This window comes from Oncorhynchus masou, chromosome 11 (genome assembly GCF_036934945.1).
Source record: "Oncorhynchus masou masou isolate Uvic2021 chromosome 11, UVic_Omas_1.1, whole genome shotgun sequence".
Classification (NCBI taxonomy): Eukaryota; Metazoa; Chordata; class Actinopteri; order Salmoniformes; family Salmonidae; genus Oncorhynchus; species Oncorhynchus masou.
In genome coordinates this window covers 45859270-46124602 of record NC_088222.1, presented here as the reverse complement: position 1 = coordinate 46124602, position 265333 = coordinate 45859270, and the positions used below count along the sequence as shown (strand labels likewise).

The following is a 265333-nucleotide window of genomic DNA, read 5'->3' as shown; positions in this document are numbered from 1 at the left end:
TCGTCTGCATAGCAATGATAGGAGAGACCATGTGAGGTTATGACAGAGCCAAGTGACTTGGTGTATAGCGAGAATAGGAGAGGGCCTAGAACAGAGCCCTGGGGGACACCAGTGGTGAGAGCGCGTGGTGAGGAGACAGATTCTCGCCACGCCACCTGGTAGGAGCGACCTGTCAGGTAGGACGCAATCCAAGCGTGGGCCGCGCCGGAGATGCCCAACTCGGAGAGGGTGGAGAGGAGGATCTGATGGTTCACAGTATCGAAGGCAGCCGATAGGTCTAGAAGGATGAGAGCAGAGGAGAGAGAGTTAGCTTTAGCAGTGCGGAGCGCCTCCGTGATACAGAGAAGAGCAGTCTCAGTTGAATGACTAGTCTTGAAACCTGACTGATTTGGATCAAGAAGGTCATTCTGAGAGAGATAGCGGGAGAGCTGGCCAAGGACGGCACGTTCAAGAGTTTTGGAGAGAAAAGAAAGAAGGGATACTGGTCTGTAGTTGTTGACATCGGAGGGATCGAGTGTATTTACAATAGACAGTCAGCAGGCTCAGGCAGCATCACTTGTGGTTTTTATTCACAGCACAGCCCTCTCTGAGGAAGATAACACCAGACTGGGTTATTACTGAGCCCATGTGTGTTTGTCTAAGGCTTCACTTCAAACACTGCCCTCCATCCTTCTTCACAGACTGCTTTTTGATGTTCCTCTTCTTTTACCAGAGAGTTCTACCAGAATGCAGATCGGCCCAATCGTACAAACAAATCAAGACATAGCTTTCATTACAAACTTGGGTCAAAACTAAATTATGATTGATGAAGAGAATCCTGAGACACAGGTTCCTGTGAACCTCTGGTCCTCTCGCCCCCTCACCTCTCTTTTACCCAGTGGCATAGTCCTAGAGCATGGCAGGCTGCAGGTCTTCTCTTCCAGACCAATTACTGTGAGCATGACAAGCTGCCAACATGACGGGCAGCCCAGACCCCAGAATTGACAGATCGACACTGCTGCCTTCTCACGGCATTTACTTGGCTTGCACTGCTGCAGTACCTACCCCCTGCCAAAATAGAGGGGGCTTTTCTGGGATATAACATAACACATAACTTGATGACTGCTGGGTTGGTTTGCAGATTCAAGTATTCAACATTCTCTGTCTCTGTGGAAGATTTATCAGTCAGAATATCAGTCTATATCAATAGCCCTTTTCAGAGAATTTTTTTTTTAATTTAATTTGTATTCTAATAGGCCTAGAGATTTCTCCTATGCATATATGTGTTATGAACTTGAGTGAAGACCCAAAAGCGGTTTTAACAGAAAACAGAGTTCTTTAATGAAAATACAGGAATGGCATAAATCCTCTTCCAACGTTGTCAGCGGAACAAAAAGAACGTTAGTATAGTGCAGGATGCTCCTGCCAGGCAGACTCCGACAGGACAGGACAAGGTGGAAGCAAACGAGACGACAGCTTGCTTCTGGCATCAAAAAACACAAACAAGAATCAGACACTGAAAGTAGCAGGAACAGAGAAAGAAATAGAGACCTAATCAGAGGGGAAGAGAGAACAGGTGTGAAAGAGTGAATGAGCTAGTTAGAGGAGATGTAGAACAGCTGAAGAATGAGAGACAGAGAAGGTAACCTAAAAAGACCAGCAGAGAGAGAGAATGAAGAGAAAGGACAAGAACAGACATAACAAGACATGACAGTACCCCCCCACTCACCGAGCGCCTCCTGGCGCACTCGAGGAGGAAACCTGGCGGCAACGGAGGAAATCATCGATCAGCGAACGGTCCAGCACGTCCCGAGAGGGAACCCAACTCCTCTCCTCAGGACCGTACCCCTCCCAATCCACTAGGTACTGATGACCACGGCCCCGAGGGCGCATGTCCAAAATCTTACGAACCCTGTAGATGGGTGCGCCCTCGACAAGGATGGGGGGAGGGACGAGCGGGGGCGCGAAGAACGGGCTTAACACAGGAGACATGGAAGACCGGGTGAACGCGACGAAGATAGCGGGAGAAGAAGTCGCACTGCGACAGGATTAATGACCTGGGAAATACGGAACGGACCAATGAACCGCGGGGCCAACTTGCGAGAAGCTGTCTTAAGGGGAAGGTTCTGAGTGGAGAGCCATACTCTCTGACCGCAACAATATCTAGGACTCTTGGTCCTACGCTATTAGCGGCCCTCACAGTCTGCGCCCTATTACGGCAAAGTGCCGACCTGACCCCCTTCCAGGTGCGCTCGCAACGCTGGACAAAAGCCTGAGCGGAGGGGACGCAGGACTCGGCGAGCTGAGATGAGAACAGCGGAGGCTGGTACCCGAGGCTACACTGAAAAGGGGATAGACCGGTAGCAGACGAGGGAAGCGAGTTGTGGGCGTACTCTGCCCAGGGGAGCTGTTCTGACCAAGACGCAGGGTTACGAAAGACTGCGTAAAATGCGACCAACAGTCTGATTGGCCCGTTCGGCTTGACCGTTAGACTGGGGATGAAAGCCGGACGAGAGACTGACGGAAGCCCCAATCAAACGGCAAAACTCCCTCCAAAATTGAGACGTGAACTGCGGGCCTCTGTCGGAAACGACGTCAGACGGAAGGCCATGAATTCGGAAAACATTCTCGATAATGATCTGAGCCGTCTCCTTAGCAGAAGGGAGCTTATCGAGAGGAATGAAATGAGCCGCCTTAGAGAATCTATCGACAACCGTAAGAATAACTGTCTTCCCCGCTGATGAAGGCAGTCCGGTGATAAAATCTAAAGCGATGTGAGACCACGGTCGAGAGGGAATGGGAAGCGGTCTGAGACGGCCGGCAGGAGGAGAGTTCCCAGATTTAGTCTGCGCGCAGACCGAACAAGCGGCGACAAATCGATGCGCGTCACGTTCCCGAGTGGGCCACCAGAAACGCTGGCGAATGGAAGCGAGCGTACCCCGAACGCCGGGGTGGCCGGCTAACTTGGCAGAGTGGGCCCACTGAAGAACGGCCGGACGAGTAGGAACGGGAACGAACAGAAGGTTCCTAGGACAAGCTCGCGGCGACGGAGTGTGAGCGAGTGCTTGCTTTACCTGCCTCTCAATTCCCCAGACAGTCAACCCGACAACACGCCCCCAGGGAGAATCCCATCGGGGTCGGTGGAGACCTCAGAAGAACTGAAGAGACGAGATAAAGCATCAGGTTTGGTGTTTTTTGAGCCCGGACGATAAGAAATAACAAACTCGAAACGAGCGAAAAACAGAGCCCAACGAGCCTGACGCGCATTAAGTCGTTTGGCTGAACGGATGTACTCAAGGTTCCTATGGTCAGTCCAAACGACAAAAGGAACGGTCGCCCCTCCAACCACTGTCGCCATTCGCCTAGGGCTAAGCGGATGGCGAGCAGTTCGCGATTACCAACATCATAGTTACGTTCTGACGGCGATAAGCGATGAGAGAAAAACGCGCAAGGATGGACCTTGCCGTCAGAGAGAGAGCGCTGAGAAAGAATGGCTCCCACGCCCACCTCTGACGCGTCAACCTCAACAACAAACTGTCTAGAGATGTCAGGTGTAACAAGAATAGGTGCGGATGTAAACGATTCTTAAGAAGATCAAAAGCTCCCTGGGCGGAAACGGACCACTTAAAGCACGTCTTAACAGAAGTAAGGGCTGTGAGAGGAGCTGCCACCTGACCGAAATTACGGATGAAACGACGGTAGAAATTAGCGAAGCCCAGAAAGCGCTGCAGCTCGACGCGTGACTTAGGAACGGGCCAATCAATGACAGCCTGGACCTTAGCGGGATCCATCCTAATGCCCTCAGCGGAAATAACGGAACCGAGAAAAGGGACAGAGGCGGCATGAAAAGTGCACTTCTCAGCCTTCACATAAAGACAGTTCTCCAAAAGGCGCTGGAGGACGCGTCGCACGTGCTGAACATGAATCGAGAGAGACGGTGAAAAAATCAGGATATCGTCCATGTAAACGAAAACAAAAATGTTCAGCATGTCTCTCAGGACGTCGTTAACTAGTGCCTGAAAGACAGCTGGAGCGTTAACGAGGCCGAAAGGAAGAACCCGGTATTCAAAGTGCCCTAACGGAGTGTTAAACGCCGTCTTCCACTCGTCCCCCTCCCTGATGCGCACGAGATGGTAGGCGTTACGAAGGTCCAATTTGGTGAAAAACCTGGCTCCCTGCAGGATCTCGAAGGCTGAAGACATAAGAGGAAGCGGATAACGATTCTTAACTGTTATGTCATTCAGCCCTCGATAATCCACGCATGGGCGCAGGGACCCGTCCTTCTTCTGAACAAAAAAAAACCCCGCACCGGCGGGGGAGGAGGAGGAGACTATGGTACCGGCGTCGAGCGAAACCAACAAATAATCCTCGAGAGCCCTACGTTCGGGAGCCGACAGAGAGTATAATCTACCCCGGGGGGGAGTAGTTCCCGGAAGGAGATCAATACTACAGTCATACGACCGGTGTGGAGGGAGAGAAGTGGCCTTGGAACGACTGAACACCGTGCGCAGATCGTGATACTCCTCCGGCACCCCTGTCAAATCGCCAGGCTCCTCCTGTGAAGAAGAGACAGAGGAAACAGGAGGGATAGCAGACATTAAACAGGTTACATGACAAGAAACATTCCAGGATAGGATAGTATTACTAGACCAATTAATAGAAGGGTTATGGCGCACTAGCCAGGGATGACCCAAAACAACAGGTGTAAAAGGTGAACGAAAAATTAAAAAAGAAATGGTTTCGCTATGATTACCAGAGACAGTGAGGGTTAAAGGCAGCGTCTCACGCTGAATCTTGGGGAGAGAACTACCATCTAAAGCGAACAAGGCCCTGGGCTCCCCTAACTGTCTGAGAGGAATGTCATGTTCCCGAGCCCAGGTCTCGTCCATAAAACAGCCCTCCGCCCCAGAGTCTATCAAGGCACTGCAGGAAGCAGATGAACCGGGCCAGCGGAGATGGACCGGAAAGGTAGTGCGTGATCCAGAAGGAGAGGCCTGAGTAGTTGCGCTCACCAGTAGCCCTCCTCTTACTGATGAGCTCTGGCTTTTACTGGACATGAGGTGACAAAATGACCAGCGGAGCCGCAGTAGAGACAGAGGCGATTGGTGATTCTCCGTTCCCTCTCCTTGGCCGAGATGCGAATACCCCCAGCTGCATAGGCTCAGCCTCCGAGCCGGCGGAGGAGGGTGGCAGTGATGCGGCAGGTGGCAGTGATGTGGAGAGGGGAGCAACGGAGAACGTGAGCTCCTTTCCACGAGCTCGGCGACGAAGATCAAACCGTCGCTCTATGCGAATAGCGAGAGCTATTAAGGAGTCCAGACTGGAAGGAACCTCCCGGGAGAGGATTTCATCCTTAACCTCGACGTGGAGACCCTCCAGAAAACGAGCGAGCAAAGCCGGCTCGTTCCAGTCACTAGAGGCAGCGAGAGTGCGAAACTCAATAGAATAATCCGTTATGGATCTATTCCCCTGACATAGGGAAGACAGGGCCCTGGAAGCCTCCTCGCCAAAAAACAGAACGGTCAAAAACCCGTATCATCTCCTCCTTAAAGTCCTGATACTGGTTAATACACTCAGCCCTCGCCTCCCAGACTGCCGTGCCCCACTCACGCGCCCGTCCGGTAAGGAGAGAAATGACGTAGGCGATGCGGGCTGCGCTCCTGGAGTAAGTGTTGGGCTGGAGAGAGAACACCACATCACACTGAGTGAGGAATGAGCGGCACTCAGTGGGCTCCCCAGAGTAACACGGCGGGTTGTTGATCCTGGGCTCCGGAGACTCGGAAACCCTGGAAGTGGGCGGTGGATCGAGGTGGAGTTGGTGAACCTGTCTTGTGAGGTCGGAGACTTGGACGGCCAGGGTCTCAACGGCATGTTGAGCAGCAGACAATTCCTCCTCGTGTCTGCCTAGCATCGCTCCCTGGATCTCGACGGCGGAGTGAAAAGGGTCCGGAGCCGCTGGGTCCATTCTTGGTCTGATTCTTCTGTTATGAACTTGAGTGAAGACCCAAAAGCGGTTTTAACAGAAAACAGAGTTCTTTAATGAAAATACAGGAATGGCATAAATCCTCTTCCAACGTTGTCAGCGGAACAAAAAGAACGTTAGTATAGTGCAGGATGCTCCTGCCAGGCAGACTCCGACAGGACAGGACAAGGTGGAAGCAAACGAGACGACAGCTTGCTTCTGGCATCAAAAAACACAAACAAGAATCAGACACTGAAAGTAGCAGGAACAGAGAAAGAAATAGAGACCTAATCAGAGGGGGAAGAGAGAACAGGTGTGAAAGAGTGAATGAGCTAGTTAGAGGAGATGTAGAACAGCTGAAGAATGAGAGACAGAGAAGGTAACCTAAAAAGACCAGCAGAGAGAGAGAATGAAGAGAAAGGACAGGAACAGACATAACAAGACATGACAATATGAGCTTAATTCAGACGAAAGTCAATGTTTTTCAATGTAAGGTAATCCACCATTTTGGCTGTGGATGGGTAAGGGAAATGTACAGATGATTGCATAGGGGTGAAAGGCATGGAACAAAGTAGTAATTTCCTGTCATATTAAAACAAATAAGGAGTTGATCCTGTAAGGCTGTAGGAGCTTAGCAGTGGACCCTCATAACTAATCCACTCATGTTCCAAGCCTGAGGAGTCACATACACATGCATGCACACACATACACACACTGAGGAGGGGATAGACACACACATACATAACACACACAAACAAACAGAGGAGGTGAACGACAGAGCCATTAAAGATTATCAAATGTTGAGGCTCATTTCCCAGGAGGCTTTGTGCTAATTACCCACTGAAGACGCTGGTTGGCATCAACAACACACACAGAGCGAGGAAAACAGTCATAGGAAAGGAAAGGATTCAGAGCTGTGTGTGTGTGCAGGTGCGTAAGACAGCAGACCCTTGAGCAGAGGGACAGACTATCTGTCTGTGACAGAGAATTAGGCAGAAATCTGCCTTCCACATGTGCTGTCACCCTGCTGACTAGACTCGTCTTGTTTTGGTTTTACACATACAGATAACTGACAAAATAAAGGAAACACTTGAGTAAATGAGGGAAACAAAGTACATTGAAGGTGTGGTTTCTAAGTTAATTAAGCAATTAACATCCAACCATGCTTAGGGTCATGCATAAAAATGCCCAGTTACCCATTATTTTGGCTACAATGGCTAGAAGAGATCTCAGTGACTTAAGAGGGGTCTCTCAGGAGCATATTTTGTGTGTCACCAGATCTCAACCCAATTGAACACTTATGGGAGATTCTGGAGCGGCGCCTCAGACAGCGTTTTCCACCATCCATTAACAAAATACCAAATGATTGAATTTCTCATGGAAGAATGGTGTCATATCCCTGCAACAGAGTTCCAGACACTTGTAGAATCTATATGCCAAGGCGCACTGAAGCTGTTCAGGTGACTTGTGGTGGCCCAAGGCCCTCTTAAGACACTTTGTTGGCGTTTCCTTTATTTTGGCAGTTACCTGTACACAAACACGGGGCGGCAGATAGCCTAGTGGTTAGAGAGTTGGGCCAGTAACCGAAAGTTTGCTAGATCAAATCCCTGAGCTGACAAGGTAAAAATGTAATTCTGCCCCTGAACAAGGCAGTTAACCAACTGTTCCTAGGCTGTCATCGTAAATAAGAATTAGTTCTTAACTGACTTGCCAAGTTAAAAAAAAAGAAAAAAAAGAGGTAAACAAGAACCTGCATTGCTGTCACTGATTGGTAATTGGAGCTGTCATTCAGTGACCTGAGGAGATGGGTCGTTAATGACAATGCGCATCAAACCTTTTTAGCAAATTGCTTTATTCGAAAAACTAAACTGGATCAATAACCTTTTGATTACATCACTGATTATGTGTCCAAGAGCATAATTATGAGGTATTTTTATCCAATGTTGAAATGTTATCGTGACAAGCCCTTATTAGGCAAGGTGATGTTTGTTATTGCCACCTCACTGCTACAGATTCATTATTGACTCGATTTAGAGAACTAAAATACTTCCTAAAATGTTTGTTTTTCCATGGGGATTGAATGGCGATGACCCATCCTATTACATGGTACACTGTCTGTTTAACTGGTTAGCTAAGTCCTGAAGAAATCCACTCCATCGACCTAGCACACAGCATCATTTACCTTTGGCCAGTCGAATGGTGTGTGCCATTTTCCCCTCTCACTGAATTAAGTGTCCCTGCTCTCTAATGCTCAGAGAAGAGCAGGCAGAGTTCTCTGCTTTTTGTCCTAGCAGGTGACCTGTCAGACTAAAGCTGCGGTTTCAGAAGGACTGACGTAACGTAGTGGCGTTTCTTTCTTTCTGGTCCTGTTGGGGGAGGTTCTCTTCTGCACTGTTCAACCAATCCGGTAAATGTGGAGATGGTAAGATGGAGTGTCGCCTTGTTATCATCCAAAAGCCTTAATCGGGTCACAGATCTCTTTCAATTTCCCCTGAAAACCAGATCTCTCCGTACCTAACAACCCCGCTGAGGGTGCAGAAGGACTTGACAGAGCTTGGCATTTGATTGGCTCCCTGGTGAATAAAGAAGGTTGCACCAGATGGAACGGACAGAGGTGGTTAACGGGATTGTAGTACTGCCGGAGCGCAGTGCAGCGGAACACCCTCACTTTTTTCAATTTGAGAATACACCGGGCTGGTAAAACTAATTCTGGAAGATATATTCTAATAAATTCCAAATAAATATTTAGTTACCACTAAAATTCCATGAAAAAACAAATAAATACTGTGTGTACAGCAGCCTAGAGGTAGGTAAAATGGTGGTTTCTTCTCTGTCTTCTCTCTGGCAGTGTAGGCTACTTGTGTGCAATGCGGAGGCCCATCTGAGGTTTGACCACTTTGGCCAATTAAAAACTTGGCAGTGTCACGCCCTGATCTGTTTCACCTGTCCTTGTGATTGTCTCCAACCCCTCCAGGTGTCGCTTATTTCTCCTGGTGTATTTATCCCTGTGTTTCCTGTCTCTCTGTGCTAGTTTGTCTTGTATGTTCAAGTCAACCAGTGTGGTTTTCCCTGTGCGCCTGCTTTTCTATTCGCTTTTACTAGTCCTCCAGGTTTTGACCTTTTCCTGTTTTTCTGGACTCCATTCCAACCTGCCTGACCTCAAGCCTGCTTGCCATTCTTTACCTCTGGAACTCTGAACTGGTTATGACCTTTTTCCTGTCCATGACCATTCTCTTGCCTACCCCTTTTGGATTGTAAATAAACATTTTGGTCTCTAACCATCTGCCTCCTGTGTCTGCATCTGGGGCTCGCCTTGTGCCCTTATAGGCAAAATGTGAGAGTGGGTTTAGCCACATTAACCTTACCACACCAATGAGATCAAGGATCCAGATTCACCGTGTGTCTGCCTTGGTGTTCATTAAACTCCAAGGACCCCCTCTTGCACTGCACAGTGGAACCCAGAACGATATATAACCACTTGGTTTTAGCGACACCATTCTACCGAGGACACCCAAACCAGAGTAGTCACTGCAAGGCCCAAGGAGCCTCAGATTGGCCATATGGCAATTCGGACAAATGCCAAATGGAATGGACCATTGTTTAGTTGGGTGGGCTTTTTCATATAGAAAAATGAAAGGTGACATGGCCGGTGGCCTAGTTAAAAAAATATATAATATTTTGCACAATTTCTCTTATACTAATCTATAATGAGCCTTTGGCTGATATTTGGGCAAGGGTTTTCTGATAGGCTGTGGTCACGCAAACTTAGATTCAAATTCTAACATGGCATCATCAAAGAGATCTGCTCTGACATCAGTTAGACAGTCAAGATCATGGATTGTAAAAAACAGAAAGGGTTCCTATAAACCACATTCTACATTGTCACCTTATTCAAAATGTCCTATTTTGGACAGCTAAAACCCTTATTTGGCAAACAGTAAAGTGCATTATCATATGATTCCTGTAATGAAAGTGTGCACTATTTCACTGGGTCCTGCTGCTGTAATGAGCGAGCCAATCTCCTCTCCCCCATGCGCTTGTGACATGCGCAAGTGAGAACATTATTCTGACTGTATAACATTTCAAAATGTAACTGCGGGAAATACAGCTTTGGAAGCTTTGTTTCTATAACGTTTCAAGTAAGACCCAAGTGCTGACGGTTGAAGTATCAATGTTTATTACAGCAACAGGGGCAGGAAAATGACAGGTCAAGGCAGGCAGGGGTCCATAATCCAGAGTGGTGGGGCAATGGTACAGGACGGCAGGCAGGGTCAGGTCAGGCAGAGTGGTCAGGCAGGCGGGCGCCTACCTGGGCGCATACCTGGTTGAGCGGGGCGTCGGCGTTGGAATTCAGAGATGAGGCCTGGGTCCATGATGTCCCTAGCGGAGACCCAGCACCTCTCCTCCGGGGCATAACCCTCCCAGTTAACCAGGTACTGGAATGGAAACCCCTTCCCCGAAGTCGAACCTTCAGGAGACGTCTCACCCTGTACGCTGGTTGGCCGTCGATGAGAGGGGTGGGCCTGGAGACAGGAGACATGGCTGTGAGACATTTACATCTAGGCACATGAAAAGTAGGAAGTATACGGAGGGTACGGGGCAACAGATGAACAGCAGAGGGTCTAATGATCTTGGAGCAGGGAGGAAGGTCTCGTTTTCCGGGGGTATAGCCGCTGGGCTAAGGTGGTGTGCCAGCGCATCCGGCTTAACATCCTTGGGTACCGGTCAGTGTTGTGGAAGCAAAGTGGCCCGGGCCTTACTGAACCCCTCCCGGAAGTCCTGGTACTCCGCGGGAATAGCAGAGAGGTCCGGGGAAATTCACAAGCCCCCAGGAAGAATAGCAGAGAAGTCCGGGGCAGGCAGAGCTGATTTCAGGCAATGAGTATGGCAGAACGGGCTCCAGCCTACAATGGCACAAGTAGACCAGTCAATTGAGGGATTGTGTTGCTGGAGCCAAGATAATCCCAATACCACAGGAACCTGCAGAGACTCAACTAGCAGGAATTGGATTGTCTCGATGTGGTTCCCCGAAACTTGTAGGTTGATGGGGGTGGTATGGTGGGTGACTTGGCCTATAGAACGCCCGTTCAGCGCTCTAACATTCATGGGAAAGGAGAGGGGTTGAGTGGGGATGCCCAGCTTGGACGCAAGGGTAACGTCCATAAGTCTCATATCAAACACTGAGTCGATGAGTATCTGGAGAGACTTGGACTGATCCCCCCACAGCAGGGTGGCAGGAAGAGGGGGGCGAGTAGAGGAAGAAGCTAAATTGTCCTTATGACCCACCAGAGTACTCATTCCTAGCAATGAGTTAGGTCTCTTGAAGGGACAGGTAGACACGACAGTACCGTAATACAACTCTGGGTGTTAAGTCTGTGTAAGCGTTTGGCTGGAGACAGCCTAGCCCTGCCGAGCGGCATCGGCTTGGGAAGGGGTAAATCAGCAGTCTTTGAAGGCTCTTGGAGGAACTCTGGTAAGCTCGGATCCTCTCGGGGACATAGACGCTGGGGACATCTGGAGTCCATCAGATGCAAGATGGGATCTTTGAGTGAGCGTTTGGAACCGCAATCAGACCACTTCTCCCTCCTACGTTCCCGTAGCCGTTCATCGATCCGAATGGTTAAAGAGATGAGTGAGTCGAGATCCGTCTGTAGTTCCCGGGCTGCAAGTTCGTCCTTTACTTCCTCCGATACTCCGTGCAGGAACGTGTCGAACAGCGCTTCCGGGTTCCAGGCACCCTCTGTGACTACCGCATAGTCTGCCACACTGAGGGAGTCCTGCACCGCCATGGCCCAGGCGAGTGCCCTCCCGGACATCAGCGTAATGATGTACGCTATCCTCGAGCGGTCTGAGGGGAACGAAGAAGGCTGCAGCTAGAAAATGAGGGAGCACTGGGAGGGAAAGGCCCAACAGGTTCTGGAATCTCCATTGTAGCACTCCAGGGGAGGGGGGTGAAACCGGGGTGACGGTGTTGCTACCAGCCGGGTTACTGAGGGGCTGGGAGATTATCGTCATGGTAGGCTGCCTAGAAGGCAACCCACAGAATTGCTCCCGCAATGCGTCCAAAGCTAGGTCATGACGTTCGGCCACGGCCTGGAACCCTTCCATCAGACCGCGAAGCAACTCCTCGTGCCTACCAATGGTGGCTCCTTGGGAGGATATGGCGTTGCGGAGCTGGTCTAAGTCTGCTGGGTCAGTCATGGCCAGTTCCTACTATAACATTTACATTTACATTTAAGTCATTTAGCAGACGCTCTTATCCAGAGCGACTTACAAATTGGTGAAACATTTCAGGTAAGACCCAAGTGCAGACTGTGTTGAAGTAACAATGTTTATTACAGCAACAAGGTCAAGGCAGGCAGGGGTCGATAATCCAGAGTGGTGGGGCAAAGGTACAGGACGGCAGGCAGGCTCAGGGTCCGGCAGAGTGGTCAGGCAGGCGGGCTCAGAGTCCGGACAGGTAAGGGTCAAAACCAAGAGGGCGAGAAAAAGAGAGACTGGGGAAAAGCAGGCGCTGAGAAAAACACTGGTTGACTTGACAAACAAGACAAACTGGCAACAGACAAATAAAGAACACAGGTATAAATGCACAGGGGATAATGGGGAAGATGTGCAACACTTGGAAGGGGGGTGGAGACAATCACAAGGACACTTGAAATAGAGCAGGACGTGACAGTCTCCTTGTCCTTGTCAATGAGAGGAGGGCCTCAGCTTTCAGTAGGTATCATGTTTTTCTTCTCAACAATTAATATTCAGCTCATTAGCAACTATTCTTCTCAACTCCCAACCGAAATGTGCAACGGTCATTGCAAGGGCATAGGTCTCATGGGTAGTAGCCGACAACTGCAAAGTAATTTTTTGGGACATAACATTTACTGTTTGATGAATACATGGCTACTATCAGCGGGTAGTATATTTAGAGTTAGTGTGTTTTGCGTTTGCATTTTCTCAGCTGTTGAACCCCAAATTAATTAGCCTCTGATATTAGTTAGTGCACATAAAGACGTATGCAATTCATCGCTATTGAACAAAAAAAGGACATTATGGAGTCCTATTTTGACCATTAGAAAGTAGCAATTAGATGAAACAACATATTTATTGTATTACTCAGTAGCGGAGAGTGGGGTAAGTTGAGCCAAAGAGTTAACTGAGACACCCTTTGTTTCTCGGAAACCATATACAAAATGAATCATGTGACCAAATATTTAGGAAGAGATCATCACTTCATGGAGTCTGTGAAGGAAGTGGTAAGCAAATTGGGACCATAAAACAGATTTTCACAAAGTCCAGTTAATTTATTCTGTGATCGGTTTTATGATTCTTGTATCTAAATCAAAGTTGACCCTTTTAAGATAGTTTTTAACATCAGTTGGTTTCTCTATAAGCTACAATATGAGGCCCGAAACCTAGCATTAAAGTGCATGCTTGTAGCTGTGTGGGATAATATAGTCAAAAAGTTTTTATTGGGGTAAGTTGAGCTAATGGCCACCATGCCCCCATACAAATGAGCTAATCAGTTTTAGCGGCGTGTGCAGTGATGTGGGCTGGTGTGAATAAAATGCCAGGGACTAATTCTTGTCCGAGGCTGCCCCTGCCCTCTCTGGAGTTGCTGTAGCCCTGTTTGGGATATTTAGCCGATATTGGCTATTGGTTGAAATGCAGGGACCATTCTATTCTTGGTATGTTAGCGTGGGCAATTGGAAATGTGAATTGGGCCAAGTTGGAGGTAAGAAATTCTACGTAGTAATGATTAATGTTCACTACTTGGTCAATTGATTTGATAGCATGTTCAATCTTGCAAATACATTTTGTGAATTGATACTTCACCTGGAAGCTGGTTCCCACATATGCTTAGGAGTTCCCACATATTCTGAGCACTTGTTGGCTGCTTTTCCTTCACTCTGCGGTCCAACTCATCCCAAACCATCTCAATTGGGTTGAGGTTGGGTGATTGTAGAGGCCAGGTCATCTGATGCAGCACTCCATCACTCTTCATCTTGGTCAAATAGCCCTTACACAGTCTTGAGGTGTGTTGGGTCATTGCCCTGTTGAAAAACAAATGATAGTCCCACTAAGCGCAAACCAGATGGGATGGCGTATCGCTTCAGAATGCTGTGGTAGCCATGCTGGTTAGCTGTGTCTTGAATTCTAAATAAATCACTGACTTTGTCTCCAGCAAAGCACCCCCACACTATCAACCCTCCTCCATGCTTCACGGTGGGAACCACACATGCAGAGACCATCCGTTCACCTACTCTACGTCTCACAAAGACACGCCGGTTGAAATAAAAAATCTGGACTCATCAGACCAAAGGACAGATTTCCACCGGTCTAATGTCCATTGCTCATATTTCTAGGCCCAAGCAAGTCTATTCTTATTATTGGTGTCCTTTAGTAGTGGTTTCTTTGCAGCAATTTGACCATGAAGGGCTGATTCACACAGTCTCCTCTGAACAGTTGATGTTGAGATGTGTCTGTTACTTGAAGCATTTATTTGGGCTGAAATTTCTGAGGCTGGTAACTCTAATGAACTTATCCTCTGCAGCGAAGGTAACTCTGGGTCTTCCTTTCCTGTGGCGGTCCTCATGACAGCCAGTTTCATCATAGCGCTTGATGTTTTTTTGCGACTCCACCTGAAGAAACCTTCAAAGTTCTTGAGATTTTATGGATTGACTTTCATGTCTTAAAGTAATGGTGGACTGTTGTTTCTCTTTGCCTATTTGAGCTGTTCTTGCCAACTGCATTCCAGTATATCATAGCTGTAACAGAGAAGGCCGACTGGACGATTTTACTGTGTCGAAAAGGGACAACGCAATCCCCTCTAGTTACTGCCCTTGTTATCCCAGAGGTGCTTTCCATGAGCATGATATGCCGGCAAAGGGGTGGAGGGGCAAGACCTTAAAGACAAGGCTTGCATCTACATACTGATTAAAGCTATACAGACTAAATAAATTATGCTTGTAAATTATATGACAATGGTGGTAACTGTTTGGTTTGTTATCAAAAATCTTAAGTGTTTGTTTGTAGAGTGATTCAATTGGTTTCAGAATAGTAGCTCCTTCTTGTGACCAGCATGTGATGCAAAGTCTCAAATGTGATAAGATCATAGCATTCATATATAGTTTGTCGGCCTCCAGGGGAAGGAAAGGTCTTTATAAACCTAAAGTTGGATATTCCAAACTTAACCCTGTTAAACACCTTTTTCACATGTTTCTTAAATGTGAAGTTGGAGTCCAAAATGACACCATGATACCTGAAGTTAAACACAACTTTCAGATTCTCCCCATTAATAAGAACAGCTCATTGGGAAGAATCAATGGATTTCTTAGAGAAGTACATACAAACAGTCTTGTTGATATTTAAATGCAGGCAATAATTAGTCATCCATTTAGAAACATGTACCATAGCTTCAGTTAACTTGTTAACCAATTGTCTATTTTGTTTGTGTACATACAGAACTGTATCGTCTGCATATGTACATCTGCATATTAACTTGTGGACAAGCAAGTGGGAGATCCTTTATATCGATGGTAAACAGAAAGGGGGATAATATTGACCCTTGTGGGACCCCAATGTTATAGTAAAGAGATTCTGACCCCAATCAAACCCTTTGACTTCTGTTTGTCAGATAGGAATACATCCAACTAATGACTTCAGTGGATACATTAAGGGAGGATAGCTTGGATAGGAGGACCTCATGATTTCCTGTCACAATCGTGTGTATAGGTGGCAGGGAAGTCAGAAGTGCAGGAGAATTAAACTTGGTAAAATGGAGTAATTTAATAAAACAACTGCAAAAACCATAAACACAAATTAAACAAATTGGGTACTAGGACCCGTCGCGCACCAAATACAAACAACACGAAACTGAACATAAAACAATCTCTGACAAAGACATGATGGGAAACAGAGGGTTAAATACACAACAGGAAATGGATGGGATTGAAACCAGGTGTGTAGGAAGACAAGACAAAACCAATGGAAAATGAAAAATGGATCCATGATGGCTAGAAGACCGGTGGTGTCGACCGCCGAGCACCACCCGAACAAGGAGAGGCATCGACTTCGGCAGAAGTCATGAAATTCACAGTATCAAAGGCCTTTTTAAGATCCAAAAATACTGTTCTGACGTCACCATCTATGTCCAGTTTAGATTTAATGCACTCCAGAAAATAGCAATTGGCTGTTTCGGTAGAATGGTTAGTTCTGAATCCAAATTGCATTTGATGTATGGAGTTGCACTGAATGAGGTGATCACTCAGATGATCAGCCAACCATCTTTCAGCTACTTTTGTTAGCACTGGAAGAATGCTTATAGGTCAGTAATTTTCCACCAGTGTTGGGTCATCAGATCTTAAAACAGGTATCATTGCAGCAGACTTCCAAGCATTGGGGAAGAAACCATCTTTGATGGACAGATTAACTGGATGTACAATAGGGGCAATCAGAGAATATTTGTGTCTCTTCAGGAATACAGGGTCTAGACCAAGTACATATTTTGATCTAGAGCTCCTGAAGTAACTAACAATACTGTCCACTGCTGACGCTGAGATTTCAGAAATTCTGAATATTGGTTTATTACTGTGGTCTTGGTTGAAAGTCTTTGAGCCAGTTCCCTGACCGTCAGCAACAACATTGTTAAAGGTGGTGGATATGAAATTGGAGTCTTGAATTAGAATCCCATTAACCTGTAATTCATGATGTTTTTTGGACTTTTCAGCTCCTCTCCCTGTTTAGTTTGTTGAGATTTTCACAAATCATTTTGCTTTGTCATTTCCTTTTGCTTCATTGATCACTTCATTGCTTTTTTTTATATTCCTAACCACCTTATTATACTAAATTAGCTAGCCCTATTCCCTGCCTCTGAGTAATTTGGTTGTAGCTAACTCCTACTTTTATGGTGGTTCAGTTACTGTAGGTTTTTATAGCCTAACTGTTTCTGAGTTAGCTAGCTAGCTGGACAGCTAGTCTCAGTCTGGATGCACACAGTTACTTGGCTCTCCACTTAACCTGTGTGAACGTCATGTCTTTGTCCCCCAAAGCCCAGATTCTAGAGGCTGCATGGTTATTAGAGTGCTTCTCGACACCATATTGAAATGAAAGTAGTTTATCAAATGTTCATCCATTTCGTCTGTCCTCAACTCAATCCAGAATAACATCTGGCTAACAGCAATGGACTGTATGGCATGTTCTGAACAATGGGAAAGTCCACAATGTGTGTGTGCATGTGCGCACACACACATTGTGGGAGTGTGATGAGTGTCTTTATTATTGTTCAACATTTTATAATCATATTCTTTAATCCCCAGGCTGGAACCACTTTGGCTGAATATCTACACCAGGCGAACAAAGAACAAGAGACTCGAACCCTTTGTTCTGAGACTCGGGGACAATCGCTTCTTCTCCCTGGCATTCATGAATGGGCAGGCTCTGGAGCAGAAGATATCATGTTTCGTTGTTGTTTTACATATATTCCTATTGAAAATTGATACCTGGTCGGGGTTGAGGGAGTAGAGGGTAAAGTGTTTACTTTTCTTCAGCCCCTTTCCTCAGATTTAATTGGTAGGGCTGCTTTAATTTTTACATTTTGGATTGTGCTTCTAAAGGAGTTGTTTATTTCTGTATTCCTTCTTTGTTTATCTTTTGTCGCTGAAATTAATATCTGAAATAAACGTTTTGTATTTTATCGACAATTTGTCAAGATTGGCCATACAGTGTGTCAGTGTTTTAAGAATTTCATAGACTATGTAATGACATTGATTGTTATTGTTAGAAGTATTTGTACCTTTAGAAAATGTATAGATTCTGTAATAGAGTGCCTTGACTTTTCTTTTTACAAAAAGGTCAATTTTCAAAACACATCAATTCATTTGGGCTACAAGAGTCGAGGTCTAATGACAATCGCTGAATGTCACTTTTTGGTGCTCTGTAACAGATGTCACTTTCCATTCATCAAATGGCATGTGCACAGTTTACTGTTTGGAAGAAATTATGAGTCCTCACGGTCAGAGACTGAGTCAAGACCAAGCACAAATGTATCCAACACAGAGCCAAGACCGAGACACTCAATATGTGGTCTCAAAACTGGACTCGAGACCAGTCTCGAGTACTACAACACTGGATGGCCGTACTCATTTTGGGTGCTGGTATAGGTGTCAGTACTCATTTTGGGTGCTGGTATAGGTGTCAGTACTCATTTTGACAGTGGTGGAAAAAGTACCCAATTGTCATACTTCAGTAAAAGTAAAGATACCTTAATAGAAAATGACTCAGCCACCCAGCAAAATACTACTTGGGTAAAAGTCTAAAAGTATTTGTAACGACTTCCGCCGAAGTTGGCTCTCCTGCCCATTCGGGCGGTGCTCAGCGGTCGTCGTCACCGTCCTATTAGCCACTACTGATCCCTTTTTCATGTATCTGTTGGTTTTGTCTATTGGTTTCACCTGTGTGTTGTTTAGTTAATTAGTGTCTGTATTTAATGTAGGTTGTCCCGCCCTTGTTTTGTGCGGGATTGTTTATTTTTGTCATTTCGTTTTGTCAAGTATCAAAAGTAAATGTAATTGCTAAAATATACTTAGGTATCAAAAGTACAAGTATACAGTGAGGGAAAAAAGTATTTGATCCCCTGCTGATTTTGTATGTTTGCCCACTGACAAAGAAATGATCAGTCTATAATTTTAATGGTAGGTTTATTTGAACAGTGAGAGACAGAATAAGAACAAAAAAATCCAGAAAAACGCATGTCAAAAATGTTAGAAATTGTTTTGCATTTTAAGGAGGTGAATAAGTATTGGACCCCCTCTCAATCAGAAAGATTTCTGGCTCCCAGGTGTCTTTTATACAGGTAACGAGCTGAGATTAGGAGCACACTCTTAAAGGGAGTGCTCCTAATCTCAGTTTGAAGCAATCAATCAATCAGATTCCAAACTCTCCACCATGGCCAAGACCAAAGAGCTCTCCAAGGATGTCAGGGACAAGATTGTAAACCTACACAAGGCTGGAATGGGCTACAAGACCATCGCCAAGCAGCTTGGTGAGAAGGTGACAACAGTTGGTGCGATTATTCGCAAATGGAAGAAACACAAAATGACTGTCAATCTCCCTCGTCCTGGGGCTCCATGCAAAATCTCACCTTGTGGAGTTGCAAGAATCATGAGAACGGTGAGGAATCAGCCCAGAACTACTATCTTGTCAATGATCTCAAGGCAGCTGGGACCATAGACACCAAGAAAACAATTGGTAACACACTATGCCGTGAAGGACTGAAATCCTGCAGCATCCGCAAGGTCCCCCTGCTCAAGTAAGCACATATACATGCCCATCTGAAGTTTGCCAATGAACATCTGAATGATTCAGAGGACAACTGGGTGAAAGTGTTGTGGTCAGATGAGACCAAAATGGAGCTCTTTGGCATCAACTCAACTCGCCGTGTTTGGAGGAGGAGGAATGCTGCCTATGACCCCAAGAACACCATCCCCACCGTCAATAATGGAGGTGGAAACATTATGCTTTGGGGGTGTTTTTCTGCTAAGGGGACAGGATAACTTCACCGCATCAAATGGACGATGGACAGTGCCATGTACCGTCAAATCTTGGGTGAGAACCTCCTTCCCTCAGCCAGTTTATTGAAAATGGGTCGTGGATGGGTATTCCAGCATGACAATGACCCAAAACACACAGCCAAGGCAACAAAGGAGTGGCTCAAGAAGAAGCACATTAAGGTCCTGGAGTGGCCTAGCCAGTCTCCAGACCTTAATCCCATACAAAATCTGTGGAGGGAGCTGAAGGTTCGAGTTGCCAAACGTCAGCCTCAAAACCTTAATGACTTGGAGAAGATCGACAAAAAGGAGTGGGACAAAATCACTCCTGAGATGTGTGCAAACCTGGTCGCCAACTACAAGAAACGTCTGACCTCTATGATTGCCAACAAGGGTTTTGCCACCAAGTACTAAGTAATGTTTTGCAGAGGGGTCAAATACTTATTTCCCTCATTAAAATGCATATCAATCTATAACATTTTTGACATGCGTTTTTCTGGATTTTTGTTGTTGTTATTCTGTCTCTCACTGTTCAAATAAACCTAACATTAAAATGATAGACTGATCATTTCTTCGTCAGTGGGCAAACGTACAAAATCAGCAGGGGATCAAATACTTTTTTATATATTAGGCAAACCAGACGGCACAATTTAGGAATGCAGTAGAGTAAAAGTAAAAGTTGTAAAAAATATAAATAGTAAAGTCAAATCCAGATACCCAGATAAACTACTTAAGTAGTACTTGAAAGTATTTTTACTTAGCACTTTACACCACTGCATTTTGGGTGCTGGTATAGGTATCGGTACTCGTCATATTTTGGATCCAACAGTAGGTGCTGTTAGTCTGTACTCCAGTGAACATTGGCCCAACTCAAGCACTGCAGCCTAACTCTACAGTTGGTTACATAATGTTGTGTTATGATCTTATGACCAGCGGCGACCCGTCATTCAGGGCAGGTGGGGCAGAATGAGTGACATTTTGTCAGTAATACGTGTTTGCAAACATGTACAAAAATAGTTGAGTTAATAAAGCCGCGTACAAACACAGTCTATTTTTTGCTTTATTGAGTTAGGCAGCTCGAAAATGCAGGTGTTTCAGCCTAGCTCATTGTTTTTTGTGGTGGAGGGGCAGCCAGTGGAAAATACAGAGAGGAGGGGTTGGTAATCTTCTCTAGTTGCTCAGTGTTGTCACTCATGGGGACACTTCATCACCGCAAAATCTGCAGGGAGAGTGAGAAAGTTCAAGCCCCCTTGGTTGCTGCCATAGATTTACATTAGAAGTGCCCATCCAAGAAGGCTCAAGGTCTTTGGCCACAGATAAAATTACATCAAATCACGTTACGTCTACCATAGCTTTGATTGTACTGAACATCACACTTACAAAATCTTAGCTAGCAAGCTAGACAAGCAGTCATCATCATGAATCACGTTTACAATCTACTGGTAAATCTTTCTCAAGCTTTGTCATATGAAGAGAAATTATGGATAAATCATATCGGTGCTCATGGGCCATTGTACATGAACATTACACAACAATCTGGAAATCACAAATTCAACAATGAGTGGTTTGGAAGGAATCAGGGGCTAACTGCAAGCGTTGCCAACCCAATCAAATTGTATTTCTCACGTGCCAAATACAGCAGGTGTAGGTAGACCTTAAAGTGAAATGCTTACTTACAAGCCTTAAACCAACAATGCAGTTTTAAGAAAAATAAGTGTTAAGTAAAAAATAGAAAATAAAAGTACAAAATAATTAAACAGCAGCAGTAAAATAACAACCAGTAATATGTACATATAGGTTAGGTTAAAGTAACTATAAATGCATAATAAACATAGAGTAGCAGCAGTGTTAAATAGGGGTCTGGATAGCCCTTTGATTAGCTGTTCATGAGTCTCATGGCTTGGGTGTAGAAGCTGTTAAAAAGCCTTTTGGCCCTAGACTTGGCGCTTCGGTACCGCTTGCCATGCGGTAGCAGAGAAAACAGTCTATGACTAGGGTGGCTGGAGTCTTTAACAAACCGCCTGGTATAGAGTTCCTGGATGGCAGGAAGCTTGGCCCCAGTGATGTACTGGGTGGTACGCACTACGCTCTGTAGGGCCTTGCGGTCAGAGGCCGAGCAGTTGCCCTATCAGGTAGTGATGCAACCAGTCAGGATGCTCTCGATGGTGCAGTTGTAGCACCTTTTGAGGATCTGAGGACCCATGCCAAATCTTTTCAGTCTCCTGTGTGTGTTTGGACCATGATAGTTTGTTGACGATTTAGACACCAAGGAACTTGAAGCTCTCAACCTGCACCACTACAGCCCCGTCGATAAGAATGGGGGCGTGCTCGGTCCTCCTTTTCCTGTAGTCCACAATCATCTCCTTTGTCTTGATTACATTGAGGGAGAGGTTGTCCTTGCACCACACGGCCAGGTCTCTGACTTCCACCTCATAGGCTACCTTAATGTTGTCGGTGATCAGGCCTACCAATGTTGTGTCCTAGAACTTTATGATGGTGTTGGAGTTGTGCCTGGCCATGCATGAGGCTCATGACAAAATTTGCCCACAAGAAAAACCGCCGTGCCACCTCCCTGTTCAAGTGAGCACAGCGCAACGGTGAGTCCAAAAATGTCTCGTATCCTGCTGCATAAATTATGTAATATGCCAGGGAGATAGGATTACTTTTATAGCTACAGTGTAGTAAGCTGTTAGTAGTCCACGTGCCTCACTCTAATACTTTGTTGCCTTCCCCCCTCATAACTTAGCCTACTGTTCTGACTTGGTGGTGCACATGTTGCCTATAACCTGTTTTCGAGAAATGTCATCATTGAGTATTGTAAGAGCTTTCATTGTCTACTTATAGGAACCTTTTATTTATCCTGTGGTGTATAGGGAGAACACTGTAAGAACGTTCCATCTTCTGAATACTGTCACTGTACATTTCAAAAGTGCTGAACAAATAGTTATTTTGACTACATATGTCTTAGCTCGCTCATTAATGTCTTAATCGAAATTAACGATGGCCTCTTATCCGCTCATCGTTCCCTTATGCCATAGTTTGTACATCTCAATTGTCAGAAGAAACCACATTTGTTTAATAAAGTCAGCCATATCAGCTATGTTTTTTTAAAAAGGCAGTAAATGAGGCTGAATGAACTGTTTCGCTGCCAGACAAGGCTCCGCTGATAGCCAGGTGTAGTGGTGGTAAGGATTCACTCCATGGTGCTGAAAAGATAACTCTGCTGTTGTGACAGCTTTATGTACAGTAGGCCCTAAACGTTTGTGGGCACTGTTTGTCAGCGTTATGGTGCAATAAATGTATTGTTTAGTGTTGTGGCTTTGCTGGCATGCATGAAAATAAAAATAAAGTTTGCCCCACCAAGATGTACATGCTAAAATTGCCACTGTCTGTGAGGCCATTAATGCCTCACACAGCAGCACATGAGGAGGCGGATGGGTAAACTAATATTTTTGAATACCTTTGTTTTTGTGTATGGAGCACTTCCTCTTTTTGAACCAATAGAGACAGACTTCCCCTTTGTCTAAAGGAGCTGTTGCTTATCAACAGCACTGCAGGGAATCATACTGTACTCCTGTGTTGTACACTTTAAGGAGTATTTATTCACATTCACCTAGCCAATTGCAGTACACTGCCAAACTGCTCTCCCAGAGGACATATAGTAGGTCTATTTTTGTGTGATTGGATCTGTTCAAGCACCCCAGAGTTGTTTTTATAACCCAGCTATGGGAGGGTTGGGTACTGTCACTCTAAGTTGTACAGGCAGTCGACCGTAGCGGCAACAACGGAAAGAGGAGGAGACTCGCTCATACTCATCTTGGGATGTGTGAGTTTCAAACAGAGAGTGAAATAGGTCAATATACTGTAGGTAAGGTCAGAGACATACACTGAGTATACAACTGATGTGCTCTTTTAATGACAGGCTGACCAGGTGAATCCAGGTGAAAGCTATGATCCCTTATTGATGTCACTTGTTAAATCCACTTCAATAGTGTAGATGAAGGGGAGGAGACAGGTTAAAGGAGGATTTTTAAGCCTTGAGACAATTGAGACATGGATTGTGAATGTGTGCCATTGAGGGTGAATGGGCAAGACAAAACATGTAAGTGCCTTTGAACGGAGTATGGTAGTAGGTGCCAGGCACACCGGTTTGTGTCAGGAACTGCAACGCGGCAGGGATTTTCACACTCAACAGTTTCCTGTGTGTATCAATAACGGTCCACCATCCAAAGAACATCCCTGTGAAACGCTTTAGACACCTTGTAGAATCCCCATGCCCCGACGAATTGAGGCCGATCTGAGGGCAAAAGGAGGTGCAACTCAATATCAGGAAGGTATTCTTAAAGGTGAATAGGGGGGAGAAATAGGGAAGATGAATAAGGGGGCTCTTAACTTTTCAACTCGTACCTGAACAATGTCCTTCATGTTCACTTGACAGTCTTCAAACAGCAGTGTTACCTTGCAGCTAGTGTCAATAGCAACAGTAGATAGCAGGGTAGGGGTGGAGGGGTTCCGCTTGAGAGATGTACAATAAACATAGCCTGTGTTTTTTTTCACCCAGCTGTCATTTCTGTCTTCAGATTGAGGAAATTGCACCATTGCACCTGGTACAACAGAAAGTTAACAAACCAAACAATAAAAAACCACATCAGTGATTCTTTCTTTTCTATTATATTCTAACAGCGTGAGGATCGTCTTAGGGAATAGAGTATAATTTGGGACGCAACCATGATGTCTGGGGGATCAAGAGGGAAATAACAGCCTCTGGCCAGACCTCTCAGGGAGGGAGGGATGTTTTGAAGAAACAGAAATGAACACAGGCTGCAAAAGGACAACCTGTGATGTGGGAGCGATAGGGAGACCCTTTCTGGTGCCTGAGTCTGTCTGAACACAGCAGAGCAGCAGAGCACACCCACTCAGACCTGAAGTCAACATCATCTCTGCATGGTTATGTCTGGGGCCAAAACACCCCAAAGAAAGACCTGAATGCAAGAGTTATGTCTGAAAACCAGGCAACTGCCCTTTCTGTCTCTGCCTTTCTCTACATCTTGTAGCTGAGAGAACGTCTTTTGAAAGGAAATTCAAGAGGTCATTTCTATTCTGAAATCCAGCCTATTCTGTCTCTGAGATTGATGGTTCTGCTGCTGCCTTATCATGCGGTTGTGTTTTACTGTCTGATTGTGATGGTTTCTCTGTACTCTGATTTGATTTATTAGGATTAGGATCCCCAATAGCCGACATGTAACAAAGAATACATTACAGACAAAATACTTTACAATTTACATACACTTTGGACAGATGCCATACACCACACAGAGCCAGAGAGTGAACAGGAGAGAGAGAGAGAGAGAGAGAGAGAGAGAGAGAGAGAGAGAGAGAGAGAGAGAGAGAGCACTATTTACTCTGACAATGTGACACAGGACTAATAATAAGTCATAATGATCATATACAGTACCAGTCAAAAGTTTGGACACACCTACTCATTCAAAGGCTTTTCTTTATTTTTACTATTTTCTACACAAGGCCTGATTCACGCAGTCTCCTTCTGAATACCAATCCTACCTTGTCACAACACAACTGTTTGGCTAAAACGCATTAAGAAGGAAAGAAATACCACAAATTAAGCATTCCAGGTGACTACCTCGTGAAGCTGGTTGAGAGAATGCCAAGAGTGTGAAAACCTGTCATCAAGACAAAGGGTGGCTCCTTTGAAGAATCTCAAATATAAAATATATTTTGATATGTTTAAAACTTTTTTGGTTACTACATGATTCCATGTGTTATTTCATAGTTTTGATGTATTCACTATTATTCTACAATGTAGAAAATAGTAAAAATAAAGAAAAACCCTTGAATGTAGGTGTGTAGGTGTGTCCAAACGTTTGACTGGTACTGTATATTTTGGTTGCCTGACGGCAAGGGTAATTAGGCAAGTTGTACTGTAATCAAAGTAAAGTAGAAGTAGTCCTCATTTGTGGAGATACAGAGCCTTTAAAACAATCTCACAAGCTTTTATATATCTGATGCTTCACCTCTTTCCTGCTAAAGTTCATATAATGTAACCTGGATGAAGGAACCGGGGATTGTGTCATGAGAGAGGGAAAATAAATACTGATGATTAAGGTCAGAGATGAGATCAGCAGATGTGGATTCTTAAGAGAGCGTTCAGTTGTCTTCTGGGATGTGTCACGTTGTGACACACTGTTTCTAGTCCTTAGGTCTGTTTTTAGTTCCACGGCTGCTTTGGGCTGGATTCAATCCGTATCGCAGAAGTATCGCAGAAGATCCGCGTAAAAATGTTAAAGTAATTTCCTATTGAGCCGACATATGCAGTGTTCACCATGAATGCAGTAGCCTGTTTGTACCTTGTCCCAGATCTGTTTGTGCTGTCTTGCCAACTCAAATATATTAAAAGATTATAGTATAAGAGTTGGCAAAACAGTACAAACAGATCTGGGAGCTGGTTATGTCCGGACCGGTGCCCCCTTCATCCTTGTGTCATAAACACCTATGGATCTCCATCTAGACTAAAGAGATCAGTGTTAAGGAGTGTAGTACAGTCTGACGTTAATTCATGTTTGTGTCAGAAAGCAGGCAGGGTTCTGAATGGGCTCCAGTCTCACCATCATTGCTCTCTCAGTGGTTGACATAGTGTGTATGTTAGCGAAAGGACAAGTAAAATAAACACCTCTGTACCCGACTGATGCACCAACCCTCTGTCATACAGTACCATTAGTGCACTCTGTTCCACTGCCAGACAACAGCTTACTGGTGTAAGAAATAAACATTCTTTATTGCACTGCACTTGAGAGGGCAATTGTTGAAACCCTTGAGAGATTGTATACAAGAAGAACAGTGGAATGGTCGTTGGTTATGTAAGGATTGTCTTTTCAAAAAATGAAAATTAATGTCTTTTTACAAAAAAATTGTACATCTAAGAAATGGGCAAACTTGAGGGCATTGAAACAGTCATCTAGTCTACACTCATGAATACAAATAGGACACACACAAAAAGTCACACATCTAACACACACACACAAACACACAAAAACATCCCCTAGAGCACAGTCCACCACACACAGTACAGATGTAGGATCTTTATTTGAGCCAGTTTGCTACAGCAGGAAAAAAATCCTGCCACGAGAGGAAATGTGAATTATTATGTGGACAATAATGAATGGAAATTTCAAAGTGGGAATTATAAACTTCGGAAGCCTTTTTAAATCTCAAATACACTACAAGTTCTCCTGCAACCGGGTGATCAAATTAAGATCCTACGTCTGTACAGGAACAGCCCACATCTTGTTTGTGGGTGGGTCCAGATGAGTGGGCAGAGCTGAGATGAGTTTAGGTTTGGCTCACGGCTCTCTGGTAGCACTGTTCGATGGAACAGCTAGACAGGGGACTCCTTTCCTCTTTTCTCGTTGTTTCTCATCTCTTTCTTTTCCATTCTCTTCTCCCAGCTCTAATACAGCTCACCCTTACCTCCAGAGTTATGCAGAATAGAATAGAGATAAACAGTAATGCCATATTTTTGTAGGCACTAACTCCGCAATGGTTCATTGGACAAACCCTATGGGGAAAGAATAGCATTAACTGACTGATATCTCATAGAACAAAAATGTATACGATCTCCTAAGCCTGTGTTAATCTCAGACCTTATTTTAGTCTTTTATCCCAAAAACCTCATCTTTCCCTATTCATTTACCCCATAGGATTGTCTGAACGAACCAGAGGTAACTCACTTCCGGTTTTTAGGACTACAAACGGGTGAGCTCTATAACCCTGTGTTGTTTCCTTTATCTCAGCTACACAGAGATCATCAGAAAGTAACTGTCAAGAGAGAGTCTGAATGACATTTATAGACACAGTTGAGGGCCTGCATACAGTACCAACACACAGCAGCCCTCAAAGATAAAGGCTTTATAATACTCCAGCTATCTTGTGTCTCTTAATGACATTATGCGTGCCATTCTTCTTCTGGTTCATTGTGCTTTATTTACGGCACAGTTTGTGACAGAGCATTGCATTGAACTGTGTATTTATGGAATCAACAGTGCCTTCCCTTTTTCCACATTTTGTTAAGTTACAGCCTTATTCTCAATCTCCAAACAATACCCCATAATGACGAAGTGAAAACAGGTTTTCAGAAAAATGTGCAAATATATAGTTCCTGGAGGTCCTCTGTGGAGATGGGAGAACCTTCCAGAAAGACAACCATTTCTGCAGCACTCCACCAATCAGGCCTTTATGGTAGAGGAAAAAGGCACCTAAAGGACTCTCAGACCATAAGAAACAAGATTCTCTGGTCTTATAACACCAAGATTGAACTCTTTGGCCTGAATGCCAAACGGCACGTCTGGAGGAAACCTGGCACCGTCCCTATGGTGAAGCATGGCCATGGCAGCATCATGCTATGGGGATGTTTTTCAGCGGCAGGGACTGGGAGACTAGTCAGGACCGAGGGAAAGATGAACAGAGCAAGGTACAGAGAGATCCTTGATGAAAACCTGCTCCAGTGCGCTCAGGACCTCATGCTGGGGCGAAGGTTCACCTTCCAACAGGACAACGACCCTACGCACACAGCCAAGACAACACAGGAGTGGCTTCGGGACAAGTCTCTGAATGTCCTTGAGTTGCCCAGCCAGAGCTCGGACTTGAACCCAATTGAACATCTCTGGAGAGACCTGAAAATAGCTGTGCAGCGAAGCTCCCCATCCAACCTGACAGATCTTGAGAGGTTCTGCAGAGAGGAATGGGAGTAATTGCTGCCAAAGGTGCTTCAACAAAGTACTGAGTACAGTGGCTTGCGACAGTATTTACCCCTTTGGCATTTTGCCTATTTGGTTGCATTACAACCTGGAATTAAAATATATATTTTTGGGGGGTTTGTATCATTTCATTTACACAACACTTTGAAGATGCAAAATATTTCTTCTTGTGAAACAAACACAAAATATGACAAAAAAACAGAAAACTTGAGCTTGCATAACTATTCACCTTCCTCCCCCAAAGTCAATACTTTGTAGAGCCACCTTTTGCATCAATTACAGCTGCAAGTCTCTTGGGGTATTTCTCTATAAACTTGGCACATCTAGCCACTGAGATTTTTGCCCATTCTTCAAGGCAAACTGCTCCAGCTCCTTCAAGATGGATGGGTTCCGCTGATGTACAGCGGATCCTCAATTGGATTGAGGTCTGGGCTTTTACTAGGCCATTCCAAGACATGTACATGTTTCCCCTTAAACCACCTGAGTGTTGCTTTAGCAGTATGCTTAGGGTCATTGTCCTGCTGGAAGGTGAACCTCCGTTCCAGTCTCAAATCTCTGGAAGACTGAAACAGGTTTCCCTCAAGAATTTTCCTGTATTTTGCTCCATCCATCATTCCTTCAATTCTGAGTTTCCCAATCCCTGTGGGAATGGTGTTCTCGGGGTGATGAGAGGTGTTTGGTTTGAGCCAGACATAGCGTTCTCCTTGATGGCCAAAAAGCTCAATTTTAGTCTCATCTGACCAGAGTAACTTCTTCCATATGTTTCGGGAGCCTCCCACATGACTTTTGGCGAACACCAAATGTGTTCGCCTACTTTTTTCTTTAACCTCTCTGAACCACCCATACCGGATCCGGGATAATTTTCATCAACAACGCTGAATAGTATAGCGCCACAGTCAAATAATATTACTAGAAAATATTCATATTCATGAAATCACAAGTGCAATATTGTAAAACCCAGTTTAGCCTTTTGTTAATCCACCTGTCGTCTCAGATTTTGAAATTATGCTTTAGGGCAAAAGCAGTACACGCGTTTGTGGAAGTTTATCGTTCGCTCGACAAAACAATAAGTACACCTAGCATCAGGTAACTTGGTCACGAAAATCAGAAAAGCAATCAAATTAATCGTTTACCTTTGATGATCTTCGGATGTTTTCACTCACGAGACTCCCAGTTAGACAACAAATATTCCTTTTGTTCCATAAAGTTATTTTTTATATCCAAATACATCCATTAATTTGGTACGTTATGCCCAGGAATCCACCGGAAAGAGCGGTCATGACAACGCAGACAAAAATTCTAAATTATATCCATAATGTCCACAGAAATATGTCAGATGTCAATCAATCCTCAGGGTGTTTTTCAAATATCTATTCGATAATATATCAACCGGGACAGTTGGCTTTTCACTAGGACCGGGAGTAACAATAGCCGCCTGTCACGCCTTGGTCTTAGTATTTTGTGTTTTAGTTAATTAGTTGGTCAGGCCAGGGTGTGACATGGGTTTATGTTTGTTGTATTTCTTAGTGGGGTTTTTTAGTTATTGGGATAGTGGCTGATTAGGGGTGTGTGTTGCATAGGTTTGGCTGCCTGAGGCGGTTCTCAATCAGAGTCAGGTGATTCTCGTTGTCTCTGATTGGGAACCGTAGTTAGGTAGCCTGGGTTTCACTTTGTATTTCGTGGGTGATTGTTCCTGTCTCTGTGTTAGTGTTCACAAGACAGGCTGTATAGGTTTTTCACATTCCGTTTGTTGTTTTTGTTATTTTGTGTATCGTCATTTGTTCTATTAAAAACATGAGTAACCAACACGCTGCATTTCGGTCCGACTCTCTTTCGACAAACGAAGAACGACGTTACAGAATCACCCACCACACACGGACCGAGCAGCGTGTCAACAGGCAGGAGCAGCCCAAAGAGGAGCTGCGTATTAAGGATTTCTGTTCATGGGAGGAAATCCTTGACGGGAGAGGACCCTGGGCTAAACCAGGGGAGTGTAGCCGCCCAAAGGTGCAGCAGGAGAAGAGGAAACAGGAGCAGCCCAAAGAGGAGTACAGTATGGACTATACGACGTGGGAAGAAATAGACAGGTGGGCGGCCGACCCAGAGAGAGTGCCGGAGCCCGTCTGGGATTCGCTGGAACAGTGCGAAGAGGGCTATAGGAGAATGGAGTCAAAAAGAAGGACACGGCGGCGCAGAGCGAAACCCGGGAATCAGCCCCAAAAGTTTCTTGGGGGGGGGGCTATCAGGGAGTATGGCTACGCCAGGTAGGAGACCTGCGCAAACTCCCTGTGCTTACCGGGGGGCTAGAGAGACCGGGCAGGCACCGTGTTATGCAGTGGTGCGCACGGTGTCCCCAGTGCGGGTGCATAGCCCGGTGCGGTATATTTCAGCTCCGCGTATCGGCCGGGCTAGATTGAGCGTCGAGCCAAATGCCATGAAGCCGGCTCTACGCATCTGGTCCCCAGTGCGTCTCCTTGGGCCGGCTTACATGGCACCAGCCTTGCGCTCGGTGTCTCCGGTTCGCCTACATAGCCCAGTGCAGGCTATTCCACCTCGCAGCACTGGCAGGGCAACCGAGAGTATTCAACCAGGTAAGGTTGGGCAGGCTCGGTGCTCAAGAGCTCCAGTGCGCCAGCACGGTCCGGTCTATCCAGTACCACCTCCACACCCCAGCCCTCCGGTAGCAGCTCCCCGCACCAGGCTTCCTGTGCATGTCCTCGACCCAATACCACCAGTGCCAGCACCACGCATCAGGCCAACAGTGCGCCTCGCCTCTCCTGTCCTGTCGGAGCCTTTCTCCTCTCCAGCGCTGCCGGAGCCTCCTGCCTGTTCGGAGCAGCCTGAGCTGCTAGTCTGCATGGAGCAGCTAGAGCTGCCAGTCTGCAAGGAGCTGCCAGTCTGCATGGAGCAGCTAGAGCTGTCAGTCTGCAAGGAGCTTCCAGTCTGCATGGAGTTGCCAGTCTGCATGGAGTTGCCAGTGTGCATGGAACAGTCAGATCTGCCAGTCAGCCAGACTCTTCCAGATCTGCCAGTCAGCCAGACTCTTCCAGATCTGCCAGTCAGCCAGACTCTTCCAGATCTGCCAGTCAGCCAGACTCTTCCAGATCAGCTAGTCAGCCAGACTCTTCCTGATCTGCCAGTCAGCCACTCTTCCAAATCTGCCAGTCAACCAGACTCTTCCAGATCTGCTAGTAAACCAGACTCTTCCAGATCCGCCAGTCAGCCAGGATCTGCCGGATTCAACTGCCTGGCTGGGCTTCATCTCAGTACTGGGCTTCTTCTCAGTACTGGGCTTCCTCTCAGTACTGGGCTGCCCCTCAGTCCCGAGCTGCCCCTCAGTCCCGAGCTTCCCCTCAGTCCCGAGCTGCCTCAGTCCCGAGCTGCCCCTCAGTCACGAGCTGCTCCTCAGTTCAGTGGGGTTCTGGGTGAGGACTATTCGGCCATGGTCGGCGGCGAGGGTGGATCATCCCAGGACGCGAAGGGGAGGAACTTTGACATTTATGGAGTGGGGTCCACGTCCCGAGCCGGAACCGCCACCATGGACAGACGCCCACCCGGACCCTCCCTATGGTTTTGAGGTCGTCCAGGAGTCCGCACCTTAGAGGGGGGGTTCTGTCACGCATTGGTCTTAGTATTTTGTGTTTTAGTTAATTAGTTGGTCAGGCCAGGGTGTGACATGGGTTTATGTTTGTTGTATTTCTTAGTGGGGTTTTTTAGTTATTGGGATTGTGGCTGATTAGGGGTGTGTGTTGCATAGGTTTGGCTGCCTGAGGCGGTTCTCAATCAGAGTCAGGTGATTCTCGTTGTCTCTGATTGGGAACCGTATTTAGGTAGCCTGGGTTTCACTTTGTATTTCGTGGGTGATTGTTCCTGTCTCTGTGTTAGTGTTCACAAGACAGGCTGTATAGGTTTTTCACGTTCCGTTTGTTGTTTTTGTTATTTTGTGTATCGTCATTTGTTCTATTAAAAACATGAGTAACCAACACGCTGCATTTCGGTCCGACTCTCTTTTGACAAACGAAGAACGCCGTTACACCGCCTTTGTCTTTTGCGCACAATTCACTCTGAGAGACCCCACCTATCCACTTATGCAATGTGGTCGTTCACGCTCATTCTTCAAAATAAAAGCCTGAAACTATGTCTGAAGACTGTTGACACCGCGAGGAAGCGATAGGAAAACGAATCTGGTTAATATCCCTTTAAATGGAGCAATGGGAGGCTATGGAACATGGAGTTTTCAAAATAGAAGCCACTTCCAGACAATATTTTGACAGTTTTGGAAACTTTAGAGTGATTTCTATCCTAATCTGTCAATTATATGCTTATTCTAGCATCTGGTCCTGAGAAATAGGCCGTTTACTTTGGGAACATTATTTTTCCAAACATAAAAATAGTGCCCCCTAGCTTCAAGAGGTTTTAAGCAATGTCTTTTTTTCTGGCCACTCTTCCGTAAAGCCCAGCTCTGTGAAGTGTACGGCTTAAAGTGGTCCTATGGACAGATACTCCAATCTCCGCTGTGGAGCTTTGCAGCTCCTTCAGAGTTATCTTTGGTCTCTTTGTTGCCTCTCTGATTAATGCCCTCCTTGCCTGGTCCGTGTGTTTTGCTGGGTGGCCCTCTCTTGGCAGGTTTGTTATGGTGCCATATTCTTTTAATAATGGATTTAATGGTGCTCCGTGGGATGTTCAAAGTTGATTATATTTTTTTATAATCCAACCCTAATTTGTACTTCTCCACAACTTTGTCGCTGACCTGTTTGGACAGCTCCTTGGTCTACATGGTGCTGCTTGCTTGGTGGTGCCCCTTGCTTAGTGGTGTTGCAGACTCTGGGGTCTTTCAGAAGAAGTGTATATATACTGAGATCATGTGAAAGATCATGTGACACTTAGATTGCACACAGGTGGACTTTATTGAACTAATTATGTGACTTCTGAAGGTAATTGGTTGTACCAGATCTTATTTAGGGGCTTCATAGCAGAGGCAGGGAATACATATGCACGCACCACTTTCCTTTTTTATTTTTTTGAAATTTTTTAAACAATATATTTTTTTAATTTCAAATCACCAATTTGGACTAGTTTGCGTATGTCATTACATGAAATCCAAATAAAAATTACTGGTTGTAATGCAACTATATAGGAAAACGCCAAGGGGATGAATACTTTTGCAAGGCACTGTAAAGAGTCTGAATACTTACGTAAATGTGATATTAATGTTTTTTATTTTTAATACATTTGCAAAAATGTCTAAAAAACAATTGTTGCTTTGTTATTATGGGATATTGTGTGTAGATTGATGAGGGGGGGAAAACAATTTAAATCCATTTCAGAATAAGGCTGTAACAAAATGTGGAAAAAGTCAAGGGGACTAAATACTTCCCGAATGCCCTGTATGTGTATATATGGTAACAGTCTCTTCTCGTGTATTCTACAGGGTATGGGTGGATAGGTACCTTACTGTTTCTGTTGTAATGCAAAGCACATAAGTATATGTTTTTTAAAGAAAATTATAGACGTTATGTATGGGAATGTAAGGGACTAGATTATAGATAAAAAGCTAGAAACAGTGGCACGTTTCTGACACAGTACATCACAACTTTTCAAGACAGCAGAGAGAAAAATTTAATTTGAACATTAGTCTTGGAGAATACAAGTACGTTCGCCAGAGGCGAGCAAGTCGTTTAGGCACACCTAACACAGTCCAAGTGGATATCATGTTCAATACAAGAGCTCAGTCAATTATACAACACAGTCTCACGTACACAAACCCTCCCTCGCTGCCTATGAGGATGTCTCCCTACACAAACAGGATTCTTCATGGAAAGGCAAACAAAACACAGCATGCAAAGTAGCCTAGCCGCAGATGGCCTACATAACCTGTGCACTTGGGTATCTTTCTGTCACCAGGCTCATATTTTTTGCACGCACGCACACACACGCACGCGCACGCGCACACACACACACACACACACACACACACACACACACACACACACACACACACACACACACACACACACACACACACACACACACACACACACACACACACACACACACACACACACACTCCCAGTTGGCAGAATTTTCTGCGGTGACTTTATTTAGGTCATGAGGTCATAGTCAGGTTGCAAACAGGTTATACAATTATTTTTATATTTATTTTTAGGGTTGTTTTCAATAACCTGAAGCACATATGCACAGCATATGCTGCCATGCAGAGGGAGGAATTTGCAGCAATGTTCAAGCAAGGTCTTATCCAATGCTAACATTTATGCCAACATTTATGCAGCAGTTCACGAATGACCAAGAAGAGGAATGTTCCTGGAATTTCTCCAAAGGCGGTTGGTTGATTGGTCTGTAAAAAGCCAGTCCGAGGGATGGAGGCTGCTGACAGACTGTTGACATGTTGGCTGGTTCTCTGTTGATGTGTTGGAGAGCAGGCTGGTTCTGTGGTTCTAACTGTGATACATGTCTTTTTGCAAAAGGATAAAAAAGTTAGACATAAACTGACACCAGGCTGACTCTGGAGAGTTATAGAGAGTTAGTTGGCTGTTGACACTCTCGAGGGGAAGTACAGCAGGAAGCAGTCATGTGTCTGATTAACTGGAGCTCAGTGATACTCAGGGTACATCTACTCATCAGAGCTCCTCAGGGTTCCTGACAGTCCGCTGGTCCCCCACTGAACTGAACATGGTACAGAACAGATATTATGGAGACCACTGAACATAGTACAGGCCAATGCCAGTTATTAACCTGCAATTTGACCACTGTATTTACATCCAACTAATCATTACTGATCATGAAGCTTTCACATCAGATCATCTTTCAAGTCCAAAGTCCAACACCCACTGGGTGGCTGGGGTGGTTGTGATCACTGATGATTAGGTAGGACCATTAGTTGAACTATTGATTGGATCAATGGACAGATAATCTCAGAGAAGTGGATTATGAGACAAATGAATGTTCTCCATCTCTTCATGATGCGTCTCACAGTTATCAAGACACTACCTCCTTCAGGCTCCTTCTGTTGTGTGAAGGCAGGGCCTGTAACTTACAACACACACAAACACATACAGTTGCAAAACCCGCCTAAAATGCCAATCTATCTCTATTATCAAATCATCCTGCCAGAGCCCCTCTTCTAAGTATGGGTCACTACAGACATAGGCTCATTGGTTTTTTGTCCAGTCCTCCCTCACACATCCCTCCTTGCTCCATCCCTCCCTCCCTCCATTCCGCCATCCCTCCCTCAAAAACTCTCTAACACATCCCTCCCTCCCTCCTCCTGCGCATAGTGTCTGGCGGTCATTTCTGGGGTGTTTTGTTTTGTTGTTGTTTTACAGTGACTAGGTGGGTGGGCCTTCCCTCTCTTCTGGAGGGTCCATCATCGATTAGGGGCCAGTGATTCACAGAGCTGCCAGCATCACACAGATAGCACGCACACACACACACACACACACACACACACACACACACACACGCACACAAACGTGCATGTATGCACAACTGCATGAGTACACATCCATACTCACACACATTCACACTCACACACATTCACACATATCCACAAGCTATGAGCACATGAGCAAATAAAGTCACTGACTCTGTACACACCCACACATATTTACTCCAACACGTTTTCATAACTGCATTTATATGCAAACATAGACAAAGTACAGTAGATGTCTTTTTCTTTATTCAAGCCCCATCACAGCTACTGCTCAGGCCAGGATAGCAGCTCACTGCTCTTTCCCTCTCTTCCTTTCTCTTTCCTTCTCTCTTTTTCACTCAGACACACACACACACACACAGTCATCTGACAGTGGCCAATGTGGGTTTTGCAGTAACAGTTAGTAATCGTACAGCATGCCTGAGTAGGTTTTTATCCAAGAGTCGGCCAAATGACAGCTTGGCAGAGGACAGGCTGTTTACCTACGTGCTGCTGAGATATTTATGTATGTAGTGGTTATGAAACCAATATCCAATATATGTATGAGATCTGGATCATAACTGATCTGGCCATGTAACTATACTAAAGGGAGTGAATGGCGTTGAATGTTTTGATGAAACAGGAAAAGAGATCGCAAACTATGATCATTCTGTGGTAGAGAAATAAAGATGCAGAAACACTGTAGAGCAAAGAAACGCAAATCCAAGCCCTGAACAAAACAGCTCTGATTACATCAGGCCAAAGTTAGCAGAGAGAAAAGGGCTGAGGTGGTGAAAGTGCTCAGTGAGTTTTAAGGTCTCTGTCGTCACCTCTATAAGGGCTGTGCAGTGAAACTGTGAAGCCCCAAAGGACTGCCGCCCACGATAACAGACTTGAAATAAAGCACTGTCCTGATTACAGTCTTACAGAAACACGCACACACCAACACACACAGGCACTACAGGCAGGCTGGCCTAAATTCATCACAGCCCAGCTAACCACAGGTGCTCTAGCTAGCACAACGCGTTGAGGGAGACAGAGAGAGGGTAATAGAGAGGTTATGGGGGTGGTAATTGTTGTTCATGTGGGCTGGGGGTGGGTTATGGGGGTGGTAATGGTCGTTCATGTAGTCTGGGGTTTGTGGTGGGAAGAGGGTGGCTGGTATTGTTATAATCATGTTATATACAGTACCAGTCAAAAGTTTGGACACACCTACTCCAGGGTTACTCTTTATTTTTACTATTTTCTACATTGTAGAATAATAGTGAAAACATTAAACTATGAAATAAGACATATGGAATCATGTAGTAACCAAAAAAGTGTTAAAAAAATAAAAAAATATTTTATATTTGAGATGCTTCAAAGTAGCCACCCTTTGCCTTGATGACAGCTTTGCACACTCTTGGCATTCTCTCAACCAGCTTCATAAGGAATGCTTATCCAACAGTCTTGAAGGAGTTCCCACACTTGTTGGCTGCTTTTCCATCACTCTGTGGTCCAACCTATCCCAAACTATCTCAATTGGGTTGAGGTTGGGTGATTGCTGAGGCCATGGCATCTTATGCAGCACTCCATCACTCCCCTTTTTGGTGACATAGCCATTACACAGCCTGGAGGTGTGTTAGGTCATTGTCCTGTTGAAAAACAAATGATAGTCTCACTATGCACAAACCAGCGTATCGCTGCAGAATGCTGTGGTAGCCATGCTGGTTAAGTGTGCCTTGAATTCTAAATTTATCACTGACAGTGTCACCAGCAAAGCACCCCCGCACCATCACACCTCCTCCTCCATGCTTCCCGGTGGGAACCACACATGCGGAAATCATCCGTTCACCTACTCTGCGTCTCACAAAGACACGGTGGTTGGAACCAACAATCTCAAATTTGGACTCATCAGACCAAAGGACAGATTTCCACCAGTCTAATGTCCATTGCTCGTGTTTCTTGGCCAAAGCAAGTCTCTTATTATTATTGGTGTCCTAGTAGTGGTTTCTTTGCAGCAATTTGACCATGAAGGCCTGATTCATAGTCTCCTTTGAACAGTTGATGTTGAGATGTGTGTTACTTGAACTCTGTGAAGCATTTATTTGGGCTGCATTCTGAGGTGCAGTTACCTCTAATGAGCTTATCCTCTGCAGCAGAGGTAACTCTGGGTCTCCCTTTCCTGTGGCAGTCTTCATGAGAGGCAGTTTCATCATAGCGCTTGATGTTTTTGCGACTGCACTTGAAGAAACTTGAAAAGTTCTTGACATTTTCCGGATTGACTGACATTCATGTCTTATTTTAATAAACTCTGAGACTCGTACTATCCACCTCCTGTGTCTTCATCTGGGTCTGAGCCTGAGCCGTGATAGTGCAAACTGGCCATGACTAACCCAGCAGACTCGGACAAGCTCCGCAAAGCTGTCTCCTCCTAAGGAGCCACCATTGGAAGACATGAGGAGTTACTGCAAAGCCTTATGGACGAACTCCATACCCTGTCAGAACGCAATGACCATGTGTTCAATATATTGCTGGAGTAATTCCGCGGATTCCTGACTAGGCAGCAAGCCACAACAGTAATCCCCCAGACTCTGATCAACCCCGCCACCAGCGGCACTTCCTCCCAGCAAACATCGATGTCCCGAGAACCTTGCTTACCTCCTCCAGAGAGCTTCGCTGGAGACTCCCAGTGCTCCCTCATCTTTGAGCTGCAGCCTTCTTCGTTCCCTTCGGACCGCTCAAAAATGGCGTACTTGATAACGCTGATGTCCAGGAGGGCGCTCGCCTGTTTGGGAGCAACAGTCAACCGTTTGCCTCAGTCTGGAGGAGTTTGTGGCAGTGCTCCGAAAATTTTCTGATTCTCTGTTGTTCGGGAGAAAGGCTGCTCGTAAGCTGCTCCAACTATGTCAAGACTCCCATAGTGTGGTAGATTACGCTGTGTATTTTTACACGATGGCGGCTGAGAATGCCTGGAAGGCCTGTTTAACACATTCCTTCACGGATTATTGGAGGTGATTAAAGACGAATTGGCAGCCCAGGAGCTGCCCATTGACTTCGACTCCCTCATAGTCTTGACCATCCGGATCGATGGGCGGCTAAGGGAACGCCCTCGCTGGTCCTCGAATTCCACCTCACCTCTGAGGAATCCCGGGAAATCCCCGAAGTCTACAGTTATGAGAGAATCCAGTGTCACCCGAGATCCCTCGGAAATCACAAGGGCCGTTGACTCTCCTCCTCTGGAGCCCATGCAACTGGGCAGGGCTAGAATGACTCCTCCTGAGCGATTACGTAGACTGAATGCCGAGAGCTGTCTGTTTTGTGGAGCTACAGGACATTTCTTATCTACCTACCTATTGGTCCCGAGTGGTGCAACAGTCTAAGGCACTCATCACCACAGTCCCTGGTTCAAATCCAGGCTGTATCACATCCGGCCGTGACTGGGAGTCCCATAGGGCGACACACAATTGGCCCAGCGTAGTCTGGGTTTGGCCGGGGTAGGCCGTCATTGTAAATGCTATTTTCTTCTTTATTGACTTGCCTAGATAAATAAAGGTTAAATAAATAAAAGACCAGGCTCATCAGTAGTTACGAGTACACAGGTGAGCTGTACGGGGAGTTTCCAATCTCTCATTACTCGTAACCCCTCTACACTACTCTGTTGTGGGGAGACCAGTCCAAATCCATCCGGGTGCTTGTTGACTCTGGGGCCGATGAGAGCTTTATGGACACTACCCTGGTGTCGGAGCTGGGTATCTCCATACAACACCTTTCTATCCCGATGGATGTCAGAACGCTGGATGGGAGCTCTATTGGCAGAGCCACCCACAATACAGTTCCTATTAACCTGCGAGTGTCAGGCACTCACAGTGAGGTTATGCAGTTTCTGCTCCTGGTGTCTCCTCATGTACCCATGGTTTTGGGGTTTTCATGGCTCCATAGGCACAACCCCCTTATCGACTAGGCGATGGGTTCCATCATAGTTTGGAGTCCGTTTTGTCATGCACATTGTCTGAAATCGGCACTGCTTTCCCCAGGTGGGCTCCCGGAGGGCTTGGCTCTCTCCTCTGTTTCCATGGAGTACCAGGACTTCCAGGAGGTTTTCAACTCTGCCCGCGCCACATCTCGTCCTCCACATCAGCCTTACAACTGTGAAATCGACCTTCTCCTGGGCACCGTGCCACCTCGGCGACTTCATTCCCTGTCGGGTCCGGAGACCAAAGCGATGGATGGGCACATTTAGCACGGTCTCTCTGCAGGTATTATCTGCCTCCCCCGCCGGCACCAGCTTCCTCTTTTGTTGAGAAGAAGGACAAGACCCTCCGTCTGTGCATTGACTACCGGGGCCTTAAAGTAATGGTGGACTGTCATTTCTCTTTGCTTATTTGAGCTGTTCTTGCCATAATATGGACCTGGCTTTTTACCAAGTAGGGCTATCTTCTGTATACCACCCCTACCTTGTCACAACACATCTGATTGGCTCAAATGCATTAAGAAGGAAAGAAATTCCAGAAAATAACTTTTAACAAGGCACACCTGTTAATTGAAATGCATTCTAGGTGATTACCTCTTGGGGCGGCAGGGTAGCCTAGTGGTTAGAGCGTTGGACTAGTAACCGCAAGGTTGTGAGTTCAAACCCCTGAGCTGACAAGTTACAAATCTGTCGTTCTGCCCCTGAAAAGGCAGTTAACCCACTGTTCCCAGGCCGTCATTGAAAATAAGAATGTGTTCTTAACTGACTTGCCTGGTAAAATTAAAATAAATAAAAAGCTGGTTGACAGAATGCCAAGATTGTGCAAGCTGTCATTAAGGCAAAGGATGGCTACTTTAAAGAATCTCAAATATATTTAGATTTGTTTAAAAACATTTTCTTTTAAGAAAAACCCTTAAATGAGTAGGTGTGTCAAAACGTTTGACTGGTACTGTATAATCAGGGTAAGAAGGACCAAAGCCTCACCTTTGTTCGTTGAACAGACTCTTGTAGCTCTACATCAACAGGTGACCTTTCTATGACTTTGCTTGGTTGGTGGTTAAAAAACAAGAACAACATTGACAGGCAACCTGTGAGAATAAAAGCAAACAACCTGGTCTCAGAACATTTTGTATTATTCTGTACGTAAATTCTGGACATTCCATTTAGTATGATATGTTACGTTTAGTATGGTATGTATTCATTTGTGGATGTCCATCACCAATTTCTTATGATATGTAACAAATTACAATTTGTATTATATCTTACGAATTTTCAAAGCGTACAATATCTTACACATTTTCAAAACTTACTATATGTTACAAGTTTGCATGATATATGATATCTTATGGATTCTAGCTAGGTGGCTAACGTTAGCTAGGCTAGGGGTTAGGGTTAAGGTTAGGTTTAAGTTTAGGTGTTATGTTAAATGGTTAGGGGAAGGGTTAGCTAAAACGGTTAAGGTTAGGGGAAGGGTTAAGGTTAGAGGAAGTGTTAGCTAACATGCTAACTCTTTGTAAAGTAAGTAGTTAAAAAGTTGCTAAATAGCTCAAATGCAGAACTTGCACGTGATGAGATTCAAACTCACAACCTTTGAGGTTGCCTTAAGTAACCATCTGTCTTATGTAACCATACCAAACATAACATATCATACTCATTTGAGTGTCCTGGATTTACATTTACTTTGTCATGTCTAGTCTATGAGACCAGGCTAGGGTGAATCATCATTCTAGAGCAGACTGACTGCCTGTGTAACAGGGGGTGAGGGGAAGGTTGACTGGTCAGATCGATGCATAATATTTGCCTGGCAAACAATGGCAGACTGGGAGAGCCATGCAAAAGAGTAGAGGGTTGAGATGAGAGTGGTTTGTGAAAGGTTGCCTGGAATCCAAAGTGAATATTGCTCCATTTCACTAATGTGTGCTAGGACCCTGCCAGAGATATGAGAGAGACATGAGAGAATATGAGAGATACATTGAGAGAGAGAGAGAGAGAGAGAGAGATGTTTCCCATGCCAATAAAGCCCTTGAATTGAGAGAGAGAAAGGTCAAGTAGGTTAACTCATTTAACAGCTAACTATACATCTTTGTTGTCTCAATACAGACAAGAAGAACAAGCACACCCTCAGATCCTACATTGAGGAAAAGCAGTACCAAATGTTACTGAGTGGACTAACTAACATAAAAATAAATAATACAAAAAGTAAATAACATAAAAAAAGGCTGTCTGTCTTGTATTCAAGAGCATGCCAGGTTAATGCTGTACAGTAACTAATTGCTTTGATTATGTGATTAGCACCCAATCGTGAGGCAGCGGTATTGACATTTGGCCACTTGCTATTGTCTGTTTGAACGATAATTCTTCTTGGCAAAAGAGAGAGAGAGAGAGAGAGAAAGTGTGTGTGTGTGTGTGTGTGTGTGTGTGTGTGTGTGTGTGTGTGTGTGTGTGTGTGTGTGTGTGTGTGTGTGTGTGTGTGTGTGTGTGTGTGTGTGTGTGTGTGTGTGTGAGAGAGAGAGAGAGAGAGAGAGAGAGAGAGAGAGAGAGACAGTAGACCCTTGAGCAGAGGGATAGACTACCTGTCTGTGACAGAGTATTAGCCTGCAAAGTTCTGTCATACTTTCCAGGTCTATGCCCAAACAGTTTGAGCTTCTAATTTAAAAAATGAACCTCTCCAGAAATAAGTCTCTCACTGTTGCTGCCTGTTATAGACACCCCTCAGCTCTCAGCTGTGTCCTGGACACCATATGTGGATTGATTTCCCCCCATCTGTCTTCAGAGTTCGTTCTGTTAGGTGACCTAAACTGGGAGGGAGCAGCCCCCTATCCACATCGACAGGACAGTAGTGGAGAGGTTAGTAAGTTCCTCAGCGTACACATCACGGACAAACTGAATTGGTCCACCCACACAGACAGCATCGTGAAGAAGGCGCAGCAGCGCCTCTTCAACCTCAGGAGGCTGAAGAAATTCGGCTTGTCACCAAAAGCACTCACAAACTTCTACAGATGCACAATCGAGAGCATCCTGTCGAGCTGTATCACCGCCTGGTACGGCAACTACTCCGCCTACAACCGTAAGGCTCTGTAAGAGGGTAGTGAGGTCTGCACAACGCATCACCGGGGGCAAACTACCTGCCCTCCATGACACCTACACCTCCCAATGTCACAGGAAGGCCATAAAGATCATCAAGGACAACAACCACCCGAGCCACTGCCTGTTCACCCGCTATCATCCAGAAGGCGAGGTCAGTACAGGTGCATCAAAGCAGGGACCGAAAGACTGAAAAACAGCTTCTATCTCAAGGCCATCAGGCTGTTAAACAGCCACCACTAACATTGAGTGGCTGCTGCCAACACACTGACTCAACTCCAGCCACTTTAATAATGAAAATAGATGGAAATTGATGGAAAAATATATCACTAGCCACTTTAAACAATGCTACTTAATATAATGTTTACATACCCTACATTACTCATCTCATCTCATATGTATATGTATATACTGTACTCTATATCATCTACTGCACATATGTCAGAGTCAAGGCCCGCGGGCCACATCCGGCCCGCGAGAAGGTTTTTTACGGCCCCTGGGATGATCTTGATTTATTATTAGAACCGGCCCGCAGACCGCAGCAAGCCGGCAGCCCGCAGATCTTTTACACGCACCAATACTACATTTCCCACAATGCAACGGTGACGCACCGAGCAGTAGGCTGCTTCATTTCAAAATTTATTGGCACAGCAGTCGTCAGCATCACAGTAAAATTAACTTTCAGATACCCATCAAAAATGGCAAAACGGAAGGTGGACACTGAGAACCGGGGTTTCAAACAAGGTGGGAGTCGGAGTATATGTTCACGGAGGTAGCTGGAAAACCTGTGTGTCTTCTGTGTGGAGAAAGTGTGGCGGTACTGAAAGAGTATAATCTGAGACGACATTATGAAACGAAACACGCGGACAAAAACAAGAATATGGACATGGAACAAAGGCTACAAAAGGCAGAGGAATTAAAACGAGGCCTCAAATCTCGACAGGCTCTGTTCAAAAAAGCCAAATCACAAGGTATTTCAATCCAATTATATTTTAAAAATATTTCAGTTGAGTGGATGATAGAAAATTGCTATTATTGTTTTTTTCTTTGAAGTAAATTTAGCCCACTTTTGCTAAAATAGAAAATATAGGCTACTGATGGTGCCTTGAATACCGGTTTCTTTCATTTAATGTTCATGTTATGGGGATTTTTATATAAAGGAAATTTGTCTTTTGTGTCTGTTGAAAATTAAAGATTACTGACAGAGCCATAAGAAAATATTGCTTTATTTATCTGATCATATTGGAATATATTTGTTAGGTTTTCAGTAGGTTCAATTAGGTTCACTAGACTATATGCGTCATTTAAAAATTTTTCAATGAACATTCGAACAGTCCGGCCCTCGGCTTGTAGCTAAATTTTTTATTTGGCCCTCCGTCCATTTGACTTTGACACCCCTGATCTACTGCATCTTTATGTAATACATTTATCACTAGCCACTTTAAACTATGCCACTTTGTTTACATACCCTACATTACTCATCTCATATGTATATACTGTACTCTATACCATCTACTCCATTTTGCCTATGCCGTTCTGTACCATCACTCATTCATATATCTTTGTGTACATATTCTTTATCCCTTTACACTTATGTGTATAAGGTAGTAATTTTGGAATTGTTAGGTTAGACTACTCGTTGGTTATTACTGCATTGTCGGAACTAGCAGCACAAGCATTTCACTACACTCGCATTAACATCTGCTAACCATGTGTATGTGACAAATACATTTGATTTGATGTTTGATTTGATATACATAACACCCCGGCCGTCCTACAATCTAAGCTAGATGCCCTCAATCCTCACACAAATTACCAAGGAACACACCAGGTACAACCCTAAATCTGTAAACATGGGCACACTCATGGATATTTTCCTGACCAAATTGCCCTCCAAATACACCTCTGCTGTTTTCAATCAGGATCTCAGTGATCACTGCCTCATTGCCTGCATCCGTTATGGGTCCGTGGTCAAACGACCACCCCTCATCACTGTCAAATGCTCACTAAAACACTTCTGCGAGTAGGCCTTTCTAATTGACCTGGCCAGGGTATCCTGGAAGGATATTGACCTCATCCCATCAGTAGAAGATGCCTGGTCGTTCTTTAAAAGTAACTTCCTCACCATCTCAAATAAGCATGCCCCTTTCAAAAAATGTAGAACTAAGAACAGATATAGCCCTTGGTTCACCCCAGAACTGACTGCCCTCGACCAGCACAAAAACATCCTGTGGCGTACATCTAGCATCAAATAGTCAAATCAAATCTAAGGTGATTTGTCACGTGCGCCGAATACAACAGGTGTAGATCTTACAGTGAAATGCTTACTTACAAGCTCTAACTGTCATGTCTTGTTATGTCTGTTCCTGTCCTTTCTCTTCACTCTGTCTCTCTCTGCTGGTCTTTTTAGGTTACCTTCTCTGTCTCTCATTCTTCAGCTGTTCTACATCTCCCCTAACTAGCTCATTCACTCCTTCCCACCTGTTCTCTCTTCCCCCTCTGATTAGGTCTCTATTTCTCTCTCTGTTCCTGCTACTTTCAGTGTCTGATTCTTGTTTGTGTTTTTGATGCCAGAAGCAAGCTGTCGTCCCGTTTGCTTCCACCTTGTCCTATCCTGTCGGAGTCTGCCTGGCCGGTGCATCCTGCATTATACTACGTTCTTTTGTTCCATTGACTACGTTGGAAGAGGATTTATGCCATTCCTGTTTTTCATTAAAGAACTCTGTTTTCTGTTAAAACCGCTTTTGGGTCTTCACTCAAGTACATAACACTAACCAATAGTGCGGAGAGAAAAAAAGTGTGTGTGTGTGTGTGTGTGTGTGTGTAGGTAAGTAAAGAAATAAAACAGTAACAGTAAAAAGACTTTTGAAAATAAGAGTAGCAAGGCTATATACAGACACCGGTTAGTCAGGCTTATTGAGGAAGTATGTACATGTGGGTATGGTTAAAGTGACTATGCATATATGATGAACAGAGAGTAGCAGTAGTGTAAAAAAAGGGGTTGGCGGGTGGTGGGACACAATGCAGATAGCCCGGTTAGCCAATATGCGGGAGCACTGGTTGGTCGGGCCAATTGAGGTAGTATGTACATGAATGTATAGTTAAAGTGACTATGCATATAAGATAAACAGAGAGTAGGAGCAGCGTAAAAGAGGGGTTGGGGTGGCACACAATGCAAATAGTCCGGGTAACCATTTGATTACCTGTTCAGGAGTCTTATGGCTTGGGGGTAAAAACTGTTGAGAATACTTTTTGTCCTAGACTTGGCACTCTGGTACTGCTTACCATGCGGTATGACTGGGGTGGCTAGGGTCTTTGACAATTTTTAGGGCCTTCTTCTGACATCACCTGGTGTAGAAGTCCTGGATGGCAGGCAGCTTTGCTCCAGTGATGTACTGGGCCGTACACACTACCCTTTGAAGTGCCTTGCGGTCGGAGGCCGAGCAATTGCCATACCAGGCAGTGATGCAACCGGTCAGGATGCGCTCGATGTTGCAGCTGTAGAACCTTTTGAAGATCTCAGGATCCATGCCAAATCTTTGTAGTTTCCTGAGGGGGAATAGGCTTTGTCGTGCCCTCTTCATGCATGTCTTGGTGTGTTTGTACCATTCTAGTTTGTTGTTGATGTGGACACCAAGGAATTTGAAGCTCTCAACCTGCTCCTCTACAGCCCCGTCGATGAGAATGGGGACGTGCTCGCTGCTCCTTTTCCTGTAGTCCACAATCATATCCTTAGTCTTGGTTACGTTGAGGGATAGGTTGTTATTCTGGCACCACCTGGCCAGGTCTCTGACCTCCTCTCTATAGGCTGTCTCGTCGTTGTCGGTGATCAGGCCTACCACTGTTGTGTCGTCAGCAAACTTAATAATGGTGTTGGAGTCGTGCCTGGCCATGCAGTCATGGGTGAACAGGGAGTACAGGAGGGGACTGAGCACGCACACCTGGGGAGCTCCAGTGCTGAGGATCAGCGTGGCAGATGTGTTGCTACCTACCCTCACCACCTGGGTGCGGCCCATCAGGAAGTCCAGGATCCAGTTGCAGAGGGAGGTGTTTAGTCTCAGGTTCCTTTGCGTAGTGATGAGCTTTGAGGGAACTATGGTGTTGAACCCTGAGCTGTAGTCAATGAATAACATTGTCACATACAGTGGGGCAAAAAAGTATTTAGTCAGCCACCAATTGTGCAAGTTCGCTTCCACTTCAAAAGATGAGAGAGGCCTGTAATCTTCATCATAGGTACACTTCAACTATGACAGACAAAATTAGAAAAAATAAATAAATGATGGTGGAAAATGAGTATTTGGTCAATAACAAAAGTTTATCTCAATTCTTTGTTATATACCCTTTGTTGGCAATGACAGCGGTCAAAAGTTTTCTGTAAGTCTTCACAAGGTTTTCACACACTGTTGCTGGTATTTTGGCCCATTCCCCCATGCAGATCTCCTCTAGAGCAGTGATGTTTTGGGGATGTTGCTGGGCAACACGGACTTTCAACTCCCTCCAAAGATTTTCTATGGGGTTGAGATCTGGAGACTGGCTAGGCCACTCCAGGACCTTGAAATGCTTCTTACGAAGCCACTCCTTCATTGCCTGGGCGGTGTGTTTGGGATCATTGTCATACTGAAAGATCCAGCCACGTTTCATCTTCAATGCCCTTGCTGATGGAAGGAGGTTTTCACTCAAAATCTCATGATACATGGCCCCCTTCATTCTTTCCTTTACACGGATCAGTCGTCCTTGTCCCTTTGCAGAAAAACAGCCCCAAAGCATGATGTATCCACCCCCATGCTTCACAGTAGGTATGGTGTTCTTTGGATGCAACTCAGCATTCTTTGTCCTCCAAACACGATGAGTTGAGTTTTTACCAAAAAGTTATATTTTGGATTCATCTGACCATATAATTATCCTGTTATGGCTGCTGTCCCTGTACAGGGATCAACATCAGGGGAAATTTCAGAGTGACAATTAAAAATACAATTTCGTAACTTTAAACATTCTTGAAAATGCAAGTGTCTTACACCTTTCAAAAGATTAGAATCTTGGTAATCAAAATATGTTTTCCAATTTAAAATAGCTATTACAGAGAACAAATCCCATGCTTCTGTTTGAGAAGAGCAATCAAGAACAGAAACATTTTCTGCCATGACAGTTTTTACACATTTACATCTGAAGGTAAAATTATGACTTACATTCTGATATCTTGCTCTTATTTCTCTTCCTGAGTATCCCATTGATCAAATGAAGTGCCATTTTCTTTGATAAAATCCATTTTTACAGCCTAAATCTAAACATTTTGTAAACTATTTGTGCAGTGAATTCCATCTCTATCATTTTTTTTACGTAGCTTTCGGCGTGATTCGCCCCTGTAAACAATCGTTTACATAGTCATGGTGGGTGTCAGTGCATTCCTCTGGATGTTTGCAACACAGTCAAAAAACTTTGTTTTTTTGCGGGGAGAATTGACCGAAGTGAGCTGATTTGAAGACAACGATAAATGACTACCTGACGCACCAATAATTTTAGCGAAGCTTCATTAATTGACTATAGTTCTGCCCAGCTGGGTAGATAGCCAATGAGCTGAGGTAAACGCCAGTATGTAGTGGTTTGGGGTTGGACCACAATTCCTTGGTTGTAATTGCACGCGCAGGGAACTCCATTTTCGCCTTGACGATCAGAGGGGTTGCTGTAAGGCTTTTTACTCACAGCTGTATTTCGGAAAGTTGTAGTTTCAACGATTTCATTGAAGATATCCTGGCGAATACTTCATGTAAAGCGAAGTCAAACTCTAAAGTAAAAGTGAAAGTGAGACAGATTTTTTGTTTGAGGAATCTTGGAGTGTTATCATTCAAACAAACTGAGGAGCTGTTTCTGAAAGGACAGGACGTACTTCTGGACGGGTAAGTGCTAATGCCGTTTTATGAAATTTAAAAATATATATATATATTATATATAAAAAATAAAAATATATATATTTTTTTTTTGCAATGAAATGTGTAGTTTTTTGTGTGTGTGTGTGTGTGTGTGTGTGTTGGTTTGTTTGGGTGTGTGTGTATATATATATATATATGTATATATATATACACACATCAATGGCCGGAGTTGAATGGAACACCTTAGTGACTGTTCCCTCTGCTCTATACAATCAATACATATCTGTTTATTTTATGTGATGATAAAGGGCTCATACAATACAAATATGTTTTTTATGTTTTCTTTCACAGTGATAGCGACTCCGACTGGGAGGCCCCGGTGCCAAGCTGCCTGCTCTACCTGTGCCCCCAGTGGTGTTCATATGCCACAGTTCATTACTGCAGGCATGACTGTGCCTCAGAGCCAAAAGGGCACAGCATGGAGGCGTCGTTGTGTTCTGTGTCGCATGAAATGCACCACTTGTTCAGTTTGCCTCTGCTTTACATCAGAAAGAGACTGCTATGGGACATGGCACAGGCAGCAAAATATTATGACGAGGACTTCCAAGGGTGTGTACTGGTTTTTAAAAAATATTTATTTTCTAATATTTTTTAAAACATTTTAAAACATGTGTGTGTGTGTGTGTGTTAGAATTGCTTTTTGATATGTTGTATATAGTTATTTGCACTGCTGTATATAGCTATAGGTCATTTCACCAATTCACCCACTTGGGTACATTTGGGCAACTTGTGTGGGACACCTAGGGGACTTCTTGCTAAATGTCATGTAGCTCACCCATTCCTGAAGTTATCAGTCTCAAACTTTGCACACCTACAGTTGCCCTCTTGTGTTATCCATTAAAATGATCTCCAGCATCCTATCTGACTGTGTGGCTTTTCTAGTACATGTGAAAGATGATACTACAACAATAAAAAACAGAAAACGTATGCTCTTTCTTTCTCTTTTCTTCCACCAGATCTACTGTGTTATATTCTCCTACATTCAATTAACATTTCCACAAACTTCAGAATGTTTCCATTAAAATGATACCAAGAATATGCATATCCTTGCCTCTGGGGCTGAGCTACAGGCAGTTAGATTTGGGTATGTCTTCAGGTGGAAATTGAGAACAAAGGGTTGCAGCCATACTATGACAGACAAAATTAGAAAAAATAAATAAATGATGGTGAAAAATAAGTATTTGGTCAATAACAAAAGTTTATCTCAATACTTTGTTATATACCCTTTGTTGGCAATGACAGAGGTCAAACGTTTTCTATAAGTCTTCACAACACGGACTTTCAAAATCTCATGATACATGGCCCCCTTCATTCTTTCCTTTACACGGATCAGTCGTCCTGGTCCCTTTGCAGAAAAACAGCCCCAAAGCATGATGTATCCACCCCCATGCTTCACAGTAGGTATGGTGTTCTTTGGATGCAACTCAGCATTCTTTGTCCTCCAAACACGATGAGTTGAGTTTTTACCAAAAAGTTATATTTTGGTTTCATCTGACCATATAACATTCTCCCAATCTTCTTCTGGATCATCCAAATGCTCTCTAGCAAACTTCAGACGGGCCTGGACATGTATTGACTTAAGCAGGGGGACACGTATGGCACTGCAGGATTTGGGTCCCTGGCGGCGTAGTGTGTTACTGATGGTAGGCTTTGTTACTTTGGTCCCAGCTCTCTGCAGACAATTCACTAGGTCGGGGGGACCTGTGTGGTTCTGGGATTTTTGCTCACCGTTCTTGTGATAATTTTGACCCCACGGGGTGAGATCTTGCGTGGAGCCCCAGATCGAGGGAGATTATCAGTGGTCTTGTATGTCTTCCATTTCCTAATAATTGCTCCCACAGTTGATTTCTTCAAACCAAGCTGCTTACCTATTGCAGATTCAGTCTTCCCAGCCTGGTGCAGGTCTACAATTTTGTTTCTGGTGTCCGTTGACAGCTCTTCGGTCTTGGCCATAGTGGAGTTTGGAGTGTGACTGTTTGAGGTTGTAGACAGGTGTCTTTTATACTGATAACAAGTTCAAACAGGTGCCATTAATAAAGGTAACAAGTGGAGGACAGAGGAGCCTCTTAAAGAAGAGGTTACAGGACTGTGAGAGCCAGAAATCTTGCTTGTTTGTAGGTGACAAAATACTTATTTTCCACCATAATTTGCAAACAATGTGATTTTATGGATTTTTTTCTCTCATTTTGCCTGTCATAATTGAAGTGAACCTATGATGAAAATTACAGGCCTCTCTCATCTTTTTAAGTGGGAGAACTTGCACAATTGGTGGCTGACTAAATACTTTTTTGCCCCACTGTAGGTGTTCCTTTTGTCCAGGTGGGAAAGGGCAGTGTGGAGTGCAATAGAGATTCCATCATCTGTGGATCTGTTGGTGCAGTATGCAAATTGGAGTGGTTTCTGGGATTGTGGTGACCACTCTCGCCGTAGCCAATGTGAGTAAGACCTTTAAACAGGTTAACATTCACCAGGCTGCAGGGCCAAACGGATTACCAGGACAGGCACTCAGAGCATGCACTGACCAGCTGGTAAGTGTCTTCACTGACATTTTCAACCTCTCCCTGACCCTGTCTGTAATACCTACATGTCTCAAGCAGACCCTGTGCCCGAGAACGCCAAGGTAACCTGTCTAAATTACTATCGCCCTGTGGCACTCACATCTGTAGCCATGAAATGCTTTGAAAGGCGGGTCATGGCTCACATCAACACAATCATCCCAGACACCTTGAACCCACTCCAATTCGCATAACACCCCAACAGATCCACAGATGGCAATCTCTATTGCACTCCACACTGCCCATTCCTACCTGGACAAGATCCTTTTTGCACTAACTAATTTGAGTCATCACATACGCTGTTGTTACTGTTTAGTATCTGTCCTGTTGCCTAGTAACGTTGGTGCCAGGACAACAACCTCTCCCTCAACGCCAGTAAGACAAAGGAGCTGATGGTGGACCACAGTAAACGGAGAGCCGAGCAAGCCCCCATTCATATCAGCAGGGCTGTAGTGGAGTGGGTCGAGAGCTTCAAATTCCTCTGTGTTCACATCACTAAGAGTCTATCATGGTCTACACACACCAATACAGTTGTGAAGAGAGCACGACAATGCCTCTTCCCCTCAAGAGGTTAAAAAGTTTTGGCATGGGCTCTCCGATCCATCACCGCTTGGTATGGCAACTGCTTGGCATCCGACTGCAAGGCACTACAGAGGGCAGTGCGTAAGGCCCAGTACATCACTCCTTGTGTATTTTCTATTACTTTTATTATTATGTGTTTTACACTACTATTTTTTCTCTATTTTCCTTCATTTACTCCACAACATTCCTTAAGAAAATAATGTACTTTTTACTCCATACATTTTCCCTGACACGCAAAAGTACTTGTTACATTTTGAATGCTTAGTAGGACAGGAAAATTGTCCAATTCACGCACTTATCAAAAGAACATCCCCGGTCATTCCTACTGCCTCTGATCTGGCGGACTCAATAAACACACATGCTTCGTTTGTAATTGTTGTCTGAGTGTTGGAGTGTGCCCCTGCCTACCCGTAAGAAAAGGAAGAAAATGCTGCAGTCTGGTTTGCTTAATATAAGAAATGTGAAATTATTTATACTTTAGCAATTACATTTGCATTTGACATTTAAGTATATTTAGACTTTTACTCAAGTTGTATTTTAGTGGGTGACTTTTCACTTTTACTTGTGAATTTTCTATTAAAGTATCTTCACTTTTACTCAAGTATGACGATTGGATACTTTAACCACCACTATTTCACTGTTAGTCTACACTTGCTGTTTACGAAGGATGTGACAAATACAATTGTATTGGATTTGGCACTGTTCTACACCCTGTGTATTAGTAGTATATCCCCGTGCCGGTACAGACTACACGCTCAAGTTAACACAGTTATAGACAGGGTCATTAAGTATTAACCAGCTCCAGTTCATCAGTGTGACGGCTGCATTGTCTCCCAAGTTCTGATGAATGAAAACAACACTGATCGCTCCTCGGGGCTGGAAAAAATACCAAATTAAAATCTCTCAGCGACGTCTTTCTTTTCATCTTCTGACTTTGTCCATCCTATTGTGTGTCTGTGAGCTGTCTGTTGTGTGTATGTGGTATGTACCAAGAAAGACTATTAGATGACCATACTACAGCACAGACACAGAGCCTCAGGCTGACATCTGATATTGTTACACTCCCTGTTTTCAAATGGCACCCTATTCCCTATACAGAACACCATTTTTGACCCTGGCCCATATACCCTATTCCCGATATAGTGCACTACAGGGCACTATAGGGTTCTGGTCAAAAGCAGTGCACTATATTGGGAATAGGGTGCCATCTGATAGAGTTACACTTTGTCTCCTGACGACAAAGTACATTTCTCCAGCTACGCACCTCCATGATAAAGTAGTGTACAGCATCGCTGCTCTGCAGCACATTTCTGTTCTGCTCAGCCAAGTGTGACCTGAATCCAGGGGGGGGAGTGTAGAACAAGTGGAAAGGGAGATGAGAAAGAAAAAGAAAAATCTCCCTCAGCAGTTCAGCCTTGTATTCATGTTTTATGGAATGACTATTGAAAATATATATTAAAATATATATCGTTCTAAAGTTTGGGGTCACTTAGAAATGTCCGTGTTTTTGAAAGTAATGACTATTGTAGCTGGAAACAGCTGATTTTTTATGGAATATCTACATAGGCCAAAGGAGGCCCATTATCAGCAACCATGTTGTTAACAATGTCTACACTGTATTTCTGATGAATTTGATGTTATTTTAATGGACAAAAAAAAGCTTTTCTTTCAAAAACAAGGACATCTTTAAGTCACCCCAAACTTTTAAACGGTACTGTATATATATTTATGTATTTATATTTTTTCTGTGACAAACTACATCCATGATATTCAAGATAACAATACTGCAATATTGACATCTACACTTGAGTGTACAAAACATTAAGATCACCTGCTCTTTCCATGACATACCAGGTGAATCCAGGTGAACGCTATGATCCCTTAACGATGTCACTTGTTTAAGATTATTACAGTGAAATAAGCTCTATATTAGAAAGCTGTTCCTAATGTTTGATTTCTTTGTGTATATCTGATGGGGGGAAAAACAAGATGCTCTTATTCTACCACAACAGATTCATACAGTCACAGTGCCCATATCAGATGGGGGAAACTGAAATGGAGTAAAGCAGAGAATCTGCGGTTTTCCAGCTTTACATGGTGCGTCCCCCGCAATGCAGCTCTTGGCTGCGATCATACAGACTGAAGATACACCACAGACAGACACTGTCTGTGTTTTTGTAAAAAAAATTGATTTTACCTGTATTTAACTAGGCAAGTCAAATAAGATCAAATTATTATTTACAGTGCATTCGGAAAGTATTCAGACCCCTTGACGTTTTCCACATTTTGTTACATTACAGCCTTATTATATTATATAATCATTTTCCCCCTCATCAATCTACACATAATACCCCATAATCACAAAGCAAAAACAGGTTTTTAGAATTTTCTTCATTTTTTCTTTTTTTTTGTACTGAAATATCACATTTACATAAATATTCTCTTCCTAGAGAATAAATAAATATTCAGACCCGTTACTCAGCACTTTGTTGAAGCACTTTTTGCAGGGATTACAGCCTTGAGTCTTCTTGGGTATGATGCTACAAGCTTGGTACACCTGTATTTGGGGAGTTTCTCCCATTCTTCTCTGCAGATCAAGCTCTGTCAGGTTGGATGGGGAGCGTTGCTGCACAGCTATTTTCAGGTCTCTCCAGAGATGTTTGATCGGGTTCATGTCCGGCCTCTGGCTGGGCCACTCAAGGACATTCAGAGACTTGTCCAGAAGCCACTCCTACGCTGTTTTGGCTGTGTGCTTGTGGTTGTTGTCCTGTTGGAAGGTGAACCTTCGCCCCAGTCTGAGGTCCTGAGTGCTCTGGAGCATGTTTTCATCAATGATCTCTCTGTACTTTGCTCTGTTCATCTTTCGCTCGGTCCTGTCTAGTCTCCCAGTCCCTGCCTCTGAAAATCTTTCCCACAGCATAATGCTGCCACCACCATGCTTCACCATAGGGATTGTGCCAGGTTTCCTCCAGATGTGATGCTTGGTATTCAGGCCAAAGTGTTCAATCTTGGTTTCATCTGACCAGAGAATCTTGTTTCTCATGGTCTGAGAGTCTTTAGGAGTCCATCGGGTTCTTGGTCACCTTCATGACCAAGGTCCTTCTCCCCCGATTGCTCAGTTTGGCCAGGCGGCCAGCTCTAGGAAGAGTCTTGGTGGTTCCAAACTTCTTCCATTTAAGAATGATGGATGCCACCATGTTCTTAGAATAAGGTTGTAACATAACAAAATGTGGAAAAAGTCAAGGGTTCTGAATACATTCCGAATGCACTGTATGTATATCAGTCTGTTGTGTGTCTGTGGTATGTATGATGACAGCACAGTGCTGAGACACAGCCAAGGTCAGGGATGCCACCAAACACAACTGTCACACCCTGACCTTAGATATCTCTGTTTTCTTTATATTTTGGTTAGGTCAGGGCGTGACCAGGGTGGGTATGCTTGTTTTTGTATTGTCTAGGGATTTTTGTATGTCTAGGGTTTTGTAGGTCTAGGTAATTTGTATGTCTATGGTGGCCTGATATGGTTCACAATCAGAGGCAGCTGTTCATCGTTGTCTCTGATTGGGGATCATATTTAGGTAGCCATTTCCCTTTGCTGTTTGTGGGATCTTGTCTATGTGTAGTTGCCTGTCAGCACATGTTTGTATTGTGTTTTGTTATTTTGTTCAGTGTTAAATTCTTTAAATAAATAAGAATGTACGCATACCACGCTGCCACTTGGTCCGATCCTTATACCGAACGTGACAACAACCAAGTATCCGAATTAGAATCATGACTTACTATTAGCTGCACATCCTAACATCAGGAATATCTTATGCAACCTCCATATCAAGTTGGCCAAAATTAAATTTCCAAAGAGATTTTGTCTTTGAAAAAAGGTTTTATAAAAGTCTGCATCTTTATTTCTGCCTGTCTTTGTCCTTCTTCTCCTCTACTCCCGCTCTAACTGTGCCATAGGAGCTTAGTGTTGGAGGTGTGCGTTTCTTTGTAGTCTTTTTCACTTTGCAGTCTTTCAATCCACCTCTGTCCCTCCTCTCTCTACCTCTGGTTTATCTGTCTGTGCCAATGGAGTTCACTGTTGGAGCTGTGTGTGTTTGTGTGTGCATCTGTGCATGCATATGTGTGCGTGCATGCCTGCGTGTGTGTGCATGCATCTGTGTGTAGTCTTTCAGTCAGGTGTTGGCGTAGGGACCTGACTGCAGTAGTTCCTGTATTCAGAACAGCGGTGACCTTGCAGGTCTGATGCTTTCCTGGCCGGGATGGGACACTGCATCACACGCCATGCGTATTCCTCTTAACCATCCCCCTTTCCTTCTTTCTTTCTCTCTGTCTCCATCCCTCTCTCTCTGTCTCTCTCTTCTCCCCTCTTCACTACCTCATTGTTTCTACTCTCCCCCTCTCTGTCTTATCTCCATCCTGATAAGGGCCAGTGCATGGTGTGTGGTTGGTTAGTTGGTGGGCTCTCATCCAACCCCCTGTGTCTCTGATAAATACACCCCTAATTGAGGGATTTCTCCCTGAGAGAATCTTGACATTTAACTCCCCTTCCCACCCCTCTCCCCCAACCTCTTTCTCTCTCTCGCTTTCCAAAACATAACGGGTTCTGTTCACATAGGCCACATCCCACAATTCAGGGATGGTCCAGTAATTGTAAAATAGAGGACATGGTGCAGCTGGGCAGCATAATGTCATTTGTGGGGGTGTGCGTATTCAGACCATAATGAATTAAGGCACATAAGTTAGGCTCACATTATTACACCATTTGACTCATAACATGTTCACTGGATGTCCCTCTTTAACATCTCCCCAGTAAGATCAATAAGGTGATCATATCATGTCCCAGACCTAGATTGTGTGTGTGTGTGTGTGTGTGTGTGTGTGTGTGTGTGTGTGTGTGTGTGTGTGTGTGTGTGTGTGTGTGTGTGTGTGTGTGTGTGTGTGTGTGTGTGTGTGTGTGCGTGTGTGTTTATGCGTGTATGCTTGTATGTGTGTGTATGCGTGTGTTTGTAGTACGTGTGTGGCCTACAATAGAATCCTTATTCATCCTGATTAGATATGATTAGGACACACAGTAGGAGCACATAGCTAAAAGTGTAATAAGACTGAGACAAATAGACCAATAGATTTAATAAGGCACTTGTGACCTTATTCAAACTAAACCACTAAGCAGCCAGGCCTCGTCTGAACACAGAATTAGATCAAATGTTTTATTCCATCACTTATCTTATGCAACCTTATCTGCTGGTTTATCTGGTGGTGGCTGTTCAGAGTTGTTCAGAGATTAGAGAGAAAGAAAAAGGGAAAAAAGGGAGGGAGGGAGGGAAGGAGGGAGAGAGAGAGGAAGAGAGAAAAAGAGAGCGAGAGGGGAAGAGAGAGTGGTATCTATGGTATCCTCCAGGCTCACCTGCAGCCCCAGTCCATTAGTGACCCGTGGGCAGCTGGAGCGGCAGCAGTGAGGGGAGAGGAGAGCCACAGACTGAGCCACGCAGCTGGGACTGATGGGAGTTTTACGACTTCTCTCTCGCTTCGCCTGTCTCCTGGCTCCCGTCTGCCTCCTACAAGAAAAAGCAACACAACACTATCTGCGCTCCGGAAGACAGGATAAATCAAAGGGGGAGAGGGATAGGGAGGGATGGAAAAGAGAGAAGGAGTGGGAGAGACTCGCTGCTCACTGCCTGAGGATAGGAGGACGAGAAGAGAATAGAAAAACCTCTACCTCTTTTTTAACCTTGGCTGAGTTTGAACCAAGTGCTGCCTAGAGATGTTTTCCACGACCAGCATCAATTTGAGTAAGGAAGAAGCATAATACAAGTATGAAATAAAGTAAACTTTGTTGAAATTCAAGGTAATTATCTGTCTATTGCCTCAGTAGGCTAAACCATCATTAGCAGTTAGTGCAAACAAAAAGGAATCAATCTCAGAAAATGTACTGCAGATCTTAGTTTGCAGCATTTATCTGCCACAAAAACACCCCTCAAATTCAAATCTGGACCTTGGATCCAGTTCCACTACTTTCAAAAAAAAGACCTGGGACACCAGGTGAGTGCAATTAATGATTAGGTAGAACAGGAAAAAAGCAGTTTAACGGACCTCGTAGGGTAAGATTTCAATACCCCTGCCCTACAGACTACCTCATATCTAGTATCTAATATCTGTCACAGAAAAGCCTACAGTAGCCCTCACATATCTGTCACAGAGAAGCCTAACCCACATACATTATCTGTCAATGAAAAGGCTCTATGGAGAACAGTCTTGGCCCTGACTCAGGGCTGTCCTCTCTGTCCTATTGTGAAGTGAAAGCCAGCCAGCCCTGTTTGATCTGCCAGCCCTGCCAGCCAGGTGCTGTCTGTGCATTCTGAAGTATGAAAAGAGAGAGAGAATAGAGAGATGAAAGAGAAAAGAGATGGAGAAAGACGAGAGGGAAAGGGAGTGAGATAGAGAGAGGGGGGGAGAAAGAGAGGGAGGTAGAAAGAAAGAAATAAAGATAAAGAGAGAGAGGGGGAAATTCAGGAGAGATCTGGTTAAGGGACAAACACCCAGCACACCCAGGCACATATTTAAATAGCCACAGGGACAGGGCAAGCCCTGACAGCCTCAACTCTGCTCCACCCCACTTCCTTCAGAAGGACATGGCAAGCCAGACAAAAACAAGGCAGACCATCGAGACCCAACTCTGCTCCACCTCACTGCACTCTGGTGTCCCTCCTGTCACTCAGAGCCCTGAGGAGCTAAACAAATCAAATTAACATGCTTAGCATGGCTGCCATGTCTGAGGTCACAGCTACCTATCATCACTATGCCTCCCCTGTTCTCACGTTGCCACACTCCCAAGTCGTGTTCATCACTGGGCTGTGAGGAGGAAGCCTAGAATCGAGGCAAGCCTTGACCTGATACCACAGGTGGGTCCTGCTGGGCTGGCAGAAAAGTCTCTAGTCTAGAATGAAGAGAAATGAGATAAGAGAAATTACATCAAAAATATGGCCTGTTTCTCTCCCCATGCAATCAGAAACAATAGCTGGTGGTGTGATCTGAAGTAGCAGCTAAATATGGGTGGAGGGATATCTCTATGGGTTGAGTTCAATACCTGTGTCTGATTCCTGCCAGGTTATTTAAAATACTCAATTACACGCATTCCTCGTGGGAGGTGACCCACCACTGCCCTTCCTGTCTCCAGTGGGCACCATGAAGTAGGTCTCATTATGACGACCAATCAGGCTGCCTGGGAACGGAGGAAGAAGTTGTGGAGCCAAGGGCAGTGGAGACAATGACATCACATCATCCCACCACAGGCTTGACCATCTGTTTCTTATGGATGCTGCAAAGCCCTGTGTTATTAGCCTGGTCTTAGATCTGTTAGTGGTGTCTGCCAACTCTTATGGCCATTGTCATGCCAACAAGCAAGCAAGAGAGCACAAACAGATCTGGGACCAGGCTATTGCTAGATGCCATAAACTTTGACTGGGTCAAGGTACAAGTGCTTTTTGTGAAGACTTGAAAACAAGAGCATAGATTCTGTTGAGACAGCATAATAAAGGATTCCATGGCATCAGCCCAATTACTTATTTTTCATCCAATGAACCAAAAAACAAACACACGCGCACCCGAAATACTGAAAGAGAGGGAGAGGGAGGGAGAGCTGTAAGCTTATATATAGGCCACTGACATAACTATGGCATACATCTGCATAGTTTGAGTTTGGGAATAGCACCACAGTAAGGAAAGAGAGAGATGAATCCAGCTTTGATGATGCCAATTTAGTGAACTTTATAAATTGAGTCAGTTTGATCTAATAGAAAATCCCACAAAAACATGGCTTGTGACACAAATAATGTTTTAATGGCGGTTTAAGAAGGGAGGGACATGGGTGGGAGGGTGGTAGTGGCATACTTCCAGTGACGTCACTGAAGGAGCCACTAATCTTCCGCATTGGACAGGATTGCTCATTCCTCAGATATATGTGTATGTAATGTGATGCTCTTACACACAGTCTACAGAAGTAACATTATGTCTATATATAGTTTAAAATCAGTTATGGAGCAACATAGTTCTGTAAGATCTTGGAAGAGCAACAAAGTCCTTGAAAGTGCATGTGGGCTTATAAAGTATAATATTATATATTCTAAAGTTTCCCCTAATTGAATTAAAGCAAATCGTATTTAGAGGGAGTCCCACCATACAAAATTGAATTGGACCTCTCCCAGTGATGTCATGCCAACTGTGAACTGGCAGCCAGGTCTGACCAGCCAGACCAGGTAGGTAGACCTTGGCTTGATTGTTCCTGGAAAATAATATCATGCCCTCAATCTTCTCTGCAGCCCCCTCTTCTCAGTCTAAATTGACCGTTGTTCTAGTGTTTTCACAGTGGTGCGGTGCTGATATCCGGCATGCGTAGGCATCTGTAATGGGCTACGCACCATCAGAGTGTCACAGGTTATTTATAAGCCCACAGACTGCAGGATGTGTCCCCATGTGATGACATCACCATCACCACCATCTCTCTCTCCCTATTCTTCTTCCAGAATCTCTCTCTCTCCGCCCCCTCCTCTCTCTTGGTTCGAACAGTGGGTGAGAGGGTTGGGACGAGGAGGGGGGAGATGGTGCCAGAGCACTGATTCACCCCTAGTGTGGGGCTATATTGTGTGTGTGTGTGTGTGTGTGTGTGTGTGTGTGTGTGTGTGTGTGTGTGTGTGTGTGTGTGTGTGTGTGTGTGTGTGTGTGTGTGTGTGTGTGTGTGTGTGTGTGTGTGTGTGTGTGTGTGTGTGTGTGTGTGTGTGTGTGTGTGTGTGTGTTTTGCAAAAGGGCAGTGAATCACCCCTCTGGAACCATTATTGAATATTTCCTCCATTTTATGTCATTATCGCCCGGACGATCGTCATTCCCATCATCACCGGTGTCCCCGAAATTGTGAATCGTGCAGACAGAAGCGAAAGAGAGGCAGAGAGAGGAAGACAGCGAGAGGTAGAGGAAGGGAGAGAGAGAGAGGGGTAGAGATAAAGTAAGAGGGGAGCAGCTGGCCTGGGGAGGCATGGGATAAAAGAGGGAGAGGGGGAAAGAGAAAAGAGAGATATAGAAAGAGGGAGAGAGAAAGAGAGAGAGAGAGAGGAGGGGAGCAGTTGAGGTAATACTGAACAAGGTATTGACCTTCTTCCTTCACTTCAAAGGCTGAGAAATTAGTTTAATTAATGTTAGGAAGTTGCATGTCCTGCCAAGACACAGAAAAAGGACAGCAGATTTCTAGAAATGGAATGGCAAGGTAGGACTCCAGATTCCAGAAAAATCAAAGAATGGTTACCTGGAGGAAAATGGGGGAAGGTCATGCTTTTTCAATTTCAGTTAAGGGGAGCGTTTAGTATTTTTTAAATCTAGTCATGTAATTTGTAAATTATAATATTTCTATATTTCTCAGTGTTTTAGAATTAGTTGCTTATTAGGCTATATATCGATGTGTGCCTGATGCCGCCCCTCATCTCTGAATCTCCGCTGGTCGTGCAATATCAAGTGTGCCTATAGGCTATTTAGTGTGGTTTCAATCAAATTATCCATAGCCTATAGGCTACAAAGTGCATGCGCAGAGAAGCACAGAGCAAAGTTATATTCTAAGATAGCTGCTGGGATGGTATAAATACAACTAGGCTGCATCAAATTTTTCTTCCGTATTTTTTTTGTTGATTAGGCCTAGTCCAAAAAATGTTGCACTGTCTAGCCTATAACCTATTTTTTTTTAAGTTTGAGCGCAACGATGAGAAGAAGGACCGGAGGTCAACTTTGATAGCTTGCTACTACTATGTTTCTTGCCCATGATGTATTTATCCGAGTAAGACAGATTCGAATAACTTACATTGTGGCGCTGAAACTTGAAACAGCAGCCGCGGCACAATCAATTGGAAATGGACAGCTCGTGGTGCAGAAAGTAGGCAAATTCGAGTAGGCATAATTCATTTAAACCGTCTACATTTTAATCACACTTTAACAACAAGAGGGCTTTGTGTTGGAGCCTATTTCTTCCTATTTAAGAAATAGGAGATACGCCTACCTGTTTTACAGATGAAATTAGGCTATAGGCTGCTATATCCATAGATTTGTTAGTCAATTCCTCCACCCACAATGCACTCTTTAAATAGCCTACCTCTGTGCCAATGAAGGGCTGTTCAGTTAAAACCAAGACTAGAATTGAGGGTGTATGACAGGGTATGCCATAGGCCTACCTTTTATTAAAGAAAATGTCAAAAAGCACAGGCCTACCCCTTGTTAGCTTAAGATTTTAAAGAACATAAAATGGATCCGATAATATAAAGTGGTCAATCACAGCGCTTTGGTCCACAATGCTTTATGCTAGAAACCACCTGTAAAATACCTGGGAAAGACTCAGACGCAAATGGGGATATCATTGTTTCGTTTCTTAGACATTCAGAGGCTGAGCTACAACCTTCAATAGCCAAGGAACCCAAGAATGTGCTTTGCAGGTAAAATGGCGCCGACAGATAGGGCTGCTGTGCTTCGAGCTCTTAGGAAACTTTGCAGTATTTCGTTTTTTTCCTGTGTTATTTCTTACATTATTGGCCCAGGATTTTTTTGGTGTTATTACATTCCGTCGGGAAGAACTTTTGGATATCAGAGCGGCGGGAACGCACCAGCATTACCAGCATTACAACCAGGAATGCGACTTTCCCGAACCTATGTTCGTATACGCCAAAGGCAATTGAAATAATCGCAGAGGCTGTTCCAAAACTCAGCCTGCGGAAAAGAGGCACTCGGAGCTGACTTTAAGTTGGGTTCTCAGTTTATCGCGCAGACAGGAATAAATATCTCTCCGGAAAGAAGAAGGGCGGGGGTGTATGTTTCATGATTAACTATTCATGGAGTAATTGTGATAACACAGAGGAACTCAAGTCCTTTTGTTCACCCAACCTAGAATACCTCACAATCCAATGACGACCGTATTACCTCCCAAGAGAATTATCTTCGGTTATAGTCACAGCCGTGTATATTCCCCCTCAAGCCAATACCACGACGGCCCTCAAAGAACTTCACTGGACTTTATGCAAACTGGAAACCACATATCCTGAGGCCGCATTTATTGTAGCTGGGGATTTTAACAATGTAAACTTGAGGAAAACGGCTCCAGCTGCTACTCCAACTTCCGGGATGCCTACAAGGCCCTCCCCCGCCCTCCCTTTGGGAATTCTGATTACGACTCGATTTTGCTCCTCCCTTCCTATAGGCAGAAACTCAAAAAGGAAGTACCCGTTCTAAGAACAATTCAACGCTGGTTTGACCAATTGGAATCCATGCTTCAAGATTGTTTTTATCACGCGGACTGTGATATGTTCCAGGTAGCCTCCGAGAACAACATTGACGAATATACTGACACGGTGTATTTAACATTTAAGAATGGTAAGGTGACCAGGAATATGGCCGAATACAAACAGTGTAGTTATTCACTCCATAAGGCAGTCAAACAGGCATGTATAGAGACAATGTGGAGTCATAATTAAACTGCTCAGACACGAGATGTACAGTTGAAGTCGGAGGTTTACATACATCTCAGCCAAATACATTTAAACTCAGTTTTTCACAATTCCTGACATTTAATCAGAGTAAATATTCCCTGTCTTAGGTCAGGAAGGATCACCACTTTATTTTAAGAATGTGAAATGTCAGAATAAGAGTAGAGAGAATGATTTATTTCAGCTTTTATTTCCTTCGTCACATTCCTAGTGGATCCGAAGTTTATAAACACTCAATTAGTATTTGGTAGCATTGCCTTTAAATTGTTTAACTTGGGTCAAAGATTTTGGGTAGCCTTCCACAAGCTTCCCACAATAAGTTGGGTGAATTTTGGCCCATTCCTCCTGACAGAGCTGGTGGAACTGAGTCAGGTTTGTAGGCCTCCTTGCTCGCACACACATTTTCAGTTCTGCCCACAAATTTTCTATTGAGGTCAGGGCTTTGTGATGGCCACTCCAATAAGTTGACTTTGTTGTCCTTAAGCCTCCCCCTTTTTCCTCCAAACATAACGATGTTTGGCCAAAAAGTTATATTTTTGTTTCATCAGACCAGAGGGCATTTTTCCAAAAGGTACGATCTTTGTCCCCATGTGCAGTTGCAAACCGTAGTCTGGCTTTTTTATGGCGGTGTTGGAGCAGTGGCTTCTTCCTTGCTGAGCGGCCTTTCAGGTCGATATGGGACTCGTTTTACTGTGGATACATATACTTTTGTACCTGTTTCCTCCAGCATCTTCACAAGGTCCTTTGCTGTTGTTCTGGAATTGATTTTCACTTTTCTCACAAAAGTATATTCATCTCTAGGAGACAGAACACGTCTCCTTCCTGAGCGGTATGACGGCTGTGTGGTCCCATGGTGTTTATACTTGCGTACTATTGTTTGTACAGATGAATGTGGTACCTTCAGGCGTTTGGAAATAGCTCCCAAGGATAAACCGGACTTGTGAAGGTCTTGGCTGATTTATTTTGATTTTCCCATGATGTCAGCCAAAGAGTCACTGCGTTTGAAGGTAGGCCTTGAAATACATCCACAGGTACACCTCCAATTGGCTCAAATGATGTCAATTAGCCTATCAGAAGCTTCTAAAGGCATGACATCATTTTCTGGAATTTTCCAAGCTGTTTAAAGGCACAGTCAACTTGTGTGTGTAAACTTCTGACCCACTGGAATTGTCATACAGTGAATTATAAATGAAATAATCTGTCTGTTAACAACTGTTGGAAAAATTAGTAAGTCGCTCTGGATAAGAGCGTCTGCTAAATGACTTAAATGTAAATGTAAAATGTAATATCCTAACCGACTTGCCAAAACTACTTTGTTAACAAGAAATTTGCGGAGTGGTTGAAAAACAAGTTTTTATGATTCCAATCTAAGTGTATGTAAACTTCCGACTTCAACTGTATGTGGCAGGGTCTACAAACAATCACAGGCTACAAAGGAAAAACCAGCCACGTTGCAGACACCAAAATCTTGCCTCCCGGGCAAGCTAAACACCTACTTCGCCTGCTTTGAGGATAACACAGTGCCACCTACAAAAGACTGCTACAAAGGACTGTGGGCTTTCCTTCTCCGTGGCCGACGTGAGTAAGACGTTTAAGCGTGTTAACCCTCGCAAGGCTGCCGGCCCAGACGGCATACCTAGCTGCGTTATCAGAGCATATGCAGACCAGCTGGCTGGAGTGTTTAAGGACATATTTAATCTTACCGCCCCAACCGATCCACAGACGATGTAATCGCCGTCGCACTGCACACTGCCCTATCCCATCTGGACATAGGGAATAGGAATGTAGGAATGTAAGAATGCTGTTCATTGACTATAGCTCCGCATTCAACACCATAGTACCCTCCAAGCTCATCATTAAACTCGAGGCTCTGGGTCTGAACCCCGCCCTGTGTAACTGGGTCCTGGACTTCCTGACAGGCCACCCCAGGTAGTGAAGGTAGGAAACAACACCTCCACCTTGCTGATCCTCAACACTGAGGCCCCACGAGGATGTGTGCTCAGCCCCCTACCGTACTCTCTGTTCACCCATGACTGTGTGGCCACGCATGCCTCCAACTCAATCATCAAGTTTGCAGACGGCACAACAGTAGTAGGCCTGATTACCAACAATGACAAGACAGCCTACAGGGAGTAGGTCAGGGCCCTGGGACTGTGGTGCCAGGAAAATAACCTCTCACCGAAAGTCAACAAAACAAAGGAGCTGATCGTGGAATTCAGGAAACAGCAGAGGGAGCACCCCCCTATCCACATCAACGGGACCGCAGTGGAGAAGGTGGAAGGCCTCAAGTTACTCAGCGTACACATCACTGACAAACTGAAATGGTCCACCCACACAGACAGTGTGGTGAAGAAGGCAGAACAGCGCCTCTTCAATCTCAGGAGGCTGAATAAATGTGGCTTGGCACCTAAAACCCTCACAAAATTTTACAGATAAACAATTGAGAGCATCCTGTCAGGTTGTATCACCGCCTGGTATGGCAACTGCACCGCCCCACAACCGCAGGGCTCTCCAGAGGGTGGTGTGGTCTGCCCAACGCAACATCGGGGGCAAACTACCTGCCCTCCAGGGCACCTATAGCACCCGATGTCACAGGAAGGCCAAAAAGATTATAAAGGACAACAACTACCCAAGCCACTGTCTGTTCACCCCGCTATCATCCAGAAGGCGAGGTCAGTACAGGTGCATCAAAGCTGGGACCGAGAGACTGAAAAACAGCTTCTATCTCAAGGCCATCAGACTGTTAAATAGCCATCACTAGCACATTAGAGACTGCTGCCCTATATACATAGACTTGAAATCACTGGCCACTTTAATATTTGGAACACCAGTCACTTTAATAATGTTTACATATTTTACATTACTCATCTCATATGTATATACTGTATTCTGTCCTATTCTACTGTATCTTAGTCTATGCCGCTCTGACATTGCTCGTCCAAATATTTACATATTCTTAATTCCATTCCTTTACTTTAGATTGTGTATATTGTTGCACTGTTGGACCTAGAAACACAAGCATTTCGCTACACCCGCAATGACATCTGCTAAACATGTATACAGTATGACAAATAACATTTGATTTGCTTGGTAAGTAATCTAATTATGCCACGATCAATTGATTGCTCTATTCACATTCTGTACAATATAACATGTTTAAACCCAGGCAACATTTAGGGAAACACTTGTGACCTTATTTTGTTGGGTTATGCCACGACAGAAGAGTAGCCAGCAGAAAGTTGACATTTTTGTCAGTAGGCCTACTCTGTCTGGGGTGGAAAGTATCATGCTCAGAATTGTTTGTTGCAAACAAGACACACTTATTTGACATAGGCCTATTTTGCTGAAGGTAAGGACATCAATTTTAATTTAAGAGTGAAACGATTTTCTCCATGTAACCGTAATTATAAATAGCGTTCACTCCCTTAGTGGTGTTTGAGTAGCCTGGTCCCAGATCTGTTTGTGCTGTATATGACAAATGGCACGACAATGGCCATAGGAGTTGGCAAGACAGCACAGACATAACTGGGCCGTTAATAAGGGGGGAGTTGAGCAAGAATAGCACGAGCACTAGCAGTAGCTTAATGCAGCATCCGTCCTGACTGACCTTTATTCACACAGCCTCCGTCATATCTTATCCAAAAATAATATTCATCCAATGTATACGTCAATTTACAATTGTGACGCACATTTTAGGTGACTATGTGTCACACCCTGACCATAGTTTACTTTGTATGTTTCTATGTTTTGATTGGTCAGGATGTGATCTGAGTGGGCATTCTATGTTGGATGTCTTGTTTGTCTATTTCTATGTCTGGCCTGATATGGTTCTCAATCAGAGGCAGGTGTTAGTCATTGTCTCTGATTGGGAACCATATTTAGGTAGCCTGGGTTTCACTGTGTGTTTGTGGGTGATTGTTCCTGTCTCTGTGTTTTGCACCAGATAGGGCTGTTTTTGGTTTTCGCACGTTTGTTATTTTATTCGTGTATAGTTCTTTATTAAAGTAAAATGAATAACAACCACGCTGCATTTTGGTCCGCTCCTCCTTCCCAGAACGAAAGCCGTGACACTATGTTCTCATGTTAAAGCGTTTATCTTATCTAGCTTTGATCTTGAATGTTTAATGTTTATATTAGGCCTATATCATAGTGATTGCAATACATATGAAACATATGGAGTAACTTGATAATATGTTAGCTAGGCCCAATATGATCAGCTTTGAAGTTGAAGTTGGTTTGAGTCAAATTAAATGTCATTGATGGATTTTTTTTTTGTTCAATTCAAATCAACAATATTATGTATACAATTATATTACCTATAGTACTACTACAAATCAAGCTGGTATTACAGACGACTACAGAGTTAAATATGATTACAGAAAACACACAGTCTTGAGTCAGCGTTCAACACCTAAGTACCCCCAAAGCTCATCATTAAGCTAAGGATCCTGAGACTGAACACCTCCCTCTGCAACTGGATCCTGGACTTCCTGACGGGCCACCCCCAGGTGGTGAGGGTAGGTAGCAACACATCTGCCACACTGATCCTCAACACTGGAGTTCCCCAGGGGTGCGTACTCAGTCTCCTCCTCTACTCCCTGTTCACTCACGACTGCATGGCCAGGCACAACTCCAACACCCATCATTAAGTTTGCTGACGACACAACAGTGGTAGGCCTGATTACCGACAACGATGAGACAGCCTATAGGGAGGAGGTCAGAGACCTGGCCAGGTGTCGCCAGAATAACAACCTATCCCTCAACGTAACCAAGACTAAGGAGATTATTGTGGACTACAGGAAAAGGAGGACCGAGCACGCCCCCATTCTTATCAATGGGGCTGTAGTGGAGCAGGTTGAGAGCTTCAAGTTCCCTGATGTCCACATCAACAACAAACTAGAATGGTCCAAACACACCAAGACAGTCGTGAAGAGGGCACGACAGAGCATATTCCCCCTCAGGAAACTACAAAGATTTGGCAAGGGTCCTGAGATCCTCAAATGGTTCTACAGCTGCAACATCGAGAGCATCCTGACTGGTTGCATCACTGCCTGGTATGGCAATTGCTCGGCCTCTGACCGCAAGGCACTACAGAGGGTAGTTCGTACGGCCCAGGTCATCACTGGGGCTAAGCTGCCTGCCATCCAGGACCTCTACACCAGGCGGTGTCAGAGGAAGGCCCTAAAAATTGTCAAAGACCCTAGCCATCCAGGCATAGACTGTTCTTTCTACTACCGCATGGCCAGTGGTACCAGAGTGCCAAGTCTTGGACAAAAAGGCTTCTCAACAGTTTTTACCCCCAAGCCATAAGACACCTGAACAGGTAATCAAATGGCTACCCGGACTATTTGCATTGTGTTCCCCCCAAATCCCTCTTTTTACGTTGCTGCTACTCTCTGTTCATCATATATGCATAGTCACATTGACCATATCTACATGTACATACTACCTCAATCAGCCTGACGAACTGGTGTCTGTATGTAACCTCGCTACTTGTATAGCCTCGCTACTGTATATAGCCTGTCTTTTTACTGTTGTTTTATTTCTCTACCTACCTATTGTTCACCTAATACCTTTTTTGCACTATTGGTTAGAGCCTGTAAGTAAGCATTTCACTGTAAGGTCCACACCTGTTGTATTCAGCGCACGTGACAAATAAAATTTGATTTGATTTGGATGATCACATTGAGTCAATAAGATAAAGTGATGATTAGGAAACTGCTTTGTCCCTTGTCATATGTATGAAGCTGCCATTGTAATATTACACGATCATTTGATGTATTATATGTTAGAAGATTTCAGTGAGTACACTAACAGTTTTCCCTCCCTCAAGGAAATGTCAGATGAGGGCAAACAGTTCAATACAGGTAGGTGGCATTATTCACAATATTCGGCAGTTTTAGTTCATTATGACATCAAAACTACATACCGTGTGAGCCCATAGAAGTAGAAAGTTCTAATTCTGTGTGAGCTAAGCCATGATGTCACAACTAATTAATACATTCAAAACAAACATTCTGGAGACTGACTACTGAACATAGAACACCAGTATCAAGAAGACAATCTGGCAGATTCCTTCTGATGTACACTGAGAGCACAAAACATGACACGTTCAATGACACAGATTGACCAGGTAAATCCAGGTGAAAGCTTGTTAAATCTACTTCAATCAGTGTAGATGAAGGGGAGGAGACAGGTTAAAGAAGGATTTTTAAGCCTTGAGAGAATTGAGACATGGATTGTGTATGTGTGCCATTCAGAGGGAGAATGGGCAAGACAAAAAATGTAAGTGCCATTGAACGGGGTATGGTAGTAGCTGCCAGGTGCACCGGTTTGAGTCAAGAACTGCAACGCTGCTGGGTTTTTCATGCTCAAAAGTTTCCCGCGTGCATCAAGAATGATCCACCAGCCAAAGGACATCCAGCCAACTTGACACAACTGTGGGAAGCATTGGAGTCAACATCCGCCAGCATCCCTGAGGAACGCTTTCAAAACCTTGCAGAGTCCATGCCCTGATGAATTGAGACTGCTGTTCTGAGGGCAAAAGGGAGTGCAACTCAATAGTAGGAAGGTGTTCCTAATGTTTTGTACACTCTGTGTATTCTCAATCACCATAAAATATAAATAGTGCTACAAGACATTAACTTGAGGTTGCAGCACGAGGTGCGAATGATACCGCTCTCAATCTTCTTGATGTTGAGGAGATTATTGTAGCTGCTACAGGAAGATAATCCTTCAACCACAAACCTTGGTGCTGCTCCCTTCATCTGCCCCACCATCTCATCACAGGGCCACCGAGATACTTCCTGAGCTCAAGCAGAAGGTTCTTCACACATCCTTCCTCCAAAATCCTAGTACAGGATTTGACTGAAGAAAGAGCGAATGCTCTGAAAAGATTTGTTAGTTTGAAGGCTGTGGAAAAGATTGAGACTGAGGAAAATAAGCCACATCTTCCCTCCAGAATTCCACTGCTGCAGATGTGGAGTGCCTTCTGTAAGGAGAAGAGTCAGGTTACTGTTTCTCCCATTTGGAAGCCACTGGGACCCATCCACACAAAGAGGGATCAAACTTGCGTGCTGAAAGACATATACAGTTGCAGTCAGAAGTTTACATACACTTAGGTTGGAGTCATTAAAACTAGTTTTCAACCGCTCCACAAATTTCTTGTTAACAAACTATAGTTTTGGCAAGTCGGTTAGAACATCTACTTTGTGCATGACACAAGTCATTTTTCCAACAATTGTTTACAGACAGATTATTTCACTTATAATTCACTGTATCACAATTCTAGTGGGTCAGAGGTTTACATACACTAAGTGCCTTTAAACAGCTTGGAAAATTCCAGAAAATGATGTCATGGCTTTAGAAGCTTCTGATAAGCTAATTGACATCACTTGAGTCAATTGGAGGTGTACGTGTGGATGTATTTCAAGGCCTACCTTCAAACTCAAGAAACCAAGAACTCAGAAAAAAAATTGTAGACCTCCCCAAGTCTGGTTCATCCTTGGGAGCAATTTCCAAACACCTGAAGGTACCACGTTCATCTGTAAAAACAATAGTACGCAAGTATAAACACCATGGGACCACGCAGCCATCATACCGCTCAGGAAGGAGACACGTTCTGTCTCCGAGAGATTAACATACTTTGTTGTGAAAAGTGCAAATCAATCCCAGAACAACAGCAAAGGACCTTGTGAAGATGCTGGAGGAAAGAGGTACAAAAGTATCTATATCTACAGTAGAATGAGTCCTATATTGACATAACCTGAAAGGCCGCTCAGCAAGGAAGAAGCCACTGCTCCAGAAAGCCAGACTACGGTTTGTAACTGCACATGGGGACAAAGATTGTACTTTTTGGAGAAATACCCTCTGGTCTGATGAAACAAAAATAGAACTGTTTGGCCATAATGACCATCCTTATGTTTGGAGGAAAAAGGGGAGGCTTGTAAGCCCAAGAACACCATCCCAACCGTGAAGCACAGGGGTGGTAGAATCATGTTGTGGGGGTGCTTTGCTGCAGGAGGGTCTGGTGCACTTCACAAAATAGATGGCATCATGAGGAAAGAAAATTATGTGGATATATTGAAGCAACATCTCAAGACATCAGTCAGGAAGTTAAAGCTTGGTCGCAAATGGATCTTCCATATTATTCTGACATTTCACATTCTTAAAATAAAGTGGTGATCCTAACTGACCAAAGACAAGGAATTTTTACTCTGATTAAATGTCAGGAATTGTGAAAAACTGAGTTCAAAATGTATTTGGCTAAGGTGTATGTAAACTTTCCAACTTCATCTGTACCTCCATAGCACCAAGCTGTTGAAGGCAGTCAATGCAGCCAAAATCACCAACAAGACACCACCATTAGAGCCAGAGTCAGTGTACCTAACAATGGTGACATGAAGGCGCTTTTCCGGAGGAAAGAGGCAATGAAAAACAAATGAGAAGATGCAAGCCAAAGCAGACAGCAGCCGAGAGATACGTGAGCAAGGAGAGGGTCCAAGTCAAGAATAGTGTGAAGGAGGAAGATGAGAAAAGGAGGACGGAAAATGAGTCTATTGCTGATCTAGTTCAGTGTTGTGATCATATGTTGGCCTATTTCTATTACATACTGTATACTGCATGTGTGGTTATTCAATCTGGCCCGTGGGAAGTTTGAGAAAAAAATATATATAAAGAAAATGTTGTGGAGGAAATTATTATTTGGGGTAAAAAAAAACTCTAAAGTGCCTTTAACAGAACCAAGTCTTGCCTGAGATGTGCATTCGTTTGCCCGTCTGATGAGGACCACAATGGAAATCATTCTGTTTACTTTTTTTTATCCTTGAAATTATCCTTGAAATTTTCCAAATAAATAAAAAATTAGGCCAATTCCTTAATTCACGTGGAGACGACACTTTGTTTCGGGATAAAGAAGGATTTCCACCACTTCCGAATTCGCCAGACGAAGTGCCGACCCCATTCAATTTCAACGGGAGCACAGAGCAATACGCAGGGGATTGTGGGAAGGTGAGTGGTTCAAACCCTGCTAGTGGAGCGATAGAAAAAGTTCAGCTCTGCTCTACTTTATGCAAATTGCATGCAGCCACCACTGCCACTAACCAATCAGGTGAAGAGCAGATGTTTGCTTGAAAACCAAAAGAGATGGAGGAAAGACAATTCTATATGATTTAGCTTTGCTAGAATACAGAGACAAAAATCATAAGGTCAATGGCATGGAGGAGGATTACAGAGATTGTTGGTGTTGATGTTAGGTGAAGAGAAATTTGCACGTTTGCTTGTGCTGCTCGCCAGCAATCAACATCAAGAAACCTAAAAATCAAAACTGATTAAAGCCACCATTTGTTAATGTGTTGAGTAAATTAAATTGTGAAATGTACCCAACAAAGGATATAAATCACCAGTAACACACATTGTAACATTGTAAATGATACACTAAGCATGAATTTTCCATGTAATATGCTACCAATTGGATTATGGTATCTTAACATTATGATTTTCATATATTATATCTAATGGCTTTTTCATTATACTTGTGTCACAACGCTCCCCACGCCACATTATTTTCCTTTTTGACATTTTTAATTATCCTACAAATGGCCAGCTCCTTATTTTTGTGTACAGTACCGTACCTAGAATACAAGGCTTGCGTTGGAATAAATAATCTCATGTCAGAAAAATGACATCAATATGCATCAATATGCAAATTAAGTGTGAGTTTAGCTATCCTCTGATTGGGGCGGCAGGGTAGCCTAGTGGTTAGAGCGGTGGACTAGCAACTCGAAGGTTGCAAGTTCAAACCCCCGAGCTGACACGGTACAAATCTGTAGTTCTGCCTCTGAACAGGCAGTTAACCCACTGTTCCTAGGCTGTCATTGAAAATAAGAATTTGTTCTTAACTGACTTGCCTAGTTAAATAAAGGTAAAAAAAAAGATGTTCAAGGGGCAAATTGATTGCACAGGCTAAGCCAGTTAAGCAATCATACTGTAGGCATATTTATTTTTTATGTATTTATTTAACTAGGTAAGTCAGTTATTAAGAACAAATTCTTATTTACAACGACGGCCTACCAAAAGGCAAAAGGCCTCATGTGGGGACAGGGGCTGGGATTAAAAATAAAATTAAACATTTAATGCAAATTTAGGACAAAACACACATCACGACAAAAGAGACAACAAAACACTACATAACGAGTGACCTAAGACAACAACATAGCAAGGCAGCAACACATGACAACACAGCATGGTAGCATCACATGGTAGCAGTACAAAACATGGTACACACATTATTGGGCAGACAACAGCACAAAGGGCAAGAAGGTAGAGACAACAATACATCAAGCAAAGCAGCCACAACTGTCAGTATAGTGTCCATGATTGAGTCTTTGAATGAAGAGATAAAACTGTCCAGTTTGAGTATTTGTATCAGCTTGTTCCAGGGATGTGTGAGCTTTGGGGACCTTTGACAGAATGTGACTGGCAGAACAGGTGTTGTATGTGGAGGATGAGAGCTGCAGGAGGTGACTCAGATAGGTGGGAGTAAGGCTGGCTGAATGGTAAAGAACATCTAGCTGCTCTAGAGCACCCTTACCTGCCGATCTATTAATTATGTCTCCGTAATCTAGCATGGGTAGGATGGTCATCTGAATAAGGGTTAGTTTGGCAGCTGGGGTGAAAGAGGAGCGATTACGATAGAGGAAATCAAGTCTAGATTTAACTTTAGCCTGCAGATCTGATATGTGCTGAGAGAAGTACAGTGTACCATCTAGCCATACTCCCAAGTACTTGTATGATGTGACTACCTCCAGCTCTAAAACCTCAGAGACAGTAATCACACCCGTGGGGAGAGGGGTATTCTTCTTACCAAACCACATGGCCTTTGTTTTGGAGGTGTTCAGAACAAGGTTAAGGGCAGAGAAAGCTTGTTGGACACTAAGAAAGCTTTGTTGTAGAGCATTTAACACAAAATCAAATCAAATCAAATGTATTTATATAGCCCTTCGTACATCAGCTGATATCTCAAAGTGCTGTACAGAAACCCAGCCTAAAACCCCAAACAGCAAGCAATGCAGGTGTAGAAGCACGGGGAGGGGCCAGCTGAGTATAAGACTGTCATCTGCATATAAATGGATGAGAGAGCTTCCTACTGCCTGAGCTATGTTGTTGATGTAAATTGAGCGATTGAGCGTGGGGCCTAGGATCGAGCCTTGGGGTACTCCCTTGGTGACAGGCAGTTGCTGAGACAGACGATTTTCTGACTTTATACACTGTACTCTTTGAGAAAGGTAGTTAGCAGACCATGCCAAAGACCGCTCAGAGACACCAATACTCCTTAGCCGGCCCACAAGAATGGAATGGTCTACCGTATCAAAAGATTTGGCCAAGTCATTAAAACATTGCTTAGAATCCTTGGTGATGCATGCCATTATGATAAGCTGCAAAGTGGTTCATATGGCTGATATCCTGAGACAGAATGACAATCAAATAAAACCAATTGGAGAGCTCACAACTGGACAAAAAGAAAATGTCATTCGAGAAATCAACAAAGAAACAGACCAATTAGAGACAGATCCCCTTCACACCTTTTTATTGCAGAATTGTGATCTGTGAAAACATTATTCAAGATCAACTACTGTCAACGTTTATTTAAGTTAACAATTAAAACAAGTTTAAACACTTCACTTCAAAGAATCACTCAAATAATCACTTGAGTGACTCAAAATATAATTTCAAAATGTACAAATAATCTAACTTGTTTGTAAATGTTAGACATCTTAGTAAGCATAACTTCAGTTGAACAAAAAAAGTCTATACCAGAGGTGGCCAACCTTGCTCAACTCCCTGATCTACTGGGTGAGCAGTAGATCTATTCCAGCCCAGCAATAATACACATTATCATCAACTCATTAGGTTTGATAAGTTGAATCAGGTGTGTTAGTGCTGGGCTGGAATAGAATCCTGCACACTCAGCATATACATCCAGGAGAAGGATTTGCCTGCTACAGTTGTAATACATGTGTAGCCTACATTGTGTGTGACTTTAAAGCTGTATTGTTGTACAAAACATTTGCTAACATAAGTACACATACTGTACAAACAATGGCATACAAGGATGTTCCAGCAGTCTCTTGGGACATTCCCTGGGACCTCAACTGCAGACAGGCTTTCACAGCTCTCCATAGCTGGGGACAGACATCAAAGAAACAGGCTTAATTGTATTACAATTAGTCGGCCCTGAGTATTATCTCTCTGTCATAGTTTTCCTCTTTAGGGACTAAAACTGGAGAATATTTTCAAAATGTCATCCCACAACCTGCCCTATATTAACCAGGACACCTACTCCCTTTTTGACAGCTGGAGCAGGAAATCCTTTCACCCTCCTCCATTGCTGTTATCAACAAATGCATTTGGAGCATCAGTTTTTAATTTACAATGATAAATAGGCCTATATCATACATAGGCCTATATCAAGATAACAAGCTAACATGAAGTTAGCTAAGTGAAATATCATCAGCTAGTTATAGTATGTAGCTAACAAGCAGCTTATTAGCCTACACACAGTAGTAGTCTGCTGTAGTTAGCCAATAATACCGTTTTTCTTTCATGTGAACATGTATTTACTTACTTAAATAGGTTCACGCCTCTATGCCCATGAAGCAGCCAATCTTTTAGAGAGGTGGCACAGCTTCTGGTTGAAACGTATGGTAAAAGTGCTGCTAACTCCAAGCTGAAGCCATGTGAGCACTGCTTTGATCCCAGCCGCCTGGAGAAACACAGCGAGATCAGGGCCCGTATCCACAAAGCATCTACGACACCACCAAGCTCCGGCTCAAGGGCACCGACCTGGTCGGCTACGTCAAGCGATCCGTGGTGTGATGCACCAAGGGACCTGGCCTGGGTCTGTCTGAATATTACCACTTTTGTAATTTTGATTGAATAGACTGACAGACAGACAAGTGGAATTAGACGGGGCAGAGGAAGACCAGTGGGATTTGAGAACATGCAAAACAAAGACGTGCATTACACATGTATTACACAAGATGTGTAATGTTGTACTTCTTATTCACGAAATTCATGCTAATGATGGGTTTTTCAGCTAGCGCCAAATTGTCTCCAATTCACTCTTTGAAGAAGAGTTCGCCTTGTCGCAGAATTGCACAGAATGCAATGTGCGGCACATTGACGACACATGGCAACGTACATAATGTACACAATGGGTGTTAATACGATTCCAATGGAGTTTACCATCTCCTCAAAATAATCTCTGGAACTACTAGGAGGCAGTAGTATTGTACCTAGGAACCATCCAAATTGACTGTGTTCAGAAGTTCCTCAAATCCACAGAAACACCTGTAGTTCTTTAATAAAATAATAAATCAAAATAACTCAAAGTTTTCAGTCAAATTTTAGAGGAAATTCAATTATAAGGGAATGTATTTGTCAAATTTGAATATAAAGGCATTTTGCTTTCATAGGTTATGTAAAAGTTAACAACAAAAAATTAATTGGAAAAAAAGAAAAAAAGATTAATAAAAGAGTATAAACTAACAAAATCTATTCAAGTTCATGGTCCATAGTCTCACACTAAGTACTAGCGATCCTTCTGTATATGTTTTTAATGTTTTTTTAACCTTTATTTAACTTGGCAAGTTTGTTAAGAACACATTCTTATTTACAATGATGACCTAGGAAAAGTGGGTTAATTGCCCTTGTTCAGCGGCAGAACAACATATTCATAACTTCTCAGTTTGGGGATTCGATCGAGCAACGTTTTGGTTAATGGCCCAACGCTCTAACCACTAGGCTACCTGCTGCCCCAAAATGGGGTTACTAAACTCTATGGACTAGGGAGCTGCATCAAGGAACATTTTAGCTTTACTGAAAGTGCTTAATCTTGAAAATGAACTGCTGACATGCACAATTACATTTCTTCCCGCGGCATATCCCTAATGAAAAAGTCCAACAGATTGCACTGGATTCATCACAATTCACTGAATGCACTGCTTAGTTCATAGAACTGCTGTTAACGGAGTAAACTTAAATATTTGCTAGCGGTTGGGACAAACAGAGCAGTTTCTATTTTCCTCCTACGAATGTGGCTCTAGCTTTTGAGCGGTTGGAGAAAACACCCAGAAAAGTGCTTTGAATAAATAATAAAGCCATTGCCTAGCTAGCCGGTCCCTGGCACAAAACAAGTTTGATAAACACTGTTATAGAGGACATCTCCAGTTCAAGAAGACTGTTGCAATATGTTTTGAATAATGTATCATTTAAAATAGAGGCCCTCTATAACAGTGTTGGTGTTACCAACTCCTCAGTAAGGAAAGTAGCTATTGGCTATCCTAAAAGTCGCTAGAAGGCGCTAAATGACGTCATCGCCTAATTTGCATAATTGGCCATGTAATTGTGATGGACGCTGTAGGGGAGAGGAATAACGTAGTGGGAGAGACAAAAAGTGAGTAAAAAACACCCTAAATATGTTTACAACTACAAATGAGCAAGCTGCAGAGAGTGGCACACACAGCGAATAAGAACCAGATATTTGAGGCCATACTCCTCCTTCAGCACTTTGTGGACCCCATTGTTAATCCCGTCATAACAGAGGCATTGTCAGTCCCTATCCCCAGGAGTTTCTCTTTAAGACAACACTTCTCGAGGAAAGCTACGACAGCACAGGCTATAGATTTGGCATCTCCTCCCTCCAACTCAACAAGCCCCAGAAATGTTGATACAATTGTCTGCTTAGTGTCACTAAAGTACCCTATCACAACCCCCCAGGTACTGAGAAACACTTACATCCGTAGACTCATCGAGGAGGAGGCTGAGCTGCTGGTCACCCACATCTGCGACCAACCATCTGCGACCATCTGCTAGAACACCATTAATCATTTCTGTGTACTTTGTCCTGTGCATTTTGAAGTGGGTAGCAGCAATAGTCTGAGAAAGCAGCTCTACATGCTTCTTTGTATTACTGTTGATGAAATCTGAAAATGTGCATGTACATGCTGGCCCATCTACAGTTGCTAACCCCAATTCTGACTTGAGCTCTGATATTTGCTTTACTGATTTCTGCTCTCGTAAAAGCTTGGGTTTTCTGCACGTTAACACAAGAAGCTTATTACCTAAACTAGATCAATCGAAAGTGTGGGTTCACAGCTCCAATCCAGATGTGTTGGTCATTACTGAGACGTGGTTAAGGAAGAGTGTTTTGAATCCCCAAACTATTTGATTTGCTGGTTTTAAGCATGAAACTTTCAAATAGCTCTTTGTTGACTGTTGCTTGGTGCTATCGTCCTTCATCAGCACCAGCATGTACCCTACCTGCCCTAAGCTCTCTCCTGGCCCCTTACACTAAGTCTGAATATGTCCTGCTAGGTGACCTTTAAACTGGGACATGCTTAAACCACCTAATTTAAGTCCTAAAGCAATGGGACTCCCTAAATCTTTCACAGATTATTACCAATCCCACAATGTATGACTCCAAACACCTAGAAAAGGCTACTTACTCTCCTAATGTTATCCTCACAAACAATCCTGATAGGTATCAGTCTGGTGTTTTCTGTAATGACCTTAGTGATCACTGTTTTACGGCCTGTGTTCATAATGGCTGCTCAGTGAAACTACCTGTCCTGATTTGTCATAGACACTTGCTAAAAAACTTTAATGAGCATGAACTGGCCTCTGACGCTTGGACCTTCTTTTTTAAATTTTAAGTGGTATTGTTAACAAACACACCCAGATAAAGAAAATTAGAATTAAAAACAGGTTTGGCCCCTGGTTCGACCGTGATCTTGCAGTTACTCTACCTCAAAAATTGCATTTGGCGAAAGGTTCGGCACACGTATACTCAGGCTGACTGGCTCTTGTTAAGGAAAATGAGAAATAAGTGCACTCAGGCTATCTGGAAGGCCAAAGTTAGTTACTTTAGGGAATGGCAGGTAGCCTAGTGGTTAGATAGAGTGTTGGGTCAGAAACCGAAAGGTTGCTAGATCAAATCCCCGAGCTGACAAGGTAAAAATACCTTGTTATGCCCCTGAACAAACCCACTGTTCCTAGGCTGTCATTATAAATAAGAATTGGTTCTTAACCAATTTACCTAATAAAAGGAACAGTTTTCTCTCTGTGGGTCGAACACCAAGACGTCCTGGAAAATGATCTGGAGAACAAACCCTCCTCACAGCTGCCCATGTCTTTTAATGTTGATGATTTGGTTGTTACTGACAAGAAGCACATTGCTGAGATCTTTAAGTAAGGATTCCTATTTGACGCCTCCATGCCCATCCAACATTTCCTCATCTCCCACCTCTTCTAATGCGACTATCCCCGATGCTCCTCCCTCTTTCTCCCCTGCCCCGCTACAACGTTTTGCCCTGCAGGCATTCACACAGTCCGAGGTGCTAAAGAAGTTGCTGAAACTTGACCCCCAAAAAAACATCTGGGTCAGATGGTTTAGGTCCTTTCTTCTTTAAGGTTGCTGCCCCTATCTCCAACCTTTTTAACCTGTCTCTCCTTTCTGGGGAGGTTCCCATTGCTTGGAAGGCAGCCACGGTTCATCCTTAATTTAAAGGGAGAGATCAACACTGTTTATCAAAAGTGTTGGAAAACTTTGTCAATAATCAACTGACTGGCTTTCTTGATGTCTAAGGTATTCTCTCTGATATGCAATCTGGTTTCAGCTCAGGACATGCCACTGCAACCTTAAAAGATCCTCAATGATGTCCTTGATTCTATGCAATGTTGTGCTATTTTTATTGACTTGGCAAAAGCTTTTGATACAGTAGACCATTCCATTCTTGTGGGCCCGGCTAAGGAGTATTGGTGTCTCTGAGGGGTCTTTGGCCTGGTAAGTGAACGGTAGTGTATATATTTTTTTATCCCCCATCCCCGCAGGAGGCCTTTTGGTAGGCCGTCATTGTAAATAAGGATTTGTTCTTAACTGACTTACATAGTTAAATAAAGGGTTAAATAAAATACAAATTAATCATTTGTATTTTCCAACACTTTTGATATGACAGCTCCAATTTAATGCTGCCGAATGTGACTTATCAAGAAAATATTTAAAAGTTTAGTTTAAAAATAAGTCCCTATTGAGTAGGAAGACAGAAAAAAAGACAACAGAGACAAACAAGTACCGCATCAAAATTGTGTTTTAATTAAAAACGGATAACAATTCAATCCAAGCAGTACTCCCCCCACCCCCTTTTCTCCAATGTGCCACTCATACAAAATCAAAAGAATCAAATTGTCTTGTCCTTAGAGAACAATAGAATATATTATAATTCTTCTTTGTATAGGGGTTGATATGAAATACTTTCCCCTTTTTCCCCTGCATTATTATTACTATGTGCAATTAACAATATTCACAACTATGTACATTCAAACCTAAGTCAGTTTCAAATAAACTTCAACAAAAAAACAAAAACCTTTAAAAGTAAAAAGATAGAAAAAAGCTCAAATTAAACAATATATTTATCTTTAAAAATATAATTGAAGACATTTACAATAATATGAGAGTTCAATTATGATATCATTTTTTATTTTACTGTAGGCACATTGTAGATACTCCCCCCTACATATTTGGACATTGAAGCTAAAAACGTTTAATTTGGCTCTATACTCCAGCATTTGGGATTTGAGATTAAATGTTAAAATGAGGCCATGTCACCTTTTTGAGAGTATTATCCTACATATCTGTTTTACAGTTCATAAATGAAAGCACTTTATGTATCCAGTGCCCCCATTTGAAGGTGACATAAGTATTTGGACAAAATCACTTACAGTGTACTCTTTAGCTTTGCACTGTTGTACTATGGCTGTATTCATCAATCTAGCAAGACGACCCAGAAAGCTATGGCCTTTGGCTTTTTTAAATGATTTTTTAAACTTTTCAATCCATATGATCTAGTAGTACATAAAAGTATAATAAGCCATATGATGACATCACAGTAAATTCATGACACGTCAATAAACAATAATTGTCATACTTTATAATCCATCTATACATAGTTAATCAGTTTTACGAACATCTACCCAAAATATTTCACCTTTATTACTTTACCCAAAATATTGTGACATTAGTGATGTCTTACCAACATTTTGGCCATTTATCGGCATGCGTCCTCCATATCAACAAGGGGAGATGCTCTGCAAAAATGCATTTTTATTTGTTCTACTGATGTGCTTTGTGTCAGTTTTCAACATAAAAAAACTTTAACTCATTTTAGGTTTAAGGAAGTGTGTAGGTCGCATTCTTTATCGTACAGCTATGTATGACTAATTTCAGGAAATTAGGCATATGTCACACATCACTACTTAACCGGAGAGTCATTTCAACGTAATAAAAATATTATTTACAACCATCTGCTCGATAGGAATCCAGCGTCGTCTGTGTCATGTCTGTGTCGTGAGCAAGTGAGGTCGGGCACTGATGTTGAGCGATTAGGCCTGGGTCACAGTCGGCGTTCCAATTCATCCCAAAGGTGGTCGATGGGGTTGAGGTCAGGGCTTTGTGCAGCCCAGTCAAGTTCTTCCACACCGATCTCGACCAACCATTTCTGTATGGACCTCGCTTTGTGCACGGGGGCATTGTCATGCTGAAACAGGAAAGGGCCTTCCCTACAAAGTTGCAAACACAGAATTGTCTACAATATCATTGTACACTGAAGCATTAAGATTTCCCTTCAGTGGAACTACGGGGCCTAGCCTGAACCATGAAAAACAGCCCCAGGCCATTATTCCTCCACCAAACTCTACAGTTGGCACTGCATTCGGGCAGGTAGCATTCTCCTGGCATCTGCCAAACCCAGACTACCAGATGGTGAGGCGTGATTCATCACTCCAGAGAACGCGTTTCCACTGCTCCAGAGTCCAATGGCGGCGAGCTTTACACCACTCCAGCTGACGCTTGGCATTGCGCATGGTGATCTTAGGCTTGTGTGTTGCTGCTCAGCCATGGAAACCCATTTCATGAAGCTCGAGACGACCAGTACTTGTGCTGACGTTGATTCCAGATGAAGTTTGGAACTCGGTAGTGAGTGTTAAAACCGAGGACAGATGATCTTTACGCGTTTTGCCCTTCAGCACTCAGCGGTCCCGTTCTGTGAGTTTGTGTGGCCTAACACGTCGCAGATGAGCCATTGATGTTTCCACATCACAATAACAGCACTTACAGTTGACTGGGACAGCTCTAGCAGGGCAGAAATTTGACGAACTGAGTTGTTGGAAAGGTGGCATCTTATGACGGTGCCACGTTGAATGTCACTGAGCTATTCAGTAAGGCCATTCTACTGCCAATGTTGGTCTATGGAGATACCATGGATTGTGTGCTCAATTTTATACACCTGTCAGCAATGGGTGTGGCTGAAATAGCCGAATACACACATTTTAAAGGGGTGTCCACATACTTTTGTATTTATAGTGTATAAAACGATGGGAAATGTATAAAATAAGTCATGTTAAAGTATTATCAGTCATTTTCTGTTTTAGTATTTGGTCCCATATTACAAGCATGCAATGACTACATCAAGCTATGACTACATCAAACTTCTTGGATGCATTTGCAGTTGGTTTTGGCCAAGAGAAATTAATGTAAATAATGTCATCTGTGATTTTGGAATCACTTTTATTGTAAATAAGAATATAAATGTTTCTGAACACCTCTACATTAATGTGAATGTGACCATGATTACGGATAATCATAAATGACTCGTTAATAATGATGAGCGACAAAGTTACAGAGGGAAAAAGATCATACCACCAAAACATGCTACCTCTCACCATTTACCAATAAACGGGGAGTTAGTCTTTTTTGGGGCATATAATATTGATGCCTCTAATTTCTCGCTCATCATTATTCATGATTCATTCATGATTATCCGTAATCATGGTAGCATCCACCTAAGTGTGTTCAGAAACCTACTCTATTCTTATTTACAATTAAAGTGGATTCATTACTCATATAAAAATTCATTATTTACCATTCATTTCTATTGGACACAACAGAAACAACCCAAACATATAGTAAACGCATCCAACATGTTTGCAGAGTCACAAGCTTGATGTAGTCATTGAGTGCTAGGAATATGGAACCAAAGTACTAAACTTCTGACTACTTTAATACACTAAGTGAATTTGAACAAATTCGTATGGTACCTTCAAGTGAAGTGCTTTAAGTGCATTAAGTGCTTTCCTTTCTAAACAATGAAACAGATATGTATGAAAATAATCTCAAACAGAAGGGGATAATTCTGTACTGTCGCCTCATAAAACATTTGATCTCAAATCCAAAATTCGTAAATATAGAGACAAATTTAACTTTTAGCTTCCCTGTCCAAATAAAGATGTAGGGGAGTATAGGTGAGGCGCTGTTGAACTGGATTCTCTGGGAGGGAAGAGAAGCCCGTGTTGGGGGTCATCTTGGTGGTCATGTGACGACCTTTTTTAGATGCTCAACACTGGCTGACGCTCATGTAAACAAAAACACTGGAGACCCAACAGCCTGTGTCATCGTCAGCTAGCACCCAGCTAACCCTCTCTAACCTGTTCTCAATAACAGTACAGGACCTCCAAAATAAAAATAACACATCTCTTATAGTTTTTTCCCCCCCTATTTCCACACAATACAGAGCTGTTATGTTAACACATCCATAAAGTGCTCTGGTTGGAAGAGATATCATATCAGACACATTTAATGATTTGACAAAAAGGGTATTCTTTGGCATCCGTCATCTTCCCTATTAAAGTATGCCACACACATTAAACTTAAACAAAAATAGAACTCTGAATATTGCAATGAATTTCCATCACCGTACTAAATAACACTACAATAGAATCGTCGATCCAATTCACCCCAAGGAAGGTGTTTTAAAATAAAGGACATTCGTCTTTTAATCTATTTGATCAGGAGAATTTATCAAAAGGGGGAAAAAAGGAATAAAAATAAATCTAAAAAAAGATCTAAAGAACAAAAACAAAAACAGTTTTAATTCTAAATGTGATCATGAAACATAAGAAGTTCATATGTTTCTGATGAGAACCAATCACACTCCAGAAAGCTCACACACCTATCTGACCACAACCAATCACATGCCCGCATCAATATCTCAATCTGGCATGTCATTCAGGTCAAATATCCATAGTCCTGATATGTGGAGGTAATACTCACTATTTAATAGAGAGGTCCACATAGTGTATGTGTTACAGCCAATTCTCAAATAGTTTTAGCATGACAATGAAGGAACACAAGCTAGAGGTTGGTTATGGCACATTAAGCATGGACCGCCAGGCTACTATAATAAACTAGCCACATTATACGGTGTGTGTGTGTGTGTGTTTGCTGTACAATGGGCTTCATATCACACAGCTGACTAACCCTGTTCTCCCTTAGCTTTGAACAGAAATGGCAGGAACACACTTTTCCCTCACGTGTGTCCTTTGAAGCTACAGTACAGTATACAGCCAGAGTGTGAATATATAATATAACCCCCATCAATAGATGACCACTGTCATGCAGACAACTCTACAGCGGTGCGTGGTGGTCGAGCATTTCACTCGTGTCATAATTAGCCAACACCGGTGACTGTCGACAAAAGTGAGTTCTCCTGTTAACCACATTGGTGCCATGTCCATGCACTGTGTCATTTTACCATGTCAACAGGTGCATATACCTATAGTCTGTGTGAATATACTGAAATCCAATATATAGAGGAACCTAGATTACAATTTCTCCCATTATGTCGCTGCGTGAAAATACTGAAATCCAATATACTGTGTGAATATACTGAAATCCAATATATAGAGGAACCTAGATTGCAAAATCTCCCATTCTGTTTCCCGAATGAGACTAGAAAGTATGACAACATGAGACTATTTCCAGAGTAACCCCGTATGACCCCCTAAATGAAGTACTATGATATAGACAGATGACACTGGGGCCAAAAACAGTTGTCCTCTATGTTCACAAAAAGGAGGAAGCTGTGGAGAAAACACAGTGGAGATGTTAGGTCGGAGCTCAGTTCTCTCTCCCCATGGTGACAAATCTGAGGCTCAGGAGCCAAAACAGAAATGTTCTCTCCTGTTCTGGGCTGTAGCTGTATTTTTAGTTCTGCTCTACATTGTCCACAGAGAGACAGGGATTCGGGGAGCTAGGCAAGGTGACCCGCTTTCTCCATGAGCGACCGATTTTCTAAAACCAAGGTGGCTTTTGTTTAAAAATAAAAAGAATAAACAGAAAATAAACTTCTATTTCTCCACAGAAAGGTGACAAATTTGGCACACTTAATTTGCTTTAGCAGAGGGGCTTCTGCAGCATCTTAATCCGAAACAAAGAGACACGGCTAGGCTATCTTCTTTCTTTGAAACCCACACGATGCTGATACATTGTATTCACCTAAGGCAAAAGGATTGTGATAGAGTGATGTGTTGTTGTCGAGTTAACCCCCCTTCTCCCCAGTCAGTAAAAATAGTATAAAGAGATGGAGAGGGAAAACAGGGGGATTGAGAGAGGATAGAAATGGGGATTGAGAGAGAATAGAAGCAGGGAAGGAAGGAGTGAATCCCTTTTACAGTTCTGCTGTTGTAGGAAGACATTCAGAGGGTGTTTCTTTCTTTCTCTCCATCCCCTTCATCCCTCTTTCAGAGCTGGCAGAGACAGGATGTGAGGATATCCACCCCTTCAAGTCGCTAGCTTTCTTTTTCTCCTCCTCTCTCTCCACTGTTCCGTCTCTCTCTCTCCATTCTCAGGGGGATGTATTGAGCAGCTTGGTGGATTTATTGGGATAATTGATAGCCAGACTGATGGCTGCGATGTTCTTCAGAGCCTGCGAGATAAAAAATAAATAAAAAAAGAGAGGAGAGTGAGTGAGAGAGGAGGGGATGTGGGAGTGAGAGAGAGAGAGAGAGAGAAAAAGAGGGGGAGAGAGATAGGTGGTGATGAGAGAGTGTGTGAGAGGGGAGGAGTTGAGCAGGGAGAGAAGAGTTACAGTGCATTCGGAAAGGATTCAGACCCCTTGACTTTCTCCACATTTTTGTGACGTTACAGCCTTATTCTAAAATGTATTAAATTGATTAATCAATTTACACACGTCACCCCATAATGACAAAGCGAAAACAGGTTTACACATTTTTGCAAAAAAACAAAACAAAAAACATATTTTTTTAAAACTTATTTACATAAGTATTCAGACCCTTTGGCTATGTGACTTGAAATTGAGCTCAGGTGCATCCTGTTTCCATTGATCATCCTTGAGATGTTTCTACAACTTGGAGTCCACCTGTGGTAAATTCAATTGATTGGACATGATTCGGAATGGCACACACCTGTCTATACAAGGTCCCAAAGATGATAGTGCATGTCAGAGCAAAAGCCAAGCCATGAAGTCGAAGGAATTGTCCATAGAGCTCTGTGACGGGATTGTGTCGAGGCACAGATCTGGGGAAGGGTACCAAAATATGTCTGCAGCAATGAAGGTCCCCAAGAACACAGTGGCCTCCTTCACTCTAAAATGGAGAATTTCCTAGAGCTGGCCGCCCGACCAAACTGAGCAATCGGGGGAGAAAGTCCTTGGTCAAGAACCCGATGGTCACTCTGACAGAGCTCCAGAGGTCTCCTGTGGAGATGTGAGAACCTTCTAGAAGGATAACCATCTCTGCAGCACATCAATCAGATCTTTACGATAGAGTGGCAAGACAGAAGCCACTCCTCAGTAAAAGGCACATTACAGCAAGCTTGGAGTTTGCCAAAAGGCACTTAAAGACTCTCAGACCATGAGAAACAAGATTCTTTTTGGCCTGATCACCAAGCGTCAGGTATGGTGGTGGCAGTGTCATGCTGTGGGGATGGTTTTCATCGGCAGGGACTGGGAGACTAGTCAGGATCTAGGGAAAGAAGAACAGAGCAAAATACATAGAAATCCTTGATGAAAACCTGCTCCAGACCGCTCAGGACCTCAGACTGGGTCAAAGGTTCATCTTCCAACAGGACAACGACCCTAAGCACACAGCCAAGACAACAAAGGAGTGGCTTTGGGACAAGTCTCAATGTCCTTTAGTGTCCCAGCCAGAGCCCAGACTTGAAACCGATTGAACATCTCTGGACAGACCTGAAAACAGCTGTGCAGCGACGCTCCCCATCCAACATCACAGAGCTTGAGAGGATCTGCAGAGAAGAATGGGAGAAACTCCCCAAATACAGGTGTGCCAAGCTTGTAGCGTCATACCCAAGAAGACTCAAGGCTGTAATCCCTGCCAAAGAAAGTGCTAAGTAAAGGGTCTGAATACTTATGTAAATGTGATTTCAGTTTTCTATTTTTAATAAACTTGCAAAAATGTAGAAAAATTGTTTTTGCTTTATCATTATGGGGTATTGTGTGTAGATGGAGGAGGGGAAAAAACTATAATACATTTTAGAATATGTCTGTATTGTAACAAAATGTGAAAAAAGTCAAGGGGTCTGAATACTTTCCGAATGCACTGTATAACCTTCCATTGTACCTACCTAGCTAATCCAAATATATATTTGCATTTATTGATTAACCTCAGCTTGAATTCATGGTGCTAGCAGCTACACATAATTGCTTTTTAATGTACATAAATGAGCATGTGAGAACAATAAATTATAAATGTAATAAAAACTGTTGCACCTACAAATGTAGTCATTCCGGCATTTCAGTCCAATTGTCACTTTAAGGGGGCTATAGTCTTGTTTTAATCCAATATCTAAAATTTGAGCTAGGTAGACGCAAGAAAAACTCTTAAAAGGGAATTGCTAACAACCCTGTCAAAAAAATCTGGTATGTGGTTCTCGGTAACGACCGACGGTTCATGACGAGAGACCAGGAGTGTATTGTGTACCTCCAATCAAATTGATTTGCAAATTTTAATCAAGATTGGTGTCATATTGGCATAGATATGATGGTAGGGAGATTTGAATTGAACACTGAGCTTCAACCAATGCCGATAATAGACTAAGATCAATGAGGTTTTAAACATCTTTAGACCGGTAAACCCTTCTCAGCTCTGACAATCAGACATTATCATTTTAATCGTGCATCTCCCAACCCCGGAATCCCCCCTCCCTACACACTGCTTGCCTGCTGCCCCCTTGCACCTCTGCCCTTCTGTTCGGGATCACAGCATAGCGGGGCGGAGATGATGTTCACTAAGCCACGCATGATAACGAGAGGTAATTACCAGATACATTAGTACAGAATGCAGCAGCAGCCCACATACATAGCACCGGTTGGGGGTTTGTGTGTGCAGTCTGCTATGTGTCACTAGCATTATGATTCACCATTAGAGGAGGAAATGAGGAACAGCTGAATATCATAACTAAAGACCACCGGTATTCTCACTCTGGGACTCATCACACCCTGATTGACAAACGGGAAAACAGATCAAATCAAATTATTTGTCACATGCGCCGAATACAACAGGTGTAGACATTACTGTGAAATGCTTACTTACAAGCCCTTAACCAACAATGCAGTTCAAGAAATAGAGTTAAGAAAATATTCACTAAATAAACTTAAGTAAAAAATACAATTTAAAAAACTAACAAGGCTATATACAGTGGGTGGCGGTACAGAGTCAATGTGCTGGGATACAGGTTAGTCGAGGTAATTTGTACATGTAGGTAGGGCTAAAGTGACTATGCATAGATAATAAACAGCAAGTAGCAGCAGCATAAAACAAAAGGGGGGTGGGGGAGGTGTCAATGTAATTTGTCTGGGTGGCCATTTGATTAATTGTTCAGTCGTCTTGTGGCTAGAAGATGTCAAGGAGCCTTTTGGACCTAGACTTGGAGCTCCGGTACCGTTTGTCGTGCGGTAAGCAGAGAGAACAGTCTATGACCTGGGTGACTGGTTTTTGACTAATTTTTGGGCCTTCCTCTGACACCGCCTAGTATATAGGTCGTGGATGTCAGGAAGCTTGGCCCCAGTGATGTACTGGGCTGTGCAAGCTACCCTCTGTCGTGCCTTACGGTCGGATGCCGAGCAGTTGCCATACCAGGCGGTGATGCAAACGGTCAGGATGCTCTTGATGATGCAGCTGTAGAACTTTTTGGACCCATGCCAAGTCTTTTCAGTCTCTTGAGGGGGAAAAGGCATTGTCGTGCCCTCTTTACGACTTTCTTGGTATGTTTGGACCATGATAGTGTTGGTGATGTGGACACCAAGGAACTTGAAACTCTCGAGCCACTCCACTTCAACCCCGTTGATGTGAATGGGGGCGTGTTCGGCCATCCTTTTCCTGTAGTCCACGATCATCTCCTTAGTCTTGCTCATGTTGAAGGAGATCAGGCCGACCACTGTTGTGTCGTCAGCAAACTTAAATTATGGTGTCGTGGGTGAACAGGAAGTACTGGAGGGGACTCAGCATGCAGCCCTGAGGGGCACCCGTGTTGAGGGTCAACGTACAGATGTCTTGTTGCCTACCCTTACCACCAGGGGGCAGCCCGCCAGGAAGTCCAGGATCCAGTTGCAGAGGGAGGTGTTTAGTTCCAGGATCCTTAGCTTAGTGCCCACAAAGCTCATCACTATGGTGTTGAATGCTGAGCTGTAGTCAATGAACAGCATTCTACGTGTTCCTTTTGTCCACGTAGGAAAGGGCAGTGGTGAGTGCGATTGAGATTGCGTCATCTGTGGATCTTTTGGGGCAGTATACAAATTGGAGTGGGTCAAGGGTTTCCGGGATGATGGTGTTGATGTGAGCCATGACCAGCCTTTCAAAGCACTACATGGCTACCGACGTGAGTGGTACGGGCTGAAGTCATTTAGGCAGGCCACCTTTGTGTTCTTGGGCACTATGGTGGTCTGCTTGAAACATGTAGGTATTACAGACTCGGCCAGGGAGAGGTTGAAAATATCAGTGAGACACTTGCCAGTTGGTCCGAGAATGCTTTGAGTATACGTCATGGTAATCCCTCTGGCCCGTGGCCTTGTGAATGTTGACCTGTTTAAAAGGTCTTGCTCACATTGGCTACGGAGAGAGTGACCACACAGTTGTCCGGAACAGCTGGTGCTCTCATGCATGCTCCAGTGTTGCTTGCCACGAAGTGAGCATAAAAGGCATTTAGCCTGTCTGACAGGCTCGCGTCTCTGGGCAGCTCACAGCTGGGTCTCCCGTTATAGTCTGTAATAGTTTGCAAGCCCTGCCAGATCCGACGAGCATCAGAGCCAGTGTAGTAGGATCCAATCTTAGTCCTGTATTGACGCTTTGCCTGTTTGATGGTTCGCCTGAGGGCATAGCAGGATTTCTTCTAAGCGTCCAGATTAGTGTCCCGCTCCTTGAAAGCGGCAGCTCTAGCCTTTAGCTCGGTGCAGATGTTGCCTGTAATCCATGGCTTCTGGTTGGGAAATGTACAGTCACTGTGGGGATGACGTCGTCGATGCACTTATTGATGAAGCCGTTGACTGATGTGGTATAGTCCTCAATGCCATTGGATGAATCCCGGAACATACTCCAGTTTGTGCTCGTAAAACAGTCCTGTAGCGTAGGATCCGCGTCGTCTGACTACTTCCGTATTGACAACAGTCTTAAAAGTGGTATGTCAACGTTGTTTGTATTGCACGGATGGAGAATGTTTTGGAATATTACGGAGATCTGGGTCTGGAGGCACAGTGAGAATGTTATCTAACCTATATGTTTGAGCCCACATTGCAAAATGCATCATTCATGATATTGATAACCATCTAGGTCACAGAGTCGTCCTAGGCAAAGTGTAAGTACTTGGAAGATATTTGAAATAATAGTTTCTAAGCATTACCATCCTGAGTGAGTAGAATATGTAGTTACAGCTCTAAATCTTTATAATGAGATGAAAAAAAGAATGTCACTTTCTACATTGCTAGCATCATGATGCTGGTGGTCAATCCCCGTCTTCAACATTACTAAGTACAAAGTGGTGCAAGTCTAACTGTAAGTTCTTACCAGTGCTGTGCGGGCTAGGAGCTGTTCATTGGTGGTTAGGGCTAATAGGTACTCCTGGAGAATGCCTTCCTCCTGGAAAACAAAGACAATGGTTTGTCATCCTTCTCAATAAGACCTTGCTCATCTGTCCTTACATGCTTACTACACTGTGACTTCCACGCACAGAACATACATTGAGCAATAAAACTGAGGTACAAACAGTGAATATGCTATGGCTTTCAAATCATCGATTTCTGCCAAAAGTGCCCATACAACCTACAGTACATTCACTGGAAAGAGTTCATGAAACATTCCAGAGACAATCTCACTTGTCAATGGGAGAGTTTCTGACCACTTACCTCAAGAGTACTGAGAACAGCTTTCTGTGGTATGTAGAATTTAGCGTAGGAAAATCCTTCAAAATTACTAACAAATAAAATAGAGCTTCCAGCAGAAGAAGCCAATTCTGAGAAAGAATCACTCTGTCATGAAGACCTGGGTTCAAATAGCATTAGTTTTCTATCAGATACTTCAGCTGCGCTTAATTGAGCTTGTCTGGCGCAATGGAACTAATGTAATAGTCCCCAGAAGTGCAACTCCAAACATCGCCCACCTGGCACTCCAGACAGGCTCAACCCCACTCTGGAATTAGACGAAAAAACAAATCCTAGTTGAACCCAGGCAGGTCTGGTGTTACTGTTATTATGTAACAGTGGAGAGAGAGAAGAGTTCCACAATATAGATAAGACTGTGACTGGCCAAATGGAGCTTTTATGGTGTAGCTAGTAGGAGAGGGAGACACAATCCAGACCCTCATACCTCCATCCGTCAGTCTCGCAAGCTGCTAAATGTGACTCTATTCCCTATTTAGTGCACTACTTTCACAAGGGTCCATAAGGCTCTGGTCAAAAGTAGTGCACTATATAGGGAATAGGGTGTATTTTGGGACATATCCTCACTCTCCCTGTCCCAGCCTGCTGTTTATACTAAGGTAATATCTTGGACTATTTGTACAGCTGACTGCGCGACAATCCCTGACATGTATACTTCAGGAGATATAGGCGAATATAACTAAAGGATCCATTTGATGATGTTAGAAACGCCTTTATACAAGTCACTTCCTGTCTGAAGTACATTGTGTGCGTACCAAATAGCACCCTATTCACTACATAGTGTAATGCTTTTGAAAAGCAAAAGTAGTGCACTACACACAGGGAAAAGGGTGCTATTTGGGATGCAGGCTATGTCTTAGAGATTAACATCTTCCTGAGGTGCTCTCATGCACATAGAACAAACGTTTCGGAAGTTGGGAACCCAGACCCACATCTCCCATGCACGCTGGCCAGCTCTGTCACGAGACACTACATAAGACACTGTTGGGGATGCAGCAGAAGTGACTGTATATTAACCACTGAGCCTTGGCAGTTCATACAGTATGTCTACTGGTTCTGGATGATAAAGTTCTGAACCAGATAGGCTACAGTTGACAACTAGCCAAGCTGGCTTTATTTGGCACATTAACAGAAATGTTGATTCAGGTCTATTGTTTCTGTCAAATTAACCTCTAATATGAGTAGGGTGCTATTTGTGGAGGCTTACATAATGTACTTGGTCCTCATTTTTTGTTTTTGAAAACCTAATAAAAGTAAAGGCTCTAAAACCTGACGCGTCAACATGTTCAACAGCACGCCGCGCTCGCAGCATCAGGTGTCAACATGGAACTGTGAACTACGCTGTATGTCATCACCTTACTGGGAACTGCCCCATTCGTCAACACGCTGACAAAGTAGATTCAATGCTCATAATTATTTTTAGGACAAAGGTGATGATGTATCTATTACACCTTCACAACTCCTGTAGTCTGGTCTGAGCATAGACATCTGTATAATATATTGTCAGGGTGTGAGTGTGTCGATCTCTCCCTTTGTGTAAGTGTATGTGTGTGTGTCATAGTAGAACAGAGTCTAAGGTTTGTCTAAGGTTTAGACACACACACAGACTAGTGCATGCTGAGGCTATGGTCAGTGTTTCCCCTCTGATTTTTTTCAGTGGTGGTGGCAAGGTTAGTGGGGGTCATTTGGGACACACTTTTTTATTTTATTTTACCTGATTTTTACTAGGCAAGTCAGTTAAGAACAAATTCTTATTTTCAATGACGGCCTAGGAACAGTGGGTTAACTGCCTGTTCAGGGGCAGAACGACAGATTTGTACCTTGTCAGCTCAGGGATTCAAACTTGCAACCTTTCGGTTACTAGTCCAACGCTCTAACCACTAGGCCCCAATAGTGTGCAATATGTATGACAAGGCCCTGCACACCTCTGGGATGCCCCTCCTCCTCTGTTCTTTCGCAGAACACAACACTTCACTACCCACCAGTTCAGATATGGAGAGTGAGTCAGCAGTAAATAGGCTTTGCAGCAAACAAACACATTTAGGTGTTTGTGAGAGTGTTTGTAAAAAAAAGTATTTTTCTGTGGGTTGATTATACAGAGAGAGATGGGTTATATACAGTACCAGTCAAAAGTTTGGACACACCTACTCATTCAAGGGTTTTTCATTCTTTTTTACTATTTTCTACATTGTAGATTAATAGTGAAGACATCAAAACTATGAAATACCACACAGAATCATGTAGTAAACAAAAAGATGTTAAACAAATCAAAATATATTTTATATTTGACTCTTCAAAGTCGCCACCCATTGCCTTGATGATAGCTTTGCACACTCTTGGCATTCTCTCAACCAGCTTTATGCGGCAGTCAGCTGGAATGCATTTCAATGAACTGGTGTGGCTTGTTAAAAGTTAATTTGTGGATTTTTTTATTATTTTATGTGTTTGAGCCAATCAGTTGTGGTGTGAGAAGGTAGAGGTGGTAACCAGAAGATAGCCTTATTTGGCAAAAGACCAAGTCCATGGAAAGAACAGCTCAAATAGGCAAAGAGAAACGACAGTCCATCATTACTTTAATGCATGAAGGTCAGTCAATACGGAACATTTCAAGACATTTACATTACATTTACATTTACTTTTTGAAGAAAGTTTCTTCAAGTGCAGTCGCAAAAACCATCAAGCGCAATGATGAAACTGGCTTTCATGAGGACTGCCACAGGAAAGGCAAACCCATGGTTACCTCTGCTGCCGAGGATAAGTTCATTAAAGTTAAATGCACCTCAGATTGCATCCCAAATAAATGCTTCACAGAGTTCACACATCTCAACATCAACTGTTCAGAGGAGACTGCGTGAATCAGGCCTTCATGGTCAAATTGCTGCAAAGAAACCATTACTAAAGGTCACCAATAAGAAGAAGAGACTTGCTTGGGCCAAGAAAAACATTAGACCAGGTGAATGGACATTAGACCAGGTGAAATCTGTCCTTTGGTCTGATGAGTCCAAATTTGAGATTTTTTGTTTCCAACCGCCGTGTCTTTGTGAGACGCAGAGTAAGTGAACGGATTATCTCTGCATGCGTGGTTCCACTGTGAAGCATGGAGGAGGTGGTGTGATGGTGCTTTGCTGGTTACACTGACCATGATTTATTTAGAATTCAAGGCACACTTAACCAGCATGGCTACCACAGCATTTTGCAGCGATTCGCCATCCCACCTGGTTTGCACTTTGTGGGAATAATATTTGTTTTTCAACAGGACATTGACCCAAAACACACCACCAGGCTGTGTAAGGGCTATTTGACCAAGAAGGAGAGTGATGGAGTGCTGCATCAGATGACCTGGCCTTCACAATCACCCAACCTCAACCCAATTGAGATGGTTTGGGTTGAGTTGGACAGCAGAGTGAAGGAAAAGCAGCCAACTAGTGCTCTGCATATGTGGGAACTCTTTCAAGAGTGTTGGAAAAGCATTCCTCATGAAGCTGGTTGAGAGAATGCCAAGTGTGTGCAAAGCTGTCATAAAGGCAAAGGGTGGCTACTTTGAAGGTGGCTACTTTGAAGAATCTCAAATATATTTTGATTTGTTTAACACTTTTTTTGGTTACTACATGATTCAATATGTGTTATTTCATAGTTTTCATGTCGACGCTATTATTCTACAATGTAGAACATAGTCAAAATAAAAACCCTTGAATGAGTAGGTGTTCTAAAACTTTTGACTGGTACTGTATATATACACACAGTATATCCAACAAGTCAGATGGTAAAATGTCTGCACTGCTAGAGCTGCCCCAATCAACTGGAAGTACTGTTATTGTGAAGTGGTACCATTTAGGCGCAACAACGGCTCAGCTGCAAAATGGTAGGCCACACAAGCTCAAGGCCCGCCAAGTGCTTAAAAGCGCATGAAAACCGTCTGCTTTCGGTTGCGATGTTCGATGAGCAGGTGTGCACATACTTTTGGTCATGTAGTGTATGTGGTTAGATAGATAGATAGATAGATAGATAGATAGATAGATAGATAGATAGATAGATAGATAGATAGATAGATAGATAGATAGATGGATGGATAAATCGGTGGATAGATACACACGTTCCTCTTAGGTGAATCAGTGTCTGACCTGCGTGTCGATCTCAGGCCATCACTATGGTACCCAGTGTGACTGCGTGAGTGCTAGTGAGAACTCTTACTGCCCCCTGCTGGTAGAACCACACAACACTCCCACATGAAAACACCACATCAACCTTAGTTTGAAGCCCACACACACACACAGAACAACAACAACAGCAACACATCCACCATAGGCATTAGCCCAAACCAGACAGACACCCAGACATACTCATTTCCTCTCATATCCCCAGCAGCCAGCGGTGGAAATCCATCTCTGTGACAAGTCAACAGATCATTCATTTCAGTAATTTCACTGTTGGACTGGCAACTTAAGCCGCATTCATTCAGTGGGGAGAGGAGAGGGAACTACTCTAGTCGAGAGCCTTTATAGCCAGTCAGGTTGAATGGGTATCCATCTTTAAATAAGTAGACGTGACAGTTCCGTCTTGAACTAGCTCATTTTAAGAAAAAATGAAAAGATGAACTAATGTCTCCACCTGTCAGAACACAATGTAGACGTGACTGGCTCAATTTAAGGGACACCAAGCTAGAAGGATCATTTCCTGCTGGACTGCAAAACACATGCACGCCTTTCCTTAATTCAGAATTCAAGGCAGGTTATAGAGCAACTGGTCACCCACGCACCTATTGAAGGTTTCAGGTGGGCAGCTCTCACTCGCTTCATCCTCGCCATCTCTCCTCTCGCTCTCTCCCCCTCCACCCTCTCTTTCATTCTGTCTCTCCCCCTCCCAGGCTCCATCCCTCTCTCTCCACCATCAAGCTAGAGAGATAATAAATAGTGGTGTGCCAGCCAGGCAGCAGGTGCCAGGGGCTGTGTTGTGTGACAGATGGCAGACCTGCTGCTCTGGGCCTGGACTGGGCCCAGCAGGTGAACAGGTGGGCTGAATAACACACTGAGGGGTCAGGGCTATGTGACAGTGCTATATTAACCTTCCTAGGTGGAAACAGGCAGGCTAGCTGACAACACTGATTACCACACACACATATTGAGAAGTGCATTAACACATCTAGAGTGCCAGCACTATCTATAGACTGGTAACTGGTTCTTCACATTGACATGTCTGATAAAAAGGACGAGCTCTTTGGGTATTAGTAAACTATGTATGAACCTGTACAACCTTTTACATACTACCCTCCCATCATAGAACGTTATGTCCTCTAATTGGACAGCAGCAAGTGTGTCTGTGTGCATGTGTTTCTCACCATGGCCCTGGCTTCAGCAATGAAGAAGAGCTCCGTGAGTGCTCTGTGTAGGGGCAGCAGTACAGTGATACTGGTGGGGTCCTGACTCAGACCGCTCTCCATGGTCATGAACAGCTGCCATAGAGGCCTCAGCAGGGTCAGCTCACAGCCCCTACATACACACACACACAGATAAAAGAGTTAGAGACTAGCACACACTCAACACACACACACACACGTTTGGTGTCTTTTCAGTGAGATGTGAACCTGCAAATTGGGTCAAGTTAAGCTCCGTTAGTTCTCACCATTAGGCGACATCATACATCTGTAGGATAGTGGGTTCGGTTCCTGGGATCACCCATACGTAAAATGTATGCACGCATGTCTGTAAGTTGCTCTGGATAAAAGCGTCTACTAAATCACATGTATTATTATTATAACACATTGTGTATTCTATTTAGTCAGGGTGATGTCACTACGGCCAGGTGGGGCCAGCGGCATGGAAAATATGCAAATCCTCCAATAGATATGTGACCTCATCTCCATGGCAACTATCAGGACATTAGGCTTCTCTGGAATACTCTAAGCAAAAACTGTTTTCTCTAGCTCTAGGGGGAAACACAGACGCAGAGGATACAGATGTGTTTGTAATCTTCATACTGTGCCTTGAAATTGGGTACAAAAGGGGTCACCAGAATATCATCCTAGGAAACTATTAAATGGTTTCAGCTGCTAATCAGTAGGTTTTTTACCAAAGTCTCAAGTATAATAGTGTACCCCAATATTTGTGACAAGTTTGCTTTATGGTTCTAGTAGGCAAAGAGTGCGGTTGGGTCATGTGTTTGGGAGTGTGAATCCAGCTTGTTACTTTAGGTACCTGATTCTAAACTAGGCTAAGTAGTGCCTGAAGTCCTGAAAGCGTTGAGCAGGTGACAAAATGAGGTGTGTGTGTGCGTATTTACTTGTGTGTGTACTGTGTGGATATACAGTTTGTGTGTGTGCGTGCATGCGTTCAAGATGGAGGCGAGGGACAGGGACATTGGACGGAGTCTCACCTCTGTGATTGACACTGCAGGAGGCGGAGCAACAGGTGGATGGCCTTCAGTCTTTGGTTCCCGGTCTGGCGGCAGGCCACGCCCACCTGCCACTCCCAGATGTCAGCCAATGGGAGGTGGCTGAGCACTTGGTCGTCAGCCAACATTTGTTTTAGGATCTCAAAACCTGTTTGAGGAAGAGACAAAGAGCCGGTCACGGGTGCACCTCAGCCACACTCAAGGTACTAAACGACATCATAACTGCCATCGATAAAATCGATAAAAGACAGTACTGTGCAGCAGTCTTCATCGACCTTGCCAAGGCTTTCGACTCTGTCAATCACCATATTCTTATCGGCAGACTCAGTAGCCTCGGTTTTCGGATGACTGCCTTGCCTGGTTCACCAATTACTTTGCAGACAGAGTTCAGTGTGTCAAATCGGAGGGCATGCTGTCCGGTCCTCTGGCAGTCTCTATGGGGGTGCCACAGGGTTCAAATTCTCGGGCCGACTCTTTTCTCTGTATATATCAATGATGTTGCTCTTGCTGCGGGCGATTCCCTGATCCACCTCTACGCAGACGACACCATTCTATATACTTTCGGCCCGTCATTGGACACTGTGCTATCTAACCTCCAAACGAGCTTCAATGCCATACAACACTCCTTCCGTGGCCTCCAACTGCTCTTAAACGCTAGTAAAACCAAATGCATGCTTTTCAACCGATCGCTGCCTGCACCCGCATGCCCGACTAGCATCACCACACTGGATGGTTCCGACCTTGAATATGTGGACACCTATAAGTACCTAGGCGTCTGGCTAGACTGCAAACTCTCCTTCCAGACCCATATCAAACATCTCCAATCGAAAATCAAATCAAGAGTCGGCTTTCTATTCCGTAACAAAGCCTCCTTCACTCACGCTGCCAAGCTTACCCTAGTAAAACTGACTATCCTACCAATCCTCGACTTCGGCGATGTCATCTACAAAATTGCTTCCAACACTCTTCTCAGCAAACTGGATGCAGTTTATCACAGTGCCATCCGTTTTGTCACTAAAGCACCTTATACTACCCACCACTGCGACTTGTATGCTCTAGTCGGCTGGCCCTCGCTACATATTCGTCGCAAGACCCACTGGCTCCAGGTCGTCTACAAGGACATGCTAGGTAAAGCTCCGCCTTATCTCAGTTCACTGGTCACGATGGCAACACCCATCCGTAGCACGCGCTCCAGCAGGTGTATCTCACTGATCATCCCTAAAGCCAACACCTCATTCGGGCGCCTTTCGTTCCAGTACTCTGCTGCCTGTGACTGGAACGAATTGCAAAAATCGCTGAAGTTGGAGACCTTTATCTCCCTCGCCAACTTCAAACATCAGCTATCTGAGCAACTAACCGATCGCTGCAGTTGTACATAATCTATTGGTAAATAGCCCACCCATTTTCACATACCTCATCCCCACAGTTTTTATTTATTTACTTTTCTGCTCTTTTGCACACCAATATCTCTACCTGTACATGATCATTTATCAATCCAGTGTTAATCTGCAATATTGTAATTATTCGCCTACCTCCTCATGCCTTTTGCACACATTGTATATAGACTCCCCCTTTTTTTCCTACTGTGTTATTGACTTGTTAATTGTTTACTCCACGTGTAACTCTGTGTTGTCTGTTCACACTGCTATGCTTTATCTTGGCCAGGTCACAGTTGTAAATGAGAACTTGTTCTCAACTAGCCTACCTGGTTAAATAAAGGTGAAATAAAATTTAAAAAAAAGAGAGATTTAGACGTGAAAGGATATAAACTATTTCCCTCTATGATCAGACAGAGCACTCAGTAGCACTTCTTCTTGTGTGTGTGTGTGTGTGTGTGTTCAGTCAGCTGCATTAGACTCCCATTATAAAAGCTTAACCACATGTGACAGGTCCTCAGCTGATGCTAGCCCCGGCCCACTTCGTTCATCAGTCTCACTCTCCCAATGCCGCTGCAGTGTGTGTATGTAGGTGTGCGTACATGCATGTGTGTAGACCAACCTGTCTGGAAGCGGCCCCTGTGTCCCCCAGTGACAGTGAATTTGTATCCCCACTCTGTGTTGCTCATGTCTGAGATGAACCTGTAGTGCAGAGTATCCCCTGTGGAGAAAACACACATCAGTAATCAACACATCCTGAGACTACACACACACAGACACGTGGTAAAACTATGTAGATAGAATAGATAGAAACCACATTGTGGAAACATCTTTAATACCAACCCCAAAGCATTTCAATTAATTGGGTGGCATACTTACTCCTAGTCCACTCTCCCTCGCCTAGACCCCCCTCTCTCTTTCCTAGTCTCCCCGTCCCCTCTCTCCCAGACAGCCCCCTCTCTCTCTCCCTGCCCCAACCCCTTCTCTCCCAGACAGTCCCTCTCCATGCGAATGTCCCCTCACCAGGGATTTCGAAGTCAGTCCATTTCTGTGGGGAGCCGCTGAAGTTGTGCAGATCCTGGAGAAAGTCAGAGCTGCTGCCCATGATAAGTTCATCACAGCCCTCCTCTGTGTAACAGCGGGAGTCAAACTTCACAGATAGGTAGATGGCCCCTGGGATGTGCACCTTGTCCTACAGAGAGAGAGAGAGAGAGAAAGAGAGAGAACAAGGGAACGAGAGAGAGAGAGAGAGAGAGAGAGAGAACGAGAACGAGAGAGAAGAAGCTCTACAAAATCATTGCTCGGCTGCAGAACAGTTAGTCCAACGCATGCTTCCTCCAGTAGGCCACACAGGAAAGCCACAGTACATAACTGGCGTGGAATTATCTTAATATCAAAAGAATGAAAACCACTTCCACATGCTTGTATTTGAAGTTATGTATCATTTTCTTGCAAATGCTCATTGATACTGATATACAGTTGAAGTCGGAAGTTTACATACACCTTAGCCAAATATATTTCAACTCAGTTTTTCACAATTCCTGACATTTAATCCTAGTAAAAATTCCCTGTCTTAGGTCAGTTAGGATCACCAATTTATTTTAAGAATGTGAAATGTCGAGAGTGTCGAGAATAGTAGTCGAGCGAATTATTTATTTCAGTTTTTATTTCTTTCATCACATTCCCAGTGGGTCAGAAGTTCACATACACTCAATTAGTATTTGGTAGCATTGCCTTTAAATTGCTTAACTTGGGTCAAACGTTTCGGGTAGCCTTCTACAAGCTTCCCACAATAAATTGGGTGAATTGTGGCTCATTCCTCCAGACAGAGCTGGTGTAACTGAGTTAGGTTTGTAGGCCTCCTTGCTTTCACACTCTTTTTCAGTTCTGCCCACAAATGTTCTATAGGATTGAGGTCAGGGCTTTGTGATGGCCACTCTAATACCTTGACTTTGTTGTCCTTAAGCCATTTTGCTACAACTTTGGAAGTATGCATGGGGTCATTGACAATTTGGAAGACCCATTTGCGACCAAGCTTTAACTTCCTGACTGATGTATTGAGATGTTGCTTCAATATATCCACATAATTTTCCTACCTCATGATGCCATATATTTTGTGCAGTGCACCAGTCCCTCCTGCAGCAAAGCACCCAAACAACATGATGCTGCCATCCCCATGCTTCACGGTTGGGATGGTGTTCTTCGGGCTTGCAACCCTCCCCTTTCTCCTCCAGACATATCGATGGTCATTATGACCAAACAGAGGACATTTCTCCAAAAAGTACAATCTTTGTCCCCATGTGCAGTTGCAAACCATAGTCTGGCTTTTTTATGGTGTTTTTGGAGCAGTGGCTTCTTCCTTGCTGAGGGACCTTTCATGTCGATAGGTCTTGGATGACTTATTTTGATTTTCCCATGATGTCAAGCAAAGAGGCACTGAGCCTAAAGGTGGGCCCTGAAATACATCCACAGGTAAACTTCCAAATTGACTCAAATTATGTCAATTAGCCTATCAGAAGCTTCTAAAGCCATGATTATTTTCTGGAATTTTCCAAGCTGTTTAAAGGCACAGTCAACTTAGTGCATGTAGACTTCTGACCAACTGGAATTGTCATACAGTGAATTATAAGTGAAATAATCTGTCTGTAAACAATTGTTGGAAAAATTACTTGTCATTCGCAAAGTAGATGTCCTAAGCGACTTGCCAAATCTATAGTTTGTTAACAAGAAATTTGTGGAGTGGTTGGAAAATGAGTTTTAATGACTCCAACCTAAGTGGATCTAAACTTCCGACTTCAACTGTATATCCTATATTGAGAAACTTGTAGACCTTCTAGTGTGCATGTGGAAAGTGAGATGTGGTAAGAGTTCTTAGTGGGGAATTAGATCTATGTGGTACCCACCTCAAAGTTAGTGTTGTTGTCGTAGGGGTGTTTGGACTCCCGGACTTGCACGGCCATGCCAGGCTCCTCCATGAACTGACACGCTGTCAGAGACAAACTACCCAGCATGCTCTGGCTGCAGCCAACCAGCACTTTCTGTAGAATCTGGTGACCAAAGGAATGAGTTAACCCACATCAACATGTAGACACCCTACACATTTCCATACCACTCACTCACACACAATTTTGTGCACCCCCTCTCACCCGTTTCCAGAGTGGAAGCTCAATAACTCCCTGTGTGAAACATCACACACACACCACCGCCACACGCTTACCCTCTCCCAGAGTGGTCGTTCCTCCAGCTGCATCAGCATGTCCAGGATGTAGGCCATGTGTGATGCCCCGCTCAGCTCCAGAGCCTCCTCACTCAGTGGCGCCCCCTGGGGCCAGTCAGCCAGCAGCGACGCCAGCACGTGGCGGGCATACAGGGTGGCGATGGCCTGGTTCACCTGAACATATTGATATCGTCATATCATTTAGAAGACCATTTTATCCAAATCAACTTGCAGTACAGCGACTGCATACTTCTTGAGTAGGTACAGATTAAGACAAGTCCTGGCCTAAAAAAAGCATATTCAATGGCTTAATATGTGTCCGGGAAACAAGCCCGTTTAGTATACGTGATCCTTGCAGGAATCGAACCCATAACACTGGCATTGCTAGCTAGTGCCATGCTCTTACAGTACCAACTGAACCAGACAGACAGGACCTCCGCCTCCACCTACCTTGACTAGGTACTGTCTGACAGAGCGGTTGCTGCGGGCGTCCAGCTCCTTGTGCAGCAGGGCGGAGGACTTGGTGCGGCGCTGCTTGGCGTAGCTCAGCTGGAGGTCAGTCTCCGTGTTGGTGATCAGCTTCTGAGTCACCACCGTGGTCTCCTCCGTAGCCTTCTCACAGTGACTCGGCTTGGACTGGGAGAGGAAGGGGAGTGGGTTATTTATCAACTGGTTCTATTATCTTACTGACACCAATTCTTCAAACTACGTCAAATGTAATGCAGTGCTCACCACACAGGGCACGACGATCATGTCAGTGTCCACGGCCTTGGTGCTCCTCTCCTCAGAGCGAGGTCTCTTGGTGGGCTGCCACTTCTGAGCCAGCGTCCTAATCGTCTCGTCCGTCTTGATCACGTCTCCATCAAACCTGCGGGACGTCAACCAAGTCAGCCACCATCATGCAACGTCATAGCAGAACAATGTCTGGGATGGATGAAAGCTAAACAAGTCAGGCATGAACATGGCATTGGTGCAATGGTATTCAAAACACATTCTTTATGAAGCATATATTTGTTTATTTCTGTAAAGTGTGTTGTGACTGTTAAATTCAATTGTGATTTGATTTGTATGGAGGAATGTATGACAGGAATGTGATCCAATTCTCACCTCTTCTGCACCTCCAGAAAGAAGGAGTCCGTTCTCTTCATCTGCAGCTCGTACATGGCCCGCAGGATGTGCAGGGGCGCGTTTAAGGCATCATGGGTAATCTGAAACAGACACAATTCAGAGAGATTGTTACAATTCAGAGAGAGAGATATCGTTACTTTCTCGTCCAAGTGGTTTATTGCTATTAAAGCAGTGGTTAACAAGTTTGCCTACCGACTGGAAACCCGGGTTCGAGACCGGAGATCCAAGGGGCTGTAGCCCTTCGATACATTAGTGTCAGAAGTAGGATAAAAATAAAAAAACAGTACAATGAGGATGTGGGCATCCCTGCTGACCTGGAAGCAAATCTTAGTCTCTTCGTCGAGCCCCTCCAGTGGGTCAGGCCGGTTGGGGTCGGGGTCGTCGGCACAACAACTAGAGTGGTCCGAGTCATGCTCCTTGTCTTGCTCCTTCTCCTCCCTCTCCCCGTCCTGGCCCTGGGCCATGCTGTGGATCTCTCTCTTGGAGGAGTAGAGCATTATGGAGAGGATCTCCAGGTCTCGGAGCAGCCACAGCTTACTGAAGCCTGTCCCCTTACTGCACTTCCTCACCAGGAGCTGGGTCAGACCGGATTGTTGGATGGCCTCCTGGGCCTCAGCAACGCCGTGCTTCTACAGGGAAGGAACACAACAGGAAATGTTAGACAAAGTGTTCAAGGTCAACCACTAGAAGACGGAAATGGACATTCAATAAAAAAAGACTAAAAATCTAGAAGAAAAACACAGCACAGGTGATTAACATAAAATGTCATATTGCAGAGAGAGAAAGGGACATACTGTAGAAGTTGACTGATGATAACCAAAAGGTGGCTTTGTTTCTGAGGTACCTTGAGTGTGTTGTAGAGGCCCTTGAGGGCCAGTGAGACGACCCAGGAGGCCTCCACAGCGTCGGGGGTGCTGCTGTCCTGACTACTCTGCAGCAGGTGGCTGATGATGGAGGTGAAGTTACTGAGGTAGCGGGTTAGCTGGGCCTGGGGGGGTCCCTGACCCTGACCTATGCCCTGGACCTGGGACCCTGGGCTGTGGGAGCCTGTAGCACTGGAATCCTGCGGCTGGATCAGCTGGTAGTCCTTAACTGTAAGGACAGGAGAGGGGTGGCATACAGATTCAGGAAATCTTTATTGTCCCATTGCTGGGCAATTTGGTTGCAGCAGTATAAAAACATCAAAACAGACACACAAATGTGTGAGGGTTTAAAATACAGCTCTACTATGTAAACCATGAGCAAAATGTATGAAATTTGTGACAGTCCGTCCTCTCACCTGTCTTTCTCTTGCGGGTCTTGACATCCACCACAGCAGCGTGGTTCTTCTCGGTGAAGTGCTTGAGTAGGATCATATGATGCTGCTCGTTGGCATTGTCTATGAACACTGACTGGGTGCCCATACACAGCACCTAGGATAGCAGAAACAGCCAGGGTCAGACAGAGGGCACAACAGTGCAGGGCAGAAGGTCTTCAAGCCCCTTGAATGGTGGGCTAGTGGAGGAGACAGCAGCAGATTGAGTGATGCAGTACGAAGACGCCAACACCATCATCAAGTTTGCTGAAGACAATGGTGGAAGGCCTGATCACTGACTACGACGAGACAGCCTATAGGGAGGAGGTCAGAGACCTAGCAGTATGGTGCCAGGACAACAATCTCTCCCTGGTCACAAACAGATGATGTGTTGTGCACTGTCCACAAGTCCACACGTGAAGGGAAAAGGTGAGAGGAGAAGAGAGCATAGATGCGAGAAGGAATTATAAAACAGTCAAAGGGATCATGCTGTTTGTATGTGGCTGCTATGAAAGTGAACTGTGTTTGAATGTGATCAGGGGTGTATACATACAGGCAATTCTGTTGAAAGACTTTACTTAAATAGAAGCAAACGAAACAAAAACGGGGATAAACATACCTGAATTTGTCCAATAGAAACTCGTGTTAGATACAGTGAGGGAAAAAAGTATTTGATCCCCCTGCTGATTTTGTAAATTTGCCCACTGACAAAGAAATGATCAGTCTATAAGTTTATTTGAACAGTGAGAGACAGAATAGAAAAACACATCTCAAAAATGTTATAAATTGATTTGCATTTTAATGAGGAAAATATGTATTTGACCCCCTCTCAGTCAGAAAGATTTTCTGGCTCCCAGGTGTCTTTTATACAGGTAACGAGCAAAGATTAGGAGCACACACTTAAAGGGAGTGGTCCTAATCTCAGCTTGTTACCTGTATAAAAAACACTTGTCCACAGAAGCAATCAATCAATCAGATTCCAAACTCTCCAACATGGCTAAAACCAAAGAGCTCTCCAAGGATGTCAGGGACAAGATTGTAGACCTACACAAGGCGGGAATGGGCTACAAGACCATCACCAAGCAGCTTGGTGAGAAGGTGACAACAGTTGGTGCGATTATTCGCAAATGGAAGAAACACAAAAGAACTGTCAATCTCCTTCGGCCTGGGGCTCCATGCAAGATCTCACCTCCTGGAGTTGCAATGATCATGAGAACGGTGAGGATTCAACCCAGAACTACACGGGAGGATCTTGTCAATGATCAAGGCAGCTGGGACCACAGTCACCAAGAAAACAATTGGTAACACAATATGCCGTGAAGGACTGAAATCCTGCAGCGCCCGCAAGTTCCCCCTGCTCAAGAAAGCACATGTACATGCCCGTCTGAAGTTTTCTAATTAACATCTGAATGATTCAGAGGACAACTGGGTGAAAGTGTTGTGGTCAGATGAGACCAAAATGGAGCTCTTTGGCATCAACTCAACTCGCTGTGTTTGGAGGAGGAGGAATGCTGCCTATGACCCCACGAACACCATCCCCACCGTCAAACATGGAGGTGGAAACATCATGCTTTGGGGGTGTTTTTCTGCTAAGGCGACAGGACAACTTCACTGCATCAAAGGGACGATGGACGGGGCCATGCACCATCAAATTTTGGGTGAGAACCTCCTTCCCTCAGGCAGGGCATTGAAAATGGGTCGTGGATGGGTATTCCAGCATGACAATGACCCCAAACACACGGCCAAGGCAACAAAGGAGTGGCTCAAGAAGAAGCACATTAAGGTCCTGGATTGGCCTAGCCAGTCTCCAGACCTTAATCCCATAGAGAATCTGTGGAGGGAGCTGAAGGTTCGAGTTGCCAACCGTCAGCCTCGAAATCTTAATGACTTGGAGAAGATCTACTGCAAACCTGGTGGCCAACTACAAGAAACGTCTGACCTCTGGGATTGCCAACAAGGGTTTTGCCACCAAGTACTAAGTCATGTTTTGCAGAGGGGTCAAATACTTATTTCCCTCATTAAAATGCAAATCAATTTATAACATTTTTTACATGCATTTTCTGGATTATTTTGTTGTTATTCTGTCTCTCACTGTTCAAATAAACCTACCATTAAAATTATAGACTAATAATTTCTTTGTCAGTGGGCAAACGTACAAAATCAGCAGGAGATCAAATACTTTTTTCCCTCACTGTAGATAGATAGAAACTGTTGGACTAATGATTACACCCTATATTCATATTCCTTTCACATAATTACTACATCAAGCTTGTGACTACAAACTCATTGGATGCAGTTGTAGTTTGTTTTGGCCTATGTTATCCAAAAAGTCTTACAACACCGATTAACTAGCCAGCTAATATTGTTGCACTTGTTATGACCAGGAGTCTTAGGCCTAGTTAACTGGTCTGTAACCTGAATACATTTTGGAATTCATGTGAGAAATCAACGTTTGAGGACCGTGTTGGATGCACATGTGCCCAGGGAGACAGCAACCTTTACCTTAGGTCCAGGGCCAGCTTTGTCTTGACTCTTTTGAGTCTGCGAGCCCAAGCAGATTATTATGGTCAGATGGTGACGGAAACAAATATACGGAAACAGGAAAACTACAAAACAAGCTAATAAAATTGAATAAAAGGCCTCACAGCCAACAAACAAACCCAGCAGCCTCATGGCTTGCAAGCTGGGACACTGACAGATGATCACCCTAATTGGCAGCACCTGATGTGCTTATCAACCAGGCTCAGCACCTGGACAAGGTTGCTGCTTCCCCCTGTGGGAATGGAATGTGGACGCGATAGTGAGCTGTAGTGTGCTGTCTAAACTACCTAACCTATTCCATAAAAATAGTAGCTGAATTAGTCAGTACCTCAGGGAAGCCGACCAGCACCAGCAGGGTGAAGAGGTTGGTGCGTTTGAGCGTTTGTGGTAGTTGCCGGACACAGTGGTCAGTGAAGGCTGCTATGACAACACTCCACTGGGGACAGGCGTTCAGGCTCCGCAGGATATCAGCCACCGAACACGCCCAGTCCAGACCTATACGACTAGATTTCAAAAGAGAGAGAAAATATATCTAGTGACTTCATCATAACAATGACTGTCAAGCAACCTCTTCACATTTAGATGTGTCCTATATGACAACAAAGAAGAGAGCGGGAGAAGAGATGTCTTTACAACAATGGCGTTAGAATAATGGTCACGCAACACAGTCAAATCTGCGGCACACGTAGGAAAATATCAGTTGAACGATTTGAATTAACAATTGAAAATGTTACTGTGAGCTGCAAAATAACTCATTTTAACACAAAACAAATGTTAGCCAAAATTAGCTAACGTTTGCAAACTATTTCCCTTGTTGAATGCACATCTAGATCTACTGGGTGTCCTGTTCCACTCTCCGGTTCACTGTGGTTTACAACTCATATATAAACACAAATAGCGAATGCATGTCTATGGTGCCATTGTTTACCTGTCCAGACAGACAGCCCCCAGGCTGAAAAGTAGCTGGGTGGTCTTCCAGCCCTGTGTGTCAGCCCCGGAGGCAGCCCCCTCTCCAGGGGTGAGCAGCTCGTACTTATCGGCGAGGGCCTCTCTGACGGCCACGTCCGCCTCCAGGGGTGGTATCCTCAGCAGCAGCTGCCCCAGGAGACCAAGGGTCAGGTGGTAGGTCTCGTTCAGACACCCGGCATTGGAGATGACCACCCTGAAGAGCTGGGGCAGGATGGGGCTCAGGCTGGACAGAGCAAGGGTGGAGCCCTGGGGGAGGGGGGAGATGCAAGAGGTCAGAGGTCAATGGATAAATAGTTACAGCGGTAACTACACAGTAATAACTGTAGTAACAATATTACCTTGCATAGTAACCGTTGTTAGTTATTACTGTGTAGTTGCACAGGGCAACTTAAGTGACCGCTTGAACTTAAAGAACGGTGTATTGGCTCTGAGCCCCCTTGGCTATTCAGAACAATACAACTGAAGGCACGTCATAGACTCAGTATGGACTTCCTAGCTTCTGCTGCTATCTTGTAGTACAACCATCTTACCGGTTTGGCTGGAGGCAGCATGGCAGCTAACAGCCCCAGGATCCTCTCTCTGGAGCACTCTGCAAACACATGCTCCTGGATGGGCACCTTGGCCATCTTCTCCATCTTCTCATCCCTCTCCTTCATCATCTCTCTCATCTCTTCTATGTCCTCAGGCGTTGGAGAGGTGATGGTCTCGGAGACCGACTCTGGAGCTGGGGGATACAGGGAAACAGGCAAAGGTTAAGGCAAAGGTTAACTTAGCTTCATCTCCAGACGAGATTAGGCGCAGCAGTCATGGACAAAGATGGATGGATGAATGCTGTGATACCGACTGACACACTCATTCAAACAGGTCGGTGGACAGGATGACTTAACCAACATTCAATTCAGCTATAAGATATGCGCAACATTCTTGTACCATTTCACCAATTGGTGATGAAAGCTAACAATGGTCTGACACACATTCAATTGAATTCAATTCAAAGCGACTACTAAACTCCATGGGGGGGGGATTAGAAAAGCACAAGGCTGGTCCTTCCCTCCTCACCTCTGATCACGGGAGAGAGTGTTCCCTCGCTGGACAGAGATGGGGTCTGGCTGAGGCTGGACGAGTCTAGGGTGTCCTGTTTCACCAGCTTCTTCTTCCCCTTCTCCTGTCCTCCTTCTCCCTCTGACGTGGAGCACACCTCCAGGGCAGCAGGGGGAGACTGCACCTCCTTCTCCTTCTCCTTCTCCTTCCCCTGGGCTTTTCTCTGATGAATAAAAAGAAGAAGGATTGTCAGTGTGTGGTGGTGTATTGGAGCAGTAGAAGTGAACAGCTGCAGCGGGAAATGGATTCTGAAGCAGAATCACATTGGTAAAACCAGACATTTTACAAGGAGTAGGGACACAATATGGAAGCCGAGGCCTGGCTCCAGGCCCGGGTCAATTAACTCACCTTGTCCCTAGAGGGCAGTGGTGAGCAGATAGCAGTGGTGGAGCCAGGCAGAGAAGATGTGTCTTCTGTGGTGGTGTTGATGCTGAGCTCCTGGGAGGGTGACTCAGGACACAGCTCACTCTCTGACTCATTAGAGGCCAGCAGGGACAGCAGGGCAGAGGACCGCAGACCTGCACACACACAGGGATGGAATGATTCAATAGAAACCGTAACAAGTTGCGATATGTAACTGTATAATTTCCCTCCCCATCACTACAAGATATACAGGCCTACCTTTGCCAGTCTGTCCCTTGAGCAGGCACTCGGTAATGAGCTGTGAGCAGCGTGTCTGCAGGGCGGAGGCCTGGGTCAGGGTGTCTGGCCCCAGAGGCTCCCCCTCCTGCTGTCTCTCGCTGCTCAGGTCTGAGGTGTAAAGAAAAGAAACAAATACTTTTCAATGACAATTACAACTCCATCAAGTTGAATGCTGGTCCCATATTGTCATTGTTATGTGACAGACTATTGACTTGAAGCTCCCTTTCAGGATAAGAGTTGAGCACGTTTACCTGAGGTGTACAGGGCCAAGGCAGCAAACAGCAGCCAGGAGTAGTTGTGGATGTAGGGCTGTATGAGACGGTGGCGGTCACTGATCCTGATGGTCACCATGGGACAGACGGTGATCCGATGGGTCGGGAGGTGACTGGAGGACGACATGAAGGAAAAACGAGAGACAGGGTGAGAGACGGTAAGCTGCTGCAGTACCTGTGCATTAGCGCCGCAGTCAATTCTACTGAGGAAGACGTATCAGCTTTAGCAGGTTTTTAGATCGATTAGATAAGAGACGTAACATATAATAAGCCTCATTAAAAGACAGTATAAAGCCTCATACATGCTTTTAGCGTTATACCTAAAGTGTTTCCGAAACAAAAATGTGTTAGTATGTGTTAGTATGTTACCTGTCGGGGTATTTCTTGGCATTGTAGCAGCCGAAGCAGAGGTCAAAGTCTTCACAGACATTACAGTTGATCCTGCTGCCCACAATGAGGCCCTGGCAGTGGTCACATGCATACTCCATGTTCACCATCTCATGGTCGTCCTCGTGACCCTCAGGTTTGGCACCACCTAGATACACACAGACGGTTCAGGTAGTTTTGAGGAAAGATGCAACTGTTTTACATTCTCACGTTGAAGCTTAAACAAGACACTTCAGGTCCAGCTCTACACATGTGGGGTGTGTGCGTGTGTGTGTGTGTGCGCAATGAGAGTGTGTGTGTGTACTCACTGAGGAAGCAGGTCTTGCACAGGTCCATGTCCATACACTGCAGACAGCGGTACCGGTGCCAGGGGGCCATCCTCTCACAGCCATCACAGGAGATCACCACGTTGAGCAGGTCGCAATAACGAGCTATGAACATGTGCATCTGAGGACAGGGAGGGGTTAACTACCTCAAGCTTTTGGACAATATCATGGACATGGTTGGGGTCAATTCCATTTCAATTCAAGTGGTAAACTGAAATTCTAATTCCAATTGTCCTCAATGCATTTCAATGACAAAATTGTAATTAGAATTGACATTTTTGTTAAATTCCTAACTTCCTCATCATGGCCATTCTTTTTCTCTGGGGTCCTGAAAGAACCCTGTTCAGGATAAATGTGTAACACCAGCTACGTTTTCTTTACATAGCAACTTTCCCTTGCTATTTTACAAGTGACCACATAATATATCAGAGATTAGGAGATGGTTTTCAGAAGAAGACTATGAGTAAATGTTTGCCAAAGAATTATTCATACCGCAGAGATCCCGGATGTTTTTGTGGATCAGCTGCCGCCTTAAAATTCCGACTATCACGGGAGGTTATGGCAGAAGGTGTTGTCTGTTTTTATTTGACTCAAATAAGGAACTAAATTTGACCAGTCATGCTTATCGGTCAATAGGCACATTTGCATAATTTAGTGGAATTGAATTGACCAGTCTGTATTTTCGTTAGTCATGCATCTTATTTATCACACATGACACACACCCTGTTTGACAACCGTGTTCCGAGGCTTTTAAGTTATATATCTAACTCAACCATTTATCTTCTAAATGTTTTGGCATTGAGCTCCAGAAAGTCTCTTTCTGACCACATCCATTTCCAAATACGTATAAAATGTTTTGTTCAAATCAAAAGCGGAGTGGTCAAAAAGTGATGGAAATCAAATGGAACGACGTTATCCAATACTCTCAGATCTACACAGGTGCCGAGGGGGTAGGGACTAGGGATTGAGTATTAGGGATTAATAGGTCCGAGTCCACTCTACCTTTCTCCTGTCCTCCATGGAACCCTCCTCGTCAATCTTGTCATACCACTTCTCAAACATCCCATCCACACACTCGTCCATCCAGTCCCGGTTCTTCTTGTAGTCTGCTATCTCATCCTCCTCCGTCCACTGACTGGGGACAAAAATCAGACAGGGTGGAAGATGAGGCGGCCATTTTCTCACATTTAGGTAACATGTTACCTTCAGGTGATATCTTACCCTTTTTGTCTGGCTAATATCTAGCGGAGCATGGTCTTCAAATAAAAACTGATAGTAGATATTTTTTAAAGTCTTGTAGCGCATGAAGAAGGCGGTTGTGTCTAATGCAAAATAATGTACGTTATGTGGCATATATTATGAAGATAGAGTAGTTGAACCCTTAGTGAAATGCTAGTAAACAGCGCCACCACTCCACACCACTAGTTGGCACCATTCCTCTCGCTCTCCTCAGACAGTACCTGATGGCAATGTCGTGCACGCTGATGTTCTCCTGGGACATGGTGAGGAGGAGGTCAGGTAGTTTGATCTGGAGGAACAGGGGGAGGTCCTGCACCTCCCAGCTCATGTCCAGGAGATGCAGCAAGCATGTCTGAACACAGGAAAGGGCAGGCAGCAGGACCCTGGGGAGGGGAAGGGAAGAACACAAATGAGTTATCAATCAGCACATTTAATGGGAGACGGGAGGAGAGAGCAGAATGGGTTTCACTTACTTTCTCTATACTCACAAACGCTGTGTAATAACTGGCACAGCAACACAGCCGACCAGTATAACTCTTATAACACAGGCTTATGACACGTTATGTCTCTCTATGCAGCAGATTTTCAACTGAACAGGGATTAATGAATACATACTTCTCGTTGAGACTGCTGAAGCCTTGTACTGCCTCCACCAGCATGAGGACTAGTCGATGGTAGGACCTCCTCACCTTCTCTCTCAGCTCCTGCCCACTTCCAGACAACTGGGAGAAATAACTGCCCAGGGAAAACAAACCCTGAATGAGTGTCTTAACAGGAAAATAGGGTGGGAATAGATCATTATATCAATACAAATCAGTGGATCTCAATCAGACCGTTATGCATGCAATCAAGAAGCCTTTATGACAGCTACATTACACATGATAAAAATCGGGCTTGATAGGGTCAGACGGACCTGGTGAAGTCTTTCTGGCAGGCCAGCAGTTCCTGTAGGAACAGAATGCAGGGGGCCTGGAAGAGGTGTGGTTTCCCCAGGGACAGTAAACACTGCTGTACCGTCTCCAGTACCTTACACACACTCTGAGCCTGGGCCTTGTTCAAGGACAGCGTCTGCCGGATACTGCACATGTAGATAAATATAAATACGCACACAAAAACAAAAGGCTTAGCAAAACATAAATCACAACATTGGCTCTAGAGAGCAAGTCTGTTCAATCTAATAGTTTAAGAACGACAATATAATAACACATCTATAAATTACTAAAAGGAAATCACTGCTTTCTAATCAACAAAGCCAAACAATTAAGCCTTCCAGTGCCCAGTGTGTGGATGACACTGACACATACCTGACAGTAGTCAGTGTCTGGTCCTTCATGAAGTTGATGATGTGTTTGAGGAGAGGGTAGCGTTCCTTGATAGAGGGGGCAGAGCGAGGCTCTTCCACGGAGCGCAAGGAGAGGAGGCGGAGGCGGCCCCGGCTGAAGGAGGGAGCCTTCCGGGGGAAGGTGGAGGCAGGCTCTGCTGCCCCTGGCTGGTAAGACAGGCTCTCTGTGGATCCCAGGAGGCCCTGGCTGGATGGGCCCGGCCCTGGGTCAGAAGCTGTTGAATCTTGGGGCTGGACCCTGAAAGAATGAGGGCAGCCTGGTCCAGGCACTGGGCCCACAGCTCCAGACCTTGCCTCACAGCCCCCCACCTCAGAGCCTGCTGCCTGGGAGGACTGGGTTCCCAACGAGGTACTCGGCTGGAAGTCCCCCTCTGATATGGAGATGGAGCGGAGGAGGACAGCGCTGCCCTCTGCTACCCTGGAGAAGTCGGTGTCCAAGCGAGAAGAAGCACCACTGGGGGGGAATCTCAACAAAAGATTGGCCTTCCCAAGGACCATCTCAGCTAGAGGAGAAGGAAGTGGCAGGAGGGAGATATTTGAAGCATGTGTTCATAAATATGCATGATTCTAGTTAAGGTATTTGAATCAGTACGTTTAAAATACAAATCAGAAGGGTTGTAGTGCTCACCGAGACCATCCATGGTTACTTCACAGTTGCCATCCTCCTTCTCCTCCTCAGAGACATTCATTTTGCCCACCAGATACCGCTGCTTCATCTCCAACTGAAAACAACAGAACACAACACACTCACATCACTGATAGGGGCCTTTGATTGTGTGTTATTTGTCTTCTGTGTCGCTGTGTGTATATTCAGTTTCTAGGTTCATTTCCCATAGAAATATAATTAAATTACCGTATTAAATTGTATAGCCAATGAACCAATCAAAGGGATCATTTGAGTTTAATGATTCACACAAAAGACACTCACCATCCATGTTTTGATGCTCTCAGCCAGTGAGAAGACCTGCACAAAGTCTTCACTCAGACTCGCCTGACCACCCTGGCTGGCTACTAGTACAGAAAAGGGGGGTGGGGAGGGGAGTGAAGGAACATTTTAGTCAATTCACTACCCAAATTTAACAAATGTGAATTCACAAATGTGAACAGCGCTGAGCACATAACAACCATGATAGGGATTTAGCATCCTATTCTCACTGGCCACCAGTACGCCTATCCCACTTTTTAAACATCCATATAAGAGCATGGCACAGAACAAAATGTAAAAAAAAATATATATAATAAATACGTTTTTCACCCCAAGTCTGTAAATATTGAATACTCCTCTTGTAATAAAGGTAGTTATGTAGGAGGAAGGAACTTAGTCGAGAGGAAAGAAAACTCTAAATGTCGCGTCCGTCTGCGACACAGCCCAGGATCGAACCCGGGTCTGTAGTGACGCCTTTAGACCGCTGTGCCACTCGGAAGGCCCACCATTTTCATTTTTGCACGTCATCTCCACCTCCCCGTTAAGCCAAAAGATGACGTGGACATGACTCTGTTCCCTGGCTGTTCTTCAGGGAGGTGAGATGGACGAATGCAGAATCTTCCCATGTTTATGATTGGATTACTTTCCAACGTTAGGGTCTCTAACCTTTGCAGCCCAAAGAATCTGTTCTCTGTAATCTGAGAGACCTTGTTCGTCATTCGGAAGTCACTTAAATGTAAAGTCCAAAATAGTGATATCATTCCAACCGTTCCAGATCCAGCAACAGAACTGCTCTGAGGGGATTTCTGCAATCTGAAAGCGTCACAAAGAAAGTATTTTCAGCCATGTGACAGGACTCTTCTGTGTGTCACAAAGAAAATGTTGAAAAGTACTAGGTGTTTACTAAGAAAACACATGGTGAATTGATAATTGGACAGTTATAACCTATGAATTGTCATCTTGTCCCGTCTGTGGTAATGACAGTTCTCCATTGTGTTGTTTGCTCCGCAGAAGATGACGTTTGAGGCTGGACCCCAGCTGCAGTTCCTGTTCCACTCAGACAGCAGCAACAACGAGCGGGGCTATAAGTTCACAGTGACGGCCCGCGGCCTGCCTGATATCACCGTGTCCTGGATGTCAGACCTGCAATACCTTTGTGTATCATTTGAGTGAGATTCTTCAAATAATGGATCAATCTCAGATTAATGGGAAGCTCCTTCACACTGTGGATCTCTGATGACAACATATCACATATGATCCGAAACCACATATATTAGGGACTAGGTTGGGTAATACTTTAGTGTATCATTTGAGTGAGATTCTTCAAATAATGGATCAATGTCAGATTAATGGGGGCCTTAACACCAGCATAAAAGCTGATGTTGAGCACCTCAAGCCCTTGACAGTTTCTCACTGCAGGTACTGCGTCGTTCGCAGAGTCATAGATCTATCAATCAAGTTCTGTGATAGAGTCTCAATACTGTTGAACAGACTAAAAGGAAATGCTTTTCTCATTGAAAGAAACATAACGCAGCTTTGAGCTGTTCGAATGCCACAGCACATTTTGCGTAAGGTTATTGTGTAGCACAATGCGGAGAAGATTACATGGACATTTAGAAAATGTGAAAAGGCATCCTGCTTTAGAAAAAGTGAATAGGGGTGAAGTTAACAGGGCGCCATTTTTGTAATTATCAAATGAATCACTCAATCTAATTATTCAATTACCATAGATCCTGAGAGCTTGGTTGAGGGCTGGCGTGTGGTAAATCATGGCTGCAAAGATGGCATTCACCGCCATGTCAGCCTTCCACCCCGCAACTATCTCGTTCCTAATTGGCTGCTTCTTGCAGGCCAGCATGAGGCTTTTCATCAACTGAGTCCTGCTGTCTAGTGCCTCCTCTGTCGGGTTCCAGTGACCAAAGTCGTCACAGAATCTCATGAAACAATCAGAACAACCTGGCTGGCATGTCTTCACCTGATTCACAGAGCAAGAGAGAATATTAGAAAGTGCAGTAACCACACATATACAATCAAATACATTTCCTTCTGTGGCTGCAACAATATGATGTGACCTGCATTTATGCATTGGCATTCAGCTATGGAGTGAGAGGTATATACAAATATAAACACTGACTCAGTGCTCGTACACTATACCTCATCTGTGTGGACGTGGGGAGATTCAATGAGTCCGTGTCTGAAGACAGGCTTCCACAGAGGAGAGGACAGGACGTGGGCCATCTTCCCAGCAGGAAGCTCCTTCACACTGCGGATCTCTGATGACAACATATCAACATATGATCAAAAACCACATATACGAGGGAGGATAATATTTTTGGGTGCAGGCCTTAGTGTGAATTAGGAGAAAGAACAGAAATGGGGAGATTTTTCTCTCTCTCAATATCTCTGTCTCCATCGCCCTTTAACCCCCTACTCCTTCCCTTCTTCCACCCCCTCTAAATCCCTCTCCCCATCCCTCCCTCTCACCGTGGGGTGATTTGAGGGCCATGGTTCTGGAGGCCAGGCGGCCCATGAGTCGGGCCACCAGGAGCTGTAGGTCTGACATCCAGGACACGGTGATATCAGGCAGGCCGTGGGCCGTCACTGTGAACTTATAGCCCCACTCGTTGTTGCTGCTGTCTGAGTGGAACAGGAACTGCAGCTGGGGTCCAGCCTCAAACGTCACCTTCTGCGGAGCAAACAACACAATGGAGAACTGTCATTACCACAGACAGGGGACAAGATGACAATTCATAGGTTATAACTGTCCAATTATCAATTCACCATGTGTTTTCTTAGTAAACACCTAGTACTTTCGGTAATGTCTCAGGTAGCCGTGGTTACCTGCGCACACTGTTCCTGGTACGCACAGTCAAAAACTGAAACAATATCCACTTCCAAAAACCAACAAGCCAATCACCCTGAAGAGCCTGACTACATGCTCCTCTGAAGGAGTCATCAAGGCTATCCAGCGCCCTAATACATCGGGAAGACCACACGCGCACTGAGAACACGGATCACAGAACACAAAGGCTCTATTAGAGGTAAGGATGACAACAGTTGAGCGTCCTCATGTACAATGCTGAGCTGCTCCTATATGCATTCTTTTGTAAATATTTTCTGTTTATTGTTCACTAAAAGTTTATTGCAAAGTACTGGCCGCCTGTTGGTCTTTTTTCTTGGATTACCTGCCATTTAGGGGCCTACCTTCCCATTGCCCTCATCTCAGCCGTGGCTACCTACCTTTGGCCATTTCTCAGTCCCGACCTTCATGTCGTAGCGGACCTTCCCTCCTCTGGCGTCTGTGAACTCTAGGTAGTCGTATCTGCCAGGATTCAAGAGAACGCTACATGAGGTAATGGAAATGTAAAGAGATTTCCTTAATCTCTTGATGATATTATGTCACATGAAGAGGAATTCAAATAATTACATGCATGCAAACAGTTGGGCAGATATGCTAAGAATAAGTGTATCTGATAAGGCATAATGTTCAATGAAAAGAACAGAACACACACATCCATATATATATATATGAGAGAGGGAGAGAGAGGAGAGAGAGAAGAGAGAAGGAGAGAGAGAGACAGAGACAGAATGGTGTGTGGCTCTTATGCTCACCTCTTCTCTGTCTCACTGCGTTCGTCAAACTCCACCTCGAAGGAAGTGGCCCCGGGGCAGGCGAAGATCGTGGTCTCGTGCCTGCTGTTCTCGTAGTTATGAGGAGACTCCATGTTCCAGGTCCTCAGGACCACCGGCTGCTGGGACTGCTGGCAGCTCTCCAGGTCCACCTGGCAGGGACACAACACATATCACATTGACATCACATCTAGGGTTGCAAACTTGCGGTAACTTTCCTAAAATTCTGCAGTTTTCCAGAAATCCTGGTTGGAGGATTCCCAGATTATCTTCATATTCTCTCATGTTGGGACAGTTGCTGGAATGTTGCAAACGTAACCAAATCAGACAAAAGCAGCATATGGGTTCATTCGGTTCCTTTTACATAAACCATACAGTTCTTCATGACATCAAACAGTCCCAGCCCTCTACGGTAGTATGAAGGTTGACTGACCTTAGAGAAGATGTCTGCCGTTTCACTGGAGAGGTTTTTCAGCAGCACAACCAGAGAGGAGAAACTGGTGAGCAGAATACAGTGAGGGATGTCCAGGAAACACAGCTCCAACAAGAAGATCATCTGACAGAGACAGACCAAGAGGGTTGGTATTAGCATTAACATCTGACAGACAAGAAGGTTAGCATGAGCATCTCTCTGGTTCAGTGTGATGGCACGGTTAGCTCGTTCAGTTTAGGTAGAACATAAAGGCCAGACATGCGACAGGTGGATTTTACAAACTGCTGGGTAACTACTACATGTCCAGATTCCCAGAACTGACTATTGAATGAGTGACATAGCACGCAGTAAGTGATAAGAGGCTGGGGGGGGGGGGGTTCCACAGTGATAGAAACAAAGAGAGTGTACCATCTGTCTGGTGGCCATGGCCAGGATGGATCCATTGAGTCTGTCAGTGATTTCAGCTCCACTGTATCTCTGCAGCAGGTCTCCCAGCACGGTCTTAGTGCTGCCCAGGAACTGATCCACATCTACAGGGAGAGAGAAGAGACACACTATTTATTCGCTGTGGATCTCTGTAATTTAATTCATTTACAGATGCCCTTCAACCTCACCAAGTGTAATTAAAGGAGTGGTTCACCTTTTTCCCCCTCCCAAAATCCCTATTGTTTAAGAAAATGGCATGTTAGAGACGCTTTTTGGAGGAATTGGCTTGGTTTTGAGAAATGTACCTTTCCGCAATATACTTCCTCATTGCTTGTTCTGCAGTATGGGAACTACAGATAAACATCCAAAAATACCCAAATACGTATTTTTTTTTATATTTTTTTTAGAAACTGCAAAGCTCTTAGCGGGTCTTTAGATGCTGCGCACATGAAGTTATCCGCAAAGTTTCATTCCATTTTGGTGGACTTCAGCGTTACATTTCCACGTGGGAGCATTTATTTGGGTGCCTTTGTTCATGTTTATCCGTGGCTCCCATACTGCAGAACAAGCAATGAGGAAGTCTATTGCAGGTAGGATAAGTTTCACCCAAACCAAGTTCAATTGCAAAAAAAAACAACTGTTTGGGCCCTACTTTAATAAGCTATTTACGTTGATTTGGTTTAAAAAAAAGTTAATCAGTCCTTTAATTCAATGACCCACTCTAGCATCCATTGACAGCATTGTCCTATGTAACAACAAATCAATGACATGCTGTTCATTTATTCCTCTTCAACTAACTAGGAGAGCCTGTACACAGGGATACTGAAAGTCAGACATATTGGTGAGACTTACATTTGAGGAGAATATCTCTGGCCAGGTCTGCAGCGGTGGGGGCTGCAGCAGCCCCTCCTTTGAGTTGCAGGTAACACCAGGAGAGCAGGCTGCCCTGCAGAGCCCAGAACAGAGACAGTAGCACCTTCCTGCTGGCCCCGCCACTCACATCCACCATCATCACCTCACACTGACAGAGAGAGAGAGAGAGAGAGACATACAGAAGAGATTACCTTAATTAACACAACATTTTGTCATTACAGTTTGGAACGAGGTCAAGGAAGCAGGTGCACTGTTGAGGCCATTTGCGCCACTAGGGGACTCACTTCCCGAGTGGCCACCAGTAGCAAGGTCTCCATGACACTGAGGATAGGGCTGATGTCAAAGTCTGAAGGAGCTCCTTTAGGAGGGAGCAGGAGAAGGCCACTGGGATCCTGGTCACTGTAGCAGAGGAAGGGAAGACAACTGAGCTGTAATTCACCAACTGTGTGTGTGTGTGTGTGTGTGTGTGTGTGTGTGTGTGTGTGTGTGTGTGTGTGTGTGTGTGTGTGTGTGTGTGTGTGTGTATTATTACCTGAAGTAATTACAAAGCGATTCAAACGTCAACTTCACAGACTCTGGCTGATCCTCCTCTGTGATGTTTTTCTGAAACAATTAAAAAAAAAATAGTGTATAGCAGTTAACAGCAACAGAAACAGCACAAAGTTCCCCCAATGCCAAAGGTCTGTCAAGCAGCAGATGGAGCTCTTTCCCAGACACTCACCATCATGTGGAAGAGTTTGTCTCTTCTGCTTTGTTTGTCTGGGAAGAAGATGGCCGCTCCGTTCAGAACGGCTTTCACTGCCTCCTTCCTCAGGGCTTTGCCCACCGTCCCCTCAGCCTCCAGACCATCTACAACTGCTCAACACAACAACACAAATCACGACTTTAAACCTTCTCCACTTCCAATACTCTTTGTACCAGTCTCCAGTAGCTTTTTTATATTTTCCCTTGCCTTCCAAGAGCACATTGCATTTTACGAAAGGTAACACTGAAACTACTGATACAGCGGTACCATTGTGTGTCTAATAGATGTACAAGGCCTTTACTTTGACAGAGGTGGGTGTAGAGCTCCCACACTGCCCTGGCAGAGTCTGGCTCGCTACTGCTGGATGTGGACGGGGATGCGGAGGCTGATGCTGAGGTTACTGCTCCATCCTCAGTCCCCCTGCTCTCCTCCAGGCCCCTGAATTCCAGCGAGCTGGGGCTGGGCAGCACGGCGAAACAGTTCTGGAGCAGCTGGAGCACCAGCACTCTGCTTTTCATCACCTCCTCTCCCTCACTGGGAAGACAGAGCGACATAAGGTTGGTTAGACAGATGTCATAAGCCGACCATACTCCAATCACAGACCACAAAAGCAGCAGTCCCATGTGTGACCGTGTGATGAGATGTCTTCATCCCGAACCACAATGACCACACCATAATTAAACCAACACAAACGTTCACTTTATCTATACAGGAAGGGCCATGGACAGAATAGGTAAACATGACTCATATCTAGTGTATAATGTCTCTCTGTACTCACATCTCCCGTAGTTTGTTATAGAAGCTCCAGAACAGGATGAGGTTGAGGCCACTGAAATCCAGTAGAAACTTCTGCTTGAACAGGGACACATCCTACAGAGTTAGATACAGAGGAGATATATCACGTCTTTATCGAGCTATTTGATGCACAGGCAATCAACATGATCATCAAATAACATCATTGTCAAAGCAATGTTATTCGACTACACCATTTAAAATCTGAGAGCTAAAAACGAATACAACAGCTGTATTGAGAACTGACGGACCTAAATTAAGTTCAGTGTAGTTCACTTAATTGGCCTTATTCATTTGTCTCCCATCTTGAACTTGGACTTAAAAGACAGTCAACATGTACAGACCACACTGAGATACGTAGTATATAAGTGGGCAAATACAATGATTCATTTTATTTTGCTGCAGCAAATAGTGTCTCATAAGCACATTTAGTCTGGGCATTATTAAAGACGCATGACTATGACTGTTGCGGTCATGACATTTTCTCAGCCAGTGATTGTCATGCAATTAACTGCAGGTCTCGCGGTCATTCTCCGCCAACAATTAACAAACACGTTCAGCATCTCCGGCTTACGCGCATAGCCTACAAGCTACTGATGCAGACCTTTGAAACATTTAAAAAGGTATAATACATCCATTTAATATAGCCTACACCTTCACAATAACTCCAATATTTATTTTAGGCAGATCTAAGTAAACATTATGACATGAAAAAAAGTAGCCTATTTGGAAAGAATAGAATAGGCTATTCTGAGTCATCCTTATGTTAGGTCCTGATCTGGCTATGTCATATGGCTGTGGGCTATACTAGTTGATTTAGCAGGCAAGATATGCTTATAATTCCAGTGGTATTATAGTATATTATTTTATAGTAAAAACAATACAATAAACATAGCTGAATAAAAGAGAAAGGATATTGTCTCCAAAAGATTTGAGGGAGAGTGGCTATTCTATGTTGAGCGGTTAACAAAGAAACAGGTACTCCTACATGCCAAATTGACTTATTTATATAAATTTAGTTGGAATACAAAGGTTAGGCTATATGTTTAGATTTTGCAACTAATAATGATTTGAAAAAACACACTTCATCAGTCTCTCATTCACAATTTGACAAGCACTAGATAATACTCTCACCCATCAGACTATTCTCAATTTAGTTTGGTCTTTACATATACTAAATAATATACAGTGGCAAGAAAAAGTATGTGAACCCTTTGGAATTACCTGGACTTCTGCATAAAGTGGTCATAAAATTTGATCTGATCTTCATCTAAGTCACAACAATTGACAAACAGTGTGGTTAAACTAATAACAAAGTATTGTATTGTTCTTGTCTATATTGAATACATAATTTAAACATTCCGTGTAGGATGGAAAAAGTATGTGAACCCCTAGGCTAATGACTTTGCCAAAAGTTAATTGGAGTCAGGAGTCAGCTAACCTGGAGTCCAATCAATGAGACAGGTGCTGCCCTGCCCTATAAAAAAAACACTCAAAATGCAATTCACAAGAAGCATTGCATGATGTGAACCATGCCTCGAACAAACGAGATCTCAGAAGACCTAAGATTAAGAATTGTTGACTTGCATAAAGCTGGAAAGAGTTTTAAAAAGTATCTCTAAAAGCCTTGATGTTCATCAGTCCACGGTAAGACAAATTGTCTATAAATGGAGAAAGTTCAGCAGTATTGCTACTCTCCCTAAGAGTGGCCGTCCTGAAAAGATGACTGCAAGAGCACAGTGCAGAATGCTCAATGGTTAAGAAGAATCCTAGAGTGTCAGCTAAAGACTGACAGAAATCTCTGGAACATGGTAAAATCTCTGATGAGTCTACTATGCGTAAAACACTAAACAAGAATGGTGTTCATGGGAGGACACCACGGAAGAAGCCACTGCTGTCCAAAAAAAAACATTGCTGCACATCTGAAGTTCGCAAAAGAGCACCTGAATGTACAACAGTGCTACTGGCAAAATATTCTGTGGACAGATTAAACTAAAGTTGAGATGTTTGGAAGGAACACACAACAATATGTGTGGAGAAAAAAAGGCACAGCACACCAACATCAAAACCCTATCCCAACTGTAAAGTATGAGGGAACATCATGGTTTGGGGCTGCTTTGCTGCCTCAGTGCCTGGACAGCTTGCTATCATTGACAGAAAAATTTAATTGGAAGTTTATAAAGACATTTTGCAGTAAAATGTTAGGCTAGCTTCAACAGAAGTTTGGTTATGCAACAGGACAACGACCCAAAACACAGAAGTAAATCAACAACAGAAATGCTTCAACAGAAGAAAATGTACCTTCTGGAGTGACCTCAACTCAATTTGAGATGCTTTGGCATGACCTCAGGAGAGCGGTTCACACCAGACATCCCAAGAATATTGCTGAACTGAAACAGTTTTGTTAAAGAGGAAGGGTACAAAGTTCCTCCTGACCTTTGTGAAGTCTGATCCGCAACTACAGAAAACATTTGGTTGAGGCTATTGCTGCCAAAGGAGGGTCAACCAGTTATTAAATCTAAGGGTTCGCATAGTTTTTCTACCCTGCACTGTGAATGTTTACACAGTGTGCTCAATAAAGACATGAAAACATATCATTGTTTGTGTGTATTAGGTTTAAGCAGACTGTGTTTGTCTATTGATGTGACTTAGACGAAGATCAGATCACATTTTATGACCAATTTATGCAGAAATCCAGGTAATTCCAAATGGTTCACATACTTTTTCTTGCCACTGTGTGTACAGAACATCAGGAACACCTTCCTAATATTGAGTTGCAACCCCTTTTGCTCTCAGAACAGCCTCAATTCGTCGGGGCATGGACTCGACAAGGTGTTGAAAGTGTTGCACAGGGATGCTGGCCCATGTTGACTAATGCTTCCCACAGTTGTGTCAAGTTGGCTGGATGTCCTTTTGGTGGTGGCCCATTCTTGATACACACAGGAAACTGTTGAGTGTGAAAAACCCAGCAGCGTTGCAGTCCTTGACACGCTCAAATCGGTTCGCCTGGCACCAACTACCATACCCCGTTCACAGCCACTTAAATATTTTGTATTGCCCATTCACCTGGTCAGTCTGTCATGGAATGAGCAGATTAAAAAAAAGACATGTAATCCATATGCACTTCAATGGCAGACGCTTTTTCTGCGGTTAATTTTCATGCCAGCCCAGGTAGGCTACTCTGAAGTTAAATATATATAAATATAGCAAGCCTATAGAAAGCCGATGGGATCCTTTTTAAGAGGCCATCAAAACTCTGTATTCTTACGCAATTGCATAGCCTATAGATATGTTGTGCAACATGAGCTTATAGGAACACTTATTTCATTCCATGAATCAACCAGCTACAAGGAGCTGGTTCTCGCTGTGCAACAGGTGATCCTATTTCGGTCAAACTCTGAATGCCAGGGCTCTCATGAAGTTTTTGATTCGATTTTCGATTGTATTTGCATTGATGTCAGAATGATTAGAGGGACAATAGAGCGCTAGCTGTTAGCAAGTTTGGTAGGCTACTAATGACTATCAGTGGCATCACAGTTTTGGAGAAGCCTAGTTATCGCAAATCAAGGGTCAAATGTAATTTTTCTGCGGTCATAACTTGTGACTGCCGGTGTGGCACTAATATGCATAACACTTTAATAATAAAATACAATCGAATCTTACAGTATAATGACTGAGGGTACTACTGACAGTGGGTACCATGTCTCGTGTGAGCTGCTGGATGAAGAAGAGGGTCTTCTTGAGCAGGGTGAGTCCAGTGACCATGTCCCCCTCTGAGCCATCTCCTTGTGGGCTCAGGTCGTCCAGATCATCCAGCCTCTCGGCCCCGGGACACAGGTACCCACTGAAGGACAGAGACTGGACGCCCAGACGCTCTGCACTGTCCTGCCGCGCACACAGGAACTTCACCATCAGGAACTTGGGGAGGGGGGGGGAAAGAAGAGTCACTTCACAGTTATCAGTATGAGTGTTACATAAATGTGGATGGTGGGACTATTCTTACACTACTAATTGATGGTTTCACACAATTTGTTAGTATTTTAATTTCACCTTTATTTAACCAGGTAGGCAAGTTGAGAACAAGTTCTCATTTACAATTGCGACCTGGCCAAGATAAAGCAAGGGAGTTCGACACATACAACGACACAGAGTTACACATGGAGTAAAACAAACATACAGTCAACAATACAGTATAAACAAGTCTATAAACGATGTGAGCAAATGAGGTGAGATAAGGGAGGTAAAGGCAAAAAAAGGCCATGGTGGCAAAGTAAATACAATGGAATGGTAGATTTGCAATGGAAGAATGTGCAAAGTAGAAATAAAAATAATGGGGTGCAAAGGAGCAAAATAAATTAATTAATTAAATACAGTAGGGAAAGAGGTAGTTGTTTGGGCTAAATTATAGGTGGGCTATGTACAGGTGCAGTAATCTGTGAGCTGCTCTGACAGTTGGTGCTTAAAGCTAGTGAGGGAGATAAGCATTTCCAGTTTCAGAGATTTTTGTAGTTCATTCCAGTCATTGGCAGCAGAGAACTGGAAGGAGAGGTGGCCAAAGAAAGAATTGGTTTTGGGGGTGACTAGAGAGATATACCTGCTGGAGCGTGTGCTACAGGTGGGAGATGCTATGGTGACCAGCGAGCTGAGATAAGGGGGGACTTTACCTAGCAGGGTCTTGTAGATTACATGGAGCCAGTGGGTTTGGCGACGAGTATGAAGCGAGGGCCAGCCAACGAGAGCGTACAGGTCGCAATGGTGGGTAGTATATGGGGCTTTGGTGACAAAACGGATTGCACTGTGATAGACTGCATCCAATTTGTTGAGTAGGGTATTGGAGGCTATTTTGTAAATGACATCGCCAAAGTCGAGGATTGGTAGGATGGTCAGTTTTACAAGGGTATGTTTGGCAGCATGAGTGAAGGATGCTTTGTTGCGAAATAGGAAGCCAATTCTAGATTTAACTTTGGATTGGAGATGTTTGATATGGGTCTGGAAGGAGAGTTTACAGTCTAACCAGACACCTAAGTATTTGTAGTTGTCCACGTATTCTAAGTCAGAGCCATCCAGAGTAGTGATGTTGGACAGGCGGGTAGGTGCAGGTAGCGATCGGTTGAAGAGCATGCATTTAGTTTTACTTGTATTTAAGAGCAATTGGAGGCCACGGAAGGAGAGTTGTATGGCATTGAAGCTTGCCTGGAGGGTTGTTAACACAGTGTCCAAAGAAGGGCCAGAAGTATACAGAATGGTGTCGTCTGCGTAGAGGTGGATCAGAGACTCACCAGCAGCAAGAGCGACCTCATTGATTTATACAGAGAAGAGAGTCGGTCCAAGAATTGAACTCTGTGGCACCCCCATAGAGACTGCCAGAGGTCCGGACCCTAGCAGACCCTCCGATTTGACACACTGAGCTCTATCAGAGAAGTAGTTGGTGAACCAGGCGAGGCAATCATTTGAGAAACCAAGGCTGTCGAGTCTGCCGATGAGGATGTGGTGATTGACAGAGTCGAAAGCCTTGGCCAGATCAATGAATACGGCTGCACAATAATGTTTCTTATCGATGGCGGTTAAGATATCGTTTAGGACCTTGAGCGTGGCTGAGGTGCACCCATGACCAGCTCTGAAACCAGATTGCATAGCAGAGAAGGTATGGTGAGATTCGAAATGGTCGGTAATCTGTTTGTTGACTTGGATTTCGAAGACCTTAGAAAGGCATGGAAGGATAGATATAGGTCTGTAGCAGTTTGGGTCAAGAGTGTCCCCCCCTTTGAAGAGGGGGATGACCGCAGCTGCTTTCCAATCTTTGGGATTCTCAGACGACACGAAAGAGAGGTTGAACAGGCTTGTAATAGGGGTGGCAACAATTTTGGCAGATAATTTTAGAAAGAAAGGGTCCAGATTGTCTAGGCCGGCTGATTTGTAGGGTCCAGATTTTGCAGCTCTTTCAGAACATCAGCTGAACGGATTTGGGAGAAGGAGAAATGGGGAAGGCTTGGGCGAGTTGCTGTGGGGGGTGCAGTGCTGTTGACCGGGGTCGGAGTAGCCAGGTGGAAAGCATGGACAACCGTAGAAAAATGCTTTTTGAAATTCTCAATTATGGTGGATTTATCAGTGGTGACAGCGTTTCCTATCTTCAGTGCAGTGGGCAGCTGAGAGGAGGTGTTCTTATTCTCCATGGACTTTACAGTGTCCCAGAACTTTTTTGAGTTAGTGTTGCAGGAAGCAAATTTCTGCTTGAAAAAGCGAGCCTTGGCTTTTCTAACTGCCTGTGTATAATGGTTTCTAGCTTCCCTGAACAGCTGCATATCACGGGGGCTGTTCGATGCTAATGCAGAACCCAATAGGATGTTTTTGTGTTGGTTAAGGGCAGTCAGGTCTGGGGAGAGCCAAGGGCTATATCTGTTCCTGGTTCTAAATTTCTTGAATGGGGCATGTTTATTTAAGATGGTTAGGAAGGCATTTTATTAACATTACATATTGGGAAACATAGTAATATGTGATTTCTGCACAAAGATACTCTTATTTTATTGGTAGATGGGGAGGAGAGGGAGGAGCAGGGGAGTTGAGTGTCAGAGAGAGAAAGTATTGAAGAGTGGTTGAATGAGAAGAGGGAGAAACAATAATATGGACAGGGCAGAGAGCGATAGTAAAACTAGAAAAAAAGAGAGAGCGCGAAAGAGTGTTGAGTACCTTTGCAATGCGACAAGTCTGCAGTTTGATCTCCACATCGTTCCAGTCATCCTCCAGCTCAAACCAGCCAATGGGCTCATCCTCCGCCTGCAGTGGAATCCTCAGACTGCAAGGTAGGTCACATGACAAACCAGGGGTCAGACATTCATATGGAACTGTCACATTCATTCATTCATATGGAACAGGTCACTATACTGACTCTAGTTCAAGGCCTCGTTTTATACCAGACCTTACGAACATGGGTAGGATGTCTGGTGCATGAGACGACTGTACTACTACCGAGTTAAATCCAGAAGAAAATCAATAGGCAGTTCATCGGGGTTCAACAGGTACCACTCCGTGGAGGTCCTTACTTGTCTTGCACAAACTCCTTGTAGTCCTTGTAGTTCCAGGAGTCATACTTCTTAAACCTCTTGAAGTGTTTTTCTGCATCAAAGGTGTCTCCTTCACTGTAGGCAAACACCAGGCCACACTTCGCTCCAATGGCACCTTTACGGACCTGTTGAAAAACACAGATCGTATGGAGAAAACAGCAAATGGTAGGGAGCAAAAGTGCAAACACACACTATGCCACAAATAGACTGATAGAGGATGCTTAATACTTTATGAGAACCCCATTGCTGTGAACACCAATGCACTATTGCAAGATATGAACACGACACACACACTCACTTTAACCTTCATCTGAGTGACCTGGAAGTTGCTCTGGTCTTCTGTAGACAAGATCACGCTAGCTCTCTTCTTACCACTTTCTGTAAGAAACCCTGTACAGAACATTAGAGCAACTGATTAAGCATGCAAACTCAAACATGCACATACTCGGAGAGCGTGAACGAGAGAGAGAAAGAGACAGAGAGACTGCAGTAACTATACCGTCTCCAGTGGCGGCGGATTCAGTCAGCATGTTCTCTGGTCCCGACTTCTCCTCTTTGCCCTTCACATCACAGGCCTGCAGGTGCAACTGAAGGGTCTTCCCTAGAGTAGGGCACAAGACACGCAATCACTTCAGAACAGCCATATCTAAAGGCGATGGTCGCAAATCATTTGTAATCTAACCAGGGTTGCAAAATTCTGGTAAATTTCCCCAAATTCACAGGTTTTCTAGAAACCCTGGTTGGAAGATTCCCGGAATCAGGAGGGAATATTCAGGAAATCCGGAATCTTCCAACCAGAAAATCCAGAATCCTCAAATTCTTTGTAACCCTAAAGTTTTCTTGTGTCCCACAAATACGTTTCTATCCAAGAACTAGTGTCTACACGTGATTCAAAAAGAATCAGGCTTGATCCTGGCCCACCATATTGGAAACACTGATCTAAAGCATAATCACAGCACCATTGCCAGAATTGTCTGGTCAGCAGCCCATTGCCTCAACTACTATGGCCATACGGCATGAGGGACATAGTGGATAAGGTAAGCGGGGTTGGCTGAAGACCGGGAGAAGGATACTGTAAGCGGGGTTGGTTGAGGTTACCGTTGCGATAGAGCAGGCGCAGTCTGACTGAGGCCATGGAGGAGATGAGGGACGAGGCTCTGTACTCTGCCTCCAGGTGCTCACTGATACCAGACAGGGATTGGAGGATCTTAGCCACACTGCCCCGGGCCAGGGCAAAGGCCAACAGGGTCAGTTCTGCATCAGGGGTCACACAGCAACTACAGGGGGATGAAGAGAGAAAGAGGGGGAAAAATGGTGTGAGGCTGAGAGTGATTGAGTGTAAAGACAAACAGAAAGATGGTGAGTGGGTGTGAGATATACGTAAGATAGAGTGTACGAGAGAAAGAGAGTAAGCGGGTGCGAGATAGTGTGTGAGGGGGAGAGAAGAGAGAGAGGGGGTGCGTGTGTGCATGTCTACACACGAGAAATAGATAGTGAGAGAGTATTTACAAAGAGTTAAGGTAATACAGAGAATATCACCACTCAATCAATGTGCTGATATCTGTAGACACACTCATATACATGCTCACACACACATACACATGAATTTTGTATAGTAGATACAGTATGTGATGGTAGAGTAGGGGCCTGAGGGAACACACTTAACGTGTTGTGAAAAGTGTTCTGAAATGTAACGTCATGTAATATTTGAAATTGTATATAACTGCCTTGATGTCGCTGGACACCAGGAAGAGTAGTTGCTGCCTTGGCAGCAGCTAATGGGGATCCATAATAAATCAAATAAATAAAAAATGTCAACATAATCATGTAAACATGGTAGGCCCCCGAGATTATCAGCATAGAGAGGCCAGTGTAATGATGTAATCACAGGATCTAAGCATTATTCTGCTATTCTCATTTGAATGTTTTTAGTGTCAGTCATACTCATTATATAGTTACTTCTACTATAGACTTACTCTGCTATTCTGAGCAGGAACCCGTCCACCTCCTCGAGGATGTTCATGGAGAAGAACTTGGGGAACTCGGTGGACGACGGCGTTAAGGACAGTGGTGGCATGTGCTTTAAGGCTTTTCTACGAGGAGGGAACAGAAGAAACCAAGCTCTCAGACACAGTGCCACAACAAAGTCAAGTCAAAGCATTCAATTACTGGTGACAAAAGTGAAATGCTGCAGAACCTCTTCATAATCATGACAACTAGGAGTTCTTCCTGGTTTGGTCAAGTGGTCAGAAAAAAAACTCCTGGCCCTAATGATGATCCCTTCATACGCATGCAATAGACCCATTCATAACATCAAGCCCGTATCCACAAAGCGTCTCAGAGCAGGTCTTTCACCTTTTAGATCATAATGAATAAGAATATATAGGGACAGGTGGGGACCTGATCCTAGATCAGCACTCCTACCCAGACCCCTAAATAAGCATGACATAGCACCCTTCCATAACCCTGTCTCTAGTTGGTACTCACTGTGTGCTCTGTAGGACAGTCTGTGCCAGGACAGGGTTGGTCTCCATTGAGGCTGTGACCAGGGAGGTGAGCAGTGACAGGTACCAGATAGCCGAGGCATCAGACACAGACACCTCTTTACTCTTGGTGATCTGGTAGCCTAGGGTCTTCAGCCCGTGGATCCGCGTGTCACAACCATCACTCAGGCACCGCTTGATGTTGATCTGGATGTCTGGAGGCCACAGAGCGGAATGATTTGAATGGCGTGGGATAGGATCGGACAGGAATTCTTGACTAATCCCAGAGGGTACATGTCTTTAGTTGGCACACCGAACAAAAACATATTAAACTAAAAACTCTGTCACCAGGGGTGGTCTACGGCCTGATGAATTGAGTAATAAAATAAATAAACACATCTAAAACTAGATAGAAAGTATGCAGAAAATATCATGGATATATGTTTTGAAATAACTGCTCTTTTTCGCCAATGAATTTCAAAATCCCAATGTGGCCCTTGAGCCAAAAAGTTTGCTGACCCCTGATGTATACTGTATTCAAATTCCAGGGAGAATCAATTTCAAACAGAAGCTTAACCAGAGAAGCAGACTTCTAGCCTCCCCAAAATACTAACTGGAGGAACTAGATGAATTGAGTAGTGTGTAATAAAGTAGGAGCTTTCACATTAGACTCATGATCCGGGTGGATTGCACCCACATCGATCTGCATCATTCTTTTCTGGAGTGAAAGGCCCTAGTGACATGCAGGCAGGCAGACAGCGACTGACTCACAGGGGTGAGTAATGTTGGCGTTCTCCAGCAGGGCCACGTAACCTGTGACGTTGGAGGGGATGCGCACATCCTTGATCTCCTGCAGCGATCGCCGGTTCTTGCCCACGGCCACCGACACCAGCTGGGGCATGTAGCTGTGGTCGTTGGATGCCACTGCGATGGCCAGGCGACGCAGCACCACGTCCGGCTTCATCTTCAACCTGAAAATATAACGATAAGGTCAAATGAAAAGTAGGGCCCCGAGTTTAACCTGAGAATGTGACTTGATCAGGTAAAACTCATTGCCCTAAACATGACACTTTAGCCTGGACACAAGGAAATCAAACAACATTTGAACTCAAAGATAATAGTGTACTCAAAGATAAATATATATAAATAAACTACAGAGGTACATTAGAAAGCTAGCCACAGCTCCCTTTCAAGCTGGATGTGAACGGCTTGGATCTAACCCCGATTAAAAAGCCATGCTTGTTAGCTGTTGTCTCTCACCTTATCCAGTGTGAGCGGGCGCTGCCGTCTGACTGCCAGAAGGTCACGGTCTCGCCGTTGGTCATCTTGTGGATGTCCGCGGCATTGGACGAAGCTTCTATGAAGTTGTAGCACTGTGTGACCACCTTCACTTTATCCACCTCTGGGTCCCGGTTCAACTCTGCCCTGTACTGGATGTCTAAGTCTGGGAGGAGGGAGAGAGGAGAACCAGCTCAATGAGACAGGCTTGAGGTGTTGTTTCATGGTGAATAAAGGGTAAACTAGTATTACATGACATTCATGATCTGAAGATGTGTGTAATTGATGTGTAATAATAGGTAGTTAGTTCAAGGCAATCTCCTTGTGCTAATTTAACAAACAAGTTCATGTTCCCAGAGGGTATTCTATCGATATTTTATAATACTTGTTTACCTTTCTCCTTCTGAAGGAGGAACTCTAGGAAGTCCTGCACCACGGTAGACCTCATGGTACAAATGCTGTTGTATCCCTCTAGAACAGGGAAAGGGATGGCACTACTGGGAATACGGTTCCTGTGGAGGAACTTCAGGATCTTTGAGGCGTGCGCTCCCAACCTGTCTTTGGACTTGGAGAATATGTCAACGAATCCTAAAATAAAGAAGGAAGATACATATATAAGATGTATCATGCTGTTGGTGAACACAGAAATCCCTTTTACCTTCATCTTTGCCTATCCCTCTGTCCTTTCCCCAGTCTTCCTATCGCAACTCTCCACAATGTACAGAACACCCACCACAACATAACTCCCCATTAACCTATAACTTACATCAGCATCACATTGGGTCTGTTCCTACCTGGGGTTAGGGTGCATGCCTGGAGTTGTCGGATCACGTGACTCAGCTCTCCCTGTAGATTGGCCCCATTGGAGTTCTTCAGAGCCATCAGCATGTTCTCAACGTCCACCACTCCATCTCCCTCTGCGTCAAACTGACCAAAGGCCTAGGGCAGGGACAGAGAAACATGAGGAAATACACTCATATGGACATAGACATTCAACTACGCAGGTTGTTCACCTCTGCTTCAGTCTACACTAGGACGTCACCTGGGTGACGGGGTTAGGAGAGAAGCTAATATTTTTTGACACACTGACCTGAGGTGGACACATTGCCAATGCCTTGACCCCCCTGGCCTCTACAACAATCTTCCCAGGTAAGGCCCGACAACTGTCAGCTCTGGATAAAAGTGACACAGACCCTAGAACCAAAACATGGAGCTATTTGATATCTGCCTATGCTGATAATCTGTTATGAGATTACACTATAATTTTTTTGTGTCTCTCTGTCAAACCAGACAGGTATACTGTTTCTATGGATTGTGGATGTTACTGTGAGTCAGGATTCCATAGCATTCTGAAGCATGCCTACCCTGCCATAGGCACACAATGTCCTACATTGACAGAGATAAAGGCAAAGCTATTCATTACAGAGCAGGTCCTATTCATATATCAACTCGTGACAGAAAACGTAGCTAAAAGGTCTACAAAAAGTACAATGCAGCTTGTTGTAGATAGAGCAGAAAATAGGAAGGTTTGGCATCAAAATATCAATGATCATTGACAAACGTAAAGGTCTGACAGCCCATAATGTCCCTTTATGGCTCGTGGTGTCGTGACACACTTATTGCTTGGCATGGGTTAGTCAGAGGACATGTAACCAGGCCTACAATGTAAACAAAACACTTTCTGCCACTCAGCTGCGAATCATATAATGGTGGACACTCGCTCCTCCTATGATAACATTGAGGTATAAGAAATATTGTGGGCTTTATATTATGGTAGTTATAGCGGAAATACTGTACCTCTTCGCACTCATCTCGCGGAGCGTCTCGGCTCTCGAGCATCTCGCAAAATTGTTCCACATTTACAGACTCCTCTCCCCGGCTCAACCGGTCCTCGAGCCACCGCACCAGGACGCCCTCATTCCCGGCCAGGACCGACTCAGGAATGGCGACCCCCGAGTCGCTTATGCGGGCCGCCGCCTCCCTCAGTTTGACTTGCTCTAAAAGCACCCCTGGGGTAGGTGGTCCGCAGCCCGGCACTGGAGGGTTATTCGATCCCCTTCCACTCCTTCCAGAACCAGAGCCTCCACTGTTAGCAACGCCGACGCCCGTGGCCGCAGAGGCCGGACTGCCTTCCGCGAACCCGGGGCTCTCGGCTTCGACATCCTCCTCGTCCCCACTACCACCTCCGCAGCCGCTCTCTGCGTTTCCCATGTTGTATAGCGGCCTCTAGCTTTCCTAAAATTCGTAGAGGTCCGGTTGGAGACAGTTTTGTAAACGGGATTGAAAAATCCACAGCCCTTTCCAACCTGTGTTCTTCCGTTTCGTTCCACTACCGCATTGACGTTCAGTACGTGCCCTACTAGATCGCTCGCTACGTCATCAGAAACTTTGGACCCAATGGGCGGAGGTGTACGTTCTAGGCCCGGATCATGAAATAGCGTAGATGCATATAGAAAACAATATTTGATGTAGGCCTATTCTTATATAAAACTATTCATGATATAGCTGGAGTACACAACTCTCAGATTTACGATTATACCGTGCATTGCTGAACGTGCGGACACCAAGCCAAACCAGGGAGCTCAATAAACTATGTGGTTTGTAACTCTGCACTGATGTGAGCATGCGCTGTGGATTAAACTCATACCCGGAAATAAAAATACAGAAACAGCGATTATTTTTAATCATGTTTAATTAATTGACAAACATGTAACGGCACATGACAAGGAATAGCTGAGCTGTGAAGGCTTCGACATAATGCTAGGGTTTATCATTTAATTTATTTGTGTATTAGTGGCAATACTAATACCACAGTTGAGAACATATGTAGTATTACTACACCAGGACTGTGCCCACATCACTGACAATGCACCACCTGTGCAGCGCATAACCAAAGAGGAGTTATCTCTGTACAACGGAGAGAACAGCAGGGGCCTTTACCTGTCCATCCTATAATGTTTACATATTTTGCAGAACTCATCACATATGTATATATTATATTCTACTGTATTTTAGTCTATGCCGTTCCGAAATTGCTCGTCCAAATATGTATATATTCTTAACTCCATTCCTTGACTTTAAATGTGTGTGTATTGTTGTGAAATTGTTCGATCTTACTTGTGAGATGTTACTGCACTGTTGGAGCTGGAAACACAAGCATTTCGCTACACCCGCAATCACATCTGCAAAACGTGTATGTGACCAATACAATGTATTCCTAGGACAGGTGTTCGATGTAGAAAAACGGATGAAACACTGGACCGAGCGGTGGTTATAATTTCTTTACAGGTGATTTTCTCTACCTTGCTAGCTAACTTAGTTGACTGATTTGGCTAGCCAAAAAGGACTCCATTTGAAAGTTGCATCATCTTATCCTTTAAGGCTTTAGAAGTGTTCTCACTTGTCACCTTAGCTTGCAACATAACTTCTTGCGTGATAGGAACCCTGAGCACTACCAGCACTCAGTCTACACCACTGAGCACACACCCGTTGTTACTATGACAACTGATTGCTGTCTGAACGGAGCTGTGAGGGGAACGGCACCGCAGTACCTCCAGGCTCTGATCAGGCCCTACACCCAAACAAGGGCACTGCGTTCATCCACCTCTGGCCTGCTCGCCTCCCTACCACTGAGGAAGTACAGTTCCCGCTCAGCCCAGTCAAAACTGTTCGCTGCTCTGGCCCCCCAATGGTGGAACAAACTCCCTCACGACGCCAGGACAGCGGAGTCAATCACCACCTTCCGGAGACACCTGAAACCCCACCTCTTCAAGGAATACCTAGGATAGGATAAGTAATCCTTCTCACCCCCCTCCCCCTTAATGATTTAGATGCACTATTGTAAAGTGGCTGTTCCACTGGATGTCAGAAGGTGAATTCACCAATTTGTAAGTCGCTCTGGATAAGAGCGTCTGCTAAATGACTTAAATGTAAATGTAAATGTGAACACATGCAAATCCAAATTGTCACTTGTCTCATGCTGTTTACCAAAACGGATTTAAATACTAAAACTGATTTTTTTTTTATGATTTGAGCTTTAAGGCCTGCAGTGAGAACAAGCATTAAATGTACATGAAAACATGTACAAGATTATATAGCAAATACACTTCAAAATGCCGCGGACACTTCAAAAAATACACTTCTAGTTTTAAGCACCGTCAGAGCAGCTCACAGATTACTGCACCTGTACATAGCCCACCTATAATTTAGCCCAAACAACTACCTCTTTCCCTACTGTATTTATTTTGCTCCTTTGCACCCCATTATTTTTATTTCTTCTTTGCACATTCTTCCACTGCAAATCTACCATTCCAGTGTTTTACTTGCTATATTGTATTTACTTTGCCACCATGGCCTTTTTTTGCCTTTACCTCCCTTATCTCACCTCATTTGCTCACATCGTATAAAGACTTGTTTATACTGTGTTATCGACTGTTTGTTTGTTTTACTCCATGTGTAACTGTGTCGTTGTATGTGTCGAACTGCTTTGCTTTATCTTGGCCAGATCGCAATTGTAAATGAGAACTTGTTCTCAACTTGCCTACCTGATTAAATAAAGGTGAAATATAAAAAATAAAAATAATTAATTTTATGCTCCATCTCTGGCCTTTGTCACTGGGGACTTTACAGATACCAGTCTGACTGATGATGTGTCCAGTCTGACCTCTGCTCAGGTGGTGTCCCTGTAAGACTGGCTGACCCTCTATCACAAGGACTACAAGCCTATGGGTGGGTATCAATGCCTGTAGGCCATCGTATCTTCATACGAGGGTCCCATTCATGGTCCATTTGACCAAGGAACTTTTGTCATTGATACTAGCAGTTGACATTATTGCACTCAATACTAGCCTGGGTACCAGTCTGTTAATGCAGTCTTGCCAACTCCTTATGGAATTGTGATGCATTTGCAAGCAGTGAAGTGCAATGATTCTTATTGAACAGACTGGTACCCAGGCTAGTTCACTACATACATGAACATAAGGTTCAAAGGCCCTCACAGACAACCCGAGAACCGAGTTTGGAAAACCCTGTGTTAACCCAAAAGGACAATAATATACAGAGAATCCTTTGAAAGTTGTGAGATTCAAGTCCTCCCTCGGTGATATGCTGCAGGCAGACTGGTGGGGGCAGTTTTACAGTGACGGTGGAGAGCCCACCGAGGCCTTGCTGCAGGTGGAGGCAGGCTGAGAAGTAACACCTCCCAGCCAGCAACTCAGAGTGGAGTGCTGCCAGGAGAGGACGGGTCTAGTGCTCCACCAAGAGGAACTGACATCATGGTGCAGAGAAACTTTGTGCATGTTTGACATTGCAGTCGGAAGTTCAGGCAACTACCGACTGATTGATCTACAAATCACCCTGAATCATAAGTAACTACTCTTTTATTATTTGTATCAGTCAGTAACAATCAACAATATACCATGGATTTGATGTTCTCGACCACGGCCATTGTATTTACTAGCCTAAGGTTGATGGTGGCAATGTGTGCGGGCCCTAACATTCTGAAGGATATCATACACTAGGGGGCGCTAACTCAAGCCTAAATAACATTAATCGTTGCCTCCTATCAACTAGTATGGATAGAAGCATTCACAGCCATCATAGAGATCAGTCTATGCTCTGGAAGCATTACTAGGGATTTTTAAGCATGTAGCTCTGATTGGACTGTTCTTTTCTCTCCTCAGTGGTGGAGTGCAGAGAGACTAGGCCGGCGTACCGAGGGTACTGTTCTCTCCTGGCTCGGGCAGCTCTCACTGTGTATGTGTCCAGAACTCCTCCACAGTGAAAAACCCTAACATCCAGGATTATGAGGGCTGCCCCCCGCCCCCGCTGAGTCATGTCCTGTCAGAGAGTAGAGGGTGAGGTTAGACAAAAGGGGGCTCTGTGAAGGCTGTGCCACCTCACACACGGACTATCTTCAAGGGCCTATATACTGTTATCTAAAACTTCCCAAGAGTTCTGAATTAGAATGACTGGGTATCTGATTGTCAGTTTGAAGATAACCTCTGTTGAATGGTTTCTGTTCTTTATGCATGTATATTTTAGTTTAATTAATATGCAATATGTCAACTAATTGCAAGTGCAAATGGCCAAATACTGTACACTCAATAATTAGGAATAGAAGGGAAATGTTTTATACTACACGGAACCAAAATATAAATGCCACATGTAGTGTTGGGCCCATGTTGGGTTTCATGAGCTGAAATAAAATATCCCAGAAATGTTATTTGCACAAATAGTGTATTTCTTCATTTTGTGCAAAAATGTGTATTTAATCCCTGTTAGTGAGCATTTCTCCTTTGCCAAAATAATCCATCCACCTGACTGGTGTGGCATATCAAGAAGCTGATTAAACAGCATGATCATTACACAGGTGCAACTTGTGCTGGGGATAATAAAAGGCCATTCATGTGCAGTTTTGTCATGACACAATGCCACAGACGTCTCACGTTTTGAGTGATCATGGAATTGGTGTGCTGACTGCAGGAATTGAATGTTAATTTCTCTAGCATAAGCCTCCAAAGTCATTTTAGAGAATTTGGCAGTACGTCCAACCAGCCTCACAACCGCAGACCACGTGTATGGCATCTTGTTGGCGAGCGGTTTACAGATGTCAACGTTGTGAACAGAGTGCCCCATGTTGGCGTGGGGTTATGTTATGGGCAGGCATTAGCAAAAGACAATGAGCACAAATGCATTTTGTTGATAGCAATTTGAATGCACATAGATACCGTGACGAGGTCCTGAGGACCATTGTCACGCCATTCATCCGCCGCCATCACCTCATATTTCAGCATGATAAAGCATGGCCCCATGTCGCAAGGATCTGTACATAATTCCTGGAAGCTGAAAATGTCAAAGTTCTTCCATGCCCTGCATACTCACCAAACGTGTCATCCATTGAGCATGTTTGGGATGCTATGGATAAGCAGCGTGTTCCAGTTCCCACCAATATACTTCACAGATACATTGAAGAGTGGGACAACATTCCACAGGCCACAATCAACAGCCTGATCAACTCTATGCAAAGGAGATGTGCCGCGCTGTATGTGGCAAATGGTGGTCACACCAGATACTGACTGGATTTCTGAGCCATGCCCCTCTTTTCAATTCAGATAATATAAATGCATTGGTCACATATACATGGACAGCATATGTTAATGCTCGTTTAGTGATATGCTTGTATTTTTTTTGGGGGGGGGGGGGGTCTGAACAACAGACGCATATCTATATTCCCATTCATGTGAAATCCATAGATTACAGCCAAATTTATTTATTTCAATTGACTGATGTCCTTATGTGAACTGTAACTCAGTAAAATATTTGAAATTGTCATGTGTTTATATTTTTCTTCAATTGACCACACAAAAAGAAACATGTTTTATAAAACACGTTTGTACTTCCATCTAACTGGTAATTGTCAGAGGACATTCATTTGTGGTTAAGACAAAGAACAGGAGCGAACATGTGCCATGAAGTTGTTTTTGTTGCACTGCTTTGCTTTATCTTGGCCAGGTCGCAGTTGTAAATGAGAACTTGTTCTCAACTGGCCTACCTGGTTAAATAAATGTGAAATAAAAAATGTATATTTAAAAAATGAAACAGACTTGCCAAACGTGGGTTTTGTTGTAGACCCACTTCCTCTCTAACCTGTCAAAAATAAAAGTCCCCCAAAATGTATTCCTTTATTGTCCACATGGCACATGTATAGGACTTTTATTTTGACATGACGTAAGCAGAATGGAAGTTGGTCAACAAGAAACACACGATTGGAAAGTCCTTTTGATAATACAATCCTTTAGATATTTTCTCAAATGAACCCAATCATCCTGCCCACCGGAATAGTAAGTTGAAATGGAATTGTATTTAACTTCTGGTTTCCCGCTTACTGTTTTTGTGCAATCCAATACAATTGAGAGAAATGCTAGTGTATGCTAAATACACTCACGTTGCTAAAAGCAGCTAGTCTTGGACATGTTTGTATTTAAAGTACAGAGCCAAAAACAAGATCTTGTTCTTATTTGATGACCTTTATGTAAAGTCGTCCTCCCTTTCGCAAGGAAGAAACAAGCTAGATATCTGAGCATACTGAAACAATGTGCATAAAAGATTAACAGAGGCAAATATTTCAGTTGTCACAATTACAAAAAAAGCTAACTGCATTAAGTACAAAACGGTTGTAGTGGTCAAAAATATAAATTTATCTGTAAAATTTAACAGACCACTGACAGGCCAGTGGTAACCACCAACTCATTCTCACATTCTCTCCCCTTATGATCAGAAATGTCATGTAATCTTGATAAAGTGCACCTGTTAGGTTTTGAAATCAAGAATGAGAAAAAATAATAATAAATGCCTGTTTTTGACACAGATTAATAAACCTAGTTCTGGATTTGAAGAAGGCATCAACATTTTCATTGAAATTGCTTTTTAGTCAAGGACTTTGCTTAATCTGGTCCGGGGAAACCAGACTGGTAAATCAAGACAACACCTGAATTGAGGCAATACCAATTGTTACATATAATAAATCCCCATCAAGTGGACTGTACTATAGGCCCGGATTAAATGGAATGTACATGTCAGTGATCTGGGTGGCAAACATAATTCATGAGGACTATGATTTCTTTTTTTTTTCTTTTTACCTTTATTTTACTAGGCAAGTCAGTTAAGAACAAATTCTTATTTTCAATGACGGCCTAGGAACAGTGGGTTAACTGCCTGTTCAAGGGCAGAATGACAGATTTTGTACCTTGCCAGCTCAGGGGTTTGAACTTGCAACCTTTTGGTTACTAGTCCAATGCTCTAACCACTAGGCTACCCTGCCTGCCACCCTTTACATGATATAATAATAAAAAATGTATACGCTTCAAATTAAATGACATGCATAGACAGGCATTTTATCAAACGTATAATTTCATAGCAAGGATTATTTTGCATTTGGAACTAACAAAACCTTAAATGGTAAAGGTTCTCAGTCTTTCCAGTTCTCATGGAAAATACATTGATTACACTTAGTAGTTGAGTGTCTTGTCCCATTTACCGATTAAGTGGTGGTCTATAAAGGCTTATGAGGTTGTTTTATGCAGTTACATTGAAATCATGTGAATACAGTATCTTTTTTTTTTTTTTTTTTACAAGCAGAGCTCACTTCCTTAACCAGTGACAGAGTTAAAATTTAGTGTTTCATTAATATTTTAATCAAGAATGTAATGTGGAAGCATTGATTAAAAAATATCTTATTTTGTGTGTGAAAAAGCTGTAGTCCCAACAACAAAAAACATGATCTGCTTCATAGTAACTCAACTCTATTCCCTTAAAATCCAACACACAGGCCTCTGATTCTTATTAGAACCAGCCACACAGACAACAGTAAAAAGTAGAGGGCAAAACAAAGTGATCATCTTAAATTGACAGAAGTAGAACAGAGATGAACACCTGAAAACACTACAACAGAGGGGGTAAACCCAGCCCTGCATCACAATAATTAGTTATTTCTATCAGTGGGCACCGGTGAAATTTTTTATAGCAATCCTTTCTTTAAAATCCATGAAGGGAAGTCGGGAGAAATGACAGATTGTGATGCAGGGCAGGTCTTGAAGAGCAGCAGGTGTTTTGCTTTCTGTCTCAGCAGCACAGTGCAGTGATGGATTCATTTGATGAGTGGACCAGTGAGTGGCTGCTACTGGAGAAATACTGTCTGTTCGTTTTTCAGCTCCCAACAGAGACAAGGGTCTAACCGCTCCTGCAATCTGACACCATTACATGTTCATCACTGATTCTCATGATTCCTTCAACCACATGATAAATTCTATATTGGGTCAAAACCATGATCAGTCCTTAGTAAGACAATCTGAAAAAACATCTCCCCTCCCCCCCAACTAGCCCAGTCCTGGAGTCACTGAGCCAGCAAGCAAGCGTTTCATTTAATCCAATTTCACATCATGATGACTTTGATCAAAAAAACATGTTTTATCAATTCTACTTCATAAGTCCTGCTAGAACTTTAACATATTTGTATAGACTGGAATGACTAGTACAGAGGTTGTGGTCCGTCCGATACTCTGTCCAATAACTTTCGAGGAAGTTAGACCTGGCTCCTACTGCCACGCCGCCACCTTGCCTGGTGTTGCCCAGCCCACAGTGCCAGGGTGGTGAGCCAGGCACGGCTGGCACCCCATAACGGGAAGATGAAGGGGGAGGGAGGTTCGGATGGATGGAGGGCATGCTGTCCGGTGCTGTTAGGACACCCCACCCAGAGTCAGCACGTCGAAGCAGATGTCACAGACCCTAACAGGCTTGTTCAGGTCAAACTTAATGATGGGGATTTCCTTTATGGAACACTTGTGGCAGAGCAAGCGGCCGCAGTGACGGCTGGGTGGAGACAGGGAGCAAGGGGAGGGGGGAGCGGAAGGAGATGAGTAAGAAGAGCAGAGTGGGGGAGACAGAGAGTTAGGTATTAAAGGTCAACAGGACAGACTTTCACTTCACTTAAAGGGCAATCAGATGTTCTAACGATAAAAGCACCACCCGCCACTGTTTTGGCAAAATAAAATAAAAATGTAACCACTCAAATACAGATAATATTTGACAAAAACTATTTCAAACCTTGTGTGGGAATACTTTGGAAGATATTAAATCACATGGAACTGATTTGCTGGTGTTTTTAGTCTTATGTCCATAAAAAATAATAATAATACAATCACCTGCGAGTCGCCATTTGGGGAACCCTGCTATAAAGTATTTGTTTATACAGTGCCTTGTGAAAGTATTCGGCCCCCTTGAACTTTGCGACCTTTTGCCACATTTCAGGCTTCAAACATAAAGATCTAAAACTGTATTTTTTTGTGAAGAATCAACAACAAGTGGGACACAATCATGAAGTGGAACGACATTTATTGGATATTTCAAACTTTAACAAATCAAAAACAAAAAAATTGGGCGTGCAAAATTATTCAGCCCCCTTAAGTTAATACTTTGTAGCGCCACCTTTTGCTGCGATTACAGCTGTTAGTCGCTTGGGGTATGTCTATCAGTTTTGCACATCGAGAGACTGACATTTTTTCCCATTCCTCCTTGCAAAACAGCTCGAGCTCAGTGAGATTGGATGGAGAGCATTTGTGAACAGCAGTTTTCAGTTCTTTCCACAGATTCTCGATTGGATTCAGGTCTGGACTTTGACTTGGCCATTCTAACACCTGGATATGTTTATTTTTGAACCATTCCATTGTAGATTTTGCTTTACGTTTTGGATCATTGTCTTGTTGGAAGACAAATCTCCGTCCCAGTCTCAGGTCTTTTGCAGACTCCATCAGGTTTTCTTCCAGAATGGTCCTGTATATGGCTCCATCCATCTTCCCTTCAATTTTAACCATCTTCCCTGTCCCTGCTGAAGAAAAGCAGGCCAAAACCATGATGCTGCCACCACCATGTTTGACAGTGGGTATTGTGTGTTCAGGGTGATGAGCTGTGTTGCTTTTACGCCAAACATAACGTTTTGCATTGTTGCCAAAAAGTTCCATTTTGGTTTCATCTGACCAGAGCACCTTCTTCCACATGTTTGGTGTGTCTCCCAGGTGGCTTGTGGCAAACATTAAACAACACTTTTTATGGATATCTTTAAGAAATGGCTTTCTTCTTGCCACTTCCATAAAGGCCAGATTTGTGCAATATACAACTGATTGTTGTCCTATGGACAGAGTCTCCCACCTCAGCTGTAGATCTCTGCAGTTCATCCAGAGTGATCATGGGCCTCTTGGCTGCATCTCTGATCAGTCTTCTCCTTGTATGAGCTGAAAGTTTAGAGGGACGGCCAGGTCTTGGTAGATTTGCAGTGGTCTGATACTCCTTCCATTTCAATATTATCGCTTGCACAGTGCTCCTTGGGATGTTTAAAGCTTGGGAAATCTTTTTGTATCCAAATCCGGCTTTAAACTTCTTCACAACAGTATCTCGGACCTGCCTGGTGTGTTCCTTGTTCTTCATGATGCTCTCTGCGCTTTAACGGACCTCTGAGACTATCACAGTGCAGGTGCATTTATACGGAGACTTGATTACACACATGTGGATTGTATTTATCATCATTAGTCATTTAGGTCAACATTGGATCATTCAGAGATCCTCACTGAACTTCTGGAGAGAGTTTGCTGCACTGAAAGTAAAGGGGCTGAATAATTTTGCACGCCAATAAATGTCGTTCCACTTCATGATTGTGTCCCACCTGTTGTTGATTCTTCACAAAAAAATACAGTTTTATATCTTTATGTTTGAAGCCTGAAATGTGTCAAAAGGTCGCAAAGTTCAAGGGGGTCGAATACTTTCGCAAGGCACTGTATTTACAATGTAAAACATTGGAGTAAAATAAGCTGATATTTTGGGTTCTGAAGTTCAACCAAGCTCACGGAGGCATTAATCGTGCTATATTACTCAAGGATCAATGGCGATACCATTAATTCATTTATAAGTTAATAAAAAATGTTGCAACTGCAGATTGCCCCTTTAAAAAGGACTGAAGCAGTCTTTATTAGGAAACAGTTTTTCCGGTTCTTACCAGTGATGTTTTCTTGTGGTGACTCCAAACTTGGCAGCACATTCATAACAGTTTGAGCCATCACACCACGGGGGCTCTTTGGACAACATATCTAAAACACACGAAAGGTAAGGTCACCTGCATAACCCTGGTTATCTGTTAATATGAGTGAGATGTATCATGTGGGGTTTGCTACTCTATTGGAAGTACCTATCAAATACTTCTCTGTCGTTATCAGACTGGTAGCAGCGAATGAGGAAACACCCTCACTTCCATAAAAGGAGCCACTTTCCCATCCTCTGGTTATCCTCAAGCATGCTTCTCTTTCTCACACTCTTGCAAACAAGAGAATGCGAGATACAGCTCAGTCATTATCAAAGAACCGGGGTTACGCAAATAATCTTAAGTTCTCTTTCAAATACACGTGGTGATATGGCCTACTCCGGTTTGGCAAAGCATCCTCTCCAAAACCAGGGTAGTCCCAACATCAGCACCCCTCAGGTCCCAAAACTATAGGAGTATGCACCGAGAAGGTGCAGGGACACAACCCATCGGGGAAAAAACTCAAAAGTGAAGGAAGCCCAGTACATGCCGCACAAAAACAGTGCACAAGAGGTAAATTTGTCTGCAGGAGAGCACTCTTCAAAGCCCCTCCGAAGGCCATCACCCTTGCCATTATAAATAAATATAAATGGTCCCCATGATCAGGCAGGATATAGTCGAAATGAGAACGATTAGGTTTCCCCAAAGCCCTCTGTCAAAACTGGAGCGGTGCATACCAAAACTGGCTAGACTGACAGTCCGCGCCATAGCAGTCAGAGGCCATAGGCATGGGGGAATAAGAGCCACAGTGGATGGCAAAAGAGATTGCCCTACTGCTCCATGTGTCGATGAGACCGGAGGGAGTGATGACATGCTGACTTCGACCAATGGCTAAAAACCTGAGAAGGCGCTGGGGGGAAAGCTTGAGGGAGGCGGGCACTCGGGGGAGGACACACATAGTGTGTCTACTCCATTCTCTCATATGAGCACGGTCATAAAAGTGAGCTTCTGCACAGATAGTTTTTTTCTTTCTTAATGCTCTGCATTCCCACTGCTGCGAAACTCCGAGTGGAAGGAGTAGCAACCGTTAAACCCAAAGAGAAAGAGGGTAGGGCAGAAAGCCGTAGACCCAGCACAATAGCTTCCTCAGCCACAAGGTCTGCCCCCCTAGGTTGGCTGACCCTTACCTTCCTTAGGAGGGTTAGAGGGCTGCATCCTTGATGCGGCTGCAGTGTAAAACTGCTTCCCAACAGGTTTGAACTGGTTCAGGGGCCAAGCATGAGTTTTGGCAGACTGTTGTGTTGCAGAGGACCTAATTCCCCCAAGGCCAGCTCTTTGTTCCCTGCCAGCTGTGAGCAAGATGCAGGAACCAACAGGCTGCCACAGGGGCCCAGGTCTGTAGGGCAGCAGAAGTTGAAGACTTCGCCACCTTTCTTGCGCATCTCACACTTGTGCCACATGGCGGCGACTTTTGTTGTTGGCTATGACTGATATGTACTTCTGGAGGCTGTGCTATTAGGCACGGAGTGGAGACAGTGCTTGTTGTCGACTAACATATAACTCACACAGCCTTGGTTTGAAAATCAAAAAGGTGCAGAGGGCACAACTGAACATTATGTGAACCATACCAGACAGCCAAGTGGTAAAGCCACCCTTGTCTCGTGGACCGGATCACCACCTAGCAGAGCCGGCTCATTAAGCACAACGCAATCAATGCTCGGCAAACTAAATACCAGAGCTAAGCTAGCAATAGCCAGACTGGTTAGCTAGCTTGTTTTAGCAGTGAGTACTAGTAGACTGGCCAAGCACAGGCCGGTACTCAGTAAAATCTCACTCGCAGGACTTGTTAGAGAATTTCCCAATGCAGGGGCCATAACTCTGGGGGAAAAGCATTACATAACCAGGTTATGCGTGCTAGTCAACGCTTAGCCATGAGGCTTTTGGTGTTGCTAGCTAATGTTCACTCACCTAGCTGCTTGAATGGCCAAGCTTGCCAGCACCACGTTAGCCAAAGACAACAGAGTGAATAGCGTTGTTTCTTCGGGTTTGAGAGTCACTTTTTACCATAGGACTGTAAGGTGTAATAGTAATGTGCGCGCTAGCATCTACCTCGTGACTACGGAATGCTGTGTCTAGCATAGTGCTAGCCAAAGGGAACCGCATGGGGGCAGTTCAGCTTCGGGTAGGTATTGTCCCATGACTGCAGTGTCGTGAGGTTAGCCAGTCGCTCTAGTTAATACAAACAAATAAACTTAGGTTAAACGAGACAAGAGAAGGGAGCTAGCAATATTACTGTGTTGCAGGTAGTAATGCTGGTGTGGTTAGCTTTCAACTAGACGGTTGGTCTAGTTAACGCAACAGGTAAACGTAGGTTAAACTAGACAAGAGAAGGGAGCTAGCAATGCCACCATGTTGCAGGTACGGTATTCTAGTGAGGTTAGCTTACCTCTCAGTGAGCTAGCCATGTTAGCCTTGCAGCGTGGGCTAACTGAGTCTCAATAGCTAGCCGTGAGACAGAAGTAGAAAAGGAATTTCTACATGAAAAAAACCCTTAAGATTCGTACTCAACCAGCTATATACTTCACGGTTCACTTGTAAGCAGATTAAGCAGGCAAACAGGTATCCAGCCGGTATGAGGAGAGCTAGAGTAGTGAGGAAGAGAAGCAATAAAAAACAAAGGGTGGGGGAGCGGCTCTTTTTGATAGGTATTCCCAAGGGAGAAGGCAGTCCTAGCGATACATCGAAACGAGTATTTGAAAGCAAACAATGAGAAATGCTCCCCTTCTTAAAAATACCTTAAAATTGTACCCACCATGACGATCATGATTAATGCATGGATCAAATTATCAAATAAATTCTTCTCTATGCTTAACTGATATATAACTACTGTAAAACTACGGACTGTGTTCTTATGAACTGTACTCTATGCTGAACTACTGTACAACAAACAAATTGCAGCGAATAGCATATCTATTCAAGGAGTACACCAGGACCAAGCGTCTCACCTAGAAGGCGGAAGAGCAGCTGCTTGGTGGCTACTTGGTAGTTGAAGATGTTGATTCCCTGGTTGTTGTTGAGGCCCATACGAGCTCCAGACCTCACAATGGCACGACAGAGGTTAGCATTGCCCTTCATGTAGGCCAGCAACAGAACTAAGGAACAAAAATGTTTGATGTTATTCTTTAGAACAAGGGTGTCAAACATATGGCCAGCGGGGCAGATCCCGCGGGTGGTTTGAGAAAAACATTTATTTTCTGCCATTGAAATTACTTAAACCAAATTGAAACTGTGTATAAATGATAATGGATCTACCTACATTTACAGTCTTCATTCTGTCCAACTTGCTACGAGTCATCGAAACGAAAGCTAGACAGTCAGGGAGCATCAAATTCCAAAAGCGAAGGAAAGAGGACTATTTTTAGCTCATTTTGACCGTGAGGAAATATAATACATTTTATGTTCGAAACCACTGTTCTAAAGAAAAACATTAACATCAGTAAGAACAAGAAAGAGGAGAGAGCACACCCCCATCCACAGGGCTGTAGTGAAGCGGATCGAGAGCTTCAAGTTCCTTGGCGTCCACATCACTAAGGAGTTAACATGGTAGACACACACCCGCAGTCATTAAGAGGGCATGACAGCGCCTCTTTCCCCACAGGAGGCTGATAAGATTTGGCATGGGCTCTTAGATCCTCAAGAAGTTCTACAGCTGCACCGTCGAGAGAATCTTGCTTGGCTGCATCACCGCTTGGTATGGCAAATGCACCACCCTCGACGACAAAGCGCTACAGAGGGTGGTGCGGACAGCCTATTATATCACTGGGGCAGAGCTCCCTGCCATCCAGGACCTCGATATCAGGCGGTCCAAGTGTAAAATCAGAACAATTGCCAAAGACTAAAGACAACCAAGCCATAGACTGTTCACTTGGCTACCGTCCGGTAAACAGTACCGGAGCATCAGCTCTCGGACCAACAGGCTGCGAGACAGCTTCTATCCCCATAAGACTGTTAAATAGCCATAAGACTACTAAAAATAGTTAAAGGTGCAGAAATTGTTAAGCAATTTCCTTGTTGCTAAAATTCTAATAGTTCACCTAATTTCAATTTATGCGACAAAACAAGCAGTCGTGTAGAGAATCATTGTACCATTTAAACTGCTGTGAAATATATTTTCCATAACCCAAAATATTATATTTTCTGCTGTTTGAAGCTGGTGTCCAAAACCAAAAGTAAATAACGCAAAAATGAAACAAGCACGGGAAGCATAGATATAGCGCACATTAAACAGATCTACTGCTTTTTAGACTTGCCTTTCATATAAAATGACAAATCAATAAATCACAGTCCTATGTGAATTTGGTCAGGTCGCCCAAAAAGTTACATATTGCAGCTTTGATCAATGGTTACCCGGACTATCTGCACTGACCCTATCTTGCAGTGGCTATGCACACTAACAATACTATATACAGTGCCTTCAGAAAGTATTCACACTCCTTGAGTTTTTTCCACATTTTGTGGTGTTACAGCATGAATTTAAATTGTGTCACTGATCGACACACAATACCTCAATGTCAAAGTGGTACATATAATGTACAAAAATCCTTTATAGTAAGCAAACCAGACTGCAAAATGTTCTTGTTTTTTACATTTACGGATAGCCAGTGGTACACTCAAATACGCAGACATCATTTACAAACAAAGCATTTGTGTTTAGTGATTCCGCCAGATCAGAGGCAGTAGGGATGTTCTCTTGATAAACGTGTGAATTGAACCCTTTTCTGTCCATCTAAGCATTCAAAATGTAACGAGTACTTTTGGGTGTCAGGTAAAATGTGTAAAGTACATTACTTTCTTTAAGAATGTAGTGAAGTAAAAGTCAAAGTTGTCAACAATAAATGGTAAAGTACAGATACACCAAAAAACAAATGAAGTAGTACTTTAAAGTATTTTTACTTAAGTACTTTACGCCACTGAATGCCTTGATTTCTTCAAACCAAGCTGCTTACCTATTGCAGATTCAGTCTTCCCAGCCTGGTGCAGGTCTACAATTTTGTTTCTGGTGTCCTTTGACAGCTCTTTGGTCTTGGCCATAGTGTAGTTTGGAGTGTGACTGTTTGAGGTTGTGGACAGGTGTCTTTTATACTGATAACAAGTTCAAACAGGTGCCATTAATATAGGTAACGAGTGGCGGACAGAGGAGCCTCTTAAAGAAGAAGTTACAGGTCTGTGAGAGCCAGAAATCTTGCTTGTTTGTATGTGACCAAATACTTATTTTCAATCAATAATTTGCAAATAAATTCATTAAAAATCCTACAATATGATTTTCTTTCTCATTTTGTCTGTCATAGTTGAACTGTACCTATGATGAAAATTACAGACCTCATCTTTTTAAGTAGGAGAACTTGCAGAATTGGTGGCTGACTAAATACTATTTTGCCCCACTGTGTGTGTGTGTGTGTGTGTGTGTGTGTGTGTGTGTGTGTGTGTGTGTGTGTGTGTGTGTGTGTGTGTGTGTGTGTGTGTGTGTGTGTGTGTGTGTGTATATATATATTTGTAATAATGACAATTACAACAATACTGAATGAACACTTAATGAAACATGTTCAATTTGGTTTAAATAATGCAAAAACACAGTGTTGGAGAAGAAAGTATATAATTATGTGTAATTTAAGAAAGCTAACGTTTAAGTTCCTTGCTCAGAACATGAGAACATATGAAGGCTGGTGCTTCCTTTCAACATGAGTCTTCAATATTCCCAGGTAAGAAGTTTTAGGTTGTATTTATTATAGGAATTATCGGACTAGTTATCTCAGTATTGCCAGCCTAATCTTGGGAGTTGATAGGCTTGAAGTTATAAACAGCTCTGTTCTTCAAGCATTGCAAAGATCTGATGGCAAACGCAGGAAAGTGCTGTTTGAATGAATGCTTACGAGCCTGCTGCTGCCTACCACCGCTCGCTCAGACTGCTCTATCAAATATCAAATCATAGACTTAATGATAATATAATAAACACACAGAAATATGAGCCTTAGGTCATTCATATGGTCAAATCCTGAAACTATAATTTCGAAAACAAAACGTTCATTCTTTCAGTGAAATACGAAACCGATCCTTATCGAACGGGTGGCAACCCTAAGTCTAAATATTGCTGTTACATTGTACAACTTTCAATGTTATGTCATAATTATGTAAAATTCTGGCAAATTAATTAAGGTCTTTGTTAGGAAGAAATGGTCTTCACACAGTTCACAACAAGCTAGGCAGCCCAAACTGCTGCTTGCACTGAATGCAAGACAAGTGACAATTTTCCTAGTTGATATTGCCTGCTAACATGAATTTCATTTAACTAAATATTCACGTTTAAGAAAATATACTTGTGTATTCACTTTTGGCAAAGTTGAAGTCGGCTGTGATTCGATGATATATTAACAGGCACCACATTTGATTATATGCAACGCAGGACAAGCTAGTTAAACTAGTAATATCATCAACCATGTGTAGTTAACTCGTGATTATGTTAACTAGTGATTATGTTAAGATAGTTTTTTATAAGATAAGTTTAATGCGAGCTAGCAAGTTGCCTTGGCTCCTTGCTACACTCGCGTAACAGGTGGTCAACCTGCCACGCAGTCTCCTCTTGAATTGCAATGTAATCGGCCATAATTGGCATACAAAAATGCTGATTACCGATTGTTATGAAAACTTGAAAATCGGTGATGCCGAATTAATTGGTTGACCTCTAATACTAACCTAAATGACAGGGAAATTAAGGAAGCCTGTATATAATACAAATATTAAAAAACATGCATTCTGTTTGCAACAACGTACTTAAGGAATACTGCAAAAAAAAAATTGGGCAAATATTTTGTTTTGTCCTTAATATAAAGTGTTACGTTTGGGGACAAATCCAACACAACACATCAAGGAGTACCACTTCATATTTTCAAGCATGGAGATGGCTGCATCATGTTATGGGTATGCTTGTCATTGGCAATGACTAGGGAGTTTTTGGGGGGGTAAAAAGAAACAATACAGTCATAAGCACAGGAAAAATCAGAGGAAAACCTGGTTCAGTTTGCTCTCCAACAGACACTGGGAGACAAATTCATCTTTCAGCAGGACAATAACCTATAGCAAGGCCAAATCTACACGCGTTGCTTACGAAGATGACATTGAATGTTCCTGAGTGGCTTAGTTAGTTTGACTTAAATCAGCTTGAAAATCTATGGCAAGACTTGAAAAATGGCTGTCTAGCAATGCTCAACAATCAAATTCTTCAAGCGCTGGCAAGTTAAATAATAAAAATGGGCAAATAATGTACAATCCAGGCGTGCAAAACTCTTAAAGATTTATGGGAAAGTGTTCATTATTTAAAAATACATGTTATCAATATGCAGGCCTGGGCAATTACAGTCCTCAAGGGCCTGATTGCTGTCAAAGTTTTGCCCCAGCTAACACAGCTGACTCCAACAATAACCTAATCATTATCTTCAGTTTAGAATTAAATTTGATTACAGCTGTGTTTGCTAGGGATGAGAAAAAGTGTGACACCAAATCAGGCCCTCGAGGACTGGAGTTGCCCACCCCCTGCACTAATTTTTTGAATTTAGTCTGTAAAAACAACAAGGGGTATGAACACTTTCTGAAGGCACTGTAAGTGTCATTAAAAATTACTTACACAAGTCAGACATTTGAGACTAAGGCAGCTGTTAGTAAGGACAGAAACACCCAACCCAAAGGGCCTTGAGATCCTGCCAGTCAGATAAATGATTACCTCAGCACCTTGCTCTCCTTCCTACCGGTGTTCAGGGCTGGGCGAGATATGGCCTGAAAATCATATCTAGACTTATGGGTGATTCATGATATACATCTCGATATGAAATGTTCTCTCTAAATAAGCTTTGTTGTACAGTTGTGGCCAAAAGTTTTGAGTGACACAAATATTAATTTTCACAAAGTTTGCTGCTTCAGTGTCTTTAGATAGTTTTGTCAGATGTTACTATGGAATACTGAAGTATAATTACAAGCATTTCAAGGCTTTTATTAACAATTACATGAAGTTGATGCAAAGAGTCAACCCTTCTTTTTCGAGACCTCTGCAATCCACCCTGGCATGCTGTCAATTAACTTCTGGGCCAAATCCTGACTGATGGCAGCCCATTCTTGCATAATCAATGCTTGGAGTTTGTCAGATTTTGTGGGGTTTTGTTTGTCTCCCCGCCTCTTGAGGATTGACCACAAGTTGTCAATGGGATTAAGGACTGTGGAGTTTCCTGGCCATGGACCCAAAATAGATGTTTTGTTCCCCAAACCACTTAGCTATCACTTTTGCCTTACGGCAAGGTGCTCCATCATGCTGGAAAAGGCATTGTTCGTCACGAAACTGTTCCTGTATGGTTTGGAGAAGTTGCTCTCAGAGAATGTGTTGGTACCATTCTTTATTCATGGCTTAGGCAAAATTGTGTGTGAGCCCACTCCCTTGCTGAGAAGCATGACACAGGACTGATGGTAGCACTCACCTTGTCTTCTCTGTATGCCCCAAGCAATCCGAAATGGGATTCAGAGAAAATGACTTCACCCCAGTCCTCAGCAGTCCAATTCATGTACCTTTTACAGAATATCAGTCTGTCCCTGATGTTTTTACCAAATGGTCCTGTTTTGGTTTCATCTGACCATATGACATTCTCACAATCTTCTTCTGGATCATACAAATGCTCTCTAGCAAACTTCAGATGGGCCTGGACATGTACTGGCTTAAGCAGGGGGACACGTCTGGCACTGCAGGATTTGAGTCCCTGGCGGCGTAGTGTGTTACTGATGGTAGGCTTTGTTACTTTTGGATCGAGGGAGATTATCAGTGGTCTTGTATGTCTTCCATTTCCTAATAATTGCTCCCACAGTTGATTTCTTCAAACCAAGCTGCTTACCTATTGCAGATTCAGTCTTCCCAGCCTGGTGTAGGTCTACAATTATGTTTCTGGTGTACTTTGACAGCTCTTTGGTCTTGGCAATAGTGGAGTTTGGAGTGTGACTGTTTGAGGTTGTCGACAGGTCTTTTATACTGATAACAAGTTCAAACAGGTGTCATTAATATAGGTAACGAGTGGAAGACAGAGGAGCCTCTTAAAGAAGAAGTTACAGGTCTGTGAGAGACAGAAATCTTGCTTGTTTCTAGGTGACCAAATACTTATTTTCCACCATAATTTGCAAATAAATTCATTAAAAATCCTACAATGTGATTTTCTGGATTTTTTTCTCATTTTGTCTGTCATAGTTTAAATGTACCTATGATGAAAATTACAGGCCTCTCTGATATTTTTAAGTGGGAGAACTTTTGGTGGCTGATTGGTGGCTGACTAAATACTTTTTTGCCCCACTGTACATGAAGTTGACGCAAAGAGTCAATATTTGCAGTGTTGACCCTTCTTTTTCGAGAACTCTGCAATCCGCCCTGGAATGCTCTCAATTAACTTCTGGGACACATCCTGACTGATGGCAGCCCATTATTGCATAATCAATGCTTGGAGTTTGTCAGAATTTGTGGGTTTTTGTTTGTCCACCCGCCTCTTGAGGATTGACCACAAGTTCTCAATGGGATAAGGTCTGGGGAGTTTCCTGGCCATGGACCCAAAATAGATGTTTTGTTCCCCAAGCCACTTAGCTATCTTATGGCAAGGTGCTCCATCATGCTGGAAAAGGCATTGCTCGTCACCAAATTGTTCCTGGATGGTTGGGAGAAGTTGCTTTCGGAGAATGTGTTGGTACCATACTTTATTCATGGCTTAGGCAAAATAGTGAGTTTGCCCACTCCCTTGGCTGAGAAGCAAACCCACACATGAATGGTCTCAGGATGCTTTACTGTTGGCATGACACAGGACAGATGGTAGCGCTCACCTTGTCTTCTCCGGACAAGCTTTTTTCCAGATGCCCCAACAATCTGAAAGGGGATTCATCAGAGAAAATGACTTCACCCCAGTCCTCAGCAGTCCAATCCCTGTACCTTTTTCAGAATATCAGTCTGTCCCTGAAGTTTTTCCTGGAGAGGAGTGGCTTCTTTGCTGCTCTTCTTGACACCAGGCAAAAAAGTCTTCGCCTCACTGTGCATGCAGATGCACTCACACCTACCTGCTGCCGTTCCTGAGCAAGCTCTGTATAGGTGGTGCCCCGATCCCGCAGCTGAATCAACTTTAGGAGACGGTCCTGGCGCTTGCTGGACTTTCTTGGGCGCCCATATGCCTTCTTCATAACAATTGAACCGCTCTCCTTGAAGTTCTTGATGATAAAATAAATGGTTGATTTAGGTGCAATCTTACTGGCAGCAATATCCTTGCCTGCAAATCCTTTTTTGTGCAAAGCAATGATGACTGCACATGTTTCCTTGCGGGTAACCATGGTTGACAGAGGAAGAACAATGATTGCAAGCACAACCCTCCTTTTGAAGCTTCCAGTCTGTTATTCAAACTCAATCAGCATGACAAAATGATCTCTAGCCTTGTCCTCGTCAAAAGTCACACCTGTGTTAACGAGATAATCACTGACATGATGTACACTGGTCCCTTTGTGGCAGGACTGAAATGCAGTGGACATGTTTTGGGGGTTTCAGTTCATTTGCATGGCAAAGAAAGACTTTGCAATTAATTAATTAATTGCAATTCATCTGATCACTCTTCATAACATTCTGGAGTATATGCAAATTGCCATCATAGAAACTGAGGCAGCAGACTTTGTGAAAATTAATATTTGTGTCACTCAAAACTTTTGGCCACGACTGAACAAGGTAAAATACAATGCATTGCAAACAGTCTGCAATATTTAATAAATTCAGGGCTTGTGAAATTGTACCTCGGATAAATGTAAGCCTTGCACAACCAAAAGACCAACTAATAAGGTATTATTTGATCAATATAGTTTAATCTCATTTTTGTAATAATTACTGATATGGCTTTCAAATATATGTCTACGTAAATGCCCTTTTTGTTAAATATTTCAACCAGAAACATGCATAATGCACATTCACTAATAATGATTTACTTCTTAATTTATAGAATATAAAACACAGGTCTCAATCAATCTCTCAGCACAAGCCCACGTGCTCGTCAGTAGCCAGCGAATCTTTATAATTCAAGTTTAGCCAAATTGGATCCATTTGCTAGCTAACAAGGTAGAACAGTTGAATTGTTATGAAAACACTTCTGTCCGTCTCCAACTGAATGTTAAGCATGCTACCGTGTGCACTTTGTTGATGTTAAAATCTACCTTATTTCTCGGAATGAGAACGAGTTGCCAATTCCTCATATAAATTGTGCTTTATGCTTATTGCACATTTAGTCTTTGGCTAAAATGCTGCCAGTGGTACCACAATGCCGTGTGCGACAAACTGATAATTAATTTTCCAGAATCAATGTTCTTAATACTCCAGTTTTAGTAGTTTCTGCTCTGCGTGCAATTTGAGTAGCAATTTGAGTAGTTGATACATTAAAAAAATGTATCATTAGAAAGGTTACAGTAAAAGGTTACTCCTCTATTACAGTAAAATAATGTCTCAAAGTTTTTCGGTGTCCATATGACTGATACTGTGGGACCAAAACTGAAATAGTGAGTTGAAACCGCTTGTCAGAGAGGAAGAAGTGATCTCAAATAATTGTTTTTTGCAAGTGGCGGGGGAAGGGGCTTGGTGTGTAAATGGGAAAGTGTACAGTCACAGCAGAAGGAGCGAAGGAGATGAGACCAAAAAGACAACAAGTGGACATAAATGCTCAAAAACAAAATTATTTTTGCAATACAGGTATCTGGAATATCACCCTAAAACATTACATTTGAATTAAATGTGATATATTACTCAGTCCTACCTGTGTTCCCTTCATTGTCCGGTTTGTCCAGAGGGTACTCAGGCATACATTCCAAGAACAGTTCAAAGATGGCCGCCGCATTCTCTTTCCCATATTGCCCCAGAACGTGCATCGGTGACTGCCCCCTACAAAACAAAGAATAGCTCAGTGAACAAACACATTAAGCCTTTCCCTTTGTCCTTCAACATCTTGATCTTACTTGCTGTTTTTAATGTAAGAGCTTCGGCAAGAAAGATGACCAATGTGTTTTTACATTAAGTAAATCAATTTGAACTGAAGTACTGTTGAGGGAGTGTACCTGAGATTGAAGGCCTCCGCGTCAATGTTGGACTCTGTGAGAAGGGCACGCACGTTATTAAGGCGACCCTGCATTACGGCCAGGTGCAGGGCTGAGGAGAGAAAAGACAGAAAACCTGAGTATTAGCACGAGCTAAACTGAGATGAGAGACAAAGAAACAGTGAAACAAGAGAGTGCAGGGTAATGGCACTGCATAGCAGAATTTCAAACTAATTCAATTTCAGGAGTTGGAAAATTAATTTAAGCTGAAACAGCCCCATCTACGGTTGTGTCCCAAATGGCACCATCATCTCTACTTCCCTGGTCAAAAGTAGAGCACTATATATAGGCAATCGGGTGCCATTTGTGTTACAGCCTAGATTACGGCTCAGTCAGTACCGTTGTTGCCATTCTCATCCAGAGCGGTGAAGTCCACTCCATTCTCCAGCAGCACAGAGCAGACAGTAGCCAGGTCCTGCTGGGCTGCCAGGTGTAGAGCTGTCTGTCTGTGTTTGGTCAGCTCATTCACTTTGGCCCCTGCCAGCAGCTGCAATGGACATACAAGAGTCAGATAAGAGTCGAAATCAGACACACAAGCATCTCAGACATGCACACAGACATTGGTTGCAATTCCAGGTTGTCTCTTTTACATTTGAGTTGCGAATCTCAGAACAGCATATTAAAAGTGGTTCCTGACATTAAAACACTTCACAATCTGATCATCTGCACACCATGACTGCAATTATGACGAAACACCCTAGACAGACAATTGGGGCTCTATTGTGCTGGGTTTGGATAATACCACCACACAGTTACAGTATTAAGCCATGGAGCATGTTGATTGGCCAGTGAGTGGTCAAGCCCACGTCACACCTGTAAGTTATAAATGCATCAATTCCCACTGTGCTACAGCGCCACGCAAGAGCGCCAAGATCGACTTAGGCTTAAAATAGAGCCCAAAGACACAGCTATTCACACAATTACAGCTTCTCACACTGGTGAGAAAGCCGCTTAGCTACTGGTGAGGTGGTAGGGTAGGCATCATTACTAGGTTGCGGACGATGATCTCCGAGCCAGCCTGAACAGCCAGGTGTAGAGGAGTCTGCTTGGCAGCGTCCTGCACCCGGGAGTTCACGTTGGCCTGGACACTGATCAGGAACAGAACACTCTCGATGTCAGAGTTCTGCACCGCCACATGCAGGAAGTTACGCCCTTTGTTGTCCACCTGAGAGGAAAGAGAAGGATGGTGGGGGTTTGACTTCATCATACAATGTTTGTAACAAAGTAGGGATGGGCACGGTTATTTAAATATCCGAACGGACGTTAGGACTCGGCCTACTTTTAACTCTTTACACTCGTACCTGTATATGGACACAAAACAGCAGATTTGAAAACTGATAAGCAGCTAAATTGGAACACAGTGGCTGTACAGTAACATCTTATACATTATGTCAGAGCACAAGGTCTCCACTTCACAGCGCAGTATTGTTTTGACTGACAGCGTTTTCTGAAATTGAACACCACGAGAAAAAAAGTTACTCCCATCACTCCCGCTAATTGGGTGACATTGCAAATGTTTTGTCGTCGGAGTGAGGGAACTGCTTTAAATAGGACTCAATGTATTTTGAAAGAGGAGGATTATAATAATTACCGCGTTGATGTCAAAAAAGCCATCCAAGGACCCGTAGGTCCAAACGTGCACTTCACATATCCAGATCATAAAACTCATGTCATTCACAGTGTCAATGTTTATGATCACTATGCTTGATGTAAAGCTACAAGATGACATAGCATCATATGTTGGGTTGTTCTGAACAGAAGGAGGCTGTTTGTCGTATTGTGAAAAGATTTGGCAGGGAACACGACTTGAATGCACCGGACTATTCTAGGCGCACTAAAACTACGATCGTATTTTGTAACATGTTGGCAATAGAACACGCTTTCAAATGATGGCTCTATCCAGAGAAAGTCTCCAATTAAGTTTAAAATATATATAAAATGTAATATTTATTTAGATTACCCAGATATATAATTTGAATAGTGAAATAATTTCAAATGCCCATGCCTGTGTATGTCTCTCACCTGTTCGGCAGCCCCGGGCTCTCTCTTGAGGATGGACTCTGCAGCCTTGTTGTTTTTGTGTGTCATGGCGCAGGCAAAGGGGGTCATGCCCAGGCGATCACGCGCGTTCAGACGTATGTCCGGGTGGGATATGAGCTGCTGGATGATGACATTGTGCTGGTTGCTAATGGCAATGTGGATAGGCGCTCGGCCCTCTGCGTCCTGGGTAGACACAGCTCATATTAGCCACAATAAACAGGGTTTGATGGGACAGACACGAGATACTCCTCACTCACTCATTAAGCATGTTTTTGGACCACAACTCTCAAAGTGGAGGAATCTAATAAAAGTAAGGAGTGGGAGATGCCTGTGCTTAAAGGAATGACTGCCTGGTGAAACTGACCTGTGGATTGACAGTCAGTGAGACTGCATATGCTGAAAAACGGCCTAGGCTCCAGGAGGAATAAAAAGCCTAAGGAAGTAAGTAAGTAAGTGAGACATACCTGTGTGTTGACATTTGCCCCAAACTCCAGAAGGCACTGCACCACCTCCTCCAGCCCCAAGCTGCCTGCCAGATGGAGAGGTGACTGTCCGTCCCTGGCCTCCTCATCCCCCTCTCCATTAAGACCTGGACGCCGTGGGCTGTTTACGTCACAACCACTAGTGGAGAGACCGGGTTAGATTAGACAGTCATTAGGCACAGATCACACTGGTTAATCATGAAACTACTTCCTCTTGCTGACTCATTCAGAACCTAGATGGATTCCTCAACAATGCTGAATAAAATATTTAAATAACGCAACAATTTCCAATATTTTACTGAGTTACAGTTCATATAAGAAAATCAGTCAATTTAAATAAATTCATTAGGCCCCAATCTATGGACTTCACAAGACTGGGCAGGGGTGCAGCCATGGGTGGGTTTTTGAGGGCATAGGCCCAGCCACTGGGGAGCCAGGGCCAGCCAACCAGAATAGGTTTTTCCCCACAAAAGAGCTTTATTACAGACAGAAATACTACCCCCCAATGTGGTGGTCCTGGGCTGGCTTGGTTACACATGGTCTGCAGTTGTGAGGCCAGTTGGACATACTGCCAAGTTCTCTAAAACGACGTTGGAGGCAGTGTATGGTAGAGAAATTAACATTAAATTCTCTGTTAACAGCCCTGGTGGACATTCCTGCAGTCAATTGTGCACTCCCTCAAAGCTTGAGACATCTATAGCATTGTGTGACAAAACTGCACATATTAGATTGCCCTTTTATTGTCCTGATCATACTGTTAATCAGCTTCTTGATATGCCACACCTGTCAGGTGGATGGATTATATTGGCAAAGGAAAAATGCTTACTAACAGGGATGTAAACTAATTTGTGCACAACATTTTTAGAGAAATAAGGAACATTTCTGGGATTTTTTATTTCAGCTCATGAAACACGGGAGCAACACTTTACCTGTTGCGTTTATGTTCAGTGTAGATTCAACTCAACTGGAATCTGGAGAATGATCACTCCACAAATAAAGAATGGATAAATGGGACTGCTGAAAGATGCCTAACATGGCAGCTCGTGTAAAAGTTGGCCAAACTATATAGGTGACTATGTTAAAGTAAATAAAGTGTTTGAGTTAGCAGCCAAACAACAATACGCTAATAAGCGGCCAAATTGGAACGTAGTGGCTGTACACTAACGTGCGATACATGACATCAGAGCTCTGGCTCTGCACGTCACCATATGGGTTTGAACGAGCACCGTGCCCCCATCCCTCACGGTAATTGGGCAACATTTGCAATGTTTTGTTGTCCAAGTGAGGTTAATGCTGTAAATTAAGATGACTCTGCATTTTGAAAGATGAGGCATTGAGGATTATAAATAAGGGATGCAAACTTGTGAGGGCCCAAAAAAGAGACAAAGACATTTAGCACAGAAACACGCAAAAAAAAAAAGCCTATTTTCAGAGTGGGGTTGTCACAATACCAACATTTTACTAATGTGATACCAGGCTAAGTATCACGATACTGAGTAGTATAGTGTCGTGACTTTACTTTCATTAATCTAATTACCTATTTAATCCACAAAATATGTTGACTTGTTACTCAATTAAATTAATTATGTTACAATTAACTCATTAGGATTTGGGGCACCATGGAGGAAGTTGTTTAGAGAGTTACCATCTCCCGAATTAAACTTGAAGGTCCCATTTCATTGATAAACAGCCATCTTCATAATTATTACCTCTTATCATTCTGACCATTCGTAAACTTCTTGGATCTGCAAAAACCCCAGCCTACATCATTATTCAGTACTACACATACTGGTTTAATTATTTATTTACTCGCTTACTAAATAATAACACAATATCTCCTTTGCATTAGCGTAGCCTCTTCTGTACCCTGTTAACTATGTGTCTATCTATCCCTGTTCTCTCCTCTCTGCACAGACCATACAAACGCTCCACACCGCGTGGCCGCGGCCACCCTAATCTGGTGGTCCCAGCGCGCACGACCCACGTGGAGTTCCTGGTCTCCGGTAGCCTCTGGAACTGCCGATCTGCGGCCAACAAGGCAGAGTTCATCTCAGCCTATGCCTCCCTCCAGTCCCTCGACTTCCTGGCACTGACGGAAACATGGATCACCACAGATAACACTGCTACTCCTACTGCTCTCTCTTCGTCCGCCCACGTGTTCTCGCACACCCCGAGAGCTTCTGGTCAGCGGGGTGGTGGCACCGGGATCCTCATCTCTCCCAAGTGGTCATTCTCTCTCTCTCCCCTTACCCATCTATCTATCGCCTCCTTTGAATTCCATGCTGTCACAGTTACCAGCCCTTTCAAGCTTAACATCCTTATCATTTATCGCCCTCCAGGTTCCCTCGGAGAGTTCATCAATGAGCTTGATGCCTTGATAAGCTCCTTTCCTGAGGACGGCTCACCTCTCACAGTCCTGGGCGACTTTAACCTCCCCACGTCTACCTTTGACTCATTCCTCTCTGCCTCCTTCTTTCCACTCCTCTCCTCTTTTGACCTCACCCTCTCACCTTCCCCCTACTCACAAGGCAGGCAATACGCTCGACCTCATCTTTACTAGATGCTGTTCTTCCACTAACCTCACTGCAACTCCCCTCCAAGTCTCCGACCACTACCTTGTATCCTTTTCCCTCTCGCTCTCATCCAACACTTCCCACACTGCCCCTACTCGGATGGTATCGCGCCGTCCCAACCTTCGCTCTCTCTCCCCCGCTACTCTTTCCTCTTCCATCCTATCATCTCTTCCCTCTGCTCATACCTTCTCCAACCCTTCTCCTGATTCTGCCTCCTCAACCCTCCTCACTTCCCTTTCTGCATCCTTTGACTCTCTATGTCCCCTATCCTCCAGGCCGGCTCGGTCCTCCCCTCCCGCTCCGTGGCTCGATGACTCATTGCGAGCTCACAGAACAGAGCTCCGGGCAGCCGAGCGGAAATGGAGGAAAACTCGCCTCCCTGCGGACCTGGCATCCCTTCACTCCCTCCTCTCTACATTTTCCTCCTCTGTCTCTGCTGCTAAAGCCACTTTCTACCACTCTAAATTCCAAGCATCTGCCTCTAACCCTAGGAAGCTCTTTGCCACCTTCTCCTCCCTCCTGAATCCCCTCCCCCTCCCCCCCCTCCTCCCTCTCTGCTGATGACTTCGTCAACCATTTTGAAAAGAAGGTCGACGACATCCGATCCTCGTTTGCTAAGTCAAACGACACCGCTGGTTCTGCTCACACTGCCCTACCCTGTGCTCTGACCTCTTTCTCCCCTCTCTCTCCAGATGAAATCTCGCTTCTTGTGACGGCCGGCCGCCCAACAACCTGCCCGCTCGACCCTATCCCCTCCTCTCTTCTCCAGACCATTTCCGGGGACCTTCTCCCTTACCTCACCTCGCTCATCAACTCATCCCTGACCGCTGGCTACGTCCCTTCCGTCTTCAAGAGAGCGAGAGTTGCACCCCTTCTGAAAAAACCTACACTCGATCCCTCCGATGTCAACAACTACAGACCAGTATCCCTTCTTTCTTTTCTCTCCAAAACTCTTGAACGTGCCGCCCTTGGCCAGCTCTCCCGCTATCTCTCTCAGAATGACCTTCTTGATCCAAATCAGTCAGGTTTCAAGACTAGTCATTCAACTGAGACTGCTCTTCTCTGCATCACGGAGGCGCTCCGCACTGCTAAAGCTAACTCTCTCTCCTCTGCTCTCATCCTTCTAGACCTATCGGCTGCCTTCGATACTGTGAACCATCAGATCCTCCTCTCCACCCTCTCCGAGTTGGGCATCTCCGGCGCGGCCCACGCTTGGATTGCGTCCTACCTGACAGGTCGCTCCTACCAGGTGGCGTGGCGAGAATCTGTCTCCTCGCCACGCGCTCTCACCACTGGTGTCCCCCAGGGCTCTGTTCTAGGCCCTCTCCTATTCTCGCTATACACCAAGTCACTTGGCTCTGTCATAACCTCACATGGTCTCTCCTATCATTGCTATGCAGACGACACACAATTAATCTTCTCCTTTCCCCCTTCTGATGACCAGGTGGCGAATCGCATCTCTGCATGTCTGGCAGACATATCAGTGTGGATGACGGATCACCACCTCAAGCTGAACCTCGGCAAGACGGAGCTGCTCTTCCTCCCGGGGAAGGACTGCCCGTTCCATGATCTCGCCATCACGGTTGACAACTCCATTGTGTCCTCCTCCCAGAGCGCTAAGAACCTTGGCGTGATCCTGGACAACACCCTGTCGTTCTCAACCAACATCATGGCGGTGGCCCGTTCCTGTAGGTTCATGCTCTACAACATCCGCAGAGTACGACCCTGCCTCACACAGGAAGCGGCGCAGGTCCTAATCCAGGCACTTGTCATCTCCCGTCTGGATTACAGCAACTCGCTGTTGGCTGGGCTCCCTGCCTGTGCCATTAAACCCCTACAACTCATCCAGAACGCCGCAGCCCGTCTGGTGTTCAACCTTCCCAAGTTCTCTCACGTCACCCCGCTCCTCCGCTCTCTCCACTGGCTTCCAGTTGAAGCTCGCATCCGCTACAAGACCATGGTGCTTGCCTACGGAGCTGTGAGGGGAACGGCACCGCAGTACCTCCAGGCTCTGATCAGGCCCTACACCCAAGCAAGGGCACTGCGTTCATCCACCTCTGGCCTGCTCGCCTCCCTACCATTGAGGAAGTACAGTTCCCGCTCAGCCCAGTCAAAACTGTTCGCTGCTCTGGCCCCCCAATGGTGGAACAAACTCCCTCACGACGCCAGGACAGCGGAGTCAATCACCACCTTCCGGAGACACCTGAAACCCCACCTCTTCAAGGAATACCTAGGATAGGATAAGTAATCCTTCTCACCACCCCCCCCCTCCTAATGATTTAGATGCACTATTGTAAAGTGGCTGTTCCACTGGATGTCAGAAGGTGAATTCACCAATTTGTAAGTCGCTCTGGATAAGAGCGTCTGCTAAATGACTTAAATGTAATGTAAATGTAATAAACATACACCCTTTACATGAGAAAGGTCCTTAGCGGACCGACAAGATGACTGCTTGTTACAACAGATAGAGTTAAAGTTGGAAGTTATATACACCTTAGCCAAATACATTTAAACTCAGTTTCACGATTCCTGGCATTTAATCCTTGTAAAAAATAACTGTCTTAGGTCAGTTAGGATCACCTCTTTATTTTGAGAATGTGAAACGTCAGAATAATAGTACAGAGAATTATTTATTTCAGTACATTCCCAGTGGGTCAGAAGTTTACATACACTCAATTAGTATTTGGTAGCATTGCCTTTAAATTGTTTAACTTGGGTAAAACATTTCAGGTTGCCTTCCACAAGCTTCCCACAATAATTTGGGTGAATTTTGGCCCATTCCTCCTGATAGAGCTGGTGTAACTGAGTCAGGTTTGTAGGCCTCCTTGCTCACACATTTCCTATAGGATTGAGGTCAGGGCTTTGTGATGGCTACTCCAATACCTTGACTTTGTTGTTCTTAAGCTATTTTGCCACAACTTTGGAAGTATGCTTGGGGTCATTGTCCATTTGGAAGACCCATTTGCGACCACAATTTGGAAGACCCATATAGCCACAATTTTCCTTTCTCATGTGGCCATCTATTTTGTGAAGTGCACCAATCCTTCCTGCAGCAAAGCACCCCCACAACATGATGCTGCCACCCTGTGCTTCACGGTTGGGAAGATGTTCTTTGGCTCTTTTTCCTCCAAACATAATGATGGTCATTATGGCCAAACAATTCTATTTTTTGTTTAATCCGACCAGAGGGCATTTCTCCAAAAAGTATGATCTTTGCCCCTATGTGCAGTTGCAAACTTGTGTGCTATTGTTTGATTTTCCCATGATGTCAAGCAAAGATGCATGGAGTTTGAAGGAAGGCCTTGAAATACATACACAGGTACACCTCCAATTGACTCAAATGATGTCAATTAGCCTATCAAAAGCTTATAAAGTCATGACATTATTTTCTGGAATTTTCCAAGCTGTTTAAAGGCACAGTCAACTTAGTGTATGTAAACTTCTGACCCACTGGAATTGTCACACAGTGAATTATAAGTGAAATAATGCATCTGTAAAGAATTGTTGAAAACAATTGTGTCATGCACAAAGTAGATGTCCTAACCACCTTGCCAAAGCTATAGTTTGTTAACAAGAAATTCCTGGAGTGGTTGAAAAACAAGTTAATGACTCCAACCTAAGTGTATGTAAACTTCCGACTTTATATATACAGTGAGGAGAACAAGTATTTGATACACTGCTGATTTTGCAGGTTTTCCTATTTACAAAGCATGTAGAGGTCTGTAATTTTTATCATAGGTACACTTCAACTGTGAAAGACAGAATCTAAAACAAAAATCCAGAAAATCACATTGTATGATTTTTAAGTAATTAATTTGCATTTTATTGCATAAGTATTTGATCACCTACCAACCAGTAAGAATTCCGGCTCTCACAGACCTGTTTTTCTTTTAAGAAGTCCTCCTGTTCTCCGCTCACTACCTGTATTAACCGCACCTGTTTGAACTTGTTACCTGTATAAGAAACACCTGTCCACACACAATCAAACAGACTCCAACCTCTCCACAATGGCCAAGACTAGAGAGCTGTATAAGGACATCAGGGATACAATTGTAGACCTGCACAAGGCTGGGATGGGCTACAGTACAATAGGCAAGCAGCTTGGTGAGAAGGCAGCAACTGTTGGCGCAATTATTAGAAAATGGAAGAAGTTCAAGATGACGGTCAATCACCCTCGGTCTGGGGCTCCATGCGAGATCTCACCTCGTGGGGCATCAATGATCATGAGGAAGGTGAGGAATCAGCCCAGAACTACACGGCAGGACCTGGTCAATGACCTGAAGAGAGCTGGGACCACAGTCTCAAAGAAAACCATTAGTAACACACTACGCCGTCATGGATTAAAATCCTGCAGCGCACGGAAGGTCCCCCTGCTCAAGCCAGCGCATGTCCAGGCCCATCTGAAGTTTTCCAATGACCATCTGGATGATCCAGAGGAATGGGAGAAGGTCATGTGGTCCGATGAGACAAAAATAGAGCTTTTTGGTCTAAAATCCACTCGCCGTGTTTGGAGGAGGAAGAAGGATGAGTACAACCCCAAGAACACCATCACAACCGTGAAGCATGGAGGTGGAAACATCATTCTTTGGGGATACTTTTCTGCAAAAGGGACAGGACGACTGCACAGTATTGAGGGGAGGATGGATGGGGCCATGTATCGCGAGATCTTGGCCAACAACCTCGTGGCTGGGTCTTCCAGCATGACAAATGACCCGAAACACACAGCCAGGGCAACTAAGGAGTGGCTCCGTTAGAAGCATCAAGGTCCTGAAGTGGCCTAGCCAGTCTCCAGACCTGAACCCAATAGAAAATCTTTAGAGGGAGCTGAAAGTCTGTATTGCCCATCGACAACCCCGAAACCTGAAGCATCTGGAGAAGGTCTGTGTGCACATATATATATATATATATAGGATACAGAGAGAACACATATCGTGGATACATTCTCGGACTGTCCTCATATTAATCATATAACTTGCACACGAACCGCAGTCCGTCAGTTCCCATTGGTGATGAGCGTAGTACGATAGTCTCACTTTTACTCGCTTTTCTCAATATCTGACTTAAGACAGCTCATCAGCTGTACCAGTGATTGTCTGAAGTGAGCTTCTCGCCTCTTCCTCCTCGTGTTGGTATTCAGGATTCAGACAACAATGTATATAAGCTACATCTCTTCGTCTCTCTGGTCCAAAGGAAGTTGAGTTCATTTCTTCACCTCGTGTTGAGGTTCAAAGCGTCAACCATTTCCAACATGAAGCTACCCACCTCACATTTCAAGGTTGAAACCTGTTCCAAGTCTTTATGCACTCTTGGTCATGGTGACAAGCTCTCTGACCTCACCTCGGGGCGTGGCTACTTAATGTGCAAAGGATATGATTACAAGTTCTCTTATGACTCCTAAATTCACATTCCAATCTTAACAAAATTACTTTCATAATTTGTCATATTGTATGCTCCACATATTGGATGAAAACTTGACAGATAAAGGGGGTATCCTTTCCAAGTTACAGTATTTCAACTGACATCACAAATGTCAAAAAAACAAGTTGGCGATACGCAGAAAGAAAGGACGATGAGAAGCAGCTGAGTAGGCTAATGGCTGGTTAGGGGGATGTGACTGACTGCTCACAGCTGTCATACAGGATATTTGATGAAGCACCCATTCTGATATATCTGATATTCTATTTGTAGGGCAGGAGTGCATTCTGTGCTCAGTCATTCATTTCGAGAGAGACGGTAGTGATCACACAGGGAATAGATCTGTTCACGGCCCTCTTTTATAGCTCAATGGGAGATATGCTCTGCTTCTGCGCACTTTGTCAGACCCCCTCATGACTTTCTATGCGCACCAAAATTGTGATCCATTTCTCTGAATTGCCTTGTGAAAGCTTAGCACTAAGACCATATTTTATAATTTAGCTAGCCATGTTGGCAACAGAATAAACTTTCAAATTATGCCCACCTTACACAGATTGCGATTTATAATACACCGTTTTTGGATTGCCTAAAGAGTAATTGTGTGATGGCAGGGATGTGTTCCAAATTACCTTAAAGTGTGCTTGCTCTATTTCCTAAACGGCACAGCTAAGAGAGCTCCAAAAAGTAACTTATAGTTGAAGAATCTTCTTTGAGTCATAGAAGTGCATTGAAATGGCTTAGGAACTGTGCACACTTTGGAAAGGTGTGTGCCCACTTGGAGACACCAGTCCGTCCTCATTCAAACCCTTGTAAATGTTTTGGTTGCACCTAGCCCACATTTTCCAGGAATAGTCTCCTGTTACTGAATGTATCCAGAGGTAGGGCTGAGCGGTGTACCTTATTTTACTATATACCGGTATTGATGCAAGGACCAGTTTGGGTTTTTACTTTACCTTGTATTATGGAATTTGAATGTTTGGTTTGTAAAAATGTGATATGCCGTGTTTTACGTACATCTTTATAGTTTACACCACTACTTGAGTCAACCCTCTCCACTCGCTTTCTCAATGCCACTTTCCACACAGACCTAGCCCTGCCCCGTCACTCAAGGATCACATTTGTTGTTGCTTGACCGGGAGGGACTTGTGTTCAGTCTGCATGGTCAATCCAGCACATGCAACAATGTTGATGGCAACGATGTTTAGGGCTTTGCTTATTAATATAAATCCACAAGCGTTCTATAATTGCACAATTAGGGTTGTGTTTCTTACTTCTGCAAACAGATAGTTATTTTCTTAGCAAGTTTAGCTAAATTGTGTTAGCTTGCTCACTAATAAATCAGAACTATACAGCCTGATACCCGTTGTGGCGTAGGCCTAAATCAGCATATTGTTTGTGCAACAGTTTCTTCTAAATCAAAGAGGAATAGCCAATCCATTAATATGTTGGCAACGTGAAGAAACATTTAATGTAGCCAAAGATTATAGAGTCCCTTAGAAAAACCACTGACCAACACTTTGGTTCCTACCTAGTCACAATAACTCCTCCTTGGCATTTTCATTCGTTGTCATGGCAAACACTGTATTCAAAGTGCCCTCAATGACTTATATTCTAACTAACGAATTTCCATGATTCCAACAGTTCACCCAAGTGTTTTGATCTAAATTGCAAGTCAAATAGCAATTACAACATTAGGTTAAAAATAAGGCCTTTTTTGCCCATATCGTGCAGCCTTATGTGCTAGTGTGAAAATTCTCTCAAATCAGTGCAGGAAATTAAGAAATTGATTAAAATACAGGGGGGAGGGAAATTGATTGATGCTGAACAGTATAAAATAATCAGAATGGAGAAAGACCCATTGAAATACCTTAGAATGTATGTGTTGCCACCCAACTAAAAGCAAAATGTATAATTTTTATTATTCAAAAACATGAAATAGCATCAAAGATATGAAAATATTGTGATACTATATTTGGGCCTTATTGCCCAGCCATATCCTGAGTATTTTCAGAATTTGTTACAACAAATGTCTCAAACTACAGTAAATGTAGAAGGCACAACAGTGTAAAGTTTGGATTCAGTCTTGTGTCAGGTGAACTGTCTTCACCTTTGGTCTAATAATTTGTATGGACAGTTGAAGTCTGAAGTTTACATACACTTAGGCTGGAGTTATTAAAACTTGTTTTTCAACCACTCCACAAATTTCTTTTTAAACTATAGTTTTGGCAAGTCAGTTAGGACATCTACTTTGCACATGACACAATACATTTTCCAACAATTGTTTACAGAGATTAATTTCACTGTACGACAAATCCAGTGGGTCAGCATTTTACATACACCAAGTTGACTGTGCCTTTAAACAGCTTGGAAAATAACAGAAAATTATGTCATTGCTTTCGAAGCTTCTGATAGGCTAATTGACATAATTTGAGTCAATTGGAGGTGTACCTTTGGATGTATTTCAAGGTCAACCTTCAAACTCAAGTGTTTCTTTGCTTGACATCATGGGAAAATCCAAAGAAATCTGCCAAGACCAAATTGTAGACCTCCACAAGTCTAGTTCATCCTTGGGAGCAATTTCCAAATGCCTGAAGATACCATGTTCATCTGTACAAACAATAGTACGCAAGTAAAAACACCATGGGACCATGCAGCCGTCATAACGCTCAGGAAGGAGACACACTGTCTCCTAGAGATGAAACGTACTTTGGTGCGAAAAGTGCAAATCAATCCCAGAACAGCAGCAAAGGACCTTGTGAAGATGCTGGAAGAAAAACGGGTATAAAAGTACCTATATCCACAGTAAAATGAGTCCTATATCGAAATAACCTGAAAGGCCGCTCAGCAAGGAAGAAGCCACTGCTCCAAAACCGCCATAAAAAAGCCAGACTACGGTTTGCAACTGCACATGGGGACAAAGATTGTACTTTTTGGAGAAATATCCTCTGGTCTGATGAAACAAAAATATAACGGTTTGGCCATAATGACCATTACTAAGTTTGGAGGAAAAGGGGGGAGGTTTGCAAGCCAAAGAACATCATCCCAACCGTGAAGCACGAGGGTGACAGCATCATTCAGACAATAGATGATTTGCAGTATCGATCAGAAGGTCATTACCACTAAATTAATTAATAGGGAAATTTTAGGTGTGCCGCAGAATTTTATATGCCATCAAGATGCCACAAAAAAATGTAATGTTGGAAACCACTGCTGTGTAGCTCAGTTGGTAGAGCACAGCACTTGCAATGCAAGGAATATGGGCACATTGAGGGATAAGGGCATCCAGATATAAAAAGGCAGTTAATATATTTGCTATAAAGAAGGATGAGTATAATTTGCTGTGAGACCTCAGTAAGGGCTGAGTGCAGCCACCCGTTGAAGGATGAGTGCATTAGAAGGTGAGACGCATCGGCAACACTCGCTCCAATATATAAATGTGTTAATTTGATCAAAAGGAATGAGTGTGCTGTGAGGGATGAGTGTGATCAGACAGACCTGCGGATGAGGAAGCAGGCGGTGACCTCGTTGTTCTCATCCACAGCCCTGTGGAGGAGGGTCTGCTGACAGCCTGAGGGACCAGAGCTCCAACTGGTGGCATCACAACCGTGTCGGACCTACAGTAGCAGAGACAAGCAGACATTCCCATACCAATCCCACTCAAAACTAGGACCAGCCAGAAGTCCTCTCCTGGCCTGGATGACTCCTGGCCCTACTCATGACATGCACGTTATTGACTAGAACACTTGAGGCTCTCACATACAACCCTCATGGGATAACATAGTCTCTTATTTACATTCATCTGTGGGCTCCCACCTCCACAACCACCCCTTCCTCCCCCCATCGCTTTCTCCATTCCCCCCCTCTTCTCACCAGTGTGGACGCGATGTCCTCGAGACCGTTCTCCAGGGCCAGCCACAGAGGGGGGTGTCCCCTCTCATCCACCACGGACATGTCGGCCCCCCTTGTGCAGATGGCGTCCACCACCAGGGGGAGTTGGTTACTGATGGCCAGCTGCAGCGCCGTCTCACCCTCCTGGGTTCTGCAGGGAGAGATTTTTTTTTATACCTACTTACATAAACACCTCACAGGGATACTCAGCCAATGTGTAACACTACAGATCATATCACCTATGGCTTGTGCTTCCATACATCTTTGCATTGTTGTATAAAATGGGAGACTGCTCCACAGTTTCTTTATGATACGTAATCTGACTTTTAAGATGGCAAATTAAAATTCCCCTCGAGGGGAAATAAAGAACTGAGAAATGCATCTGCTGGTTTATGAAGCTCCTGATCCAAGTCCTCCTACTTGACATTGATGTCAGCCTGGTGCTCCAGGAGGAACAGGGCACTCTTGCTGTCCTGTCTGCGGATGGCCATGTGCAGCAGGGTCTGACCGTTGGACATGGTGTCGTTGATGGACGCCCCAGAGCCAAGGAGTTGGGCTGCTATGGTGTGCATACCTGAGGGACAGATGAGAGGACACAGACATACTGAAAGCTGTGGATCCCGAATGGCAGTGAGGTTGAACACATGATCTGATGCAGATCATTGTTCCGTGAGACCAAACTACCCTTTAAAAATCCTGTCAATTGCACATCTCCACTGTTAATTTGTTCTGTATCTCTATCTAAGAGGGGGAAAAGCCCAAAAGGAGCAGGTGCAAAGCACAGGCAAAGCAGTGGAGCACATGGCAGGAACCAGTACTCAATCTGGGATACTGCTCGACTCCAGCGTGGACTACGTCTATAGCAGCGGTTCCCAACATTCTCCTTTCCGGGGACCACCAAATTAGTCAAAAGCTTGAGGACCACCATTTGCAGAGTCAAAATTATTTTAACAAAATCTCTTGGCAGTCAAATTTAGTCCATTTTAGCAGTGAAAGGCCTATTAACATTTTGCACTGTAAAAAGTAAATGTAAAAATTACTTAAAATACTATAGGAAGTATTAATAGTAATTAAGGAAGAAAACAAAACTCTTTTTTTACGTTTAAAATGTGCGGACCCACAGGTTGAAAACCACTGGTCTATGGACAATGTTTTAGGTTGGACTATCATGACTAGAAACGTTTGGCTGCACATACCTCCTCTGTTTGTCTCGCAATCCATGGCATGCGAGACTGGAAAAGGAAGTGTGAAGGTGTGAGCCCTACAAGAACATGAAACTACTCCGTTTTTAAAGTGATACGGCGCAATTCTGGCAATTAAGTCATCTTTCTACTTACCCATGAACTGAACTGGTGGAGTACCCGTAGTCTTCCAATGACTGGAAGTCTACAGGTACATTAGCATATGCTAGCATACCTGTAGAGTTAGAGTCATTTCGCTTACGCTTGTTAACATTGGCTCACAAAATGACCTCTAATTTCCTTCATAATGCACGCAGAGAGATACAAATCATGTCCACAAATTAATCTGATTCTGGTTATGTAGACAAAGGCCATAATCTCACAGTATCACTTTAAAAGCATTTTAAATTGATAGAGCGTCGGCAGGCTCTTTCACACTGACATAGCTAGTAGCTACCCATCTGATGAGTGTAGTGTTTTTTGTTGTTGGTGAAGCCTACCTGTCCAAAGGGCTAGGCCCAACACCGTCTGGTCCATGGAGTCTTTGAGGCTGAAGTCTGGGATGATCTGCAGGTTGTTGGTGGCATGAAGAGCATTGGCTGGAAACACCAGGGAATGAAATTGTTGGTATGCAGGTAACAATTCCAATTTTCACTCTGGGTGTCAATCATGTTCATTGATCTCCCTGGGCTGCTTGACATGGAGATGCTGCCCACTGTCCACTAACCTACCTTTCTGCTCCAAGATGACTGACACCACGTCGGGGTGGTTGTGTACGATGGCCATGTGGAGCGGGCTCTGCAGGGACACTCCCTGGGCCAGGGACTCGTCGGGGAGGGCCTTCTGCGTCTGCAGGTTAGGGTTAGCCCCCCGATGGAGAAGCTCTGCTGTCAGGCCAGCCAAACCACAGCGACACGCCGTGTGGAGAGGGGTCTCACCCTATGGGGGAGGAGAGACACACAGCGTCAGACATACAAACAGACAGGATGGGGGGGGGGTTAGCTTGTATGGCGCAGTGGTTTGTGATGCAGTATAACTTATGATTCACTATTTTACTGTAGTGTCTGAAGTAGTAATTTGTGATGAACTGGCAGAGGTTTGATGTTTCATGTGATCCTGCAGTGCATCATTGCATACCCATTTGTTGGCATGGTTGACCTTTGCCCCATGTGTGGCCAGGAAGAGGGCAGCAGCCTCACTGCCTACACCCGTTGCCCTCTGCATGAGACAGTTCTCTGAGGAGGAATGGAGGGAGGGAATAAGCGAGAGAAAGAAAGGGAAAAAGAAAGTAAGATTCAAAAACATAAGTGCACTGACTTCCGTATTGTTTAATACTTAAAATTATTGCATCATATTCATCCAAGTTACAAATCATACATAAACATGTATACATTTTAGCATGTTCCCTTCAAATTAGACATTCTACCTGTGGTTGTGTCTGGTGCGTCTGGGTTACTGCCTCTCTGGATGAGCTGGGCTGCAAAGCTGTTTTCATCAAACAGTGTTCCATTCTCCACCACCGGAGCATCGTCCTCAAAGGGGTTAACGTTGGCGTCAGAGGACACAGTGATGTACTGCAGGGCCAGCCACAGAGCTGTGCTCCCCTCATGGTCCTTCAGCTCCAGGTCCAGCCTCGGGAGAGAGGTACAGGAGGGAAGTGAGGAAGAAAGAGCAGAGGAAAGAGGGGGAGGGCGAGAGAAAAGATGACAGTATTACACCAGGAAATAGACGCTACTCCTCAGGCTGTTTTCAATAAGGTCAATGGGGAGTAGGACCCAGGTCGTTGGTTTAGTAAATGGTTTTCTGTTTTAACTCACTGTTTACACTGTAGGAGCTGGTTGAACACAGGCTCATTCCCCGACACCACCGCTTCATGTAGGGGAGTTCTGGGAAATAAAAAACGTATAAAGTCACAGTATCGGGATCATGACAAAAATACGTCATGTAACACAAACAGATCAAAGTGATTACTCCGACACATTGGTGCGGCTGGTTCCGGGTTGGATGTGCATTGTGTCAAGAAGTAGTGCGGCAAGGTTGGGTTTCGGAGGACGCATGGCTCTCGAACTTCGCCTCTCCCGAGTCCGTACGGGAGTTGCAGCGATGAGACAAGACAAGACTAACTACTACCAATTGGATACCACAAAATTGGGGAGAAAAAAGCGGTATAAAAAATAATCAAATTTAAAATAAGTTCAGATGCTGATTTGAAGTCAGAACAATCAGTCGAAACATCAACTCCCATTCGAATAGACCGTTGCTATATCACACCAGATGGGCTCAATGGATCAGAGTGATTGCCATATAGTATTACCCACCTTCCCTTGCTGTTCTGCATGTTGGGGTTGGCCCCTGTCTTGAGCAGGGCCTCTGCGATGCGGGCCATGCCACTCATCACCTCCCCAGAGTGCTTTTTGGGGCTAAAGGAACACACCAGGTGCAGGGGGGTTTCTACCGCCCCGACCGTGGCGGCGTTCACCTGGGCCAAGTGGCGAATCAGGAAGGTGGAGGCAAATTCATCACCTGCGGGGGCGGAGGGAGAGAAGGGGCCAGGAAAATCATGATCTGTCTCTCCATTCTGCACACTTTTCCATTCCATGACTGGCTGTGTACAGATGCTGTAGTAGTGCGCACAAAAGGAGACCTGTGAAGAATTGGGACTAGAGGTCGACCGATTAATCGGAATGGCCGATTAATTAGGGCCAATTTCAAGTTTTCATAACAATCGGAAATCAGTATTTTTGGACACCGATTTGGCCATTTATTTTTTTCATGTATTTTTTAGACACCTTTATTTAACTAGGCAAGTCACTTAAGAACACATTCTTATTTTCAATGACGGCCTAGGAACGGTGGGTTAACTGCCTTGTTCAAGGGCAGAACGACAGATTTTTACCTTGTCAGCTCGGGGATTAAATCTTGCAACCTTACAGTTAACAAGTCCAACGCAATAACGACCTGCCTCTTGTTGCACTCTACAAGGAGCCTACCTGTTACGCAAATGCTGTAAGAAGCCAAGTTAAGTTGCTAGCTAGCATTAAACTTAGCTTATAAAAAACAATCAATCATAATCACTAGTTAACTACACATGGTTGATGATATTACTAGTTTATCTAGCGTGTCCTGCATTGCATATAATCGATGCGGTGCGCATTAGCAGAAAAAGGACCGTCATTGCTCCAATGTGTACCTAACCATAAACATCAATGCCTTTCTTAAAATCAATACAAAGTATATATTTTTAAAGATGCATATTTAGCTATTGTGCGTTTTGCTAGCAGCTCTTCACTGTGCTTCAAGCATTGAGCTGTTTATGACTATCAACTCCCGAGATCAGGCTGGTGTAACCGATGTGAAATAGCTAGCTAGTTAGCGGGTGCGAGCTAATAGCGTTTCAAAAGTCACTCGCTCTGAGACTTGGAGTAGTTGTTCCCATGCTCTGCATGGGTAACGCTGCTTCAAGGGTGGCTGTTGTCGATGTGTTCCTGGCTGTTGTCGATGTGTTCCTGGTTCGAGCAGAGGTAGGAGCGAGGAGAGGGACGGAAGCTATACTGATACACTGGCAATACTAAAGTGGCTATAAGAACATCCAATAGTCAAAAGGTATATGGAATACAAATGGTAGAGAGAGAAATAGCCCTATAAATACTATATTAACTACAACCTAAAAACCTCTTACCTGGGAATATTGAAGACTCATATGAAAGCTGGTGGTTCCTTTTAACAAGTTCTCATGTTCTGAGCAAGGAACTTAAACGTTTGGCACATATTGCTCTTTTACTTTCTTCTCCAACACTTTGTTTTTGCATTATTTAAACCAAATTGAACATGTTTCATTATTGATTTGAGGCTAAATTGATTTTATTGATGTATTATATTAACCTCTTACACTTATGGTGGCGCTATTTCATTTTTGGAAGAAAAACGTTCCCGTTTTAAACAAGATATTTTGTCACAAAAAGATGCTCGACTATGCATATAATTGCTACTGTTCGAAAGAAAACACTCTGACGTGTCCAGAAATACAAATATCTTCTCTGTGCGTGCCCTTTAACGTGAGCTTCAGGCAAAACCAAGATGACTTGGCATCCAGGAAATGACAAGGATTTTTGAGGCTCTGTCTTTCATGATCTCCTTATATGGCTGTGAACGCAAGAGGAATGAGTCTGCCCTTTCTGTCGTTTCCCCAAGGTGTCTGCAGCATTGTGACGTATTTGTAGGCAGATCGTTGGAAGATTGACCATAAGAGACCACATTTACCACGTGTCCGCCCGGTGTCCTGCGCCGAAATTGGTGCGCAAAAGTCACCTGCCAGTATTTTTCCATGGGGCACAGAGAGAGAAGCAAGCTTCCACGAACTGCATGTCAATGAAGAGATATGTGAAAAAACACCTTGAGGATTGATTCCAAACAACGTTTGCCATGTTTCGGTCGATATTATGTAGTTAATCCGGAAAAAGTTTCACGTTGTAGGTGACTGCATTTTCGGTTCGTTTCGGTAGCCAGGCGCAATATAGAAAACGGAACGATTTCTCCTACACACAGACGCTTTCAGGAAACACTGCGCATTTGGTATGTGGCTGGGAGTCTCCTCATTGAAAACATCAGAAGCTCTTCAAAGGTAAATGATTTTATTTATTTGGTTATCTGGCTTTTGTGAAAATGTTGCGTGCTACATGCTACACAAAATGCTATGCTAGCTTTGCATACTCTTACACAAATTAGTCAATTTCTATGGTTCAAAAGCATATTTTGAAAATCTGAGATGACAGTGTTGTTAAGAAAAGGCTAAGCTTGAGAGCAAACGCATTATTTTAATTTTATTTGCGATTTTCAGAAATCGTTAACGTTGCGTTATGCTAATGAGCCTGAGGCTTAGTCACAATCCTGGATCCGGGATGGGGAGTTTCAAGAGGTTAAGTTAAAATAAGTGTTCAATCAGTTTTGTTGTAATTGTCATAATTACAAAAAAAATTTAAAATAATAATAATCGGTATCGGCGTTGAATATCCAATAATCGGTATCGGCTTTGAAAAAAATCATAATCTGTCGACCTCTAATTACGACGCACAATGGGGTGTGTCTTTACCCTTAATATTCAACACGGTTCATCTCTTGCCCAGCATTGAGCTTACATAGGGAGGGCTGTGTTGTTGTGGATAATGCAATGTTCCTGAAGCCATACGGTGCGTGAGTATGTGACATACTGCAGAGAGAATGTGCGGCACCCCCTACCTCTTTGGATGGCTTTGTGAAGGAGGTTCCAGCCACTCTGGTCTACCATGTCCACGTCTGCTTTGTTGTTGACCAGCGTGGTGGCGATACTCTCCAGTTTACGAGACAGAGCCAGGTCCAGGGCCAAGTCACCATTGTTGTCCAGTTCATTCAGCTTCCCAGGCAACTGCAAATGTGGAGAATACAAGATGTATATAAAGAATGGGGGGAAAAAAAGGTATAGTTGGCTTCTCAACACTGGTCTGTAAACTGATCCTTTATCAGCACTCCAACAAACTCCTGATATATCCAATTCATCTTTTAGCGCCATGTTCCAAATTGCTGTATCGCAAGAATTAAGGTTTTTATATTTTTTTGTCTCTTCTTTGCTCCTTCCCACTTGCAGACACTAAGCTCCTCCCCCTGCCACTCGACAACGACAAAATATAACTTATTTCACTCTCGCTATTTGCATTTGAGTTTTGGTCCAACAGAAATCGGTTGATTCCCTTCCCTTTTACCCCTTTTATGTCTCAACTTCCAAAATTTAGCACAGAGCAGACCCTACTAAAACGGGAGTATTGATGATTGTGGAAAAAGACACTCAGTTTGTCACACATTGCAAGCAGCATAAAATGTATTTATATAAGGAATTGACATAGCAACTCGAGAAATGCTTAACTTCTTATCCAGGTAGGGCACTAGATTTGAACATCTAAACAAAGTGAACAGGCTGTTATTCTAACAACTATTCTACCTTGTTAGCAAGCAAATAGAACCAAGTTGGCTAAACTTTAAATATAAAGATTAGCTGGCTACTGACTAGCATGTGGGCTTGTGCTGAGAGATTGTTTATGGTCATTCTTAGTGAATGTGCATTATGCATGGTTCTGGCAAAAAATTAACAAAAAAGGGCATTTTCACAGATAGACTTGAAAGTCAGATCAGTGACTATTGGAAAAAAAAGCAGGTTCATCTATTTTGATAAAAATGTCATTATTAGTGGGTCTTATGGTTGTGCAAGTCTTATAGTTAGCCTTGATGTATTTTTTTACAAGGCCTAAATTCATTAGAATATCCATAACTATTTGAAATAAAGCGTATTGACCTTTAAATTGCGCAACAAAGCTTATTTAAATAAATATTTAAAAAAATACATACATACATACATACATACATGTGGGGCAAAAAAGTATTGAGTCAGCCACCAATTGCGCAAGTTCTCCCACTTAAAAAGATGAGGCCTGTAAATTTTCATCAAAATGAGAAACAATCCAGAAAATCATAATTGTAGGATTATGGTGGAAAATAAGTATTTGGTCAATAACAAAAGTTTCTCAATACTTTGTTATATACCCTTTGTTGGCAATGACAGAGGTCAAATGTTTTCTGTAAGTCTTCACAAGGTTTTCACACACTGTTGCTGGTATTTTGGCCCATTCCCCCATGCAGATCTCCTCTAGAGCAGTGATGTTTTGGGGCTGTTGCTGGGCAACACGGACTTTCAACTCCCTCCAAAGATTTTCTATGGGGTTGAGATCTGGAGCCTGGCTAGGCCACTCCAGGACCTTGAAATGCTTCTTACGAAGCCACTCCTTCATTGCCCGGGCGGTGTGTTTGGGATCATTGTCATGCTGAAATACCCAGCCACGTTTCATCTTCAATGCCCTTGCTGATGGAAGGAGGTTTTCACTCAAAATCTCACGATACATGGCCCATTCTTTCCTTTACACGGATCAGTCGTCCTGGTCCCTTTGCAAAAAAATATCCCCAAAGCATGATGTTTCCACCCCCATGCTTCACAGTAGGTATGGTGTTCTTTGGATGCAACTCGGTATTCTTTGTCCTCCAAACACGACGAGTTGAGTTTTTAACCAAAAAGTTATATTCTGACCATATGACATTCTCCCAATCTTCTTCTGGATCATCCAAATGCTCTCTAGCAAACTTCAGATGGGCCTGGACATGTACTGGCTTAAGCAGGGGACACGTCTGGCACTGCAGGATTTGAGTCCCTGGCGGCGTAGTGTGTTAGTGTGTTACTGATGGTAGGCTTTGTTACTTTTGGATCGAGGGAGATTGTAAGTGGTCTTGTATGTCTTCCATTTCCTAAGAATTGCTCCCACAGTTGATTTCTTCAAACCAAGCTGCTTAGCTATTGCAGATTCAGTCTTCCCAGCCTGGTGCAGGTCTACAATTATGTTTCTGGTGTCCTTTGACAGCTCTTTGGTCTTGGCCATAGTGGAGTTTGGAGTGTGACTGTTTGAGGTTGTGGACAGGTGTCTTTTATACTGATAACAAGTTCAAACAGGTACCATTAATAAAGGTAACGAGTGGAGGACAGAGGAGCCTCTTGAAGAAGAAGTTACAGGTCTGTGAGAGCCAGAAATCTTGCTTGTTTGTAGGTGACCAAATACTTATTTTCCACCATAATTTGCAAATAAATTCATTAAAAATCCTACAATGTGATTTTCTTGATATTTTTTTTCTCATTTTGTCTGTCATAGTTGAAGTGTACCTGTACTGAAAATTACAGGCCTCTCGTCTTTTTAAGTGGGAGAACTTGCACAATTGGTGGCTGACTAAATACTTTTTTGGCCCCACTGTATGTATGTATGTATGTATGTAATATATATTGAATCGGCCATGGGGCATGATTTTTAGGCCATATCCCCCATCCCTAATATAGGTCCTGCTCCAGCTGAGATAACAGCATAATGGTCTTCAGTGAAATTACTTCTCAGAGGAAAACATGTGAAGCTCTCTCACCTGCGAGTCCATCTCAATGAGGTAGAGGAAGACCACGTCTTCCCTCTCAACTTTGATGGCTTTGTGAAGAGGGAAATCTGTTTTAGACTTGATCATCTTGAAGAGCAGCGGAGCACTCATAGTGCTGAAGTCCTCTTTCCTTAGGTCATCCTGTTGAGACAAAGATGGGAGTTTTGTTTGTTTTTTTATATGAAAAAAGCTCTGTCATCTGGGTCCTATAAATATCATTACTTGAATAGACATTCCCATTGTAAGTGGTCTTGAGGGGCTTTTTACCTTCTAGAAATTATATGATCTAGGAGGTGTTACAATTAGACAGGTGGATGCATTTTTATTCTATATTTAATTTCTTTACCATTTTCTTTTGTGTTGGATGAAAACACCTGACAGTTCCAAATTATATTCATATTGAAATCAGTTCTATCTCCTCAGTCCAAACCTCTAATCAAAGCCTACACCAGAGTAATAAGTATAATGAAACAGCAAATTGAGGCTTCAGGAGCCACCACAGTCAGACAGAGTCAGCAGCAGCAATAACAGGAGTCAGTCAACTGAAGAAAGATGACAAGTAATTTCCTTGGTCCTAGTCATTAACAGAAACTTGAGAATCACAGGGATCTGGCCACTGAGCACAGGATTAATGAGGTGATAAGACAATGGGCTTCTTCACACGCAGAGATATAACTCAGTTATGGCCTCAGGACTTAAAATATATGGGATACACCCCACAGACTGGACACAAGGAGACAGAACAGATGACCAGTTGCAGTGTTTCCCCTACGATTTTTTTCAGCAGTGTTTCAATGTTGCTGTTTAAAAGCAAATGTTCTGTTCAACACATTTTGCCAAGAGTCAATATTTGCAGTGTTGACCCTTCTTTTTCGAGAACTCTGCAATCCGCCCTGGAATGCTGTCAATTAACTTCTGGGACACATCCTGACTGATGGCAGCCCATTCTTGCATAATCAATGCTTGGAGTTTGTCAGAATTTGTGGGTTTTTGTTTGTCCACCCGCCTCTTGAGGATTGACCACAAGTTGTCAATGGGATAAGGTCTGGGGAGTTTCCTGGCCATGGACCCAAAATAGATCCTGTTTTGTTCCCCAAGCAACTTAGCTATCTTATGGCAAGGTGCTCCATCATGCTGGAAAAGGCATTGCTCGTCATCAAATTGTTCCTGGATGGTTGGGAGAAGTTGGAGAATGTGTTGGTACCATTCTTTATTCATGGCTTAGGCAAAATTGTGAGTTAGCCCACTCCCTTGGCTGAGAAGCAAACCCACACATGAATGGTCTCAGGATGCTTTACTGTTGGCATGACACAGGACAGATGGTAGCACTCACCTTGTCTTCTCCGGACAAGCTTTTTTCCAGATGCCCCAAACAATCTGAAAGGGGATTCATCATAGAAAATGACTTCACCCCAGTCCTCAGCAGTCCAATCCCTGTACCCTTTTCAGAATATCAGTCTGTCCCTGATGTTTTTCCTGGAGAGAAGTGGCTTCTTTGCTGCCCTTCTTGACACCAGGCCATCCTCCAAAAGTCTTTGCCTCACTGTGTGTGCAGATGCACTCACACCTGCCTGCTGCCATTCCTGAACAAGCTCTGTACTGGTGGTGCCCCGATCCCGCTGCTCAATCAACTTTAGGAGACAGTCCTGGCACTTACTTGACTTTCTTGGGGGCCCTGAAGCCTTCTTCACAACAAATGAACCCCTCGCCTTGAAGTTCTTGATGATCCGATAAATGGTTGATTTAGGTGCAATCTTACTGGCTGCAATATGCTTGCCTGGGAAGCCCTTTTGTGCAAAGCAATGATGACGGCATGTGTTTCCTTGCAGGTAACCATGGTTGACAGAGGAAGAACAATGATTCCAAGCACCAGCCTCCTTTTGAAGCTTCCAGTCTGTTATTCAAACTCAATCAGCATGACAGAGTGATCTTCAGCCTTGTCCTCGTCAACACTCACACCTGTGTTAACGAGAGAATCACTGACATGATGTCAGCTGGTCCTTTTGTGGCAGGGCTGAAATACAGTGGAAATGTTTTGGGGGGGATTCAGTTCATTTGCATGGCAAAGAGGGACTTTTCAATTAATTGCAATTCATTTGATCACTCTTCATAACATTCTGGAGTATATGGAAATTGCCATCATACAAACTGAGGCAAACTGTGATCATTAATATTTGTGTCATTCTCAAAACTTTTGGCCACGACTGTACATTGCGGCTTTGACTTCAAGAGAAGAAAGGCGTGGTGGTGGCGGCAGTACACTGTTCACCGGCATGCACATTTGGTCGAAATGCGAGAAGAAAGTTCTACCACTTCAGGCAGACTGGGTCATGGGAATTCCTGGCCCTTCAGTCACAGTTGGGGCTCACAGGGTTTCCTGTGTTACTACAGATCCTGGTTAGATTCCAGGCTGTTTTGCAGCCGGTCGCGACTGGAAGACCCATGAGCCGGCGCACAATTGGCCCAGCGTCGTCCGAGTTAGTGGAGGCTTTGAGCCAGCCCAGATGTCCTTGTCCCATTGTGCTCTAGCAACCCCTGTGGCGGGCCAAGCGCATGCACGCTGACATGGTCGCCAGTTGATGGGGCTGGCTTCCGGGTTAAGTGGGCATTGTGTCAAGAAGCAGTGCGGTTTGGCGGGGGCCGTCTTTCGGGGAGGACGCGCGGCTCTCGACCTTCGCCTTTCCCAAGTCTGTACGGGAGTTGCAGCGATGGGACAAGACCCACTGCCAATTGGATACCATGAAATCGGGGAGAAAAAAAAAATGTTCGGGCTCAAATGATTATGACGGCTTCCAATAGTGGAAGAGTGGATTCCCCATGAAGCTGTAGGCTCCAAGTCCACTGACGCCAATGGTGTTACAGCACAACAGGGTGGCTTCAGTGATGAAGCTGAATCGGGTAAGTAAGTTGTAAAGTCCCCAAAGAGTTGTCATGTTACTAGTAGATGATAAAAAAGGACTTGGCAATTGACCATGCAAAATTAACTGGCCCACTCACACGGATCCAGCATGGTGTTTGGTGATAGAAAGCTAGCTACATCAGAATACTGCACGTTCTGCAGAAAATAATGGTCAAATACCAATTGGATCAATGTCATTGTTCACGTCTTTACTTTTGCTGAATTGCCTGGTCATTATTGGCCGATATAACATGCAGGATATCATGGAAGGCAATGTTTGTGTCAGTAATTATCCCTGGATTTACTACTGCTAGTAGTAGCACTCAGGTTGGCATGTGGCTAGAAATAGCTACCATTGGCCAACTACAGAGTTTTAGCCAGTTTGGTTATAGATGTTTAATGTCTACTATAATGGTAAAGGTTTATCTTGATTTTCTGTAACAGTACAATAAACACTGATGTGCTGAACAAGTGATGTGTTTCCAGGCTGCTAGTGGTTAGCTAGAAGGGGGTAAGCCAACAGGGGTGGAAAAGGGTCTATGCTAAAAGCCTGTGCGCTGTGTAAGATTCCCCCCCCGATACAGAATAATGAAATTAGAGGATAGGGTCAGATGATAGATTGGCTTTTTTCAATGTGCCGAAATAGTTTTGCAAAAACAATAGGACTCATTCTTTACCGTCTTATGTGGACAGTGGTTTGCGTCACTCCTGCTTATTGCTCCTCTTTACGTCACTTTTCTAAACTATTTTCCGACGTGGCTTCGGTCAAATTCACATAAAATAGACGGTTTTCCCAAAAATACAATTGTCAAGTGATATGTCACATTGGAACTTTTAGTTTGAAGGATTAAACTAATTAGAATGTTTAACAGCAACCTAATCCTGCAATCTTCCCTTTAAAGGTGTTTTGAAACAGAGTTTTAGATGAGGTTAAGGAGAGTTAAGTATGTAACAGATCATACAGATGGGAGCTAGAGGATAATCAATAGCACTGTAAATTGAGATCACAGTATAGTGATGCATGATCAGGCCGAGCACTTCGGGACGTCATCTGAGAGATTAAATTAATTGTGTATTGATTCAAGCCCCTTCAATCCCAGGCCTGACTTTCCCATGAACCCGTAGACAGTCTTGTCCACAGTTGGATAGTCAGGGGAACATTTAACAGTCAGTTGGACAGTGGAGACTTGCCCAGTGGCTGGCGATAATCTCTCCACAGTAGTTCATGAGTGTTGTGGCGTCCAGCTCCTCAGCAGTCTGGTAGAACCGGATACAGTTCCTCACATTCACAGATGACATCACCCCTTTCTCACACCTGTTCCAAGAGAACAAAAGTAATGTTTGAGAACACTGATGTCAATTGGAAAATGCATTTATAGCTGTCCTAGAAGACAGGAAAAACACAAAGAGCACATGTGCCCTAAGGCAGTAAACCACCAGTAACACCATTTGGCTTTAGAACAACTTCCAACCCCCAGTGTTTTCACGTGTGAATGAGATGACAGTCGGTAACAGATCAGTGACTAAGCAGAATTTGATGCTCTCAAACACAGCCAATGTGTTTCAGCCCCTGCCTACCTCTCTCGGAGCAGCTGCAGCTGGAAGCGGTTGGCCAGCTTCATCAGGTCGATGAGGAAGGCATCGTTCTCACTGAGCTCCAGATCGTCTGTGTAGGCCCAGCGCAACATCGCCATGGCAACCTCCGGCTTGGCATCTGGAACACCCAGCATGGGAGAAACGGAGTTAACTACCCCGAGTGGAATGAAAGATAACGCCACTGAACTAAAAGCTACACTATGAATGAACTGCTTTTAATGCAGTTGCTGGAAGGAACCGTTTGTGGTGCATTTTCCCAAAACTGTGAACACAAAGGACTCGAGGGTGGCGACTTCTTTTTTGCGCAGCAAGTTCATGGCGTAGCAACCCAAATTAATGTGAGATTTTACTTCTGGGTTTACTGAGATTACATTCTGGGTTATAGTGACGTGAGTGTGACAGCAGGGAGGGTCGCTCACCAGACAGGTCCAGTTTGGAGGTTGAGGCCAGGTTAGTCAGGCTCCAGGTATCACTGCGAGCAGCCAGGACAAACTTGTGAGCGTTGAGCGTCATCTCTCCAACCGTCACCTTCAGATCACTACAAACATGAAAACAAACACAACATAAGTGAGAAAGAATATGTTCATCGCTAAAATAACTAGTTAAGTATTGCATAATTTCTCAGGATTTCTGTAGATAGCTGTGAATCAGAAAATCTAAAACCTTGGTATAATCAATGCGATTTTGAACAATGATATCACATCAAGTGCAATTATTTTCTTGTTCTTGGCTTTCCACCTCAAGAAAGCAAAGGAGAAATGATAAAGCAGGTCCTCTTACGGGGTGTTACCATTGCAGTATGTCGCTGCATACATCACAAACTACATGCCCCCACACACACCTCCCCTCACCTGTACTGGTCCTGCTGGTAGAGCTCAGCCACAATCTCCAGCAGGCGGCTGATGAAGGTGTCTTCTGACCCGTCTACGGAGGCCTTGGTGGAGCCCTGGACAGAGGCCTGAGCAGCAAGCATGGCACAGCGCCTCTCTGTGTCAGCCAGCTTCTGCTGCATCTTCACATACTCCTGCCTCAGCAGGGCTAGGTGCTTCTGCAGCTTGGCCACCTCCTCTGTCACAGAGAGAGTAAAGAGATAAAGGAGGGGAAGAGAAGAAGAAAGCTGCTTAAAAGCAAGGTTTGCTTGAGCACATTCTGTCTCACAATGCTTTGTGTTGCTTAATTAACCAGTTAAGGAAATTAAGACAAATAGGAATTGTTGTACAACCAAACAGCACATTAAGGAAAGTCTCATTAGCTAGGTTTCCATCCAATTGGCAACAGATTTTCATGAGAATATTCCAAATCTGCATAAAGAAAATATGCAACTTTTCCCACAAGTGGTATGTTTCCAACAAACTGACTTGTCGAGGATAAAAATCGGTGTGTGATGACATAGTGTACACAAAATGTACTTTTTCGCTTAAGTGTTCATGTACTGAATAAAAATCTAATGTTGAAAGGGTTTCCATCACATTTTTTAAAACTCTACCAATAGTAGTCACAAAAACTGTTGCGAAAAAAGCAGTGTGCATACTCTGGTACTGGCATGTGCGCTCCAGCTAACAGCTCGCAGATACAGTGTGGGTAGGCTCCGCAGGTAGGTTAGCCGACATAATGAAATTATGGAGAATATTTGTATTTGTCAAGCAGCAGTCAAGCGTCGATCATCAAGTTACCAGAATAAGATCCTCAACATTTATTTGAAAGGAGCGTCAAGTTAATACCGTGCACTTTCACCACCATGTGAAGTTCATCATCACTTATTTCATCTGTAGCCTAATAATTCGATATGATGGTTATTATATAAAATATTTGTGCATAAAGGAGTTTCTGTCACCATTTCTCCCATAATACATTTTACAAACACAAAAATATATCCCACCATGTCAAATGAACAAATGATCTGTCAGCATTTATAAAATGTGTACCAAAACTTCCTGTTTCCATCATAGCGGTTGTGATTTCTTTTATTTATCTGGTTACTCACTTATGGTTACTCACTTTATATGGTTACTCACATTACTCACTTTAAAAAAAATGGATGGATACATGGTTATTTTCTCTTGCCAAAGTATCCCTAATTGAGGCTGTATTGTTTAAAGAAGACCTAGTATTTTGCAAGGCAGCTTCCTGTCTGGATATAGGCTATGGATGTTTCACATTAGGGTTTAGTACACATCTGAGCCCACTCAGCCCAGAATTGCACTTTACTTCCCTCTCCCATTTCCTTCCCCTTTCTCCCTAAATTTGAGTGGAAACAGAATGCTGAGGCGGCACATAACTGTTGCCCTCCCTCGAGTCAGAGTGTAAGGCTAACACTAGCTTGCTGGCTATAGTCCATGTTAAGGCGGTACCAACTGATCAACGACCACAGGAAAGGTTCACTGATGTAATAAGTAAGATAGGCTGAGCTGTTGAACAAAAAAAACTGTTCAGAGTCACAATCTAAATGCATGCTTTACCCAAGTGCCACTCATACCTGTCACACTTCATTCATAAGATTCCATTCATTTTGAAAAGAGAGAATATCTTAAGCTTGTTACCTTCAACTCAGCAGTTACGGGCATCATTAGAATAACCTTTTTAGGGGCAATAAAACTACAGCCTTATCCAACTGTACACATGACTTGGGACTACAAGTGAGTGACAAGCTTATGCAATCTAACGTTTGCTCATAAAAAAATTATTGGCTGGCTTAGCATGACAAAAGGGAAATACTTAACCAAATCAATCCATGCAAGTTTTAGGCAGCACAAACACTAGCTGAGTTTACTCAACTCCATGACGTGCTAGAGCTACACAAACACCTGCTGGTGTAGCGTTATAATTGACACGGAGTAGTTAGTTAGCATGTACTGTAGACCTACTGTATATGCACTCTTCGAGAAGGCTGCCACACAGTTGAATGAGCAAAAAAATAAAACTGGCGGAAGTCACATTATTCAAAATTTGTTCACTGTACTGTGTCAAATCGGGTAAATTTGTTGGCGACTCGAGTTACATTTATCTTCAGTCGAGATTAACGTTAATTGCCATCTGTCCCACAAACTCATACAATATAGGCAGCTATACTTTTAGCTCACTAGCTAAAATAAAAAGAAAACCGTTCAATAATGCAACACCAAATTGAGCAACTCAAGTTAAGTAACCAACTAGCTAGCTACATTTTAACGTTATTCTCGACATAAATGTACTCTTTGTGGGGGTCGAGTTGTACAGTTAACGTTAGTTTTAACTACAATATTGACGAAAAACTAACGTAGGAAGTGTATAATCACTTCCCATATCAAATTCGTCTTTCTTTAGATATACCAATCCAGTTAATTGTGTTCAAACACCCCGCGACTTAAAGTGTCTAGCTTCACAAGTATTGCTGGCAAGATGCTTTCTCCGCCCAAATCACACCATCAACACCAGACCACCTTACCAGCTCGCTAGGGTTTCCACTAGATAGCAGAAGCACTGTTATAATTGGCTATATCGTAACAATTCATGAAAAATAAACGTAGCATTTGGGTCTTATTTAAGGTTTTGGTTAGCAGTGTAGTTAAGGTTCAATTTCAAATAGCATGTTAAGAAGATACATTGTAGAAATGGGCGGGGTGTACAACTTTGTGACTGTAGTAACTAGTTACAACCCCTAGCTAGCTGCAAATAAAAATTAGCCGCTAAATGCACAAGAAAAAGAGACAGTCGTTTTTTTTTTAACACTGCAAATCCCCATTAAATCAAATATCTTATAGACATTCAGCTATTCCTGTAATACATTTAACCCGCATCTAGCTAGCTAATAACGAAAGGGCGTAAAAATACATATACCTTCTGCCATGTTGGTTCTGTTGCGTTTGGTTCGCTAGCCTTTTCTTCTTCTTTGGTATAATTGCGATCGCAACAAGAATATGTGAATACCGCCACCTACTGTGCGGGTGGATATTAAAGATCCGAAAGTTGGAGGGGACACCAAATTCGAGCTCAAATAACTTCTTCATAAAATATATATTGGAGGAAATTAACAGTGAGTTGCCCACACCGCCACCTACTGTAGTGGACTGTGAGGCCGGTTACTTCCTCCCAATTCATGCATTTAAGGTTGAAGTCGGAAGTTTACATATACCTTAGCCAAATACATTTAAACTCAATTCCTGACATTTAATCCAAGTAAAAATTCCCCATCTTAGGTCAGTTAGGATCACCACTTTATTTTAAGAATGTGAAATGTCAGAATAATAGTAGAGATAATAATTTATTTCATATTTTATTTCTTTCAGCACAGGTTAGAAGTTTACATACACTCAATTAGTGTTTGTTAGCATTGCCTTTAAATTGCTTAACTTGGGTCAAACGTTTCAGGTAGCCTTCCACAAGCTTCCCACAATAAGTTGGGTAAATTTTGTCTCATTCCTCCTGACAGAGCTGGTGTAACTGAGTCAGGTTTGAAGGCCTTCTTGCTCGCCCACAAATGTTCTATAGAAGCTTCCAATACCTTGACTTTTTTGTCCTTAAGCCATTTTGCAACAACTTTGAGAGTATGCTTGGGGTCATTTTTTTTTACCTTTATTTAACTAGGCAAGTCAGTTAAGAACAAATTCTTATTTTCAATGACAGCCTAGGAACAGTGGGTTAACTACCTGTTCAGGGGCAGAACGACAGATTTGTACCTTGTCAGCTCGGGGGTTTGAACTTGCAACCTTCCGGTTACTAGTCCAACACTCAAACCACTAGGCTACACTGCCACCCCATTTGCAAACCAGCTTTAGCTTCCTGACTGATGTCTTGAGATGTTGCTTCAATATATCCACATAATTTTCTTTCCTCATGATGCCATAAAGTTTGTGAAGTGCACCAGTTCATCCTGCAGCAAAGCACCCCCAGCACATGATGCTGCCACCCCCGTGCCACCCCTGTACATTTGGGATGGTGTTCTTCGACTTGCAAGAATCTCCCTTTTTCCTCCAAACATAACAATGGTAATTGTGGCCAAACAGTTATATTTTTGTCATATTTTTGTCAGAGGACATTTCTCCAAAAAGTGCAATATTTTTCCCCATGTGCAGTTGCAAACCGTAGTCTGGCTTTTTTATGGCAGTTTTGGAGCAGTGGCTTCTTCCTTGCTGAGTGGCCTTTCAGTTTATGTCGATATAGGACTCGTTTTACTGTGGATATAGATACTTTTGTACCTGTTTCCTCCAGCATCTTCACAAGGTCCTTTGCTGTTGTTCTTGGATTGATTTGCACTTTTCGCACCAAAGTACGTTTCATCTCTAGGAGACAGAATGCCCTCCTTGCTGACGGCTGTGTGGTCCCATGGTGTTTATACTTGCATACTATTGTTTGTACAGATGAACGTGGTACCTTCATGCGTTTGGAAATTGCTCCCAAGGATGAACCAGACTTGTGGAGGTCTACAATTCATTTTCTGAGGTCTTGGCTGATTTCTTTGGATTTTCCCATGATGTCAAACAAAGAGGCACTGAGTTTGAAGTTAGGCCTTGAAATGCATCCACAGGTATACCTCCAATTGAATCAAATTATGCCAATTCGCCTATCAGAAGCTTCTAAAGCCATGACATTATTTTCTGGAATTTTCCAAGCTGTTTAAAGGCACAGTCAATTTAGTGTATGTAAACTTCTGACCCACTGGAAATGTCATACAGTGATTTATAAGTGAAATAATCCGTCTGTAAACAATTGTTGGAAAAATTACTTGTATAATTCACAAAGTAGATGTCCGAAACGACTTGCGAAAACTAGTTTGTTAACAAGAAATTTGTGGAGTGGTTGAAAAACAAGTTTTAATGACTCCAACCTAAGTGTTTGTAAACTTCCCGACTGCAACTGTATACAGTTAACACACACAATCTCTTACTAAACATTCATTTGTCTCATGCCCTCCTGGACACTTCTCACATGTATGAATCTCCCTCCTACAAATTGCTTCAACATGACCATAAGCTTGGCACCTAAAACACTGTAATGGGTTTGGGACAAAATCTCTCAAGGCACATCCTAACTCAACTTTGCCGGGTAAAGACTCTGCATACAAAAATCAGCAAAACAGACAATGTCTTCTCTTTTTCACCACGATCTCTACCAGGTTTACGTCGCAGCAAACTGGGGACGTCACAGACACCGGGAATCTTCCATTTCAATTGCTCCTCCTCAACACGTAATGATGGTATAACCACAAAAAATCATCACGAGTTCACTTTGAGTTACTTTCACCAACTCAACAGTCCCTAACCTTTTCTCCACCGTACCTGACACCACATATGGATCCTCCAGACTGCAAGGATCCATTCTCTCCAAACATCTCACTCCCACTTGGCCAGAATTATCGTTGTCATCATTAGGGTGAGACTCTATCTTTTCGGTCTTCACCGCACCTGCCACCAGGTAATTCATCCTTACTCTTGTCAGGTGTAGAGGTAATGTTGCTTGTTTGCACCTTTTGCTTTTATGTTTTCCTGCCATACTGGATTCCTTTCGTTCGACTTCCTCTTCCCACCCATCCTCACTCTCGTCAGGTGTAGTGGTAGATGTTACCTTCTTCCATCTTTTAATTTTCTGTTTAATTTTCTGTGCCCATGCTCAACATACTTTCATTGACCTCCACGCTCTGCCAGTGCATGCGGTCGTTTTTCCCCTTAATTCGTCATTTACCTCATCGGCACAGCTAAATTCCCTCTCTCATCATCCTTCCAACAAATGTCCTAAAAAGTAAAGTACCCACATGGAGATAGATAGAGGACTCATTTTTGTGTCTCTGCCATTATAGCGTCTGTGACAGCATGGGCAGATTCATTTTGAAGAAGTCCATTTTCTTTTTCACGATTTGGCTGATCCCTTCTGATGACCCAGTTGGACATCAACAGGGTCAACAGGAGCGATCAGCCAATGCAGTTTTAAGTCCCACCCAGTTGACAACATTAACATGGTGGAAGCCCTCAATGCCAATGCTAATATGGTCTTTTTGCCAGTAGAGGCATCAATCATTCTCCATGAGTACGCCTTCTTGTTGCACATAGAACAGGGCGGGGTCAGCTGTGGGCGGGGTCGTAGCCTGCAGGGTGAAACATCAGCACATACATGACTAGCTAGTTAGCTGGCTAACATTATAGGTTTATGGAGTCACATCTAACAATAAAAATCATTATTTTCTAATAAATTTTTGGGTTAGTAATTTATGTTGCTTGTAAATCATTTTTATGGATGTTTATGGGGATAACATACACTTTTTTCACAAGAAGAACATTTTTGGTTACTCCGTTGCTATGGTAACCGACAGTTGTCATCCTCATGTGCGTTTGTGGGTTCACCTTCCAAATAAAAGTCGCTAATTGACAGTGATGCAAACGGATACAAATAGTGGAATCATGCCATATTTGGATTAGATAATGCTAAACAAGATTGGAATGTATGGAGAACCAAATTTGCAGTAATTAGAAATAAATGGATGAATGAATGCACACATAAATAGATAAATAACTATTTCAATAATTAATCCCACTTTCACTTTTTTCATTTATATTATTTCTTAATTTATTTATGTATTTCTTCCTCCAATATGATAATAAGGGGGTGTCAAACAAATATGTGCGGGTGGTATCTAAAACACCATTGGTTGATCAATGCCACATAGCGCGTTGATTGATTGCATTTGCCTGTGCTGCGTTCAGTTTGACAGAACGGTGTTCAACATTTAAATGCTATGTTTCACATAAGCATCCCACCAAAGGTGGGGGAAATGACAGCGAGTAGTGCGGATGAAATGGAGGAAATGGAAAAAAAAGTCGGTGAAGCAACAGCTGGGTGAACAGGCAGTGGCTTGGGTGGTTGTTGTCCTTGATGATCTTTTTGGCCTTCCTGTGACATCGGGTGGTGTAGGTGTCCTGGAGAGCAGGTAGTTTCCCCCCCGGTGATGCAGACCTCACTACCCTCTGGAGAGCCTTACGGTTGTGGGCGGAGCAGTTGCTGTACCAGGCAGTGATACAGCCCGACAGGATGCTCTCGATTGTGCATCTGTAAAAGTTTGTGAGTGTTTTTGGTGACCAGCTGAATTTCATCAGCCTCCTGAGGTTGAAGAGGCGCTGTTGCGCCTTCTTCACCACGCTGTCTGTGTGGGTGGACCATTTCAATTTGTCCATGATGTGTATGCCGAGGAACTTAAAACTTACTATCCTCTCCACTACTGTACCGTCGATGAGGATAGGGGGGTGCTCCCTCTGCTGTTTCCTGAAGTCCACAATCATCTCCTTTGTTTTGTTGATGTTGAGTGTGAGGTTATATTCCTCCCACCACACTCCGAGGGCACTCACCTCCTCCCTGTAGACAGTCTCGTCGTAGTTGGTAATCAAGCCTACCACTGTAGTGTCATCTACAAACCTGATGATTGAGTTGGAGGCGTACATGACCATACGGTCATGGGTGAACAGGGAGTACAGGAGAGGGCTGAGAACACACCGTTGTGGGACCCCAGTTTTGAGGATCAGCAGGGTTCCTACCCTTACCACCTGGGGAGGGCCCGTCAAGAAATTCAGGACCCAGTTGCACAAAGCGGGGTCGAGACCCAGGGTCTTGAGCTTAATGACGAGTTTGGAGGGTACTATGGTGCTAAATACTGAGCTGTAGTCGATAAACAGCATTCTTACATAGGTATTCCTCTTGTCCAGATGGGTTAGGGCAGTGTGTTTGTGATTGCGTCGTCTGTGGACCTATTGGGGCGGTAAGCAAATTGGAGTGGGTCTAGGGTGTCAGGTAGGGTGGAGGTGATATGATCATTAACTAGTCTCTCAAAGCACTTCATGATGACGGAAGTGAGTGCTACGGGGCAATAGTCATTCTTGGGAACATGAACAATAGTGGCCCTCTTGAAGCATATGGGAACAGAAGCCTGGGATAAGGATTGATTGAATATGTCTGTAAACACACCAGCCAGTTAGACTGCGCATGCTCTGAGGACACGGCTAGGGATGCCGTCTGGGCCGGCAGCCTTGCAAGGGTTAACACGTTTAAATGCTTTACTCACGTTGGCTGCGGTGAAGGGGAGCCCGCAGGTTTTGGTAGCGGGCTGTGTCGTGTCTCAAAGAGAGCAAAGAAGTTGTTTAGCTTGTCTGGGAGCAGGACATCGTGGTACGTGAAGGGGCTGGATAACTTTTTGTAGTCCTTGATTGAATGTAGACCCTGCCACATGCCTCTTGTGTCTGAGCCTTTGAATTGCGACTCTACTTTGTCTCCATACTGACGCTTAGCTTGTTTGATTGCCTTGTGGAGGGAATAGCTACACTGTTTGTATTCGGTCATGTTTCCGGTCACCTTGCCCTGATTAAAAGCAGTGGTTCAGGCTTTCAGTTTGCATGAATTTTGCCATCAATCCACGGTTTCTGGTTGGGGAAGGTTTTAATAGTTGTTGTGGGTACAACATCACAGATGCACTTGCTAATAATCTCACTCACCGAATCAGAGTATTCATCAATGTTATTATCTGAAACTATGCCGAACATATCCCAGTCCAAGTGATCGAAGCAATCTTGAAGCGTGGAATCAGATTGGTCGGACCAGCGTTGAACAGACCTGAGCACGGGCATTTCCTGGTTTAGTTTCTGTCTATAGGCTGGGAGCAACAAAATGGAGTCATGGTCAGATTTTCCGAAAGGAGGGCGGGGCATGGCTTTGTATGCGTCGCGGAAGATAGAGAAACAATGGTCCAGGATCTTTTCCGCATGGGTAGCGCATTTGATATGCTGATAAAATTTAGGGAGTCTTGTTTTCAGGTTATCCTTGTTAAAATCCCCAGCTACAATGAATGCAGCCTCAGGATATGTGGTTTCTAGTTTACATCGATGTGTCTGCTTTAGGGGGGGGGGGTATATACGGCTGTGATTATAATCAAAGAAAATTCTCCTGGTAGATAATGCGGTCGACATTTGATAGTAAGGAATTCTAGGTCAGGTGAGCAAAAGGACTTGAGTTCCTGTATGTTGTTATGATCACACCACGTCTCGTTAATCATAAGGCATACCCCCCCACCCTTCTTCTTACCAGAGAGATATTGGTTTCTGTCAGCGCGATGCGTGAAGAAACCAGGTGGCTGTACCGACTCTGTACCGATAGTGTGTCTCAAGTGAGCCATGTTTCCATGCAACAAAGAACGTTACCATCGCTGATGTCTCTCTGGAAGGCAACTCTTGCTCAGATTTAATCTACCTTGTTGTCAAGAGACTGGACGTTGGCGAGTTGTAAACTCAGGAGCAGTGCGCAATGTGCCCATCTACTGAGCCTGACCAGAAGACCACTTCTTCTTCCCCTTCTGCGGCTGGGCTCCGATCCATTGTCCTGGGTGGTAGACCAAACAGAGGATCTGCTTCGGGAAAGTCGTATTCCTGGTCATAATGTTGGTAAGTTGACCTTGCTCTTATATCCAATAGTTCCTCCCGGCTGTATGCAATAAAACTTAAGATTTCCTGGGGTAACAATGTAAGAAATAATAAAAAATACTGCATAGTTTGCTGAGAACGCAAAGCGAGGCGGCCATCTCTGTCGGCGCCGGATTGAGGGGAGTCATCACTGTGGTTCCAATATGTCCATAGATGATATTAAAGAAAATGTGAAGGGAGGCAGAGTGATTGAGGCCAAAAGGTTGATCAGTATGCGAGAGGGTCAAAGAAGTGAAGGCTTATCAGTGTCCAGGCTTGCTGGAAAAAGTACAGATAGGATTCCTTAGCTTCATTGTTAGAGAATGTGTCCCATATGCACTGCAGTGTTTTAAATGCCAAAGAATGGGACATGTAGCTGCTCAGTGTAAAGGAAATAAAATATATGCCAAGTGTGGAGGGGCACATGATTACGGTGAATGTGGAAGCAATGTGATGGTTAAGTGCTGTAATTGTGGGAGATAATACAGTGACGCATTTGGTGGATGTCAGGTACAGAGAGAGGCTAGAGAGGCTCAGAAATATAGGATCAGTCATGATGTATCATATGCAGAGGCCTTAAAACAGATTGGTAGAAGTACAGTGCGGACTGATGGAGATTACATGGATGTACCTGTAGTAAGTGAACCTACTGTTGGGGCTGGTGCTTCTGATTGTTCTGGAATGGTTTCAAGGCCTATTTAGAAAGCCTGAGTTCATGAATGTGCAGTGTCAAAGCAAGCAACACTGAAGCATGCATGAGAGCACCAGCTGTTCCGGACGACTGTGTGATCACGCTCTCTGTAGCCAATGTGAGCAAGACCTTTAAACAGGTGAACATTCACAAGGCCGCGGGGCCAGACGGATTACCAGGACGTGTATTCAGAACATGGCGGAACAACTGGCATGTGTCTTCACTGACATTTTCAACCTCTTCCTGACCGAGTCTGTAATACCTACATGTTTCGAGTAGACCACCATAGTCCCTGTGCCCAAGAAAGCAAAGATAACCTGCCTAAATTAATACAGACCCGATAGCACTCACGTCAGTAGCCATGAAGTGCTTTGAAAGGCTGATCATGGCTCACATCAACACCATCATCCCAGAAACCTTAGACCCACTCCAATTTGCATACCGCCCCAACAGATCCACAGATGACGCAATCTCAATCGCACTCCACACTGCCCTCTTCCATCTGGACAAGCGGACCATCTATGTGAACATGCTGTTCATTGACTACAGCTCAGCATTCAACACCATAGTGCCCACAAGGCTCATCACTAAGCTAAGGATCCTGGGACTAAACACCTCCCTCTGCAACTGGATCCTGGACTTCCTGGTGGGCCGTCCCCAGGTGGTAAGGGTAGGCAACAACACATCTGCCATGCTGATCCTCAATACAGTGGGTGCGTGCTTTATTTATTCTCCTGTACTCCCTGTTCACCCACGACTGCATGGACAAGCACAACTCCATCACCATCTTTAAGTTTGCTGACGACACAACAGTGGTAGGCCTGATCACAGCCAACGATGAGACAGCCTATAGGGAGGAGGTCAGAGACCTGTCAGTGTGGTACCAGGACAATCAACCCCATTAAAAGGGGTTGAATACTTATTGACTGAAGACATTTTGGCTTTTAATTTTTAATTAATTTGTAAGCATAAAAAAACATAATTCCACTTTGAGCATATTGGGTATTGTGTGAAGGCCATTGACAAAAATGTTCAATTTAAGCCATTTTAAATTCAGGCTGCAACACAAAATATGTATGCAATTATGCAGTCGAATACATCCACAGTAGGATTTCAACAGTTTTTTCTGTTTATTGTCAAACTAATTCATTATTGTAAGGGCTTCAGGGCTTCAGGGCTTCTCTAAAAAGTGGCTGGCATCTTTGAATGCAGGGCCAGATTTGGTTGTGGTGCGCGGGTAAAATATTGTAGTGCTTCGGTTGACCGCAGAGAGAATAATTGTAGTTTAATGGTTCATTTCCTGCAATTCTACACATTTTGCAATGGGGAGTAGAAAAAATGTTGCCGTTTTAATGCAAATGTTATGCAATTCTACACATTATGCCATGGGGCGGAGAGAAGTTTAGCAATTTTATAAAACATTTCATGCAAATCTACAAATATTGTCATGGGACAGAGAGAAAAAACATACAGCTAATATCATGCAATTCTACACATTTTGACTTATGCCATGTAAATTATATCTGAGTGAGAGTGACTAACAAAATCAATGGGGGCCCCCAGGAGGTCAGGGCCCCTGGGCACATGTACTGTGTGCCCAGTCAGTATTCAGTGATGATTACTACAAGTTTAGATTGCTGGCAAGACTAGTCAAAAAATGTGTACATTTTGGGTAACTGCATACGTGAAGTGTCTGAAAGTGGGTGTTGCGAAATAAGTGGGAGGATCAACATAAGTAGGTGTATGGAAACAGGTAATTGGGCAGATTGGTTGCCACTCGAGACCGTTTTGCGTGGCTGCTCACTGCTTCCTTGTAGCATTTTATCTTAGCCGCCAAAACACAGAAATAAAGAAACATAGAAAACAAAACATAGATTGCCCACCCCACATCACACCCTGGCCTAACCAAATAGAGAAATAAAACGGCTCTCTAAGGTCAGGGTGTGACAAGATATATTTATATTATATATATTTATATTCAAGGATGTATTAATGAGCTATGCGAGATGAGCCAGACAAGCCAGTGTATGAATCAAATGGATTTGCCTATGAATGGATTGGAAATTAGCTGACTTCGTGATCTGTAAGGTAATTAATTCGTTTTAATGTGTCAAGCAGATTACACGTTTTCTTCGCCATTCTTCGCAATTTCCGAAACACAGCAACATGGATTAAAACATGGATTTCATGTTGTAATGTTAACAAGGTACCAAAAAGTAGTTAGAAATCATGTTTTCATTTTATTGAAACAAAACATGTTTCAACAATACAATTATCGCGGAAATCAGCCCTGTTTGCATAGCGATGATGAAAAGCCTAAAACATAATTTAGGCTGTAATGATATCTAAAATTCTAATCATTAGGTCATCACACCATTGCTATAGCAACAGACACGAATAGTTTATCGAATCCCATTGTGACGGAGAGGGACATTATTTGGCATGACAGGCCCCCTAGCAGCCAGGGGCCCAAAGCAACCGCTGATGTTGCTTAGGCCTGGAGCCCTGTTTGACTGAAATGCATTGTGAAATACACAGGTGCCTAATCTTCATTGGCTGTGTGTGAGAATAAAAGTGGTTATCAACATTGATAGAGGGGTTGATATTGAATGGATGGATAAAGATAGTATTTTTTTTAAAGACTCAAAACGAAAATATTAATACTCTACCCTGAATATTGTATCAGATCAGTTCCACTTGCTCAGAGTTATAGAAATACACACATTTGGAGTTTAGTGATAGTGCAAGTCAAAAATTTGGACACACCTACTCATTCCAGGATTTTTATTTGTACTATTTTCTACATTGTAGAATAAGTAAAGACAACTATGACATAACACTTATGGAATCATGTAGTAACCAAAAAAAGTGTTTTACAAATCAGAATAGATTTTAAGATTCTTCAAAGTAGCCACCCTTTGCCTTGATGACAGCACTCTTGGCATTCTCTCAACCAGCTTCAGGAGGAATGCTTTTCCAACAGTCTTGAAGGAGTTCCATTGAATGAGTAGGTGTCCAAACTCTTGACTGGTACATGTTATAAATGATCTTCGTAATAATACATGGTTGGTTGCAGAGGGGGAGACATTTGCGGGTCCTTGCCAAGTCTAGACTGGAGCCTGTTCTTGGCACAGCTCCCTGAAACCCATCCAAAAATAGACAAATCTGTTCTCCAAAGATCTCTGCCTGGCCAATTGTTCATGGGTGATAGGGATATTGCGAGACAACTCAGAAACTCAGTTAAAATTTACTTTTTTTTTTACATGGAGCTTCCTATTGATTGATTCTGAACAAATTTTTCCATGAGTTTCCAAGTCAGTAATTTCAGAGTATTCTTGAACGCGGCATAAGTCTGTGGCAATCAAAGCACCAACACCTCACTTGGTGTAATGTTGTTACATGGCTTTCTTCTGAATATGGGGCACTACTGTACACAGAATATACTTGACCTATATAATATTCTCACCTTTGTGCCAAATGACAATATCCTATCACTAACACTTGTTAAATCTAGCATAATGTGTTGCATGACAAGTACATGATATGTTTCACCTAGGGGTCAGACACCACATGATAAAAGGCAGGGAGCTTTGGTCAGGACCAGGTAATGACTTGCTAGGAAAGAAGATAATGTGTGTATCAATCATGCCTGATTCTATGACAAAACACTGGGGATATGAATTTCATTTAAAAAGAAAAAACACCAGCAATTATTGGGAACATAAATCTTATTTTAGAAGAACTCACTACATAACACAGAAAATATACATCAGTATTTTGTCTTTGTACATTAGGCAAGTAAACTGCAATAGTCCATCAGACAGAATAAAATAATAAACCATGGGAAAATCAAGGATCAGGGGAATAGAGGGTAAAGAAAAAAGGGCACAGACACACACTCTTACACACATTTTAAATCAAAACCCCAAAACTACCAGCAAGAAAACCTCAAGTTAAAAGCATGCATTACAAATCCTACCTAGGACACAACACAATTCATCATGGTGAATACAGGAGAAATAGATCTCCACATCACCCAAATCAGATTTTTAATTTTTTAAATAAGACGGTTCACCACACAGAGGGGAAAGTTATTGCGAAACCAAATTTAACCAATATTTGAATTACACATTGTGCTGATGTTGTACAAACTTACAGGGTGTTAAGCAATTTCTCATATTTTTCTGAAACTCTGGTTCATTACAGGGGGCAATTGCCAAGCAATTTAATAGGAGGCACTTTTTGGAAAAAAATACTAATTAAAAACTTACACGTATGACTTCAATTTGTGCATGCATGACTTGTAATGGTTATGTCCATCTCTGAAGAAACACACCTGAACAAATCATGGTAGGGAGAGCACCAAATGGTGTTAAAATCCAAAATAAAGACTTACATTTATAACCTTATTCATATGTTAAATGTTGACTTACAGCAACTTTTCCTAAGTGCTGAGGTGAATGAACCCAACATGACAAGCAAGCTACAGTATGTGTAATGCACCCTTATGTCCATCTGCCATAAATGCAAATCCGGCCTGATATTTCGGTCATTCTAGAACCAAAGCAGCTCTCCTCCAATAGAGGGATTCTACAACAGCATTGCATTCTTACCATTCTGCTCCCTACAAGGGCTCCTGTCCGTCAAAGCAACCTGTAACAGAACTGAACTCATGCACACTAGAGCAGATGTTGAAGAAATGGAATAAAAACATACGAATCTATAGGACTCAGATTCTACCTACAGAAACGCTATTTATTTGGTACTAAGTGTCTTGCTGGATGGGATAGGGACAATTTATATATTATCCAGTTTTATGTCTGTGCTATATACAGGTCTTTACAATATCTTCCTGAAATACAGTTCATAGACTAAAAAAAAAAAAAAAAAAAACTTGGTTATTCATCTTTTGCTTTGTTGTTGGCACTTGCTTGGCGGTTTTCAGTCAGGATCTGGTAACAGCTGTTATGTTCTATTGCAGCCTATTGTTGCCAGACGGTTTCTGACAGTTAATGAAGACCAGCCATGCAATAGGGTGGTAGAGTGCAGGAAAACATTGCTATGTTGTTTCTCAATTGGAGACCTGTGTAAGACAAGAACAGGCAACTGAGCACATATTGGATATACTGTAATAAACTTCTGGCATTGACTTTCAGAGACTTCAACAGGTATGAATGAACCATCTACATATTTAATCTGAAGTGTGAACAGTATAGTAAGTTACTCAGATGCCATATAATAGCATTGGGTCCTCCTCAAAATCACAACACTTGGTTTGTAAAAGATCTAAGGGGCAAAAGTCCACTACACTTACCCTGAAAAAGTGAAGCAAGATGCCGCTTGATAAATAATCACTCAAAGGCAGTCTCTTGGCTCTTTCTTACACAACGGGCCACTTTCCTTTTGAATTCCCCATGTCGGTCTTCCCTCCACTCTTTCTGCAGGGGGAACAATGAAGGGGGGAAACATTTTAGTTGAAAGATGACAGATTCTTGCTCTCCAAAGGCAAATATGATACTTGGAAACATGGGACATTCAGAATTATGTGCACTACAGGATGAAATATACCATTATATTTTAAACTCAATACCAAATTTCTGGGTAACAATTAAGTACCAAACTCCATCCCACCAAAACAGGTTGAAATTTCAGGTGGTCTTTTCAAACAGCTCTTACACGAAAAGGGCATCATCAGCATTTTCACAATATTATTATAACGTCAGTGTGGAAATGTATATAAAACACAGGAAATCATGTTTTTGACTGCACTGGGCCTTTAACTCCTTTTGTCCTAAATAACCATCGTAATCAGAGTGAGCTCAAACCCCTGATTTGGCCCCTCAGGTGAAAATGAAACTTACTGCAGCGTCTACATTGGCAGGCGAGTCTCCGTTAGGGTCCGCCAACATGGAAATAACACTAATCATAATGGTTTCCACTGTGTGGATGGGCAGCCAGCGCTCCTCAGGCTTCTCATAGCCATACTTATCTTCACCAGGCTCGTGCAAAATAGATATACATACGTCACCGTTCTTGTCAACTGCAAACAGGATAAAAGACATGAAATTAGAACAGATTTATTTTCTTATTTCTGTGTGCATGCATGTAACTGTGTGAAAATAACTGCCAGAGTAAGGGATTTTGGTGGGTTCCAAAACAGTATTACTTTACTGAGAAACACTACTGATCCTAGCCTACATTTCCCCAACAGTAAACAGACAAAAATAGTGCAAATAATTTCAAGAGAAAACAAACCCAGTGCAATACACTCATACTTACCATTAGGGTGCCATAAATCTGTGATAAATTTCATTTTAGGTGGCCTGAGAGGGTAGTCCTTGGGAAACGTGAGATGTGCTTTAAACACACCGCCTTCACTGTGGCAGAGAGAAATATGGTTTATTATAGTCAAATATCAGGGGTTGGAATATGTGACAAATGGAAAAAGTCTAACGTTTAAACAGCAATTAAAAAAATATATTTTTCTGTTAAAACAATAAGAACATTTATAATTCCACGTGATGATCACATTATGTCCGGACCTCTGGCAGCCTCTATGGGGGTGCCACAGGGTTCAATTCTCGGGCCGACTCTTTTCTCTGTATATATCAATGATGTCGCTCTTGCGGAGGGTGATTCTTTGATCCACCTCTATGCAGACGACACCATTCTGTATACATCTGGCCCTTCTTTGGACACTGTTAACAAACCTCTAAACAAGATTCAATAGCTTCCAACTGCTCTTAAACGCTAGTAAAACTAAATGCATGCTCTTCAACTGATCGCTGCCCGCACCTGCCTGCCCGCCTAGCATCACTACTCTGGATGGTTCCGACTTAGAATATGTGGACAACTATAAATACCTAGGTGTCTGGCAAGACTAAACTCTCCTTCCAGACTCATATTAAGCATCTCCATTCCAAAATGAAATCTAGAGTCAGCTTCCTATTTCACAACAAAGCCTCCTTCACTCATGCTGCCAAACATACCCTCGTAAAACTGACAATGCTGCTGATCCTTGACTTTGGCGATGTCATTTACAAAATAGCCTCCAACACTCTACTCAGCAAACTGGATGCAGTCCATCACAGTGCCATCTGTTTTGTCACCAAAGCCCCATATACTATCCACCATTGCGACCTGAATGCTCTCGTTGGCTGGTCCTTGCTACATATTTGTCGCCAAACCTACTGGCTCTATAAGTCTATGCTAGGTAATGATCCGCCTTATCTCAGCTCACTGGACAGCACAGCAACACCCACCCGTAGCACACGCTCCAGCAGGTATATTTCACTGGTCATCCCCAAAGCCAACACCTCTTTGGCCTCTTTCTTTCCAGTTCTCTGCTGGCAATGACTGGAACAAATCACAAAAATCATTGAAGTTGGAGACTTATATATCTCTCACTAACTTCAAGCATCAGCTGTCAGAGCAGCTTACCGATCGCTGCAGCTGTACACAGCCCATCTGTAAATAGCCCATTCAACCAACTACCTACCTACCTATGCTGGAGTTGGAAGGGGACAGTTATAGTTATCGTTTTAATTAGTCTAGCTGACGTTAGCTAGCTAGTTTCTCTCAGTTTGATGCAGTCAAGACAAAATACTATGTAATCAGATGAGATGATAAATAACTAGCAATAAGGTCATCTACCAGCACAAATCAACTTGGTTGCCCTCTCTCCCCCTCCCTGCTCCCCTCATCATTCACAGATGCACACCGCACAGTTCCGGTTAATAAAGTAGCAAAAAATAGTATTTTTTTTTTCTGATCACAATTTCGTTTAAACGTTCAATTGTAAAATAGTTGAAAAGATCCCAAAATATTTACATGAACGGACAACTGCTGTATATGACAAATAGAAAATTCCTCCTCACATCCACATACTCCCCAGCTGGCTTATCAACCCACCCACACAGCAAAATCAGAGTGGAACTGTGCTGGCAGACTTACTAGCATGTGTCTGGTGGGCCGATGATTAAGACTTCCCATCTGTAGAGGTCATTATCGTCTATCAAGCCTGCTGAGAATCCTTCCACTGGGTTCTTATTCAGCTCTGGTAAATAAAGAGAAAACATTTTAACATAATTTGGTTTTCATCAGAAATAAATATACAAAAATAAATGGCTCTATTGTGATATTTGACTCTTCAACTTCATCCAGTCAATAAAGTAAGAGGTACATCTCTCAAATCAGTTGTGTTGGAATGCTGGATTCAGTACTCAGATTTAAATGTTGCTGTGAACATAAATCTGTTGACCTTTAAATAATTTGTATCCCTATTATTAAGTAGCAATTTAAACAACTCAAACTGCTAACTCAAAAGGACAATGGGGTTTAAATATGCTGTCACTCTGGCAGCCAGTCCCCTGCTGTGCTAAAACAGGAGCACAGTCAAAGGACTGCACCCATCTGTCACACCATGGGCTCTGGTCCTAAAAGAATCAACTGCGTGTGGTTTCCAACTATTTCATTTCCTCTCGAAACAACCATTTCAAAAATGAAGTCTACTAAAAGAGACATGTGAATGGTCCCAATAATGCACCTCTAACTGTATAAGTAATTGGTGAAGCATTGGGAAGCAAATATTCAATAATTTGATCAGGCCTTGTGCAACTCAACCTCTAACTCTAGCACAGGAGCAGTGACCACCAATGCTGCTGATGGAGGTGAGTGACCACTTCTGCTGTTGATGGGGGTGAGTGAGGAGTAAAATGGCTACTGCAGTAGTAGGTTACACACCCTTTCAACAGCAACCCTGAAGAGTGCGTTTAGGTTTTCATAGTTACTTTTAAAATTATATCAACACATTTATTCAAGCAAATGTTTCATTATTTTGCATAGACCAGATCAAGTTAATCTAGTTAAATTCTAAGTACTCCAGAATTTGGAGGGAGGCATTGAAAGTGTGCCAATGCAAAAGAGAAACTGGTAAATACGAGTGGCGCTTTTAAGTCACATGACCAGTAATCAATCCAGAGGAACATTGTCAAGGAGGTCATAGGTTCAGAGAGTTCATGGAATGTGTGAATCTCAAGGCTTCCCTTTTGAGAAACAAAGCGTCAGGTACCAAGAAAGGCCTCTGGGACACAGCCACATAGGGCTTTAGGAGGTGTTCTCCCTCCGCTGAGAACTTGGCAAGGAGTCGCAGTAATAGGGTCCTGTAAAATCTGTTTTATTTTCTGCCTGATTCTGTTCCCCCCCCCCCAAAATTCCGTTTTCTCCACTTTGCTTTTCTAAGTTTTCGTTTCCTTCTATTTTTTTCAGGTTTTCACTCTCAGCATTAAATCTGGTATAATAGAAAACAAAACTAAATGGGATGTTCTAAGTCTGCAACAACATTTAAACCACATCAGGAGATGTCTGGAGAAATTGATTTAGAAAAAGCCATATCTCTGGCTGGCCAAAAAATATATATATTAAGATGGGCAAAAGAACAGACACTGGACAGAGTAACTCTGCCAAGAAGGCCAGCATCCCGAAGTCGCCTCTTCACTGTTGATGTTGAGACTGGCGTTTTGCGGGTACTATTTAATGAAGCTGCCAGTTGAAGACTTGTGAGGTGTCTTTCTCAAACTAGACTAATGTACTTGGCCTCCCACTCCTCATTCTAGTCTATTCTGACAGTTTGCGCTGTGAAGGGAGTAGTACCGTGGTGTACGAGATCTTCAGTTTCTTGGCAATTTCTCACATGGAATAGCATTCATTTATCAGAACAAGAAGAGACTGACAAGTTTCAGAAGAAAGTTATTTGTTTCTAGCCATTTTGAGTCTGTAATGAAACCCACAATTGCTGATGCTCCATATACTCAACTAGTCTAAAGTAGGCGAGTTTTATTGCTTCTTTAAACAGAACAGTTTTCAGCTTTACAAACAAATGCAAAATGGTTTTGTAATGATCAATTAGCCTTTTCAAATGATAAACTTGGATTAGCTAACAACGTGCCATTGGAACACAGGAGTGATGGTTGCTGATAATGGGCCTCTGAATTGAATATCTACATAAGTGTACAAAATCAGCCATTTCCAGCTACAATAGTTATTTACAACATTAACAATGCCTAATCCTTTACCAATGCAGGTGGTAACATTCAAATAAAACCCAGCCCTCAAACAGCTTGAAAATAATTTTTATGTCATATCATAGGAAAAGATATCACACACTGATTTTCACGAAGTGGGCAGTTCGGATGTCACTTCAAGCCCAAATATCACACTTTGACTAAAACGATGACTTACTAATTTGAATAGTTGTGCAACGTCATGGGTAAACTCTGGCCATCATCTAGATGTGGCCGTTTAAAAGGATGCCTGAGTAAAGCCAAAATGCCACAAATGTAACTTTTATTTAATTAGGCAAGCCAGCTCAGAACACATTTTTATTCACAATGACGGCCTACCCCGGTGCCACCCTACGGGACTCAATCACAGCCGGATGTGATGCAGCCTGGATTCGAACCAGGTACTGCAGTGACGCGTCTTGCACTGAGATGCAGTGTCTTAGACCACTGCGCCTCCCGGGAGCACAAATGTTCCAACTATAATTAATTATTTTTCTCAATCATGATTTGCGATTCAACGGTCATATTTCAAAGTCCTTCCTCCAAAGGTCCCCTGTATGGATATAATTTCGTAAAAATATGGACTTTAGTAGCACAAGTCAAATAACGTTACTTAACAGATTGAACACAGTTAACGGCTGGTTCAGTTAAACTCACCGCTCCGTCTTCGCCAACGTTAATATAAAGACCTGACAATTGTGCATCAATGGCTACAGTTGACATGTGTCCGCTTATGTTAGCTAGACGTCTAAATGACGTTCAAAACAAAGGGGTAACAAACGTGTAATTAGTAAGCTACTGGTGAATTGTTTCGCGTCCACAGAACAAAACCAATGTAGACGTTCCTAAAACATGACCAAAACATACATCTAGCGTTAGATGGCTAGCCATCGAACTATTTTATCAACCGAAACTTTGTGGAAACATAGCTACAAAAGTGTCCTATATCAACTGTCTGTAGCTAGCTTCGTAACTGCCTAGCTCGCTGCCACTGGTGGGCTTACTTTATGTATTAAACTATCAAAATTAAGTAATCAAAAGATGACATTTCACACTATAGTCCATACATGACAGTATATAAAACCCGAAACAATGATTAGTTAGTTAACGTTCGCTCGCTAGCACAGCAACCCGACAAGCAATCAGCGCGTTAGCCACCAGTTTATAAATTACCTGCCAGCTGTCTCCTGAGTAACAGTGCTGCCTGAGGCTCCGTCATGTTTTACAATTTGGATTTAAAAATGTTAGCTAGCTAATATTGCGAGGTGAGAGAATTAGCTAGCAACTTTCAATAAATAATGCCAGTGCTTTTTTTCTAGTCTGTTTTGCTCAACGTTCTCATTTTGGGGCACATGCGCACTAAAAAAAACAGTAAAGCCGCGTGAAGGCAATTATCAGTACGCGCAGCAGCACTTGTGACATCACCTTCTTCTTCGGTGGAATTTTGACAGCCTCTGCATATGAAATCCTCTGGACGGCCCTGACTTTGACAACCTCATTTTCACCACAGTTGCAACACTTCAATGCTCAAAAAATAAAAAATGCTCACTAGAGGCAGTGTATATGTTGTACATTTTGAGATGTGAATTATGAACGTTTTTTCAGTTTGAGCAGTAGGGGTGCAGATTAACTATTGGATGCCATAATAAGACACATCATTGCACAATGTATGAATCACTAAATTGGCTGTCAGGGTGGTGACCAAGAACCCAACGTTCACTCTGACAGAGCTCCAGAGTTCCTCTGTGGAGATGGTATAACCTTCTGGAAGGACAACCATCTCTGCAGCACTCCACCAATCATGTCTTTATGTTAGTGGCCAGATGGAAGCCACTTCTTTTCTAATGTAATTTTTTTTTAAATTTTTTAAAATTTAGTTTACTTCTTTTAAGGGGTGGATCAGCTTAATATTGCAGAAATGTGGTTGCTTCCATCAATGCAATTGTCTACATCATTTCTAAACCCCCATATATTTTGGGGGTACATATATATATCCTTGTACAGACACGTACGCATACTTATACACATATATACATACACATACCCATATAGATATACATACTTTTAAAATAATATAGCTTTATTATTCCCCGCAAACCCTACCACCCTTCCCCCAATTGGAGTAAACTAATAAACACTTAGGGTTCTAACTTTAGTTTACACATTTTATACACATATTACAGACACAATCTATTTGACAATAGTTATATTTTGTTTGTTTTTAGTCCTTCCTCTATTTCTGATGTCCATCCAGTTTGATTTCTATTTATAACTGTGCTATTTCACAACATTTCTGAACCTATATACATTTTACAGACCCCGTATGTTTTACATTGGTTATCTTGTTATTCGTCCCACCCTTCAGCTCCATTCAACCCCTCCCATCTATCTCTCAACATCATCCATTTTGGATTTCTTTTTGCCATATATTTTTCAACTGTGTTGTGATGCAACTGTGCAGTGATTAAGTCCCCGCCTTTATTGTGGAATCCTAGTCACTTAAAATAATACTTTGTGCTGTGTGTAAATGTATGTTTTTTAACTGACAAATCAAATCAATCAATCAATCAATCCAAACTGTGCAGCGGCCATTGGATGAATGGAAGGAGACATCTGTTGCAAAATACCAAAAACGTTAATGATATTCAGAGATTGTCAAGCCAAGCCTTCATTACTGGGTAGGCCTATAAGGTAGGGAGGGATGTATTTTCTGTCTGTCAAGATTGACATGGTCTATTTATGGTGGTGTTAAAAACACAAACCATGATATTGAGGTGCCAAAAGTTGGAATGCTTGTTTATTGGTTGTGTGGTGCACTGGCACAGAAACCTGTTGGTGGAAAATTTGTTGCAAAAATATTAAAGAATTACAAATATGTTGTGAAAAGGTAAAAAAATCTGATTTCCAACTATGAACTAATGAAAAAGGCAGGAAAAGTGTGCTTGTGGTCAGCAAACCCTCAACGTTCTGGCCCATAGCCCTGCGTGGCATCGACAGTGCTACAAAAGCATGTTGAAGTGGCAAAGTCGATATTCACGTTTATAAACACAGGGTTGCTACAGTTATTGTTATTTGTGGTTGTGAACATTATTTAGAGTTAATTCTGTGGGAGGAAGGTTATGCAATTGTTTTTACAGTACAAGGGGAGGGTAATGTGAAGAGAGGAAAAAATACGTTGGGGAGGGGGTGCATTTGTTTTTAGGGGACACATGCACCCCCCCCCCCCAAACTCATCACCAAGATAGGGACCCTGGTACTGAACCCCTCCCTCCACATTACTAAGAACTTACATGGTCCACACACACCCACACAGTCGTGAAGAGGGCATGGCAGGAGGCTGAAAAGATTTGGCATTGGCTCTTGGATCCTCAAAAAGTTCTGCAGCTGCACCATAGTTGGCATCTTGACTAGCTGCATCACCGCTTGGTATAGCAAATGCATCGTCTAAGTGCTAAGTGCTACAGAGGGTGGTGTGGACAGAGGGTGGTGGGGCCGAGCTCTCTGCCATCCAGAACCTCTATATCAGACGGCGTCAGAGGAAGGCCCGAAAAATTGCCAAAGATTTCAGCCACCCAATCCATAGATTGTTCACTCTGCTAACATCCAGCCAAAGGAGCATTTGCTCTCAGAACAACAGACTCTGAGACAGCTTCTACCCTCAAGCCATAAGACCGCTAAAAAGCCAGGCTGCTAAATAGTCAATTAATGGTACCTGAACTATCTGCACTGACTCTATCTTGCACTGACCCTACGCACACTCACTAGACTACACTATATGCACACTCACTCACACACACTACATTGACACTTCCACACAAAACCCACACACATTCACATAGACTACATGCACACACACTTTTACACTCATCATTTGCTGCTGCTACTCTGTTCTTTATTTTACTCTTATTATTACCTATCCTGATGCCTAGTCACTTTACCTTCCCTTCATGGACATATCTACACCAAATACCTCATTCCTCTGCACATTAATCTGTTCTTGAGTATTTTATTTTATTCCTCGTCGTGTTACTATTTTATTATTATTTTTAAACTCTGCATTATTGGGAAAGTCTCATAAGAAAGCATCTCACAGTTGTATTCGGTGCATGTGACATAAAATTTGATTTAATTTGATATTTTTCTACATTCTGGGAAAGTAAAAAAAAAAGGTGTGACTGAAAACAATGTTCTCAGAACTTCCAGTTCCTGGCATTCTAGGAATGTAAAAATATATATATATTTTTACACATTACATCAGTAAGTTCTTTAAATTCTGTTCTCAGAACATTATGAAAACGTTCTGTAAAAACCACAACAAAACTTTAGTAACGATCAGAGAACGTTCTAAGAATGTTATTTAAAAACATATACATTCTTTTCTCAGCATCAACAAAACTCCTTTTATTCTCTATCTTGTTAAGTGTGTTCATGTTTGTCGGCAACTAATTGGCCACACCTGACCTAATGAGTGCTTGTTTCCTTTCTGTAAAGTTAACCTCAAAAAAGCTAGCCATGTTAATAAAAGTCTTACTGAAACATTCAGTGAACGTTTTCAGGAATTTATTCAAAAACCTCCAAATAACCTATGATTTCCGTTCTCAGCGTTAATAAAACCTCCCAGGAAAACTTTCAAGGAACCAGACTAAAACATTCGCAGAACCTCCCTGCAAACTAAAAACAAGCACTTCCAGAACAGGCTAAATGTTCCCTTCTGTTCTCATAATGTTTAAAAAAAACGTTCTGTTATACCGGTCTGGCTACACCGGTATGGCTTCATTCCCACAAACAATGTCAAACCAAAAACATACATTCCCACAACTTCCAAGGAACCAGCCTGAAGGGTTCCCACTTATGCTGCCTAATAGCTAGCTATTCTTGTGGCACAACTGGTAAGATGTTTGTGGATGTTGGTCATGTGTGCTATCTACCAAGAGAATTATCTTAGATTATAATCACAGCTGTGTATATCCCCCCCCAAGCAGACACCTCAACGGCCCTTGGACTCAATGTAAACTGGAAACCACATATCCCGAGGCTCCATTTATTGTAGCTGGGGATTTCAACAAAACTAATCTGAAAACAAGACTCCCTTAATTTTATCAGCATATCGAATGCGCGACCCAGGCTGGCAGCATTCTGGATCATTGTTACTCTAACTTCCGCAAAGCATACAAAGCCCTCCCTCTCCCTCCTTTCGGCAAATCTGACCACGAGTTCATTTTGTTGCTCCCCGCCTATAGACAGAAACTAAAACAGGAAACGCCTGTGCTCAGGTCAGTTCAATGCTGGTCCAACCAATCTGATTCCACGCTTCAAGATTGCTTCGATCACATGGACTGGGATATGTTCCGGATAGCCTCAGACAACAAGATTGATGTATACGCTGATTCAGTGAGCGAGTTTATTAGCAAGTGCATCGGTGATGTTGTACCCACGGTGACTATTACAACCTTCCCCAAACAGAAACTGTGGATTGATGGCAGCATTCGCGCAATACTGAAAGCGCGAACCACTGCTTTTAATCATGGCAAGGTGACCAGAAACATGACCAAATACAAACAGTGTAGCTATTCCCTACGCAAGGCAATCAAACAAGTGTCAGTATGGAGACAAGGTAGAGTCGCAATTCAACAGCTCAGGTATGAGACATATGTGGCAGGGTCTACAGTCAATTACTACTCACAAAAAGAAAAGAGGCCCCGTCACGGACATTGACGTCTTGCTCCCAGACAAACTAAACAACTGCTTTCTCGCTTTGAGGACAATACAGTTCCACTGAGGGCTCTCCTTCTCCGCAGCAAATGTGTTAACCCTCGCAAGGCTGCCGGCCCAGATAGCATCCCTAGCCACGTCCTCAGAGCATGCGCAGACCAGCTGGCTGGTGTGTTTACGGACATATTCAATCAATCCCTATCCCAGTCTGCTGTTCCCACATGCTCCAAGAGGGCCACCATTGTTCCTGTTCCCAAGAAAGCTAGGTAACTGAGCTAAATGACTATTTCCCCGTAGCACTCACTTCCGTCATCATGAAGTGCTTTGAGAGACTGGTCGAGGATTATATTACCTCCACCCTAACTGACACCCTAGACCCACTCCAATTTGATTACCGTCCCAATAGGTTCACAGACGATGCAATCGCAATCACACTGCACACTGCCCTAACCCATCTGGACAAGAGGAATAACTATGTAAGAATGCTGTTCATCGATTACAGCTCAGTATTTAACACCATTGTACCCTCCAAACTCATCATTAAGCTAGAGACCCTGGGTCTCGACCCTGCCCGGTGCAACTGGGTCCTGAACTTTCTGACAGGCCGCCCCCAGGTGGTGAGAGTAGGAAACAACATCTCCACGCTGCTGATCCTCAACACTGGGGCCCCACACTAGTCACTTTAAACAATGCCACTTTATATAATGTTTACATACCCTACATTACTCATCTCATATACATATACTGTACTCTATACCATCTACTGCATCTTGCCTATGCCGCACGACCATCCATATATGTATACAGTATGTACATATTCTTTTTCATTCCTTTACACTTGTGTGTATAAGGTAGTTGTTGTGAAATTGTTAGATTACTTGTTAGATATTACTGCACGTTGGAACGAGAAGCACAAGCATTTCGCTACACTCGCATTTACATCTGCTAACCATGTGACCAATAAAATTTGATTTGATTTGATTACTGCCACTTACGTATGAAATGTGTTTTTTCGTTTGCTCTTTGGGGTCTTCATTTGATTGATTGATGCTCTCATCTTGCTCTCATTAGGAGCTGCTTAGTAAAACACATTTGAACAAGCATTATGTTGACCATATGTTGTTTTTGATGCCTGTAAATGTCTAATTTTGCTCAGGGGGTCATTGGGGGAGCCTATATTATCACTGAACTCGGCCATTCTAGCTGATATCCTCCTGGTGAGTTTGATTCACTGCAATTTGACATGATATCAAAATGCATTAACCAGTCAGTTTCAGTGAGTTAGCCATAAGTTCTTGCAGGGGCCACATTTTGAAATAGTATTTTTGGCCCCCCACCCAGTTTTATCATTCGAATGTGACACCAAACGATGCCTCTGAGCGGTCAGGTAGGCTGTTTGGTGTGTTTATCCAACTGGATATCTACAAATATATAGTTATGCCACCCCCCACCACACTAAAACCAAAGTTGCGCCCCTGTGTTCTTGTGTAACAAAGTTGATCTGCCTTTCCAACCCTGCACCCCCCAAAAATTGTTGAGCATGCCGTGCTCTTGATTCTACTTATCTGCCCTGAAATACAATCAGTGGCCAGTTTAGTAGGTACACCACCCTGTTCACGAAAACTGTTTGTTCCATGGCTTGCTGTATAAAGCAGGCAGAGGAGGCATCAAGGCATTCAGTTACAGTTCAATTGAACAAGTGTGCAAAACGACTGACCTAAGCGACTTTGAGCATGGTATGTTCCAGTTTCCCCGAAACGGCCGGCCTCCTGGGCTTTTCACGTACGACAGTGTCTAGGATTTACCGAAAATGGTGCGACAAACAAAAAACATCCAGTTGCAATCCTGGGCGAAAAAATCTTGTTGATGAGAGGTCGAAGGAGAATGGCAAGGATTGTGCAAGCTAACAGACAGGCCACAAACAGGCAAATAACGGCGCAGTACAACAGTAGTGTGCATCTCGGAAGGTTACATTCCCATCAGCAAAAAGCGAGAAGAAGCAGCTCCAGTGGGCACGCAATCACCAACCCTGGACAACTGAGGAGTGGAAAAACATTGCCTGGTCCAACGAATCCCGGTTCCTGTTGCATCATGCTGATGGCAGAGTCAGGATTTGGAGTAAGCAGCATGGTCCCATTCTGCCAGGTGTCAACGGTACAGGCTGGTGGCGGTGGTGTAAGGGTGTGGGGAATGTTTTCCTGGCACACGTTAGGTCCCTTTATACCAATTGAACAATGTGTCCACGCCCCAAATAATTCAAGACGTTCTGGAGGTAAAGAGGGGTGCGACCCAGTACTAAATGGGTGTACCTGATAAACTATCCATTGAGTGTATATTTCAGTGTAATTATAAGTCACTGGGTTCACCTACATGTATTTCTTCTCAGCTGAAGCTGAAGCTCTGCAAATCATGGTCTGTCATCTCCTAGGAGATACCGGAAGCCCTTACCTGCTGGGGGCAGTAACACTGTCATTTACAATTCATTACAATACATTCTATTGTTGAATCAAAATCTATCAGCCCTACAGTAGGGTTTGATGTCAGTGAACAGTAACAACCAGGGTTGGGGTCAATTCCAATTTCAAATGTTTTTCATTCAATTCTCATTGAGTTTACTTAAATGAAATGGAATTGAGCCCAACCCTAGTACTACTGCCTCTTCTCCTGTCTGTAGATCTCTGATGCTCTGAGTAGACACCAGCCTGACTCTCATGCATGTAGTTTCCTTAGTCTGGAGTACAGTTTCCTGCTATGCTGCTTCGTAGAGGTCCTAGGGGGCCTCTTCTTCCTCATGACATCCCTCTATATCACAAAAGACAGGTAGGACACCCAGCTACTCATTGCAGGTACTTTAACTCTTGATGATGGATTGGCTTCATATAGGTATATGATTGATGTATGTTTTGATTGTATGTTTTTCAACTAAACATTATAGAATTGTGAGGGTTATCCACTTATTGGATTTTTTGAATCACTGTTAAATAAATGAGTTGATTCTATTTGGATTGCTGTATGCCAAACAGTTTTACATCCAACCTTTTATGTTCTGGAAGTATGATGCAAAGCCAAATGTTATACTTTTAACTTTAAATTGTGTGTGTGTGTGTGCAGGTGTACGCTTGCGTACATGTGTGTGTACGTGCATGCAGGTGTGTCAACGAGTGTGTATTCTTGCACACGTGCATGTGTGAGGCTGGCAGTGGACTAAGAACCCTAGGTATGTGTTTGGTCATTGTGTTATCTAGCATTGGTGCTGGACAGAGTCATGCCACATGATCGTAATGCTTGCTCAAGGCCTGGACATAGGCTCTCTTTGTCCTCCTCACCTTTCCTCTGAGCCAAAGCAACACCCTTCCTCTCAGATACTGCTCTTTCTCACACCATAGAGACGACAAGTCCGTACACACACACACACACACGCACACACACACACACACACACACACACACACACACACACACACACACACACACACACACACACACACACACACACACACACACACCATCAGTACAGCTCCTTGATTAGGTTAAAAGGGAATCAGACAGTGAGGGTGCAATGCTCCCTCCACACACATAGGAAGACAACATTGTATTGTAAGTTTAGCATCTTGTTAGTTTACTATCTCAGCTACCTCAACTCCTCTTCAGTCTGAGGGTCTGTGTTTATCAGTCTGGCACAAAACAGAACCACAATTGTGATCTAAAGCCCAACACTTCAGAATATAAGATATAACCTGTTACTGCAATAGGCTTAATCAGGGTCACAGAGTGTTTCTTGGTAGTCTTAAACAAATATAATTTGGAACAAAAGTATACACCTCATAGACAGGGTTATGGGCTTAAAAAAAAGAAGGAAGCCTGTTTCATGTCAGATATAGTTGAAATGTGTAAAATGTTGAGTTTGCATCCCAATATTACACTTTATATACATCACATAAGACTGAAATATAACAAAACCGTTTGACAGAGAAACACTGGATTTTCGACTGGTTTAAAAAAAAAAAGTTTATTAATTATGAAATTATGAAAAATATGAATACAATTCCACTCATGAGGCCACTTGGTAATTTGTCAGATTTTGGACCTGTACGCTTATCAGTCATCTGCAAAGGGAATATTTCACATGCATGATGCCATCTAATTAGCCTTTGCATGCCAACCAGGAAAGCCAGGTCTCCATCTTACTGTACCCATCTCTGTGTGTTTCTCTGTGTGTTCTCTGTGTGTTTCAGGGGTGTTCCAGTACATTCTCCCACTCAGCTTGTCCATACGGCAGGCTCCAAAGATTGCTGAGGTGAAATTGAGATCCTTGGAGCAGATTTTATGGCTGCAAGAGGAAGGTATGTTAGATGTTGTTTGGTATGTGACCAAACGGAGAGTTGGGGTGACTGGCTGTAGTACCACACAGGGAAACTCTATATGAGAAAATAATGGAAGTGGCGAAAAGTTTATATAGAAACATTCCAAAGTTGCACACTGATCCAAAGAAAATGTGTTGTATCCATGCTTCCCAGACTTTGTTTTAAATAATGTTTTATTACAAATACATTTTTTAAGTATTTATATTTTCTGTATTTTTTATTTCTAACCACATCAATGTGTTTCATCTCTCATAACCTTATTTGAAATACACTGTAAATACACCTTGTAGTGACCCGAACCCTTTCCCCTTTAAATCCAAACCGACCACTGAACAACCCAATTACTATGGGAAACAGCACTTGAAAAACAGTTTAAGACCATTGGAGGAATCTACCAACCCAGACGTTTTGAATTTTTTTGTTTTGTAGGAAAGTTCTAGATTGACATGTCCCTCCCCAGGCTCAAGCCTCCTTCTCTCTCTCCTATCCAGCAGCCAGTTGTTTCTTGCTATTGAGGACAGAATGGGACCTGGGGCTAGGCTATAGCATGAGCACCTGGGTTTGAGATGGAGGCTTCTCCACTCCGTCTTAGTGTGCAAGGGAGTCCCCTCCCAATTCTCACTCTCCTCTAACCTGATCAAGCCACCAATTAAAATAATTGCAAAAATTATGAGAATAATGACCACGTGGTACAGACGTGGAGTTTAGTTGTTGTTGTTGAGAATGTATGCATGTGTGTTTCTATCGAAGTACATTTTTTAAATTTAAATCCCAATGTGCTTTGAGCGTCTGCTGGAAAAGTGTGCCTTTAATCCACTCAATGCCGATGTTTCATCAGGAAAACATTAACTGCAGTTATTCACAATCAGATAGCCATGCTGGCTGTATCACAGTTCAGTTTAAAGATCCAGTGCAGTCAAACACATGATTTTACTGTGTTTTATATGCACTGAGTGTACAAAACATTCCTAATATTTCCCCTCAGAATAGCCTAAATTCATCAAGGCATGGACACTACAAGGTGTCTAAAGCGTTCCATAGGGATGCTGAACCATGTTGACTCCAATGCTTCCCACAGTTGTGTCAAGCTGGATGTCCTTAGGGTGGTGGACCATTCTTGACACACACAGGAAACTGTTGAGTGTGAAACCCCCAGCAGCTTTGCAGTTCTTGACACACTCAAACTGGTGCGCCTGGCACCTACTGCCATACCCCTCCCCTGTTCAAAGGCACTTCATATTTTGTCTTGACCATTCATCCTCTGAATGGCATGCACATAATCCATGTCTCAATTGTCTCAAGGCTTAAAAATCCTACTTTAACCTGTCTCCTCTCCTTCATCTACACCGATTGAAGTGGATTTAATAAGTGACATCAAAAAGGATCATAGCTTTAACGTGGATTCACCTGGTCCATCTACAGCGTGTAATGGAAAATGCATGTTTTGTACACTCAGTGTTCATTTCCACACTATGAGGTTGGAATAATACTGTGAAATTGAGACAATTATGATAATGACCTTTTAGTGTAAGAGCTATTTGAAAAAGACATCCTGAAATTTCTGCCTGTTCTGGTCGGATGGAGCTTTGGTCTTTCCATTGTGACATCACCATGCGGTAAATTAGTTTATAGAACAATAATAAAAACCTTTCTGTCAATAACATTACATTTTTCCCTCCCCACTCAGACCACTCCCAGACAGTCCTAGCAAAATTCTTGCTTGAGAAATTGCTATTTGCTAAGAAGCTATTTTTGTTTATTTTTGACCATTTTAATTGAAACCAATCACAGCAAGGTACTTAATTGTTTCCCAGATATTATTTTATATTAAGATAAAAACGGCTGCATTGTACCTTTTAAGCTGAGCAGGATTTAAGGGAAACAGTGGGGAATATACAGTTGAAGTCGGAAATTTACATACACCAAGGTTGGAGTCATTAAAACTTGTTTTTCAACCACTCCACAAATTTCTTGTTAATAAACTATAGGTTTAGCAAGTCGGTGAGGACATCTACGTTGCGCATGACACAATACATTTTTCCAACAATTGTTTACAGACAGATTATTTCACTTATAATTCACTGTATGACAATTCCACTGGGTCAGAAGTCGACATACACTAAGTTGACTGTGCCTTTAAACAGCTTGGAAAATTGCAGAAAATGATTTCATGGCTTTAGAAGCTTCTGATAGGTTAATTGACCTAATTTGAGTCAATTGGAGGTGTACCTGTGGATGTATTTCAAGGCCTAACTTCAAACTCAGTGCTTCTTTGCTTGACATCATGGGAAAATCCAGAGAAATCAGCCAAGACCTCAGAAAAAAAATTGTAGACCTCCACAAGTCTGGTTCATCCTTGGGAGCAATTTCCAAACGCCTGAAGGTACCACGTTAATCTGTACAAACAATAGTATGCAAGAATAAACACCATGGGACCACGCAGCCGTCATACCGCTCAGGAAGGAGACACATTCTGTCTCCTAGAGATGAACGTACTTTGGTGCAAAAAGTGCAAATCAATCCAAGAACAACAGCAAAGGACCTTGTGAAGATGCTGAAGGAAACCGGTACAAAAGTATCTCTATCCACAGTAAAACGAGTCCTATATCGACATAACCTGAAAGGCCGCTCAGCAAGGAAGAAGCCACTGCTCCAAAATTGTCATAAAAAAAGCCAGACTACGGACTACGGCACATAGGGACAAAGCTTGTACTTTTTGGAGAAATGTCCTCTGGTCTGATGAAACAAAAATATAACTGTTTGGCTATAATAACCATCGTTATGTTTGGAGGAAAAAGGGGGAGGCTTGCAAGCTGAAGAACACCATCCCAACCGTGAATCACGGGGGTGGCAGCATCGTGTTGTGTGGGTGCTTTGCTGCAGGAAGGACTGGTGCACTTCACAAAATAGATGCCATCATGAGGAAAGAAACTGATGTGGATATATTGAAGCAACATCTCAAGAGATCAGTCGGGAAGCTAAAGCTTGGTCGCAAATAGGTCTTCCAAATGGACAATGACGCCAAGCATACTTCCAAAGTTGTGGCAAAATGGCTTAAGGACAACAAAGTCAAGGTATTGGAGTGGCCATCACAAGACCCTGAACTTTTACTAGGATTAAATGTCAGGAATTGTGAAAAACTGAGTTTAAATGTATTTGCCTAAGGTGTATGTAAACTTCCGACTTCAACTGTAAATAATGTGTTATTTCATAGTTTTGTTTCTTCACTATTATTCTACACTGTAGAAAATAGTACAAATAAAGAAAAACCCTGGAATGAGTAGGTGTGTCAACTTGTGACTGGTACTGTATATCGGGGGCCCTTCAGGGGTGTGTGCTCAGTCCCCTCCTGTACTCCCTTGTTCACTCATGACTGCACGGCCAGGCACAACTCCAACACCATCATTCAGTTTGCCGATGACACAACCGTGGTAGGCCTGATCAACAACGAGACAGCCTATAGGGAGGAGGTCAGAGACCTGGCCGTGTCGTGCCAGGACAGCAACCTCTCCCTCAACGTGATCAAGACAAAGGACATGATTGTGGACCACAGGAAAAGGAGGACCGAGCACGCCCCCATTCTCATCGACGGGGCTGTAGTGGAGAAGGTTGAGAGCTTCAAGTTCCTTGGGGTCCACATCACCAACAAACAAACCTGGTCCAAGCACACCAAGACAGTAATGAAGAGGGCACAACAAAACATATTCCCCCTCAGGAGACTGAAAAGATTTGGCATGGGTCCTCAGATCCTCAAAATGTTCTACGGCTACGGAGAGCATCCTGACTGGTTTCATCGCTGTCTGGTATAGCAACTGCTCGGCTCGGCCTCTGACCGCAAGGCACTACAGGGTAGTGTGTACGGCCCAGTACATCACTGGGGCCAAGCTTCCTGCCATCCAGGACCTCTTTACCAGGCGGTGGAGGAAGGCCTTAAAAATTGGTGAACACTCCAGCCACCCTAGTCATAGACTGTTCTCTCGGCTACCGTATGGCAAGCGATACAGGAGCGCCGAGTCTAGTTCCAAGAGGCTTCTAAACAGCTTCTACCCCGAGCCATAACTCCTGAACATCTAATCAAATGGCTACCAAAACTGTTTGCATTGCCACCCCCCTCTTTTACGCTGCTGCTACTCTCCATCATTATCTATGCATAAGTCAATTACCTTGACTAACCGGTTCCCCCCCGCACATTGACTCTGTACCGGTACCCCCTGTATATAGCCTCGCTATTGTTCTTTTACTGCTGGTCTTAATTATTTGTTAATTGTTTTTCTTATTCTTATTTTTGGGGTTTTATTTTTATTTTTTAACTGCATTGTTGGTTAAGGGCTTTAAGCATTTCACTGTAAGGTCTACTACACCTGTTGTATTCGGCTCATGTGACAAATAGAATTTGATTTGATTTGCTAAAACTGTCTGATAATCATAAGCTGCTATTTATTGCTCACAAGCTGGTGTCACTAATGTGCATTCTGAACAGATAATGAAGCTCAGAGAAAATAACCGTTTTTCTGTACAATTTGGTGAAAATGCCGATGCCTTCAGAAAGCCTTGGTTTCCCATCATTACATTATAATTTGATCCACAAAAACACAGACCTTGTTTGAAGTGATTCTAAAATCTCCTATGGGAAAAATGTATGACGAAAAACCAATTGGAACCATTTCCGTGTTTGACCGCTAGGTTTTATGGGTATTATGACGACAACATTGTGGTACTCTATCCGGTTGTATAAAGATTGCCACGAGTTAGCGGAGTCGGAGAGTATCCATCTTGAATAGCAGCGTACATTTTAAACAGTAAGCGCTATTTTCGTTTTTATCTCGCACACATTGCGTTGTGATTCAACGATGTATGTCCCTCGGTATCGCGCTAGCTAAATAATGTATAGCTGCTCTCACGTCATTAGCTATTGCAAGCTAACGCGGTTTGTCAAGTCAGGCACTGGCAGGCCGCAAACACGAGCAGAATCACCAGCTAACATTAGCGAGCTATCGTAATTGCTAAATACATCTGTTCAGATTAGAATATCAGGCCTTTGAATTGTTTGTGTACAGTTTGATTGTATCCGTATAAAGTACAATACAATTAAACTTTGGCTGTGGTGTTATCAACTCAAATGTTAGTGTCCCGATGTTAACAAGCTTCAAGAAGCCGGTTAGTGTATGGCAGGGCAGTCATTGGGGCCTACTTTTTGAATGTTCATGGTTGTCTACGGGAAATGCTATTCATATAACTTGGGCTGCTAGCTAACGTTCTTTTTCCCTACTGTAGGCGATCACTATGTCTGACGACGCTGAGCAGCAATTGATGGAGACCGCTAAAAATGGAAATGAAGCCGAGGAAGAATTGAATGGCGCAGAAGAATCCACAGAACACCCCGAGGCAGAGGAACAAGAAGAACAGAGCTGCACGGTAGAGGGAGAGCCAGTGGCAGAGGAACCGGCTGTGGTGGAGGAAGGAGTCACGCAGAACGGAGCGGCAGAGGGGGGACAGATAAATGCAAGTAAAGGCGAGGATGACGCTGGGTACGTTTCTGTATGGTGTTTTTTAACATTTATGTAACATACTAACGTTACGTCCTTGGTAAAAAAAAACTTTTTTTTTCCATTTTTGGAGCCATGAGCAGCCCATTTGGGGGATGAACTTCAACTGGCTAGAATTCAGTTATAGCATTTAATTTTTCAGAAATATTTAGTGTTATGAGTTGCAGTGATTCAACTAGCTGAGAATTCTCAACTCTACAGTGGAGTTGAGAAACTGGATTCCAACTCCCACTGACAACTATGACAAGCACAAATACACAGTAAGCGTTAAATCATTGATATTTATAAAACTATTGCTTGGTAGTGCATGTTTTAAGTAGTTAACTTCATGCACAGATTGTGATGTCATTTGACAGGTCACACAGAATTTAGTAATCAAAAACTACAGATTGCAGCACCCGTAGAAAATGACGTCGTTACACAGGACTAATGTGGTATGCGTTAAATGATACCGACTCGATGTAGTTGGAGGTACACTCCACCAAAACTCATTGTCTCCAACTCTATTGAGATGTGATGTACATATCGTGGAGTTGAGAATTCTCAGCTATATTTCCACCAAAATATGTGTGAACACCCAGTCTGTTACTGGCCTGTACAAGTTTGTAAGCCACAATGTCCCTAGTGATTTGAGATATTTTAAAACTCAAATAATATAAAAACAAATGTTTTATAGTGGTTGTTTTAGTTGTCAGCCTATGAGAATTGTCCTAGGTGTGTTACTGATCTGTGTTTCTCTGCAGCAAAATGTTTGTTGGTGGACTTAGCTGGGACACTAGCAAAAAAGACCTGAAAGACTACTTCTCCAAATTTGGAGAGGTGACTGATTGTACCATCAAGATGGACTCAAACACAGGACGATCACGTGGGTTTGGGTTCATCTTGTTCAAAGAAGCAGCAAGTGTAGACAAGGTATGTGCCATGAGAAAGTTGACATGGTTTTACATTGTGACAAGTTGGGCTTTGTATACTAACCTTTTCTCTAACCTGGTAGGTTCTTGAGCAGAAAGAACACAGGCTAGATGGACGACAGATAGACCCAAAGAAGGCGATGGCAATGAAGAAGGAACCAGCCAAGAAGATCTTTGTTGGTGGCCTAAACCCAGAAGCCACAGAGGAGGCCATAAGAGAATACTTTGGAACCTTTGGAGAGGTTTGTCATTGTCCTATGATGGCCTCAACTTGACCTTCCTGTATGTTTTAGTAGCTATTGATTTTCCAGTGTTCTAAATGTGTCATAATTCACATCTTCAGATTGAATCCATTGAACTTCCAGTGGACCCGAAGTTCAAAAAAAGGAGGGGGTTTATCTTCATCACATTCAAGGAAGAGGCCACTGTTAAAAAATGCCTTGAAAAAAAGTTTCACAATGTCTGTGGAACCAAGGTAACAAACGGAAAGGAAGGCCTTGTATGTATATTTCTTAAACTTTTTTTTTTTTAACTTACGGTTGATGGTGGGATATGTGGGTTAACGTGTATGCTGTAGTTATAATTCTTTACTGACAAAAATATAATGCAATATGCAACAATTTCTACGTTTTTACTCAGTTACAGTTCATATAAGGAAGTTGGTCAATTGAAATAAATTCATTAGGCCATAATCTATAGATTTCACATGATTGGGAATACAGATATGCATGTGTTAGTTACAAATACCTTCAATGGGCTTCTGAGTGTGCAGGCCATGAACGAACTGAGACATTTTCAGCTTCCTGGAATTGTGTACAGAACCGTGCGACATGGGGCAGTGTATTATCATGCTGAAATATGAGATGTCGGCAGATGAATGGCACGACAATGGGCCTCAGGATCTCGTCACCGTATTTCTGTGCGTTCAAATCGCCATCAATAAATTGCAATTGTGTTGGTTCCATAACCCCACTGCCCCCACTGGGTACTCTGTTTACAACTTTAAGATCAGCAAACTGTTTGCCCACACAAAGCCATACACGTGGTCTGTGGTTGTGAGGCCGGTTGGACGTACTGCCAAATTCTCTAAAATATTTATTTGAGGTGGCTTAGAGAAATGAACAATAAATTACCATATCTGGCAACAGCTCTGGTGGACATTACTGCAGTCTGCATGCAAATTGCACTCTCCCTCAATTGGAGACATCTGTGGAGTTGAGACCACTGCACATTTTAGTGCCCTTTTATTGTCCCCAGCACAAGGTGCACCTGTGTAATGATCACACTGTTTCATGAGCTTCTTGATATGTCATACCTGTCAGGTGGATAGATTATCTTGGCCAAAGACAAATGCAGGAATGTAAACAAATTTGTGCACACATTGATAAAGGGATGTTTCTGTGATCTTTTTATTTGTGTTAATGCAATGAGTACTTTACATGTTGCGTCTTATAATTTTTGTTCAGTGTACATCGGTCTGGCTAAGCATCTTATTTGTGTGAAATGCAAACTTGTCTAATTGCTTAGTCTGTACATTTGTTTATTCCCTCCTGAAATGCTTTGGGCCATGCTCATGCAACGTGGTATTACAATGCTTCCTCACTGAAATGCACATTGCATGCAAGAGTTTCAGACCCACTTGCATGGTGTGCAATTACTAGAATTATTATGTCCAAATTAAACACCATTTCATTTTTGCACGTCGGTGTTCAAATAGATTGTTGCAGTGTCCTGACTGAAATGGGGGTCCAGTGTGAGCTTGACACTCTAGATTCCAAATCTTCAACTTAAAAGATGGGTGTGAATAGGTCTTGCGTGTTTGTACTGCATGCTGTCATGTCTTTACCGCATCTATTATCAAACCATCCTTCTTGATTTAATTCCAGTGTGAGATCAAAATTGCCCAGCCCAAGGAGGTGTACCAGCAACAGCAGTTCGGAGGCCGTGGTGGTGGTGGAGGGAGCTATGGAGGCAGCCGGGGAGGCAGGGGTCGTGGTGGTGCGTATTAAAGAAAGCAGTCCGACGTAGTTATGAGTGACTTAAGGCATCACAAAGGTATGCAGAGTATTTGTATAATGCTAGTTTCATTTCAAGTAAAGGGCAGGGTGCAATGGTTTTACCTGCAGGAAGACCTCAGCTTTAAGGGTGCATGACAGGTGTTGCGCTCACAAGGCATGGAAGGATCTGAGAAATGGGTTGCTAATGGACATCCATCCTTGGACCATAAATATCTGGATTATAATTTGTGCAAAATGATTTTCTGACTTAACCACATTTCTTTCCCTCAGGCCAAAACCAATATGGGAACCAGGGTTATAGTAATTACTGGAGCCAAGGCTATGGCAACCAGGGCTATGGCTATGGTGGGCAGCAGGGCTATGGAAACTATGGAAGTTACGGCAACTATGACTACTCCGCTGGATACTATGGAGGGGGCTACGACTACAGTGAGTATAGACCTCTGGCAAGCGCCTACCTGATTGTTTGACTTGTCTTTGCACAGAAGCACTCAGTCCTCTCTCTCTATTCCTGCAGACCAGGGCAATACAAGCTATGGGAAAACTCCAAGACGTGGAGGCCACCAGGGTAGCTACAAGCCATACTGATCACATGTAGTGCAGGTATGCATTTTAGTGCTTTGTAACATTGTGGTGCGATATAGCTGTTAGATTTGTGGCATTGATGCCCAAAAATTTCCTTGCCGAGATTTAGTCTGGCTCAGGGGAAGGCTATTGTAGATTATAATTAAATTACTCCACTCTTCATCAATTGGATTAAGTAAATACAGTGCTGTTGGGGATAGGAAACTTGTTTTGAAAGTACACAACCTCAAACCCTCAAATTTGCCAGCACAAAATCTGCATCAGATGCACCCCTACAACTACACTACTGGATCAATAAGGGTTGATGTTGCGGTGGACCACAATGGGTTTTCTAGAGTGGGAGATGGGTGACTATCTGCTTAAAGCTGCACAGCAAATTTAACAATGTCTGCTGTTTCCCTTAATGCTATGCCATAACCACTCTAACCGGCAGCATTGACTTTCTAATCCATCCCCTGTTTCTTGCATGCTTGTTGCCCTAGCTGTTTGCTTGCTCTTTGATGCAGGGTGGTGGGCTCATGTCTTAAGTGGTGTGCAACAATTCCTTTTTCTCCTCTCTTAAAGGACTCAAGTAAACACAGATTTGAAAGACCATGGGCGCGGCAGAAGTATGCAGGACTTGATTCTTTCCTGTGGGATGAGATTCATGCTCCATTTGTACAGACCATCTGAGGAACTGGAGAAGTAAATGCCACTTTTCCATGTTTTTATTTTATCTTTTTTGGGGGGGTCCACATTTCCAGAGATGGAAGTGTTATTTTTACTGTACTTTTTGGTACCTTTTTTGAATCTAATGTATTGTATGGTTGTATTTTACATGTCGACTGGATTTACATGAGAATCAGAAGCTGTCGGAGCTTTTGAAATAAACCAATTTTGAGTAATTTTTTTCTGGTTTCTAGATGACTTTCTTTTCTGGCTCTGGACTTGCAACAAGGAATTCAGTGTGGGATTGGGGTATGATGTAAAAGGGATTTGCCTAAATCTGAATTCATTTCCGATTGTCTAGAGAATGTCAACTTGTAGATGGAACCAACCAGTATATTTTGGATTCGTTTTAATTTTGACCTGTTAAGTGGCATTTATAGAAAATATAGTTAAAGCCTGCAGAATATTGCTACGTCATTGTCTTTGGCTAATTGTTAGAAATAAAATTGATTTTATAATTTTGTCTCTTTTAATGTTTAACTTACAGATACTGTCTAATGTTAATGCTTGATTAGCATTTGAATAATTTATCTTGGACATTTTGTATTTGAGATTAATTCCATATTTGTAGACCATTATTTGCCCTTTCCCTACTGTTGCTGAAAGTCTCTCCTGCTGTGTCATATTTATGTTGTCTATTTTACTAGGTTGACTGCTCTTTGATGCCTCATTTTGGTTTCATTAGATATGTTTATGGCTGTGTTTACTTATACAGTAAGGCTAATTCTGATCTTTGCCAATTATTGTCAAAAGACCAATTGGTGCCAAACATCAGAATTGGGCTGGCTGTGTAAAAGCAGCCTATGCGAAGTTATACATGACATTCTCACTAACATGTTAGAGGGGCAACATCTATATTGGACATCGGTTTGTAATGGCAAACTGTGTAATGTTGATGGAGATGTGCATGTCAGCTCTACAGCATCTTTTCTACAGTAGCATGCTACATGTATTGTAAAACATTTCCATGCACTGAAAAGGATCTTTCACGGCATAGTAAAAAAACTACAGTTTTTGATGTGGGATTTTGACAGCCTGGTCCCAGGTCTGTCTCCTACAGCCTGGTCCCAGGTCTGTCTCCTACAGCCTGGTCCACACCATTGCTCATTGTCAAGCAAAACAATTTTTGTTTTGCATGATGGCACAGACTGGCACTCGTGCTAGGAATTTGATTGAATTTAATATTTCTTACGTCATTTCACTGGCGCCAATCTTGAGTTGATTCCGTATGGGCCCACTTAGTCTTCAGTGGTTTTGCAGGTCCCTGGTGGTGATGACTGGTTTCTTGGACCTGATAGCTTGAGTTTTTGTAGCCTGATAGGATACTGAATATGGCAGGTAAGGAGAACTAGGTTAGGCTTTACTAAAATGCTGCTGTTGTCCCGGATGCAACTGAAACATGCAGCACTTGGTCCGTAGCTGTACGCCATCTAGCCACAACCATAGAAGCCATCGGTTCTGAGAAGCCATTGTCACCACACTGGTTCGAAACTGGGCAGAAATGTCCTTTTCATTTCACATTGTAAATCAGCAGAATTGCATGTAATTAAACTACTAATATGGCTTGAAAAACACGCGGTAGGTTATAACTAATTTCCCTGGAGCTGTTCGTTTTCAACAAACAATTCCTTAAGGATCACAAAGACTTGCACCCAGGCTAGCAACTAATCAAAGTTTATTGAACGGCAGCTGCTATTCTCGAGGTTTTGGGAAATGTGAAGACTAGCTTTGAAGAGGATAGTATACCTCAATATTCTGTTAAATCTCTGCGAGTGTGGCTGTGGCACCGTTATACCTTTGGAGGCTTGGCGACTTTTGTTTAGGCCTGTAGTCTACTTGAATGTACACAACCTGTTCACATAATGATAGAACAAATCTTTTTGTCATATTTTATTACTCTGACTTAGACATACAAAACATTGAGCAGTAAGTGTTTTGAAAACATCCTCTGACTAGCAACCAATCCTAATACCCCTCATTTTACAATTTTGTTGAGCACCAGTGTGATAAAAGTCAAGGTCCTGTTCTCCCTTCATAGTTATGGTTCTTGACAGATGGAGGTCAGAGAATCAAATTAAAGTAGCTGGTCGGAAACACTTCTCTTCCTCTGGTCAAGGCGATGGCTCTCGTTTCCTTTCTTGGTCGATTGCTACAAAATGGAAACAAATGTTAAACCCTTTTCGAAGAAAAAGGCTATCTCAGATACTCATTTCTATGCATATTTATATTATTGGATGATCCAATGATCAAAGCAAAATGCTTGAGTGCAGTGGGGGCTGCTGAGGGGAGGACAGCTCATAAGAATGGCTGTAATGGAGAAAATGGAATGGCATGAAACACCTGGAAACCATGTGTTTGATGTATTTGATACCATTCCACCTATTCCGCTCTCGCCATTACCACAAGCCCATCCTACCCAAGTAAGGTGCCACCAACCTCCTGTGGTTGAGTGTGATGGCCTACAGATCCTGACTAATAAAACCACCTCTCCAGATTACAGTTTTTGAGTGATATTGACTCATGCTCTCACCATGTAAAATGTATTTAAATTGAGAGAACACCCCTCCCCCCTTTGGGCCAGTGTACAGTACAAGGTGTCTTTTATACACCATCTGTGTTTAAAGCTATGGTTAATCACACATATTTGCATTTCCTTTGTTAATCAATTTAAAGAAAACCCCTCCCCTGAACACACAGTTACTCTTGCATGGATGGGTAGTAAATAGCCCATCTTCTTGCCTGGTCATCTGTTGCTAGGGAGAGATGCCAGCAATAAGATGGATCTGACAGCCCATGGAAAACCTTAAAGGGCTGAGTCCTACCTCAAGCAGATTCATCACAGAGCTAGATGGACAAGACTCACTCACTCACTTTCTTTGGTTGGCAATGGGTTCTTCACTCTGGTCTCCGTCTTCTTCAGCTTCGTCTTGTCAAAGCTGGAGATTTCTCTCATATTGGGTTTGTCAGACATGATAGCTGTAAATGAAGAGGGAGATGCAAATGAGACACAGTAGTTGCTATCAATATGTTTCCATCCGAATGGCTATGAGTAAGGACACGCCTTAGAATGAAACATTACTCATAATAGTTGCAGCCAAACAGGGTTTCAAGACTGCTACCCGTGTGTGTACGTGGGTGTGAAGGACAGCTGTTGTAAGATTTTCATGGATGAGTGTTGGTCTCTCTGATCACTAATGCCCACCCCTTAGACCCTCCATGTATTGTTGGACTTGGCCTTTGTTCTCCCATGTACTCATCCTTCATTCTCTCCCCCCTTTCTACCCCTCATCCTCCTTGTAAATCCAGTCCTGTTGCATGTGCTCCACTTCCACCCAGGGAGTGCTCAGACAAATGATTGAGAATAAGTGCCCTATCATATTACAGTATATTAGTAATATCCTAAAACAATCACTGTCTTTTTGGATAATGCTGTTTATTAGCCAGCCTACTGTGGCACGTATAGTAACTGTCTTTATCATCCTAGTAAAAGGGTGACACATGGACTGTAGTAGATATGGCATGACATGTAGACACAGATGGATATATATATGATATACATGTAATATATGAAGCTACAGATCTCATGCAGAGAATTTCTTACCGTAGAGCAGGGTTTGCGGCGTCCAAAAGCTACACGTGCCTGTGTCTGTCGATAAGTGGTCCAGAGCTGCGTCTGACACTGCGTGTGTGTCCCTCCTGCAGGGTGTGGGCAGGGGAGGGGGCTATTGATCTCTCTCTCTCCCTTTTTTTCTATCTATCTCTACACTCTCTCTCTCTCTCTCGCTCTACCCTCTCTCTCTCTCTCTATCCTGTCTCTACACTCTCTCTACCCTCTCTCTCTCTACACACACTCTCTCTCTACCCCCTCTCTCTACACTCTCTCTATATCCTCTCTCTCTCAAACACTGTCTCTACCCACTCTCTCTCTCTCTACTCTCTCTCTCGCTCTCTCTCTCTACCTCTCTCTACACCCTCTCTATACCCTCGCTCTCTCTACTCTTTGTCTCTCTTTGTTCTCTCTCTCTCTCTCTCTCTCTCTCTCTCTCTCTCTCTCTCTCTCTCTCTCCTGACACATCATGAAATATTCATGCCACGTAGTAGGAGGGGCAGCAGCAGCTTCCAGAGTAAAACTGCTGATTCCACACTGATAGGAAATATATTAGGCTGCATTATGTTGGGGATAAAAGGCAATTATGTAATGGATAAACATCATGATTTTTAAAAGACGCAGTCAATGCTGATATGAGTTAGTTTTAAAGCAACAGAACTTCGTCAAGGGGCATGTAGTCTGGTGTGAAACATAAAAGGATCAGTCCTGCCTGTTAGATTTGCAGATCTTCACCTCTGCCATTTGTTGTGTGTCGTCTCATCTAATGACTTCAGTGTATACTGTGCTTTTCCGTCAGACTGAGCACAGCACTGGGGCAAGGTTTCAAAGACATTTATTCTGAAAATCCATAGAAATATACTGTGATACATCCAAAAGAAATATGCACACGCTGAGACACTGTGGAATCAGCTGGAGATGAAGATGGATTTCTTTGAGCAGATGGACAAATAGCAATATTCATTCTCCTCATTACTGGTCAACTGTATGGCTGCTCAAGATAGAGGGGCCTACATTCTGTCGTCAGCCTCTGTGCTGCACACATGAAGAGGGGCTCTGACACATTAGAAGCATGGTGATTCTTTGTCTGACAGCTGCACCCTTAGCCTGGGTGGCAGTCTGTTTCTGCTCTCTTGCCAACTCCTTATGGAATTGTCATGCTTGGTAATGACAATGGCGTAGGCAACAGCACAAACAGATCTGGGACCAGGCTACTGCATCCTGGCTAGTCAATAAGAACAAGAGGTCTCAGTTAATCAGACACACACAGCTGTTGACAGGGTCCAGGGTCTCTGTTAAGCTGGGGTGGGGCAGGCTGGGTTGGGACACATTCCGTTAGTGTTTTGAGGTGGTCGATGCCAATATGACAGAGACCTCTCAATTTCATGACATTGTTACATTATTTAACAATAGTATGCCTACATTAGATGCTGCCAAACTCCTGAAGGGTCCACCATAACGCATGGCCAATTTGAATGTTATAGTTAGGCCTGCAGTCAATATGAATATCCAAATATATGTCTGAAGAAAGAGACATCTCAAATGCGTTGTCCATACACTTCATGATCATCACTGATGGTGTTTATGGGAAAATGTCATCTTCACCACTAGATGGAGTCAGAGCACATTAAATATTAGTATGACTAAAGCCCTGCCACATGTATTTAGGCCTCCTACCAACAGACTCACTTAACCCTGGTCTGTATGTCTGATCAGGTGAACTGAGGGCTGCATCTGTCTGAGTATTGTTTCACTTTGGCAGTGTGTTTGATCATACAGTGCCTTTAGAAATTATTCAGACCCCTTGATTTTTTCCACATTTTGTGCCTTATTCTAAAATGGATAAGATAAAAAAAATGTCCTCAGCAAACGACACACAATACCCCATAATAAAGCAAAACATGTCTTGTATAAAAAACAGAAATACCTTATTTACATAAGTATTCAGACCATGAGGTCGAAGGAATTGTCCGTAGAGCTAGCTCAGAGACAGGATTGTGTCGAGGCACAGATTTGGGGAAGGGTACCAAAACATTTATGCAGCATTGAAGGTCCGTCCCCAAGAACACAGTGGCATCCATCATTCTTAAATGGAAGAAGTTTGGAACCTCCAAGAGCTGGCCGCCCAGCCAAAATGAGAAATCGGGGGAGAGGGGCCTTGGTTAGGGAGGTGACCAAGAACCCGATGGTCACTCTGACAGAGCTCTAGAGTTACTCTGTGGAGATGGGAGAACCTTTCAGAAGGACAACCATCTCTGCAGCACTCCACCAATCAGGGCTTTATGGTAGAGTGGCCAGACAGAGGCCACTCCTCAGTATAAGGCACATGACAGCCCGCTTGGAGTCTGCCAAAAGGCACCTAAATACTCTTAGACCATGAGAAACAAGATTCTTTGGTCTGATGAAACCAAGATTGAACTCTTTGGCCTGAATGCCAAGCCTCATGTCTGGTGAAAATCTGGTAAAACTGTCATACAGGGCTGGCTCCAGGCATAAGTGACATAAGTGTTGAAAATAATAATAATTAGGAACTCAGTCAGTCTCGACTTACTGCTAAGAGTTAGAATAGTAGGTGTATTTTCTCTTGCTATGTCATTCACTGACAGTCACTCAATTAGCCATGTCAGCTAAACATTATTAGATTGGTAAATTAGTGTAGCCAGCTATCTAAACTTGTAGTAATCATGGCCGAATACCGACCAGGTACGCAGGGCACGTGCCCAGTGGCCCTGACCTCCATGGAGCCCCCCATTGATTTTGTTAGTCACTCTCACTCAGATATTAACATGGCATAAGTCATGGCAAAATTAGTAGAATTGCAGGAAATGTACTTTAAAATGTAATTTTCTGTCTCCGCAGTCAAAAGGGGGGCCAACCAAATCTAGCTTAGGTCCCCCAAAAGGCTAGAGCCAGCCCTGCTGTCATACCATCAATGTATTTTTGTCAAGCAGTTTTCATCTCTGTCCACTAGAGAGCAGTGTAAATCCTTTTTAGTTATGCTCTGCACTAACTAACATAACTTCAGATTTTGTGTCCAAAATTCTATCCCTACTTCTTGCACTCTGCATTACTCAATGTCTGTGTCCGTCAGACACACTCAGACAACCTGGTTGACCCTGTTACCACTCTTCACCAAATCCTTCACTGTCAAGAGAGAGAGAAAAGAGAGAGAGAGAGAGAGACAGAGAGCGAGTTCTGCAGACCACTTTTCTAGTCACACAGGCCCACTTCATCCTGAGCATCCTGTTAATGGGGGGGATTTGAGAGGACAGAAAACATTTGCATTCAGAATAGTATTACAAATATTGCTATCTGCTCAGTCAGACAGTGTATGAAATGTTTGTGATGAGGTAACCTTGAGGGGATGACAAAAGGATTCAATAACAGGTGAAGAGACACACTGTAGTCCATGCAGAAATAGTTATTTTTATTTTCTATTCTGTAGTTTAGTTAGTACTGCCCTTCTTGTGAAAAGAACTGGCTGTCTGTTGACCCTTTGAAAGTGAAACTGCAAGACACAGCATTCCACAACTGTTAGAGGTAGAATCTCATGTTTGCACCATTAGACCGTTAGACCGGACACAAAGCTGACATGATGAGGAATACAGACATACTATTAGTATTGTACTCTACACACTGTGACGGCCGTGCTGCAACTTTGTACTGAGTCACTCGGATTTTGATTTTGTCACCGAGTGTTGTGAGTGGTTTCATGAAAATGGCAAAAGAAGGGAAAGCGGCAGCCTGGAATGGATGGAAATTGAAGTGCCTATAGTGCATGGAACTTTGAGAATTATGCAGAACGCACACATACACACACACACACACACACACACACACCTACACACACAGATTCCTAAGGTTTGAACATAAAAGCCCAGAGGGTTTGTTCAGAGATTATAGGCACATCTCACATCAGTGCACAAATCGGTGCCCCCCTTTCTTGCCCTTATTTTTCTCTCCATCTCCTCGGAGCGGAATGCGCTTGACGTGTCACAGCTGTGCTCAACAGAGCAAGGCGATGTTCCCCACTTCCTACGCACCGTCAGTCACCCTCCACCCTTAGATCCCACATTAGTAAGCACTCCATCTAGGGAGCATTAATCACCATGGTTGAGACAGAGTGATCCCCCCCTGTCCCCTGTCTGAGATACTCAACCGGATTAACATGATACTGCCTCTTGAGGAAACGGTTTATTCTCTGACCATTTGAGGGTCAAACGAGTTAAACAACAATCAAAGGTTTTGTGATGTTGTAGCAGTATCATATGACAATGACATCCCTATTGGTCCTTGCAATGAATGTGTTGTTTGTCCCCATCTCACGGTTCTTTTCACTGTGGGGACAAATCAACTTAGACATATTTTTCCAGTGGCCACCACCCCCCATTACTGTTGACATCAGACTGCTACACCAATGACATGAGTCGGTGGTTAGCTTACACCAGTGACATGAGTCTGCGGTTAGCTTACACCAATGACATGAGTCTGTGGTTAGTTTACAGCAGTGACATGAGTCTGCGGTTAGCTTACACCAATGACATGAGTCTGTGGTTAGCTTACACCAATGACATGAGTCTGTGGTTAGCTTACACCAGTGACATGAGTCTGCGGTTAGCTTACGCCAATGACAGGAGTCTGTGGTTAGCTTACACCAATGCATGAGTTTGTCCCTTATCATCCCCAAGGAGACAATATAGCCTCCATCCATGGAGATGCAGGAGAGAGACCTGCTTCTCAGGATGAAGCTGTTGTCATGGAAACAGTGTAGGCCTACCGATGGAAACACACGACAATGGGAAAGGGAGCTGAGAGATAGAGAGAGAGGGAGAAAGAGAGAGACAGCAGTCAACACACACTGACCAAGTCTGGCCTCACCAAGGGCAGAGGCACTACACGCTTTAGGTTCAGTACAGTAACTGGACTAACGGCAGGTGCTAGTTGTAGGAGGAGGGGAGTAGAAAGCAGGAAGCTGTGGTAGGCGCTGTGCCAGACATTTCCCTCCTCTCCCGCTGAGCTCTCTCTGTGAGAAGGTGCATTCTCCCTTCCTGTTACATAAATTCTCCGTGCTTGTGGAGGTGGCTTACATAAGCACCGAAGCTTAATTCTCCTTCGAGACTTTCCTCGCTGGCTGACAAATCACATAGTTCCTGCCATTAACGCCCCACTCTCTCGCTCTCTACCCCCTCTCTCATTCTCCCTCTCTCTCCCTCTTTCGGTTAACGTTGCTGGGGTGATTTTCCTGCCCTGGCTTGTGAGCATTCTGTTCACACTGCTATTGTAAAGTTAATCTCCATTACATCCTCATACTGTGTGGGCACTTATTCATCATTTTGATGAGAGAAAAGCTCTTCCCGCCATCAATCCTGACAGTGATAATGAGCCATGGTTGATTTAGTGAACTATGTTTATTTGATTATATTATCTCTCCATCAGTGTGATTAAGAAGCCCCAACTCTCTGAGTGATGTCTCAAACACATTCTTGGCTGAATATTCGATTCTGCATAACTTAACATGGACCAGATGAGCTGAGGAGAGTTGCAACGAATACAGTACATGAGAAAACAAAATCTAAGCAGATTGACAAGGATTAGTTGACTTTTCTCCTATTCATTCGAGAAATTTAACTGAATTGGCCCTATCCTATAATTAACATATTATTTTGCAGTGTTTGTCTCTATTGGGAGTTACTATTGAATGACGTAAAAGGTCAATATGTTGCATGGTCACAGGGGAATAGTCTGTGACAGCATCTGGAAAAATACCTCCCCAGAGTCATTGTTTTGGAAAAAGGTTTTCCAGGCTCCCTAAGGTGTGAGTCTGAGAGAATGAGATGACTGAAAGCAAAAATCAGAGAACAGAACGAGAGAGAAAGAGAGAGAGAAAGAGAAAAAAGAGCGAGAAGGTTGAGGTGAGGAAGAGAGAGTGTAGTGAGACATCTTTGAATCAGAAGTTTATGAATCCAAAACCTGTATGGGCCTTCACAGAGCTCCTGCCGCGATATACTGTCGCTGTCGGCTCTCTAGCTTACTGATCAACTACTTTCTGTCCTATTTCCCAGCAGCAGGCATCCACAGTACTCACTAACATCCCGGGAGTGGGGGCTACAGAAAGGGGAAATATTTTTCCCCTCATGGTTACAGGCGTAACTTTCACATCAAAGGAATGCACTGCTCTTTCCCCTGAAACAGGAAAAAAAATACAGTAGTGTAATCCAGAGAGTACACCCATGATCTTACCAGGCTTCTACCACTCCTGGAACTGGCGACCAGGTGCTTTATATGATAACCTGCTGCAAGACAGCTCTGTGTTTAGACAGAGAGTGAGCAGGTTCATTGTTTTTTTCTGTTGGCTACATAAACTGAGCAGTGGTCAACATGTGTGGATGTGAGTTTACAAAAGTGACGTGCAGTCTGAGTATGCAGGGTAGGCAATACTTAACCTGTGATAATCTAATAAAAAAACTATTAAAGCCAAATAAAAAATGTAATTCTATAAAAATGTTCAATGATTCTGGTGGTTTTATGCAAAAAATCTCTAAATGTGCTAAAACTGCATCAAAACCTGAGGGAAGGTGCCAGGAAATTCATACCTTTCTTTACATCCATTCAAAACCAATAAAATCCTTGACGCATGCTGCCTTTCCTGACTCCAGTGACTTTTAATGGACAAGGTGTCACTGCTTTGGTGTCACTGTCACTGCTTTGCCTAGCTTGAAGTAACTTCAGTCGATTACATTTTTTTGCGCATGCATATTGCCAAGCACAAGCATTTCGCTACACTCGTATTGACATCTGCTAACCATGTGTATGTGACAAATAAAATTTGATTTGATTTGATTTGAGAGAGAGAGAGAGAGAGAGAGAGAGAGAGAGAGAGAGAGAGAGAGAGAGAGAGAGAGAGAGGACGAAAACTCTCCAACAGAAACTAACTTTTCAACAAAGATCCCGACGACACACTGAGCGTAATTATATATATTGATTGCAATTGTTCCCGAATCAGTGAGCGTTCATGTGCAAAGGATTAGCGTTTAAATTGTTATAATTATCAACTTTGTAGTGTTTCATCTCAGTTGGAGCGGCAGGGTAGCCTAGTGGTTAGAGTGTTGGATTAGTAACCGCAAGGTTGCAAGTTCAAGCTGACAAGGTACAAATCTGTTATTCTGCCCCTGAACAGGCAGTTAAACCCACTGTTACTAGGCCGTCATTGAAAATAAGAATTTATTCTTAGCTGACTTGCCTGGTTAAATAAAGGTTGACCCCCACATCCCTTTTTGTCCAACAAGCCGCGATACCGGTTTATCCCACTGGGGAAACTCCGTTATCCTTTCCTTGTTACTATCTACTGTTTGTTTATGCATTTCTGTGAATTAATTCGTTTGTAAATCAATGATTTAAGACAATTGATGTATGTATGACTCATAGTGAAGACTGGGTTCGTGCAGATAACCAACAATTTACGACGTTTGGAATGAGACTAACGTGAGGTAAAGTAAATAATTCATTAATTCGAAGACTAATTGATCAGATATAAAATATCTGAAAGGTTATATTAGGAAATTATAACTTTGTAATCTGAATATTTAACCTTGGTGCCCAGACTTCCTAGTTAATTGCAGTTACATGATTAATCAGTTTAATCGCATAATACTAATTACAGAGAATCTTTGATAAAAAGTCTTCATTTAATGATAGTAAAGACAAGACATATATATAAATAACTTTCCTACTAACCTTCTAAAAGACAACATTGCCAAAAACATGTCAATCCATTAATTATTCTACTACCTATGACTGAGTGTGAGACATGTTTTCCATAATGTATGTTTCATGCATAGACATTCGAACAAAGAACACCATCACAAAGAGTGTTTCACTATTTATTGAGTACAGAGACAAATAGCAAAGATGTCTCAGGCAGTCTTCTGAGGTACCTAAATATAGTGTAACCTACCAATCAAGCACATTGATAGGTCAATGTTTTCATATATTTTGACAATATAGCCATTTTTTTATTTACAGCTGGCCCATCTTGCGGAAATCTCTCAATTCTGCCTCAAGGACAAGACTCATCCCAATAAACATCAACCTGCTTTTTACAGGCATTAGAATATTTGCAGGATAAATCAATGTTAGAATATACAGAGCTGGACATTAATGGATGCTGCATTTTACGTTATGGGTTGGTTATGTAGGCTTCTTCTAGCCTATTGCTTTATACTACAGATAATTATACCGGCCCAATTTTTCAGTTTTTGATTTGTTAAAAAAGTTTGAAATATCCAATAAATGTCGTTCCACTTCATGATTGTGTCCCACTTGTTGTTGATTCTTCACAAAAAAATACAGTTTTATATCTTTATGTTTGAAGCCTGAAATGTGGCAAAAGATCGCAAAGTTCAAGGGGGCCGAATACTTTCGCAAGGCACTGTATGTCTTGCAATGACGTTATGCTTATGAAAATACATATATCATAATGATATGGTGGTACTGGTGATTTTAAACACTTCTCCAATCGTTGTTGTGATCTGATATTCTGCACAGTGCAAGATGAGACGTAGATCAATGCCATAGACCTATCGTCAACCAATCACATTTCTCAAATCCATTCCTTATAAATTCCATCTAAACTTGGAGAGGTTGGGACTAACTACTTACAAAAAGCGTGTTTCTGATGAAGAGCTACAAAAGTAAGTAAATAGCATTATTAGCCTCCAGTATTTATGCTGCAATAGTTTGTGTCGGGGGGCTAGGGTCAGTCTAGAGTACTTCTCCTGTCTTATCTTGTCATGCCCTGGCCATAGAGAGGCTTTTTATTCTCTATTTTGGTTAGGCCAGGGTGTGACTAGGGTGGGCATTCTATGTTATTTTTTTCTATGTTTTTGTATTTCTTTAGTTTTGGCCAGGTATGGTTCTCAATCAGGGACAGCTGTCTGTCGTTGTCTCTGATTGAGAACCATACTTAGGTAGCTGTTGCACACATGGGTTTTGTGGGTAGTTATTTTCTGTTTTGCACCTGACGGAGCTGTTTCGGTTGTTCTGGTTAATCAGTGTTCAGTTAAATAAAATAAATAACTCCTTTGCAACAAGTGGATGCGCGTACAGCCAATTCTCCTCACAACCGGAAAAATGGCGGACGGAAGACAGGGTGGTGCGGCAGGTGCCGCTTCTCATTCGAATGCTGTAATTTTATCTAAACCATCAGGTGTACGCCGATCCCAGCTAAGTAACTCATGCAAAGAGTTAAAGCGCAATTATGTGTTTTATCTCCAGTACTCTGCCATGATTGTCAGTTATGTAGCTGTTCTACTGATAATCTCAGTGCGTCCTTGCTGGGATGACACAATCAGTCTACTACCGGAGAATATCAACACCAAACACATTGGTTCACCGTTCCATGGGAGCGGACAGTACACAGCATACCATAATGTTCTGAATAATGGCCAAGTCTACCTCGCTCCTTATTCTACTGAACCGCTTAGGCGTAACAAACACAAGTCCAACATTTATCGGAAACTGTTAAACTACCTGTTCACTACCCTCCTGCTCTCCGGGGATGTACAACTCAATCCTGGGCCCAATATCACCGAGCCAGTGATACGCACCGGAGTGGAGAGCGGTGGATGGCCTCGTCCACTGGTCGTCGCCGCTGTGGAGGTGGGTGAGTGCTATGGTCCTATGGTTTCTCTCGACTCACCCGACTCCAGGATAGATTTTGACTCTTCAAACATACCAGAGTCGCTATATGCGATCCCTGACTCTGCTTCTGGTACGCAAGCTATTTTAATTAGTTCCCCGCATCCAGTGCAGGCGGGAGGGATTGTTAATTGCGCTACCGAACTGCCCCTAATCAAAACGGCCTAAACCCAGCCGTCAGAAAAAAGTTACATTTTCTGTGTTTTCAGTGTGTCAATTACTCTCGAGTCATCTGGGACCCACGAGCTAAGCCCAAGGGACTACTAGGGGGGCACTTGAACATTCGTAGTGTCATTCCAAAAAGTGATCAAATTCAACATCTACTCACAGACTCCAACCTTGACTTTCTCTGCCTCTCAGAGACATGGCTCCATAAACACTCTCCATATGCTGCTTTGATTGTGCCTGGCTACAATGTTTTCAGGAGAGACAGGATTGAAGGAAGAGGAGGGGGTGTGATGATTTACATTAAAGAACATATCCGATGTAAACAAATTGAGTGGTCATGTGATAATGAACTAGAATGTATCGGCCTGAAAGTTACACTGTCTCCCCAAATGTCTTTTACCCTCATTGGAATGTATAGGCCACCTTCCACCAAAAGTGTGTTTTTTGATCAGTTTAATACCATGCTTAGGGAATGTGATTTTGGGAAAGAGGTCATCTTAATGGGAGATTTTAACATTAATTATGAAGACAAGTGTTGTAGGAAAACCCTCAAACGGATCACTAATACCTTTGACCTTACACAGCTAGTTAAAGGGCCAACCAGGGTGACTTGTTGCTCTAAAACACAGATTGATTTGGTGTTCAGTAATAAACCAGAGAGAGTGACTAACTCATTCAATATGGTTACTGGGCTGTCTGATCATAATCTGACACTTATAGCCAGAAAGCTGTCTAAGAGCAGGTTTAACCTCTCTACTGTTAGAAAGCCGGATCAACTCAGAATACCTAAGAGTGAATTAAACTATTTTGAAAAAGCAATTAAGCGAATAAACTGGAATGATCTCTTGTCCTATACAGACGTGGAAGCTAATAGTCAGGTTTTTCTATCCACAATCCAGACTACAATAAATGGCTTCCTAAAGAAAATCAAATCCAAACCTGGCCAAAAGAGCACTCTTCCTTGGCTAAATGGAGAAATCTGGAAATTGATGAAAGAACGAGATTATGCTCTAAAAATAGCCCTAAAATCTCAATTAGAGCATGACAGACGTAGGTTTACCATGTTGAGAAATAAGGTGATGAAAGAAATCAGACAGGCCAAGGCAAACTTTTTTATTAACATAATTGGTGAAGCAAAGGGAAATTCTAAATTGATATGGGAGAATCTAAAAAAGTTAACAGGGAAAGACCATAGTAACACTGCAAAAAGACTAGAAATCATGGTGAATAACAATCTAACACAGGATGCAGTCGAAATAGCAATAGCCTTCAATTCCTACTTTATTGACTCTGTCAGGGCACTGACACAGAACCCCTCCACCGGTTTCTTGGGCTCAGTGCTAGTGAATGACAATCAACCTGTCTTCATCATAAGGGAGGTTTCTGAGTCAAAGGTGAACAAGGTGATTAGCTCACTAAAGAACTCTAAAGCCAAAGATGTGTTTGGGATGGACTCTACCTTTCTTAAAAACTACAAAGAGTCACTCATTGGCCCCATTACTAAGGTCACCAACACATCTATTGGTCTCGGTGTGTTTCCAAGGGTATGGAAGATAATAACGGCCATCTTTAAATCAGGCGACCCTGCTGACGTGAGTAACTACAGGCCCATTAGTATACTACCTGTGGTGTCAAAGGTTGTTGAAAAGTGTGTAGCAGAACAACTGATTGCCCACCTCAACAACAGCCCCTTCACATTACACTCCATGCAGTTTGGCTTCAGAGCGAAACACTCCACAGAAACGGCCAACTGCTTTCTTCTGGAAAATGTGAAGTCCAAGATGGACAAAGGGGGTGCTGTTGGGGCTGTGTTTCTGGACCTAAGGAAGGCTTTTGATACTGTTAACCATGAGATTCTCATCACAAAATTGTCAAAGTTCAACTTTTCCTCCGATGCCTTGAGATGGATGAAATCATACCTTGAAGGCAGAACTCAGTGTGTCAGAGTGAGCAATGAGCTGTCGCCCTATCGTAGCTATGATGTGGGCATGCCCCAAGGGTCAATACTGGGGCCCCTCCTGTTCAGCCTGTACATTAATGATCTGCCTTCTGTCTGTACTGGGTCTGAAGTTCAAATGTATACAGATGATACAGTGATATATGTGCATGCAAAGAGCAAACAACAAGCTGCACAAGAACTCACTACTGTAATGGTCCAGGTTACAAAGTGGCTCAGTGACTCGTGTTTGCATCTCAATGTGAAAAAAACTGTTTGCATGTTCTTCACAAAGAGGGCAACAGATGCTACTGAGCCAGATGTCTATGTGTCAGGGGAGAAGCTCCAGGTGGTATCCGATTTTAAGTACCTTGGCATCATACTTGATTCCAACCTCTCTTAAAAAGCATGTGAAAAAGGTAATTCAAATAACTAAATTCAACCTAGCTAATTTCCGATTTATACGAAATTGTTTGACTACAGAGGTAGCAAAACTGTACTTCAACTCTATGATACTCCCCCACTTAACATACTGCTTGACTAGTTGGGCCCAAGCTTGCTGTACAACATTAAAACCTATTCAGTCTGTCTACAAACAGGCTTTCAAAGTGCTTGATAGGAAGCCCAATAGCCATCATCATTGTCACATCCTTAGAAAGCATGAGCTCTTGAGTTGGGAAAATCTTGTGCAATACACTGACGCATGTCTTGTATTCAAGATCCTTAATGGCCTGGCTCCCCCTCCACTCAATATTTTTGTTAAACAGAAAACCCAGACATGGGGCGGCAGGTTAGCCTAGTGGTTAGAGCGTTGGGCTAGTAACCAGAAGGTTGCGAGTTCAAATCCCCGAGCTGACAAGGTACAAATCTGTCATTCTGCCCCTGAACAGGCAGTTAACCCACTGTTCCCAGGCCGTCATTGAAAATAAGAATTTGTTCTTAACTGACTTGCCTGGTTAAATAAAGGTACAATTTAAAAAAAAATGACTGTATAGTTCCCCTAAGGAAAAGCACCTTTAGTAAATCTGCATTCTCTGTGAGAGCTTCCCATGTCTGGAATACACTGCCATCAGACACACATAACTGCACCACATATCACACTTTCACAAAATGCTTGAAGACATGGCTAAAGGTCAATCAGATTTGTGAACATGGTCCCTAGCTGTGTGTTGCCACTTTCCATGTTGTCTGTTGTCTGTAGCTTGTGAGGTGTGGAAACACTTTGTTGCTTTTATGAATTTTGTCTTGCTGCTTTTTGCTCTATGTTGCTCTGTCAGCTACGTCTTGCTTGTTCTATGTTGCTATTGTCTATATTGTAATTGTTTTTAATAACCTGCCCAGGGACTGCGGTTGAAAATTAGCCGGCTGGCTAAAACCGGCACGTTTACTGAAACGTTGATTAATGTGCACTGTCCCTGTAAAAATAAACTCAATAACCTCAAATGACGAACACGTTCCACGCTGCACCTTGGTCTTCACCTTCTTCCACCAACGGCCGTTACATATCTGGTGTCCTGTGTGAATTTAAGTGTGCTCCCTCTAATCCTCTCTTTTTCTATTTCTCATTCTCTCTCGTTCTCTCTCTCTTGAGGACCTAAACCTTAGGACCATGCCTCAGGACTAACTGGCCTGACGACTCCTTGTTGTCCCCAGTCCACCTGGTGGTGCTGCTGCTCCAGTTTTAACTGTTCTGCCTGCGGCTAGGGAACCCTGACCTGTTCCCCAGACGTGCTACCTTGTCCCGGACCTGCTGTTTTGGACTCTCTCTCTACCGCACCTGCTGTCTCTAACTCGGAATGATCGACTATTAAAAGCCAACTGACATTTACACCTTAGGTGCTGACCTGTTGCACCCTCTACCACAACTGTGATTATTATTATCTGACCCTGCTGGCCATCTATGAATGTTTGAACATTTTGGCCATGTACTGTTATAATCTCCACCCGGCAAAGCCAGAAGAGGACTGGCCACCCCTCATAGCCTGGTTCCTCTTTAGGTTTCGTCCTAGGTTCTGTCCTTTCTAGGAAGTTTTTCCATGCCAACGTGCTTCTACATGTGCATTGCTTGCTGTTTGGGATTTTAGGCTGGGTTTCTGTACAGCACTTTGTGACATCGGCTGATGTAAAAAGGGCTTTATAAATACGTTTGATTGATATTAAACTTAAAGATATAAGGTAATTTTGTCAAACTTGAGGCTCTCCATGCTCATTAAACATATTTGCTGGTACTTCACTCAATTCTGTTATGTCTCCCTTTGTAACTGATTTACGTTCCCTGAGAGCTGAGACCAACCAGCAATGTTTCCTTGGCCAAATATTCACAAATTTTCTTAAAACAGCCACACATGGGGTCTCTCGTGTCTGCATTACCACATTTTTTTCTACGCGCAAAAGAGTAGGCTAGGTGCTCTTCAATTAGCTTGTTCAGTGCAGCGTAAGAAGCCACCACTTCTCACTGTGCTCATTTAGTAAAGTAAGATCAAAGCTGACTCAATGTAATAACAGAGTATGATGTTACTGTTTACACCACCTCGGTTAGGGTTAGCTGAATAGTCCCCCCAAAACTCAAACGCATGCACCACTAGGCAGAATACGCCCCCCAAAAATGATTATGTAGGTAGGCTAAGCTGTCCCTCGAATGTTCCGCAAAACATCCTGTTGTCCCAGCATCTGGGTATTTTAAATGTGGTCACCCTATGCTGACATGTTGCACCCTATATAACCACTGTGATTATTAGTTGACCCTGAAGGTCATCTATGAACGTTTGCACATTTTGAAGAACGGTCTGGCGTTGCTTGCTCTTTTGGGGTTTTAGGCTGGGTTTCTGTATAAGCACTTTGTGACAACTACTGATGTAAAAAGGGCTTTATAAATACATGTGATTGGAATTTGATTTATCAAGCTAGAATTTTGTTTGGATGAGAAACTGCATGTTTCAGTTATTTTGATTGTTGATATGGACATTTCGTTAGAACCTTATTATACACTGAGTGTACAAACATTAGGAACACCATTCCATGGCATAAACTAACCAGGAGAAAGCTATGATCCCTTATTGATGTGAATTGTTAAATCCACTTCAATAGTGTAGATGAAGGGGAGGAGACAGGTTAAAGGAGGATTTTGAAGCCTTGAGGCAATTGAGACATGGATTGTGCATGTGTACAATTTACAGGGTGAATGGGCGAGACAAAAGATGTAAGTGCCTTTGAACGGAGTATGGTAGTTAGTGCCAGGCGCACCGTTTTGAGTGTGCTAAGAACTACAACATGGCTGGGTTTTTCAGCTCAACAGATTCCCATGTGTATCAGGAATGGTCCACCACCCAAGGACATCCAGCCAACTTAACACAACTGTGGGAAGTATTGGAGTCAACATGGGCTAGCATCCCTGTGGAATGCTTTCGACACCTTGCATAGTCCATGTCCCGACGAATTTACATTGTTCTGATGGCAAAAGGGGGCGCAACTCAACATTAGGAATGTGTTCCTTGTGTTTTGTACACTCAGTGTACATGTGTGTAATAATATTTCACATAATATTATTATTATGTGTGTGTGTATATGTTTGTGCATGCTGCGCATTGGAAGAATTGTACATTTCTTGTGAAAGGCTATGGAGTTTGCCTTGCGAATTGTGACTGACCAGCTCGATTCGGTCTTAAGTAGCAAAATTTGAAATTATTTTTTTTACATTGGATAAAAGTAGAGACTCAGAGCTAGAAAATGGTATATCATAGACTACAGTTGAAGAACAATGGGAAAATAATTCTGCTTTAAAAGTTGATTAACTTGTAACCTCACTTTTGAGAAAATAGCCTTCAAATGTTTTGGTACACCTACTGGAGAGCTCTTCTTTGTCTACACCCAGTCAGCATCGGTCAAACCCTCTTAAGCTTTAGCCCCAGCCATCTCTTTAAGGAGTAGGGTTGATCCGAGCGTTCTGTCCTAACAGCAGTCAAACACCCAAGCTAACTAGCTAAGGTTGGCTAGCTTGCTAGCTACTTCCAGACACAAATGAGAGAACAGCTCATTCTGACCATGTTACCGACCCTAGTAGAGCTGGTTAGGCTGTTTTTATGTTATCCAGAGCTTTGGTGACTGCACCTGTGCTGCTGGCAACAATTTACTTCAGCTTTTTTGCCCATGTTCACTGACACTGGCTACACTCAATGGGTGTTGAGCATTCGTAAATTTGTCAGTTATACCAGCTACGTCTATCAACAGTTGTCACAGTGACATCATGAACATTCTATTGAAATGGTTACTTGCATAGTGGAGTCTTTTGTTATGACATGTAGCTAGCTAGCTAAACAATGAACCATAATTCCAATTTATGATGTTTCTACCCTGCATGAATCTGCAGGTAGTTAACCAACCAGGTTCAATGCTAGCTAGCAAACATAAGGCTATAACTATCAAATCAAATGGCTCTGAGATACAGATAATATTACTACATAGATCATACACATCATGTTAGCCAGCAAACCAGCCAGCTAAGGTTAGCTAGATAGGTAACAGTACACTAACTTGAAATTAAAATGACTTTCTGACAAAATTAGAAACATGTAATATCTGAAAATGTAGCTAGATAGACTATCTTGCCTGTTTACATGGATGGACGCTTCTCCCTCTGTCACGGATGCCATGGTTAGCCTTAGTTTGAAGATGTAATTCGGAGACAGGTGTTTTCTCCCTCCCCCTTAGGTATCATACTCTAATTCAACTGATTTCAAAACTCGGTCCTCCAGAAAGTGGAGAGCAACACTTATGCAGTTCTACTACGTGAAAACTTTAAAAAAGGAGCATTAGAAAGCATTACCTACACTTACTGACCAGCTCAAATAGACAGAAGCTGCTACATGGGAGACCAATCCTATTTAACATTTAACATTTAAGTCATTTAGCAGACGCTCTTATCCAGAGCGACTTACAAATTGGTGAATTCACCTTCTGACATCCAGTGGAACAGCCACTTTACAATAGTGCATCTAAATCATTAAGGGGGGGGAAGGGGGTGAGAAGGATTACTTATCCTATCCTAGGTATTCCTTGAAGAGGTGGGGTTTCAGGTGTCTCCGGAAGGTGGTGATTGACTCCGCTGTCCTGGCGTCGTGAGGGAGTTTGTTCCACCATTGGGGGGCCAGAGCAGCAAACAGTTTTGACTGGGCTGAGCGGGAACTGTACTTCCTCAGTGGTAGGGAGGCGAGCAGGCCAGAGGTGGATGAATGCAGTGCCCTTGTTTGGGTGTAGGGCCTGATCAGAGCCTGGAGGTACTGCGGTGCCGTTCCCCTCACAGCTCCGTAGGCAAGCACCATGGTCTTGTAGCGGATGCGAGCTTCAACTGGAAGCCAGTGGAGAGAGCGGAGGAGCGGGGTGACGTGAGAGAACTTGGGAAGGTTGAACACCAGACGGGCTGCGGCGTTCTGGATGAGTTGTAGGGGTTTAATGGCACAGGCAGGGAGCCCAGCCAACAGCGAGTTGCAGTAATCCAGACGGGAGATGACAAGTGCCTGGATTAGGACCTGCGCCGCTTCCTGTGTGAGGCAGGGTCGTACTCTGCGGATGTTGTAGAGCATGAACCTACAGGAACGGGCCACCGCCATGATGTTGGTTGAGAACGACAGGGTGTTGTCTAGGATCACGCCAAGGTTCTTAGCACTCTGGGAGGAGGACACAATGGAGTTGTCAACCGTGATGGCGAGATCATGGAACGGGCAGTCCTTCCCCGGGAGGAAGAGCAGCTCCGTCTTGCCGAGGTTCAGCTTGAGGTGGTGATCCGTCATCCACACTGATATGTCTGCCAGACATGCAGAGATGCGATTCGCCACCTGGTCATCAGAAGGGGGAAAGGAGAAGATTAATTGTGTGTCGTCTGCATAGCAATGATATCTCATCTCTCGGCATGTCCAGCCCATTCATTATCTCAGCCAATCATGGATAGCAGGAAGTTTGCTAACTTTTTCTGTGGCTAAACCAACTAGGCTCGTAATTTTAAATTATTATTCATATTTACAGATGGCATACAAGTTTCTTATTAAGGCACATGAAAGTTCACATGTTTCAGAAGACATTTCTGCCCAACAAAGCTGTCATGGTCGTTATAAGGAGGAGACCAAGGCGCAGCGTGATAATATGATAATACCTATATGGGAGGGTCTGGTTGGGCATCTGACCTCTTGTCCTCTCTTGTAGCACTGACCTGTGGATCATCGTCGGAGGCTCTGGACTGGGAACCCTCGCTGCGTGGATCATCGCCGGATGTCCTGAACTGGGGGCCGTTGCTGGAGACCCCAGACTGGGGACCGTCGCTTGAGAGCCCGGGCTGAGGACCGTTGCTGGAGACCCCGGGCTGGTAGGCCTGGTGCGTGGTACCGGGCTGGGGCACTGGTAGGCACTGGTGGTACCGGGCTGGGGACACGCACCTCAGGGCGAGTGCGAGGAGCAGGAACCGGGCGTACTGGACCCTGGAGGCGCACTGGAGGCCTGGTGTGTGGTGCTGGCACTGGTGGTACTGGGCTGGTGACACGCACCTCAGGGCGAGTGTGGGGAGGAGGAACAGGACGTACTGCACTGTGGAGGGGTACTGGAAACTGGTGTGTGGTGTCGGCACTGGTGGTACTGGGCTGGTGACACACACCTCAGGGCGAGTGCCGGGAGCAGGCACAGGACGTACTGCACTGTGGAGGGGTACTGGAGGACTGGAGTGTAGAGCTGACACAACCCGTCCTGGTTGGATGCAAATGCACTGGGCTGTGCAGACTCATCGGAGATACAGTACGCACAGCCGGCGCAGGATATCCTGGTCCAAAGAGGTATACTGGAGACCAGGAGCGCTGAGCCGGCACCCTCCTTCCTGGCTGGATGTCCATTGTAGCCCGGACAATACGAGGATTGGGAAACAATTCAGGCCACCATAGACCTACATATACCTAGACATACTAAAACCCCATAGAATTACAAAAACCATAGACAGGACAAAACACCTAGACAATACAAAGACTAAACCAACCACCCTTGTCACACCCTGACCTAACCAAAATAATAAAGAAAACAAAGCTAACTAAGGTCAGGGCGTGACAAACGCATTTTGATAAAAATAAAAAGTTTACATTCAAATAGCTCTCCTGTGAAGTAATGACATGTGACATACACCTAGTTTCCTGGAACGAGTCACAGTTATTTGGATTAAATGTGTCCGTATATTTTAGTGCCACCCATCAGTTATAACTGTGGGTACAGTTGAGTTGAGTAGTGTGTCAATTTGACAGATGATATGAAATATACAGCCATTGGAGGCTATTGCTTGTGTATCTTGGCTACATTGCTATTTACATTTGGCTAAAATTATTTGCCAATTTCTGTTAATAGCCTATGTCGCTCTGGTTGTTGGAGTGATCTGTTGTATGGTGAACTTGGGATTCATCATGGTTTATTTGTGATTAGATCTGGCTTTGATAATAGCCAGTGCTTACCCAGCATCACCGCATATCACTGGTTTACACAGCAAGACCAGCTTCATTGAGAGATAAGGGTCTGACTGACTTGGGGGTGAGAAAAGAGAAGAAGGTGTTTCCAGGAGGGTTGCTCCTTATCCAGATGACTGGGCCAGATTTGGGGATGGAGGTGAAGTCCTGCTGAGGAACAGTGCCTTCAGAAAGTATTCAAGCAACCTGAATTCAAAATGGATTCAAAATATATACACACAATACCCCATAATAACAAAGTGAAAACATGTTTTTATAATTTTGCTAATTTATTGGAAATTAAATACAGAAATATCTCATTTACATAAGTATTCACACGTTAGAATCAACGTTAGAGTCAACATTAGAGTCAACACGTTAGAATCAACGTTGGCAGCGATTACAGCTGTAAGTAAAATTCTTCAAGCTCTGTCAAGTTGGTTGTTGACCATTGCTGTCACGCCTGCTCCTTCTCCCCCTCCCTGGCGCTTGAGGGTGCTAGGCTGCCCATCATCACGCACACCTGTCACCATCGTTACGCGCACCAGCACGTCTTTTGACTCACCTGGACTCCATTAGGTTGTTGATTGTCCCTCCTATATCTGTCTGTTCCTCAGTTTGATCTCTGTGTCAGCATTATTGATGTTATGTTTTCCCCTGTCCAGATGCTGTCCTTGTTTGTTTCTTGTCCGTTTTTTATTAAATGCTCACTCCCTGTACAAGCTTCTCATCTCACAGTGTCTGTCTTCACAATTGCTAGACAGCCCTTTTCAAGACAATTTAAGTCAAAACTGTAACTAAGTCACTCAGGAACATTCAATGTCATCTTGGTAAGCAACTTCAGTGTATATTTGGCCTTGTATTTTAGGTTATCATCCTGCTGAAAGGTGAATTTTTCTCCCAGTTGGAAAGCAGACTGAAGCAAGTTTTCCTCTAGGATTGTTGCCTGTGCTTAGCTCAGCTCTATTCCATTTATTTTTGTGCTAAAACACTTCCTAGTCATTGTGGATGACAAGCATACCTTCTTTGGACACTGTGTTAAGAACCCTCCAGGCAAGCTTCAATGCCATACAACTCTCCTTCCGTGGCCTCCAATTGCTCTTAAATACAAGTAGAACTAAATGCATGCTCTTCAACCGATCGCTGCCTGCACCTGCCCGCCTGTCCAACATCTACTCTGGACGGCTCTGACTTAGAATAAGTGGATAACTACAAATACCTAGGTGTCTGGTTAGACTGTAAACTCTCCTTCCAGACCCACATCAAATATCTCCAATCCAAAGTTAAATCTAGAATTGGCTTCCTATTTCGCAACAAAGCATCCTTCACTCATGCTGCCAAACATACCCTTGTAAAACTGACCATCCTACCAATCCTCGACTTCGGCGATATCATTTACAAAATAGCCTCCAATACACTACTCAACAAATTGGATGCAGTCTATCACAGTGCAATCCGTTTTGTCACCAAAGCCCCATATACTACCCACCATTGCGACCTGTATGCTCTCGTTGGCTGGCCCTCGCTTCATACTCGTCGCCAAACCCACTGGCTCTATGTCATCTACAAGACCCTGCTAGGTAAAGTCCCCCCTTATCTCAGCTCGCTGGTCAGCATAGCATCACCCTCCAGCAGGTATATCTCTCTGGTCACCCCTAAAACCAATTCTTTCTTTGGCCGCCTCTCCTTCCAGTTCTCTGCTGCCAATGACTGGAATGAACTACAAAAATCTCTGAAACTGGAAACACTTATCTCCCTCACTAACTTTAAGCACCAACTGTCAGCAGCGCACATATTACTGCACCTGTACATAGCCCACCTATAATTTAGCCCAAACAACTACCTCTTTCCCTACTGAATTTATTTTATTTATTTGTTTTGCTCCTTTGCACCCCATAATTTTTAGTTCTACTTTGCACATTCTTCCACTGCAAATCTACCATTCCAGTGCTTTACTTGCTATATTGTATTTACTTTTATCTTGGCAGTTCGACACATACAACTTGGCCAGGTCGCAATTGTAAATGAGAACTTGTTCTCAACTTGCCTACCTGGTTAAATAAAGGTGAAATAAAAAAAAAGAAAAGAGTGGGACTCAATGATGTGTTGGATATTCCCGAAACATAACGCTTTGTATTCAGGAAAAAGTACATTTCTTTGCCACATTTGTTGTAGTTTTACTTTACAAACAGTTTTGCTTTGCAAACAGGATGCATGTTTTGGAATATTTTTATTCTGTACAGGCTTTCTTCTTTTCACTCTGTCATTACGTAAGTCTTTTGGAGTAACAACAATGTTGTTGATCCATCCTCAGTTTTCTCCTATCACAGCCATTATTTTATTCTGTAACTGTTTTAAAGTAACCATTGGCCTTATGGTGAAATCAATGAGCGGTTTCCTTCCTCTCTGGCAACTGTGTTAGGAAGGACACTTGTGTATTTGTCGTGACTGGGTGTATTGATATGCCACCCAAAATAACTTCACCATGCTCAAAGGGATATTCAATGTCTGCTTCGTTTTATTTTCACCCATCTATCAATAGGTGCCCTTCTTTGCAAGGCATTGGAAAACCTCCCTTGTTTTTGAGAACCTCCCTTATCTTACCTCATTTGCACACACAACATATAGACTTTTCTATTGTGTTATTGACTGTATGTTTGTTTATTCCATGTGTAACTCTGTGTTGTTTGTGTCGCACTGCTTTGCTTTTCTTGGCCAGGTCACAGTTGTAAATGAGAACTTGTTCTCAACTGGCCTACCTGGTTAAATAAAGGTGAAATAAAAAAATAAAAAATAATTTGTGTTTAAAACTCACTGCTCGACTGAGAGACCTTACTGTATGTATGTACAACTGCATGTATGTGGTACAGAGATGAGGTAGTCATTCAAAAATTATGTTAAACACTATCATTGCACACAGAGTGAGTACTTGTAACTTATTATGTCAATTGTTAAGCAAATGTTTTCTGCTGAACTTATTTAGGCTTTCCATAACAAAAGGGGTCGAATACTTATTGACTCAAGACATTTCAGCTTTGCATTTTTTATTAATTAGTAAAAATTTCTAAAACGTAATTCCACATTGACATTATGGGTTATTGTGTGTAGGTCAGTGACACAAAATCTAAATTGAATCCATTTAAATTCAGGTTGTAACAGAACAAAAGCATAAGTGCCTCCATCGGATCTCTGTGCTTTGTCACAGATGGAAATCAATTATTTACTCTAGCCAAGCTGGCCTGCTTGTAATAATGCAATTTTTCTTTATTTGCCAAGATTGAAAGAAAGTGTGATATCCAAATGTTTTTGAGATGTAATATGGAACTTTACACAAAATAGCTAAGCATCTCTGGTGTGCAGTGCACTGTAAGTCCTTGCAGGAATACATTAACTGGAAAAATGTTTTATGGGATAGGATACCTTTTAATGGGTGCCGTGTGTTTAAGTGAATATGGGGCATGCAAATTGCAGTCATTCCTCAAATAATGCTATTGTGTTCTAGCTATTAAATTAGAGGAGATAAAGTTTAGCTTTGACTCCCTCTCTTTCTCACTGTGTTACAACTTTCTTACTATCATGGAATCTCTCATCGATGTGTTGTATAGCCCCAGAGTGATTCTCAGAGGATTGTTATGCCATTGCCTCACTCACACTATCTCAAGCGGCATGCTGTGCCACATAATTATATTGCCAATCAGCACTGTGAGATGACAAGCAATTTTCTTGAAGACAATGGCAGTATAAGACAATACAGATAGGCCTCCTGCATAGAAAGTCTATCATCTGCTATTTCAGCAAAGGCCCCTCACTGATAGATACTAGCTTGAATATGGAGAGAGGCTGTATACAGCGGCCATGATGGGATAGGATGCTGTCTGTGCAGTGTCATTATTTAGTCAATGCCAGGTTTCTGGGGACTCATTTTAAAGACATTGATAGAGGAGCAGGGATGGTCCGCCTGCCATCTCTACCTGGTGAAAAGAAACAGGAAAGACATGGGGAGATAGAAGGCGAGGATGATTGCTGGCACACCATGGAAACCACGCTTTTAAATCCATTTTCTCTGTGGAACTACAACAACCACCCACCACTCCTAGTCATTATAAAGGTTGCCTGCTATTTATATGCGGATTTGAAAAGATTGAGGAAAGAAGTGACTTGTGGGATGTAGAGATGTCCTGGCAATGTGTGTGTATGAATCATTTTACAAATTAACCCTTAATGGTGTATCAACAGATATTCAATGTCTGCTATATACTGTCTTCTAACCCAAGGAGACTGTAAGACTGTGATGCCCTCTTGAGTTGGTGATCTCTGCCTTCCTGCTGAGGGAATGCGCAAGGTGTCAAAACATCAGTATCCATCCTTGTGATAAATGTGACACAGTGTAGAGAACAGCCAACCAAGGAAGTGCCTCATCACATCAACCCAGTGCTGGAGGAAAAGGGAGCTGTAATGTCTCTCATTACAGCTCCAGGTCTCTCCTCAGAAAGAGATGATCTCTCAGTAGGACAAACCCTGTCGTTGCTGTCAAATAAAGGTTCAATGGAATAATGATCCAGAAGTTCTCAGGAGTAGAGTATATTAAGGGCATGTGTAAAGGGCTGTTTAATACAGGCTGGGTGAGATTGTGATGGCATCATCATCCCGTAATGGATGACATAGAATTCCAGTCAGACATTAGCAAGGATGACACTTTGTTGTGTGTTGCTGTAACTTGTTGGCCTGCCCTGGGCAGTGGTCCACTAACTGGTTTTAGTTTTTACTGACTCATGTAGTAATCAAAAAAGTGTCAAACAAATCAAAATATATTTCATATTTGAGATTCTTCAAAGAAGGCACCCTTTGTCTCAATGACAGCTTTGCACACTCTTGGCATTCTCTCAACTGTTCAGAGGAGACGTTGTGAATCAGGCCTTCATTGTCGATGCCTCTACTTGTGCGGGCGGTGTTCGATGGTCGACGTTGCGTGTCTTCTAGCCATCGCCGATCAATTTTTTATTTTCCATTTGTTTTGTCTCGTTTTCCCACACACCTGGTTCTCATTTCCCTCATTAGGTGTTGTGTATTTAACCCTCTGTCCCCCCCCCATGTCTTTGTGTGGTATTGTTTATTGTAAGTGCTTGTGCACATTTTGTTTGACTGGTGCGCGTTTGGTTATTGTGCCCATACTTTGTATTTCTTATGCTATTGATTTTACTATTAAATTGCTCCGGCTATCATTACATTCATGGTCGAATTGCTGCAAAGAAACCACTACTAAAGGACACCAATTAGAAAAAGAGACTTGCTTGGGCCAAGAAACGAGCAATTGACATTAGAACGGTGGAAATCTGTCCTTTGGTCTGATGAGTCCAAATTTGTGATTTATGGTTCCAAACGCTGTGTCTTTGTGAGACACAGAGTAGGTGAATGGATGATCTCCGCATGTGTGGTTCCCACCATGAAGCATGGAGGAGGAGGTGTGATGGTGTGGGTGTGCTTTGCTGGTGACACTGTCTGTGATTTATTTAGAGTTCAAGGCACTCTTAACCAGCATGGCTACCACAGCCATCTGCTGTGTTCCGCCATCCCATCTAGTTTGCGCTTAGTGTTACTATCATTTGTTTTTCAACAGGACAATGACCCAAAACACACCTCCAGGCTGTGTGAGGACTATTTGACCAAGAAGGAGAGTGATGGAGTGCTGCATCAGATGACCTGGCCTCCACAATCACCTGACCTCAACCCAATTGAGATGGTTTGGGATGAGATGGACAGCAGAGTGACGGAAAAGCAGCCAACAAGTGCTCAGCATATGTGGGAAATACTTCAGGACTGTTGGAAAAGCATTCTAGGTGTAGCTGGTTGAGAGAATGCCAAGAGTGTGCAAAGCTGTCATCAAGGTTAGGAAGGGTTTGGACAGTAGGGATATCCTTGTCTCATTGCACACCAGTGACTCCTGTGACGGGCCGGGGGCAGTGCATGCTATCCAAGGTTGACGGGGTCACGGTGTTTCCACTGACACATTGGTGCGGCTGACTTCCGGGTTGGAAGCAGTGTGGCTTGGTTGGGTTGTGTATCGGAGGACACATGACTTTCAACCTTCGTCTCTCCCGAGCTCATATGGGAATTGTAGCGATGAGACAAGATAGTAGCTACTAAACAATTGGATACCATGATATTGGGAGGAAAAAGGGGTAAAAATTCACACCAAATTTGTTTTATATATATATTATGATTTGTTTAACACTTTTTTTGTTACTACATGATTCCCTATGAGTTATTTCATAGTTTTGATGTCTTCACTATTATTCTACAATGTAGAAAATAGTAAAAAATAAAGAAAAACCCTTGAATGGGTAGGTGTGTCCAACGTTTTTTGACTAGTACTGTACATAAGGTATTTATTCACAGGCCAGCTCAGCGATGTTCTTTGAAGTACAAAGCTTGTACAGACCCAGATGCACTGGGTAAGTATGTTTGAGAGGCGTCTCCTGTCGAGTACTTCAAAATGTAATTTGTAATGTAATAATGTAATGCCATGTTGGTCAAGTACATGGAAACAACAGTGATTCAACCAATGTGTGCCCACCACTTGCAGCTGAGTGACAGAATCAAATACATTTTATGCAAAATACTTAATTCCCTTCATGTTTCCCTCATTCATTCACGATAAGAATGTTCTACACCCCTTTGTTCCTGTACCCATAGAATAATCATTCAGGTGACACAGTATGTGGCAAATAGATTAATTTAAGATTGAGTGGTTAAAGTTCATTCTTATTGGGTTGGGTTTATATCTAGCCCTAGAGGCTTATGAGGCCAATTACCAGAACCAGTGGAGCCTAACAAGGAGATTAGATAGAACAGGAGGAAATGGAGCAAAAAGGTCAGTGTAATTTGGAATAATGCGAAGATTTGACACATTGGTTGGCACCCCTTCCTACCCCTTTCTCCTCATCCCAATCTGACTCCTAACATCCTGTTTGCGTATCTGTGAGTATGTGCCCATTTCGGGTAGAAGATAGAACACCCACATCACCTCATGGTGTGAAAGTGTTAGGCTAAACCCCAGAAATTGAAGTACTCGTGAAGTGAATCGGATGGGATATTCACAGCCGGGTAAGGGACATGGTTCATACCAAAGTGTTTCTCCTAAATAGTCACCTGGGTATGACTGGTCTCTTTTATTTCCATCTAAATAGGTGCTCACTAACCATGTTTCCAGCCACTGTTTTTATGTGAGCAAAATCAACCCGTATAAAAAACAAGTCATGACAGCAGTGATGGAAACAGGAATTTTAGGGAGTTATAAATGCTGACAGATTATTTGTTCGTTCGACAGGTGTGATCTTTTTGTGTCTGTAAAATTAATTATGCGAGAAATGGCGGTGCAAACGCCTTTATGCGCAAATATTGATATAATAATCATCATATCGAAGTAAACTTGGTGACACGTCATGATATGGTGTGTGGTTCTCCCACTACGACTCGGGAAACGATGCAGTTTAGTAGGCTACAGATGAAATAATTTATCAACTTCACAGGGTGGTGAAAGTGCATGGTGATCTTGATACTCCTTTCCAATAAATATCGAGGGTTCGATTCTGGTGATTTGATGATCGATGATTGACTGCCGTTTGACATATATTCTCGCTCTCATCCATAGTAATCTCATCATGTAGACTAGCCTACCCACAATGTATCTGCGTGCTGTTTTTGGCACATTTGCTATTTAATGCAGCAATCTTTGTAACAAAACAGTAGAGTTATCAGTAGAGTTGAAAATGCGATGTAAACACATTGAATTTTAGATTTTTATTCTGTACATGAAAACTGAAAAAGTACATTTTGGGTGCATTACGTCATCACACACTGATTTTTATCCACAACAAGTCAGTTTGGTGGAAGCACACCAACAGTGGGAAAATGATATTTTCTTTATACAGATTTTAGAATATTTGGATGAAAATCTGTTGCCAATTGAATCGAAACCAAGCTATTTTCATGTTTTGTTTTACACTCTGAGTCCCCAAATCCACTATGTCCACATGTCATATGTGGCAAATGTGATTTGTATAGGATGTGTCAATCTCATGCTATTAACCCGCCCATTTGTGTGTGAGCCCAAATCACGTTAGGTTGCCTTGGAGTACCTGAATGGGCACACCTGTTTGGCTCCCTTTATTATGAGGGATGGACACACCTTTCTCTCTCTCTCCTCCTGCACTTGCTACCAGCTAGACCTCCAGATCAATGTTTTGGCACCACACAGCTAGCTGGCTACAAATCTAACAGAGCCAGCAATGAGGCAAGCACGGATGAGACACAGACAAATAAAAACAGACAGCCACAAATACTCCAAAAGGCGCAACACCACAATCACTGGGAGGTCGACAGGGCCGTCGACTCCTGGGCATCTGGTGAGCTTGTCCAAACTTTGAGTCTGTGTCGAAGTGTGGAGGCGAACGTAATTGAAGAAGAATAAGCCAATAACTTCTGTAGTAGCCTACTTGTAGCTGATGGTATAATTATTGTGTGTGCTGGCTGGCAGAGCTAGGGGGGTCTTGATTGAGTGGGGATGGTGATAAGGTGAGGGGACTGTCAGTCAGGGTAGGGGCAATTCGACCACAGCCGACCTCCAAATATGGCAACATATTTCTCTCATAAGAATTGCAATTTCCATATTCATCCTCCATGGCTGGTAGGGCAAATCAGTCAGTTCCTTCTAGGTACTGAAGTGAGTGGCGTCAGGCAGAGGAGACACAGCTTCCTGGGGGCTTGGGTGAGTCCACAGAACAGTGGTTTCCTCAACTCTGATAGTTGCTAATGTGGTGCTACAGAGGAAGTCTTTGGCCACTAATGAGGGGGTAGGTGAAGGGATGGAGAGCCATGATTCCACCTGTGCGGAGTAGACAACTCAGCCAGACTCCTTTGGTGATGTCATCTGCTGGGTTGTTCTGTGTGTCGACATACCTCCAGTCCCGAGGTGATGTGTGGTCCAGGGTTGCAGTTACACGGTTGGCAACAAAGACTGTATCGACAGGACTCTGAGTGCACCCAAGTCAAGATTGTAGTGGAGTCTGACCACCGAACTGTCCTGTTCACAGATAAGGTGATCTCGGTCTGTAACAGTTTGGCCAGCTGGGCACCTGTAAGGGCAGTGCACAGTCCATGGCAAGGAATGGATAGGATGTTTAGGAGCTACTCTTGAGCGAGCCATGATAAAGAAGACCTGGACTTGTGGCTGCTGGGTTTCCATCCTGAGGTATGCCACTGACCAATAAGCTTGCTCTGACGCATCACGGAACACATGCAACTCTGGAAAGGGACTCTGTGGAATGTTCACTGGGGCTATAGAGTACCATAGTGTGAGTCATAATACCCGTAACTTAGCAGTCAAACAGGGAAATGGTTCCAATTGTTTTTTCAGAGTTTTTCCCACATGGGATTTTAGAAACACATGTAGGTTTACTCTGCTGTGCAAATCTCTCAAGGACAATGTGACTTATCAATATATTCTCTTGTATTTACCCCCACCAAAAACAAAACGCAAATTAGCTGCTAATGTGGCATAAAGAACTGTAAATACCATAATGATCTGGACGAGTCTGCCAAATCGAGGGAAAGGTAAGAATCTCTGGATTAACTATCTAATCTTAGCTAAATGCTAATTGGTTGCATTTCTTTAAATGAACAATTCTGTGAACTGTCTTGAGCAAGTTCTCAATTGACACTAACTATTAGCAAAGGTGTCAGCTAAAGATGACTTGCAGGAGCTTGCAGGGATTTGTAGTTTTGCATGATGTCTACTTTGATGCTAATTAGCATTTTCCAATCAGAGTAAATAGAGTCGGATATATTAGTAATTCAACTTATCCGAGAGAGATTTACATGTAATCAAAACGTCACGCCAGGGTAAACCTACACGAAACACAGCCCTTTAAGGCAGGGGTGGGCAACTTCAGTCCTTGAGGGCCTGATTGGTGTCACACGTTTTCTCCATCCCTAGCAAACACAGCTGATTAATCAAATTGCATTCTGAACTGAAGATCATGATTAGGTTATTATTGGAGTCAGGTGTGTTAGCTGGGGCTGGGGTTAAAACTGTGACACCAATCAGGCCCTCGGATTGGAATTACCCACCCCTGGTTTCAGGGTTTCTAAAATCCCCTATGAGAAAAATGAATGGTGAGAAAACTATTGGAACCATTTCCCTATTTGATCGCTAGGATTTATGGGTATTATGACACCTCCACTGTGGGGCTCTATAGCATCAGGCAGCTGCTCACCTTCACACTCAGTCCAGGCCTGAAGTATAGTGCTCTCTGGGGGTGGGGGATTGGGTCATCTCACTTTCTGTTATTCATCCACATGAACCCAGTGGGTCGTACTGACTTTCCGATGGAAAGTGCCAACTCAGGCCCAGGTTACTCTCTCATGGTTCTGTTCAGTCATGACTCAACCAGAGTCCAGCACTTTCAGATTGTGCTTCAGGAGGTAGGTGATCAACTACAGATGGCCGGTTGCTGGCCTGTGCTGTATTCGGAAGACCATCCTGGAAGGTGGGAAGGCTCTAGACAATTATCTACATAATTGGATGACTACATGTTTCTGCAATGCATATGTGGCACAACATGGACTGCATGTGGTGCCAAAGGGTAAGACTTGCCACCCATATACAGGAGAGAGCGGTCTTTGGAAAGCAGTCGTACCTGGTGAAACAGACTTGCCACCCATATACAGGAGAGAGCGGTCTTTGGAAAGCAGTCGTACCTGGTGAAACAGACTTGCCACCCATATACAGGAGAGAGCGGTCTTTGGAAAGCAGTCGTACCTGGTGAAACAGACTTGCCACCCATATACAGGAGAGAGCGGTCTTTGGAAAGCAGTCGTACCTGGTGAAACAGACTTGCCACCCATATACAGGAGAAAGCGGTCTTTGGAAAGCAGTCGTACCTGGTGTAACAGACTTGATGTTGTCACTGATGGCGATGCCGTTCTGGTGGAATCTGAGGAGAACACCGATCAAAGATGGTCCCAGGTTGGGTCCAGGTAGGTGTTCATTGGTACAGGAATGAGCAATTGAATACCATTCGGTGCTTGCCATTGTGTTTGACAAGATGATGCGGGATATACCAGGATTCTTTGGTAACGTCATCTACTTGATCTGTGTTGTGTTTGGTACTGTAGTCAGCATTGACCAACTTCATTACCTCTTGGTTGTAGATGGTAACTTAGGTTTGTGCTCTAATTGCCTCTGTACATCCGAGGATGGGCATGACTGCTTCCTTGGGGGCATGGAGTTGGGGTGCTGTCTTAGTGCGAAGGAGGGGTGTTGAATAGCGTTCTATTCCATTTAATGGTCACTTGATTGGTTTGGGATTCTGGTAAGGACATGGCTTCAGTATCTTGCTTGGATCGAGTGATTAACTTCCAATCCCGGAAAAGGGAGCACATCAACTTACAATAGTTTCTCTATGTTGTAGAGTAGGTCAGCTTTGGGAGCAGGGGAGGTTGTGAGCAGGTACTGCTGCGGAGTGGACTGGTCTAGGAGATGGATAGGCCTTTGGTGTATCCATCCAAGTCTTTAAGGCTGCTGGTTCCCCTGGTGGACCCAGACGAACATGCTCAATTGGAGAGATGAGATGGGGGTTATCGGCTCCATTGAGGAGGAAAGGTTGAACTCTGGAGAAGGCACCCAAAGGGAGGCCTCTGAGGTGATGGTGGCATCTCTGCAGTTTATCTACTGGGTAGCTATGTTCTACTAGGGCCAACTTGTTGAAGGTGAATTTATTGTTGGGGCTTGAGGCTGCAGAGATTTCAAAGTGAACTGTGACCCCCTCTAGTGTCTGTCTCTTGTAGGATTGTCTATAGAACTAGGTCTTCAGCCACCCCATCTAGCCCTAAGTGCTTGGTAGCAGCTGCACGTAGCAGTGTGCATTCTGAGCCATCGTCAAGGATAGCATAAATCTCAAGATGGTGATCTTTGTTACTCAGGATGACTAACAGCCTCAAGTACTTTGTGGGAGTGGCTTTGTGGGTTGACATAACCTAGAGTCTTGTTTTCTGTTGTTGACTTCATGCAGGATGCAACGATGATGCCATGGCAATGTTTCTTCAAGTTACACTGAAGCCATATGTGGCTTGGCACATCTCCAAAATCACATTTTTTCTCCACTCCCCAACTTTCTCTACGCCGAGCCCCTTGAGCTTTTCACATGTTGTGAGGGTATGATCCTTTGAATAACAGTAGAGACACAGGAGCCTGGGTCCACCAGGAGTTTTACCAGTAGCTGGGGGTGTGGAAGATTGTCTGGTGGGTGAGGATCTGGAGGTAGAATCGGAACCATGCAGTATTGTAGGTGTACTGGATGAGGACTTGGAGAATGTCTGGAGGTTTCTCCTCTGTGGCCATGATGATGCTTGGTGGAGCTCACCAACATGGGCAGCAACTGCCTGACAGTCTGCTTTATCTGGCAGCTACAAGGATAATTAATTCAGATTCTACTGGACCCCTGGCCTGGTTCTGCGGGCATGAAGGGCATAACTGCCAACTTGTTCTGCTGATAACTTACTAAGGAGTTGCTGAATACTGGAGGAGCAGACCAGCTCAGCAGCTCTCTAGCTGTGCTGGAATGAATGGAGCATCCCCACAAGTGAGCAGATTCGAAAGGCAAAGCTGCCGAAAGCTCTTGAATCACCTGGGCGGATTCTGGGAAGGTTCAGAATGGTTGCGATCTCCATCAGAAGTAGGAGATGGCCATACTTCTGGTCCAGTGTAGCTAGTGCTGAAGAGTATGACTGGGGGTCATTAGCATAAGTCAGGGCCATGAACTAAGTTGGAAGGTAGGTCCCTCTACCCAGGATTAACACTTGGGTCTCTGTGGAGCCACTTCAGGGCTGTAAATTGGTACTACTGGGACTAGCCGTTGGTCGGACGGTTGGTAGTTGCGAGCAGCAGGCACGTCGAAGGCTTGTGAAACTGGAAAAGCTGGTTGGGGTATATCATACTGCTGAAGGGCCTGATGGGATGCTGGGGGGTTCACCGGAGGTCTTTCTGGGATACAGAACCTTCTGGGTTTGAGAAGTGGTGACGTTTTGAGGCTGGCGTGCTGGGTAACGAGGCTGACTTGGTGCAAGTGTTGCATAGAACGGGGTAGAGTAAACCTCGGCGACGGTGTGGAGGAGGCTGGTATTGGTTGGAATAGACTTGAGGAGGCTCTGGGTAGTATTGTGGTTGTTGGTGAAACTGCACAGTTGGTTGAGATTTCATGATGGTCCACAGGAGGTCAATAGGTCATAGAAGGCCGGTACACATCAGAAGGCTAGAACTGGTAGTGCTCTTGATTCTGAGTCCACGGGCGGCTGGTGAGTCCACGGGCGGCTGGTGAGTCCACGGGCGGCTGGTGAGTCCACGGGCGGCTGGTGAGTCCACGGGCGGCTGGTCACACACATTACCGAGTACTCAGAGCAGGCTGGACAGGAGGTTTAGTCTGAAGAGGTGGCTTAGACTGGATATGAGGCACAGACTTGGTGCTTACATTTGAGTGGAGAATCTGCACATTGGGGCTGTGGCAAAGCTGAATGAATGCCTTGAGAGGAGCTGGTAGGGATGGAGCTTGTGAGGATGCTGATGTTCAGACTGAGGGGTTGGTAAAATGGACCTGTAGGGAGGGGAAGAGACTCATGTCTGCTCTGTTTGGTTTGTTCTGGCAACGATGAACTTTTGATCTGGCTACTCCTCCACAGAACCACATATCTCATGAACTACAGAGGGAGTACCCTCTCCCTGATTGGCCAATGCTGAAGCTCAAGGGTTAGCTGCTGCTGCACCAATGTGTGAAATGCTTGTGCATTGAGAAAGAGGACCGCTGTCAGACTCATAGTTATTGAACCCTCACTCTGCCAATGGCTCTGCCATTGCATAAACAGTTTGTTTTAGTTGCTCCATTTCCTGCTACATGCTGACCTTTGCTGTGGTTAGCTCTTGAATTGTGGTGATATAGGAGTAGGCCTCAGCTTGAGCCTGGGGCTCCATTTGCTTTTGTTCATACTCTTCTGGCCTTTATTGAAGGGGTTGGATTGGTTGAGGGCTATAGCTGGAGCCATGGAGTTTGAACATGGTAGTCAGACAGATGAAGTGGAGGCCTTGTGTTTCTCCTTGGCCTTGTTCATCTCCGTCCAGATGGGGGTCTGTTATTGTTCTCCTGCATTGTGATCCTTTCCACCATGATAGCCCGATCCGGTGCAGAAGGACCATGAAAAAACTGATCAGAATTGTGGTGGTAAAAAGACTGTCTTGCTGTAACTGTTGCCCGGTCTATTATTTCAGTTGAATTGTTGAAGATGACCAATGATGGCAAGGTTGAGGATGTAAGGATTGGATGATTAACAAGGATGTTTACCTCGGAAACATACATGGTAATTTCATATAAACCAAATGCAGATAAATACGCTCACAAATCTCAATAACATCAAAATTATATTTAGTGACAAAACTTAAAGGATTGTCACGTGTGCTTCCTCTCCGGCCTCTAGGTCACCAGGCTGCTCGTTAGGGAGCACACCTAGCACCAGCGTTAGGCGCATAATGACATTCAACTGGACTCCATCACCTCCTTGATTACCTGCACTTTGTCACTCCCTTTGGTTTCTTCCCCAGTCGTCACTGTTCCTGTTCTATGTTGGTGCGCTGTTCACGTTTCTTGTTTTGTTCTTTTATTTATTAAATGTATTCACTCCCTGAATTTGCTTCATTACTTTAAGCATACATTGTTACATAATGAGGACTCAAAGGGAAGCATCAGGGAGTGTTTAAAAAAAACAAAAAACAATTGTGTTGGGAGTGATGTCGGGTCTGGGTGTCAGAATCAGAGCTGCCTGGGAGGCCTCAGCCGGTGTGTAGCAGGAAGAACCAGGGACTCGGTCTATAAAAAAGTGGTCAGATGGAGCAGATGCTAAACTACAGGACTGTTTTGCAATCACAGACTGGAACATGTTCCGTGATTCTTCCGATGACATTGAGGAGTACACCACATCAGTCACTGGCTTCATCAATAAGTGCTTTGAGGACATCGTCCCCACAATGACTGTATACACGTACATATCCCCTCCAGAAGCCATGGATTACAGGCAACATCCGCACTGAGCTAAAGGGTAGACTGTCTCCTCCCCTTCATCTACACTGAAGTGGATTTAGCAAGTGCCATCAATAAGGGATCATCGCTTTCACTTGGATTCACCTGGTCAGTCTGGAAAGAGGTGTTCCCAATGTTTTGTACGCTCAGTGTAGTGCAGCAGTGCACAAACACACCTTTACTTCACACACACTGTATTGATTGCCTCTGTAATACTTGAGTGTTTCCATAAATCTTAGTCAGCAGAGTTTATTTTCCCAGTATGAGCTACTCTTGCTCATCATTAACATATTTCCAGGTCAGATTATTTTTTATTTTTTATTTTTTTATTTCACCATTATTTAACCAGGTAGGCTAGTTGAGAACAGGTTCTCATTTGCAACTGCGACCTGGCCAAGATAAAGCATAGCAATTCGACACGTACAACAACAGAGTTACACATGGAATAAACAAAACAGTCAATAATACAGTAGAACAAAAGAAAACAAAAAGTCTGTATACGGTGAGTGCAAATGAGGCAAGATAAGGGAGTTAAGGCAATAAATAGGCCATGGTGGCAAAGTAATTACAATATAGCATAATGCGACATTTGAGTGCTTTCCAGTGCAAACATGTAAGTCTTTATATACAAAATTATATTCAAGTCAGATATTGCTATGGGGTTATGAAGGGAATTACAAGTCTGCTAAATGGCCCCAGTTAGTGATTTACAAGGTGAGCTGAGGACATACAAATATGTTTTATTGTCACATACACCAGACAAGTGTAGTGAAATGTGTTGTTTTACAGGGTCAGCCTTAGTACTACGGCACCCCTGGAGCAAATCAGCATTAAGTGCCTTGCTCAAGGGCACATCAACAGATTTGTCACCTTGTCAACCGAGATATTTGAACCAGTGACCTTTTGGTTACAGGCTCAACACTCTAACCACTAGGCTACCAGTCACCCTGTAGGGTTAGGGTTATGCCAAGATAAGGGTTAAGGTTAGTGCTACTGCTATGAGTGCAATGTTTTACAAGTCTACGTTTAGGGTTAACTAGGGTGAGCCTAACCCAACACTCTAATT

At 43.5% G+C, this 265333-nt stretch overlaps 5 protein-coding genes across 14 annotated transcripts; 1 reads left to right on the top strand and 4 right to left on the bottom strand.

The window, feature by feature from the left end:
* Nucleotides 1–80415: 80415 nt before the first annotated feature.
* Nucleotides 80416–134866, bottom strand: zzef1 (zinc finger, ZZ-type with EF hand domain 1). Of its 6 annotated transcripts, none has more exons than XM_064978629.1 (56): nucleotides 134249–134866; nucleotides 133246–133390; nucleotides 132845–133039; nucleotides 132434–132617; nucleotides 131945–132144; nucleotides 131178–131388; nucleotides 130667–130783; nucleotides 129789–129967; nucleotides 129190–129291; nucleotides 128989–129080; nucleotides 128670–128815; nucleotides 128317–128422; nucleotides 125320–125547; nucleotides 121616–121707; nucleotides 121139–121371; nucleotides 120814–120947; nucleotides 120625–120695; nucleotides 120377–120491; nucleotides 120072–120240; nucleotides 119202–119323; nucleotides 118794–118916; nucleotides 118343–118512; nucleotides 117971–118052; nucleotides 117215–117416; nucleotides 116885–117003; nucleotides 116456–116705; nucleotides 114734–114816; nucleotides 114434–114527; nucleotides 113768–114308; nucleotides 113377–113541; nucleotides 113079–113198; nucleotides 112685–112846; nucleotides 112227–112359; nucleotides 111207–111345; nucleotides 110881–111046; nucleotides 110496–110624; nucleotides 110219–110352; nucleotides 109946–110115; nucleotides 109556–109760; nucleotides 109027–109220; nucleotides 108456–108742; nucleotides 107856–108030; nucleotides 104972–105104; nucleotides 104537–104784; nucleotides 104007–104321; nucleotides 103672–103772; nucleotides 103297–103432; nucleotides 103015–103200; nucleotides 102565–102738; nucleotides 102251–102394; nucleotides 100371–100539; nucleotides 99970–100068; nucleotides 97954–98119; nucleotides 96920–97070; nucleotides 91214–91285; nucleotides 80416–86103 (listed from the first exon to the last, which is right to left on the bottom strand). In XM_064978629.1, the coding sequence occupies exons 1-56, from the start codon at nucleotides 134660–134662 to the stop codon at nucleotides 86023–86025; spliced, it is 9273 nt and encodes a 3090-aa protein (XP_064834701.1). In that variant the 5' UTR covers nucleotides 134663–134866; the 3' UTR covers nucleotides 80416–86022. The 6 variants fall into 6 exon arrangements, with proteins under 6 accessions (XP_064834701.1, XP_064834702.1, XP_064834704.1 ...); XM_064978630.1 differs by having other exon boundaries at nucleotides 114734–114813; XM_064978632.1 differs by having other exon boundaries at nucleotides 121616–121686.
* Nucleotides 134867–140457: 5591 nt separating this feature from the next.
* LOC135548741 (rabankyrin-5-like) lies at nucleotides 140458–189138 on the bottom strand. Of its 3 annotated transcripts, none has more exons than XM_064978626.1 (25): nucleotides 189085–189138; nucleotides 186120–186336; nucleotides 185688–185806; nucleotides 185251–185386; nucleotides 184864–184987; nucleotides 180765–180914; nucleotides 178017–178182; nucleotides 175100–175304; nucleotides 174599–174667; nucleotides 174208–174413; nucleotides 173919–174016; nucleotides 173513–173720; nucleotides 173282–173380; nucleotides 172021–172174; nucleotides 171583–171751; nucleotides 171208–171326; nucleotides 159707–159863; nucleotides 159225–159425; nucleotides 158191–158367; nucleotides 157542–157689; nucleotides 157164–157254; nucleotides 156866–156990; nucleotides 148022–148168; nucleotides 144996–145086; nucleotides 140458–142819 (listed from the first exon to the last, which is right to left on the bottom strand). In XM_064978626.1, exons 1-25 carry the CDS (start codon nucleotides 189092–189094, stop codon nucleotides 142687–142689), a joined length of 3519 nt encoding a protein of 1172 aa, XP_064834698.1. In that variant the 5' UTR covers nucleotides 189095–189138; the 3' UTR covers nucleotides 140458–142686. The 3 variants fall into 3 exon arrangements, with proteins under 3 accessions (XP_064834698.1, XP_064834699.1, XP_064834700.1); XM_064978627.1 differs by lacking the exon at nucleotides 189085–189138 and adding an exon at nucleotides 188693–189044; XM_064978628.1 differs by lacking the exons at nucleotides 140458–142819; nucleotides 144996–145086 and adding an exon at nucleotides 148333–148382 and having other exon boundaries at nucleotides 148054–148168.
* A 9999-nt stretch (nucleotides 189139–199137) lies between these two features.
* LOC135548740 (ubiquitin-conjugating enzyme E2 G1) lies at nucleotides 199138–207809 on the bottom strand. The gene is made up of 6 exons (XM_064978625.1): nucleotides 207603–207809; nucleotides 204322–204424; nucleotides 202648–202745; nucleotides 202230–202408; nucleotides 201683–201806; nucleotides 199138–201451 (listed from the first exon to the last, which is right to left on the bottom strand). Exons 1-5 carry the CDS (start codon nucleotides 207646–207648, stop codon nucleotides 201720–201722), a joined length of 513 nt encoding a protein of 170 aa, XP_064834697.1. The 5' UTR covers nucleotides 207649–207809; the 3' UTR covers nucleotides 199138–201451; nucleotides 201683–201719.
* Nucleotides 207810–221218: 13409 nt separating this feature from the next.
* LOC135548738 (heterogeneous nuclear ribonucleoprotein A/B-like) lies at nucleotides 221219–226730 on the top strand. Of its 3 annotated transcripts, none has more exons than XM_064978620.1 (9): nucleotides 221219–221303; nucleotides 221779–222032; nucleotides 222794–222962; nucleotides 223045–223203; nucleotides 223305–223436; nucleotides 224848–224959; nucleotides 225250–225408; nucleotides 225497–225582; nucleotides 226129–226730. In XM_064978620.1, exons 2-8 carry the CDS (start codon nucleotides 221788–221790, stop codon nucleotides 225565–225567), a joined length of 1047 nt encoding a protein of 348 aa, XP_064834692.1. In that variant the 5' UTR covers nucleotides 221219–221303; nucleotides 221779–221787; the 3' UTR covers nucleotides 225568–225582; nucleotides 226129–226730. The 3 variants fall into 3 exon arrangements, with proteins under 3 accessions (XP_064834692.1, XP_064834691.1, XP_064834693.1); XM_064978619.1 differs by having other exon boundaries at nucleotides 223305–223460; XM_064978621.1 differs by lacking the exon at nucleotides 225497–225582 and having other exon boundaries at nucleotides 223305–223460.
* Nucleotides 226731–228147: 1417 nt separating this feature from the next.
* On the bottom strand, nucleotides 228148–230123 carry LOC135548739 (thymosin beta-11-like). Its single transcript, XM_064978624.1, has 3 exons — nucleotides 229874–230123; nucleotides 229144–229248; nucleotides 228148–228421 (listed from the first exon to the last, which is right to left on the bottom strand). The coding sequence occupies exons 2-3, from the start codon at nucleotides 229241–229243 to the stop codon at nucleotides 228384–228386; spliced, it is 138 nt and encodes a 45-aa protein (XP_064834696.1). The 5' UTR covers nucleotides 229244–229248; nucleotides 229874–230123; the 3' UTR covers nucleotides 228148–228383.
* Nucleotides 230124–265333: the final 35210 nt, after the last annotated feature.

Excerpts from the sequence above, each read along its gene's own strand:
- LOC135548740 (XM_064978625.1), bottom strand. The coding sequence starts at position 207,648 with ATGACGGAGCCTCAGGCAGCACTGTTACTCAGGAGACAGCTGGCAG. Across the intron at positions 202,746-204,321 it reads GGCCCACCAGACACATGCTA|TGAAGGCGGTGTGTTTAAAG; the intron begins GTAAGTCTGCCA and ends TCTCTGCCACAG. Across the intron at positions 201,807-202,229 it reads CTGCCAATGTAGACGCTGCA|AAAGAGTGGAGGGAAGACCG; the intron begins GTAAGTTTCATT and ends TTCCCCCTGCAG.
- LOC135548739 (XM_064978624.1), bottom strand. The coding sequence starts at position 229,243 with ATGTCTGACAAACCCAATATGAGAGAAATCTCCAGCTTTGACAAGACG. Across the intron at positions 228,422-229,143 it reads CCCATTGCCAACCAAAGAAA|CAATCGACCAAGAAAGGAAA; the intron begins GTGAGTGAGTGA and ends TCCATTTTGTAG.
- LOC135548738 (XM_064978619.1), top strand. The coding sequence starts at position 221,788 with ATGTCTGACGACGCTGAGCAGCAATTGATGGAGACCGCTAAAAATGGA. Across the intron at positions 222,033-222,793 it reads AAAGGCGAGGATGACGCTGG|CAAAATGTTTGTTGGTGGAC; the intron begins GTACGTTTCTGT and ends GTTTCTCTGCAG. Across the intron at positions 224,960-225,249 it reads GGGAGGCAGGGGTCGTGGTG|GCCAAAACCAATATGGGAAC; the intron begins GTGCGTATTAAA and ends TCTTTCCCTCAG.
- zzef1 (XM_064978629.1), bottom strand. The coding sequence starts at position 134,662 with ATGGGAAACGCAGAGAGCGGCTGCGGAGGTGGTAGTGGGGACGAGGAG. Across the intron at positions 129,968-130,666 it reads TTCCTGCTCAGAATAGCAGA|TTGCTGTGTGACCCCTGATG; the intron begins GTAAGTCTATAG and ends ATCCCCCTGTAG. Across the intron at positions 118,053-118,342 it reads CGCAGTGAGACAGAGAAGAG|ATACGACTACCTAGAGTTCA; the intron begins GTGAGCATAAGA and ends GAATCCTGGCAG.
- LOC135548741 (XM_064978626.1), bottom strand. Across the intron at positions 185,387-185,687 it reads CTCCAAACTGGACCTGTCTG|ATGCCAAGCCGGAGGTTGCC; the intron begins GTGAGCGACCCT and ends TGGGTGTTCCAG. Across the intron at positions 157,690-158,190 it reads AGATCATCGTCCGCAACCTA|CTGCTGGCAGGGGCCAAAGT; the intron begins GTAATGATGCCT and ends TGTCCATTGCAG.